Source organism: Passer montanus, unplaced genomic scaffold (assembly GCF_014805655.1).
Source record: "Passer montanus isolate IOZ18808 unplaced genomic scaffold, ASM1480565v1 scaffold10, whole genome shotgun sequence".
Taxonomy (NCBI): Eukaryota; Metazoa; Chordata; class Aves; order Passeriformes; family Passeridae; genus Passer; species Passer montanus.
Window position 1 is genome coordinate 18443916 of NW_024356505.1, and position 288358 is coordinate 18732273.

At 37.6% G+C, this 288358-nt stretch overlaps 1 protein-coding gene across 3 annotated transcripts; it reads right to left on the reverse strand.

Moving 5' to 3' along the window:
- Positions 1-97620: 97620 nt before the first annotated feature.
- Positions 97621-233891, reverse strand: NXPH1 (neurexophilin 1). 3 transcript variants are annotated; one of them, XM_039713750.1, is made up of 3 exons: positions 233616-233891; positions 232488-232649; positions 97621-99566 (listed from the first exon to the last, which is right to left on the reverse strand). In XM_039713750.1, exons 2-3 carry the CDS (start codon positions 232539-232541, stop codon positions 98805-98807), a joined length of 816 nt encoding a protein of 271 aa, XP_039569684.1. In that variant the 5' UTR covers positions 232542-232649; positions 233616-233891; the 3' UTR covers positions 97621-98804. The 3 variants fall into 3 exon arrangements, with proteins under 3 accessions (XP_039569684.1, XP_039569677.1, XP_039569691.1); XM_039713743.1 differs by having other exon boundaries at positions 233363-233891; XM_039713757.1 differs by lacking the exon at positions 233616-233891 and adding an exon at positions 233181-233310.
- Between the last annotated feature and the right edge of the window lie 54467 nt (positions 233892-288358).

Below are 288358 nucleotides of genomic sequence, written 5' to 3' on the forward strand. Positions count from 1 at the left end.
TTCAAAATTGCATTGTACCAAAGTGTCAAGTTCAAACATTGTGACAATCCTTTCACTTATGCATTGAATTATAAATACACACCCCAATTAAGAAATTGTAGTCAAACTTGTATTTTTAAAAAGAAATATTCAGCTTACGTTGTTTAAACATTCCAAGTGCATGCATGGCAGGACACCATGATAAAAATTAAACCCCAAAGGAGTGCAGAAGACATGAACCAATCTGATTTCAGTTAAGTCCTCATGAATCCCCTGACCAAACTTCAGTGCTCATTGAGTACTTTAATAGACCACTATTGTTACTTCCTCTTTAGGTTGGGGACAATTTTATTCTTAGGTGAATTATGACATTTACTCCCTTTCCCCTGTTTTTTTTTTCTTCAGAGAACATTCATAATAGGTCAATATCTAAAAATACCGACTTTGTATTTATGCACTCCTTTGTTTGTGTATTATTTTATCTATCATATTAAAATAATATAATTTAAAAGAACATAATGTTAAAAAACAAAAAAACTTTGCCAAACAAGATACAAATCATCCAATGTTTGATTTTCAGCAGTGGAACTTAGATGACCTTTGATGCTTATATCCAAAATTTGGATAAAAGGTCCATTTACTTCTGAATGATATTTCCATATTACTTATGTTTCTTCTGATGGTTATATGTCCAAATGCTTTGGAGCTGTCAATGTGTAGGACTCAAAAGGGTTCCTCAATGGTACCCACAACCTGGACATTCCTAACCTATCTCCTCTGAAATATTTGTATACCTAAATATGTTCATTGCATGATTGTCTCAACTTTGTTACATTTATCTTACTCACAGTGTTATCTTACTGTCCCTTTACAATTTATAGATCTACAAATAAAAGTTTGGATCACTATACATAAACAACCATTACTCTGGGCAGTTTTAAATACAAGTCAGGACTGCAATGGACACTTTTTCATAGTCACCCCTTACAGTGTTCATTAGGGTTGTCTGACTTTCTCTGTCTTCCCTTATCAAAAGAAGTTGTGCAAAAGGGTGACCTGGTATCACTGAAACAGATTCCCAAATCCTTGATTTCCCCCTTCCAAGTAAGTACAAGATCATGCTACTCTTTTTTTTTTTTTTTTTTTTTGCAACTCTAAACAGTATCCTCTATTTTGAAGATTTATTAACCTGTATATCTGATAACCAGTGAAGAATGGTTAATATTATGACTGTAGCACATGAGGACTGAGAGTAAACAGAAATGCAGAAAAATAAATAAGGAAATAAAGATATTAAGAAAACCCCCACAAAACCACAATGCATGTTGACATTCAGACACATCCACATTTTAATTGAATAGTTAATTATAAGTGTATTCTTTCTTATATCTACTATTCAGAGATGACAACATGGAACAATTTTTTAGGACAGCTTTGAAAGAGAAAGAAGAAATTACTTTACATGATTTTACCCAAGTTTTGTTGGGTCTTTTACATTAAAACTACTACTATGGAATGCATGGAATGAAAGCATTTTCAGTGAAGCCAGACTAATGAAAAAAAAACTAGGCAAAAAAAATTCTTTGCATTTTACATCAGGATAATTCCCTGTCATATTGTAAATACCTTCCATGAACTCATCATCTTCATCAAGTTTAGAAGCAATTTAGATTCATCCATTGCTAAGCCTTTCCAAATCTTTCTTTGTTGATTAGGAAACTATTTCTAATTTCTAGTTTAGATTTATACATTTTTATCCATTTAATTTTCTGTAAATACTATCCTTCAGTATTTATGCCTTTGCATTTATTTCCTGAATGTATTTATGAAAAATAATCATACCCTTCTCAACTTTTATTTTGCTAGGCTGAACAAACCAATTCCCTTTAATCTCTTTATATATGATAAGTCTTCTATTTCCCCTAGTTATACAAGGAGTCCTCCTTTGCTCCTGTTCCAGTCTCAGAGGATTTTCTTAGTTTGTTTTATACACAGATTGCTTAACGGAGTATTTCTGTATTTTGAACATGTTCCTAATAATAGCTTTGTAAAGGAACTATGCAGTGCCTGGAATATTTCTCCTGAAAATACTTTACATAATATATTGCAAAACTGCCACCTTTTTCCATGGCTGAAATTTAACCATCAGTTTTTTCATTTAGGTTTGTTCTTCCATCACATTGAATTGCTTAACTACTTTTGTTTATAAGAAGTATTATGTTGTCCATTGCAAAATAAATGATCTTGTACTGCTCTGTCTCATTGCTGTCCCTCCCGTGAAGATACACCTCATGATAACCATATGGTTCCTCACACTGGTGGTAAATTCTGGATTGGTATAAACTCTACTTTTCTAAAACATCAAGCCCATTAAGGAAAATATTGAACAGAAGTTTTAAAATCAAGCAGCACCCAAAGAAAACAAGAAATTATTGATCCATATACTTCATATTTAGTATCAAGGAATTATCACCTTTGTCTTATCCAGCTGTTTATTCACCATACAACAAACTCCCATTTCTCAAGTAGTTCCACAATTGCTTGTGGGCAGTAAATCAAAAGCACTTTTTAAAACACAGCTAAAGAAATTTAACAAATATACCATTAAAATAATCAGTCATCTTAGCAGTAATTAAGTTAATTTATTAGAAATTACCCTTCATATAAGCATTGTAATTTTTAGTTTACTTTCTGTTTACACCTGCTTCCTATATATATAACACTGAGCCTATAAACCACAGTGAGCAGGTATTTCCTGACCACCTCCCCACTACTTGCTTTTTCAAGAGAAGATACTGTGTTTACTATTTTATTTGTAACTTTGTATGTCCTAAATTCAATTCCCTAGAATAAATCTAACTGGAATAATCACTATTTGATTTGCAAATTATTTTTCCAATTGTTTTAAAATATTTTAAATGGTGGTTAGATTTTAAGCAATTAGTTGCCCAAATGTTGTTTTCACAGAATCACAGAATCTTCGATTTGGAAAGACCTCTAAGATCATCAAGTCCAACTTTAGATTGGTCAACCACCTTGTCAACCATGGCACTAAGTGCCACATCCAATAGTTTCTTGGACACTTCCAGGGACAGTGACCCCACAATCTCCATGGGCAATCCATTCCAGTACTTAACAACCCAGTCCATGTAGAAATTCATCCTAACATCAAACTTGAACCTCTCCTGTCACAGCTTGAGGCTTTGTCCTCTTGTCTTGTTGGTGGTTGGCAGGGATGAGAGACCGACCCTTACCTGGCTACAACTTCCTTTCAGGCAGTTGTAGAGAATGAGGCCCCCCTGAGTCTCCTTTTCTCCAGGCTAATCATTCCCAGCTCCTTCAGCCACTCCTCACAGGACTTACTCTTCAGGCTCTCTAGATGTGTGTTTTCATCCCAAATCTGGCAGTTTCCATTTTTCAGTGTGTTGTTTCGTGAGTACATACATATATACTTTACATGTAAGTATTAATATCTGCATTAAAACTATAATTAAACTATTTGTTTCCACTCTGGCTCACAGACTTGCTTTAACCTTATACACATCCCTGATATTTGTAATGTTGCATAGGCCTTCACATTTTATATCATTATTTATGTGACTGAAAGTTGTATTTCTATTTTTATTCACAAAGTGAAAAACTCCTCATCTTTTAGCTATTTTCACTGCATTCTTCATTTCTTTTAGTTTCAAGAATTAACTCATTTGTTCATCATTCTTTTTCCCTTTATTTGGCTATACCTTTCTTCGGGATGCCTGTGTGAATTGTTTATTCTTTACTCATTATTTTTCCTTTGTCACTTTGTTATTTTCAATCTGAAATATAAAGTCTGTAAAATATTTGCATTTACTTAGAGTAAAGTAAATAAATTCTAGGTATCATCTATGTTCCAACTCTTTGTGTCTTTTCAGTAACTCAAATTCAATTGTTTATGCTTTGATCTTCCCCCCAGATCTATTTTCAAAAGTACTGACGGAGCTCTAGAATTGTTCACTTCCAGATTTTTTTCATGATCTGTTCCCAGTAAAATGCATGCCCCCATTAATTCTAAAAAACCTACTTAATAAATTAATTAAAATTTTGATCCTCAGTAATTTTGCTAACTCTCTCCATGAAAGACATAAGCCTATGACTGGAAGAATGAACTGGAAAGGACAAGAAGACAAGATGGTAGGAGAAAAAAAAATAGTGTATAAGATTTAGAAATGTGGCCGGGACACAAAGGTGAAAAAAAATTCAGGCTAATACAATTAGATGGGGACAAAATAACATAAACCATAAATTTTCCGGACAGAAAGAAACCTAGACAGTCTAGACAGGAGAGATAGTAGAAAGCAATTTAGACAGCAGTATGAAATGCAGCGGCAAAAGCAAGCCAATGCAATTTCAGTCTCTCTATGCATTGATAACACAACACAGTGCAGCATTCCATCATCTGGGAAAAGGAAAAGTAACTCAAGAACTTAAGGATGTTTCCATTGTATTCCTTATACAAGGAGAAGTGATTGTATCTAATACTACAACCACCATAGACTCTCCTTCCAAACAACATCAGGGCTCAGACTACATTCAGTTGTCCAAATGCTCACTTGGTTGAAATATTATTTTTAGATGAACAATGTGGATTCCATACCAGCTGCAATATTGCTGGCTGCAGTACTCATAGCCGGGGAAGCTGAGGAGAATTGCAGTGCCTAGGTTCAGTCCTTCATAAATATCATGTCTGCATTGTTAAAAAACTAAAACAAGTCATGAGCACTTCTCACCCTGGGCTCTTCTTTCAGCCCAGTAAAGCAACTGCCTCTACAGACAGTGTCAATACTTCTTTATTACATCGTCGCATTCCTGTCATACAAATTCAGCCTAATGTCAGTATGTTTGGGTCAGTCCTCCTCTCTATTTTCTAGTATTTCAGTGTTACCACCTGTACTGATGTTTGAAAAACAGGATTTGTCCATTATCTCACCACTATTCATCCCTCCTCATCTCAAGTTGTTGCCTTGACCAATCATGTTTTAAAATATAAACACATTTCTGTAGAGCCATAAAACATTTTTTGTTATCATGGAGCAGAAAGCCAGCCTTCATGGTATGCACAAAGAAATTAGGTTTACCACTTAACTGATTACTTAAGGAAATTACAGCACTGAACACATAATCATCAGTACTCTCTAAGTAAAAAATGTAATGTTGTATAACCTCAAAATCCTCCTCTCAGCCTCTCATCTTTTTCTCCAGGTTCCTCTGAATGACTATCCATCTTTTGTTTATTGCAGAATCTCTCAGTAGTTTGTTTGCTGAGCCACCTAAGACAGCAAGTACAGCAAACAGAGTGACTTTGTACCAGAGCACTAATACCATTTATCAGATATTTGTAAATCACTCTGTAAACACCTGATACTGGTTTTCTCTCTTCATTTTTCTTTCAATGAGACATGTTCTCGTAAGTCCATTTCAGCAGGGAAATTCCTAGAGCTCTGATCCAAGTTACATAAGCAGTTTAAATGTTCCTCAGAGTAGCAAACTGAGATACCAAGTCATCCCAACCACTGCAGTGCTGAAACCCCCTCAGTAAGATTCCACTTTGTACAGTGCTATACATAAAATCCTCTATGACACAGACATGGAAATTGCAATTTGGCTGGAAACTTTAATGACAGGGATAGTATATGCTAGTAAATCCTAAAATCTAGGAAAAATATGTGTAGTATCAACGTACAGTTAAGAGAAATGCTTTGCATTTCATCATTTAACGGAGTCAACTGGCGTTTCTCAAGATATGAAAGTATTTTGAATTTTATTTGAGTCCAAGGTGAAAATGTAAATGGAGCATTTATCTTAAATAACCGGAACCACAGGACATATCAATTTGTTGTTCCTAGTTGCAAATCCTAAAATTATATTTTTTATTGTAATAATATTTTTACTGTTAGAACAGAGGACATTGCTATCACTCAGCTGCTTACGAAATAGGCAGCACATTTCTCTTCTTCTACATCCCTCCCCTATCATTTGTGTCATCAGCACATCTTAGTTACTTTGAAAATGTATTTTATTTCAATAACTGACTTCCTCCAACTATGCCCTACATGCTCAATTTCCAGATTAATCTTCAGTAGGATGTCCTGTGAATTCTAATCACTGAAATTATATTCATATCTATGCACAAACTCTGCTTCTACATTTATATCAAAGTCAATCTTAGGCCCACCTGTTTTAAGGATTAATTTTGAACTGTTGTACTTGAATCTATAGATGTTTGAGTTCATATATTACTGAAGGATTTGATAGAAAGAGAGCTAAAAAGGTTTAGTAACTTAAATCATCATGTGACCTATACTTGGCGTTTCATTCCCACATCAACTATGTCTATAATCTCTAAAGCAAACATGAATTACAGCAGACTTGAATGAAAATTGATATTATAGTGTATATTGTCAGAGGAACTATTTCAGCAGCTCATTCGATTTTCAAGAAGTCTGACAGCATTAAAGACATCCCTTGTTTAACTTGATGCAATGTAAACAAAATTTTACCTTAGATATTAATATTTATAGCCATTTGCCTAAACAGTATCATAAACTTACATCTTTTCACTGTCTTGTGCTTTGAATCAACTTAATTTATTATGCAAAAATTAGTTTTCATTACGGTGGTTGTTTTACATTAACGTCTAGAAAATGTAGTGTTTATCTTGCTAAGAAAACAAAGAATAACCAGACAACACATCCCTTGTATCCCTTGTATTCTTACACAGGGCCATGCAAATTTGAGTAGAGGTTCTATTTAACCTTCTGCTTCTGCAAGATAGAAACAACAAACATTTTCCTGAGATTTGGCTAAAATTATTCAAATAAGACTTCAGCCTTAGTTGCCTAAGATATTAATATAATGCATAGCTTTGATGGGTAATTGAACATGCAGGTATTCCTATAGTGAGTGTAGTGAAAGAGTAATTATAATTTCCTCTTGATGGTACAGAAGCACAGTGACATTGTTATATTTTTACTGCCAAATCTGAATGTTAAATGAATACCTAATCTTTTAGAGTGGCATGCAAGTATTAGACTTGTCCCTCTCTTTTCCACTGCTGTAGAACTTAGTGTGTTTTAACATACCCTCACTGAAGCTGTGCACCTTCAAATGTTTTGGTTTGAGTGTTTCTCAAGGTTTTTAATATTCTTTGTTTATGCACAAAGAATACTTCTGGTAGAAATATCAGAAATAAGATGTACAATAGGGATCTGAATCTGACTGTTTTGTTCCCAGACACCTGCACATAAGAAATTATTCTTGAACAGAACATAGCCGTTTACATCAACTACATTCAACTGTTAGGAATGTAATAGTATGAGTTAAAAGAATAGAAGTTAGTGCTTTTAAAATATATTTTATAGTAACATTTGTAAAGTCATTAAACTCCCCTCTGAAATTTTTAAATTTTTGTTTCTAAAGGCTTAAAAGTCTTATTTGGAGATTTTAAAAAAAACATAAAAATACCAATTTCAAATCTACTTTTCCTCTCCTGTTGCTGTGAGGTAATGATTTTCACCCACTCTTAAATCAAAGAAGATATTTTATATCTGCAGAAGTCGCCCATGATTAAAGCTCCATCATTTTACCATCCTTTTGAGACATACTTACTATTTCTGAGGTCTGTATATTTTTAATATTCATGTAGTCAAGCAACATATTGCCTTAATTAAAATAAGTCACATTAATTTATCAATCTCTGTTTGAAATTTGTCAAATAGTGATTAAGGTGTAATAGAAAGATGCAATCATAGCTACCAGGAATTCAGCAGTTGTCTCACAGTGAGAAACTCTTGACCTTACAACTCATTTACTCTTTGACTTGGCCTGGTAATCTCCAGAAGGAAATTATGTGGAAAACATGAGGATTCAGGTCAGAACCTTGTTAGAATCAGTGTGAAAGAGCAAAATATTATTAGGACTCTCAATAAATTATGACTGAAAAATATTTAAAAGTAAAATTATGCTAGGATGCGAAAGGAGCAAGCAGAAAAACAATTAAATAATAAGCCTTTATTCTTTTGAAATCACATCAAGCCTGATATATATTGACACTGTACCACTATACAAGATGTCTACCTATATACAGACTGGTTTTCTCTGTTATATTGTAAATATTTTTTTGCTTTCAAAAGACTATTGCTGCTTATGACAATGAATGTCAAGAAACAGATACACAATTCTATGATGTGTATGCAGGTTTTTCGTATTTGCTCTACTTCTTACACTGATAAAATCTTGTAGTAATTTGTGCAAAAATATTTGGACAATAAATAGAGTCAGTTGTGTTTAATTACAAACAACCAAAATCTCTCTCAAAACGCCATTGAACTCCCTTTACTCCCACATTCAGATATTGTGCACTTTCACAGTTTTCCATGCTCCATAAGAGTACCAATATCTGCAAGCTTGTACACAAATCGGAAGCAGAACAATGTGTCAAAAAACATTTATTCAGCCTAAAATCATAACTGACAAAATCTGAATAAACTGTGTTCTTTGGCAGGTTGCAGTTTTGTGGTTTTTCTTTCCATATGCTTAGTACTACTCACTGAGAGTGGTGAAATGTTGTGTATTAGTAATAATCTTGTCATTATTTTCCCACTGCTTAGCTTCTGCCTTGAATCCAGACTATCCCAGTTTGGAGAGTGCTATCACACACAATCCCACCACAAATGTTTTACTGTTATTCCACATTTCTAATCTCAGTGGTTAGTCCCTTGCCTCCCCTCCAGGTTTCCCACAATGTCTTTACTAGATAAAGGCCTATTCTACTTATAGTGATTGTAAATCAATAATCTAGCTATGGCTTATCAGTTTTGTCCTCTAGTTACTGCCTACTGATGAACAGTCCTCTTCAAGATCTCAATCTTTCCTGAAGGATAAAATATTCATCTGGAGATTATGTTTTGGTTTTTAATTGCGTATCTAGGCCTGACAACCTAGGATTTTCAGTGGACCTTTGGCTTCATCATGTCCTTGGGGACTAGAAATGTGGCTATCCTATTCAATACCAACAGAGAAGGTAATCTCCACGAAAAAAAGTCCTTTCTGCTTCCAAGACACCTCCTGACAAAAGAGGAAAAGCTGTAAAACTCTGTGCACTGTTATCCAAATAGTGAATAAGGGAACTGATCTTAAGCAACCATGTCAACACTGAAAAAAAAACAGAAAAATATCTCCATAAAATTAAGGGGGGAAAAAAGGTAAGCAACATCTTGAAAAACGTTTCAATGTGATCACCAAAGTCAGGCTTGTCAGAAGACTACACTCTCTCAGACAGTAATGAATATGCTGTGATTCTTGTACTGCTACCAAGTGCTTAAAAGGAGAGAAACTCTCAGTTAGTGAGAACAAGATCTTTGTTATATATACATTCAGAAATGTATTTTAGGATCTGTATGTAGATGTTATTCTTTCATGTCTAGGACACACACTTCCCATGTTGGGATGCCAGTGAAATGCTCACACCAATGCTTATTACACTCGCTGCAATCCTCAAAAACAACCTCATGACATCAGAATTGCCATTAAGAAGTACTTTTCCAAATTTCTTGTCATTGTACAGGGAACCACCAGATGGCGACGAGAAATGCAGATCATCATTTCCTGAGACTGAATAATGTTCTGTCTTCAGACATGGCTTGCTGATGGCCTCAAAGGGCAGTCAAGTTAGAGTCGATGAAAGGAAACCATTTATCACCTTCTGCAGTTTACACCTGCCTGTCAGCCAAAATCTTAAGAGAACTGCAAACAACTTAAACATGCAGGGATCTGCTCATAATGTCATAGTCTGCTATGAAATTTATTTTACAGGCTCTCCTTTACCCCCAGCTTAGCAACACATACAGTCTCTGAATGTGGCAGAGATGAATCTGCTATTTCACTCAAGAATTTCTAGGTCACCTATCAGCTCAGTGTCTGAGAGCAAGTCATATTGTAACAGAGAACTGGAGCCCAATTGTTCTGAAAGATAAAGTATATTAACTGCAGAAGAAAATCAAAATAAAGGGAAAAAGGCTGAGGAAAGAAGTGAGAAAGTTTTTCTGCTATTATAATAATGCACATATTTATTAATCTGTCTTAGTGTTCCTTTAGTCCTAAACCTCAGTGCATCAAATGAATGAGAGTCTTCTTGTTGCCAGTGTCAGCTTAACTGGGTTTATGATTTTCTTTGCTACATCTGCTCCATTAATTTGCTGTAAATGACCTGAGAAACTGCTGGGAACATATTTTACTGCTAAATAATTTATGTGGACAGTAATGATATGTGGATATTAGTCTGCAGTTGCCTTCCCTTGTACATGTTACAGTCCACTCTTCCAGATAACAAAGATAATTACAAGACATCCACAGCTCTTGAATCCTCTAGTTTGACTAGCTATGCAGCTTCAGTGGCTAATGGCACTCATATTTGCCCATGTTTCATTGAGTTTCCTCTGTCTTGCTCAAAAGAACGTTTACCATACTTTCATTGTGTACATTGTGTATTTACATATGCAAACTATGGGTTAGAAGATTTTAAATTAATCTTTATGCTCAGCCTCTTAAGTTTATATGAGGAAAATATAGCTCTGGGTGGATCAGAGTATTTAGATATATTCAGGAGCTAATCTTTCTTCTTTCACTTTTGAAATAAAGTGTTAAAGTGTTTTGGGTGCTTTAGTGGATTTTGGGGGGGGGGGGGGGGGGGGGGTTGTTTGTTTGTTTTGATACTTCCCCATATCCTGAATGTCTTTATCAATGAACGTCTTTATCAGGAATTCTTCCCAACTATCTCTTGATAAAATTGACAATGGCTATTTAAAATGCTGTGGGAAAAGCCAATTGTCTTTTGTTAATATATTTTTCCTGTTTCAATCTGATTAATTGAATATGACCAAGAATATTATTTCTTTATCCTGTTAAGAATTTTGCTTTAAATAAAGCCATCAAAATATTAAGCAAACATGTAAAAAGAGCTTGGAGAAGTTGAGGAATCACCACAAGTGAAACAAAACTTGTCATCAAGAAATGTTTCGTTTTATGAATTTTGCTTTCCAATGAATAGGAAGGGACTACTACTTCACCAAAGAGGTAGAATCAGTAAAGTTATGGTATCAAATACTAACTGCAGTTACAGTACCAAACACCACATATTTAATAGTAGAGGAATTAAACATGGTTTAACTGTAGGTGTAGCTTGCAATGTATTCCTACCATCCAGAAAACTTTCTCTGCCCTTCTCTTTAATAGAGAAGATTGTTCAATTGATTGAAATTTGAACTTGTTTATTAGTAGTCCTAGTACCTGAAGATGTGCTTTTTGATGGGGGGGTGGAATTTGAGCTGTCAGTTTCTTCAGTTTTCAGTCACCTTTCCAAAGAAATGCTTGTAGCTGGGAGGATACCTAAAGCTGAAGGTACAGAAAGTGCTGTTCTACGTAGGAAAGTGGTCTAAACAGGTACATCATCTCAGGGACATCACTGGAATTAAAGGACTTTCAGAAAATATCATGTTATTGCTACTATTGCTTTTGCTAATATTGTCCCTGATATTCCTTTTGGTATTACAGCATACATTCCCCACTCTTCCAGCCAACTCCACAGGAGGTGTGTAAAGATGCAAGGGAACAAAGTAATTTCCCATTTTCTTCAAGCATGCTTGAACATCAGCTCCATCGCTCTCTTCAGAAACTTACAGTGGTTGTCAGGTGCCTTATAGCTTCCACAGAAAAAGGAAAGATGGCAGACAAAAATGTACTGCTCTTACAAGACCTTTCTGGCTCTTACTGTTCTGCGGGCTTTTGCTATCGTCTGAGTATATTTATTCAGTTACCTAAATTTCACATTGAACATTCTGTATTCCATAATCTATAAAAATTATATTAGTGTATGTGATATGTGTATACATGATATATTATGCATAATGTCAAATATATATTCTATAATATATTAATATTCTGAGCTTTGTCTTGTCCCAAAATACTCAATTACCTGCCTCTAATGAACAAAATATGTCTTTAGTGCCAATTTTTATTTCTAATTTTTATAGATCACATGCAATGACCATGCCCAGTTTAATTGGATTTGAGCTCTGTAAGCACTGGTACAAAACTACATATACGACAGTCTGTGATACAAAATACTGCTTCATAAATGCAGTGGAAATGTACTAAGAAATACAAAGAAATTGAAGAAATGTAAATATTCTTTAGAGCTCTTGTTGATAAGCCTTCAATGTGTACATGTTCTGCCAATAAGACTTCACTTTCTGTAGGTTTCGTTAAATAAATAAAGTAGAAAACATGCCTGAAAGTAATTTTTACACACCACCTATTTCCTTCAAAACCAGAGCATATTCCAACCATTCTGTTTTTTGTATATCTAGTAAATGGGAATTGTAAACAACAAAACAAGAAGCATTTGAAATAAAGTTTGGGCATGCTTTTCTTACACTGTTCATTAATAAGTCAAAATAAAACAATAAAATTCCGTGTGGCCCTTTGCAGGATTAGTCAGTCACCCAAATTTGGGCTGAACTAACTCAGAAAAGCTTTTTGCTTTTTTGTTGATATATGAGATGCACAAACAGCTGTGGGGAAGAACATAAACTTCTGAAAACAGCCCTCTTCCCCTATGGATCATGGAAAAAGCCATCACCTTCTTTAACACTAGACCGTCTCCTTTCTTTGTAACACTAGATCAGATAAAGCCCAATAAATTTAAAAGTAATCTTCTTCAACACAAGGCTGAGTGGACTAGACCATCTCCTTTCTTTGTAACACTAGATCAGATAAAGCCCAATAAATTTAAAAGTAAACATCTCCATTAATGATGAAATCAAACTACTTAACCAAATAGCAAACTATTTTAACATTAAAACTCCCCCTGATTTTTTTCCTGATTTTTGAGATTGGAAAACCAAAATGGGGACATGATAAGAAGGGAATGTATTACTTCAGTGGTGTTCTTTCTAGTCTGACTTTTCATTCAGCAGGGCAACTCAGAAGATGGTAATTTCAAAGCCATACATTCACAATTCTTGTCATTTGCTGTATGTCACAAATTTCAAGATCTAATCAATTTTAAGAGGCAGCAATGCTTGGTGTGATCTCAGTTGAGATCACCACAAAACTAAAGATATATTATGACATTAGTGTACCTAAATGAAAAGTTTGTTTTAAAAAATATGGAAAAGAAGATTTGCTATAGACCCTACTTGTTCAACCAACTTTTAACTGTAATGATAACTGAAAGCACAGTTTTATACTTCCAATTGTTTGCTGCTTTCTGTTGTAAACTTTCATGTTTATTTGAACAATTTATAAGAACATTTTCTATGCAAGAGATAGTATAGTCTGACACTACAGTCAGGTGAAGGCACAGAGTTTCATTCCATACTTACTGTTTCCACCAGAAAGTCTTTCATCTTCATTTTCTCTGTATTGTGGGAGGTCGTTCCTCATAAAAAATGATTGTAACATCAGACACAAGATGATTTCATACAATTTACAGTGAGGCAAATTTCCTTTTATACTCAATTTATGAGCTTTATTCTACTTTGACACCAAGACAGTCAAGATGTCCAGTTGATAAATCTGAAATCTCTGAATGTGCAATTGGAAAGTCCCAAATCCAGACTGTATGGGGCAAGTCAACTAATGCCCACTGCTATGGCTTTCAAAGTGTTTGAGGTAAGCACATTTTCTCTTTTTCTAATAACAACAATGATAAAGCTGTATATGGGATGCCCGGAGAAGCTGAGAAATCTCTGTCTTTGGAGATCCGGGAAGCCTGACAGTAAAAGCTGTCCTTTCTTTGTTCAGGGATCACTAAGTTACAGTTTTCTGCAGGTGGCAATGTCTAGGTCTCCCTATGATTGAACAGCAGAAAGCCAAGAGACTGAGTAGTTTCTGTTATTTCTCCCACTGTTAGAATGGTAGCTGAGGGTTGCTCTGGACATTTCTCTGGAGGGACTGTGGAAAATTATGCCGTCCTGTCTTACCATCAAACAACCCCACAGGCACCTCTAGCCCTCAGTTCCTGGGTCATTCACTATCAGAATTTCTGATTTCTCACATCTCGGAAAACAATCCTTTCATACCTGCTCTCACCTTCTGTCTCCCTCCTCTATTACCCATTTCCTCCTTCTGTCCTAGCCTATGGATTAACCAAGAAAATGAGGCATCGTAACCCATTATGGTCTTCTACATTGATATCACCTTAGAAGAAACAATAAATCTTTGAGCCCTGCCCCCTAAGTCCTTCCACTGAAAGCATACATCATCAAACTGGACACCTCACCATCAAAGATTCCCTTGCCTCCTCTAGACAGAGGTATCCCATTCCTCCCTGATAGGCTATGATAATCAAAAAATATCCTGTTGTTGTGAAAACCAAAACCCTCAAGACAACACCAGCCACTAAGCCAGAAGTTTGTTTGCATAATACGTCTATTTCTGGCAGCACCCTTTTATCTAACTGGTAAAATGAAGAAAATGTAACTTGGGTACCAATACTTTGGTTGTACATCCAGAGCTTTGTCATTTTCTTTGATTTTGTCCAGGTTCCAACTTGCAATGTCATTTATTCCCACATGAAAGGGTAGCGATGGAAAGAAGTCTGTGCTCTTGACAAGCTGTGGCACCCTCTGGACAACATTAGCTCCCAGAAGGCAGCACAGCTCTCATGACTCCCTGTCAGAGCAGCAGATGGGCTCCTGAGTTTATTCCACTTAACACAGAATCACCCCCTTATTGTTTCTTTTTGCTGTGTATGCATCTGAAATATCTGTAAGGTAAGAAGCGTTTTTGTCCCCATTTCTAAGCAGAGAATTGAAGCACTGGGAGATTAAGTGAATTGCCCAAAGTGATAGAGGTAGTAAGGAATAAATCCTAGTCTCTGACACCAACTCAGTGCTTTAGTAATCCTCTCAGTTACAGTTGCTGTAAGAAAATAAGCCTGATCCCTTGTATATTGCCTAGACCTCCAGATGTGTAATCCTGCTTGAATGTGTAATGTCTGTTTCATTGGCTGGAGAACAGAAAGCCAGCCAACTACACGAAGATATTACAACACTTTAACAGAGCCCATGACCACGTACTCACACTCTGCTGTGGCTGCCCTGTACAGCCACAGTAAAGCCAGGTCAGAATCTGCAAAGATGTAAAGTTATAGACGATTCTTCTATCAAAATGTTAAATAATGGCTTTGAAATTTAGTGCACATATAAAAGATTGGATTTGTATATATACTAAACACAGTACTCAGGGGGTTATAGTATTTTGAACCAACTTTACACCTCAAAACACTGTCTTCACAAGATAAGGGCAAAGACCTACACATTGGTCTGAAGTTCTAGCAGGTCATGGATAACACAGAAAAGCAAAAATAATCAATATTACACAACTAAAATGTACCTATAGTTTTATGCGACTGGTTAGTTATTGCCAAAATACATTAATGTGAATCTCTAGTATTCAATTTTGAGGTATATAAATAAAACAGAGAATGCCCACATTGTGCTCAGGTTATGACAGCATAGACCACAAAAATACTAATGAAGTCGAAATCAACAGAAGAAGAATTTTTAAAGCGCATGCACAAAAAAACCCAACTAGATAAGATTCAGTTAACACTTACAGGTATATTCATACAGTTTGAGAATAATGACAAAAGGAAAAAAATTCACAAATTTGAAAAGACTTTACAGTTTTTTTGAGTTTGATGTTTATAAATGGTGTTCAATGGTAATGTTAGTTATTTGATCTCTAAGCTTCACTAAATGGTTCACATTTAGCCAACCAGAATAAATCTCCAGTGGTTCAGAAAGGTTAACTATACAGTATACTGTGACAGGATATTTCACCACATATTAATAAAAACTCACTGTTTGCTTTCTCTTCTACCAAGTATTTTCATTTTAATTCCCAAAAGCTTCCACTGTTTCTTTGTTGTTCCTTTATTCTCTGATTTAATCTGAAACTCTTCCCCAGTCTTCAGAGAGGTTATTACAGCCACTGTTTTGTCCCCTAGCACAGGAGGAACATCATGTCAATGAATCTCTTCATGTCCTTCCTCTGCAATTTATTAATTCAGATAAAATTGTGGAAAGTCACACAGCACAAAAACTCTTCTCATGATAAATATGGGTTGTAAGGGTCTCAATGTCTTGCATTCCATATTGGTTTTTCCTGCTATTAGACTCAATCTCTGCATGCATTCTGTCCGTAACCTCACCACCACTATTGAAAGCTGAGCTCTTTGTACGTCCTTATTATCAATATTCCCTTCTCACATGTTCTCACCAAAAGCAAGCTGAACATGCCTGCCTCCAGTTATTCAGGCTGTCACAACCAGCCCCACCTCATTATGAGCACAAACCAATAAACCTTAAAGACTCAGGTGTGATTTTGTCTGCTCCAAAGGGGTCCATCAGCCTGCTCAGAACTGCTCATACAGAATGAAAACAGAATAGACATGGAAAGGGGAAACTGGGATAAAGAGAAGGCAAGGCAAAAAAATTAAGGCTAAAATAAACAGTAGAAATACTGTTTTTTTAAAGCCGTGTACCAAAACAGACTAACTTGAAATATGCAAAAATTAACTGTAATAATTTAAAATATTAAATTTATTAACAACTGAAGTTTATCTGAAATTTGTCTAGAAACTGTATTATGATTCACCAGTCATGCTGAGGGGTGTAATATCTACCCTTCTTTACAAAGTGTTTAAGAACTCGTTTAAGATTTTCTCATTAAACCAAACCTTTGCAATAACAGAAATCTCTACCTGGGACTGTGTTACAGCAGAGAACCTAAGTGCTAGAAATATCTTGGAGGAATGGAGAGAAAAGGAAATTACATCATGCAAGGATCTTGTGATGTAACCAGCAGATTAATGAAAAATAACGCAGGTTACCAGACATAGCATATTAATCATTCTCCTTGAAAACCTCACTAAAAGTATCTCCAGTCAAAAATTAAGATGTTAAATGCTGTTCTTCCAAATCAACATAATTGGCAAAGTTAGAAAAGGCTCATTTTTGTGGGAGAGAAAATTCCAAAAGATCTTAGTACTTTGTGTGATAAGGTATTAGAATGGACAGATAACTTTCCAGGTTTTAATGCAGAAGACATAACTCTGCATTTGGCCTGATCTGCTCAGTAGCATTTCCCTGAGCATGATGACCATGAAAGGTCCTTGGCATGGTCACAGGAGGTCAGTGCTGACTTGCTGACATAGCAAGTCCCTTTGCCCTATATCTTCACAGCTGGGAATGTGTCTACAAAAGCAGGTACTCCTGTGATTTTTTTTTTTATTTTCTTTTTTTTTTTTTATGTGTGCTTCTTTTGTTTCTAGGGAATGGAAGTTCACAGCATCCCTTCCCTCATGGATACCCCACTGGCAGGAAGGGTTTAGTAAGGCAACATGGGGAAAAGTTTGGCAGGGAGAAAAATGTAGCTACCCTCTCTCCAAAGGAGTTCCCTATAAAAAAATCTGAAAAGCTACCACCATTTATTCCCTTAAATCTCCATGATATGTAATTCTATAGCACTGGGAATACTAACATTTTTTTAAGGCAATGCAAAGTGATGCCTGGACATTAAAGAAGCTACATATATTTATACAAAGTAAAGTATGGCATAGAAACATGATATATATTTGCACATAATTACACATGCTTTAGCATACCACTGTTCCTGTAGGTTTGTAAATCCACTGTCTGCCCAAATTGGAAGTGTTCTGAGGGAAAGGGTGGCACCATGTCTTTATAAAGTGCCTGTACCAGCATCAGCATTTAACTGTAAGAGTATTTCCAACAGAAGTTTTGAATAAAGCTTTTCCCCAAAAGGGAAAATATGCCTTGAAAAATTTGTGACAGGAAATCATTATCAGAAAATAAGTTGGCATTATGGTTTTGATCACAAATTTTTCTTGCGATATTCAGCTGAGAAGTAATTATCTTGAATTTAGTTTAAAGGAAGAGTATTGGTTTGCAATTGGAAATAGAAAATTTTCAGAAACAAGAATTTAGGAATTTAGAGGAAACATTTTATATTTCTGAGAGAAGTGACTGTAAAATAACAAAACACTCTGCCTTCATCTCCTTCCTTACACTCGTTGTGGGGAGAAACAAGACCAAGAAAATAACAGAACAATGGGAATTTTCTCTGTGTAAAGAGGGGGTTATTAACAAGAGCTATAGCTTGAAAGCAACAGGTTGAACATTTTTCAACAGCCATTCTTCTGGGACAAAATTTTATTTCCCCTGAACTAAAATTTTCAAAATGAACACAACAGGAATTTTGCATTGGAAAGAGTCTTTAGGTACTTTTTAGGATTTTTTTATCCACAACAAAAGAAAAGAGACCTCATCCAGAGTTGTCATAGATCAGTAGTTGTGCAGCTACCTGCATAAACAGGTCCTTAGTTTATGGTCCTTTTTTGCCCAACTCAGAAAAAACCATTTTTACATCCCAACTAAGTGTCCTTACTATGGAAATAGGATCAGTCATACCCTTTTCTTCAGCATGGTGATATTCTATATAAATAATCCAGTGGGTCAGTTACTTAAAGATTGATCCAATGGTAGCTGCATTCCCTTGAGAAGCAAGAAACAGAGACCCAAGGCCCCTTTACGATAAGTATTTAATTATTTATTGGACATTAAACAGTTCCACTAAGACAGCTTGGAAGAGGACACTATACTCTAAATATCTAGTCAGCAGGAAAGACCTTGCTTATCTTGTTCCATCTATAATTATACACTAAAGAAAGAGAAACATGGTAATGGACACCTTTTTACTCTAGCATACTGTTTTGATCACTATAAAGGCTAGAAAAGTTCATATGGGAAATAAGGGGAAAGGTTTTAGCTAGAACTATTTACTAATGATAGATAATTTTTCACTAATTTTTAAAACAAGATGTGGTCCGTGCTCAAGCAGCTATTATTCAGGGAACTCTCAGGGCCAAGTCTGTCAGGAGGGCTTATTAGGTGGTTACAAAAATTTCTTTGGGCTCTGTAAGTTTAGAATTTATGAAGATGATGCAGTACAAGAAGGCAAGTCAGCAGTGAAGGACAGTGAAGTAGCTGTGAGTGACCCGCTGATCTGGTTGCATGGTTAGGCCATTTGTTCTGAACAAGATACATACCAAATATTCAGACAGTGGCCACAGTCCCTCCAGATTTGAGGATAAATATCTACCCTGAAGAACTATATGAGAATTGGGACAGAAAAGGGTCTTCTCCACAAATCAAAAATAACAAAAAGAAATAAGTTCTTTTCTTCCAAGGCTGTTTGCTATTTAGACAGCCAGAGCTGCAATGTAAAGTTCTACTCCTCTATGAAGTTTTTTGTAACCTGAATATTATTCTTAAATTGAAATGCTGCTAAGTCACCAGTATGTCAACCAGATTTCATTGCAGAGAGCAACAGCAGAGAGCATGAAATTCTTACTCAAGATATCTACCATTTAGCCTGTCCAAAGCAGACTTACTGTCTGAATTCCATTACATTCTTGGGGAGATAATCAATATAGTTAATGGAGTTTAAAGAACAATTCATCTGATCAAATTTAGGACAAGATTAACTGCTCTCTAGATGCCATTGACTGTGTTGGCTATATCTTCATTGACTCTAATAGTACTTATACAATTAATTCCAATATGGCCAGATGCATTACACATAACCAAGACAAGATGAATATTAACTAGAACCTTTCCATTAAGTGGGCAATGAAAATAATCACAGCTACTTTAGACAGTGTACATGATATGGCTGCACAAAATGTTTTTTGTTTAAATCTCTTTGTTTCATCTGAAATTGAACTGAAGACTGCCCTCAGCCTTTATCATGGCTAAGAAGTTGAGAGCAAGCAGACATATCGCTAATAGCACTGCTCCCCGTTTGACACGGTGTAAAAGAGCTGCAATATGCCAAATTCACTAGCACATGGGATGACTGGACATCAGGGTTGAAATTTTCAAATGTTTGACTGTTCTAACCTACACTGATTAGAAATGAGAATTTTGGATCTTCAGTATTCTACTATTACTTGCCTTAGATTATAAAATATGTTTAGTTATGTGTGACAGAATGCAATTATTTTAACATAAATTCAAATCCAAATGCATGAGTACAAGAATTTAAATATAGAAAAAAAAAACAGAAATAAAAACATTATGGATCTTTTAGAAATACCTACATGCCAAAATATTTTAAAGAATGCTAGAAGGTGAAAAGTTTCTTGTAATAACTGTTCTCATAAAGTATATGCAAATGTTCACTAGTATGAATAAAAGATTATTAAATTCTTTTGTACCCTGAATCCATGTTTGGCTCGACCTTATCTCATTAAGAACTTGGTGCTGAAATAATATCTGCCAGATGGCATTATAATTCTGGGTCCAAGGAGCATGGGCTAATTCCTTCAGGTGAAATGTTTTCAGCCAGGACATATCTGTAATGGTCTCCCGCTACTTTTAAAATTTGTTTAACAGAGACTGATAGTTTGTCTAAAAATACAGTCATACAGGTCAGTCTAATTCCAATGCTTTAACTGATAGGAACACAATTTCAAATGACCAGCTGGGACATTCCATTTTATTTCCTGTTATTGATTCTGGCAGGAAGAATAATCTGTATGTTTTTCTCAGAAGTTCAGTAATACAAAATAGTTGTTTTCTACAGAATTGTAGGGAATGTGGATCTTTTAGATTGCATAGAGCAGTAGAATTTTGGTTTCATTACTGACAATGTTTCTGTAAGTTCTTCATATTCAAAAATTCTTTTCCTTTCTGGCCATACATTATTTACTGGTAAATGTAAGCAAAAGGACATATTTTCTCCAAAATCATGAGACAACCTTCAGTTCCTGTGTGAGATGGCAGCAAGGAGATTCTTTGTAGTTTTACAATTGAATATATGAAATTTGCATGTGCAGGCCATAAGATATGTCATTTTGAAAGGGATTTATGTCATTCTGAGCATGTAGATACGAACAAGCACAACTGCCATAGGTCAGTATGCAAACTAGAGGCAAAAGTATAAAGAAACTCTATTGGAGCTTTCAAAACCATTGGTAAGTAAAAAAGGTACATTGAGCTATTAAAAATGACACAATACAAAATTACAGACCTCATCAGTTTCATCTTAATTTGAGTCATGATATGGAGTTGTCATGGTTTAGGAATGGTATTCCCCAATTTAGTACTCTCACTACAAAGGAAACCACAAACCCTCTCCCCCTCTGGTGGGAGACAAAAGGCAGAGATCCCAAATTGAGATAAGAACCACTTACTGGAAAAAGCAATGAGATAAGAAAATGAACAGTAGCAGCAACAATGCTAATAACAGAAAGTCTACAAAAGAGAGGGTGATTTACATGGAAAATGCTCGCTCAACCTGACCCAAGGCAGTTGACCCCACGACAAAGAACAATGGCTAAAGGGTTCCCCACTCTGCCACACTTTGTTCCACCAGAAGCTATGCCCATCTTCCCAGAAGCAGACTCCTTTCCTTCTGCCCCCAGGAGTGATGTATTTTCTGTGGAATAACAAACCCAGATATGCCCACATCCTCCAAGGCACTACCCACTCACAGCTACAGTGAAAAAAATTCACTGTGTACTGGCTAAACCCATAACAGGAACCACAGTGACGCCAGGTGGATAACAGACTGTCCTGAGTAGTGAAATTATGGGAAGAAGTAAATTAAAAATAGAACTGAAACAAAAATAAAGCAAAAATGTAGTTTTTAAAGTCCAGGTGGAAAGAAAATCTGCCAAAAAAATACTGTATGACCAACAATGACAGTCTTGTTATCTCGGACCAATTCCCTTCCACTTAAGAGTCAACCCAAGGACGTGAACACTGAAAAAAATTCCATGCAAATATACTGAAGACCTTTTTCTGGATGTCAACTCAGACAGAGACCAATGGGTCAGTTGTGTAAGACTATAACTTGAACATACCAAGCCCTTGCTTATACAAAGTATGTTTTTTAATATGGCAATAGGGCAGTAAAATATTTATTGAAGTTATGATCACCCTGAGTGACTCATTCAAAACCTGGGCTTTTAAACAGTATTGGGGAAAAGCTGTATACCAGGAAGCATCCATTTTGACTCAGCAAAATTATGTTCTTTGTCAGTCAGATGGTTTTCAGACAGAATTATAATGCTCAGAAAGGAGCTTCACAGATTTGTTTTAAATACCAGAATAACCCTGTAACTTGATGTGAACTGAAATCACCACAAACTGAATTTATCTACTAGCAGAGTATACAAACACTGCTACACTAATGATCCTGAATATCAGTGGACCTCTACAGGATCAAAAACTAGACACAATAAATCCATTCATGTCTTCTAAGGAATTATAGCCTACATTATCATGATCAGGAATTTGGAGCTGTCAGACCATAGTCATTGACTGTGATGACACATCAGTATCTTGTGTATTGTGGCTCCACTAGGTAAAACTATGCTGCTACCCACATGTATGATCATGTAATACATATACAACCTCAGCATCTCAATAATAGTAGGAGATCTGCAGAAGTGCTTTATTTTCTCCTTTTTCATTTTTGTAGTTGTTTCTGTGTGTTTAACAGCATTGTGTTGGTCCTCAGTTTCATCTTCATGCTTTGGGAGTAACACAAAATAACCAAAACAGATAGTCAGCAAACAGCAGGGAAATATTTTCAATGCAGGAGAAAAAGAGAGGATACTTTTGATCATGTTTTTGACCTGTCCCAGTGACCCTGTGGAGCACAGCACAAAACTTCATGAAAGGAAATATTTGTTTAAAAAGGTCTCAGAATCCCAGGATGTTGTAGTAGAAATTGTAGGCTGGTACTATTTTACAAGTCTCTTTGCAATGTTAACTGTAGTTAGGATGTAGAGTCTATTCTTTGCATCAGTGTTGTATACTGATCTTAAGCAGTATACTCATTTTTGTGCCTCACAGATCTTACCTACCAAAATTTAATTTTCAGCATGGTCACACAGCATTTGGTCAGCTTAGCATGTGGACGTACTCTTAGTTTGATTATGTTTCTTTAACATTAACTACATTACCTAAAAGTGCTGTGCATTTTCAAATGTTAAGTTTCCACAGTTGTAAACACCAAAATAATCAATTCCATGTGCAGAATTGCAGATTGAATAGTGGTATTAAATCACATTAATCCTTCTGCTTTGATGTACACCTTCTTTATCCAGCAACAACAATCACCCTAGCAGGGAAGACAGTAATAGCAGATCTTCTGACACTCAGAGGGTTCAACCACAATCTATGAGGTTTAGCAGAGATAACCCCCTAAATCTCTGAAGCCAAATTAGAACATAAGACAAACTAGTTTTGTTTCAACTCTCAGCTTCCTGAGTTTTTCTCAGTTTTCTTAACAGCACTTATAGACTCAGTCTTCCTGTGCCTAAGACCTTTCAATTCCATAATCCTCCTCTAGCTGTATGTTCTGTAACCTCTGAATGCAAATCAAGGGACCTCAGCTGGTGATTCTGGCTGGCTGCTAAACATTCTTCTCACGCTCCTGCTAAAGTCCCATGTGTTACATAGAAAATGCTCCCTAATTCACTTGTAGCTACCCCACACTTTAAAAAAGATTATGATGCAAAGAATTTACACCAAACTGCTTCAGACTTGTATATTTCTGCAGAGGTATTTAGGTCTGAATACATAAATAGCAATTTTATGCATGGAGAAGAGCAAAGAGGAATTCCACAGGACTTTGGATCTGACTCATACCAGTTCATCTGATAGGCCAGAGAACACATTTGTGTCTCCACCCTCGCTCCTGACCTTGTATATGAGCATAGTCCACGTGTAAATTTGAAAGTTATATTTTATTTTATGTGAAAATAAGTTAGATTTGTTTCATTTTCACCAATCAAGCGGAAATCCTCCACAATATCCGTCAATAAAGAAAGAGAACCAAATAGAAACATTCAACAGCTCAGAAGACAGCTAATGGAATTTATCTATTGTGTAAGTCAAACTTTTTCTATGAGAAAATTCTGCATTCTCTTAACTTTGTTTCCAATGTTTGTCTCCCCTTTCTTGCGCTTACTTGAGTCCCATCCCCAGAGCAACAAAAAGGCTGATAAACATCAGCAATCTGAGTCCAGGCAGGCCATTTTGGAATAACTTTCAGAAGACTAGGGACAAGCAGATCCTAAGATTTGACATGGCAAGAGGAATTGATACAGATCCCTACTTGCCAGAGGTGATTTTTCTAATATGAGTTTTCTGCTGCAAATGCTAATGCTTTGCTCAGCTGTTAATTAGAGTAAAAACACAGCAAATTCTTTGCAGATCTGGCAAAATATTTGGATATCTGGATGGTGCCATAGGATCTCTATAGGATGGATCGCCAGATATTATTTATGACCAATCCCATGCATTTTCGGAATGAAGGTGCAAAACCACAGCTGAATATAGATGTCATGGTTGATTGGTTGATTTGTTGGTGGGTTTGGGTTTATTTTTATTCCATATCCTGTAAGATCTAAGACATTGCTTCTCTCATTGACGAAAGGGATTTTCACTCCAATGTGAGCAATTAAGCAGATAGATATTCCTCCCGGCAAGGAGGAAAAGTGTCATTTTCTTGAAGGTTAGAGGAGGTCAAATTTATGCCTTCACCATGTATAATACAAGAGAGGTTTATGGATATTTGACTACCTAAAATTTATGACCAAAGCATCCATATTCTTTATAAATAAGTTGATTTTGGAAATGATGATACTGTTGGGAGATCTGGCTTGCAGGCTACTGACCTCCACTCTTGGGAGGCTGCTCAGGGCTCTTTTGGTCTGTTGTCTCTGAATGATGGTGTCCAGATGAACCCTCACCATGTAGAATAGGAGCATAAATCAACCTAGTTCTTGTAGGGTGTCAAGAGCATTTCCTGTTTGGGGATGGTTTTCTGACCTGTTCCAGAGGGGGAAAGAGACAACATCCCTGTCCTGTTTGTCTCTATGAAAGTTCACCAAGTTTCTTATTCTCAGTCTATTCTGCAGTGATTCTCTCTCCAGCTATCCTGGAGAGTGAAGCAGTTACTTCCTGTGAACACCAATGCCTTCAGAACCACCCCAAACTGAGTAGTCAAAAGACTCAAAGCTATAAAAGAGAAGTGATAGGCAAAGGGATCATAGACACACATTTACACAATTCACACACAAGATGTAAAGTATGAACACCTGAATCTTATTCTCTGACAACATCAGACTGAAATACATTAATATAAAATGTGTGGAGACATTTATTTACTAGCAAGCAGAATATTTTGATCTGGATGATGCAGTCATTAGGACACACTAACTATACAAGCTGACATTCCCACAGGCAGCAAGAAAAGAGCTACTATTGTCAACAGCACACATACATATGTCTTTTGCATAGATGCATTACTTTGTTTGTGGTGGGACTAAAAGGATGTGGAAGTAAGAGAGTGCATGTATTTCACAAGATTAAAGCAACGTATCCAAGTTCAACAACTATCTGCTTCTGATTTTTTAAAAAATACTCTCTTGATGTTTTCCTATGTCACCAAACAGCTCTTTATCCTTGCTTTTCTTCCACTGCTTACAAGACAAAACATCTCTTTTCCTACAGAGTCAAAGAAACAAGAATGTCACTGGTTTTAACACAGGGAAAGAATGGACAAGTTATTGTATACTTGAAATTCTCAGTGAGAATTTTAGGAGAAAGAAGGAGAGGGTTAATTTCTCTGTATTGTCAGCAGGCTTCCTTCACCCCACAGTGAAAATTCCAGAACAGAACAGTTAGACCCAAACATAACAAGGCAAATCATAATAATGATAGCAAATAAATAACAGTGTTAAGACATATTCCAGTCATCTCTTCTGCCTTTTATTTTGCCAGAGGCATTCTACTTTTTTCTATTAAAATAAAACAAATAAAAAGCAGCAATGTTTTTTATCAGCTTTGAAAATATTACTTTAAAAAATGGATCCCTTTCAGCAATTTTATTAAAATAAAGTTGAATATCTTCTGCTTTTAAAAGTGGAAATGATTCCATGCTTTTAATTTCTTTCTGAAGTAACGAATTGCACAGCACCAGAATGCTGCTTACCATTACTGGTTCTGGCCTTAGGGAATGTTACTTTATTACCTTTCCAAACCATACTTCAGAGGAATTAATTAATTGATGCTCTTAGCAGCCTCATCCTGACAAAAACATATGATACTCAAATGTTAAACATGGAAGCTAAGATGAAACTGTCAGGAGAAGGCTGAAAGTGGTTATTAATATGGGTTTTGATAAATATCTTCTCAGGCTCACACTGTGCCTCGTCTACTTTCATCTTGGAAAGTAGTTAATCTGATTGATGAAGATCCTGTTTCAGATTGTCTCCATGCTGAGTTTAATAACTGCTTCTCTTTTTTTTTCAAAAATAAAAAGTCCCTTATTGCACGGCAAAAAAGCTGTGCAGTGGCATGTTTTGCAATCATGTAAGAAACCTAACAGTGAAACCCTTGGGTTTTTTCACATTCCATGCTTGAACAGTGTTGCTTAATTACCACACCATTCCATATATGACAGTCCACTCCCTCCTCCCTGAGTGCTCTGCAAAGCAGACTCTGATAAGAAAATTATCATATGCTGCTAATGTTAAGCCCTTAGGCTTAAACGAGTAAGCTCATCATGGCATCCTATCAGGACTGCAGCACAAAGGGGCAACACAGCAAGCCAGTTTTGTGTCATTACTAACATGCCAGTGTTAAAGATGAGCAAGCAGGGGGCTTTGTTATTATTTAAATCATTCTGTTTTAAACATATAGTCACAGTTATGGTTGCTAAGTTGAATAGAAAAGTGTACTGATTAATATCTGCAGATTCATTACCATACAGAAACAAAACTTCAAAATACAGTATATATTTTAGATGAGAACTGAAAATATTTTCTAATCAACTAATTCTACAGATAAACTTGGATAACACTGAGGGCTAGTGCAATACTGAGGAATAGGTGTATTCACAATCTAGCCAAGACTCTACAGCCCTTTAGGAAATTGTCTGGGAAATGTTATTTTGTGTGAAAATACTGACTCATCAAAAAATAAATTTAGAAAGGTTCAGTTTCTGCTGCCTTTTTTTCCAAAAACTGTGTAACAGAATGTTCTTTTTGTGTGTGTGTTTTTATCTGAAAGAACTCTTTATTTCAGATTTTAGTTGCTTTTCCTGATTAAAAGCATGAAGGGAAAATATATCTAAGTAAACATAAAAAAAGTTCCAATTCACTGAAACTTCGTTTTTATACTGATATCATGCAAACATTTATGAAAGGGCAGAAAAAATGTTTTCATTCTGGAAAGAATTACAATATATTAAGGCAGAGTTCCCTGAAGTCTTCTCTTAAAAATGTAGGCAAACTAGGCTTTGTTCCTGCAAGAACAAGGGGTCTACCAGGAGCATAGTGCTCCTTTTTCCAGCAGCTGAGGCCTTAGCAGACTTCTGAGGAGACAGGGAACATGTGGACCTGTGTAGAGTGAAGGGGAAACACCTGAAAGGTCAGGCTTGGCTTTCCTTGCAGAAGTGGTAAGGAACAGGCAAGGTGAGAATGGAAACTGGACATTTATTTACGACCTTTCCCCACATACCCAAACCCCTTACTGGTGGGATTTGTGGTACTGCAGAATATGGTTTTCCAGGGCCTAAACATCGACAAAAGAAATAGGAAAGATACAAAACATCTCCTGTTCATCTGTTCCCACATGCAAACCAGGGCTGTTCCTTCCTTCCCCAAGCAGGGAAGGAAGCAGTTATTTACAGAGGGAAGTTGTGCCACTGCCTGCAAGTGCCACACACACTGTGGCATACCAGAGGGAATCTGGGTTTGCTGCAAGTGAAAAGATAGGGAAGGAAACAATTATTTACTGTGAGGGAAGTTGTGCCACTGCCAGCAAATGCCACACACACTGTGGCATACCAGAGGGAATCTGGGTTTGCTGCAAGTGAAAAGACTGATGATATCTCTGTCCCTTTTGAAATGGAGGAAAAGCTTCTCACATACCCCAACTCCAACAGAGGACTAAAACATAAACTAAAACTAAACTGACCGCTTTCTCAAAAAATGAAGAGGAGGGGAAGAGAAGACTCACTTTCCTGAAAGTTAATGTCTTGATAGACATAAAATACAAAACGGTTAAATGGTACTTTTATCAGTGTCATTTTATAAGATTATGCTACACCGCTTTCTCAAAAAATGAATTGGAGGAAAGGGGACAGGAAAAGAAGAAGACTCACTTTCCTGAAGTGTATTATATGTCTTGATAGACATATAACACAACATGGTTAAATGGTACTTTTATCAGTGTCATTTTATAAGATTATGCTGCTCATAACAATTTTGAACATCACACAAGTGCCTTGGGTGCTGCATCATTTCAGGTGTATTTTCGCAGAGGAACAGCGCGCTGAGCCAACTGCCAGCAAATCTAGAACACAAACTTTACTGGGAGGACTGGAGAGGCTCAGGTTGGCTATCTTCATAGGAGCAGCTGGTGGATTTTCACTCCATATTGGTGTGGCGTGTGTTGTTTTGTTCTGTTATGTTTTGAGATAAGTTGCAAATACTTTAAGAAAGAGAAATCAACTGATCCCAAGGGCCAAGCAGAAACTATTTCATATGAAAATGGAAATAAAATCACACTTGACTCAATTTTTTAAAAAGAAAAATGTTTAAAAAATTAGTACTTTTATAATGATGCTGACTCAGATTTTCCTTTGCACTCTGACTTCTTTTGATTTCACAGTGGAAGACAATAAGAAACTGTATGTCTGCCATTGGCAATTATTTTTGCATGGGTGTCCCAGTAAGATAAAAGCAGATGTGGATTTTGTCATAATGGGCATCTTCACTCATTCCTGTAGCAGGACTGATACACTGTGTATCGATAGAGCAGCAGGAGGACTGAAATGAGGTAGTCTCATTCATCCATAATTGTAAAGATTATCTGCTAAATAACAACCTTTCATCCCCAAAATGGTACTCCAAAAACTTTTAAAACTGCTTACATTATCAGAACTTTTCTCCCCAAACTCTTCATGGTCAGCCTATTTTTGTCAACTACAAAAACAAAATTCATTTTTCAGAAGGGTACTTATAATCTGCACTTAGTAAATATGTCCTGCTTGTCTGAGATCTCAGATATGTTGTAGTTGAGTCTCTCACTTTTATGAATTCTTGATAAACTTAACTCTCTTCTAAATATGTCCTGCTTGTCTGAGATCTCCTCAGATATGTTGTAGTTGAGTGTCTCACTTTTATGAATTCTTGATAAACTTAACTCTCTTTTAGTGGGAGTTTGATATAATCAAAAAGAGAGATATGGTTTCATCTGTTGAAAAACAGAACTATGAGTACTGTGAGTACCAAAGGGCCTGCAAATAAGTGAGGTTTTTCAGTAAGAGAGAGGCAAAAATCAGGGCCAAGTCAGAGAGGAAAGGGGGAAAAAAAGGAACTTTTAGGTGAGAAAGGAATTCTTGGTGGATGGAGATAATAAATTCTTTGTTAGAGCAAACCCAGGAAAAGCTGGGTTTAAAAATTAGATATTTGGCATGCAAAATTTAATATTTTTATCCTTCATATCATGAGTATAGAAGTTTTTGTGGCTTCATTGAAATTTTCCTTCAATTATGATCATTGTCTTTAGTGTATAGATAAGGAGGGGGAAGGGGAAGTGACAGAGGAGTGCTGCTTCTACTCATGATGGTTCATAGTACAGAAGTTAGTACAACCATCTTCTCTTTCTCTCCATTAGTTACTGGTATTCGCCTGTCTCTTCCTATCAAGGATATATAACAGAAAAAACTCAGTGGAGGAGCTCTTAAAATTTCTTAAACCATCCATGTCACCAGTAGACTAGGTCTTCCCACTCCATCTCCACTTTTCTTCTGATTTGTTTTATGTATAACTCACTAGCTTTCCTTCCATGCCAAGGGTGCCGGGTCTTATTGAACCTGGGAAAGTTTTTACAATTGGCTTAACTCCTCCTCTATTGGAATATACTCTTTATCTGTCAGGCCAGTGCTCAAGGAGCAAATTTGTATCCAGTTCTGGGCCCCTCAATTTAGGAAGAAGGTTGAGGTACTCAAAGGTGTCCAGAGAAGGGCAGCAAAACTGGTGTCTAGACAAACAAGAGTCCAGAACACAAATCCTATGAGGAGGAGCTGAGGGAGCTGGGAGTGTTTAGCCTGGGGAAAAGGAGGCTAACCGGGGGACCTTATTCCTCTCTACAACTGCCTGAGGAGGGTGGAGCCGGGTAAGGGTTGATCTCTTCTCCCATGCAACCAGTGACAGGACAAAAGGACACGGTCTTAAGCTGCACAGGGGAAGTTCAGGAAAAAAAGGAAAAAAACTTTTCACAGAAAGAGTGATTGGGCATTGGAATGGGCTGCCCAGGAAGGTGGTGGAGTCACTGTCCCAGGAGATGTTTAAAAAAAGACTGGATGTGGCTGGATGTGACGCTTAATGCCATGGTCTAGTTGACAAGGTGATGTTAGGTCATAGGTTGGACTTGATGATCTCAAAGGTCTTTTCCAACCTAATTAATTCTGTGATTCTGTGATTCTTTTGTAAATGAGCACATTCTGTTAACATGATTAAAACTTGTCTGCTAACAGGAAAAGTCAATTGGCCCATCAGCTTGTATGGGGGGAGGGGGGAAGGGGCTGGTACAGAACCCTGCTCTTTTTTTATTTCTTTGCTATTCTTGATTTTAACACAAATAAAACAATTAGTCTTCTGGAAAAATGATAGCTGAGGTTTCATTTATTTGAGAGGAGACAGATGAAATTTCTACAACAACACAGTAGCTTTACAAAAAATACAGTACTCTGTTGGCAAATTACTATTAATACAGTTTTAAGAATTCAAATTGGTATCAGATTGGTGGCAGTTGTGAGAAGCTGTGAGGATACACATTAGTTACTTTAGCAGCTATGGAAGAAAATGTAGGCCTAAGTGTCTTGCTTTTGTTTGTATCAGTCTCTGTGGCTGTTAAAGCAATAAGTATGTCTGACGTTTCATTTCAAAGAAACCTCTTCGTGACTAACAATGAGTTGATCTCATTACCTGCTTCTTGTATCAGTCTGGTGAAAGAGTAAATCTGAAGTTCAATTTGTCAGTCTTTCTTCTTAATCAGTCTGGAAAAAAAGTCTTTAAACTAAAGTGACTAATTCTAAAAAAAAAAAGAAATGGAAAAGTAGATGTTCTTATCTTTTGAAATCTGGGCTCTAGCTGGGAGCTACATTTTTTTATTAAAATACCTTTTATAAGCCTAAGATATTAGCTAGTCTAGAAAGAACATTTATCAAAGCTGCAGTTAGTCTCTGAAAAGCAGTTAGGTTTGAGGAAAATGAAATTAAATATGAAAATTCAGTGCCGCTGTGGAATGATCCCAAAAGCAGTGCATGGTAATATGAAAGTGCTGGTATATGTTACAGTAGTTTAGCACATACCACACAGAACAAGTCGATACATAATTATAATTAAAGTTTCTTAATTGTATTCCTACATTATTATCACCAAAGGCCAAGAATCAAGAAACCTTCACTCATATATGTGAGTCTCCTTCACTAAAGCTGATGGCCCTTGGGAATATAGGCAGCCACAACAGAGTGAATCTGAGCACCAGATACTCTCTTGGTTTGCTGCTAAGTCTTCTATATCACTCCACTTTGTAAAATATGACCACTTAAGAATACATTGTATGTGAGCTAAACTAATGGTAAAGAATTTCAGTTTCAAATAAGAAGATAAGAATACTCTCAAGAGTAGGACACTACTCAAGCAGGAGAAAATACAGGTATTATCAAAACAGCAATATTCAAACTGAGTCATTGAGTAAGGAACAGGGCAAGATGGAGTGACTTGAATGAATATAAGAGCAAAAGATAGTGGACAAATTGGGAAAGAAAAAAGGAGTAATTTATGGCATCTGTTGAAAGAAGAGAGAAGTCAAAGACTCATCAAGGTTACCTCAAAGACACTCAGTCAAAAAAGGACCTGAATTGGGAAGCAACTTAAAGTGTCTAAGTACAAGTCTCTCAAGGAGTACCAAAGATTTCAAGGTGAGATTAAGCAAACAACAGGAGCTATGAAATGAAAAATGCAACATTTAATATAGAAGTAATATTTCAAGTGTTCATGCTTATTTAGTCATTTAAATTTCAAGTTTTGAGTAAAATAAACAAATATACATTTTTCCCTGTTTTATATTATTATATATAGGATATCTTTGAGTCAATTGTTTCATCTTCACAACCACAATGTACAGGAGAAGCTTTTCAGAAGTGAAAGTTGAATAGCACATATTTTTACAAGAATCCAAAGGAACATGTCAGCTTATTCAATCTTTTAAAAATTGTTTAAAAAAATGGCTTTGCATTCTGTAATGACCTAAGAAAGCATGGGGAAGAAATCCGTGTGAAAATGAGTGATGAGTAAAAATTCCAAACAACAAAAAAGAAATTCCACATTTGGAGGGGAAGGTTTGCTAAACACAGCACTGAGCAGTACCTGCCTGGCCCCTGGCATGGCCACTGACCCGGGTGGGGCTGTGCAGCCCAGGGCTCAATCTGGTACATTTGTTCTACCTCACTTGTCTTCAGCAAACCCTGCCTTCAGTTCCTGCCACCCCATCCCTTCACTGCCTGTGCTTCACTCAGCAACCAAATTTGTGCCCTGCCTGTGGCATATGTGAGTGGGGAACTTCTGCAGGATTTCTTCTTTCCTGCCCTATCTTTAGCACTTTCCCCACCTTTTTTTATGTTACATCCTGAGAGCTGGTGGCAAAAACTTACTAGGCTTTTTGATTTGGATGCCAAATTAAATTTTCTTCTAAAACTTTGGCTTTTTTAAAGCCAAATTTCATCTTTCATAATAGACCAAGTTTATAGGGTTTCCAGCACATTCCTGGAAATGAGGCAAGGATGAAGCTGGAATACATTAATGGAAATTTAGCCCATACAGAGAATTTAAATCATCAGAGAGAAAACAAATAAGAGAAAACAAATAGGAAGCTCCAAGACTGTAATTGGAGTGAGGTTATTGTTGTCCCAAAATAAAATTTCTTCATTTCATTTAAAAATGAAGATATTCCAGTTAAGGACAACTTTACTTGTGATATTCCTAAATTGGTAACAAAAATGTTCAAGCAGTATCCTATCTTCACACTGACAATATATTTCCATGTAGCAACCCTATGCCAGAAAGTATTTTGACAGGAAATTGCTAATGAAACCTTCCTTTGAGGATAGAAATAAAAATTAAAAAAAAACAACTACAACAAAACCAAAAGAAGAATAATATCAGCAGAAAACAGGTTTAAATGCATAATTTCACAATTTTACTAAAAATATGTTTGCAGCAGACACATGAGATTGAGAGACACCAGTGGAGGTCATTTAGTTCAGTCGCTCACTCAAAGCAAAACAAGTGATGTTGGTGACAGAATTTCTTTCTCTTTGTCAGGAGGAGAATGGTGTTGATTCTTTCTTCCCCCCAATATGGGGAAGATGAAAGATTCATTCTTCTCCTGTGTCTTAACATTTTCCAACATGCTTTCATGTTGCCCTCTCTTCATTGATCTTCAGCTGGATGTCACAATGTTACATGCAAACATATGATAACCAGAGTGCCAGAGATATGATGCATATTTGGTTTTTGCTCCCTTCTTTCCTTAAAGCTGTTTTTTCTCTTGCTCACAAGGTTGCACTCCATTAAATGACCAGTGGTTTATAGAGTTGGTATGTTTGTTTTCAGCTCCTGCCACTTCAGGCAGTGTGTGCCTTCTTCTCTCTTTCATCCTGTTTTTATCTTAGCTGTTCTTTGTCTTCAGATACCAGGCTCTTGCTTTTTGGTGATAGCAGATGCTTTAATTTTTTTATCATTCTTATTCTTAAGACAATATTATTTTCCCAGGGGTTGTAAACAATACCTTTGTTTTACTACCTAGGTTTCCTACACACTTTAAAAGGCGAGATGGTTATATTTATTTTCTGAGGGAGAAAAAATGGAAAATTAAAAAGGTTTTCTCAGTATTAGATCACTAACCTGATATCAGAGAAGAGGGAGGCTGAGTCATGATTTCTGAATGCTGAACTCCTGAGATTGGCCATACTGGTGATTAGGAGAAATGTTCTCAAAGGCAATAACAAAAAAGAAAAGAAATGATTGTATGTGGTTGATTTACAAGTATGAGAATGAAACAAAGAGGCAGATGGTGGAGAAATATAAGGGCAGGAGAAACTGGATGAACATCAGTATTTACAGGAATGGTGATGAGGGAGAAAGAAACAAGGGCAGTAATGGTAAGTGAGGAACATTGTCTGTGACAGTCAATACTCAATGCGAGCCCTGTTCAATCAATATGCAAAGAAGCAGCTAAAGTGGCTGCAGCAAGAGGCTCCGGGAAGGAGTGAAAATGGCTGCAGCACACACAGCGCGCGTTTGTTAATCAACAAACAGCTGGAGTCGTGCCATCCACTGCAACATGCAAAAGAGCAAAAGAGGCAGGGAGCAGCAAACAAAGGTTAAGTGACTAAAATGTGATTGATTATTAACAAGGCCAGCAAGCAGGTGAGAAGCAAAGGCAGTTCAGACTGAAGGATGAAAAGCACGTTTCTTTGTAATGACAACAGAAAATACCTAACACACACACACACATACACACACAGAGAGACACAGAGTTCTGAAGCCCTACTCTGCTCAGAACCCTTCCAGCCTCATGCACACCAGAGGAGCTGCAGAGTGGCTCAGGCAGGCTGGAGATTTCCCACAATAACCCATCTTTTTTGTCTCTAACTGCAAAAGAGAATTCCCTCGTGCAAATTCTGTCTTGTTCCAGGCATATCCTCAACATTCATACAATAATCCCCTTTTTAGTCCAATATTAGAGTAGTAAGTAGGAGCTATGATTATCTGCTATCACCATATACATTTTATACAGCTAGAAATAATGTGCACCCTGCTCTTTCAGTTCCTTTCAATATTCAATGCTTTGCTGTTTCTTTGGATTTTTACCTCTCCGGGTCTTTACTTTCCTTTGTTACTTCCACTCATGGAGATTATTGTAACATATGATGAAATAAATACAACTTGCCAAGGGAACAGAGGACACATACAGACAGTATGTTGCAGTCAGCCTGAAAACAAAGAGTAGAAACATTTAGTTAGATCCTTTAGAGACAAGGACAGCCACTACTAGACTTAGACTTCCTCTGGTGATACTGTGACATTTTTCTCTTATGGTTTCTTTGTTTGTTTTCAGTTTTTTGCATATGGGGTAGAGTTGGGGTTTGTTTCAAATAAAGTTTTATTTGAAATAAAAAATAAAGCTTACAAATAAAGCTTACAAATAAACTGAAATGATTCCCAGAGGAGCTATATTATAAGCAAAGGTAAAAACGTAAACAGGTTCAATCAACTATATAAGTATTCTGAAACAGGATCTATCAAGAAATTAGTATATATATTGTATATATTTGTATTATACAACCCATAAGTTGTATACTTTGTTTGTTTAACAAGACTGCCCAGGATGGCTGTTAAGAGACAATTTCTCAGCATCATCAGGAATCTGAATATTAGCATTTTAATAGCTGAACAGGTTATGAAATTATCCACTCTGAGAAGAAAGATATAGTTAGACTGTGATGGTCATAGCCCTTTTGAGCTTAGAGTACCATTTTCTGCCTGGATGCTGAAATTCTACAGCACATTGCACATTTTAGGTAAAAAATATTCAAAACCAGTAAAAGGCCCTAAGTTATTAGCAAATCTGACTTAGTTTTCCCATAGGAATTTGGAGTGGAAGACATTTAACACAGGAAAAATACCATATGCATTTCTAAGAATGATTCATGCAAAACTTTCTGTTTCTGGACTGCCATAAGTTTACACCATGGTACTATAGAACTACATGCTATAGGTTACACATCACCCCCTTTACATTCCTGCAATAGTTAAACAGTAAAGAGCACAATATAGAATCAAGTATTTTTCACAGGTTGGCTATGTTTGGAAATATATTTTAGGTAGAAACACTAGGAAAATTTTTTCCAAGATTCTTTTTTGATGATAAAACCACTAATTACTTTTGATTAAGAAATTAAGATAATACCATGTTTGTACAGGTCCTCAAAATATTTTTTTTTTCTTTAACTGGTATAACTTTACAAAAATTCATTAAATCTACATGCAATTATGTTCTCTAGCACCTTTCATGGAGTTGGCATTTTCATGAAAGAATCTCCATGAAAGCATATAAACTACTTCTTACTCTCAAAGTGTTTTTAGTATAAAGAAAGAAAAAAAATAGCTGTTTCTCTGTGCTATTTTGCACAGTTACTTTCAGATATAATTTTCAACTAAAAAAGTTATTCCACATAATAGATTTATCTATAGACACATGGAGGCTGCATGCAGCTCCAAAACTACCATAAAAATAGACTTCAATATTCAGATAGATTGATATTATGATATCCTCTTTCACTTGCAAATAAATACAAAAATAGTGTGTAACTTAGAAGAATAAACATTAGCAATAATGTTCAGAATACCACAAGTTTACCATTGAATTTTATATTTTCTATAACATAAACAGTGAGAGTATAAGCAGGTTGATAAATGAAAGGGAAACCGCACTCTATAAGAATAGGTGCACATTGTGTTAGGTTAAGGAAAAAAGAGTCTTAACAAATGGCAAGGAAATTCACATATCTTAAGGAGCTGCTTAGCAGAGTTTCATACAGGTGTGCCTACATCTACAGAGGTTTGGGAGCCCTCAGTAATGATTTTCAAATCTATTTGTTAATCTCACCCCCACTGGACAGAAGGTAAGAGCCTCTAAAGATATCTGACAGAAGAGAAAGAGAGCATCAATGAATAGTGATGGAGGACTTAGGACTGTTTTTATGTTCAGCTATTGCTGGTCACTGGGATTTGGTTCATCAAAGAGCCATTACAAGCTTCACAATTGTAGAAATTCTACAACTGTAGAATTTTCACCTTAGTAAACATCACATAATACAGCTGCTAAATCCAAACCCAAAGGAAATTGAATTGGATTATTCACACTTACAGAGCAAGTTTTCAGAGGAGATCACTGCTTTATATTTATTAACATAACTATGAATTTCTGCAGCTTGAGCGGAAGTAACTTGTTGAGTAATATGATGCTAGCAGTAGAGACTTTATAATGCCTTGTGGAGGTGAAGAGATCTAGACAGAGGCCAGGGATTTGAAGGACACTGCCACAGAGGGGAGCCTTTCCTAAAGGAAACATTAATGGAAAAGGACTCTGAGGACAGATTGCCTAGTCATTGTAACTCCCATAACGTAAAGTTCTCAAGTGAATGGGAAACAACACAGCCTCAGTGAGAAATCTTTATGTACGAAAGGAAAAATGCTAGTTATGGAGGAGGATTTCCTCATATAATTATACATATCTGTAAAATTGTAAACTTTAGCCTAGCCAGCTGCTGTGATACGGATTAAGGTACTGGAGTGTAAGGGTTTATTCAGTATTAGTTCACGGTGTTTCAACAGGGAAGAAGCTATATGTTGAAAAGGGAGTGGGAAGAGGTATTTTTATGCCAGCTGCTTTGATACAGAAAGGGCTGAGAGGGAGTTTCCCACACTCATCTCCATGGGTCTGAACTCTTAATACAAAGTGAGAAGGTGACATTAAAAAGACATTTTGTGTGGGCTGACAAGAAAGAAAATTATGAAACCAGACAGAGGTCTGAAGATATAATGCATTGATAGATAAGCAATAAGCAGCTATGGCAATCTGAGTTCATTTCAGAAGACATAAATCAAAAAAACCTGACTCAGTCAGGACATAGGGAGATGCCATGCAGTACAGGAAAAAGGCTAATCCTGTGACCTGTCATAGTGTCAGAATTATTTTAAGGCAGAAAACATGAGGATGACTTTGAAGAGTATTTCTTGACACATGCAGACAGGTTTGCCAAATTCAAGTACTGGGGTATACAAAAGGAAGTCCTGCCAAAGCACCCCTAAGGACACTGCACTCATTATTGACCCTATGCGAAAGTTACCTCTGTATCAATTTAAGAAACTTAACCTTGTCTCCCCTTCCCCACCTTTAACTTGCCTAAAAAGAAAATGCTCTGTAAGTTATATTCCAACTACTCCAGTTGTATAGCTCCTGAATGTTTTTTTCCCAACTTCTTTCCCTTGCAAGCATATAGTATATAGTACATAGTAGCTACATACTATATACATGGTAGTATGGTATAGACATGTTGAAAAATGCTATAAAGATAGGACAATATAATTTCTTCAGACTCTTAGGGGATCTGCCAGTTATCCCTAGAAGAGTAATATTAGGAATTGGGAGGTATGTTTCCCTGCCATTCCCTTCCCCTGGGGAAGTCTTAAGCATATTTCAGGTAGGATTTTATGTGAAGGCCATATTTATATGGGCTATGTTGGCACCTCAGGAATAGTAAGAATCACAGTGAGGTTTATAAAAGCATCCAATTTAACGGTGGATTAAAATTTCAAACCTAGGCTGAAAAGCAAGGGGGAAAAAGTGAAAATTAGACTCTCACAATATTTAAACACTCTAAAGAGTCTCAACTAAATCAAATTTAAAAGCATGCAGCACATGAAAAAAAAAACTATGTGCTTTCTGTTCCTACATTATCTATGAGTTTGTGAAAATTCCACCTTTAACAGCTGTCACTTTTTGATTTTGACAAAAATGCAAATGTTTCAGTTCTAGAAATAAATGCAACATCAGCTTACGTTTTTTGTATTAAGTATGAAAATAATTTGGCATATAACACTATTCTTCTGGTCACTTAGGAGCAGTGGCTGCCAAACATTTTATGAAGTCAGTGAATTGACTGGACTGTTTCAGTGATCATTGATGGCTGCTACCTATTTCACTCTCTACAGTTGCTGCAAAAATTATTATCTAACTAAGACAAAAATAATGTTAATATCCCAGAGTTCTGTTGCAAAGTAAAATGAGTGAAGAGGCAGCTTTATGTTTGGATCCTATTTGAAACATTATTCATGACATTTTCCAACAAAAGTTGCAATTAGTGTCATGGACGTTGCTGTCATTGCAATGCAAACACTTTGTTTCTTGTCTGTCAAAATCAGAGCAGCTGTCACAATTTAACTAAATTGAAAAGAATTGTAATTAGAAAGCCCTACTTTATAAAATTTCTCTTATAGTTTAGCTAAAGTCAAAGTAGTAATTATACAGATTTCAGTCAAAAATGCAGTCTTCAAACTTTTAAAATAGAAAATATTGTGGTTTTTGCTTTTCTGACTGCCAAGAGCAATTAGAAAAAATGGGAGTTAACTGAGATTAAAATATTACTGTATATCCTCAGTATTAAAAATTAATACTAAAAAAAATTAAATTACATAGATTGTATATAACCCTCTATCCCTTAAGTTTTTTCTCTATAGGAAATGGATGCATTTATGCTAGAACTAATAATGCGTAATGGGTGCAATAAAGAGGCATTTAGAATTAGAGACGGAGTTTGCAACATAATTTTTCAGGTACTCAGAGACACAGATTCCACAAGAAAATTTTTGTTCTTAAAGAACAGTAAATGATGCTGAAAAGCATCTAATGCAGCTATAGCCCCAAAATGTTGCTGGTTTGGGCAGAATAAGAAGGGACAGTTAGTTTTAAACCCTTCATCCAACTAATATCTCTATGGGGCTGTTTAACAACATAGTGAAGGTAGTGTGGTATCATAAAATTTATGAAAAGATTTGCAGCTGTGATTGGCTTTATTAATTTATTAATATAAAGCAGGCAGTTTAATTAGTCTAAATGTCACTTAAACCGTACAACCATTAATTCTTAAAAATAAAATAGCTTTCAGCAAATTCCTTTCCTCTTTTTTGTAATAATTTGCAAATATTTCTGCTTCTTAAAAAAATCTTTTTAAAACTTACCCTTTGTTGTTTAGCAAGTCATTATTCAGACATTTTTTTTTGCTATTCACTTGCCTTTAATCTCAACAAATTCACCAGAATTTTTTATAGAGTAAGAAATAGACTCAGCAAAATATTAACAGTCAGGTCTGTGTCCAAAAATTTCTGCAGAAAGATAACAAGGCAACTGAATAATAAGGGAGTAAAACTTCTTCATGAACAGACATAAATGTTTGAGTTTGTTGAATAAATTACTGGCTGCTATTCATTTTTTTTTTATTTCTAGGTATTCTTGATTTATTTCCCATTTGAATGCCCATTTCATCTTTTTAAATATATTTCTGTCTCCCTTTATACAAAAGCCCATCTTTTCAAAGTTAAACATATGAAATAAAAGCACACAGAATTATCCAAGTAAGTGACCTGGTTTTTGGAAATGTTGAGACTCAGCTCTCAGTGTGATCAATATATATTGATTCTACATACTACATTCTCTTTATGCAGTTGAAAACATACCAATATTGCCATGCAGTATTTCATCAGGAAGATATAAAATTTCTTATATATGTGTATTATTGACAAACTAAAAATAAGTGTCCAACTATAATCCCAGTGGTGTATAATCTTAGTAATGCTCAGCACTAATTTTTAGAGTTTGAATTAGAAAATTTATTTATGTATTCTCTGAAAAGCAACAAAAGTTTTCAAACAGAATACTATAGAAAGAGCTTTGAAAATGCCTCTTACCTCTCAGACAGTTCACTTGAAATATTTTTTCTTAGAGATTTAGTTATAAACAATATTCTACATGTAAGAAATGTTATAATCATATTCTACATTTCATGTAAGAACAGTTCCTCTGTGAAGCCAAGTCACTGATCCTAAAAGGTTTGTTATGTTTTGCTTATATCATTCTTACCATCCTGAAAATGCCATAACTACCCTTACCTTATAGCTCTTACTGGATTATAAACTGGAAAAATCGACATCCTATCTCTGTTAACCTTTGGCAAAGCTTGAGGAACTATTTCTTGCTCATGAAAAAGCCATCTAATTGCTAATCTATAATCCTTTTAATATGCTCTACGTTGTGGATTGATCTATTGCCAGCTGACCCAGCAGCGCCCATGGCTATATTAATCCTATTATTCACATGTTCCAATGGAACTCTTTAATGAAGTCTGAAAGGCTTGCATACTACTGATATTAAGGATGGTTACACTTGTATTGCACCTAATTATGGAACACTCTATTGTATCACCTAATTGTGCAAATTACTTTTTTTCCCAAGGCATAATTTATTTCAACAACGAGCTTTATCATATTGTTTTCATCTGTGTTCTTTTTTTTTTTTTTTGAGGCAATGACTTATTTACAGCTTCAGTGCAATGTTTTTAATATCCTAATAAGTATTACATTGCTTGACCATACTAAAAATAAAATTAGCAAGGTAAAGAAATATGTTCTGAAAAACAGGAGTGATAAATAGTAATATCTTGTATAATTAGAATTTAACTAGAGGATTACTCAAAAAACAATGACAAATTGCTAGACCTTAAAATACTCTTTTATTAAAGCTGATTTAACAATATTATAGACATGTAGAAAAAGAAACTAATGAAACATGCTAATAACAATGATGCTCTACTATCAGCCATAGTTCTTCAATCTTGACTCTGACTTTCTTCCTCAGAAAATACAGTAACAGTATGGTTTGGATTGCCTTCTCCTTTAGAAGTTTGAAGCAATTCACAGCTGTTGTGGCCGATATAATCACTTTCAGTGTCCCATACTAAAAAACAAATCTGCCTTTCCACTTCATGCATTGCACAGCAACTAAGCACATCATCTATAAGTACAGCATCAAAAAAAAAAAAGGTTTTAATCCAGCCATCTGTAATCCAGTGCAACTTTGAAAATAAAGGCCCCTATTCCCTTCACTGATGCCCTTCACCGAGTTTTATTATGGTTTGGGTCATGTATCTCCGCAAAACCTGCTCTGCAGTTTCAAAGGAAATCACTTACCATTCATGGTGCCATAAGAAAAACAGCCTGTTCACTCGAGAAATCACTCAAACTAATTGTCACATGTTTCCCTGTCAACCATCCCAAGAAATAAGGATATCAAGAACACAACCTGTGTTTTCTGAACTGTATCTCTGGTATGTTGTCATGTCACCCCAACTTGGCAGTAGCCTGTATTTGCATTTTATTGGTAATTAACATTTTATTATTAACCCTTAATAATTAAAGAATAGTAAGCATGTTGTAATGTCTCAGCTGTTGAGTGATCAGCAGAATGCACGCACTCCTCACTGGTAAAACAGAAATATCAAAGCCTAAACTGAATAGTAATCTTCAGCTACCTGAGCTTTTTCTTTTAGGTCTGTTTCAAAATATTAAGTCTATCCCATGAAGCATAACCTTAGACAAGTAATGTAACAGTGGAGTATTGATTACTTTCTTTGTCTTGATAAGGTTTATGTATTTATTCACAAATACAGACTCACGACAAAATACACTTACGATAGCCAGTTCGTACTTCACAATATTGTGCAACTAACTTTTGCTTGTGCTTCCTAAACACCAGAGAAAATGAGGATGAATGCATGTTGTCTCTGAAACACTTCATTAAGGTTGTCTAATTGGAATGCCACTTAATTATCCAATATAATGGCTACAAGTGCTTATAAGACATACAAATACTCATAGACACATGTCTAATTCAGGATAATGTTTTAAAATCCACTACATTGCTGGCTTTGGGTGTCATAACTGTAAATAAAACTGCAGCAACTGCACATTACTCAACATGTGTGAGTTTTCTTGACAAAATACTGGTCTCACAAAATTCTCTCAAAAGAATAGTCTCCTCTGGCAAGAAGTAGTGCTCACTTTCTGTCAGCTTTTCTTACAAATCAGTTGCTTTCCCAGGTCATTCTGCCTAATTCCTTCATGAGTCTTTCCCTAGAGCATCCTTCTTTCCTATCTGCAAATGTATCTGAAGTTCCTGACAAAGAAATGAGAGACACTAAGGAATTAATTCTGTCTTTCCATGGCATCAGAAATTTGGGACCTACTTCAGAGGACTTGTGTCTTACAGCATAGACCCAGACAGCATTTCCCTCAACTAAGGGGCCAGGAGCAACTCCAAAGAACTTTTGGAGTTCTCATGCTATATTATGTCACTTCCCTATGCTGCACAACACAACTGTGCAACCTCCATGAAATATTACCCACACTACAGGAATCACTTAGAAATAAGACATACAGTGCTTAAAAGAGACTTGATAAGCCAGAACTGGAGATGAAAATTTCACCTGAAGTTGCAGTGCAAACCAGATACCCACACTGAGTATTCTTCTTCCTTACCAGCAACCTCATTTTCATCCCAAGGAACTTCTGAATTAGGTGAGATTCAGAATGGACAACAATGTAACAAGCTGGGAAAGAGAGTAGGTAAGAGACATAAGTGAAGAAATAAATAGTTCAACTAAGGGAAATCAATACATTATTCAACCTTTGGCAATACGTGCAATTAACTAATGTGTTCATTAGTCTGCTAATAGATTTATCAGCCAAAAACATCCTTCCCTTTAGGAGCATGAACACCACAGAATATAAGAGTCTCTGACTCTCTTAAAATAAGAGAACCATGCCAATATTTGCTATATTTTCTTTGACCAACACTAGCAAACACTCACCAAACTGGTAACAACAACAAAAAATAAACTACCCCAAAAATCAACAAACTAACCAAACCAAAAAAAAAAAAGTCATCCAACTAGTTATGCAGGAAATCAACCTTGCTCTGGTGATACCTTAGTTAAAGTTGCTTGAAGAACTGACACCAGATACCATTAAAGCAGACAGTAAGAACCAAGTTAGGACAATCTTATCAGTCATGTAAGCTGAGAGAAAGGATATAAAAGGCCCAAAAGACCATGGATTGCAAGCAAAAATGGAGCCATCTGGGAAAATATGTACAAAAGTTTACTCTTTTTTCCTATTTCAGATTATTGAGATCCTGCCCAAATCCTTTATGTTCTCCTTTATTACAATTTGAATTATCAGCTCATTTTTTAAATATCTTGTCTTTGGAAGAAACTAAAAAAAAGGTGGCTAAGATTTTTGTTTTGGAGGGAAGGAGAAGAGAGAAGAAATTATGTCTGTTATCTTAGATTTTAACTAAATTACATTGGTAGTCACTATCAGTTTGTTGCCACAGTATTTCTAAGATATCTCTGATAGTTTATACTTAGCAGCAGTATTTATGCATCAGTTACCTGGTATGTTATCTAGGACCTGTTGAAGTAAATTGGCACAGATTAATTTGGGTTTTAACATATTAGGTTTTTGCTTTGCTTTGGTGTGGTTTTTTTTCAATCAATTTTAACCCATCTTTAATTGCCATTAAAAAATCTTCATTTACTTCCACAAGGAGTAGTAACATTTTCCTCATTTTTTAAAGTTAATGGTTAGATGATCTTTTCTTTCTGGAAATTAATGAATTTTTAACTCTGCAGGCTGTCAATTTGTAGCTGGAATGCTGCTGAACTAGAATTCGAACACCTTTGCAAGAAGGATTCATAAAGTTTCTATTGTTGAGGGTACAGTTAGAGGATCTGAAAGAACGAAAGCCATTGAGATTCTTCTGCTAATTTATTGATGAGCTCTCTTAAAATTATCAGATTCAAAGGCGTCTTAAATAATTTATCTGTTTTTTGCTGGATTACATCTGCTATTTGCTTTCTCCAGAAATATGTATTAGAATTCACATATCACTGGTTCATCACAAGGATTTAATCCATCATAAGAATTTGCAAGTGCAAGATGCGATGCTTCTCTGTACAAAGCACAGAAGCACGAATATTAAGTTTTCCAAAAAATGAAACTAACTGGCCGCTGTATCTTTTTCCTGGTGGTGTACTGTGCTCCTAATTTCTATCAAAATATCATGAACAAGTCAATATTCAGAAAATAAGTGACAGTAAATTTACAGATTAAGCACCCATTACAAAGAACAGCTCAACTATATTTAGAAGCCCAAAATCAAAGTTAATTGTAAATTGTCATAACTATCTGATTTGGGAGTTGATCGATCAAACAAACTTAAGCAGCAATATATCTCATGAAATTGTGAAAACCTTGCGGCAAAGCCATCAAACAAATAGCAACATTAATCAAAAATGGCTCACTGCAATAAGTGAAGGTTTAATAAATATAAATGGACTGAAGCAAAACACTTAGTTAACCCTACATGCTCTGCTGAATCAGCAGACTACACCATAGGTTGTTCTAGTAAAGCATATTTGTATCATAAAGTAATTGAATGGATCAGTTCCTATGGTGTCACCAGTCTATTTATTTGCGAATAAAATTTTAGTTTGGAAGAAGAGAAAGAGGTAGACTGTTCATTTGCAGCAGATAAAAATAAATATTTTGTTTATGCTAAGCCAGTGTAAAAAATATTACCTGAGGATAAATTTAAATATTTTCAGGAAAGTCTTATAATTTTTCTTAAAATCCAACCGAAAAATGCCTGTCCAGATAAAAGTTGACATAAAGGTTAAAAAACATTTAATTTTTTGGGGGCAGATATATTTTTGTGTCCTTATTTTATACTGATGCAGACTTATCAGTGATTTTTTTTTTGGTTAGTTTCTTTCCCCAGGCTAATTCTAGAGAATATTTCTTTACAGTCTAGTTATTCTGAAATACAGTTAGTGCTCTCAATGGACTATAATGAGTTACACTGTGCAAAATCTATCCAGGAGAAAAAGTTCACACATTAAAAATATCAACATCTTTAAAACGAGTCAGTTTGGAATGTACTTTACTTCAAGACAAACTTCATTAATTGAGTGGGGGTTTTCCGCTCCTTTTGGTTACATTTATGCTCCATATAAATCATCAATAAAAAAATGTGGTACAATGGAAAAAAACCTTTCTCAACATGATAGTAATGCCTTTTCCTGGTCTTGGGAAACTGAGAGCCAGACACAGTTAAGTGATACGGGGGTTTTGCCTTGGTATTTTAATAAGAATCCTTACTGGTGCGTTGTTTCGCCAAGATGGAATGCGCCACAATGTGCATACACGATAAATCACGTTTACAAGTTAAAGACCTTACAAATTAGCACATCTAATAAGGATGCCCCATTTGGAGGCCTGGACGAATGGCATGGTATTTCCCCGTTCATGGAATCCCCCTCTGGATGGGCCAAATCTCTGTTTTCCAAGATATGTTCTAGAGAGGACCTTGGTTTCTCAAATTAGTTTAGAGTTTTCCAGCCTCCTCCTATGAGGCTTTTAGGGTGCTAGGTTTCCTGGCCTAACAGAATACTATGGCTATGCCAAGTTACCAGACTGAAGGAATTACAAGTATGCCTGCTGAGAATACTGAGGATACATAAAAGTTATATAAAAGGTATATAAAACAAAAGGCAAAAAATCACCTTGGCATCAATAGAAACAGATAACATCAATTCAACCTCAAGAACAATTCTTTCATTGCATTAGGACAAACTTGATAAAGTCTGTGCACAGGTCAGAGTCTAATGCACTATGAACCAGGCAGAGGACATGTAGCTAATCCAGGCCCTGAAGTCTGTGATATTTTTCTTGAAAGAGCTATGGCTAAAAAATATAAGGGTTAAGCTTATAAGAGTATCTGGAAGGACACAGAAATATGGATTAAGAAATAAAAAAATCTGCGTAGGATGGACACTGGGCCTGGAGGGTTACGATTCAGTGCAGGGAAAGTTGAGAAATGAAAGAGCTGTGCAAACAGTGTGTGCTGTGGAGGAAAGCAACATAATTTTTCCATCTTCTAAGCTTCTGAACTAGCAACCAGAAGAACTTTTAGGCATGCACTACCCCAAAACAATGTACGGCAGTAAGGTGAGAATAGGCAATCCTCAGATGAGTCTCCTCCTATTTCCAATCCATCCCACCAGTTTCAGGGTCCTGTGGAGGCTACTGCTGCTATGAGTTAAAACTTCTGGCACAGGGAATTGTCATATTTCATTTATACCCACGTGTTTTGAATGGCTCTCAAGGCCAGTAATTGTGTGTGGGAAAAAACCTATTGACTCAGTCATATAACAAAGAATTTGTTTCTTTTTTTTATATCTTCCTTTTCTGCAGTAGGCTTCTATTAAACTTTTCAAAGTATTGAAAAGACAAATGATGGAAATACAGTTAGAAATTTAATTATTGGATCAAATATTTAAATCCTTGGAGACCTAAATTAAAACTATTTCTGAATTCAAAATAGGCACTTGGTCACCTTTTTTCTTATTACAAGAGTATTCTGACAAGTTGTCTACTGGTTAGGGTCCAACAGATGGTTCTTGTTAACACTCTCTCTCTCTCTCAGTTTTGAATGGTTAGAGGTACAAAATAATTTCCAGTACTGTAAAAACTCTACATGATACATATATGTCAGGTAAGAATTGTAGAAGAATTGGTGTCAGATGAAGTAACTAGAAATAAAATAAAAATTAAATTAAAAATAAGTTAAAATAAATTTCCTGATCCTTAACAAAATAGACGCAAGTTTAAAAAAAAATCACAAAACTTATGAAACAAGAAATTTAAGAAAAACAATTTATTTATTCATCTGCAAGGATAAGCTAGTTAACTAGTTAAAATAATGTATCATGAAACAGGAAAGAAAAAAGATTGTAATATGTCTGAAAAGCAGTATCACAATTAAGTACATAAACCTAAGTCAGAGTTATAATTTTAATTGAAAGATTCACCTTTGCAGCTTTTTTGTACTTCTCTGATGAGCATCAGAACTAACAGATCAGAAAATAGCCATTTTGTTGAACATTTTCTCCCAGTCTTAGCTGACCAAGCAGATCCATTTTGACACAAAGTGATTGCTTTTCTTCACCTGCATAGTTTCAGTGTAGCATTGGGCACAGAAATTCCACTGGAAGGATGCCTGTGAATTTTGATGTTCCCTTTGGGACGGTGGAGGAAGAGATGGGGGTGGCTGTGCTGGCTCCAGTGGACAGGTTTGTCACTTGTTGCTCTGATAAGGTCTGGTTCTATATGATATCAGCTTGATGGATGTTTGGTTCGTGTGGTGAGTTGGCATCCTCAGAATGTTCAAATTTACAGAATTTTCTTTATTAGAGGGAGAAATGAAGAAAGATATTTTAAAATACACTGTTCCAGTACCAGTTGCTATCATTCAATGATTTTCATACACATCAGTTTATGTTATACCATGTGAAAACTAGAATTACAGAGTTTGTGGTGTTTGTAATGTGTTTGTCCTCTGTTTTCTGCTTTAAATTGGTACATGATATTAAAGCACTAAGAAACTGGAAAATACATACATTAAAATTGTTACCTGGTGTGATGATTTGTGCTCTATGATAAGGTTCTTAAATGTTTGATCTCAAATTTCTGTGAAAATATGTAATAATTTGGAATCTTTTCACTACATGGACACAAACCCTTGTATTTACTGAAGTTTGTCTGGAAGGAGATATCAAACTGAAAATTTTTTAATACTAGTTATCATGAGAATTTATTGAAAGTTTTTGTTGGAGGATGCTGGACTGCTCTGTAAAGAGTCGCTGTCTCAATGCCATGACATGAGCCACAGTATTAATTTATTTTATAGAGGACTGGAATAAAGTTCCCAAATCTTATTCTTCCATTTTCTATGCTATTTGTTATTGTGGTTTAAATCTCTAATTTTGATTTGCAAACACATTTAGATCCAAAGAATCTTTCTGTACATTTCTGAATTTATCTCCCACACTGCAACAGTTCCACAAAGTAGTTAATTTCTAAGGAAATTTTTCTTATCATCTGTGGTCATAAGTGTAGTAAATAGTCATCGGGGGAAAAGTTGTCTCATCCACTGTAAGCAGGTATCTCAAAATGGAGATCTTTGAAGATTCCAATGAAAAAGTATATCTTCTAATGATATTCACCTTCTTCAGCAGATCCCAAGAGAGGAAGATGAAAATTCAGGGAGGAAAGAGTCTTATAAAGACTGTTGCTTGATTTTTACTGAGTAAGGTTTTACTGATCAGGACAGAAAGTGCATGTGTTTTTAACCACATTAATTGGTCATTATTTGTAAACACTGCTTTATACTTTAAAGACAGCCACTTGATTCATTGTAAAGCTTACTCTTGCATGGAAAATAAAGCCTTATGTTTCTGACAGTTCTTTGACTAATGTTTTGAAGAAATTAATTAAATAACTAAACATAAATTCTTGCATTTTCCTGTTATAATTTGGTCCATATTCCAAGAGTAGTTTAGTTTTTTTCAAAATCAGTACAATAAAAATAAATATAGGAAGAAAACACGGATATACACAGAAAAAACTCCATTACAAAACCCTTGAAACCTCAGAATACTTGAAACACAGAAACATTTCCAAATATTTCAAATTCTTTCTCTCCTGCAATTTCTTACCTCCTTAAGGGCATCAGCTTTATGACGGCACCTGCTAAATCACAGTTATATGTGTAAACTTTGAGGTAGAAAATGGCTTCATGGCAAAATACAGAATTTGTTTTGACATGGAAACAGAATATTGATTCCTCATAATATAGAGTACTTAGACAACTGAAAGCAGAGTAAGACCTAGTCACTGAAGTGAGCAAAAAGATCATTGATATCCTTGTGTTTTATATATTTTAAGTAAATATATAAATACATTCTTTTGTAATTGTACCATATACATTTAAAGAAAGCATCTGAATTATATATGGAACTTTTGTTTAGAAAAAGCCAATTATTCACCCTGGTATTTTCCAAGATAAACACTATTGCAAATAGTGAAAATAGGCAGAAAATATCATTTGAGCATGAAAACAATCTTAAATAGAAAAAAGCCCAACATTTTCTATTTCAGAATATTTCTCATCTTCCTATTAAACATTATCCACTTTCTCTAATGCAGAATTCAATTTCCAGCACAAAAGAGATAAAACACTGATAATGGTAATGGATATTAATCTGAAATGGAGTGAAGAAAAAAAAGAAACATGCATTAATATATGCTAATGCTAGTGTTTGCAAAATATCCATAATATCATGTTTTTAATGTATTTAGGCAAACTGAAAGCAACTGACATTAACAACAGATTACAACTCCCTTTATTTTCTATGTCCTCGTATAATTTACATGCTGAGATCATTATGTTTCTTGACACACATTTGCAATGAAAATAACAATGAAATAAATTGAACTGGTACTACTGAAGTGGGCACTACCGTACTGCAGCACAGTATCTCTCAGGTTTTGAGCCTCAAATATACCCCAAACAAAACAGGACACACAGTGTCATACGTCCTAGCTTACCCCTCAGAGTTCTCCTAACACACAGAGAAACTGCCAATATGCCCTTGTAAAATATATTGCATTAAACATGTCAATAGCAAACATTATCAGCTTAATGAAACAGCTGTTCAGGATTCCAAGTGGATTGAATGACACTGATAGCTTCATTCACAAGTAATAGTCAATATAAAATATGATTTTCTTAATAGAGCAGAGCACAGTATTGATAATTAAATAAACTTTTAATAATGAATCTGTCACAGAGCAAGAAGTGCCATGAATCATTCATAGTTACATGCTTGAGGCAAAAAGTGAAAAATGGCTCTTTTTTTCACTTTTTTTTTCTGGCCATATTTGCTTTTCCAAATTAGCTGGCCAAATCAGCTGAATGATGAGGTCAAATTTTTGACAGGGTTAAAACATCACGGGTTTACATCTTTTAAATAAGGTGGCAGTACAGCTGTAATGTTCAGTAAATTATTCAAGATTATTTAAAGCAAGAACCTATGATAGAATTTACATGAGGTTTCCATTGCAAAGCTGTAGTAAACAATAGGTGTTCTTAATAGTTCACTGTATCTAATTCCTATGAGTATGCATTCTTTCTTCAGTTCAGTCCAGTCTGGAAGTGTCTGACTTGACTTGGGGTAAGAACTGAACACAGCACAACTGTGTTTTACCAGGAAATCTCTGAAGTTTCTAAAAAGATGGCCTGCTAAAGAGACCTCAGACAGGCACCTCACACAAATCTGTGTAAAGAGACAGAATTTACTCAAAAAAAAAACCCAAAAACTGGGGGAAAATGAAATGTTGTGTTGAGCTTGCAGATGACACAAAATTGGAGAAGATAGTCAACAGGTTCAAGGGCAGAACTGCAACCCAGTGCAGAGTCTGGAGGAATGGTCAACAGGAGCCTGATGAAATTCAGCAAGGACAAATGCTGAAGCGCACACATGGGAAGGGAGATTGCCTTGTAATGATACTGACTGGGAAGAAGCTCTGCTTAAATGTCCTGTAGCAGGTTGCAGAAAGTGAGTTAGGTAAGCATGAACTCAGTGATAGTTATTGGTACTGAAAGGTTATAAACTGGTACTGAAAGGTTATAAACTGGCCCTTGTATTTTTTGTACAGTCTGACTTTGTTGAGTTTTTGAAGATGAAAACAGACCAGGCAGAATAAAGACTACTCAGTTAAATAGCCAATGAAGACTGGAAACAGTGCTAGAGACCTTCTTGGATAAGACACTGCCCAAAATATCTTGAATGCTCCAGACTCTACTCTGCTTTTTTTCTGCTCATATTACAAAATTAGATAAATTAGCTTGCACTGTGTTCCATTCTGCTAAGACTGGTTTTCTTCCAGGTAACTCACTGGCAACTTACTTTACCATAGTAACACAATTGCTGCAAACTGCAAAAGAAGAACAGCTCAAGAGAGAAACTGCTCAGTAGATAATGGGTGATCTCTAGTATCGGTTCATCAGTGATGTGTCAAGAATCACTGCTGTGCAGCACAACTCTATGTGCGTTCCTATAGGACTGTGCACTTTGTTTTCTGCAGGACTGAAAGGCAGAGTTAATAGTTTTGCAAAAACATTTTCTAGTCTGTCTCATATTCTTTCTCTTCTGTGCCATATTTCTTCAGTTTCTTCTTCCCAAAGGATTTCCTTCCTTACAATCAGACACATATGGTGAGTAATGCAAGTAGCTCTGTATTATACTCACGTTCTCAATTAGTTCCTCCCTATTGAAGAAGCAGATCCAGGACAGTTTCTCCTCTGGTTGCATTTTCTACTTTCTGGATCATAAAGCTGTCTTCTCAGTATTCTTGGAACTACTTTTGTGTTTTACTGTCTTCATTACCTAATGGGTTTCAAAATGGTTATTGTTAAGTCCCTCATGAATATACTAGCTTCTGCATTTTAACACTTCAAGGGCTGATGTAAGAATTTTCCATTCCAAGTCAGGTGACCGATAACAAACACACACCATCATATCTTCATCATATTTGTTTATTTTTTCCAAAATATACAGTATGTCTAGCTGGTGCTGGGGTATTTTCCCCTATTATTTTTCTATTTAATGATTCAAATAGTTTATATTATATAGATGTATTATCACTTTTAAAATTTATTTTGTATTTTGTATTTTAATTATCCTCTAGGAATATGTTGGTTTATGTTATTTCCTCTTTTGACGTCTTAGTACTTTTCTTGCCCTTTCTTTCTCCTGACACATGTTGCATCTTTATTTTCTACTCTTTAATCCAAATAGCCTAGAGCAACTAAAAGATTTCTTTTTTCTTTCAACTGAAAATTAAGCATTTTACCCTATGGGCTTTGCCAGAAAAGATAAAGATCTTTGTCATCTGTTTGTATACATTCCTTTAAGAAAGCATGTTCTGTATATCAACTAACAGATACAGTAAGGCATGGTAGTTGCTAGGAGAATTTTTCACTACAATAACAGAACAAATAGTGATTTGTCTGAATATAATTTATGGCTTCCCTAAGGCTGCAGTAAATTATGCATCTTCTTTTACTCACAGAATGTCTTACAAATGTCTACTGAAGATACTTCTTTTTTCAACCTGTATTTTTTTCCTGTAATACTTCATTTTTTTTAATACAGAGAGAAATATATCCATAAGAATGAATAACATTATGGGGTTTCTTGTTAAAGCTAACATACACCATAAATGTGGTTTCCTAATACGTACACTCTGTAAAATAGCCAGCTTCTAATTTCATTTAGTGATCGTTAATTTTGAATTATTATGGAACATAAAGTTGGTCCATTCCTTCTTCCTTCTCACCAAGGTTATTAGGACATTTTGTAAGCAACTGAAGTGTTTAGGAGAATCACAGAATGGGTCCCATTGAAAGGGGGCCATCTGGTCCAACCTCCCTGCTCAAGCAGGGTCATCCTAGAAAATGAGTGCTAAGTTTTCAGAAATACTTCTAACTTCTTTGGGTAATTTTAAAACATGCCCTTTGGCATGCCAAAAATCAAGCCAGAGTAATTTATCTTTTTTTTAATGGGTTTCCTTTTACAGAGAAGGGTTCTAGTAAACTCCCTAGAAAGAGAGCTCAAATTTTATGTTGCACATCTTGATTATAGAGTGAAGTATCAGCCACTGTCACTCGCTTAATAGTTTTTGCTTGTCAGAACTGACTTACTGACATCACATACCTCTACTAAAATTTTTGGGAAACTTCACATCTTTCAGCTTACAGACTGAAAAATTAATTACAGAATAGTGCTATAATGCACCTGTAGAATAAATTTGTTCCAAAGGAATGGCAAATTACACAAATTAAAAAAAAAATCTTACATGAATCACAGTTACAGCTTCCAACAAGTTCCAGTGCTCTCAAAACAAAAGAGCATTGAGAAAATAAAGTCACAAATAAAGAAATGAAAGTTTGAGCTCTCTAGAATATAATTTTGAAGTGTCCAAAATTTAAGGATATTCACATTCTTTAGCAGGATGAATTTCAATATTTTTAAGTATAGTTTGCTTTCATGGTATTAATTTTAAAGATACAGGTATTTGCACCTATTGAAAATGTAACTGCATTTTATACATTGAGACGATATGGAGTCTGAAGGTAGTGGTATTTTTTGACGAACATAAAACATTATGTCTAAGGTGATGAGTGACAAAAATTACATTAAAAACCATGATAAAAACTTACAGTAAGAAAATTTATTATTTAAATGATCAAAGAATTTATTATTTATGGAAAAATGCACTTTTGACCTTATATTTCTAAGCCTATATTGTCCTCAACTCATGGCAAGGCATAAAAGGCTGAACAAATCTGAGAGCTTATGTGAATTAAATTATTCATTTCAGTCATAGAGCAAGTGCAGTAAATTATACTAAATGCAGAACAAGACGGCAGAAGGCAAAGAAAATCACTCAGAAAACTGACTCTTATTTTAGAAAGCAAAATGGTCTTAAAGTTGCACAGTAAATATTGAAGTAAAATCATAACCATATTGTGTAGGTTATCTATATTATTCCAATATATGACTGTAGCAGCTTGCCCCTGGCTGGATATTAGGTGCCCACAAAGATGTTCTACCACGCCCCTTCTCAGCTGGGCAGGTGAGAGAAAATATAAGGGAAGCCTCATGGATCAAAATAAGCACAGGGTAAGTAACTCAGCAGTTACTATCATGGGCAAAACCAATTCAACTTCAGGAAATTAAATATTTAATTTTATTCTTCAAAATCAGAATTAATTCATGAGAAAGCAAAATCTAAATCTTAAATCATCTTCCGCCTGCTCCTCCCTTCTTCCTGGGCTCAACTTTACCTCCTTCCCCCCAGTGGCACAGAGGTTAGGGAATGGGGTCTCCAGTCAGTTCATCACACATCGTTGCTTCTGCTCTTTCCTCCTCAGGGTAGGACTACTCACACTCTTCTGCTCCAGTGTGAGGTTTCTCCCATGGGAAACAGTTCTACATCAGCTTCTCCCACACGAGTTCTTCCTACAGGCTGCAGTTCTTCATTCACTGCTGCAGTGGGAGACCCCACAGGGTCACAACTCCTCCGCAGCTCCAGCCACATCTCTTCTGACCACATGGCTCCACAGGTCCTTCCAGGACCTTGCACAGCCCAAGCTCCACAGGCTTCTTGGGATGCACCTCCCTGCTCGGACATGGAATTCTGCACAGGCTGCAAGTTGATTTCTGCTCTACTGTGGACCTTCCTGGGCTGCAGAGGGACAGCCTGCCTCCCCACTGTCTTTTCCAAGGGCTTCAGGGAAATCCTTGATGTGGCTCCTGAGGCAGCTCAGCCCACCCCTTCTTCAGTGATCTTGATGACTGCAGAGCTGTTTCTCTCTTGTGTTCTCAGTCCTCTCTTATCTGTCTGCAGTTGCTGTTGTGCAGCACCTTTGTTCCCCTTCTCTATTACAATCCCAGAGGTGCTACCACCATCACTGATGGGCTCAGCCCTGGACAGCAGTGGGTTCATCTTAGATCTGGATGGTTTTGTCTCCAGTGGAGATTAGAGAAGCTTCTGGCAGCTTCTCACAGAAGCCAGCACTCTGGAGATTAGAGAAGGTTCTGGCAGCTTCTCACAGAAGCCAGCACTGTAGTCCCCCTGCTACCAAAACCTTGCCAAACAAACCAAGTACAAGGACTTCCTCTTAAACCTTTTCATTTAAAGGAGACAAATAGTTACATTTAAATAGTTTGGGGTTTTTTCTCTTTTCACTGTTGGTTTGATTTTCTTAACTGACCTTGTTTAGGCATTTCAGCAGGATCATATGAGCGTCATATGCACAAACATATTAGATGAGAACGTGGCCACAGTGGACAAGGGCAAAAATGATGAAAAAATATGGACAATTGCAAAAGAATACCTTAAACTTTCATAGAGAAAGCCACTTTATCTGCTTGGTGTGGAAAACTAAATCCTCATTTATATTTTCAGGACATGTTTATTCTCTTAGGCTTGTGACATTTAGTTTTAAATTCAACACTATTCCAAATTACTCTGGGAGTTTTGACTTGCTATTCAAGAAGTTTGCAAATATTAGCTAGCTTTTAAGGAAGCATACTGTGCTGAAAGGTATGAGCATTGAAGAACTGTGTAGAGAATTATTTTCTTAGCCTGTGGTAAGTCTGCATCAAGCCAAAACTGACTTATGAAGGGTTTTATGGGAAAAATAGAGAGCATCTGTTCAGAAGAAGCAGTAGCTCCCGAGAGAGATGAGAATTGCAAGTTCAAGACATTCATTTCAAATCAGTCAGGGCAAGGATGTAAAGTCTGTTTTTTTCATTCCATCAGTGCATGGCTACCTGTTTGCAACTACAGGATTGTAGGGGTTTTGTTAGTTTTGACAGAAACTAAGTGCTGACTAAGAGAAATCTTTCCTGACTTTAAGAAAAATTAAAATTCTGTTCAATCATGTGGGTTCCTCCCTCCCAGTACCTCAGTATTTTCTACTGAAAATTTCTCAACTTCTAGTATCATTTTTATAAGCTCTGTTACTTAATTCCTGTCTTTTTCAGACTACTAAAATTTGTCATAGTACATTACTAGTACATTCCATCTCAGAAGGAAAAAATAGCCTAGAGTTAGTGATAAAAGATACTTCAACTCTACTGTGAAAACTAAACCATTACATGGGCTCAATATTGCCATTAACTTTTAGTTTTTACAAAGCAAATCTTCCTGGTCTCTAGTTCTTTCTGCATTTCTAAATTATAGCCTGTCTTTAATTCCTGAATTTGAGAGAGTGATATATTGTGCACAGTTTCTCCTCTATTGTATCTTAAAGATAGTTTTCTGCAGTGTTAATATTCTCATGTGGCACACACCCAAGGAACTCAGGAGGGTCAGAGGGGTTTATAGTGACAAATGTTTTATAATATATGGGGGTTTGGAGTTTCTGCTGATTTGAAACCTAAGCCTCATACTACAAGGTCCAAGGTGATTCAAGGGAAAAATTTCAGATATTTTCAAGTTTTCCAAGGTAGTCGTTGACCTTTCCGAGCAGATAGGAAAATTTTAAGCACAGACTGAGACATTGCACTTTGATCCCTGACTCAAGTAGAAAAAGGGGAAAAAATTTGACTGTCAGCTGCCAAGGAATGTAAATGAAGATTGCTGTTTTATTATTAACTTGATTGATATAGTCTAGGTAAAAGCACTCTAGAGCACTCCTGTTAGGTAGTGATATTGGGTGAAATAGCTGTTTCTCATCTCCCCAGCTATCATTATGTTAATTAAGTTAATAAAGTTACAGCCTCTAGCAGTAATCATATTCTTATGTGTGAATCTTATTCGCCTGAGGTGTTTAAATCAACACACAGGTCTTACCAAGCCCCACAAAAATCCACATTTTGTTACATGATTACCTGTTTAAAAAGAAATTTTGGGGGTTTGGGGTGTATTCAGTTACTGATACACTGAAATTTTTCCATTTTTAGGAAATATGCACAAGAGATATATACATAACTTTCAAAGTACAACTGCATCTCACACATACAAACTCAGGTTGCATCAATGAGGATGTTTAATGAGCTCAGGGTAGAGTAGACAATCATCTTTGTTTTTTAACACTATTTTATAGGTCATTATTTCAAATGCGTTAACCTCTACCTATTTCAATTCTTTTTATCTAATTGGACAAGATTTTTCCAAATATCCTAAAATTTCTCATTTCCACAGCGTCCAGAGCAGTTTTTGACTTTATAATTAAGAGAGTTCTTTTCTGATCTTGCTCTTAATAACTATGGTGTAATTGGATTTGAAATTAAAGTAATAGTGAGAGGAGAAAAGTCACTTAAAACTGAGTCAAATAAACATTTTTCATTCCTATCATTTAGCAGTTGTAAATTAGCCTATGGAATGCAAAAGACATGATGGAAACCTAAGGATAAACCAGCTCTATCACAGTTTGACTTGTAATAGTTGCAAAAAAATTATATTGAAATAGAAACATCTGTATAAAAAAACCAGAAACTATTTTTGTTTAGTCATAAAAAATTTTGAGACATCTGAAAGAAAAGACTTGGTAAACAGGTTAAGCTAGATTATTTTTACAATAAACTAGATCCACCCTTCTGAAGAATCCAATTTCAGCCGCTGTCTGAGAAAAGCAGTAAAGTAAATGTTCCTTTGATTCTACTGAGGAATATCATTATATCAGACCAATATGATTAAAAGAATTTTACACACCTAAGGATTGCTTCCTGGTGTGTTTCTTTACCTCAGTATAGCCATTCAGTATAAATGCAGAATAGAAGGTGGCAACCAGCAGAAGATGTAACAACCAGGAGTTGTGACAGGATGCACTCAACACAAGATTAATCTGTAGGCTTTGCACACTGTTCTGGAAGACTTCTTTAGGGTGGAAGGCTAGTGGATTGATGGGGTTGACAGCCCTGAAGGATGGGATGCCATCCAAATGGACCTGGACAGGCTTGAGAAGTGGCCTATGGGAACTCAAGAGGACAAACAAAGCCAAGTGCGAGGTCAGGGCAATCCCCATTATCAATACAAGTGGGGTATGATGGGTCTGAGAGCAGCCCTTCCCAGAAGAACCTTGGAATGCTGGTGGATGAAAGGCTGGGCATGACCATGTATGTGCACTTGTAGCCCAGAAAGCCAAACATGTCCTGGGCTGTATCCAGAGCAGTGTGGGCAGCAGGGCAAGGGAGATTTTGCCCCTCTGCCCTGCTCTGCTGAGAGAGATCCCACCTGGAACACAGCACCCAGCTCTGGGATCTCCAGCACAGGAAGGATATGGACCTGTTGGAGCAATTCCAGAGGAAGCCAACAAGATGGTCAGAGGGATGTATCATCTCTCCTAAGAGGAAAGGCTAAGAAAAGAGGGATTGTTCAATGAGCAGAAGACAAGGCTTATTAAGATGTGATCTTATTGTAGCTTTTCAGTATTTGAAGGAAGCCTATAAGAAATATGGGGACAAACTTTTTTGCAGGGTCTGTAGTGACAGGACAAGGGAAAATGGCTTCAAACTCAAGGATAGTAAATTTAGATTAGATATTAGAAAGAAGTTTTTTCAATGGGGGTTGTAAAACACTGGAACATCTTGTCCAGAGAGGTGGCAGATGCCCTCTCCCTTCAGGAAACATTCTTGTTGGACAGGGTTCTGATCAACCTGACCCAGTTGAAGATGTCCTTGCTCATTGCAGTAAGGTTGGAGTAGATGATCTTTAAAAGGTCCTTTCCAACTCAAACTATTCTATGATTCTATGAAGAAACAATGAAAAATTCTGAGAAGGTCTGGGTCAGAATATGTGACTAGATGCTGCTTTAGGGCATGGTCAGATATGGTGGTTGAATTCAAACTTCCTGACGGCCTTTGGGTCCACAACTGATTTGTCAGTTTGGGAAAAGAATGCAGAAAAGGAATTGTTGGTCAAAGGGACATTGTTTAAATAAGTTCTGGAAATTACCTAACAATGTTAGGTATTTCATACCACAACTGACAAACAATAATTCAGAAACCAAAAGACAAACACACTCAAAGTGTATTAATTAAAAAACAATGGTCTTATTATTTTTTATCTGAACTCATGAGTCTCTGATTTGAAAACTTATTCTGGCTGGGGTTTTGGGTTTTTTCCATAATGCCAAGTAGAATTTCTGTGGTGATATTAAGTAAAGCTCTTCCATGTCCATCTATGAAATACAACAGAACAATCAGTTGATAGACTACTAGTTGCAATGAGACTTTCAGTTGTAATGAGATGGTGTGTCAGCCACATGGATACCTTAAACAAAAGTCTTTCTTTCTATAGAAACCAGTAAAGTAAGCAGAAATCATACTGTCTTTGTTTAAAATACTTTGGTTCTAATAATACATTTCAGACCTAATCTGAGATATCTTAAGGTCAATATAAAAGATCCCAACAGTCATCAGAACTTCTGATCAGGTTTATGGGGTTTTTTTCTGAAAGGGAAATCACATCATATTTTCCTCTGGAAGGAGTTCATTGAAGGTAATTGCTACACTTGACTTGATGATATATGGAGAAGTTGGACAATGTTCTCTTCCCAGCTAGTGCCTTTTTTCCCCCCTTCTACATCTACAGCCCATTCTGGTTTACCTATATTCTACAATGTAAAGATTTAACTAAACTATATCTTTGAAAGGTTGCCCTGCAATTTCATTCTTAAAAAAAAACCAACCAAACAAACAAACAAAAAAAGACAAACCAAACCAAACAAAACAAAATCCCAATCTGTCATACTCTAATGTATGATTAGCATGATCATTTGATTAAACTGTGCCTGCCTAATTTCAACCAGCAATGCTAACATGTCAGAAAATTCATCTCATTCTAGCCCATTTTCAAAACTGTCACTGTCTCATAAATTCTATGTTATGTTGACACAAAACACATTAAGCCAATGGGCATTTTCTCTTAAATAGGATCTGGAACAGACATCACATGCATGGTATCAGCACTTCCATAGTGTACAGTCTGTTCTGATTTTATTGTAACTGCTTTTTCCTGCATCTGATTCACCTAAAAGCTTCAGATACCATCAAATAACAGAAATGTTTATGATAGCCTGTTTATACAGCCATAATTTTTAAAAATACTGATCAAGAATACCAATTTTACAGAGGTTGTCATCTTCCAGAGATTTAGAGAACTTACTTCCATCACATTTGGGTTTAGTTTTCACTTTTTGTTTTCTTTAGGTTGGAGAATTTAGAGTGGAGTTTTTTTCCAGTTCTCTCTAGTTCAGACAAATTAGCAATGCTAGTTCTAGTACAAATCTCAAAGTTTTGGTATTGATTTCACAGACACCTCAAACAAGATTTTGAAAAGGAAAACCTATTAGGAAATTCAATCATTTGTAGTAAAATTATGTTAGCTACCACTTGGCAAGATTGCTTTAGAACTAAGGCTTTGAAGCCTGTCACAAGTCTTAAAAATAAAATTGCTTGAGTAGTTGAGGAGAACTGTATTAAAATGCAAATTTCCAGCTGCTAATATTTCTTCAAAAACCAATAATCCCTCAAGGCCACCAATATGTCAAATACTTAATGGAAAAATATCCCTTAGGCAGAATGGCCTTTCTAAGTTGACTTTTGATTAAACTTAAAATACTATATAGCAAAAAAACTTAAAATCAAAAAGAGGATATAAATATAGTACTAGACTAAAATGTCATAAAGAATGCAATTGGAGGGACAAATTTAAGGTTGCTAATTTTTAAGTAATTTTCTAGCCTTTCTGAGGATTAGTCAAGGAAATAATTGCTAATATAAGGTATACCTTATAGCACACACCCACAAATGGGCCTTGGAGGAACAGAAACTAATATTTTTTCAAAGTAATACTGATGTAAACAAAAAGTTCTGATATCATTGGTGTATATAGCACAGAAGTCAAAGTCTCCATCGACAAACACTTCTACTCTGTTGTACAAACCTAAGGCTCAAAATTATCGAGTGAGAATGCAATGGATCTTATTTTCCCTGGCTACCAAATTCCAGGGCTCTGTGCATCTTTGTCAAACACAGGAGAGAATTTTCCTTTGTAAAGGAGTGACTCAGTAAAAAGACTAACTCTGCTCCCATGAAAAGCAATGACGAAACATTAGTGTGAGGAGGACTGGGGTATTGTTTTGCTCAAGATGCAATACACTTTGAGTGCATCAAAATTTTGAGGAAATTAAATTGTTGATTAAACATTGAATCAATCATAGAACCACTAGCTGCTAGCATATTGAATTCCATCATTGCTAAGTGCTGTCCAATAAAACATATTTGTGGAAATCACAAGATGTCTGTTTACTGATTAGCATACTTTTAATATTAAGATTAGTGAAAATTGTGCTGTTGCAATATCACCTTTTACAATGAAAACTTTGTGGCAGCAAGGTAAAGAGACATGAGATACACAGAGTTTGTAATGTCACTGAGTGAAGAGACCATTTAGTAGCAAAAATATGCAACACCAGGTGTCTGATGAATAATCCAGGCACAGCTTATTTCTCATGTGAAGCACAATTGTTTTTGAATAGGAATTGGACAAGTGTTTTGGCCAGATAAGAAAATCTTATGTAATCATGAGGAAACAGCAGCTGAATTCTCAGCTGGGATGAAGCAGAATAGTCTGACTGAAGTATCTTGAACATACAAAGATCTATATCAGTTGAAGACATGACATGGCATTTGATCTTTGGAAGATGTGTTATGATGTTCTTAATCTGTAATATAATTCCAAAGGACATGTTTTCAGTACTAAAGGTATCTTATAGCTCTTCAAAATATAATAATCTGTATAGCTTCACTTTAACTTTTGAGGCTTCAGTCACCAATGCATTAATCTAGTGAATGTGAACCAAGTAAAAGGAATGAAATTACCCTGAGGATAAAATATGATGTAGAAAAAATATCAGGCCCCTGCTTTTAAACAGTTCTAGATTTTTAGCAGCACAGATACATAGCATTCCTGAGGAGTTACAGAGTCACCCTGAAATCTATATTCTTCCCAATCATTTCTTTACATCTAAGAAAAAAAACTGGCCTAGGTCTCACCCACAGATGTCTGACCATCTTCCCATATAAAATACACTTATGATACAGGATGCTGAATTTTAACCTTCAAGTTTACAGAATACAATGCATTTCTCTCAGTAGTCAATAATCTAATCTAGTAACCTTTAAAAAGTCTTCAAAAGAAAAGTACCCATACTTTTGAAACTCTATGTGTTTAGTTTCTGGTTGACAAGATAAAGTAGAATCAGACATGGACACTTCATGTGATTGGCAGGTTTCCAGTTCACCAAGTACCCAGTTCTCTTTTTAAAAAGAAATTGAAGTCTAAAGAAACGTTAATTTATTTTTTCCTCAATCACAAGGAGGTCGCTTACTAAGTGCTGAGGGCACTACGTTAAAGGCAATGACCAGTGATCACATTCAAATCTTGGCTGTGATCAATGATCAAAAGATACTTGTTGACCAAGTGTGTCACAGTAGCATTTCTCACAGGACCAAAATAGGAATACCGTTTCATTTGCACTGGGTGGAGGATGAAGAGTAGTACTTCTGCATTTTCAGTCTGACAATTATATGCTAGGAGATGGTGGAAAATAAAAGTTAAGTAAATTCAGGTAAGCTGGCCTCATTGAGTCCCCTCCCAAGAACTTGTCCTCTTCCAGCCCCTTTAATGGGGGGAGGATGTTGAAGACAGAGCTGAGGGTGTGCCAGCACTGCCCAGAAGTAGCCAAAACACTGGTGTGTTATCAACATCTTTCAAGCTACCAATGCAAAGCACAGGACTGTGAGGGCTGCTAAGGAAAAGTGAACTCCATCCCAGCCAGACTAAAAACAGACATGTTTTGTCTTTTAGTTTGTTTCGGAAGTTACATTGTCAGATTTCTAATTAATTCCCCAAATGATAGTGTTGTTTGTAACTCATTTTAGGGGTTTTGGTTTTTTACATTAAATAGCTTTTTACTTTGTTATCCAGTTGTAGCATCAGACAGCCTTGTTATATTGTAGGTAATTTTTTTAGCATTCACGTAACAATGGAATCAGGAAGGGATTATAAAATGGTTTACGTTTAGACATATGGTATTTTTAACTACAAGTTTCAAAAGAGCTTTATCTTAAATAGCTGAGAAACAATTAAAGTTTCTGTCAGAGAAAGAACATGAATAAGTTAAAAGTAATGAGTTTCTATAAAACATGTCGTGACAATCAATGTTGTCTAAAAATTAAATCCTTTGGCATTCTTATAAAATTGCTTAAACTAAGAATTATATTATGTTGTAAAATGAGGGTTTATCATCAAAGAAAGTAAAAAGTAAGAGAGAAAAAGTCTGATAACTGACTTGGATTTACTGCCCAGCAATAATGCTTATTCTGAAAGGCCTCTTTGAACCACTATAAGTAATGGAATTTTCCCTGTTGTGTCTGTTGAATAACTGTGATTTTGTTGGGTGGGCAAAATTAAATTTATCTGTAAGACTGACTGGTGTCTTTAAAAGTGAATTATTTTCTTTACCATTAACTTATGATTTGCTTGTATTTTGACCAAAGTGGCAAAGAGATTTATAACCTCTCATTTCCTATTATGGTGGCTTGAACTTGGCCAGGTGAAGGATTCCCACTCAGCCATTCCCCCCTTTTCACTCCTCTCACAAGAGCTTGCAGGTTAAAACAATACCTTCCTTCTATCTGTCCTTCTTCCCAGGCTTAACTTCACTCCTTCATTCCCAACTTCTCTACTTTCTCCCTGTTCTGACTGTTCCGAATAGCGCAGGAGGATGAGGAATGATGGGGTCACAGTCAGTCTGTAGCAGTTCCTTTCTGCTGCTCCATCCTTTTCTCTTCTGCAGTGTGCGCCTCTCCATGGACTGCAGTTCTTCAGTGAAAACCTGCTCCAACAATGGGACCTCCATGGACCACAAAATAACCAGAAAATAACCATATGTTCAGGTGTAAAATCCTACATGCAGAATGGATGTATTCTTCCCATGGGTTGCAGGACAATACCTGCTCAATCATCCACAGGCTGCTCTGCTCCTCCTCCTCTTCCATTTAGGCTGCATATGTCAATAAACTGGCGAAGACTGCCCAATCATACTACATACCATGATATTCATGTTCTTTAAACATCGTCTGTAGAACCATGTCTCTTTAAGTCAGAAAGAATGTAAGCAAGACTTTACTAACAAAAACTCCCTACAAAGAAATTTGAATTATTTTATTGAAAAACATTTTTGTGTTTCTATTAGTATTTACTTTATATAATGGTTTTGCAAAAACATGCAAAGCAAGCAGCAGCTTTTTGCTGTAAATGAAAATAGAGGCAATGATACCAGATGGATGAGGAGACAAAGGGTCAAATTAACCATAAACAGAACTGTCAGAAGAAATCTGATTACTTTTCAACTTGTTGGTAAATGAATGAGGCCTGTTCATTCAATTTTCAGCCAAGACAGTGGCTGTAAAACTGCAATAGGCAGACAAACACTCTGCATATGCATTTTATGCATATATTTGTATGTGAGCACTGTGACACCAAAGGGGCAAAGATGCATGTGGTTTAATGTGGAAGGGATCCAGGTAAAAACAAATTGAAGAACAAAATAAGCACAAGAGACTGCAAATAGGCAGAATACATTGCCAAATACATTAGAAGGATACTCACATATGAAACACTTATTAAAGTCTAGCAGCTGTTTAGAGGCAGGGATGATAACAAATAACTTGCAAAGGTTTTAATGAAGGAATTTGACAATGTCTTTTTCTAAACTTCAGAACTGTTCTGTTTTGTCAACATCTTAAACACCCCCATCACATCAGTCTCTTACTCCCTAAATTTTTCTATATCTACATATATCTGCACATGTAATAAACTTCATGGCATTTCTCCATCAGCATTTTTAAACATGAAAATTTTAAAAATTTCACATCCAGACATTTCCTAAATGCCAAAGTATTACCTAGGCATCACTGCAGAAACTCATAACAAGTCTGATGAGAAAGGAAAACCAAAATTACTTCCAAAGTATCTTCTTAAACACACTTGCCAAAAGCATCTTTCAAGCTAAGCTAATCTACCAACTCAGCCAAGCCAACAAAAGGACTCAGACAAGGGATCTTTCTTCCTCTCTTTACCCTAACATGGAGCTATCACCTGCACTACCAAAGCCTTGTTCCCCAGTGGCAGAGAAGCTTGAGATACCAAGTCTCCTCAGTGTTCCTTCTCTACCAGGAGAAGCAAAGTGGCTTGGAGAGAACAAAATTTGGGCACACAGAACTGCCCATAAAAACATCAAATGTGTAAAATCCAAGGCATGAGGCAGGCAATAGGAAATCTGGAAGGGATGGTGTGGTAAAGGTGTGATCATCATCATTAGTCTGTTCAGATCTCTCTGGGGCTACTGAAAACCTCATTTTTATAGGACTCCCCAAGGAGTCTTCAAGAGCTGATTGTGACACAAAATTCGTCAGTGTCTTCAATTTGTTTAATCACATTGGCAGCTTCTGATGATAATGGAGATTGTCTGCATCCCATGTAGGGAGTTAGGCTTCAGTCTCTGGTGATCAAAAAGTCTCTGCATCTGGACTCTATAGAAAACATTCCCTAGAAAACATATACAATGTTGTATATGTTAATGTCTTCTTGACATTCTTGACATTCTTAATGTGTTCTTGATACAGTTACCCCTTCCTGGGGAAAACAAAAAAATCAAACAACAGAATGAACACCTTACAAATGAAAAAAATGTTGGTGAATATGCTAGGCATGGATCCTGACTCATCCTGGATCTTGAGATTTATCCATAAAATTTGTATCAGCTGTACATCACTCCAAAAAGCAATCACAGAAGGGGGAAGCTGTGTCTCTTCTTTACTATTATCCCCAAACTTGATGCATAGGTGGATTTGTTAATCTGTGTGTTAAGCAGTACTTTGAAGGGAAAAATGGGCAGCATAAGAATATACTTTGACAGTATGCAATGTGTTACGTAGAGAAACTTTCATGTAGGAAAATTCTGTTACCTTAATTTTTCTTTTGAAATACCTTATGTTTTGATTTGCTGTTCATTCAAGTGACTGAAAGTTTCTTCTGAGAGCAGATTTAATAGAAAATAAAAAAACAAAGAGTGAAAAAAAAGGGAAAAGAGAGAGCTAATGAATATGATGTTTAGTATGCTGTCAGCCATTTAAGGCTTATGCTGCCTCAACTCCAGTTAGCTGAGCACAGCAGTAGTTATGAGGAGTAATGAGTTTGCCAGACATTTTGAAATTCCTCTCCTGCTGTGTCCTGTCAGTTGAAAAAGAGGGAGACAGTGATGGCTAACAATTTAAACATAACGGATTGACCATAACTGGCACCTAAAGAACAATAAAGCAAAGACCAAATGGCAGGATTTGACCAGCTAGCTTCTAAGTTCCCTGAATATGACAAGGATTGTTACATGTTCTATTTTGCTTGAAAAGAAAAATGCAGCTATAGATTCAGTAGCCGGAAAACATTTAATTAGAAAAAAACATGTTCTTTTGGAAAAACAAGATAATTTATGACATAATAATGAATATTAAAAATGGCTACATCTTTTTTTTTCTGTTCAATTTAAAGTAGGGAGGTATTTCTTGATAATTTTGGGTAATAGATAAGAAAAAGATGCATGTCAAATGTATTTTTCACTTCTAGTAATGTGTCTGTGAAAGACCAGAGATTGCTTTCCTTCTACATTTCTCCTCAGAAAGATTGAAATCTGTATCTTTAAAAAACAATGCAGATCTTCACAGCTGTCACCATGCTGCACAGTTAGAGTATTCATTATAGTCTGGTAGAAGAGGGATTGGACATCAGATTTTCCACTCTAAAGGAATATGCCTCTGCCAAGTTATTTAGATCAGATCTATATGAACAATTTATCCTGCTAGAACTTTATTTCCAAAATAATACTTTAGTATTGATAAGAAACATAAAAAAAAAAAAAAAAAAAAAAAAGAAGAAATCTCAAAACCATAACAAATGGCTTTTCAGTTCTACAATTTAGCTGGAGCAAGTCACTCTGTGAAGCTGTTATATCAAAGGAGGGGGTTTTAATTTCTCATGCTAGGGAACCCAAATGTTAGTTTATAGGGCTGAGCTAGTCACCCCATGATTCTGTTATAGACAGCAAAGAAAAAGGAAGACACGTCTAGACAATTATTTCACTCCCTAACATGATGGATCAGATTAATTGTATCTATTTTTGTATATATTTGCTACGAATGGAGTCTCAATTGTTTAATTCTGAATTAAATATCCAGGTTTTAGACCCCTAAAATTTATGCAAATCTTTTTTTTCCACCATTGTAGCTTATTTTGGTTATTTTTCTGTAAATATTCTATTTCACTACATTTGAAATAAAAAAGACAACGCTCTTTTCTCTAAAATCCAATTGCTCATGATTCCAACAGTCCCTATATTCAAAGGGCAGAACCTTCAGACAAAATATATAAAACTTGTATCATGAGATATAAATTAAGTTATGCAAAGCAAATAAATGTGATATTGATCATGTCTGATAATGCATATCTGTTGTACATGTCACACAAGAAATAACAATTGTTTAATTTTTTTTTACAGACCACAGCAGTGACTTGTTGCAGGGCATGTTTAGACAACTGTAAGTTCACAACATTACAAGCTGATCTGGGAGCCCCCAGTCCCTGAATCTGTAATTCAGCCACTCTGGAGCTCATCAGAATACTGCTGAGTGCACAGATCATTAGCTTGATGGAATAAATGCCTAACTAATTTACTTTTATTTTAAATATTAAAAAATGATGGGGTAGATTTATTTCAAACTAAGAAAACAATGATTGGGGATGCTATACTCAGAGCTTTATCTGCTTTGTCTCCATCAAGCATCCTGACTGCAGAAGAGTTATGCAAAGAAGCCTCTGGACTACCTGGATAGTGTATGAAGCTCAGCCAGATTTACTTAAGGAAGGTAGTGCTGGATCACAGGGTTCAAATATCTATGTCCAAAAGAAGCACGGAGATGCAGAGTCAATATAATGACTAAAATCTTCCTTTCTACATCCATTGGATGCAACCGTATTCCCACTTCTGTCACACAAAGGAAAAACATGGTGCTGTCACATTACTTGGCAGACACACAGCTTGGTGTCACATCACACACCCGGGAGAGCTCGTCCTGTACATGCAGCACTGCAGGGGCTGCTCACATGTGCAGCAAGAAAGGAGCTGCAGTTGGGTATTGGCCACATGTAAGCTCCCAGTGCTACTGCACCGAAGGGAACGCTGGGATCCAACTTCCCGAAATAATTCCCTTAACACACTAAGCACCACAGAAGGACTGCAGCTTTTACAACTAGATAAGGAGAGCAGCTTACAGCAAGAATGGCAATAGGCTTAGGTACCATAATCCACAGCCATGGCTGTAGCCTTGACAGAGTTTTGTGAACTGCATATAAACCTATCCTGGTCTCACAGAGTGTTCTTGCTATTCAAAACCATTTCAAAAAGTGCTTTTACATGTAGCTCTGTCATCCACTGTAACAGCTGAACTGTATCATCTTTTCTGCTACATTATTATTTTTCATCCAGGATTCCTGGTATAGTTCCTACTCCTTGAATGGACAACACAGAACTTTAAGCAGGGAACTTACAAGTGAAAAATAGAAAATACTAACCGTCTTCAAATATAAAAAGGAATATTCCTGTTGAAACTTCTCCCAGCTTTTATATTTGGCAATATTTTTATGGGGAAAATAATGGTTTTTTTAAATAATAATACTAAAAAACACAATAGGGGAAACAGACACAACAATCATTTGCAAAGATATTTCAAACCATTTTTTCATACAATGGCAATTCTCTATTTCACAGCTTTATTTTATCATTCAGAGAATAGTATCTCATTAAACAAGGGAATCCAGGGTATTTCCAGCAAATGGAATCCAGGGTGTTTCCAGTGTCTGTAAGTCACAACTGAGTCCCTGAAGAAATAATTCTCTGTGTTTGGACAAATAAGAAAGAAACACTAAGTGTTAGAAGGAGGCATGATCTTAATGCTCCAGTTTTTTAAAGCAAGTATTTAAGAGATTAATCAAATTTGCAATTAGTTATGAGTTTTGCAGTTAAATGAACGTAGTGTCCCTATCCACACAGATGTCAGTGGTACAATAAACTCATATTGTTGGACTTAGCTGACAGGAGCTGGTTTATTCTAGGCTGGGGACTCAGTTCCTGTTCTGACATTGATCCTAATCATGTTTTGAAAGCAATAAAACTTTGGGAAGCTATTGTTTTCCAGAGCTGCCAGTGTAGGGCTGATGTTTTATTCTTAAAACTGAATGGAAAAGCAGCGTGGTCTATGTTCTTAAGGTCTTCAGAGGGGCCTGGCTTTTACTTTGGTCTTGCCTTTATGCTGGTGTGTAACAGGATGCCACTCACTTGTCTGTGTTGCCATAGTCTGTCTAGATTATGACATAGTCAGGGAAATTCTTCTAACTATAAATGCACAAATTAATTCCAAATTGCTATACCTTGGGTTAGAGGCTAAATCTTAGAGCATATTGACTGCATATTCAGTCATCTCAGTACAGACAGCTAATCTGAATCTTTATTCATTTATATCCATGAGAATTCTTTGCTGTGGTACTGAGATGTCTCCACACAATAAAAAGTGTTTATTAAATATCTGTCTGAAATTCAATAGCAATAATTTTGTTGTCTGAACCAGGTTATCATCTTCCATTTTAAAGCAGAGATAAAGGCAGATTTCTGAAAGATGTACATCACTGTCACAAGATACAAGACAGTATTTGAGTTCAGAAAAAGGAAATGATACAAGTCAAGCAGGAGACATAGGAGTTAGTTTCTTCCTTTGTCACTAACTCTGTTTATGCCCTAAGGCATGACAATCAACTTTTTTTTTTTTTTTTTTCTGTGTTGGCTTTCCTTCAAGGGTTAATAATATCTCCCTATTTCACAATATTTGGCAAATAATCCACACAAAATTTTGAAGCATTTGGATACAAGGCTACCAGTACTAGTCTATAAAAGGGTATTCAATTGAGACTCAACGCCAGACTCTTATTATGGGCTCCTCTTTGATGCCTTCACTCACAGCTTTTCATTTGCATCAGCCCAATCCCCACCCTGTACAGCTGCACAAAGTGCAGCCACCCAATGATCAAGATCAAGATCAGCTTCCACACTTCTGTTCATACAACCAGCTAGGATAGTGTTGAAACATTTCTATATTTTTTTTCTCAAATTTCTCTTATATGTTTTCATTTCTTTTCTTTGTTGTTCCTCCTCCCACCTTTCTTTCCAATTTCTGATCCTGAATCACACTGAGTTACCTCTTGTAACAAAGATTTCTCAGTCCTTTCCTAATTGGCAAAACCCTCCCGAGAGGATGACTTTTTAGCATTTCAACATCTCACATTATTGCTGTGATCTTTTGCGTAAGAGCTGCCAGACAAAAAATATTCAGGTTCAGTTTTCCAAATGAGATGACTAATGGGAGTAGACAATGGATCTGCAGACGGACCTGCTTGTCTCATTCTACCCATGAATGTGCAGATGTATCACCATGTAGATGAGTGGCATTTGGGGGGTTTGCAGGAGTTATTTATAACATTTTTACGCATTCAAACTAGAAAATAATCCTTCTATTTTCAAAACTATTATCTCTTAGAGATTACATAGCCTCAAAGTCATATTAAATCCTAGTGTTGGATATAAAGACTTTTTCTAATTAATTCAATTTGGTTATGCAGATTTGGTCCTGTCTACATAATTTTTTCATGTAGCATTTTTAATATTACCTCTTTTACAAAGAGATTAAACTTCAGAAATTAAAATAAAAATCTATGTGAAAAATAGGATGACATTGGTCTGCCTTTAACCCTAGCATCTACTTCTGCTGTAAGATAATGGCTGCTGAGCAGACTAAAGTTCTTAAGTCGAAATGTGACTGCATAAATCATGCAAAACAATTCAAAGTTTCTAGGCATCAAGAGGCTTGCAGACTTGAGGTGTGATTGAAGAGTAATAATGTGCGTTTGTCAGTGAGTTAGCTTGGATCTGAAAAATAGACTAGCTGATTGAAGGACTTGACCTAATGATCTCATTCTTCCATCTCTACTCTGTCCTTGTTTCCAGTCCACTCTAGATTTTTGTTCCCCATTTTTTAGTAGAAGAAAATTTTCCCTCCATTCCACTTATGTAAATGAATTTCACTGAGTCGGTTAGTTTTAGTGAGATGACTTTTTATGGTACCCTTACTATTTTCAGCTGATCTGACAGACCTAGCAATAGTAATAACAATAATTTTGGCACAGAAATCACAGATTTTTTCCCCAGAAAATTCCACATTACTGAGATACAAATTTATTTAACTAGACAATAGCATTTTAGGTAAATATAGGCAAGTTTTTTTTTTTAATGTTTGCAGCGTGAATAAATACTAAGCGTGAAAAATATACCAACTTAAATATGACTGTTTAGATTTACCTTTATTACATCTGAGTTGGTTTTTTATGGCCTGGTTTTTGGTAGCAGATTGGACCACAGAGGTGGCTTACCACAGAGGTGGCTTTTGTGAGAAGCTGCTGGAAGCTTCCACCATGCCTGGCAGAGGCAATCCCTGATGGCTCTGAAGATGGACACGCTGCTGGCCAAGGCTGGGCCAATTGGAGATGTTGGTAATGCCTCCGTGATAACATATTTAAGAAGAAATCAGAACAAGGGACCTTTCATTATATTTTCTCTCCTGCCTAGTCGCAGTGGGGAGTGAATGAGCGGCTTCCATGGGTGCCTGGCATTTAGCCAGTCTCAAACTACAACAACATAATTTGACATAAAATTTAGTGTGCTTTATATTTTTAAATCATTCACAATCTAGAAAATATTAGTATGGGTTTACCAATAACTTTCCCAGACCATACCAATAATTTCACAAATAATGTTATTATGTAAAATCTGTGCTAAAGGACTCTCTGAAATATTTTTTCATGACTGACACTAGACTGTACTCATCTTGTTACAGCACAGAAAAAAAAAAACTCCTAGATTGACACCTGAAATAAACTGCTTTCTTAATTTCACACAAAATTCTGTATATTTCCAATACAGGAAAAGAATATTTAACATTCTAATAAACACTGGAAATAAAAGGTCATTTAAGGAACAAAAATGCAATTTGCATTTCTTACACCTTTCATAAGTTACCTTATCTATAGTTACCATCTTTGTCATCAGAGCATAAGGATATTCAAATTTTAATAAAATTAATGTGAATGACAGTACAATAATTCACAGGTGATTTCAGATTTTAGTGTTCTTGAAGAAATATGTAGGTTTAATTTTGAATGATTAACAGGGAAATTAATGAAGATGTATGATTTAATTTATATATAACTGAAAATGGCTGCTATTAGATGCTTTCCAAAAATGCATTCCTCTAAGCTGCTCTATCACAGAAAATAAAGAGATCACTTTAAGATATCTTTTCATTATCTTTATTTTCAATCATTTACCACATGCTTTGATTGTTTAAAAATAAGAACAAAATCATTGATCTAGTCTTGCTAAAGATAATGCTGCTTGAAATTAAAGGAATAGTTTTTCTTTATGTTATCATTTTCAGAGTGCAACGAGCAATTGATTTATTTCAGTATGTATTCATAAAGTAGTAGCTGCATATTTGTAAATGCTATTTCTCTGTCTTATGCCAATATTATATCTGTGCTACTTCCCACACAAGAAGACATCCATAAAGAGGAAAAAAAAGTTTTACTTTGCTTATTTTTATAGCTGATTTATTGTTTCTAGGGATTTAATCAAAGTTTCTCCTCAGAAGCCTAATTTTTGAAACCAAATTACATATACTAGCTATTCTAAAATGCAACTAATCATCAGAAGACCCTTTTTCGTGTTTAATTCTTTAGCTGAGAGGGGGATTTTTAAAGGGAAATGCATCCAGTTTTGCACTCATTTATGTACTCCATTCGGGCTATATGTGAAAACCTCAGTTGCTCAGGAGACTTTAACCCAATTAAAAAGCCCCTGACAAAATAGGCTACTGATTTCAGGCTCAGTTAGCCTCAGGAGAAAACATCAGGGATAGGGACATGACAACATGGTCAATTAACATGACTCAGATATGTTAGCCCAGCTCTGCAATGCTATTAACTAAAATCAAGTGAACTAATACAATTAAACAGAAGAGCCTCTTTATTCATCCAAATATACCCCAAAGACTAACAAAGATGACCCAATGTCTGCCTGATCTTTTCAGGAAAGGCACAGTTAAAGTTCCATCTGGAGCACCATTGCAACCTCGGGTACAGCCATATATTTAAGTCAAAGCAGAAATCAGTCAGAAATTTTGCACCTAGCCTGTGTTTCTCTTGCACAGACACCATTCAAATGCCTTTTAGGAGCAGTGGAGCATCATCCCTGCCCTTTTTTTTCTTCTGTTATCCATCCACACTGCATACTCAACAGGATAGCACTGGCACAGAACCAGCACAGCTTGGTTGGTGTTTCTCCTCTCTGTTATAATGACTCCTTCCAGGAAGGACTTACTTGGAGTTTTTTTTCCAACATTTACTTTGTCCATTGTCATAGCTTGATGGTAGGAAAATTCATCTTTTCTGATCAAATGCACTTTTTCAGCTTTCTGATAAAGGGTGACATTAACATGGAAACCAAAAATATTACCACTCATTTTGGAAGTTTCTTTGACCATGACTGGCCATTCTACAAAAATTTCATTGAGATATAAAGGCAAAAGTGGAATATTAATTTTAAATGTATTGCAGAACAAAGATACAAAACTAATTTAATGTGTCTTGAGTACAAAAGTATCATATATTGTATAGACCATAAAGAATAAATTCTAACATTTTAAATATGAGAATAGAGACAAATCCAAGAACTGCATTGAGCTGTGAGTGGATAGTGGGATACTGATAATGTTAAAAATAAAGTTGCCCAATTTAACTAAAATATTGACTAAAATTATGCAGATGGAAAGTGAGAAAAATGAAAATACTTTCACAGCCTTACATAAATTCTCTAACTTATATTGGATGTTAACGCTCAGAACCTTCACAGGGCTTCACTGTGTCAAAACTTTTATGGAATAAAAATGTAGTTGCACAGTGTATGTCAGGAAATATCTTTCTCACAGCTGCAGTCTAGAGCCTCTGGATCAACATGTATCTCTGCACCACATTGTTTACATACTGACTTGAAGTGAAGCTTCTGTGAGGGACATAAAATAAGGCAAAACTTCTGCATGATTTGTAACTACCAGGCTCTGTGCATGTCAGTGTGACAAGTCATGAAACTATTACACATTTTTGTCCCTATCCTTTCAAGTTTTTCTTCTCCCTGCCTTGTTTATTGCACTCATTGTGACCCATTTTCAATTTGATCCTGACCTCTCCAAGGGAGAGATTTTTTTCCTCTGGATACTGTGCACAGTGACTTTTGATTTTTTAAATAAAGTAATTTGTTACAAATAACATTTGAAAGTACTATTCATTGGTTTGAATAATCTATTTTAGTTGTTTTTTTTTTATATTGAATCAGAAAAAATAATCATATTTGCTGAATAATAACTTCAAATTAGAATCTAAAAAGATTTGGAAAATAATTTGACCAAATTCTGAAATTTGTCTCAAAATTCTCCTTGAGGAGTCTCATGGTCAAACTGTGGTAAATGCTGTTTGTTGTATCTAAGACTTTTTCTATCATGGAGACAGTAGGATTTTACACAGTTGTAATGGCTTTCGACCATTCAGGTGTGGATTACATCTCTTTCCTTTAAAGATCCTTTTGTTATTTCTGGATGGTAATCATTGGTGTCAGTCATGATACTCTGTAGGTTCATGGTTTTCATAACAATGAAGAGACGAGAAACTATAAAAAAAATAAACCAAGAAACAATAGCTCTCCATTCTCACCATTCTAAATGCCTCCCTCAAGTCTCCTTTTGATTCAAAATAAAATTAAGATAAATATTTATTTCAGTAGTATTTGACCTTGCAGCACTTTGCATTTAATGGGACTATGAACTACACAGCAATCAGACAATATAGACTCAACAAAAACTGATTTTTCAGTCAAATAATATAAAAAATATGTTGTCTGTGAGGATTTGTACAAGATTGTCATGGCTATTCACAAAAATTTAGCTTACTGTCACAGAAGGAACTGAGTTTGTTCAGCCTGGACAAGAGATCATTTAACAGGGAGTTTGAATGCCAGAGCCTACAAGGAGGGCATCAAGAATGGCTCTTCACAAAGGTGCATGGTGGGAGGATGACATGGACATACGTTGCAATAATGGAGGTTCAGACTAAATATAAGGAAAAGAAAATTTTACCATGAAAGGAGCTTGAAAGAACCAGTTTGCCCAGAGAGTTTAGGTAATCTCTGTCCTTGGAGATTTTGAAGACTGAATGAAGCCATGAGTATCTTGTGTTGAATTCATAGGTAACAATGAACAGACTTTTCCAATGATTCTTTAATCCTATATCTAAGAGAAATGCATAATATGATAATGAATTGTTTGTATGGTTGCGTTGCACTTAGAATTGTATGGAGATACCCTGAACACAGCATTCTTCTTTTTATCCATGGAGAACCATTACTGTTGGTATATAGGCAGAAGAATTCAGCTGATTTAGTGGTTTGCACAATACTTAATACAGTAGGGAACCAGACTAGTAGAGTTTATGTGCTCAAATAGCACAGATCACAAATAATGATATTAAGCATACAGTACAAAGTATTTAAGCATTATGACTTCCTTGCAATAAGTTAGGGCATTCATTCATTTTAAATATACCACTAATCAAAAGTATTCCACTGTATAATTACACATATTTCTGTATGTCTTTATATACCTACACATACAGCAACATACAGCATATTATAAAAATAAAATAACTGAAGTAACTACATATAACCCACAATATAGTCACAGGAATATCAACACACACGTGAAGCTAGAGCTGCTTATAAATACAAATTTCAGCCTTGACTTCACTGGAGAGAATTAGCATAAACAGCATTCACAGAAAGTGTCAGCACTGTTGGAAGCCATTTCATAAACCTGGTTATCATTTCTTTTCAGGCTTCAGAGGAAAATCTCTTCACCATCTTCTTCATATACACTTATTCATGTTGCCCTGTTTTAGTCAACAAAAAAGAATCACCCCTTCTCTGTAAGTGTGTGTGAATAATTTCTCTAGCTATCTATGGGTACAGATACAGAAATAATAACTGGAAAAGAGGAGACTGAAGAGGTTAAAAGGACATGTTGAGACATAGTATGTGACAGTCTCCAAGGAACTAGTATGCTCCAGTATGGGGATTTTCTCCTGGTGGAAAGCCCACCCCTGGGGTTGCCCACCCAGGGATGCCAGTTCTCGGTATCTCCTCTGGTCTGGTTGGGAAGATCCCAAGGAGTGTGTCTGTTAAAAGTCTCTTTTCCCCCACCCAGCAGCCAAAGAAGGAGTCGAGAAGTCTTCGGTTGTTGTTCTCAAGGTTGTTTATTATTTCTTTTATCTAAAACATTTTTCTGTCTGGCCTGCCAATGTCCATTCTGCAGGTCGGTCCGAGGCTGCAGAACAGACCTTGGCAGGTCTGTTCTCCACCTCTCAGACTGGTGGTATCTTTTATACTAAAAACTACGTATACAATGTTTACAATTATGTTCCAATACCTATCACCCATGTTAGACAGTGACTTTTTAATCTAAACCAGTCTGTGAATGCCAACATCCTCCTGAACATGGATGCCAGGGAGAAGAAAGAAGAAGGACAGGACAAGCCCAAATCCCTCCATCTTGGAACCCCTGACCCCCCTGAACAGAATTCCAAACCCCCACATACCATGCTCCAAAATTTTCCCTTCACCCTGTGATTGTTACTACTATGCTACTTAAACTTTTGTGACTTTTAATTCTTCATACAAAGGTGGTAACTTGTTCCATGGGTCAAACTCAAAGCCACAGGGGTCTTTGGCTGCATGCTAGGGTCTCTGACCCCCTGCCAGAGCTTTGAGCCATCCAGAGCTTTGAGCCATCCAGAGGGATGTCCTGGGTTCTGACACTCCAGAGTCTAGATATCCTATTGAATCTATAAGAAATGGTGATCTGAGAAAGCCAAGAGCTGGACAAATCTGTGCAAGGACAGTAGCACACATAGGGATCAACAACAGACTCTGTGTCTTGGACCACTTCCAGAGAGGTGAGCACTGCAAGGACTAGAGGACTATGCACTGTCCCTCAAGAAGGGACCTTGAGGGACTGTCCAAACACCTAAGTACAAACCATTGGTCCAGCAGTTTGCAAACATCTAAAATAGCTGGAATCTGGGATTTCTGCCTTGCAGAAAATTATTCAACTTATCTCAAATAAAGGTAGCAATGAGATTTAAGTTTCTTGAATCAATTCTTGTGGTTGTTAATTCCCAATCTTGTGATTAATAATGTCTAACATATTTTAAGAAATGTTACTTTTGTTCCAGATTTTCTTCTTAAGTTTATTAAGTCTAATGGCACTAACAAAAAAGGAAAACATTTTTCAACATCTTAATATTTAATGCACAACTTTGTCTTGCTCTGGATGTCTTATTTCACTTACTGTTCCCATAAACAGGAGCTGACCTCTCCTGTCAGTTAGAGGCAAGTTATAACTTTTGAGTGCCAAGATAGGCACAAATTGCTATTTTGCTTTACTCTTTGATTTTATATTATTTCTGTGATTTGTAATGTACTGCAATTTCATTTGCAGTCTATACTGTCTTTCTAGGGAGATCAATTAAAGATAACAAGACAAACTCTTGATTATATTCAGGGAGTCAATTTTAACATTACTTACAAGAAGGGATTGTAATCTTATCAAGGATGTAATCTCTCCAGTTTTGCTTTTGCTTACTGGAAGGTTTGAGCATAGTCATTCAAACCAATATGATATGAAATATAAACAAAGTCCAATTTAACAGTGTTACATCACATAAATAAATAACAGTGTAATGAAGAGAAGTCATAGCTAAAATTTCTGCCCAGAAATGCAGTGACATTTCTGTTGACATATGCTAAGAGGCAGCGAATCTCAAAGTCAGTGCAGAGTGTGATCAAAGTATCAAATTAATACCAATTTCAGAGAAAAATACAACCTCTTACTGTATTCAGAATTACTTTAGTTCATCCTTATATTCAAAAGATAGCATAGTTATCCTTAGAAGAGAACAATGAGGTAGCTTGACTCCACTAATGGCTGCCTTCAGTGAGTATGGAAATGTCAGGTACTTCCTTTTCATACAGGATTTCATGAATTGTTGATAACAGAACACTGATTATGAGGTGGGTGTGAGATCTTGTCTTATTGAAAATCAAAACTGATATCAGAATGCATCATTTTAAATATCTAACTTGAGATTTTTGTAGACAAACTGTTGAGATACATAGATAATATTTCTATCTAGCTTTTATTTTGCATACATACCTGAGGCACTGAAAGTCCAAAGTGTTTGCTATTGAACAGATGTAGCCTTTTTAGGTCTGCTGAAATTAGTCAAATACTTTTGCAAACTAACATATTGGTGTGAATAAGATTCAATTAATAATTTACCAACTTTCAAAATACTTTGCTCGTCATTTGCTCATAGGTCTAGGTAAAGAGGGCTGAGAGAGCATGGAGTAATTTCATGTATTCTGGAGGCTTTATACATAGAAGGCTGATCTCACTCAAGTTAATGGTACTACCCTGACATATAAAGGTGCACCAGAGTGTAGTACTGTCTCTGGTTCAACACAGATTTTGATTTCTTCTTGTTCTTCACTGTGCAAGACCTAGCTGAGCTTATTTGAAATTCAAAAATAAATTGAGGCACGACTATATTTAATTATTTAGGCTCAGAAGATTAGGCAAGAAGTAAAAAACATAGCATTTTTTGTTGCTTTCCTTACATTTTTGTAAGAATGTGACTGACCTTAAACCAAAGAAAGCTAAGTATCCTGAGCTTCATTAGGAGGGGTATTGCCTCATACAGGTCAAGAAATGTGATCCTTTCTCTCTTTTCAGCACTGGTGAGGCCATGCCTAAACTACTGGGCCCAGTTCTGGTTTTCCCAAAACAAAAAGACATGCTGGAGATCATCCACTGAAGGGCCACAGAGAAGATTTAGGGGTGGGAGCATCCTTCATATGAATGGAACTCTATTGAGCCTTACTAGGAAAGTAACCCCACCAAAGTGCGTGAATATCTGAGTGGAGACAGTAGAGAACACAAAGCCAGGCTATTGTCAGTGTTGATCTGTGGCACAACAGGAGTCAGTGGACACTAAAGGTTTCATCTGAACTGTGAAGGCAATGGAGCACTAGCACAGGTTGCACACTCTACATCTTTGGAGATATTAAAAAGCCATCCATTTTAAAGGCCTGGTTCTGGAGTACCTGCTCTAGGTGACCCTGCTTGAATGGGTTTGGGCAAGATGACTTGGAGAAGTCCCTTTCAACCTCAGTGATTTGCTGAATCTGATTCTGTGGCTCTTGTATCTCACATTCCTTTTGGAAAGTACCAGATATATTGTCTTTGGTTTGCTCCCACGGGAGTGGAGCCTAGAGCTGTGTGGATGTGGCTGAATTGCTGTTTTATACCACCCACTGCATCACTCAGGGCATGGCTTTGAGGGAATTAAACAACAACCTCAGGACAGGAGTTTGCTGTTTTGCTCCATTTCTTCCTTGGGGAAGGCGCTAGGAAGGTGGGTACCTTGGGGAAGCCACTGAGGACTCTGTACCTCTCCTGCTGCTGCCCTTCCTGTCCCTCAGAGAATGCAGCTCCAGGCATCTGATCCATGGCACATCTCCAAAAAGCAACAAACTCAGCCAAGATTCGGCTCTGACGTGGCAGATGAGCCTGAGCTGAACCCCAGTCAAGTACAGTGGAGCCAAGAAGGCAGGTCTGAAGCAGTGGCACCACAAGGAATTAAACCAGTGGAGTGGAGCAGTCTGGAGATGGACACTGCAGTGCTGTGCTGATGATCCAGCTTTTGGGGGGTTGTCCATCATCATTTTTCACTGTGTTGGGCATGGAAATGGGGAACACCAGCTGTGTAGAGCCTCTGGCAACTTGTCAGTGTCTTGGCAGCCCAGCAGAATTAAGATGGTCAACATCTTTTTTGTGTAAATCACCTTTGCTTTTGAATACTTTTGTTACTAATATTGTTACTGTTACTGTGTGTTTCTTATCCACTGCTATTTATTTTTAGTAAATTGTTATCTCAACCCATCGTTTCTGCCCTCTGTCCCTCTCACAGGGGGATTAGGAGAAGGGGAGTGGCTTATTTGGAGTTTAATTCACAGCTGTTTCTTAACCACCACATGTATATAAGAGCTTTCAAGACCAGTTTTGGCAAATAGTGGTTTGTGAAACCAGGGGAGTGTGAGGAATGAAAAAACAGGAGACACAAGGAACTGAGCTCACAGTTCAGCACTGCAACCCTTCTGTGGGCCTGCAAAGCCCAAATTCAGCTAGATCCCACCACACAGGTGCAACTTGACTTCTCAGGACTTCATGATGCTGCAAGATCTGCGTTCACTGAGCACCACTTCTATGAGCTGGGCCAGCCGGAAAGCCTAGTATGCACTGCAGGCCACAGGGAGCCTCACATTTATCTGAAAAGACATCTACATGGCCAGCTGGAGGCATGTGCATTTGCATCAGCACAATTTTTTATAAAAGTCTTTGGGCCCCATTTTTAAAAGTATTTAAAGGTCTTTTGGCTGATTAAACTTCCAGTGGTGCTAACCAGATTTGAATGAGCTGCTGTGTAGGCATCCAGGATCCACCACAGTGGAGAGTGAGAGAAGAGAGTGGAAGGACTAAGGAGCTGGATTTGATAGCACCAAGACTGATAGCTTGTCCCACTGTGCATCTCACATGAAATTAGACTTCTCAGTCTCTCTTCCCATTTATGGTGCCTCTTTCAGACACAGCTGGTGTCACTTGACTGTTTATGCAGATGTTCCAGCTGTTAAGGACTTTAATCTGGCCCTTCTGCTACAAAGTTTACAGGATGGAAAGTGCTAGACACTTTATCTGAATTATATATCATTCACCAACTAGATGATCCCAGCTTCTGTAATAGTCCATCTTCAAGGCCTCACTTCTGGAGCTAGTGCTCCAAGCAGCTAATCAGTAGGGAAAGTTGCAGCAGTGCTTTGGATGCTGCAAAGCTGCCAGTTGCAGGAGACTATACACGTAACTGAATTGGACACCTGGGAGGTTGGGCTGTAGTTATAGCTGTGAAAACAGCAGCCGTGCCAATACCATGAATCTAAGCACCAATCTGTTGTTTTGGGAGCCTGAATTATTTTGAAAGACCTAGGAAATGACTGTCAAGGAGACTTAGAGCCACAGCTGTAACTTGTGCTGGGATGTTTCACAGGTCCTTTCTTAGGTCCTGAGGTAGTCACATCAGTCCAGGTCCACTCCAATATGTGTATTTACTTTCTCAAAATGGAATGGTTGCTTGGACTAAGAACCCTGCAGAGACTGGTACAATGGGTGACTGGAAGAAAATTCAATTAGGAAAGAGCTACCTTTTCTGATAATAGCATTACAGGATGGATATCCCAAAACTCCAATACCCCTCTGTGACTTATGAAAACTGGACTTATGAAAACTGGACTTATGAAAACTGGACTTCAGGTTCCCAAGTTGTTTTATACTGGCATTTCACATCTCTTTCTGAATTTCTAGAAGAATAATTACTATTCACCAGTGAGGAATAGAAGGCAATGGTGAAGTTAAATATGGTACATTCAGGGTTTATGTTCCCATGAAACATCTGTCTCATGAATATAAGTCTCTCAGTTTGCCAAGTGAACACAGAAAAATTCTAAAAGCAGCACTGTTGAAAAAACAGTTTTCTCATAACATAGATTGATGACCATTACCTTCTAATACTTGCTTGTCTTCCTCTTAGTTTTAGTAAAATTACTTTTATAGTTTTAGCAGTATTTAATGAAAAACAGTACAAAAATTTTTCTAACACAGAACAAAAAGAGTTCTTATCTACTCACCCATTCCATCTGATGTATTTTAAACTAGCTTTGAGATAACATTGAATTTTCTAAATACATTTAGCAATGTTAAGTACAAATTATAAGTCAGCAGGGCTAGTTACAAAGCATAAGGCTTACTGATACTTTTTTTCCTTCATAAAATGAGACTTGTAATTCAATTATGTACTCATAGGGGGAGAAAATGGTGCATGTTCCAGCCAGCAGCTCCCATTGTCCACATGTGCATTCTCAGATCAAACAGATCTAATAATTCCTTGTTAAAGTCATCATTTCCCATTAGATGAGCAACTGTGGCTGGTAAAGGTAATGGTTACAGTGTGTTACACAATTAACACAGTGTGAAATGAACTGAAATATGTTTTCCAAAGTAGATTTTCAATGGAAATGGAGTATTTAGACTGTATATATCAAAAATACATACCCAGATGAGAATTGCACTGAATATTTTTACAAAACTGACAGTGTGCTCAGTCACAGCAGCTCTTATAGTATAAATAAAATTAGTATGCTGTCAAAAGCATAGCAAACATTCTTTAGGACTATGAAAGAGTGAACTTGCATTAGAAGAAAATCACTTCAAGTTGTCTGGAAATACATAAATGATGGAAATATTTTTAGGTTTTGTAATGGTTTCTGCCACAAAATGTACTAAAAATTCAGATAATGAGAAGGACTGCAATAGATAATAGACAGCAAGTTTAGTGTAAGTGGAATGAATTCAGGGTCTGGTGATTAAAAAAAAAAAAGAAAAAAAGAAAAAAAAAAACCTAGCAAACTCATAAGTGAGCAGTTTACTGTGTTGTCCACATGATATGTTTCAGACTACCCCAGAATAACTCATGTAGCCAGTCAACCACAATATCCAGCAGTTCTGAGGTTCAGAAGTTGCTTATCAATTCACGCTGTTTCTGCCTATCAATAAAGAGAGCAGGTTTCCTAGCAGATATCTGATCTGAATTTAAAAAAATTAAAATCCATACATTCTTTCATGTTGTAGAGCATTTTTACTACCTGTAGGCTAAATGCAATTCTGTGAAATTTAGTGCAATGAAACCATTTTATATGTCACCTGGGTAGTGACACACTGCTGGAATTTGATAAAAGGTGCTCCAGGAGATAATGAGTGAAGTTTGTTCTTTGGGTGCATAAATCATTTCCAAAACTAGCCGAGACTCTAGAGTCATTTAGACAGATCTGTATGTGACCATGCCCCTGCTAATAATTCTTGCTTTTCAAATGGATTTATTGATATAAGGCAGTCTGACCAGATTAGAGCACTAGGCAAGTTAATGTACGAGTGGCAGCCTCTGACCATTTAGACAATTCCTGAGGTACTGTTGTGCTTAACAGAGCAAATATCTAACCCTCAGGTTGCCCTTGGGAATCTTTGGTGTTAAGAAGCCCCACATCAGAATTATAAAATCACAACACAGCTTGGGCTAAAATAGAATTAGAATCATAGAATCATAGATTACGCTGAGCTGGAAGAGATCTGTCAGGATCAACTCCTGGTCCTGTGCAGGACACCTCAAGGATCACACCATGTGACTGAGAGTATTGTCCAAATCCTTCTTGAACTTTGATAGACTTGGTGCTATGACCATGTCTCTGGGGAGCCTGTTCAATCACCCTCTGGGTGGAAAACCTTTTCCTGATATTCAGCCTAAACCTCCTCTGACTCAGCTTGATTGCAAGAGTAGAAAATCTCAAGACACACCCAGTAGTGCTGTTGTGGTGGAGATTCCTATCATAGAGTCAGATAATCATAGAATCATCATAGACCCTTAGAATGGTTTGGGTTGGAAGTGACCCTAAAGAACATCTAGTTTCAAGCTCCCTGAAATAAGCAGACAGACCTTTCACCAGTTTGATAAGAGCCCCATCCAACCTGGCCTAGAACACTTCCAAGGATGGGGCATGAGCAGTTCTAGCCAACCTGTTCCAATTCCCTCACTACCTTCACAGTGAAGAATTTCTTCCTAATATCTAATTTAAACATATTCTTTTGACTTGAGGCCGTTCCTCCTTGTCCTGTCACTCCATGGTCTTGTAAATAGTCTCCTTCCATCTTTCTTGTAGGCTCCCTTCAACCTTGCAGTTGGAAGACCGCAATCGGGTCACCCTGAAGCCTTCTATTTCCAGGCTAAACAATCCTAGTTCTCTCAGCCTTTCCTCTTAGAAAAGGTGCTCAACCACTCTAATCATCTTTCTGACCCTCCTCTGAACTCTCTCCCACAGGTCCATGTCCTTCCTGTGCAGGAACCCCAGAGCTGATGCAGCCCTGCAGGTTGGGTCTCACCAGAGCAGAGCAGAGGGTCAGAATCTCTCCCTTGCCTTCCTGGCCATGGTGCTCTGGATGCAGCCCAGCATATGGTTAGCCAGGTGCAAAGATATAGGTAAGCATCTCAGAAAAGGATTTCAAAACACTGACACATACTACATTAGAGAAAATCTGTGTGAATTTTAAACACAGACAATATTCTGCAGGTCGCTTACTGGAAAAAGATGTTCAGCTTCGAGTCAGGATATCAGACCATTAGTAATCAAGTTATTAAAAAAAAAACAAACAAACAAAAACCAAAAACAAGACAAAAACAAACAAATTAAAAAAAATTTGAAAAAAAATAAACCACAAAATACACTTATATATGTCTTCCTTTTGGGTCAGGAGTACATTGCAGGTGAAGAGATACAGAGGCTAGATGTGGAAAAGAAAAATACTTAAAACCAAGGTTCTATGTATACTATGTAATGGAGCACTGTACAGTAATCCCACCTGTAACTACTGAAATAGCATGGCAGGGTTTATTATCTATTTTTCCTATGTTGCTGTCATGCTAGATTTTTTTTCACGATAATTCTATAGCTCTTCTCTTGAGTGTTGCTTTACTGTATACCACTATGCTTGTCTTTGAGACTTTCATTTTACAAGCCTACCAGTTATCAGGTGTTTGATGAGACCAGTCCAGAGAATAATTAGGAAACGCACATTTTATGCTATCAATAGGATAGAGTAACACTGAGATAGTTTTGAAGCACCATGCAGTATCTCCTTTTCCTTGTTTCTTATGCCTAACCTTCCTTTTTATCCTCCATAATGCACATCTTTAAACTCCCATCTCTGTTTGACTGTTTTTTGGGACAGGGACTGTCTGCTTCTGGCTGCACAGTAAGATCATATATCCCATTATGCAAATAGTAAGCAATAAATAAATAACCATATGAAAAACACCAGAAAAAAGCCCAAATTGTTTCATTCCTCTGTTTGCAATCCTTTGAAGGTAGACAACTTTTTGTAGGATAGTTTCTTTTGCAGTATCGAGATCCCACTCTGTTCCCTTGGAATGGAATGGAGAGGTGTTTAGTTTCAAAGATGAGGAAGAAAAGCCACCACTAAAACATTCACTGACTAGATCCTGTCTCTCAAAAATAGGGACAGATTTATTCAGCTATCCTGTCTCATTGAGAAGATTCAGCTATGTTAGTCTATGAGACAATTATGACTTTATATATAAGCATGATGCCTTTGATTGTAGTAGTATTCATTAAAATTAATAAATTCAAAGTATTCATTGAATTTCTCTGGCAGAAAACCCAGAGACTCCAAACTGAATCTTCAAGCCCAGACTTTGGAGGGCTCAAAGCTGGATATCATATGAACACTGTTATGCATTTGAGACTGTTCCAAACCTGAGTACTTCAAATAATGTCAGTGGTTTTGTATAAGCAAACACCAGAAATGACAGACCAAACCTTAACTCAATATAAATACTCAGAAGACTTGATTCCCTCACAGTGTCCATTTGACCTTGTAACTATGCCCTCTGTGAAAATGGTGTCATGTAACCTGTCTGAGCAGTGATATGCTGGAGCATATCTCCTTCTATAGTTGAAAATACACACAAAAGAATATATCTGCTCTTAAATCAAACACACTGTACCCATTTGCAGATCATGTCCAGATAGCTTACTTCAGATGATTGGCAGACAGAGTTTACAGCCAAATCTCTTAGAAAGCAGCAATTTATTTTCAGTCCACAGACCTTCGAAACTACTCGTCATGACTCAGATTGTCCGAACATGATTTTCTCAATACACTAAAGGCATTTGACAGTTCTAACTTACAAAGAAGAAATTGGCAATAATGATGCTCTTCAATAGCTCTTTTGAGAAACTCCAAAACAATGACCTGTAATTATCGCTGAAAAAAAATATTGTCACATCTCAGCAGAATAGCTTTTCTTCAAGTGGAATACTTGCAATAAAAAGCCCTTACATAATTGTCTAAAGTAGTGGTGAAGGGGACAGAAGGAAGTGTGAGATCCTTCACACAGGTCATGCAGAAACATTTTTAGGTATGAAAAGGAGGCAGATCTATCTTGTTACTCTGAACAGCAGGAAGCTGTCTTAGTGAGGAGAGACCAAATGCATGCATGGGCTGAGGCAGTTCCACATGGAAAAAGCTGCTCTGCAGTTGTCTCCTCACAGAAGCACAGTCCTTGGAAAGCAGAGGTTCCACACTGTCTCCCATTAAGGCTGATGTTATACAAGGGTAATAACAACAAAAATATAAGTGAAGAGTGGAAAGACCCTCTTCTCACAGAATTTCTGTAGGAAATGAGGTAACTTATGCTTATCAGGCTGTTAGGCAATTGAGAATAACTGGTATTTTAGTTCCAATAGTGAACAACATTTTAAATAAATTCTGAGTATATTGATTAATCAGTGAACAAGTAAATAGAGAGAGAGAGACACTTTCCTCCACTAGAATGTAAATGATCTTTCATTTGTTTTTTGATTAAGCTGTAGACTTTAGATTCACAGAAGGAGAAACACATCTTGAAGCCCATCAAGTTTGTCCTTAGGATACTGAACCCAAAATTTCCCATTTGTTTTTTGATTAAGCTGTAGACGTTAGATTCACAGGAGAAACACACCTTGAAGCCCATCAAGTTTGTCCTTAGGATACTGAACCCAAAATTTCATGCTATTCTTTCCTAGCTGACTGACTAAACAGTCCCCTTGAATAGATAGATCTCCTTCTCCAAAAATGCAGGCCAAAATTGCCCTTGTTAAGTTGCTGTATGTCAGGAGAGAATGTAAAGCCTACACTTCTTACAATTTCAAACAATAAAACTCCAGGATATTTGAAAGCTTCTATTCGGCTTAAATGCTGAACAATGAATACCTAAGCCTTACACTTTTCTCTTCTTGAAACCTTGGAGGTGTTCAGAATGATAGTTTTATTCAAGCATATAGAACAGAAAAGAGAAATCATAGCCTTAGAGAATGCAAGTAGAGTGGATGATTTGGCAGAGTAGGGAACACTGAATTTTGAACTAGAATTCATGTCTTCCACTTTCTGGGCAAGTGATGTAACCAGATAGTTCTCATAGAAATTGTGAGGATGAAACCAATATATTCTAAAAAGGGAAACCTTTTTCATTATTTTGAAAGAAATACAGGACTGAGGACTGATTCAATTTATACTGTAGGTGTTATGAGATCTGATTCAAAGAAAAAGAAAAGACTGAGTGTTTGGAGACAACTGCCCAGGAGGAGAAAATCCAGAAAACTTTTACCAGCAAACTGCAGAAATTAGACAGGTGTTAAATGAAATCTCTTCCTCAATTGCAGTCCAGGATCCACAAATTTGCTCATTTACTTTTTTACAGCCAGGTGTGAGCTGACCTCACTTATCCTATGAACTTACCTCCCTTCAGCCTGAAAGCTGTGCATATTTGTCACCTCAGAGATATTCTCACATTTAAACCCATCATGGAGGTCTATTAGTACAGAAGTGTGTGTTAATACAGCTCCTTTCTCGCACCCATTTTGATCAGAGCACAAGCAAAATCTCTGCCTAGAAGTAATCAAAGAGACCTGGACCTTTGTTTTCACACTCTGTATGTTCTGATAACCACATTAGAACCAGAGGTAAACAGGGAACTAATGGCTAATAGTAAAACAGTGTAAAGAGTAAAGATAGGTCAGGGGTTTTTTACAAATTTGCAGTTAGATTCTTATAAAGAAGGATCAAATTCAGATCAAAACTAAATTATGAAAATTTAATGATGAGAAAACAAAAATAATATTTAGAGAGCTAAAGTCCTTGTTTTGACGAGAAGATACCATTAACATTTCTTAGACATGTGATGTCCGTTGAAATGTGGGAGCTTGTCTTAGAGTTACATAAAGTCATTTTCCCAAACTAGAACCTCTGATCTAGGCAAAGTTTTTTATTTGTAACATACACATACTAACAGGCCAGAGGTAACAGGTACTTCTAATATATTAAAAAATGTCAGGGTAAATCCCAAAGAAACTATGAACAGCATTCTTTAAGGAATTATTTCACTCATTAATATGAGAAGGAATTAAGTCCTTTTTAATTGTCACTGGTTCCAAGAGAAATACTTTTCTGCTTTGACTTTACATGCAAGAATATACTTGAAGTTTATGACCTTTCTTCCTTCCAAAAGCAGCTAAATTATAAAAGTAGCTCATTCTCTCAACACATTAAAAGTATCTCTTCTGGTGAATAATTTTTTCAGTCTCCTGTTTAGTCCCCAGTTAATCATTGCCTTAAATTTGTGTGCCTGTAGTCTAAAAACTGTAAGTGTAAAAATGCCAACTTGGTTATTCTCATAATGTTCAGACTCCACCTGTGCCACCTTGCAATGATTTACAATATCATTAAAGACTACAAAGACTATGAAGAGATGATGTAACTGTGAAAGAAAAAAAGAGGGAGGAGAGAAGTGCTTTATTGAATACTAAAGTTATCTTGATAAATGGGGGGATTGGTCTGAAATCAATAACAAGAAATTCAATAGAGACAAGCGCAGAGTACTACACTTGGGGCTTGTCTACACAAACAGATTAGTACAGCAAACTAAAGCATGAATTTACAGTACACTGGCTGCTGCATACTAACTTTTCATGCTGACACTCTGCTAAGCAGTAAGTATAGCTCTCTGTGATGTCTTCTACTTCACATTCTGCACAGAGACAACATTAGTGCAGGCTACAAGTATCCACAGGGGAATCTGGCATGGAGAAGCTAGTGTGCTGTAAATTTATACCCTATCTTACTGAAATTTGGTAGTTTAAATTCTACCACAGGCAGAAAAAAATATTTGAATGCACAAATAGAAAATGTGGAATTACAAGTTAGACAACATTACTGCTTCAGCAGGTTGTAGTCAGCATAACCAGCATAGTCAATGATAAATAATGATAAATAACTATGATATTGGTATTACATAGAGCACTGTTACAAGTACATAAAAAGAAACAGAAGAGAATTATTCACATTCTGCTTTTCTCACTGTTGGCAAGACATAAGCCAGAATAGTCTGCTTTCATATGCAGTCAAGCATGCTATAAGAACCAAGACTGCTAAATCCAGAAAAATTAGGACTCGTGGCTGAGTATGAGTCTTCAAAGACATAAAAGGGCACTTTAAGAGAATGCCCTACTTTTTTTTTTTTTTTTCCAGTCCAAGAAGACTTGGAAGGAAATAATTGTTTCATTTGCAATTGTGTTATTCCATAAATAATATGGAAGTGTTGATGCATACCATCCTGAAGGGCACAAGAGCAGGGCAGCACTGGAAACAAGGGTAAATGTGTCCATTTCTCTCATTTCTAATATCATGACATGTTCTAGGAGTGAGTGGAAGAGCAGCAGTAAGAAAGAGAAATTGAAGTATTTCAAGATTAACTTTCTTTGAAGAAAGGGTACAAGAACATAGAGGTTGATAACTATGAGTTTGAAGACAATTTAACTAGAAAGAACAAGTAATTAAGCACACTGGAAGGTCCTGAAAATTTCATAGACAAACATCTTTCCATGTCGTCTAAACATTCTTGAACCTTTCTCTGGGCAGGAGCTCAGAAGTAAAGAGCTTTGCAACTCCCTTTCATTTCTTTTTAGACCTATAACAGCCTTACTAAAATGTAGACATTTTACTGGTGTGTACTTGGCTCAAGTATATTATTTGCAGTTTGCTATGGAGCAGCAGCACCTGTTGAGTGAAGCCTGACAAAGTCAATGGGGCTCTAATTTTATATCTGATTTACCATCCATTTTTCAGTTTCTCATCTAACTAATCTTCCTCATCCTTGCTATATGTAAGAAAAAAATCTTAGTGTTATATGTCTCATAGTTGAAAAGAGAAATAAATATGTAAATTATGATATATGCAAATTACACTTATATTTATATGTGTTCTTTTATTATTAATTTGTATTTGCTTACTTAACTGTCATTTTATATTATCCTAGTTATCCATATATAATTTTCATTATTGAATGTGTTCTATGCTGAATTTACAGCTTGCATGCTGTGACAGATATAACCCATCATATATTAGGACCCAGCTAGCCTAGAAATAAGCTTTTGAGTTGGCTGCATGTCTCTTCCACAAAGACAGCACATAGAAATGATCTTAAACTGAGAAACTAAAAAGTCAGTACCTGTTAGAAAAAGAGTGAAGAGTAAATTTAAAGTATGCCAACTGATTAGAGTAAAAGTTCTAGAAATTTACAAATTCAAAAGGTCAAAGGGGAGAATACAGTTACAGAAAGTAACTAGCCATCAGATGGTCTAAGTCATATAAGAGTAGCAAAAAGAATCCAGTATAAAGCCTTTTTAAAATGTTAGTAATATCTGAGGGAGAATAAGACAAAGTGAAAGGAATAGAATAGGCCCACAGGCTAGCAATTATAATTGTATGTTAGCCTTCTACCTAGAAAGATACAAGAAATAGTGGGAAACTAATTGGAAATGGTGTGTATTTCCTAGGAATGATATGAAATTTTATTACTGATTTGTTCTACCACCAAGCTAATCACTTTGCTTTTAGTGATATTTAGACACAGGCAACAACTTTTTTTTACATTACTTCCTAGTCTTACGAATAAAGTAACTACTTTTTATTTTTAATGGCATACCTAAATCTTTACCCGAGGATTAGTTACAACTACCCCTTGTTACTTAGTATTTCTAAATGAGTTTGCACAATCGCCTCATTAGATCAATTTTAATAGAAAACATAATTATGTATTTCATCCCTTCCTATGTGTAAACACATCAGTGAGCACTACCCACATCTGATCTGAAGCAGACAAATGGACTTCAAATCATAGTAAGAAAAAACACACCAAACAGGAGACTGGCCAGAAATCAATCAGAAAAGAACAATCAAATATTTCCTATCTTTATGACATCACAGCAGTTAGCTAGAAGCCTAAGTAATGTGCTAATGGAGTTCATAGACAACTGGTCCATCTGTGAGGTTAAAATGTATTAAAAATTGTAGACTTGCATAAAGGAGTGGCAAAGGAGAGTAGCCATGAATACATCTGAAGACTGCTACTTCAAAACTCAAATGAAAAGGAACACTGGAAAGCAGTATAATTAAGACTTGCTTCTAATAGAAACAATAGTGGAGAGCTCATTAGCAGTAAATTTTTTGCAGTTTGGGACCTGAGAGAAACCACTGTAACTATGAATATGAAGGAATTCCATTAGAGAAAGGTGATGAGACCTTTATCACTGGAATTCCATGTAAAATATTGTATTCATTTTGTAGTCTTTAACTGTGTTAGAGGCTGATGGTATGGGAGTTGCTCTGAAAAGACTGACACAGTTCTTTTGGAGTGGTTAATTAAAAGCAACTTTGCAGGTAATACTTGTGCAATTAGCAAAAGGAAGTAAATTGGGCAAATTTGTGTGGTTCCCATGAATAAATGAAAGGCATTATTTTACCTCAGTTCTTTTGGGAGAGGAAATTCAGTAACACCATAGCCTGCTGGGTAAAAAGTAGAAACTTGCTCAACATTTGTAGAAGAATAGTACAAGTTTTAGGGAAAAATACCTCACTGAAAAATGGGAGATTACTTGCTAAAACATTAAAACTTGCTATCAAAGTAATAGCTTTGATTAAAGAAATGGTAAGTCTCTGATATGCAGAGGAGATATTATAATTCCATTAAGTGGGATGGTACTGGAAAATATGGGTGAGCTCTTGAGAAAAATACAGTTCAAAGGTTGGGAGTATTAATCCTGTTTTCTGAAGGGCTACAGCTAACTTACTGAAGTTCATCAGCTAAAGGTTTCAGTCTTTTTCTCAAGTTAGGGAAGATTCATTTAGGAATTCATTTGATACACAAACCGTGCTGTTAGTGTCTGTCCACCTTATTAACTGGACATGACCTACAGGTCATTAGCAAAATAAAGACTGAAGCACCTACACACCTATTTATCCATTTCTTTCATAGAGTTTATGAGTGAGCTTCACACTTAGAATGTTAAAGTGAATTATGGCTAAATAATTGCATTTCTTATGCCTCTAGATTTACAAAAATACAAACACAAAACCAGAAACAGACAAACACAACAAAATTAAGATACAGTGAGCTCAAGATCACCATGGTCCCTGCCTATTATTGCTGGTTTGTTCACTATCAGCAATCACAGTTCTGGATTCCACATGTAGCCAGTTGAAAGGAGTTCAGAGTATTTGCCTCTGGAAGAAGTATGTTGCAATTGTAGAAATTTCCTTGCAGAAAATTCCATCTTTATTTCCAATCTATAACAAATCAAAATACTTTACTTTCACAAATGAAATTTTCAAATGCTTCATAAATATGTCATAATAAATTTAACAATTATAGCTATTGGATACTGAAAGAATTAATATGACTTTTCATTTACATTCCATAAGTGATCTCAAATTTTCCTTAGGTTACCTGTTTCTGGGTAGGCTTTTGCATCTCATTCCAGATTTTCTGTGACCTAGGTGAGGAACTAAAGATCTCGTGGTATTTATGCCTTTGCCAAGTCTGGTTTTATTTATTTTCTGTGATGAACAGATCTGCAAGTACACTGGGCTTTTTCCAGAAACTCGGTAGCCTTTTCATAAAATAGTGATTTACTTTTTGAAATGGCTAATTGCCACATCTTCACTGATGTGTATGAACAGCTTCAAACTTATAAATTCTCTTTTGGTGCCTCTAATTTCTTATTAACAACAGTCAGAAGTCATTTCACACACCACTTAAGCCTTCCCTCATAGCAATATCCCTACTAGATACATGACTGATGTACAATTTGAAATCCCAAACATTTCTCCCTCTTCTCAAATTCCTTCTTTGACAATGGGAATATAACTCTCTTAGAAGTAAAGTTCAAGTGAGTTATTACTTGTTCCTGATCTAAAGCACCTACAAAAAACTACATTGCTTCAATATCCCAAAGGCAAACTAAGATAAAGGATTCAAAATTATATATATCATACACAGGACATCAGTCCAAGCACAGGCAGAGATTCATCAGCTATGTCCCTCAAACAGAATTAAAAAATTGCATAGATATTTTCCAATGAGGAAACATTCCTGTACAAAACAAAGTAATCTCTTGCTAGTTTGGGAACATTAACTAATTAGCACAGGATACAGGAAACAATGAGAAAATGTAATTTTTAACTATAAGATGGATCAATGTTTTTGGAGAAATGCTACAAGTATTAGATCATATTGCCAGGTATATACTACTCAAGCAAATACAATATTCCCACAGACCCAACATTTATTGTATATTTACATATGACAGTTTATTTTTAATGAGTGTTCCTCTCTCAAGCAGCAAAAGGTACTAGCCATATCCATAGATATTTATTTTGTCAAATTAATCCAGAAAATTATTTAATCTGTCAATTTTATCATAATGTTAGTAAGATACTGACAATTTAAAAAAAGAAAAATAATTGAAGATTATTTTATTATAAAATACTCTGTTCTTCCAATGTCAAAATATTTTTGGAAATAGTATTCATAGTCATAAATTAAAGAGGCAACTGTAACTAATCAGAGGGGCCAAAAGTGCTCGTATTTCATTGATGTATGTATGAGATTTTAAAAATACTTCTTTTTTGGGAACTGTGTATATTTAACAAAAAAATCATAAAGAGTATGCTTCAAATTTATAAGTACATGGTTCACAAGAACTCTGCAGTACACTGTCTTGGAAATTAGGAGTTCTTGGCATCCAAACCGTTCCCGAATAGGTATCATATACATTGTATATTATGCAGGTCCTAGCACAACAGATCCTTGATGCAGCCATTTGAGGTCTCTGGCAGTCCTAAGACATGCAGTTAAGTACAAATCACTAGAGAAAAGCTGTTCTTCCTGTACTAGATGCAGTCAGATTCAATTTTACTGCCTCTGCCGTGGAAGGACAATAGAAGGACCCATAAGATGCCAAGACTGAGGTTCATTGTCTTCTGTTGAAGAATAATTTTTCAGATCAGTTGTCCACGCTTTAGGCTGGTTTTTCTGTAAGCTTAGCAGATATTTTTTAATCCATTTTCTTCCACAATTCTCTAACACATAATTTTCAGAGTGGTTTATGATATTCTACTAGAATTGCAATTTACAACACAGCGTTCAGGACTCGTGAGGATGTCATGATTTACTATTAATCATAGTAAAATTGCCCTCTGACCAAATGACTTGAATAGTATTATTTAAATTTCTGTGCTAACGTGTTCTGATGAGCACTACAAAACTTTCATTCTGCTCTCCTATAAATGGAGTTTGAATATTTCTAAGTTTATTGTAAGTTATAACAATAATTTTCAATGTTTTCTGATACCATTACTTTTTAAGTAAGGGCAAACTTTGAAAAACAATGTCTGTGTACAGAGGAATTTATTAGATTGCTTACTATCAGTGTAAGAGGAAGAAGGGAGAAAGGGATAAAATTTTACAAGTGATTTCATAAGGAGAGAAGATAGTGTATTTTCTGCCCCAGGCTGAAATATTTTGATAAAATTAACAAGTGAAAGCCTTACAGGTCGCCACCACTGTTTAGAACTTTGATCAGTGATTTTTGCAGGTTTTTTTGCAAACCACTCATTTCCTAGATCTTGGACTCCTTTTTTCAAAAGCACAGGAACTGACACATAAATAATATCACTGATTCATGCAAGGCAATTTTAATATACTGATACTTGCTCAAGTGTATGATCCATGTATTTTTCCACCAGAAATAATTGGTTCCATTAAAATATCTCTATCTGTGATTCTCTATGAAGTGAAAATAAGAGCCAAAGCCTGATTTAAATGTTTTGGGGTTTTTTTTAAGGGTGAACAGAAACAGTCTCTTCACTTCTTAAAAATAAGTAACTTAATCTTCTTTAATCCTAAAAATATACCTTTAGAGATATACATCTTTATTACTCCTAGAATTAGTGAGTTATAGTGTGGCAACATTTGCCTGGCCTAGCACTCCATTAAGGCATTGTTCATGTGCAAGACCCAGACACTCATACATACATTTTTTAACTGACTTAACACATTCATATTCATTAAAATCCTTTTCCAAATGACAAAACCAAAAACATTCTTTAACAAAGTTAGTAAACACAAAATATTTCCCAAATAGATTGAATGAAATGCAATGAACTAGCACCTAAGTAATACATTATCTGTTCTGGTATTAGATCACTGTTTCACAACTCAATCACCAAAGAACTCTTTCAAGTTCAAACTCAACAATGCTTATGAAGAATAGCAAAATCTTCAAAAGCTTAAGACTAATTAATAGTATGAATGACTGTGACAGAGGCAGATAAAATACCAACAACCACAATTAGTAGGATCAAACATTGCGTGATGAATAGTTTCTTTTTGTACGGATGCTACCTGAAAAGTGGACAAATATTTATATATTAATAGAATGTATATGTTTCATATATTTATGAGAAGTTGCAAAAAATATAAAAAAAAATGAAACTGTACCAGCAATAGTATTTCACATCCATTTTCCAGGAATATAAATGAACCATATAATGCTCAATTGTAATACAGATTGTTAAGATTATTAATCATATTTAACACTGGAGTTCTACATACTATTAAATGGAAATTTATATTGAAATCAATAGCAAAATTCCCACTGATTTAATAGACCCAAGATCTAACTATTGGCAACAACACAAATTAATTTATGGTTTATATTCATAACAATTACATTTCATAGAGCACAAGGGATAAACACTACCAGTTTAATCATGATCCATGTTAAAAGAAAAAAATATATGTGTCAGCATATTCCTGAATGAGATCAGAATATGGACTACATGGTTTGGAAAATTTCTTTTTCCAAATCTAGACATGGTCTGGGGTCATAATTTTGTCCTGGGAAATGTCATATATAATGAACAAATTCCCACAAGCATATCTATTCAAAAAAATCCAAAGCAATAATAATATGAAAGTCTCCTACTGGTACATCAGGGAAAACATTTACTTTCAATACCATTATTTATTTGCTTTGTTCCATTCTCATTTAGGTTCTGCACATTTCAGCAAAAGAGGTCCTTGACTGGTAGTTGTTTTGAACTTTTCTGTTCTTGAAACGCTAGTGGAGTGTTTATTGGGATTTTAGAGAAGCTGTTCATAATGCTGCGCATAGTTGGAAGCTGACCCGTATTTGTTTGCATCTGAAGCTGTGACCCAAGAGCACAGAACATGGGGGCAAGGGTGGAAGGGGAAAGAAAACATTTCCAGGAATGACAATTCTGAAAGATATGATATGAAATACTGAGTTCTTTGGGCAGCCTTTTTAGGCAAGGACTTCTTACAGTTGCTGGTTCTCTGGATGTTGGGGGTAAAGTCTGCCACTATCCACAAAATATATATATATATATAAAAGCTATGAGCTTTTTCTTACAGGAAGAAAATTCCCTAGTACCATAAAAAGGGATCTCTTCATTCCATAGAGATCAGTACCTCACAGGAGGCTAGAATTAAGGCAAAGACAGGCCTTTGTACACAGAGAGTGGCTCTATGTTTTCCCACTTCTAAATTATAATGACTCATTTTAAACAAAGCCCTGCACCTGTAATTTCTTATCGGAGTGGGGGCTTCTGCTTGAACTAGCAAGACTTTCAGTAATAAGATCTGCTTGCTAGGAATAGGGCTCAAGAAAGTTTTATGTATTCAACATATATATGTATTTGCACACACACACACATGAAATTATGCACACACAAATACTCACACACACAAATTCATAAATAGATGTCTATATATGTACATATGCGAAGAGACAATATTGAAAATCATATTAGACTTGGAGTATTACCCGCTTGTCAGAACTATTTAAACTACTATCTACACAGTACATATTGAAACTCAACTTTAAGATTTTTTATTTTTATGTACAGTTCATTTTTTTCCCTCTGGAAATAAAATATCTAAATACAGACAGACTGTAATGTTGTATATGTATAGCTTTCAACAATACTTTAGCTGAATAAATGCTTTGTACATAGTTCTGTCTTTTAATGGAGTTTACAGCTACATTGATAAAATGGATTCCTCATTTCCTTGATTGTTTTAAACAATAACAAGCAGAGAGACAATTACAAGTTAATATTAATAAGCAGCTCAAATAACACTGGTTAAATTATGTACAATACAAACCATTCATACAAATGAAGACTAGGATATTGAATTTGTTACAATATTTTGTAATAAAGATAAGACAGCCACTTATAACTTACATGTTCTCCGCCAGGCATTTTCCTTCTTAGAGATCAATTCCAGTTTTTAAGTAGTTTAGCTGGCCTAAACTCAAACAAGTTTAAAGAATCAGAGCTTAAAGAGTCAGAGAAACATTAAACCAAAATGTCTGCTCACATGTAAATTTCAAATGTTTGCCCATCTTTACTAGAAACAGGCTTGCTCCATGGAAAAAGAGCCACCAACACCACCTTGAATGTGCCTGCTGTGTGCTGGGAAAAGTCATGACACTTTGCTGTGTTCGTATAATATGGAATACTGAACCCTAAACACACTTTTTCCCATTTTAACAAGTATTTATTCCTACAGTATTATTTACCAGTACAGCTGCTCCAAGCAGTAGAACGCATGAGTGGGGATTATTGATTGGCATGTACTCAAAGGAGTTTCAAGGAGATTTCCATAACAGTCTGCCTTAGAAACCTTGTACTGTCTAGTTAATCCATTTTGCTTGATGATAGGTTATGCTGAATCCTTAGGTATCAGACAATGAAAGATTTCTTAACAGGAATCTCAATAATGTGCGCTGAAAAGTGTGTGCGTCTCTGTGTATGTGTATGGTTTTATTTCAAATCCATAGTGATTTACACCTAGATGGATACATGGAGCTGACTGGGCAAAAATTACATTAGATTGTTTTCCACTAACATATTTGCAGCCATTTGACATCAGCAGCAGCAGGTAGACACATTCCAGGCAATAGATGTGGCCTTCCTCCTTGAGGTTACAGCCCTGTTATTCGACCTCTTTTATTCCCCAGGCTTCAGTCTCAGACACAAGTTGGTCCTCACCCTGAAGGGAAGTAGGGTGTGTCACTGTGGTAGTTGTAATCAGGACACACCTTCTGTACTAGTTTATAATCTGTACTATAAAAGGAAATGTAAATACAGATTACTTTAAAGGGCTTGGAGCAGAGCCATGACACATGGCTCTGGGTCTGCTCCTGATAACAGGTTTTTGAAGGGTCATAGTTGCAGAGAGTATTCTTGGTAGCCTTGTCAACCTTTTCGTACTCGATTCGACAGTTAAAGGACTTGGAATCTTTGGCATCAATCACTGTCTGTTGTGCCAAGTCAAATTCCACTATTTTTGTAGGGGGCACTAGGCTCACAGATACATTTCCTTGACCAGTGGAGTTATGCCTGAAGTAAACACTAAACGTCCCATTGCCATGGTCAACGATTTTCCCTGTTATTAACAAATTTAGCTTCACAGTCTTGATGTTGGAATGAAAATCTCCCCAGCCAAACATTTTCTTAAATTTCCCAGTCTTGACGATGGGCCGTCTCTTTGCTCTGGGCCGAGGCTCTTGCAGATCTGTGGAGTTCCTCAGCCAGTCCCAGAGATCTTGTTCAGAATAAGTTTCTGGGGCATCGTATCGCAGGTCCAAATCTGTATCATTTTCCTTTCCACGAAAAGTCTGTGACAGCAGTCGGCTGATGGACAAGTCTTTGCTGCTTTCTGTCCATATGTGCTTTAGTGTGGATTTGGAGCTTCCTGATTTTAGAAGTTCTGTTTTTCCTCCATTTGTTAAATTTGCACAGGTAACCTGAAAGAGAAGGGTAGAAGAAAGAAACAATATATTTAGATATGTGACACAAACCCCACCATTTACACCTGGGACCAAAATAACCAGATTTTTTAATCACAGAGAAATTTTTTGAGACATTAAATTGTACCTCTCTACTCAGTAAACCAAAAGAGAATTGTCTGTTTTCCGATACTTTCCAAGTAGTTATTACTCAATTCTCCTTTGCCAGTTTTTTTAATTGGCCTTCAGATTTAATCACAGACATTCACATTATTTGTCTGTTACGATGTCTGTAAGTGATGAGTGTGTAATAAATTACTACAAAACTGAGTTACACAGTCTTGTCATCCTTCAGGCTGTATGTGGCATCTCAGAGTGAAGTGTTCTTGCTTGAATGCTCACTCTGCAAGGTTGCTGTGTCTCCTACCATCAGAGACACATTCATTTACTTTTGCTGCCCCTGGAGTCCACTGTCAGGGTGCTGTCTTGGTGGTGCCAGCCTGACCATGCTTGGAGTCCATGTCATTATGAATCTAATAATAATAATACAATTTCCCTACTCCTTTTATGAATACTCATTGGGCTATGGGTCTATGTTCTTGACTGGGATCTTCAGTCACAACTACAATATAAATAACAGAATAATGAAAATTTTAATGAGTTTTGAGTTGACAGATATACATACAGTGTACTCCACATCATTTAGTGCAAGAGGAATCACAGCCTTTTCTAATAATCCCTTATGGACCTACTACTGGTTTGCCTTGTCTGTATCTAATATGACAAGCATTTCTCCTTTCTCACATCACTTCTTTTTTCACCATTTCCTGCCCAAATTAAATAGTGAACTGCGTAAGACAGAAAGTCTTTTGTATAGTTACCAAAAAAAAAAAAGGCAAAAATTTTAAGGCAGTAATAACCAAGTTCCTACAGAATCATATATTTCAGACATAGTTTTTCGCTAAATTTACTGTCAGAACAATTTGTCTTATTTATATTTTTTTCTCTTTGCTTTAATTGAGTGGAAAACAGAGAACAGATGCAGGCTTGCAGCTGTCTAACATGCAGCACTGGCAGAGAGCTCTGACAGAGTGTACCTGGGAGGGCTGGAATTTGTGCAGGGTGGATGGAAAGGGACTGACAACATATATAGTCCCATTCCCCCTAAAATTTGCACCACACACACTGTCCAATTTTTTAACATTTGCACTGCCTTGAAGAGGCCATCAAGTTTCTTATTTGCCTTTTCATGGCTACATATGAGATTCCAAATACACCTGTTTTATTCGTCTGTGTTCTGGCACTGATTTATGTGCTTCCATCATGCTTGCAGTTATATCTTTCTCTTCACTTAAAAATGAATTTAGTGCATTCCATACCTAGGAAACCTATTGGAAACCAGAAAGTATTTAAATCATGTCCCCTCCCTACTCGTACAACTGGAGGTATATGTCACAGAGAATATCTATCACAGCATGGCCTTTTCATTTCTTAACAATCATGAAATTGAAACACAATTTCATTAACTTCAGTAGTTTTCCAAGGTCATTTGAAGACACAGAGATAAAATCAGTCTAAATTGTCTTAATACACTGATCACACAGGAGATATGCCCCCAGCCTTTTACAACAAATAAATAGGAAAATAAATCTGTCACATCCTCCACTATACCTGCCCAATCCATTTCATGTGGGGCCAGTAAGGATAATAGATAAAATATGGATTTAATTCAGGATTTTACCAAAAAGACAACTTCCCCCTCTTTTGAATGGACAGAAGGATTAAAACACAGACTAGCATTTTGATAGCCAGCTCATAGCTGCATCTTAGTAATAACACAGTAGGCCAGGAGAGAGGCAATAATAAAATGCACTGATGGTGCACTGGTTAATGAAGCAGCAATGAAAATGTCACAGGGAGAGAGAAAGAGACTCAGAATATATTTTTTTTTCTATGGCATATGGGGAAGGAGGGCAAAATAAGAAAAGAAATGTGGTTAAAAGGAAAAATGTGCCTGTCTAGAATTAATCTGTCAACCCACAATGAATCTAAGCAGTTAGCTAGCAGAGCTAGTAAACCAGCGATCTGTAGGTAGGATACAGACTGCTTACCACTCTCATTTGCTTTCCTTACAGTTTGTTTTTCCTTCGTTTTCGTCTCTTCGTCTAATGATTTACATTTCATAGGATCAGACTACCAATTCCATGTAACAATATGTAAGAGTTTAAAAACCTTTAACATATGTGTCTCTTTTTTTTCAGTTATGTGAAACCGAAGACTCAGGAAAAGGAGAAAATTTTCTGAAATGATTGATGACTGATCCTATACATGGTTTTTTGAAAGCAAACGTATTTCATGGAAATGGATGATTTAGGCTACATGCATTCTATACTGCTACATATCCAATCTAACAGATACAACTGATTGTTGCTGTCATCGATTTTGTAATACCTGAAAGATTTCTGGCTGTGCAGTTAGCTCTGAGACCTCTGTTTGTAATTTTCAGTGTGGATAACTGGTTGCATTCATGAGTAAAGGCCAGAACCTGTCCTTCCTACTCAAGAGTCCATGTTAGCACTAAAATAACAGCCCACAAGCATTAATGAAAAAAGCTCTAGAATTCATTGTGCTTCACTAAAATTTTCCATCCAACTTCTTTTTCATATACTGCTAGTATACTATACACTATAGAAAGTATCCTCAGAGATTCACACACCCAATAACACAGAGCATTGCTGTGTAATAGAATTTCTGCAAATGCAGCAGTTCTTTCACAGGAACTGATTCCTTTTTCTTCAATCTCTCTTCTTCCCAAACACAATGTTGCAATAATATGAGAGTATGCAAAGGCATGAGGGTTTGCACTTAGTATTGTTAAGCTTAAACATAGACCTATTTTAGGGATTCATGGAAAAAGAACCAATTTAAAGTGGATAATAAAACATGGAGCAGCGTAAATTCTATGGTGGTTTTCCTGTCCTCTTCCTTGAGGATACCTATATATAATTCAGAAACTTGCATACTCTACTTTATCAATTAGTTCACTATAACCAGTTTTACCTCCTTTTCCATAGCCAAGTGTCACTCTTAGATGAAATATTGAAACTTTTGGCCCAGTATTAATGGCTCTGTCTAGGATGGAGTCCATTTACTTCATAGCAACTCATATGGTGCTGTGGTTGAGGCTTTTGACCCAAATGCTGGTAACACACTAATGTTCTAGCTCTAGCTGAACAGTGTAAAGCACCAAGGCCTTCTCTGTTTCTTTCTCAATCTCCTAAGTGAATAGACTAGGGATGTGTACAATGGATTGGGAATGGACACAACAGAGCAGAGAACCTGAATTCACCAGAGATATTCTATAATATCTTAGCAATTAAAAGAGTGAGGATGTAGAGGAGGTATCCATCTTTTCTTGAGGATCTGGTTGTAGGTTGTGTGTTGAGTGTTGCCTTTGTATCTATCACTTGTTCTGGTTTGTTTTCTTCTTCTTCTTCTTCTTCTTCTTCTTCTTCTTCTTCTTCTTCTTCTTCTTCTTCTTCTTCTTCTATTTATCCTTCAGTTAAACTTTTATTTATCTTGACTCCCAAGTTTTCTTGCTTTTATTCTTTTTATTCTTCCATTCCTCTTCCCCATCCCACTGGGGAAAAGGGGAAAGTAAACAAAGAACTGTGAGGTGCTTAGCTTCTCAACAGTGTTAATCCAAAATACCACTGCAGTGTAATAAATCAGTGTTGCAAAAGGGCTGAGTAGGGGGATTTCTTCCACAACTGATAGCCAGAAGTGATTCTGAATGATGAGGATGGCAGAAATGTTTGTATAGAAAAACAGTAAGGAGCAAAAAAATTTAGAAGTGCTTATCTAGTGCTACAAGTGTCACTGGCAAAGAACCTATTAAGTATGGCAGAGTGATATTTGGTTCTGGTCTTGTACTTTTACTGGAAAGTATGTATTTCCACCACCTAATAAAGTCTACTGATACCAAAAAAACACCGGGAGTTTTTACTACTGTCTGGCAACTCTTTTCCAACAGATACTGACAAATTGTTATTCCATTTCTTCTACTTCTTCTTTGAAGAAGGAGGCATTGGTTTCATTGGGCACAATATCAGAAAGCATCATTAAAAAGACACAGAAATTGATCTGCAATTAATTTTTAATCTCTTAAAATACTCCATTCATTTTGTATCCTATGTTTTGAGGGTGATGAATTTGTTTAATATTTAGCTTCATTAAGCATATTTTAATTAATATATGTAGTTCTTTTAGGACTTCCCAAAGGATGAGAAATTTATTTATCTCAGAAATTTTAGAGTTCTCTTTCAAGACACTGAGCCATGAATGCTTTGCCAAGTCAAACCTTAACATTTGCAGCAGAGAAAATGAAGTTAAAAAGGAATTTCAAGAAACCATGAAGGCTTCAAGTGGTGATTTAGGTCCCCTTCTCAGTGTAAAATCAACCACATAATTTAAGACTGATCAGTTTGAGATTTTATAAAAATATTAATTCAAAAAGGTGCAGAATGCATCTTGATTTCTCACTCTTTTCCTTTTGTTCTAACTCTACTACAATTCATTGCCTATAATTACAGTATTGGTTTAGAAATTATGCATTTATTGCTCTGAATATATGACTACTTCAGAGCAAATGAAAATGCAAACAAACAATCTAATACTCAAGGTGGAAAATTCTCTCTCTTCAGGTAAATAACTAATCAAAAACCTGTTTTTATTGGCATAGCACTGTAAGAATTTGGCAGCACTGTGTTTGCGAATGCTCTGTATAATAGAATTCAGAATTTTCTTTCCTCAGTAAGATATCTCAGATACAACAAAGGCAAGAGAGTATTGATGGACATTCCAATAAGTTGGGCCATCATCAAGGCAGGACACCACAGAGAAAGTGGCCACTGAATCCTGTCTCCTTATATTCATCCTGTTTATGCAATGGGTAGAGAGAAAACAAGACCAAGTTTACTCTTCCTTTTAGATCCATTTTTCTTCCTGCAGGCATCTACACATTGCACGAAGTTACACATTGTACGAACTTATGGCATGGAAATATTTTATTCAGTGAATAATTTCCAGAAAAGTCAAAGTCAATGTTCTACAGATATTTGGTACTAAACAAGAGTTTCTTTGGTGAGAAACTGAGAATGCAAATTAAAGGAGATATGATTATAATGGGAGAGAGTGAAACACACTGAAGGACCTGTATCTCTTAAATGGACACTTTGGAAAGAAAGGACAAAAACAAAAAAACACATACATGGATATTTCACTGAAACAGGCCTCTCTGGTTTTAAATTACAAAACTTTTTGCTGAACAACATGAAAAGAATGAGTGTTGGCCATTCAAAAAAACTGCAAACTCAGATGATTCTGACAAACAGGGCAGTAACCCATGATCTACAGTGTCAAATGAGAAGTCAAAAGTGGCTATGCAGGATCAAACCAAAGAGTCATTTAGAAAAATCATCTTGTCTCCAATAGCAACAGTAAGAGATGGAGAAGGGCAAGAACATGGCAAGCGTATTACAGACCCCTAATTTCTTCCCAGCTGCTCAATAATTCTAGTTTCCTCTCCTAGATATGGTTTCTGTATATGTTTTCTGTTTCATCATTTCCCTTTCAATTTTACAATATTATGCTATCACATATTAAAGTCTGTGAACTGAAGGACCAAATGAGTTTTTTGTTTCAGTAACTCTAAACAGACTGATCTTCTGTGCATTTGTTCACTTTGACCCTTTGTAAACTTTTAACACTCATAAGATACTTCAGCAATGAGTTCCACTGCTCTGTTTCCTCCTATGGTTTATTTTGAGCCTGGTTCCTGACACCTTCTTTGGAAAACCCTTCATGTGGAAAATTCTGTCACTATCCAAATTTCTCATGCTCCTCATTACTTCTCTTTGTTGCTATACATTAGGTATTTTTTCTACAAATACCACAGAGTGGAAAATTTGATGGTTCCTTGCTGCATGAAGAATTTAACTCACTAGTACATGCCTCAACTATATATTATTGCATTCATAATAGTAATCAGATATTGATCTCTTTTCCAGCCTGACTAACAGCCTCCTGAATCCTGCAAATAATCCTTGTACATAAGTTAATCTATACCTATACCTTTGAATTTCCTTTTTGTCCTTCTTAACTCCCAGTTCTGTCTTTAAAATGAGGAGATTGGTACATGGTGTTCAGGACGCAGCACAACCATGGTCCTGTGTGATGGAAAATATGGCCTTCCATTATTTGTTCTGTCCTTTTTCTCCATTAATTTATAATATTTTATTTGGGTTTGGTCATAAAAGAGCACTGAATTAATTATTTACCATATAAAAAGAATCATCTGAAGATTTTAATAATATTTTCTAAAATAATAACTTTGGATCATTCACTTAAGCATAAAAAATTATAATTTGTTGTTACACAGAAAACAGAGGAAATGTGGTTTTTTACTATCACTAGGTTAAGTGATTGAACTTACATGAACTTATATACACTGTTACTGCACTTTTTGTATAGAACATATTTAGAAGTCACAAAATTCATAATACTTCTATTAACCATGCTCAGCTCAGCTTTAAATTCTGTATTTTTCTAGTTTTAATCTATGAGCCATAATTGTTGCTTCAAATGGCTCTTGTTAAAACAAAAATGTAGCTACCTGAGCTTTTTTCATCATTCACACTACAGCAGTTATGAAAGACAAGACAAGTTGATATAAATTCAACTGACAACAGCTGATATAAATTCAGTGAAATTTAACATCATTGAAATTACAGTGACTGTATCACCTGATATCTCTTTGAGATCTGATTAAGAATCAAAGACTAATTAGAAAATTTGTACCCACAGAAAGATGACAGTACTAATAAAACAGTAGCAACACAGCATTGTTCAGATGCATTATAATTCTTTACAGTTGTTATCATAAAATATTAAGATATTGGAATGGCTGTTCTGCGAAAGAAAAAAGGTATAAAAATTATAATTTTACAGTGCTTTTTACACAATGTAAGTTGCCTTAGAAATAATTCTGAAAACTAGCTAGTCTCAAATAATTTTCAGGAAAATCAAAGATGGTAAAGCAGCTTAAGTGTTTGGGCCCAATAAAAATCCTTAAGAATTAGTTTCCTTTCCTCTCCCTTCCATTCCTGGACTGTGGGCTAAGCTGTGATACTGCCACAAGCCCTGTGAATAGTAACAGACTGATGAAAAATCTGGTGGCTTGCCAGCTGTTAGGTCCTGAATTATACCATATTCTTTGCCAGTCTAGTCTATGACCTTGGGTGGGATTCACTGATCTATTCATTCACCTGGAATTCTAGGTCTGCTCTAATCAAGAGAGAAACAGAATGGATTGTGTCTTCTACCTCCACGAATTGTTGAGCTTTCCAAATGTAATAAATGCTCTTCACTCAGTCACCCAATAGTAACCAAGAACAATCTGACCTATGATGCATAACTTGTCCTGGAGACAATTCTATGGAGAGAACCAAAGGCTGTAGGCTGGAAGCAGGACAATGAATGCTCTGTGCAAGTGCCTTCTGCAATTCTCCAGTCCTGCTGAAGTGCACTTCTCCCTGTACATCAGTAAGCATGCTGAGGCCGATGAAGTGATGTGGTATTCATAGAACAAGGCATGCACACTTGCTGGTATTGCTCCTCCTTTTAGATAGAGGAGATTCCCCATCTGGAGGTTTCCTGTAAGAAACAGTGTAAATTTGTACTATTCTATTATCTTTTGAGCTTGCTTTAATCACATGAAAGATTTTCACAAGTATTTAGAATCTGAAAAATTAGTCTTCTTGATCCTGTTTCATTCACTAGTGACTAAAAGAATTGTTTAGTAAGCAGGCTTTTAAGAAGTGTTTAGTCATCTAAGACAGATAGGTACTTTAAATCAATCAGACTTAGACTGTAATTACAAGGACATTTCTTCTAGTAGCAGTGTCCTAATGGATATTTTTCTCTTCCTCTTTTTTCTCTGCCTCATTCTGCAAGTGCTGCCTTCTCCCGTGTGACAGTCAGATATATAGAAAGATTTTCTTTATTCTTTCACAGACTTTCAGAGTGGAAATCAGACTTAGAATTAAACATCCAGGCTCCTCTATCTGCCTGGATAAGACTGGGACCTTTGAACCAAGAACCAGAATCACAGAGCCACAACAGGAAACGATGAAAAGTCAGCCCTACAATTTGTTCCACCCTTTTCCTGGAAAGCAGTAGCAAAGACAGTCACTGTCACTGCTGCTTTTCAAAGAAGAAAACCCATTGTTTTCTCTCCAAACATGTAGCTTTTAGAGGACAAAAAGAAAAAAGGAAATTATTGCCATTGTCTATTTAATTTAAGAGTTTGAAAGAGTTAGCAAGCAAGCTAAAATGGAAGTCTCTCTGGCCCTGCACCATGCATTCAACAATGACTAAATGTTGATTTTATCAAGGAATGCAAAATGAAGGGAGGAATACACTATTTGTACCAGAAAATAGTTTTCATTTTCAAGCCTTTGCTGATCAAAGACTTCTTAAGTTGTGGGTGGGGCTATGAACTAATTAATTTTCAATAAATATGGCTTGCAAGCACTCATCTTTTTCTGTATGAATCTACTACTCTGTGAAACACCCTACCACCTCATCTCTACTTCAGACTCTCAGAACTTTCTCACCTGTTGTTTTGAACAAGTCACCTGCCAGCTTTATCTGGTGCCACCCAAAATCTGGTCCAGCATGACACAACAAAACCTAGGAAGGAGGCAGCATTTTTCCCATGGGGTTCAGGCAGCAGTTTGGTGCCTGGATGCTGAGGCCAAGCAAAGCTGTAAACATCTATGGCTGGCACTAGAGGAGCTTCCTGGTTACAGAAGATAAGGTGTTGTCTGAGTTGCAGCTACTTCCAGAACTAGGCAGATCCAAAGGTATAGTCAAGGCAGAGTGTAAAACTGTAGGTTTCAAGTACATAGGAAATGCATGAACTTTTCCCAATCAATTTGTGGGCCGAATTTTCACTCACCAATAAAGTCAATCATAAAAATCCTAGAGGAGCAGAAGGATGAAGTGTGGTATTATTATGTATCTTAATTTCATTTTTGTGCCCAGTTAAGACAGAATGGAAGGTGCTCAGTTTATAAAATGTCATTTCTTTTTCAGTTTAGAAAATATTATGCTACCACATATAAAACTCTGTGAACTGAAGGACCAAATGAGTTACAATACCCTGTGAAAATCTTCACATTAGAATTTTACAGCCTTCTGGTTTTTGCCTTAAAAGAACAGAACTCGAGCCCAAGTATTTCTGATGGCAGAGATGCAAATGAATGTATAAAGATTTGGAAAAGGATTGAAATATAACTGTATGAAATATCCTATTAACTCTTGCCCTACATTTAACATTTTTGGAAATAATTTAAACTAAACTCTTGAAGCCTGCTGTCTATGTTGTCATTACAGATTTTTTACTTCAGTGGATTATGACTTTTGAAAATTCACCCCATCCCTGTTCAGCAGGGGATTAAACTACCATGGAATAAATTAAAATGGGTTAAAAATGTCTAACAGAGTTTTAAGACCCCTGTATTATGCCAGTATCACAGAGTGCTGCTAACTTTGAAATGAAAGTCTAGCTAGGTAAATAAATTTTGACGGGGATCTATTGTTCTTGTTCCACATTCCTGTAAGCCTTCTTTTATTAATATTAGCTTGCCATTTTCTGCATACATGTAGAAAGTAATATTAAATAAAATTAGATTTTATATGAAAGGCCACAGAGCAACATTTTAATCAAAATTTGCACTATGGTTTGCTTTTCATGTAACACACTGAAGAAAATATCCATTGCCATATGAGTAACCGTATCTTCTGAAGAAAGTGAAAAATATTATAACATTACATATCCTGGTACTATATAATGGACAAGGCCACTGTGCACTATTAACATACTCTACTAATAGTGCTCATTTCCTACATGACGTTTCCAATCATCCAGTCAATGCAAAATTTAAATAAAATTAAATCCACCCAAAGAGTTTGGGTTGCTCCTGTGTCTGATACTATATTTTTTCCAGAGCAAAGCATTAGAATGTTGATACAGCTGAGTCACTTTCCACACAGATATTCATGCTTGCTTCCTAGAAATCTGAATTTGAACAAAGATGTCATTTGAGGAGATTTAACTCCCACTGATGTTGGCAGAGTGCACATTGCCACACAAAGGAATTTTATATCTATATGAGATGCTGGGAGCGGTGGCAGGGGGTGGTGGAAGGGGCTCCCACAATTACAAGAAATTCTATAGCAAAAATACAAATTCCTTTCATCAGAATTCCCTGTTCTTTACCATGAGTTATTCATTGATTACAAACAGTTGAATACTTCAGGAAGGGCATTTTGGAAACATGGAGGAATCTGTTCCAACATTCAGAGTTTGACATACCCCTACTAGCTTTTATGCTAGCATATTTTATGCTTCATCTTCACCTTATGCCCTTGCTGCATACACATACTAACTTCTCAGAAGTTTTTTGTGATCTCAGAGAAGAAGGTTTTTCTCTCTTTGAATTCTAACCAGATACAGAAACATACTGCCTTTCTAACTGTGATTGTTTAATAGGTATTGATCATTCTTTTTTTTTTTTGTTCAGTGGTTATCAACAGCTATTAAAATTCATTTCTGAGGAGAGAGGTGTATTTCGTTAAAGTTGTTCTGGTAAAGAAGGGAAGCATTAAGCAGCTATTCCATTGCAAGTATATTCAATTAATTTTTATTGAGATTTTCTCGATGGTTTTGTCAAGGTCTGCTAATTCTTACAGGGGTATGCTCAGCGGTAAGCAGCATGTGGGCACCAGCTCTGTTAGGCAAGCCAAGTTCTGAGCATTGTTTTCCTGGCGAGGACATACACAAACATGCTGCAATGTTCCCAAAGTGCAAAGATGTCAAAGAAATATGGATTGGCCTGTTGGAAATCAGGAGACACCACATGTTACATATTTACAAGATCCAGGCAAAATTTAGCCTTGATCCAAATCTGAGCAGGACTCTGTCATCAGTGTACACTTGCTCAGTAAGGATGCAGGAAAACCAAGCAGCCTCAGTAAAAGTCTTAGCCACACTTGCCTGCAGAGCTGGTCTTTATGTGACCCTGGACACTGCATTACAAGAGATTATTATGCCATTAAGAGGAGTAGAGCTACTGAGTACTGGAAGGCGATACCATAAACCAATTTCTCTACGTCCTATAAACTATAATATTCAATCTATATGGTGCTCCTTTGTGCTATCACTGAGCTTGCACAGACCTGTTTTGAGGTCTATGGTACCTTTCTGAGCTGATCCAGACAGATATTGTCAGGGAATTTACCACAGCCAAACAGAGTAGAATGCTCAACAGAAAATCAACATTGTTGCTGCCTGATAGTAGTCTTGTATTTTCTCCTGCAATAGTAACACACCTAATTAAAAATGAAAATTGATAGCCAGCAGGATTAATCAAATTCCATATGCAAATAGCTGGCTCATGAGAGCCATGGTCCAATTGCTAATACTATCACTAAGGTCATTAATTTAAATTGAGATGAGTTAAGAGTCCTTTGGGCATTGACACATAAGTTGAAGGAGGTTATTCATTGCTAAGTTTTTCACACTGTAACAAAAAACTTGGGAAGAGAATACATGAATATTGCCCCAGCATGCCAGCTTCTAGGATGAGCAGCACTGTCAACTTGTCTATGAAGGCCATGAGTCTTCTAGTGAGTAGCTCTGATACATCAGTTTAAATCCTTATTCAGATGTACTGAAGCAAGTTAAATACAAGACAGCCCAAGGTCTACTAAATTTACATCTTTGGGATTATTTTATGCCTGCTGACTTTTGCTGAACACCTTCAAATAACAGAAAGACTTCTATTTTTTAAACAAGATTTGAGGACCAGTTTCATAAACCCTTCAGAGACTTTCTCAGCCTTCAGCCTTCATAAAAGGTCCAGACTCTTCCAATTAGCAAGAAGTATTAACTCAGCTCATAAAGCGAAATATTGCAGCAATTCTAATGCAAATACAAAGCATTTTCTGTTTACCAGCTCACCTCAAAGCTAGTTCCAGTGTCTTGATCTATCACTTCACTTCTTGACAGGGTGACTAGAGAAAATGGAGTCTTACAGGCAGATTATAATATAGTGCCACATATCTATGAGCTTTCTCCAAATGTTGATGGCAAAAATATTTTAAGTTGCATAGTAACAAAATGACTGCAGAGTAATAAAGTAGTGATGTTATTACATAACTTATCCTACATAAAGAATAAAAGCATAACATATATTACACTGACCTTGTATCCCAAGTACTTCTGAGGTATGTAAAAAAAATTCAATTAGTATATCAAAACAGGCTTAGACTACAGTGAAACCTGCAAATCTTGGTTGCCAGAGGATTTTTCTAAATTTAAAGACACCATTGGAGTCTGGAAAATTAAGATGGAATCCTTACAAGTTTGGGCTTCATTACTTAGTCAAGACCCTGTTTTCATATTCTTAGAGTATAAAAATTCAGGTTTCAGGGACAATCAGGCATTCTTTGTCCAAAATCTGCTCAAATTAGGAAAAGAAGTGGAGTCTAAAAAATGGATAGACAAACACAAATTTTCACATGAAGTTTCAGGAAGCCTTCATCTTTTTTGACTGATGGAGTCTGCTCTGCTTTGATCTGACAGTTCTAAACATCAACACCTTGACCACACTGAAATATTTGAGCCAATTTTCTCTGCATTTCCACTTGTGCAGTCTCCTGCATGAACAAGATTTCAGTGGAGTGATTCAGACAGGAATTAAGTGCTTTGCCTTTCATAGAATAAACATTTCACCAAGGACAGATCAAGATCACTGTTATATTCATCTGTCTGCCCAAAAACGCAAATAACTTTTTTACATTGTCTCATCCTTCTGTATCTTTGTGGCAGAGCAGCAGTACAAAACAATTTAACATTAGCAAGCAAATTTCATTTGTTACCTGCCAAATGCTGATACAAAAGATTAATATGAAAAAGCAATAATATCCCCAACTCTAAGGCAGAAGGTAACATGTCTTCATTATAATATCCTTGCTAAATAATATTCAATAAACTCATAAAAGCATTTAATTTAAATATAAATGCTTAGCAGTTCCATTTTTCAGGTAGCAAATGACAGTCCTGCTTGTGTTTCTCCTAAATGTATTTTCAGAATAGACATCCTTTCATAACCTCTAGTTAGTGTTATATATTATTACTCTTACTGCAACACTCACAGACCTCCCTGTGGTCAGGGTTAAGGTATACTGGAAGCTAAACACATATAATCTCTGACCTAGCAAGATTTCTCACTGAAACAGATTTGACAAAGGCAAAGCTAAAAGAAGAAATATTAGTGATGTTCTAACTCAATTGCAGAGCTAAGAGCTAGTACAAATCTCTGGACTTCTCTTTCCCATGTCATATCCAGTATGCACCAATGAAAAGGCCAATTCCAATAATTACTTACACGTAATGCCAATTTAAAAAGGATGCAAGCTCAAGGAAACAAAGTCAGTTTTGGAGTCAGTTGTGTCATCAAGCCTGAAAATCATTTGTAGACCATTAGGTAGTCCCAATTATCTACAGGAGCAAGAAAATCTGCCCTTGTTAATGAGAAATGTTTGATTTGTTCCTCTGCCAAAAAATGATAGTGAAAATAATCATACTCATGTCTTGTATGATTATTGTGTTGCAATGTCATTATAAAACAGCAACAAAAAAGAAATAAAATTGGACTCACAATTTGGAAGACTTTGTAATATGTCTTTCAAAATGTGAATGCCTTATCTTTCAGCAGCCAATCAACACCAGCTCTGGGTAGAACATAAGCTACCTAGTGAATAACAAGAACATTTCTCCATTGTTTCAAATTTACTATATAAAAATCTAATTATATAATTTTTATAAACTTAGAGGAAACCAGAAGAACTTTTTCAAGTCATTAGCTTTTTAGAGTGTTTTCTTTCTTAGTTTGCTCTATACATAACTGACAAGAGACTGTAGAACAGCAAAAAAAGTCCAACTGATACTTGTTACACAATATTTTAAGCTTTTTTATTCATCCATTAAAATTTTTTGTCCATTTATCTTATGGATTTTATTGCTAAAATATAGAAGGTCTTTTATCTAGTGTAATTCCGCAATATTCTTAGATGAATTAATAGAACAGATTTCCTGGTTATTTCAGAACAGCCTTTCCATGGAGAACAGCATGTACATATTTGCTCTAAAAGATATCATATTTACAAGAAAGACATTCTATCACTCATTAGTTACAGGAGTATGAGAATACAAAGCTTTGGAATTTAAAGTTGTGCTATATCATGGTAGTAACCCTAGGCAAATGCCTGAAGCCTAACCCCCAGCCCCAAACCCTTGCTCATTCCAAGCCCCTAACATACAACCTGTCACCTCATCCTAAGGTATTTGATGGCAAGAAAAAGAAGGGCAGGCCTTGTATGTATAATATCCACAATTTTTTCTATACTTTCTCTAAAACAACTTATGCACCTTAAATAGGATTGTGTACTTTGTGTAATGCAGAATCAGGTCTTTTTCTGGCTTCACTGACTACTGCTTAACTAATTTTTCAGCAGATCCATGTCAGATTAATCCAGCTGTGGATCAACCATGTATATTTAAAATTATCAAATAAAATCTTCCAGAGTTAAAATGCAGGTTATTCTGCATTCAGAGCTCTTCAAATAATTTTCAGCTTTATTTTAGGTCAAAAATATTATTTGGTATCACTCAGGGTAAAAGACAACCAAACAGAATACAAAAATCTCAGACAGAGAGGCTGAAACTTTCAGCTTGTCCTTGAGACCAAAAATGGCAGTAATTTTGGTTATGGGGAATGGCAGTAGAAGCTTCATGGCAGTTCTGCATGCCTGTTCAATTACTGTCCATTCTAATCAGATTGCTAACAAGGGATCATTAGGAGTTTGGTGTCTATGATGTAAAATATCTACTAGGAATTGAATTTTGATCATCACTTCATTTTACATCTGTTTCCCACTAACCAATGGAACAAAGATTGTTAATCACTCTTGACCTTTCCTGGACTCAAACTAGTAATTTAATTGCTAATCCTTACCGAGGGACTCCGAAGTACACTACAGAGCCCCCGAGGCATGCAGCTTGACCCTCTGTGTTCAACACTGGCTTTAACCAACAACATCATCAAGAGTACACTCATATTTGACAATGTTAATTGCAGTTTTGGCCAGAGTTTCCAGATGAAGTAGAAGAAACTGTCTAACTAGAAACATTAAAAATATCTGCTGAGCTCTAGGTGATTCTACATGAATCAAAAAAAGTCTCTCCAGCCAAGAAGACTTTGCAGCCAAGACAAATCTTGCAGACTCACACTACTGCACTGTCAATTTGCTCCTAAGAAATGCCCAGCTCCTGGCAATTAGAATTCTTAAGGGGCTGGTGAAAATCTGTTAGTTTTGGCTTGCTTCAAAATCTTTCCCCAGATGGTAATATAATTCCAAACCAGCTGAGATTCACTTTGTGTTGAATTTCATTCTAAAAAAGGATCATACAGAAAAAAAAATAAAACAGGAACAAAAGCTTTTCCCCTCCTCAGATTTCAAGTTATAACATGGAGAATATTTTCTTTGAATCATTCTTCTGAGTACAATTAGGTTATTCTAAATTCTCTATCTCCAAATCTAAATTTTCTCCATTATTATTTTCAAATCTACATTCAATTACATATCAGAGTAAGATTTGCTAATTAAGAGAGAAGAAACGTAGAGACAGTATGATTTATCATGCACTCAGGTCTTAATGCAAAGTTTAAAACCAGAAGAACACAAGCTTCTACCTGCACATTTTCTGCCATATTAAAATCACATTTAACTGATAATAATGTTCCTGTAAATACCAGTGCCTAATACTGTTACGGTTTGTCACACAGTTTCATGCCTCTTACGTGTGTTTGTCAATATATATTGTTTTTTAACAGGATTGAGGGTCATATCTGCAACTAAGATTAGAACCACATTTCTGCTTTAAGCCTGACTAAAGATTTCTGTACTGCATTATGTTTACTTTTCTGTAATATTTAAGAGGGCATTGCCATTGTAAAGTGGAATGCAGTGTGTACTGCCCTGAGATTGTACTGATTAGTATCTCAGACAGAAACACTAGCAAGGTCCCTCAAAGCAAACTGTGTGGACATGAAGTTGTGCAGATAATTAAATTCACCTATTAGTAGACCTTAACTGGGGCACCATTCAGCTCTGTGCTTACTGGTTCAGGAAACAGCTTGCACAGAGGTCTGTACTGAATTTTTTGTAATATCAGTGCCCTACTGTCTTCATTTTTATCCATTGAAAAATGTAGATCAGCCAAAATAAATACAAATTACTGTAATTGTTCACTGGAGGGAGTAATTTCCCATGAAAACGGAGTTCAGGCTTCACAGAGGAGCATGTTAAAGGTACCTCTCAGTTTTATGGGCTTCCGGCCACTTGGGTTGCATCTCCAGGGACAAAAAGAGAATGCTGGTTTTCTAGTATAAAAATGGAATCATTGACTACACTTTACTGGAGTTACTCCTGGACTACACTATCGTAAACAGAAGTTCTGATCTGTTCCACACAGTTACTGAATAGCCCAGTCAATAGCGACTCATTAAATGAGTAATTGACATTTGTCAGGATTGAGAACACTTCCCATTTTCTGCTGTTTTGATCATACTAAGACAGGCCTACACAGGTAACAAAAAATTATTTTTAAATAAATATTTTTGGGAGTTTAAGCCAAAAATTTAAAAACTCCCTCTGCTCTAAGATCTTGGCAAGAGACACATGCAAGTCCTCATGGAAAGCTGACTGAGAAGGTGTGCTGTGTTGAAAATACTTCTTTGACTAAGAATTTACAAATTTTCATTTAACAAATCACACACCAACTTTCTTAAGCATTTCAAAGAACCAGCAAAACACAAGAGCCATGAAAAGACTCAGGACTTTTGAACCATTCCCAGCCCTCTTTCTGTTGCTGCAGCTCCTCCAGGAAGGCAGCTTGCCAGCTTCCACAAACAAATCCCCAGCACGAGGGTACTGAGGTATTGGATGGAGGCAGTCAACAGGAACTTGTGGCCAACGTGCCAGGCCACCTGTTCTAGGGGGGATCAAGCCATGGAGAAGGGTTGAATTCAATTTCCTTAGCAATTCTCTTTACATAGCTTCCCAGCATTTATCAAATCTCTGCCACCTGGAGAAACTCTCTTTATGTCTGGCAGAGAGAGGGAACAATGAAACAGAATGTGTCTCCCCAGCCCCATGCCAGATTGACACTGGAAACCCCTAAGTAACTACTACAAATATTACAATGGAAATACACATTTTTCCTCTAAAGAATGAAGACATTCCTGGCAAAGACAAAAAATAATAGCAAAAAAGTAGTCATTAATTTCTGTAAAAATTAATTAAAACTTCAGGGGACTGAATTAGTAAATCAGATGCAGTCCAAAGGGAAGTTTCTATCCATTGTTGTCTCATGTTATTTACCACATTAAGACTCAAAGGTTGCAGGAACTTAAAATTATTCACCACAAACTTATACTATTCTTCCTAGTATTATTATAGTCCAAGGTCAATGACCTCAGCAACAAATCAACTGCAAATTATAACACCGACAAATACATATGAAAACCAATTTTTTTCCTTTACTTCACAACATAGATAACAATAAATATTTTATCCATACTGGAGAAAAAAATTTAAATTATTCAATTCTAGTTTTGACCATGTATAAAATGTTACATTGATTTTGTTATCTGTGGGAACACAAAATAAAAATAACATTCTTTTGAAATACTAAATTTTTCCTAAAGGTGTCTAAGAACTTTACAATAGAAGCAAATCAGTCAACTGCATTTGAATTATTAAATTATTGAAAGTTACATAATTTTCTCATGGCAAATTTTTTCTGAATATTGGTTTGACTGCAGAACTGCAAAATTACCAAAATGAATCCAAGAAGAATCAAGGATAGTTGTGTTGGATTTTCAGTGAGAGTAGTAATTAAAATGTGGCCCTGGCAGAAAAGAACAGGCAATAGAATTTTTTTTAAGTAGAATCAATTTTAAATTAATAAGTATTTGCTTTGGTTAAAAATTCAGGAAGTAATTGCAAGATTAAAAATAGAAAATACATATAAGCACTAGCATATTTTGAAAGGAAATGTGTACATTTAAATACAAATTATTTTTTTGCCCCACTACACTACTGAATTTGGCATAATGAAAAATGAGACAAGACAGACAAGAATGCAAAGCTTCCCAGTCCATCACTGGCAAAGTCACAGAGAGGAATGAAGGTTTATACTTGGTGTGGACCCGAGTGACACTTTCTGGAGAAGCAAGCTTTTTATTCAGAAAAGGAACAGATGTTTTGGCAGATAGCATAGAAAGAATCCTGTCAGAGACTATAAACTAGGCTTGAACAGGGGAAAAAAGAGTCTGGAAAAAATGTGAAGTATAAAACAAAAGAACCAAAATGACATGGATAAAATAGAAATGCAGAAAAAAGACAAGGGCTTTGTTAAAATTGAAAAGAGAAAGTAAATGTGTTCAACTCTTTGTAACTTTGAAAGAAGTTTTAAGGCAAAAAAAATGAAACTTATCTCTCTTCCACTGACACAGCTCATTGCAGCATGACACTGGGAGATTAATTTTATAGCTCCAGACAGAAATCAAATAAAAGGAAGAGTCAATGCCCTTTTTAAGCATCAGTAGAGAAAGATCACAAGTACACAGCCAATATTAAAATGCAGCCAAGGTTTATGGCCAACATTTAAGTAGATTTGTACTGGAAGAACAAAAAATAACCAACTGTGTAAATGGAGATGGGCATACTACCACCTCACCTGCTCTGCACCCAGAAGTTTTTGTCTTTCATTTCTTAGCAGTAAAGAAGCCCCTTGTGAACCAAACAAATATGTTTAAGAAGACTTGAAACTCAAATTCACCAAACCATTTCCTGTAAATACCTTCAGTCTTCATAAAAGGAGCTTTGTCAAGAAATTCTCAGTTTAGTCCATCTGCAGCTGCTGGACAACATTCTAAAAAAACCCTCTCTAATCTCCAAGAATAGCCTTTTCTGAAAAAATATACCCTGGTATAAAGGTATCCAAGGCATCTATGCACGGCTCCTTCCTGCCATCTGCTAAGAATGGAGAACCAGCCAAAGATACTGTGGCACATCTTGGTACAGGCATCCAAGTGGGAAAAAATGTGGCCATACAGAAGTTGCACTGCCAGCTAGCTGTGTATCTCTCTACCTCTGATGGCACTGATACCTGAGCAAGTAATCACAAAAGACTCAGGTACTGTGTGTCAGCTGTTTCACAGTTAGAGCCAACACACCTATCATTACCATGATGTAAATCCAAGGCGTTTGAAGACCACTTGTGAATAAACAACAACCAAAAGTCGTCACAGGGAAAAAAAAGCAAGAGCATGGAATTTTTTATTAGAGAATACTGAAATTTACATTTTAAATTCCACTGCAATAAGCCTCTTACATCCAAAAATGACACTGCCTGTCCTGGAGGGATGCAGCTTAAGGTGAAAATATCTCAAAGACTTAATGTTTAGATCTTGTCCCAAATCACTGTTTCTATGAGGAAAGACCCATACAGTAACACTGACTGGAGTAAAAATTAGAAATTTAATATTTCAATGGCAGTTATATATTTTTGTCATTTGGATTGTAACCCCTATATTAAGTCATTAAAGAGGTGCTGTTTCTCATACAGCAAGACACAGAATATCTCTTTAAAAACAAGAAACCATGAAAAAATTTACAGTCAGAAAAATATACAAGGAAAAACTGCAAGGAAATGAATACAAAGTCCCAGTAAAACTGACAGGAAGAAATAAGAAGGTTTATCTGGATAGAAAATTGACCGTATAAACACTTTGCATTCCATATATATTTCCATCAGGGCTTTCCATTTAAAATGTTCTCAGTCTGCAGTCAAAACCAGATTTTCCTGTCTGATGGACATGAAAGCTCAAATTCAACTCTGCAAATTAACTATGTTCTTTCCGCTTCATACATCAACTATTAGAAGCAACGTTATTTCTGGAACTGTATCTTAGCTTACAATTTGATGATTATGGTACATCAGGGAGAAGAGAATGCACCTTGCTCTGCCACAGCTACATTTTTATTGACTCCACAGTACTGAATTGGGAAATTTCTTTTTGTCAGCAAACTAAGCAGGTCTGACTTGGAAGATTTAAAGGCTGCAGATCTGGCATCTGCGATCAGTTGATGCCTGCAATGACAATGGGATGGCAGAAAGAATTTGCTTAGTCTGGGAAGCTACTGCAACTATTTACAACAGAAACACTAAGGGATAATAGTGTACCAGACTTTTGCCATCATTTTCTCTAGGCAGAATGTGTTTCTTCATAAAAGGGGAGATTTTCTGCACTCTCACCTCCAACCCACCTCAGCATTTGCAGCCTGTTATTCATTACTGAACAACAATACAAAGTAATCTCCCCATTGGTTCCCAGTGAGTCTGTAGATTTTGGGTTTTGTGATATATGATCCATCCTCCTTGGTAAAGTCTCTAAGCTCCCAGTTTAGACCTTCGGACTCCAGAACCATGAAACATAATATTAAGTTCTCTGAGCTTGCACTTTCATGAATTCTCTGAGGCCTTTAGCAAGATATTTCCTCATCTACCACTGAACTTCTCAAAATCTTCTTTGACTCTGAAAATTGGGTTTCTCTCTCCTAAGGAACAAATTCTTTGCTGGTGATGTCTGATTAAAAGTCTATCTCCGTTATTCTGTAAAGAGGAAACAATAAAAATCATTTCTTACTGAAGGAAAAGCCACGAGTCCAAAATTTCTGAGGAGAGAGGGATTGATCAAAACAATTAACTTTGATAGACTTTGGTCTTAGGTCATCAATCAGCACTGTTAAGAACTTTGGATCTTGTAAGAGGTATTGTACTGGAAAAACAGAGAGAAAAAATATAATCTTGACATTTCCACTAGACAAGAAAAACTCAGGGGATGTACTCACAGCCGTTCCAGAGTTGCTAGATTGTAACAACCAGCTTTATATTTAAATAGAGCAGGTCAAAGACAAATTAAATATGGAACTAATGACATTTTGTTCATCACTAAGTTTTATGACTGATTGTTACCATAACTGGTGGCATACATGTTTTTATTTTCATTTTAGAAATAAGTGCTGTGGCTAAAATAAACACAGATCTTTATGCTTTCCTCTCCAGAATTATTAGCCCATATATTTTTATATGGACATCTTCTGTATATCAAGATCTAACTAGAAGATTAAAAATTACACAGACAATAGAAATTTTGGTATCACAGATTTTGTGATTTTTTTATAGCAGGCTAAAATAATTTATATTCAATGCAGTATTTATTGAATTTTAATGTTCCTTTGGGCTTTTGCAGTTATAACATAAGTAATTGTGTAAAAAAATAGTTATATGCTTATAAGTCTTTCATTTAGATCATCCTCCTGATTAATGTTAATTTGCATGTGACTTTGGGGTGTTTGCTTTTTCTTGTTCCTCCTACAATTCTCTTACATTTTTCACCCTCTATGTAGAAAGGAGTTTGCTGGACTCGCTTCCTGAGCTATCCCAAGTTAAGGTGAATTACTTTACTTACCTGTATCAAAATGTCAAATCCTACACAAATTCCACTTTTTTGCTGTTTTACTCACTTATGCTCCTCATTTGTGTCACTCTAGTAAGTGAAAATTAGCAGTACATTGATCCTCACAAAATGGCTGAAGTAATTTGCTTTCATTTGTTTTTTTTATTGCCTGATAACTCCAGAACTCTTTCATCTCCTGAAGATAATCACCTTCCCCTATCCAAATAAGATTAAGGTCTCAGTGGTTGCTGCAGCTGCTGCTGACCAAAATTGAACTAAATCTGGCACCAACACTACTGCGGATCTGATGTGTGCAGAGCCTTCTTAGTGCCACTGAACCCCCAGAACACTTCAAGGAGTCACCAGCTCTGAAAAGGAAGTCCCAGAAACATATACATGCAAAGAGATGCTGGCTGGCTAGAAAAGCTTTTAAAAGTCTGGCCTGTCATTTAGACTGTGCTATAAACAAAGCTTCTTAAAATCATCAGCATTTACATGCCTTTCTTCCTCTCCCCAGTTCACTTTTAATCTGAGACAACTACTTAAAACAATTAAATTATTTCCCTTTCTGAGTTATGCCTGTAAACAAATACCTTTCTGAAAATGAATGTTTAGCTGTCACTGTCCTCAAGAGCAGAAGTGATCCCTAAATATCATTAATTTCCTGTCGGTTTCTGCTCACCACTTTTAAGTCTACCAGTATTTTCTGTTATAATATGATGTTGCCTCTGCTTGCATAGGTTCTTGGGTTTCTCATTTCTGGGACAGACTCCATCTGCCCCTGAAGTTTTGCTAATCTTTAAACATTCTAATATCCTGATCATCTGTTCAGGTACGGTCTTGATTTCCCTCAGTATTTCTTCTTCCTCTCATAGGAAATTTACAGCCATTTCCAGCATCTGTCACCCACTCACTTGTGAATGTTAAGGCATATCATTAATTTAATGTTTAAAAGTTCTGTCCATTAATTATGTTAGCTTCTTACTCCAGCTACCTTTATGGACTTCCCATGCAATGTACGTTAACATTCCTTCACAAAACAGCTCAGCATGTCTTTTCTCATGTTGACTTTTCTGTAGGATTAGGCTTCCCACAAAGAATATGTATTTGCCTTCCTCTTCTATAAAAGCTAAAATAGAAATCCATTGTGTGCACCTTTTTTTTTTTTTCAAATCTCCCATTAACTACCTGGTCTCAACTGTGACATGTACTGATTGCTTTGATCATCTGTATTAAACCCCTGAATTTCACTGAACCTTTTTTTCTGCAAGCATTTTAATATAATCACTTTTGAAACTGAACTTTAAATTGTTAGGATTATTTTAAAAATCAGAGTAACCAGACCTGAAGCTTTTGAAAAAATGTAAAGGGGTGGCTTAAGTATATCTTCAAGAAAACCAAGCAGAAGTTTCTAATGCTATGACTACTCATGCTGTATTTTTCTATGTATTTACTTTTTAACTTTCCTCATTGCCCTCATTCAGACAAAAAATATTTAGCTTTCCATACTAGAAAAGAGGAACAATCTACACACTGACACAACTTTCTTTCAACACCAGACAGTGCTTGTCTTTTAAATATAAAACTTATCACGTGTTCCTTAGAAAGTTAGATCACATTTACTTGTAAACAAGTCAATGTCCAATGCAATATATTTCAGCCTAATTTTTTTATTTCTGCGTAGCACCTTTAATGAGTGCCCATTGATGTTCACCCACAAAAGTCTCCTCCACACTGTCATGATCCACTTTAAATTCTATCCATCATAACATCTGTTCATCTGTTTAACTCAGATCCCCTCGCACAGGATGTAATGGAACAAAAGTGCCAGCCTTTTTGACCAGTGTCTGTTTATTGTTTTCTAAATAGTCAGATATAAACTATTTGCCTTCACCTTCAAATTCTTCTTTATTTTCATCCTACCTATCATCTCCAATGAGCTCTGTCTCCAGTTAGACCATTCTCTAAATAATCAGATATAAACTATTTGCCTTCACCTTTATTCTTCTTTATTTTCATCCTACCTATCATCTCCAATGAGCTCTGTCTCCAGTTAGACCATAAAGTTGGCTTCCATTACCCATTTGTCAGATATTTTTAAACAAGCTCCTCTGTGATTTTTTCCAAGCATCTGCCACACAACCTCATTATCTTCCTTCAAATCCCTCATTAAAACTCTCTTGCTGTGATGCCTACAAAAAAACATGAGAAAATGTTTAAGCTAATAATGCACTGAGACGCATTCTCTCATACTGACCAACATTGCCTCATTGTTTGCTTGTGCTCCTTCAGCTGTCTCAATACATGTGTTGTCTCTTACATTTGAATCATAACCTCCCCATGTGGTCCTGGTTTATGACTTAGAGCTCTTTGGTGTTGATAATAAAAATAAGAATCAGAAGAAAGGCTTTTCCCCTCATTATACTTTGCTGGCTCCAGCAAACATGTTCACACTTCTCTTTTGTGTTAGTTTCTAGCAAGTAATTATAAAAAGCACCTCTAATATAGTCTCAAAGTCCTCTCTGCCTTTTCAGAGGGGAACACCCAACTGAAGGACTAATTCATTCTCAATTCAAAAAAGTATTTGAAAAGGGGAACTATGGGTAAGAGGGAAAACCTAGTGTTTCAGAACACTTTTTCCATAAAGGACGGAGAAGTTCAACTCTGTTTTCTCTCCATTTTGTCTCTGCCCCTTAAAACAGTACAAATAGGATTCATTTCAAGGGAAGGATGAGGTCTTTCTTGGGAATTAGCAATTTCCTTTCTTCCTTCCCTAACTGCCATTGTTTGCTGGGTACAGCCCAAGTCCTGCTGCTTGTGAAGGCACTGACTCCTGCTCTGGCACTTCTCATGGAAAGGATTTTCCTTCAGAATGGGAAAGAATTATTTTTCCACAGATAATAGAGAACAGAACGAAAAGTGAATGTTTTCCTCATCACACATTTCACAGTCTTTCAGTTCAGCATTATTTTCATTCTCTGATCTCAAAGTTATTTGAAATCTTCCTTAATACATGCACCCAAGCATCTCTGCACCTGCACTAAAAGGAGTTATTTCTAACAACTGAACCTCCTCTGCATGGATCTCAGAGTTACAGTGAGGGCTGATGTTTCCACTTTGGCTTTTAAGTCCTCTATGTATATAACATGTTCTTAGCCACTGAATTTTTCCCTTTGCATCTTGTCTCTTTTTATCCTTTTTAGCAGATTGATGCAACACTCATAGGAATGACCTCTATTCACAAGGATAGATATTTCCCTGGTTTATCATTGCAAATACTACATAGAGGTGTAGAAATTGGTTTAGACAGACACAATTCAATAATGTGCCCAGAAGATATCTGTCGATCAGCTGGAGAACTTTAGCACCTATCCAACAAGAGATACACATGCAAGAAAAATATATAAATTTATACACCTACCAAATTTCCCACAGACACCAGTAAATCACAGCAATTGCTGAGATTTTGAGATGCAAGCAGTCAGTTTTGACATCTGTATGTTCTATACAGACAAGAACACACAAAGTCATGGGGTTTGTATTGCTCAAATGACTTAGGACTTTGGGAAAGCTCGATACCAAATGTTTCCTGTGTTTCCATTTTTTTAACACAAAACAACAACAATGCAAGCTACAAAATTATATCAGTTATGCTCATGAATGACACAACTCTGCATCAAATCCTTTTATTCACTCTGAGTTATGGGAAAATGATTTAATTATGAAAATTGAATCAGTCATAGAGTTCATTAATCCCATAGCACATCCACAGGAGGTAAGCATGGAACTGCAGCGCACGCACTGGGCAGAGCCAGAGGCTATTCTAGCACAGAAACAGTTTGGAGACAACATGGAGCAGGTGTAATCTTCACCTCTTCAGGAAGCATTTCAGAATTGCAGCTGTGGAGTTTCTTTGTGCTCCTAGGGGAGTGAGAGAGCTCCATGCTGTTAGCATAATCACGCTCTACAAAGGCATCAAATGCAAATGTACTGTCCCCCCTTTGATTTCATGTTGACAACATTGTGTCATGGCTGATCAACTAGTCTCCATTTAATTGTAATTTTTTATCTCAAGAGAAATTCAACTCTTTGCAACTTTCACATCAGAAACCTGTTGGAAAAATAATAATAAAAAATGCAGCTGAACAGGAAACTGTTTTCTACAGAAAAAAAAAAAACACCACAAAACCCCCCAAACACCTTAGTACATAATCTTCTAGAATTTCTCTGCCTATTTCTGGTTTTCTTCAGTTGGTTTTGATCACTTTTCTAATATCACTTCCAACATATCTCATGCCAATATCAACTTCAATCTTTTTCCAAATTTAAAAAGACATCTTTAGCTGAAATCATGCTCTGATTTAGCAAGCAATGACCTTACAAGACAGCATGATGGACAATGTAAGTGAGCTGAGGAAATTTTAATTAACAAGAGATTAAGATATTAGAACTTGGTTTAGATTATTTGTGTAATGCTATGAATTAAAAAAAAAACTTAATCAAAAAAGAAAAAGTAATAATGTGATCATGTAACAAATGAAATTAGGGAGGAGAATCAATTACCTGATCTACAGTCTATGGATCCAATTTGAAGTTATGCACCATTTACAAAGATCTTCTGAATAATTCACCCAGGGGAAAAAAGTTCAGAAAGTGCTGCTCAATAAAGCACAGAGCTTTACAGTTCATTTAAGCCATGTTTCTTTATGCACAAGTACCCATATCTCCATTATGCATCCAAGGCTGGACAACCACAAAACAAGGTGGACTGTGACAGAAAGAGACATGACCTGTTCCAGCATATAGCTCTCATTTAGTTGAGGAAAACGAAAATGGGTATAAAATGTCAAACTGCCTGATGTACCCTAACTTAAAATAAATGCTCATTACCTTTGATGGTTTTATCCTGAGTTTTAATGCAATAGAAGTAAAGGATAAAGAGGATAAGAAAAAAATGTAACCACTTAAAGAAATTTCCCAAGGAAATATATTTATGCTGGATCTGAGACATATAGCTAGCAAGTTTTGTGGCCCCACATATCTTACCAACATCTTTTAATGATCTGCAAAGTAACATCACCAGTAAAGGCTTTTATCACTCATATTTCAAAGTAAGTAATAAATAGCAAACCTACAGATAATTAGACAATATAAATCCAATAGGACAGTTCAGTAAGTTGGGCAAAAGCATCATAAGGGATTTTTAAAGCCTCAAAAAACCCATATATTTTATGAACAAGGAATTTTCAGAATCTTACACCATCCCATGATTGACAACACCTGAAACCACTGGATAAAGAGGAGATTTCAGTCAGCTGAAAGTTCCCATCACCTTGGCATCTTTAGAAATATTTAGTAAAATGAAAATTTCACATAAAAATGCAGTAATGTTATTTTGTATATTTGACAATGTCCTAACGACTGTAAGAACATACTGTCCCAATCTGCTGTCTACATTTCAAGAGAAATGTTGATAACTTGTGCTCAGTTGACAGAAGAACCTCAGCATGCGTAGCAGATCAGATCTCCTCATAGCTAAATACCCCAAGTGCTCAATATTTTTACAAAAGATTAGGAATTATTTCATCTACAGCTTAAAATAATGTGTATGGGAAACAGAAATTTAATAATGGCTTCTCTGATCTACAGCAAAGAACAATTTTAAGGAGTCATCCCCAAAACTTTAAAAAAAATAACATTAAAACAATATTAATAAAATCCATCAGATTTGGAAAAAAAATAGGAATTAGAAATGTGGCACATCTGATCTTATATAGGCCAAAAGTTCCCCAAACTCTTATAGCCCAAGCAAAGCAGAATAGTGCACACGTGACAGACTTCTCAGAGATAAGATACATAGAAATAGAGAAGGATCTGCATTCACAATGAAAGAAAGACTACAAGACATGAATTGGGAACAGTTAAAATACATTATCAACAGAACTACCTTTGAAGCCATTAGTGGAAAAACATTCAATTAAGATTAAAAGGAGATAGCTCAGTATTGACTTCAGCAATATATCTACTTTCACTGAAGAAAAATAAAGATTATTAGATGATGAATGCACTGAATATCTTCAACAGCAGTAAGACAGCTTACAGTTTCTGCTGTTTTAGTGCCAGAAATAAAGATGTTTAAAAAATGGAAATAATGTAAGTGTTTCGTGATATTGAAACTAGATTACTTTAAACAGATTTTATGAAGTGCCTTTGCAGAGTACAGCATTTTCTGCTACAAGTACTCACCAACACTAGTGAAGGGCACAGATGGAGGAGTTACTATTAGCTAGACTGACTAAGACAGAAATCTTTGCCTCTTGGCATCAAAAATCTGGAGGGAGGTAGCAATAACTCATATGACTGTCTCATAAGAGATTCATAAGAAAAAAAATTACATAGTAGAGAAAACAGAATATATGAGCACATAGAGAAGACATTGTCTTTAGACAATTCAAATTATGCACAAAAATGGGAAGTATTGATTCAGGAAAAAAAATCTGGAGTCTGCTATATTAAATTGCAGATGTGTTGACAGCAAAAAGAAGGACATTTGGAAAACAAAGAGCATAAAAGCAGAGCTCCCAAAACACATCCAAATGTAAATGAACAACTTTGACCTAATATGTAACACGGCCAGGGTGCCAGTGTAATCAATATAATCTGTAGAAACTACAGAATGTGAAAAGGCTGAAAAAGAAACTGCAAATCTACAAAGAAAATACAAAACTTCAAGGAAAGAATGAATCAGAACAAATTTACTAAAAACATATGTATCCTTCATGACTTCAGGACACATTGAACTGCAGAAAGAGTACTGTGTTCAGTCATGAATCCTAGGTTCAGGGGGGCAATCCATCTGAGGGAAGTCCCCTGGAGCACCATGAAAAAGTCTATTGTGTAAAGCAAATGGTACATGCGACTAAAGAAAGTGGGTTCAGTCTAGAGAAAAGTGTAAGGAAGGACCTTATCGTCAGATTTGTACTGCCTAAAAGGGAGATGTAAAGATGGATACAGCCTTTCCTAGGCAATTTTGTATGCAAACAAGTAATAAAGAGAAATTCCTGTTAAACATGGTGAGAACATGAGTGTGATCAAATATGGTAACCACTGCTTGAGAGACTGTAACACATTTATTTACAACACTGGACTAAACACAGCCCTGATCAATCTGATTACCTTGAAACTTAGCTCTGCTACAAGGAAAACATTGAGGTAAATGACTTCTAGAAGGCAAAAACAAAATACAAAATGTAGCTTATGTAAACCCTCCCTCAGATCAAAATGAGTAACAAAATTCAATGTTAAAGACAGACTGAAAACAATAAGCTGTATTGAAAAACCAGTTACAAAATCTAAGAGTTAATTGATAGTGAGAAGTAGGAGAATTTTAATAAGACTTTAGGTGGAAAATTGAGAGTCAGAGGGAATTATTGGCTGATTATTAGCAGAGATATGAGAGTATATAGAAAAAACAAGGAAGTTGGTTTAAAAAGACTGACCATTACTGTTCCCTAAAGGCTGTAGCTACAAAGCCTAACCTTTTAGTATCCAGTGGCATAAGAAATGTTGCTTTCCAAGTTTTTCTTTCAAAGCTATTTCATACCTTGACTGCATTAGGCCTGGAAGTTTAGGGAAGGAAGGAATATTTTGTGAAAAGCATTCCCCCACTGGAAAATGGATTTTTATAGCCATTGTTGTTTCTCTGCAGGGGTTCATTCAAGTGTGAATTTGTTGTTTAGTTATACCAGTTCCTATCCCCCATTTCCCTAGGGGCTTTTGGTGTGTTAGGTGAAATACATTATATTCTGGGAAATTCAAATACAAAATTCAGAGTTTTCAGTGGTTCTTTGGGGGAGATACTTACTACAGTGTGATGATGAGTATTGGTAAGTTGTACATTTGTTCCTCAGGCAAGAGTGGACCTTTTCAGAGTATTATAGTTTATAGATAATTTTCTTCCAATGACTGAGTTTAAGGAGCCTGAGACTGTTCAAAAATTTTGCAGGGGTATCAATGCATGAAGAAAAGAATAACAATAATAAGAAAGTCTGATAAAATATAAAACAGGAAAAAATCTTATTACAAGGAATGGAAATAGAAAAATATGGTAGGAGTGCTTAGACAAGTCCACTAAAGAAAATGAAAAGGCCAACAACAAATGGCCACCTTCCAGGCAGCTGAGCCAAATTTTAAAGAGATTCAAGAGGCAATCAGAGCCCTTAGGAATAACAAGCACCAGGTGTCAACAGTGTTGCTGCTGAAATGTTAAAAACAAGAAGCTGTAATCTTAGAGACCTTATCTATATTTTTCCATATGGAGGTCTGTGAAAAAGCTAAGGGAATTGAAGAAAGCAGGCATATTTCTAATTTCAAAAAGGAAGACAAAATATAAAGAGACAGTCTGCTTTCTCTATTTATTATGATTCATAGAATCCTAGCTTTAACACTTTTATATAGATTTTGCCCTTAGAGGCAGCAAACAATAGGAGAATGCAAGTGTTTCCAGGCATATATAACATTCCATAAATCTTATCTCTATGTATCAGATGTTTTCAATGCTTCAGTGGCAAAGAAAAATTGTAGTATGATCAGCATACATATTTAAATAGATTTTAAGGTCTATGTGATACCATTCTCCAACATGGTCTTTGTACTGCTAAGAAAGAGATGCCTAATAAAATAATTAGGGTAGGCCAGTTGTCTTTACATGACTGAAATTTAGACTAAGGAATTAGAAATTCCTCAGCATTTTATATATAGTATTATGAAAGGCAAATATGTGTGGAAAAAAAATCTGGCATGAACCTGTAGAGAGATTATTACACAGGGTAGAAAAAAATTAGGTCTCAAGAAAATTCAGTAGCAGATCATACAGTCAGAATTCTGGGAAAATATTCTAGTTAAAAATTTCAATATACTGTTCTTATACCAGTATTGGATAACCACACAAAATGCTGACCAAGGAGGAGGCAGAAAAAATATGGCAAGCATTACTAAGAATGTGTAATGTCAAGGTGATAAAAAAGAAGAAATGAGAATCTGAACTTAGTTCATCAAAGTGATATAACAGTTCACCTTCTTCACTGCCGTTGATTGTTTCATGAGTACAATTTCAACAGACACTCAGAATAAGTATAAACTCAGTAGTGAGGTTTTTTTATTCATTGAGCAAGAGTGTTATATTTGGTATTTATGGCCTGTCCTTAACAATACCTTGTTGAAGGTAAGTTTCTGAATTACTGTTAGACTTGATACTGTTACATTAAAATATCGTGATGCTTAATTGCAATATTCAAATGCAAGATACCACAGTATTTTTTCTGTTTTGTTTTAATTTAATAAAAACTACCTACTTCAATCATTTCTGATCTCCCTTTTGCTTTCAATGACCATTTCATGCCCTTCCTCTTTATCTAGTAATTATTGCTCTAGGCAATTGCTAGATCCAGTTACAGTGAGTTCATTATCAGGTTTGATTTGAAGATTCGCATTGTTTTTCAAAATCATCAGCAAAAGAATCATCTCATATCTTATTGGAGATTAGCATATCTTTCTAGAGAATGCATCTTATTCTTGTCCCTTTTTAATATACAATTTCTAATAAGAGTAAAGCTGCATATTGGCATCTCTGAGCCAAAAGAAGGATAAATAGGTCATTGACCTTGGAAGAGAATCACATGCAGAATTCAAGGCTATCATGTAGCATTTCATCATTATGAGATTTTATTCAAGAGGCAAAGTTTGCCCCCGCTCTCTTTTCATGGATCATTAATTGCTTTTTAATCAAGAAAAATTAGCTGAAGATAGTGTCATTTAGCTACAGCTATATAATGATCTTTATAAATGTCTCCTGAATACAGTGTCAAAACTGAAAGATCTCCCCAACAGTTCTTTTATTTATTTGTTATTTCTGTCTACTTTAATATCTGGCTACTGTGTTAGGAAAATTACAACCAAATATTACAGCTGAGGAAAGAATTGAAATATCTTTTAAAATAACAGAATAAAACTCACCTTCTTCTAGTTCTTTCTTAAGACAAATATTGAACATATAGATCAATTTATAGAATGCCATAAAATTCAACAAATAGTTTTTATTGGGCCAAAATGAAGAAATAAAATCAGAATCCAGTTGTGTTGCAAATAAGGTTTTTCTAATTCTTCAGCATTCAAATAAGAAATCATTCAATTAAATCTCCTCTTCAAAAACTATATATTTTCAGAAATTTTGTTTTAGATTCACATCTAAAAACATAAATTTTATTACACAGACAAAAATAGTCTGTACCTGCAAATGAAGAGTGCCATTTATGTACAAAGACTAAATGTATTTCTTGAAAAAATCAACCCAGAGGCAACAGGATTTTCTATTTAAATTGGCTATTTCTGAATAAAAGTGTGATTTTGGGAGTATTTATTCAAACATTCAGTGTATAGTAATGATTCTAAGACAGAAGTCATTCAAAGCTTGAAACAAAATTCCTCTGTTCATCCAAAGATTTGTTTTGTTTTAATTTAGAGAGTAAAATTTTCCCTCCACCCAAATCTTAAATTCAAAGGTCTGATCCAAATTCATAAACACAGTATAAATTATGCAGATGTACTGTTAGGTCACCCAATAACATCATCACTGCACTATTAGTGCAATTGGAATTTTAGGAAAGATTGCCTAATTTTCACAGCATCTGCTGCCAACTACTTGAATTTAAAAAAAAAAAAACATAGTGAAAGTATAATATATGTAGAATTTTTACATGTGTTTTATGACAACACCTTCTTTTGTTTAATGTTTAACTTTGTAATTTCACTATATTGACAAAGATTTGTGATTTAGTAGTATCTCCAGTTGTACCTAGTAACAATTCTATCTGAATTGTGAAGAGTAACCACTTGTCTGTCACAGTTTGAGTTTAAAGATCTTCCAACAGGCTTCACAGTAAGCCTCTGACTATCTCTTAATTGTTGTCCGTATTCTTTATTTATACTTATTTTTTATTCATATCTCCACATCTTAAGATCAGATCACCTGAAGTTATGACTTCCCCAAAGAGAAAGAAGAAAATATCTCATTAATACACTTGCATAACAATGTACACACACCGATGCATATGCAGACCAAATTAAATAAGTACAATTTTTGTAAGAAATATTGCACTTAATGTCAAACAAATACACCCAAGAGGAAATAATATCACTGGTTTGGTTACCACATGTAACAGGCTCTACATTTTTAGAGAGATTGAGAAACTGGGAAAGTGTCACCAGGTTTGGAAAGGCTCCAAAGGCTCTCTACTATGCAGTGATCTATCAGGGCACAACTGTTTTCTACTTCTGAACCTGATATGGAAGTCCTGATACATAGGTTAAATTTGCTGCATATCACATATGTGTACTGAAGCTATTCAGAGATTTATCTACTACTGATTGCAACTAAACTCTACTATCCTAAAGTGGGTGTCCCTCTGCACAGTGCAGAGAATGCAAAACTCTCTGTGCATTTATGGCTGGGAATGAAGGAACAAGTTTTTCAGGCTATTGAGACATCTAAAGAGATAGGTTCTAGCTCCCCAGAACTTTAAAAGTATCTGTTCACTAAGGGACAACAAAGACGTGTATTCAGAAAGAAAGAAAAATAGGCACCTACACATCTGATGATCCTGCTGTACCCAAGCACATTGCTAAGCACATGAAGGCCTGTGTGCTTTTAGTTCCGAGTCATTTGTTCAAGACCTCGTGGAAGGAAATTATCACTAAGCAAAAGATACAATGTAGGATATCTTGTACAACTTCTTCTTTTCCTTTTTCTGAGATAAGTGTGCCATACAAAGGCATGTTCACTCAGGAGCTCTTTAACCAGCAATTCAGAACTTGCTGAAGGTTGTCAAATGCATCTGAAACGCTACAAAAGCATCAAATCTACATTGTGTGTTTAAACATAGCCATCTAGTGCAATTTTAGATACACTAAGTTATCCAATTTAGCAGATAACCTAAGCCAATAAAAATAAATGCATAAAATCAAATTTTAGAGGGAGGAATCTGTCTCAGGGTGACTACCAATACAACAATCTCCATTTACCCCCACGATCTGGTTGATCCAATCATTTTATAATCTCCTGGATTCTGCCTCAATTGTAAATCAATTCTAAATAGATTTCTATCAGTTTTTGTCACCAGACAGCAGCATACACTTCAACTTCCAGCTTGCAATTATACAGTTTACCTGGTAGAAACTACTTACAGTAAAAAAAAAAAAAAAAAAAAAAAAGGCATACAGACCTGCCAGCAAAGGTCTGAATATATATATATATACCAATGATGTATCTATGTTATGAACTCAAAAAAGGTTTTCTTTAGATGATATCAAGATCACAAGATCAAACTCCTGTGTGGAACATGTGACAGCTAAAGGTAAACCACAGTGTGTGTTGAACTTGAAGTAAACCCTAGAAGTTTATGCTTCTCTCTCCCTCTCCCCAAGAGACCAGCTGTAGGGTTTCATCAGATTCCCTAGAAATGTTTAGGTTTGCACAGAGACTGTGCACAAGCATTCTCTAAACAAAAGTCTCTAATATTGGGGTTAATGCTGTCATCACTTAGCTTTTTAACTCACCCTGAAGAAGCAGCACAGAAGAGGATAGCTTGAAGGAATTTTCTGCATAAACTCAATTGATGCATAGCTTTAAGTAACCCCTACAGACCTGTTATTAAAGGCAAGATGAAAGGAAAGAATGTTGTTTTCTTTCACAAGGAGAGGGTGTTTGAATTGCTCACTAGATTAGAGGAGATCTTGGTCAATAGCAGTTCCCAGAAAGAATTCCCCACCAGTACAGCCTGCCTTGGATCTCAGATGGCCAAACAAATGTGGGACTTGAACTGAAAGGTCTCAAGTTTTAAAACTGAGGCCTCTGCGAAAGGAAAGGCCTATTGTCATTGCAATAACGGAAGTAAAGATAGCTTGAAATTTCACATCAATGTATAAACTAAGAGGAAATTATGGAGGAAATGCAGAAAATTCATGTTATGGCAGAACCACTCTCCCCAGAATTCTTCTCCCCTCACCACATTTTACAGCTAAGTGACACTGGCTCAAGATGAAGAGACTCCATGCAGAGCTTCCCCATGCAGGCTTTCTCTACCCATTTGCTTTTTTCCTAAACAACTTCATTAGTTCAGATGCCTGCAGCAATAATTTGTAATATTCCTTTCAAGTTTGGAACATACTTAAGAAAGAGATTGCTGAGTACATTATCCAATATATGGGTAACCACATGGATTTGTCTCCTTCTTAGGTGTATTAACTTGCTGGCTATTCCACGTCCTGCTCTGATCAGAAAATAAAAGATCAGCAACAACAATAAAAAAGATATACTTCTAATGGATTGTCTACAGTGTATTTTCTGGAAAACATCAACAAATACCAAACTTACCTGACTCATTATTCCCCATGTATTTTTAGAGGATCAAGAACAGCTGGGTAGATGGGCAATGATAACAGTCTGCAGAAAAACAGGGTGGCAGCAAGATACAATGGCAAATTCAGTAGAAGGGGGAGGTATAAAGAGTGATCAAAATAAGTGAGAAATATCAGGAAATCTAAACCAAACTCACTGTCTTATATAACAGGTGATTTCTGAGCGTGGTTAGAGGGACCATCTCAAAGGAAATGAAGACTGCTCTCACAAGTATATGGGCTTCCTGGTGGGTGTCAGAGGTTGGTTGCTGTACTGAGAGGAGGGTTGGAAGTCAAAAGGGTCAGATAAGAAGGGAAGATACTTGCCCCAGGTAAAGCTCCAGGGTGGCTTTGAAGAGACCTACCTGATCATAGACCTAACTCTGCTGCTCATTTTCTGCCCTCAGGCAATTAATTTTCTTTCTTTGAGATTCTGTTTTTCCTCCTGTCTTCCCTGACATCTATCTTGAACTGTATGTTGTTTAGAATAGCAGCTGTTCTTACACAGTTCCTTGAACAATGGAGGTCTGATCTCATAGGAATCATCTAGATGTTCCCAGAATATAAATAATCTTAATTTAGCAAATATTTATTGAGTTCTCTCAGGTATTAGAACTAATTACTGCCACTTTCCCTTAAAGAAATAATCCATCACTTTGCTGATGATAAAAGAGCTTTTTGAACAATGGATGTAAAATCTATCTATTCAGATAAATAATTTGTTCTTATTTCTTTCCTATCACTTTATGCAAATTGCTTGCTTCCCAGTGGGACAACTCTAAATTCTCTAAATAGTGTGAACTAAACCAGTATTGAGCAGGTTCAGATTCTGTGCAAAGATGCAAAGAGATAGTTTCTACTTCCAAAGAAATAGAAACTGTGCACACACAAAATTTACATTCTACTCATAAGTAGCTAATAGAAGAGCTGAGCTATGTGGGAGATAACTGCATAACCATCTAATTTGATAATTATATATTAAAATAGCATTTTTCTATTTATTATATTTGTGATTACACTATAATAATTCTGAGTAATCCATTTGTAACCAGACTATCTTATAGTAGCAGACCATATAAGTTAACTAGACCTGTGGTAGGCACATTTTCAAGAGTAGACATTTCCTTCAAATGGATCAGTTTAAGAGCTTAAATTCAGGTATTCAGAGACTTCTTTTCATAATTCAATGAAGCCTTACAGCCCGCACTCAAGAAAGAGACAGAAATTTCGAAGTTTGACATCCTGCAAGGGAGGTTTGCCTGCCTAAAGATTGTTTACTTCAGCTATTTAGAAAGGGTTTGCTCTAGTCATTACTGGAAATATTCCCATGAATTTCAGCAGAACTCACCACAGGGAGATAACTAAAAAGTAGTAAATCTGCTTTCTAGTAGAACAAGGGAAAATGTTTTATATTTTGTTTATGTATGTCAAGTATGGAATGCATCAATACAACACCACAGGAAAAAGGAAAAAGGAAAAAGCCTTACTATAAAAAAGGCTAATGGCATTTCTAGTTGGTATTTTAAAATTTTATCTACCTTTAAAAGAGAGCTCTATTATGGTCCCACATTGTAAACCAGCTTAACCTGGAGAGGATGCTAAAAAAGAGAAAGATATTAATAAGATAAATGAAGTAGTTCTTCATTTGCCCTATTCCATAGGTATCATTAGTCTCAGTGAGCAAAACTGTACACTAATCTAGTGACAGAGGACTAAAAAAAAAACCCATACATGAGAAATACTATGGTGAGTGTGAGTCATGGGTCAGGTGATGAGATATGTGGTTTCAGTGATCGCTTCAGTCCCTGGACTATCAAGCAGCTGATGGTCCCTAAAGCTGTATCCATTCATTCCATTTAAGAGTATTCCTGGTGTTCAAGGCACAGTCTAGCAGTGGACTGAAGTTCAAGGATTAGGAGGCTAATTCAAATTTGGCTACTCAGGTGTATAACCTTCCTCATTTCATTGTGAGACTGACTTTTGCCTTTTGTCTCTGGACTGTTTAAGCTTCAAGCTTTGTGTGGCAGGTACTGTCTCTTACAATTTATGGTACACAACTCCTAGAACAAGATGGTCTCAACCTTATTCAAAATCCCTGGGTACTTCTAAAACTAAAAACAGAAGCAGAAATTCCACCAAAGCAACTTAAAAAATCTCTAGAGGCATATACACAGACCTGGGAATCTCATTTGCTTCCCAAGTCTATATGGAGGTAAACCCCTAAGAATGTGTTTAAACATCATCCTGGAAGAAGAATCTGGTTCAGTCATAACTTTTTTCTCACCATTGATACAGACATGAAGGAGATTAAAGGAAGAAAAAACTGGAAAATGAAAGACAATGGACATGGAGACTGGAGAGATGAGGCAGTGGAGATCTTTCACTGTCCAGAACTATGGGCACTAGCAGGATAATATGTGATTTTTCTTGATAAACAAGTTCAAGCAACATCACCACAAACTAGCAGGGCCACAGTACTGCTCATGCGAGACTTTCTTTGGCTTCATGAGATATCTGACAGCCCAGACTTCTGCACTTTAATCGTGCCTTAGGGAGATGATGTTCTCATGCACTGCCTCTGTATTAGTTTGCTTTCTGCTGATAAGTTTCTGAAATAAGCTCAGAATCAAATTGCATCAAATTAACCAGTTCCACAACGGTGCTCCAATCTCCTGGACGCCTGTTGATTGTGGAAAGCCTGCAAGCATCAAAACAGGACTTGGACCTTTTAATCACCTCTGAGATTCTAAGCTGATTCTCTCTATGAGTTTAGCATGGTTCCCACATACTCATTCTGAAGATAAATTTTATTTTATCCTATTCAAAAATACAAATTAAAAGAACAGAGGCAGATTTTCACCTTCAGCCATTTGCTTCTGGTATCAGCACAATTACTGCTGCTTTTAATTTTGTGCCTGCTATTAGAGTAAATAAATCTGCAATTGTGTCAATCTATTAAAAATTAGAACAAAAAGTCAGCAAAGTTTCCATGCTAATAATAATAATATTAAAGTTTATATAGATTTAAAATTCTTATGTATCTTTCCAAGCAGCACAAAACCATTCAACAATAACTAACAACAATAGGTAGATTCTCAGTAACCTAATGACCATTTTTAATTTATTTTGGGTCTGTATAGTATAAAACTGTGTTTCTGAAGTCTTGCAAGACTAGCAGAGTCTTGCAATAGCAAACAAAATAAAACAAAAAAACCCCACAAAAATAGCCCCTACCATTTGAGCAAGAAGTTTGCTTAAAATGTCCTTTTCTCTCATTTGTAAAAAAGCTGTCACTAGATGGAATGCATTCTCAACTGCAATGCTCAAAGGTACTCATTAAGTCCAGGAAAAAAATATATTTGAGATGAAATTTGTACATAACCTTTGCCCACAACACTTTTGAGGTTCAGACCTATACCAATAAGCTGGGAGTAGTGTTTGTTTGAATAGCTGGCTGGTGTTTTTGTGATTGTACTGTGTCAGGTTGGTTGGCAGACTGGCTCTTTATTTAACACAGAGCACAGTCTCTTAGTATCAAGCAGTTTGCAATCATTTGTTTGTCCTCAGAATATATTAAAATTACAGGAATGGCATTTATGGTATTGCACGGCTAGAGGACAGAGGCAGACACAACTCAACTGTACATTGTTTTTGGTACAGATTTACAATTTTTTATTGCCATTGGGTGCCGGATTGCAGAGCATTATCATTGGGACCACCCAGAGTGAGGAAAGGTAGCTAAATTGCTACCTTTAGCTAAAGGTAGCTAAATCCAGATCATTAAGATTAAAACTTGGAACATAGACTTCCACAGTATTTTAAGGGAAGAAAGAACCTTCCTCATAACCTTGAGTGAACTTTATCTGCTTCAAGTCCACATTGTTTTTGGTACAGACTTACAATTTTTTATTGACATTGGGTGCAGGATTGCAGAGCATTATCATTGGGACCACCCAGAGTGAGGAAAGGTAGCTAAATTGCATCCAGATCATTAAGATTAAAACTTGGAACATAGACTTCCACAGTATTTTAAGGGAAGAAAGAACCTTCCTCATAACCTTCAGTGAACTTTATCTGCTTCAAGTCAGCAGATAAAGCCCACTTACTAAAACCCCTTCAGACCTGGTCCAGCTGGGTCTTTGTACCTCAGTTCTGCAACAGGTATACAAATTTTCCCATTAGCAAAATATTTCTCTGTCCACCCCTGAAGCAGACAGGGTGTTGGGCAGGGACTGTGAGAAGCCAGTCTGTGCTTCCAATGCACAGCATCTCAGCCTGGATTCATGCAGGCACTTAAAATCATTATCTAGAACAAAATGAATTTTTTCAGTGTACAAGGAACCTCACGGAAACAAAGCCTAAACCCCTGAGCCCTAATCCTGTTCCTTTGCCTATGACATCATCTCTCCTGATTGGCTGTAAATCAGTTTGAAAGGCTGATGTCGGATGATGTCCAGCTTAATTCCGCAGGCGGCTCAAAATTAAAGGAATCTGATCTAAGATGCACTGCAAACACTGGGAGTGATTTCCTGAAGGTATCCATGGCCTTGATATTGCAGATCAAGTATGCTAACACAGCCTGCTTGGAAAAATAAGGAAATCCTTTCCAGAACCATGTTAGCCTTTCAAGGATGCAGAGTTTAAAAAAAAAAAAAAGCCAAAACACCAACCTCTCTCATTTTATTAGGACATTTGTAAAAGTCTTGTTATAATTTCAATTTCCCAGTCAGGTTGATTTATGGATTTCCCCCCTTGTTTATGGCTTTTTCAATGCTCCATTTTATAGAAGCCATGAATACATCAGGATTTGCACCAAGGACCTCAAATAAGTAGCTCAACATCAGCTGACAAAGCAGCAGACTGATTTAATAAGATTTTTTTGCTCCAGGTTCTCTCAATCTGCTTTGCACCAATTACACAAGGTAGGGTCAGAAAGAAGGCTTAACCTAGAAATTTTTTTTCAGAGATTTTAGCAATGCCATGCTCAGAACTGTTTTCCTGATCCCTATTATGTTGTTAGCCCAGCAGAGGGAAGAAACATGTCACAGTGGGAGCTGTCTTAATATTAAGTATTAGATCATTGATGGTATGTGTGAAATATTTTTTTGTTGTAGTGTGGGAAGGCTTGTACAGAATTGCTAAATAAAGAAACATGATTTCATTTTTTTCCTTTTTTTTAGAAAAATAAAATAAATATGAAGGAATCACTGCATGACACTGTTAATACAAATTAAATTAAGCCTGTGGATGTGTCATGACTATAGATGCTGGAAAAAATAGCTCACAAAAAGACCTGCTTTGCTGGACTTTTTTAAAACTGGGTCAGAATAGGTCACTCCTAAATCTCCCAGAAACCAAAAAGAACTATTTTTTTCCCAAATGTAAAATAGTTTTATTAATATTCAAATATGATCTAATTAATTTTCTAAAAGCCAGTGTCCTTTTGTGCTAGAACATAGATTAACATAATTTTATTCTTCAAACTTGAGAAAGAAAAATCATAAAATTTCTAAATAATTTTTAAAACCTTCAAAGTATTATGGAAGTTCTCTATGCACAGGATAAAAACAAACAGTTCACAGGTTTCTTAAGCTGGGTGAAGAAAAATGCCTTTAACCTTGTAAAACTTCAAGTTATAATCATCTAATGCTTTCATTCACATAAATTGGTATGCTTTTTATCAGGACTAATCAGACAAGCTTGTGGGGTTTTTTAATTCTTTAGGCTTACACAGCAAACCCTTTTCTGGCTTTTCATGCTTTGATCTTCATGTTGAAAAATTTGAAAAAATAATATATCACTATACGTGTGATAATATACAGACATATCAGCAATATAGAATATTTTCCCTTCATTAAAAATGCCAATTTTTATGTTTTTTTCCTGGTTACTACAGAAGGGAAAATGCTAGCCTTGTATATGACAGCACACAATGTGGCTTCCAGTCCTCAGCAATAAATATACCTGGAACATGGACAACAGTGGCATTCAGCCTGAACATCCGTCACCATTTTGGGAGTTTGAAGTGCATCTGGTCCTTCAGAGTATAATTCCCATGATTGCCCAGTTCAAGTCTTTCCCCAGTATCGTGTGTGTCATCAAATGACAGTAATGAAAATAACTGCAGCCATTATTACAGGGTGTAGGACTTTGCCATCTGTTGAATATTAGCCTCTGGCTTCCCCCAACTGGCACGCTGTTGTGCCAAAATCGGCACATCAGCAGTGTCACCATACCACGTTTGTGTACGTTTGTGTAGCTCTTTTGTTTACACATATCCCACAGAATTCCACAAAGCACTGTTAATAGAGCCAGTAATCACCAATAAAAGAGGTCAGATAGAACAAAGGTAGTTCAAGCACTGATACCCAAATACCATGGTGTGGAGAGGAAGGGACTGCAGCTGAGATTCCCCATTGCAAGATATGCATGCTTTAAATGTTAGTACAACTGTGTTAAGCATATGTTAAGATCTGGTACTGTCAAACCCTGATTCCAATAGATTTTTTGCTTTGCAATCAGCACCTGTAAAGAGTTTTAGGTGGAAGACAATATAAGGCACAAACATAATACCCTAGAGAGCAATTAATATATTCATAGAGCTCTCCTTATAAAATATCACAGTTTTTTGTCACATACAACAAAGCATTGGAACTGTCCTAGCATTGAATGCCAGAAATCACTGTCCAGGCTTTCTCTTTTCTCTCCCACAAAACTTTCTCTTGTTTTCTGAAGACTCAAGTCCTTTGAAGATAAAAATGGATATAAGTAGTTTGATAAGAGAAATTCCCTGAGTTATAGAGCTCATCAGTCACAAGACTGCATTATCATTAACAATACATAGATTCACATTGCACCTGCAAGAGACCATTCTAAGCAAAATCCTCACAGTTGCATTCTCACTTGCTACATAACAGATGATTAAGGTGACTTGTAAAATTCACATGCTACTTGCTGGCAAAGGGTAGATCTTAATTGTGGCTTCTTCAAAGAGAGTATGTCACCATTAGCTGGAAAAAAAGGTCAAGATAAAGCAATGCATTAAATAATTTCAACAGGAAATACAGTCAGTGCAAAAGAAATATAGCAGATATAGCAACACCAAAAATCCTGTGAGGTTTCATTGTGTTGACTAGGAATGTAAACTAAGAAATAAAGATTGTTATATGAAGATGGAAAGTTCTTAGGGAACATTCATACTAATCATATCCTTCATGTTTTTATGCCTGGAATATACCATCTCCATTATATTTTTGTTCAGAGGTTATTATTTTGGAAAAATTGTGACTAAAGTTTCATTATCCAACCCATGGAAACAAGCTGAATAGAGGAAAATATCTCAATCTATTGTCTTGAGCTAGGGAAGACAAAGGAAGTAAGGGTGTCTCAATACTGATTTTGACTGAAGAATAAACACAATCATGTGTGAAGGAGGTTCTTGCCAATCTTTTAATAACCAAAGCTATCTTTGCTTCTGAAAATTCATATGAGCCATGTACATGTATAGAAAAAAGTATTACCTACAACAACAAAAAATACTAAGAAAAACAAACAGAATTGTTTACTCTCTGGACAGACTGCAAGAGAGAAAATGCAGCTGGTATTTCCTGACAAACTACCTCCAGTTCCATACTCAACTAATCAAAGTTGTTGGTATTAAAATAAAACAGTGGTAACTCAGAATTCACAGCTTTATTCAGAACCTACTAACATGGTACTTTGGCAGTCTAACCATTAAACACTTAGTATTGCTCCTTCAGACACAAACCAGGGCTTACAATGAACTGTAACTGCTGTCCCTCTTTTTGGAGATTGCTGATTTAGCAGCATGAGAGCAAAGAGATTTAGAGCAACAAGAATCAGCTTCAGTAAATCTAACTAATTAAATCTAATTGAAGACGCTAGATGACTCTCATGTCATCTTATAACCTTAAGCTCTTAAATTACATAAACTGAGCAACAGAGGAAAAATGCATTAAAACAGAGATGCATTAAAACATGTGGAACCATGGCCAAAATTTTCTTTTGATTTTCCTCCCAGTTCCTTCTCAGCTTGCCAATATGTCTGTGAATTTCACGAGCATTTTCCCTATTGTCATTATCTAACTTTTTCATTTTTGAATAGATTGAAAGAGAATAAGATTGGAGAGAGTATCTTACTTATTTCAGCCCCACCATTTTTGGAACACATGATTTTACAAAATATGGAAGGTGACTCCTCTGATGTAGAAGTTAAAAAAGAAAATTAATGAGCACAGAACATCCAGAAGAGTTGATATATTGAGGAGTAAAGTGATCAGCCACCAATATGGTGAAGACTCATTTTCAGTTCCTTTTCATACTCTCCCCACATTAATGCACTAAGAGATAGCAGCTCTCTTGGGTTTCAGCTCTCTCTCCGCCTATCTCACTGTTTTTAATCAGAAGTTCAACCCTTACAGGATAGAAATCTTTTCAATTAGGCTTACTGAAATGCTTCCATTACTGTGAAAAATTTTGGCTTCCATAAATTGGTATATTTTTAAGACATACCCTGTCATCAAAATATGCCTGAACAGTGCAAGGCTTCAGAATCAACTGGATCAGAAAAAGATGCAGGATAAACTCAGACACTGCAATAGAAACAGAGCTGCATGCAAGTCACATTTTGCCATAGCTCTGTGGGAACTGTAATCAGGCTAAGTGCTGTAAAATGTAGCTGCAATTATTTGCAGATTAAAAATTCCAGCCACAGTTACTTCTTGATTCAAAATTGAGGATGAAGAATTAGAGGTCATTCTGTTAAAATAAGAACATTTTAGTGTAATATTTGTCAAGGTTGTCTTGGTTAGGTTTTGTAGTTGCTTTTGTACCATAGTGTAAAAATAAATGCTATAAATCTGCACAAAAATTCTAGATATTCAAATGTAAAACCATGGACTATTCAAAATGCTGCCAAGCAAAATAATGCTACAGGCCATCTTCAGTGATAGAAGTGCAGCTGTATTGAGAACCTTCACTGAGATCTCCACTAGAGCATGGGAGTAGAAAGATTGAAGAAATGGCCCTGTAAATGTGCAATGGGCAATATGCTGTGATTTTTAAGGACACAAATTTTGACCAAATTAGAAAAAATTATAAATCCAGACTATTTAGCCATCTCTGGAGTCAAAATGCAAAGTATTGGAGTAGACAAAAAGTCTAATAGTTTCATTAGACTATGAAGCTGATTTACACTTCACTATATTCCAAACCATCTGGGAATAACCTGGAGACAAAAGTCTTTGTATCATGGGGAAGGACACTAAGCCCTATCATCCAGAGCCCTAAGTACAGAGAGCATGTTAGGTGAAGGGAAAATGTGATGGAAGCTATAAAGAAGATAACAGAAACCAACTAGAGGGAAGTCTGCCTGGGAAATAGATGGGGAGAAAAGGCTATTGATACTGCTGTGCTGAAGACACATATTTCATGCTTTCAGGAGTACTGCATAAACATATATACAAAATTCAGCTTAGTGTTACTTTCAACTCTCTGCTGGCTACTAGTTGTAAGACTAATCTCTTCTTACATATACAGACTTTCAGAAGAACACAAATAGCTCCGGTTAGCTGAGCCTGATTGACATCCAGCCCCTCATTCTGATGTGATACTGAAATATAAGTTTCTTTTTTCATACCAAAACTAATTTTTAAAACAGAAAAAAGATTAAATTATGACTTTACTATTACTTCTCGAAACTGAAACTAAGCTTCTATCAAAAAGATTTACTGTGATCATCATGTGTTAAAGGTTAGGCAAAAGCCTGTAAAAGAAGTTGCATCCAACAAATATGACATACAGTAGGACTATGTGACACAAAATCACCCTGAAAAGTATATAAGCACAAATCCAGTGAAATTTATTAAAGCCCAGGCATGTCTACAGCAACAATTGCATAAATCATCCGGAATTTTTTAGCAAATGCTAAAAAATCTTTTAAACATCTTTGGAAAGAGAAGCACATTACTTTCTTAACTCTGTGAAAGATCCAGAGTCCCTAATAGATACACAGTGATTCAATCAATATATCAATAGAGTCAGGAGATATGGTAGTTATTACTCATTCATTATGTAGCATTCTCTGAAGCCACATTAAAAGGAGTGAGATATTAAGGAGCGTCTGACTGGTAGATTGACACATGCCATTGTGCTGTATTCGATCAATTAAACCATCCAGAGTCCTTTGAGGATAAATGAGTAGATGCTCAAAGAACATATCTGTGCAATCTGATGAAGACATTGAAACAGCAATTCATCATTGCTTCAACATGAATGGTAATAAAGACTAACCAAATGACAGATGTTCTATACAAAGTCAGACGTTGCAGACAAATGCAAGAGATAAGACACTTTAACTCTTTCCAGTAATGACTGAAAAAACATCAAGCCAAAATCCCAATGTTTGTAGGAATATTCCACTAGAAAAAAATCTCCTGCTGTTGGAATAGTCCATTTTGCTCTGCCAAACTGCTGTAAGCATGCACTCTTGACACAAATAGAGTGAAAATCAGGTTTCTTTGTACTAGCAACAAATCCTGTGGTAATTCCTTAATACAAATCACCATTTGGTTGAAGAGGAATGAATTCAAGCATGAGAGATATGGCATCACTGGAAAGTGGCTGGCAAGAGTGAGGAACACACGTAGCTGATCCACCAGCTTAGTTTAAAAGGATGCTGGGAGTTAGTTTGCAGAAGTGAAAGTAGTCTCAGGTTCACACTAATTCTACAGGTGATTCTTAAAGAGACGTTAAACCACCCATGCATGCTGAACTACACTTGCATTATTTGTTTTCATCTCATCACATTTGTTCCTTTCTCTTCTCCAACTGTGCTCTGGAACTGTGAGTCTTTTGCCCCTTGAGAGCTTAGAAATTATTCAGAGGTGATCAAAATGTCTGAAGGGCTCATAGGCTCATTTGAGCCATTTATGATGGTTTAAGCCAATCCAAAGTTCCCCCGTTGTCCAAAAGAAGGATTCTCTTTCCCATGGCCTCAGACTGCAATTTCCTCCTTTTCATCAGCTCTAACACTGAATGGGGCCATGAAATGAGTAACATCAGTTTATTGATATCTGATTTCTGGAGGGTTAGTTTTGGTGTAAGCCATCACACAATCAAAAAGTACCTGCACAACAAGCAGGCAAGGCTAGGGGAAAGGGAAGGACCAAAATTTTCTTCATGCTGGCCATGGGCTAGCATAATCTGAACATAGCACAAGTGCCTTAGGATATTTACCAGCAGTTACATTCTCCATTCTCCACAGAGCAGGGAAGTGAAAAGCTATTGCTAATTAGTAGCTGCAAGTGTCTGCACTAGCCAGGGGGCTACTAAACGCTCGTAATTTCTGGCATAAGCTCAGATCCTCCAGGACCAAGTGCATATTTACAGCATCAGCCAATAATTAGAATTGATTGCCATTCCCCAACCTCCAGGAACTGAGCTGCTGCCAAATGCCCAGTTCAGACAGGTGCTGGGGAGCCCAAAAGTGTCTCATAACTTCAGAAAGATGTTCAAATATGGGTTCTTCCATCAGAAGAACAGCTCTTCTCCTCAGGAATAAGGGCCCAGAAAAAATTCAGAAGTTGAGTTCTCCTGCAGGCTCTTGAATATTAGCAATTTTTTACTTGCAGATGGTTCTGGCAAAAGAAGCTAATGGATTGCATGTAAAGGTTTGATGATGTTTCAGCAGTCAGTGCTACCCCAGAGAAAACTTAGACAGCCTGCAGTAACAACTCTCAGAGCAATCAAAATATTCTGTAAGATAGAGACTATTGCACTTTCTGGCAGGGGAAGATGTGTCAGCTCTGCAATGGGAAGATATATACACCTTGGTTCACAATAAGGCTTTCAACCTTTTCACACAGCTATGGTCTGATTTTCTATGTAATATTGCAGGGCTTCAAGGAAAATGAGTATCACAGGTGTGGCAAACATTAGATCTTTGCATTTTTTACTGAGGATGGCAAATTCCCAAGTCTTGACTGTGGAAAAGATTGTTGGTACTAAGTCAGGGAAGAAATTAAACACAATATATAAAATCAGTGCATGTCTGTACACACTTGAACATCACCAAGTCAGTGTCAAGAAAGCTTTCAGCACATCAGTGCTGGGATTTTCTCATTTATGCAAAAATTAACATCTTCCAAACCAAGCTTTCCTTCTACTTGCAAAAGAACATGAAAATGTTTCATTCCCTTAATTATTCTAGTAATTAAAAAGTATAATAATGAAATAAACTAGACACTATTTTGTGCTTTCTCTTTTTCCAAATATTTACTTGTTTCTCATTTGTTTAGCTCTTTTTTCATGGACATGTAGGCTAATTCTTCAAAGGTACTCATCAGCAAAGACCCAAAGTACCAAGGTGTTAGAAATTTTATTTTCCAGAAACTTGATAGGTTTGCAGTATAACACTTGCCAGTATCATCTCAGATGAGAATTTTTATAAAAATGGACCTTAATTAATATTTATATGGCGTATTACACAGTGAAGGTGTTGATTTTAGTCTACAAAGCATTCTGCAACAGCTGACTTTTACCAGAGAGTAATTAATTTTAGTAGCCAAGCCAGCACCTGACATTTCCATGTTCCAGATTTCTCCTAACTGTGCACTGTGTTGGCAGGAGGACAGCCTTACTGTAGTACTGTCATGAACATAGAATACAAAAGGACACTCAGCTTGATATGCTAGAGAGACAACCAAGGGAAAGAAATAAAAGCAATTAATTTTTGAGTGTTCTGTTGGTTAAATACAAAATTATTGTGCTTTTCTTCTTTCCAAAAACTGATTGCTTAAGCAAGGTCTCTGTAACTGTTGTTAGTACATTTATCTTTAGCATATGTAACAGCAGTGACAATGTGACTTTCAGAATTTTCATTATATTAATGAATTGTATCGGAAATTAACGGCTTTGAAGTCATATTTTTGTTCAACTGGTCATGATTCCTATTATCCATCAGGAAGGTTAAGCCTACTGGTTTGTCCCACCTCTGTCCATGTATCATACCAGTATCATTCTGCATCCTCAGCCACAGGAGGTCCTTGAGCTGTAAGTTGTGGAGCGTGAAGATGCAATATGGAGCCCTGCTTTCCTGGACACAGCTGAATATCTGCCTGTCCAGAAAGTGATTAAATGGTGAATTAATTCCTCGTATTGCTGTGCAGCTTTTGCCTTACCTATTAAACTGTCTTTATCTCAACCCATGAGTTATCTCAGTTTACCATTCTGATTCTCTGCCCATCCCACTGGAGGAAAGGATGTAAGCAAGTGGTTGTGTGGATCTTGGTTAAACCAAGACAAAGAGGAAAGCTGTCCTGTGTCCCCAGTCTGCTACAGAGAATTTCTCCATAAACTTGCTTTCTTGTATTTTACATTGAGATAATTGACACTTATTTTTGTTTCTGTTCACCATTAGTTGACTTCAAAGGTATTTTATAAATGAGAAGCTTCTGACAGTCAAAACATCTATTCCTTCTATGATCCGTTTTTATTTGCTGAAAGATTTTCCTATGAAAACTCTCTTTCAAGAGTTTCTTACATTTCCAGTTTTGTAAATGTGAACTGAAAAGCATACACAGAGTATTAATCAAGTCCTAATTCTGTCTTTAAGGTCAAACAGAATTTTTGAAGTTGATGTATCCGACAAAGCATTATGACTACAAGAGTCATATCTGCATCTTAAACACAGATTTGAAAAATGCCAAATGATTCCAGTTCTAACTGCAAAGCCGAGACAACACCTTTCCACAGAACATTTCAGCTGTTTTCACTAATTTACTCAAGTATTAGATTTCCAAACAGATAGCAAGTATGCAATGTACATAACAGTTTCAACTTGTTGTCACAAGTGTTGTGCTACCATAAATTAGATCATCTACTACTCAGCAACACCTGAGACAGTACAGAAGATTCCCAGCAAAGACTAACAAAGATGATTTTCTATCCTCCCTCTACAGAATATATGGAAACAACAACCTCTCTCACCTGCACGTGCCCTTCAGCAGCTTAGGAGTTATATCACAGTGTGTTGTTATTTCACTGTCTCCTTTTGGATTCATACAGGGTGATAGGGGTTAGGGGTGCAGGGTAGAGGGGTGAAAACATGCATGGGTTTACCCTGTATTTTATTGCTGCAGATGTACTTTGCATGATTGCACAGCATCAGGTTGTCCTCCTTCGGGGTAGGAGAGCCAGCTCATTCAAGCAGAATCCCACTGAGCAGCTTCTCCATCTTGCATGTTGAAGTCCCCTCAGAAACTAGAGTGTCCAACAACAACTGACACCTGGAACTATGAGTAGAGAACACTATGTCTTCTCTAATGATCCCTAGAAATACAGTTCAAAAAATGTGGTGGCCAACCCTCACTTGAGAAACTAAACAATTATGCCTTGCAGTGTATTGGTGTAGTCTCTGTAGTGAGCTTCTGTGTTCTTCATTGAGACTATTGTCTTGGAGAGCAAAGAATAGACTTTTTTTTCTCTGACTCCAGGTGTTGGCATGGTACCATACTGTCTAGTCAAGAAAGAAATCATGTTTGGTCCTGGTGTTGGTTTCTTTTACGGACAGGATGCATTACTATTAGTGCACTAATCTCCTCTGGAAAGGAAACTTGAGATAAGAGCCTCCTCCCAAGGAGAAAATATTGAAAAGGTCATATTTTTATAGCAAACTGAAGAGCAAATATAAGCACAGAGGCAATTTTGTGCCAAATCCTATTTCGAGAGCTTCTTTTTTGTTTTTCAGAAGCAAAAATATCGTCTGAACTGATATTTTTCATTTTTGTGCTCAGTCTGCAGTTTACCACCTTTCATGATGAATAAAGTAAAATGTGGCTATTTTTCATTAAAAGCTGCCTTTTGTACTTTAAAGAAAATGTCCTTGTCATTTTCTGCATACTGCTTAGTCCAGAAAAGTTATTTGGCAAGTTTCAAATGCTGCATGTATATAGTCAAAGGGAAGATTTCACACTTGACTAAGTTTGCAAGTAGCAGATAAGAAACAAATGCATTAACACATAAAAAACAACACATTCTAGAACATCCATTGGCCTTTGTAGAGCAGGATATTTATAACAATCCTGACTCAATGCTCCAATGCAAATGGATTACAAGTATGCTTAAGGTACTATAAGGTCAAGGCTTCAGGTACTGATCCAATTCCCTAAAGTCAAAAAGGAGTCTCTGGGTATTGCACTGGATATTAAACACATAGAAAATGTATCCTGGCATCCTGAGAAGTGTTGAAATGCACATAACATAATCAAAACAATTTCCTTGTCTGTTCAGCACTTCTGATCATATGTTACCATTATGCAAACATGGATATTGTTAAGCTACTGATTACATGGTCAACTAGTTGTCAAAAACCTTCAACACTATGCAATTTTCTTTACAATACTACACATCACAATTTAGTATTTTTTCTTTTCACATATTTACATTTTTAGAGGATGGAAAGCACTCACTCTTAAGAAGGAAAACAAAATCATCCTTTAAAATAATATTTTTGTGACATTAGGTTAAGAAATTCACACTCATCAAAATGTCAAACAAATCAAAGTTATGATTTCCAGGATAAACACAACATCCACACTACAAGTAGACATAGAAATAGCTGCCAAAGAAAGTGGTAGAAAATTCTCTGCAAGATAGAAGAGGACTAAGTTAAAATTCCTGTGAGAATCATCACTTCAAATTTCTTGACTCCTCTGTGCATGTACATTCTTATCATGACATTGCACAGACATACTTTTTTGCATTTCATACTACACTTCCACTACATTTGTAACACCAGAACATTTCACTGTGAATGTTAAGCACTAGGATTCTAATACCTTGTTCCTATGGAAAAGGCTTACCAGAGCAGAAGCTGAGCTGTATTAATTTATTGTCATGATGAAAGGGATAGTGAGAATCAGAACTGACACTAACTCTTTCTATTTTCTCTGCTACTTTTTGATTGCAATCATTGTGGTCTCCACGGATGTCATATTCATAACAGGCACACCAGCATTTGAAGCAGTTTACTGAGGCTGGAAAACAATTCTGATAAAAATGTGCTGCTGCCAGAACTTGGCATATTAGAGTGTCTGAAAAGATTGCCAAGGCTGGCATTTTGCCTCTGTTGCCCAAGGCCATAGAAGATTGACACAAACTAAAAATAGTTGTAAAGATCAACTGTGTGTGTTTTTATGAGGCGCTTTTCTTTTCTTTTAAAACCCAACTTGCCTGACAGACCACAAGCACCTAATACAACAAGGTTTCAGGAATGGTGCTGGGGATCATATGAGCTTTGTTTAGTTTGAGAGCACTATACAGATCTGGATCTGCAGCACATGTTAATGTGCAAAATATTATGTGCAAGCTGGAATTTTAAAAAAGCCAAAGGAGTCAGAAAAGCAAATGTCAGTAAAAATCACCCAAATCATGTAGAAGTTGAGGGACAAAACTAAAAACAAATAGGGGATTAGTTTTTGATCAAGTTTTTGATCAAGCATTAAGTTCTGTGACCTTTCTATGCCCACAGAAAATTCAAACCTCAAGGCACACACAATCTGAGTAATAGTACATGGTACATGATTCTCCCTCTTTAGATATCTGAAAACTTGAAATTTTGCCCCATTTCTTACAGAACCATTTGGATGGATGCAGACACACATACACAAAATTTATTCCCTTTTTATTTTTTACATAATTTAGTGTCTTTATTTTTTGTGCTTTTCTTCTGTAAGTCATCATGAAGAGAAGTTGTACAAGCAAAAATGTGTGCAGCATGCCAATTTCCAAATCAATTGTAATTGACTAATAGGTCAGATGTAACAATCTCACAGCCAATATCCAACCTCTACAGAGGATTTTCCAGAATGTAAAGATTACATTTTTAATTGATTATTCTAGGATATGAAGGAAAGATAAGCATGGGACAGCATTATATTGAACATTTTATAAATAGAAAAATATGTTCACTAAGTTCAAGTAATTACTGATTGTGAACTATTTGCAAACTTTAGAACTTCTTGCAGTCTTGGAGAAAAAAGAGCCTAAGACCAGATTGAACATGGCTCTGAACAACACGATCTAGTAGGTGGTACCCCAGCCCATGCTAGTGGGGCTGTAACAAGATGACCTTTAAGGTTTTTTTGAAGTTCAAACCATTCTATGATTCTATCATAGACTGTATACAGAAAGCAATAGATTGGACAATTTTCCAACACTTACTGCCTCTGCTTGACCAGACCTTAACTAGAATTCCTTTGAAACAGGAGAACTTTATAATATATAAATTTGTATTGTATTACTGCAAAAAAATCAGGGGAATTTTAGGTTTTTTCTACTGGATTTTCATAACGCTGCTAAGAAGCTCCTTTTGGGTTTTGTACATACAAATTATATAAATAATTCAAATAAAATCTCTGGCACCTGAAGGAACTAAAAGGATAAGCAAACCTTTCCATGGCTTCAGAGAGGTAGAACCGAGACCAAATTTGCAATATTTACAATCAATTCAATTAATTTTACATCAATACAAAATGAGGTCTCTTTACTACTGTGGAATAAAACACAATATCTTTCCACAATATCTGTGGAAAGATATTGTGTTTCTCTCACTAGAATAGCTGTTTCTAGAGACTAGTTACAAGCAGTACTCTATCTGAGGAACATTTTGACTTTCAAAACCACTGTCATTCAGCTATGGAAGATTGCGGGTTCCATTTCTTCTTGGATCGTATAAAAAATACTTAGTTTCTCAAGAAAAGTAAATATGAAAAATATTGTGTCATGATGAATTTCTCTGAAGAGCTAATAAAACTTCATTTCATAAACTTCTCTCAAATGCTGATCCATACATTTCTAGTTACTGGTTGTTGGGTGGCTGCCGACTCATCAGAGTGACTGACATACTTTTGACTTTAAAAAATGCTTATTTGGTGCATCAGTAGCAGTTTTCAATACACTGGTTGCTGTGCCCTGCAGACCTCTGAGTGGAATTAGACTGTCCTGGCCCACAGAGGCAGATTCTCCAATTATAATTTCTGCAATATTGTTTCTCCCTGCCACTTCAAGATCAACGATGATGGTGAATGCTAGAAAGTACAGACTCCACTGGACTTTCACACTTACAGCTCACTTCCATGCTACTTACAGTTATTGTGGCATAGATTAATAATAAATAGAGCCTCTTAATCTGTAGCACAAATTCTTCACCAAAATCCTCATTTGTTTAGCCTTCTTTGTTTTTCCTTTTCTCATAGGAAGGAATTTGTGTTTTTCCAAGGAACACATTTGTTGTGTTCATCAAGTTTGTTTCTTCATTATGCTGTTAGTAGTGGAACTTGTCTCTCTTGGTGGCTGTGATTGCATTGGCATGTTATTGGCCTATTACCTATAGAGACTGAGGGCATGTGTGGATGACTTTCACCGCTAGAAGTTTCATACTGAAAGTTGGCCATATGGGCAATATCTCCATGATTACTGGGAAAGTGGTTAAATGTATCCATGCAATTCTGTTGTTTCCATTGAGGGATTCATGGATTGTAAATTTCCTCTTTTGTCTCAGCATTTACACAGATAGAAATATATGTTAACGTAGCAGCTGTCGCCAGTCTCAAGCATCCAGAGACATCCTGATTCAATTAGATTGTCACTGATTAATTCATATTTGTAATACATTTTGGTCCTTAATTTGTACTTTGGGGGAAAAAAAAATCCTACTTTCTCTAGTCCTACTTTCTTTAGTCCTGGTCCTCATTTCACCAAATCTTCATAAATAAAAGCATAAAAGCACAATAAATGAATGTTATTAGTGAAGGAAAGGATACAGTCGTACTTTTAATGTCTTCCAAATTATTGCGCAGATACCACTAAAATAAGAGGCCATTTCAAGGAACCTACATTTTCATTTTTCCTATGCTAAAAAAAAGGTATTAAAATGTTCTCTGTCATGACAATTTGTAGTATATGTGATTTTATACCATCTCTTGATTGAAGAGTTTTTGTATTAAACCAGGGGATTTGATCAGAAGGTAACTTGACAAAATATTTGTGTCATGTCACGATCATGAACAGCACTTACCACAAAGAGAGACCTTGACTAATTATAGAACAGCACAATCACCAGCTATTATGAAGCTCAACAAGGGATAGTGGCAGATTCTGAACCTGGGGTGGGGCAACCCTCGCTGGATGTACAAACAGACTGGGGAATGAGAGGCTGGAAAGCAATGCCACAGAAAGGGACCTGGGAGTCCTGGCTGACAGAAAGTAAAATATGATTGAGCAGTGCCCTGGCAGCCAGGAGGGCCACCCGTGTCCTGGGGGGCATCAGGCATAGCATCACCAACCAGGCAAGGGAGGGGATTGTCCTGCTCTGCTCTGAGCTGGGGTGGCCTCACCTTAAATATTGTGTGCAGCTTTGGGTACCACAATATAAAGAAGACATTAAGCTGTTAGAGACTGCCCAAAGGAGGGCAACAAGGATGGTGAAGGGCCTTGAGGGGAAGCCATATCAGGACATGGCTGAGGTCACTTGGTCTGTTCAGCCTGGAAGAGATTGAAGGAAGACCGCATTGCAATCTTCAACTTCCTTATGAGGAGAAGAGGAGGGGCAGAGGAAGGATCTCTTCTCTGTGGTGAACAATGACAGGATCCAAGAGAATGGCCTGAAGTTGTGCCAGGAGAGGTTTAGAATAATAGAAAAAGGATTTTCACTCAGAGGGTGGTTGTGCACTGGAACAAGCTCCCCAGGGAAGTGGTCACTGCACCAAGGCTGCCAGAGTACAAGAAGCATTTGAACAGTTCTCTCAGGTACATGCTGTGACTGTTGGGGATGGTCCTGTGCAGGGCCAGGAGATGGACTCGATGATCCTTGTGAATCTCTTCGAACTAAGCATATTTTTTTAATTTCCAGACCTGAGGTCTATGCTTTCAGTCATGATACAAATAACAATGCAAAGCAGATCTTCTAAGTAGTGACATATTACCAAAAGCAGCATGTTTACTGATCTACCTACTCTTACATGGGACTCTAGACAAGAATAATATCTACCTTTGAGTCAATTACAAAAACTTACTGAAGCAAAGAGTTCTGATACAAAATCCACAAAAGCTTTATTAAGTTAAAAACTACCATCCAAATTATCATAATACACAAGGTGCACACCCTAAGACTACCTCAAATCCGATGTACTGAACCTTAGCTTTGGCTTTCCTTTGAGTTTTAATGCAAATCCTGTTATCTTGCATCTGGACTAGATCACATACATATAGACTTGCTGTGCCTGTTGATCAGATGACTTTTATGACTTTTGATCAGAAAAGCATATAGGATCAGGACCAGGTCTCCAGGACCCAATACAATGCCTGAATTTAACTATTGAAGCTTTGCTATTAAATTACGTAGAAGTTAACTGAATAAGCATAATTAAACTCAAAATTAACATGAGCTAGTTTTTAAATCAAAATATTTTTTGTGATTTGTTCCTTTGTTATATTGAAAGCAATCGGAGATTAATTTATTTAAAGAAATGTAGTGATTATTGTCTCTGAACATTTTAGCCATTCAAATTCAACCTAAGACCCAAAAGAGTTATAGTGTGCATATAAATCACAAATTACATCAGGTTTGGGTCTTACATGCTGAGATTTTTACATTCTCTTGTGTTAACAGTCTGTCTTTAACTCTAACACAGCACAATCAGGTACGCTTTCTTCTCCATTATACCGTGCCTTAAAGTATATTCTCTGACCTATCACACTCACCCACCGGAAAAGGGATTTTTGAAGTTTTTGAGAAGGTCTGAGACGTTCATAGAAAAATTTTTGTTGTTGGAAAACCTAATGTGTACTCCCATAGCTGCAGGCACTGAACGTAAAACTTGATCTAACCATGAAAGCAGTCAGGTATGTCTACTAGAACACATTTTTTTGCTGAATTCAGCATGAATAAAGTAGTTACTTGATCTCCTGAGAGCAGTTGTTTGGTCTCTTGAGAAAGGGCCAGTTTATAGAGATACTTTTCAAAGTGTTAAGCAATGCAACTCTTCTCCCTATAACTTGTTTTTCCTCTTGCAGCAAGTTCTTAGCTCTTTGCTCTTGTAAACAATTAGTACAGTCATTCATTAATTCTTTACTTAACCGGGTTCTTTGTAAATAATCTTTTTCTCTAATAGAAAAAGAAGAAAATATGAGAGCACTTTCTCATGGTTTATTATGGCTCTTTAACAGCATTGGAAATATTCCATCAAGAAATTTTAGTCACATTATTTGCTGTAGGATGGATTAATCAAAACGAAAATTCCTTTGAAGGCATTAACCTTTGCTAAAAATTGCAGATGGCTGTAATGACAATTTTTATGCCTTAGGTATTAGATGATGTACAAAGTGCCTGATCCAGCAAAAAATATTCATATCCTTATGGACCACTCAAGCCCTGGATGCTGGTTCCACAGCAGGTGAGTTGACATATTCAGATGAAAGGTCAAACTGCAACAGAAAGCAAATACCTCAAGTACAAGCAGTGAATGAACTCCCTATGTCCATCTGTCACCACCCCTGGTCTCTAGACAGCCTTCCCACTGAGAGTCATGTGAATTACAAGGCTCCCATTTCCCAGCTCCACTTCTTTCCTCTCTCATTCCTTTCTTCTGTTCCTCAGTACTGAGAACAGCACACTGCTACTTCACTACTTATCTTCACAAGTATCTTCTGCTTCCTTGCTTCTTAGACACATATAGCCAATTACTAACAAATCCACTGGAACAGCAATGACATGGTTTTCAAGGCAAACTCAGAATAGTTCATGCTGATTCCTGTTTGTCCCAGCTGACGATAACTGCAAATTTCTCCACACCAAATAAGTTTAAATGTCTAGACTTTCCATTATCATCATTCAGATAATCAGAAGAGATCCATTTTTTAAACTGCTGACTTTAAACTAACACCTCTGTGGGACAACTGACAAAACCTTTATCCTCATAGCACAAATCCCGTCCAGTACCAATATCAGCAGCTTGTTCTTATCTCAAAGTAAAAAGCAGGAAAATTTTGAAAAGGTTTGAGAGTAGTTCCAGTTGCCTAACAGAAATGCCCATTATACCCACATTCACCTGTGTGTGAATGAATAATCCAAACCTACTGTACTTATAAAAGTGGGCTGAACAATAATGTTCAGGGCACATCTTTAAGATGAATTAAACTTCTTCTAAAAACTGTGTATTTCTTTTGATATTCCTGTTCTGTCCTGGGTGAAGGGGGGAAAAAGAAAAAAGAAAGCACTTAGAAGTGAAGAAATACAAAGCACAGCTCTTGATAAATATTAAATATTTACCCTAGGTTCAAATGTAATTTTTGTTGGAGGTTCATATCTAGTTCTGTTTGTCAAATCTTGATTCTTACAGGAAGGATTTCTAAAAATAGATGCAAATATATATTACTTTTCCTCTCTCTAAATACCCACAAACATTTAAATTATTTCTTCTAACTACACACTGTTCATATACTTGCCTCATTATTGCAATCCATCATATCTGTACAGGTAATATTAAAAATCTGGTCATGTACATGGGATGCTTTAAATCAAACAATTAATTACTTTTAGAAGTAGGGTTCTTTTTCAAAGATGAAGGAAAATATTTTAGTTAGTCAAGATATCTTATTACTTCTCCATAATATACAGAGCTTCAGGGAAAGATTAGGTTTATTAAGTCAGATTCACAATGCAGGCTTTCAACACTGCCATTTCCAATAAGTACACATTTGTTTAATATTAAAGTTCCCTTTCAAAACAAAGTAGTTAAGCCTACCCTCACATTTATACATCTGCAGTTTGTTTGATAACTTACAACATAATTACAGGCTGTCCTCCCACTAAATGCTGTATTCAGACTTATGAAACAAGGTGGTAAAATATGCACTGGAGTCTGAGTACTAAGCCCGTAATTTACCACAAGCACTAGGAAGAAAAGAAACAGAGGGGAACCCTGCTATTTAAACTGCTCAGTTATCACGTTTTCCTCCCCCACACATGCAGTAGCATATAACCCATTCATATTTCAATTTTACATTTCCCAAACTGTCATCTTGTGTTTCAAGTTCATTTGAGATCCAATCTGCTTATCAGAGCAGCAGTGAATGCTATTGCAGATCGAGAGAGAGCTGTCACTCCCCACTAACAGATAGGTCTGTGGCACGTCGGTTGGTGAAATAAAGCAGGTCTGGTGGGGTTAAGAAAAGTGCCCAGAGTGTTATGAAGGGAAGAGGCATCCAGTCCCTTTCTTACCTCCCATGTCCAAGAAATCAGAGGGTATCCTCCCTCTCTGTTGGAGCTGCAGCTAAAATAACTAAGTGAATTCCCAGGCAGAACCAGGGAATGTGGAAAAACGAGAGACTGACCTAATTTCAGCCTTGTCAGCCAAGTTTCTCACGGAGGGTGGGCCACCCCAGGGGAGGCATTGGAGAGGCCAGCTGCCCACTGTCCTGCAGTGTTCACTGCGGGATACCTCATCACCCCTATTCTGTCCCTAGAGCTGCCTGCTCACACAGAAAACATGGTACCTGGGTTCTGTCCAGCTTTTCTTTCCAGCCTGGCTTCCCTTGGAGTAGGAAGTTCCTGTGCACCCCTTTCTTCAGAGAATACAAGCCATGAGCCAGAAACAATGCTTTCAGGTAGTCACATTCTTTCTTTTTTACTTTTTATTGTTGTTGTTCATGTTACTCTCTTATCATAGTTAAACAGCAATCACAGGTTCTGAATCATGATTTGCTGTGATAAGTATGTAAAGCTCACCTTGCAGCATGTTCTCAGAACAGCTCCACTCTGTAAGTATGCCAGTTCACTTGGTGAGCTCCAGGCAGAATTTGTCTCAGACACTGCCTACAAGTGTAGCAAACTACCCAAGTTTTAGATTTTGAAAAATGAAAGCCTCATCTTCACATATACTATCCACTAAACACATCCTTTACTATAAAAATAATAACTCTTAAAGGCACACTTATTTTCCACTATGTTTTTCTACCATTTTCTGCCTCTCATATACACACCATAAGTATAATGAAAACACATTTAAACACTCTGCATTTTAAAATCTCTAAGATCCATTTGGCACATTGCAAGACGAAAGAAGAGTTCATTTGCTGTGAGAAAACAAGTAACATCTTAAATGTACGTATATGACTTTCATAACAGTGAAAGATTTATTAGGGAAAGAAATGAGATAATATACTGAAAGCTGAGTGTTTTGGAGTCTTTTGTTTGATAAAGCATCTCCATAATTTGATCCTGAGAAACCTAGGTCCATCCCCACTCATTCTGAAGTATTTTGAAATGCCAAGAAAATTAGAAAATCATATTACACACCATTTGCTCACTAAGCTTCCTCTTAGTTCTCATACCTGCTTTATTGAAGGACACGCATCTCAGATTTTGTCTGGGCTTTCAAAAAAAATAAAGGATGTTTTCCTCAAGCCAAACTCCACACTGTTTTTTTCAATGTTCTCGACAAGCAGATAAAACTGGTAAAGACACAAACTACCAAGAAGCTATTGAAGTCTGTTGAAATTTTGTCTCCTCCAATTACATCCAAAGTTGCAGCCTTACTGGGATTCTACCTTCTATGTGAGCTAAACAAAAGTGGTGTCTGACTGTGTCTAAAATAGTACAGGAATCTTTAAACCACAATTTGGAAAGGTAAAAGCTTTTCTGACCTGTATGGATGCAACATATAAAACATGGCTAGGACATGAGACTTCCATTAGGGGTCCCTACTTCCCTACAGTCCTTTAAGTTGAACCAGGGATGGTTGCAACATTGATGTCCCATCACCTGCTCCAGAAAAAATATATAAAAGGTGTTACTGGAAGAGACAGATAGATAAAGAGGAAAACCAGATGCATCTCCTTCAGTATTTTTGCAAGTTCTTCTTCAAACTATGTTGAAGATCTTAGAAATTCAGTGCAGCTGTTGCAATGTCAGTAGAAAAAACATGGCACTACTATAAAAGAAAGGATGTGATGCAGCATGTCAAGGTGCTAGATTCTTAAATAATAAATCGGACTTGTGTTTGAAATTAAGTTCCTGTATAAAACAAATTACAATTTCTCTTCTTATCTGTCAAAGCTGGCTACTTGCATGTCTGAGTGCTTATGTAACCTGGACCATAATGGGTGTAATTTATGCTTTTTGCCCCTACACCTTTGTCCAGAAAAACATTTCCTTGGACATATTTTCCAAAACTCCAGTTTGTCATTCTCTTCTTTCCCCATCTGTCTCAGACACTGAGACAGATGGGGAAAGACATCTATGAGTTAGCCAGAAAATATTCTTCAATGCACTGGTGAAATATGAGCATGGTGTGATAAGTCCACCTAGAAGAGACACATCCTCTACAATACAGGTTGGTATTTGGGCATGTAATTCCTCTGGGTTTTGAATCATTGCCTAATTAACACCCATCTATAGTTCAAATAGTATCAATTAAAGCATGAATGTGATGATGTCCACAAAAAGAAAGAAAACTGATCATAAGTGACTTCTGAAAAGACATTTCACATCTGTGAACTGACCCACCTGGCACAAAAACAAGAACAGGAAAGCACACATAAGACTTTATGTTATGGTCTGCCTAATTATCCAGTTATACCTTTTGTCCCACATAATTAAGCCAGCAGTGAAGGAAGGAACGATGCTTATGGCTGGATTCACAAAAAGGTCTACTGAACTGTGTATTTTGATGATGGGCAGTGTTTTTATTTTTTTTATTTCTGCCAGTCATAGGAATCAACTGCTGACAGATGCACTACAATTCTGAGTTAAATTGCTAGGTGCCAGGGCTCTGGATTGCCTGTTGCTTCTTTAAAGTTCAACAGCAATGATCTTTGGCAGCAAAGCCCTCTTGCTTCCACAGCTAATGCACTGATTTGGGGTTTACTCACACTACTCTTTCGTGACAGCATCTTAAGTGCTTCATCATGGTGAGCTCCATGAAAAGTTGTGATATAACAACAAAAGTGCAGCTAAATTCCTTTTGCAGCTCTTTGATCTGGAAGCCTGAAGTGAAAGGTCTGCTCTTGCTATAACTAACAGTCCTCATCACCCCCAGGCTAAAGCACAGGTTGTAGCACCCATCTGAGGCCTGGGCTTCAGCTACATCCCTTCTCTTTGCCAGAGAGTGGTACCCTGGGTGCACCTCTTGAGCCTTAATGGGTTGGGAAGCCAAGTTCCTATGGGGTCTCTGATGTAAGGAAGATTGCTGCAGTACTGGAGAGAGAAAAGGATCAAAGCTATAGGCAGTCAAGGTTCAACTTAGTAATTTTCTGACACTTTGGCAAAACTGATTCAAGCCTAGGGAAACCCCAGTGCCAGGGAAATATATATCACTTGTCCTATTTCAAGCTTTGTCTTTGGTCTTTAGAAAATATCTCCTTTTAATGTCATTATTATAAATAAATCTATAGCTCATGCAGAGTGGGAACGAATCTATAAAAGAAGTATTTTTGCATTGTCACTTATCAGGACACAATTGCACTAGACTAGAGACCCTATGGTTATGTATTCACACTAGCAAAAAGCAAAATTTTCCATGCCACCTACTGATTTGCCTGCTCCTGTAGTGCAGTTCAATAAGAATTGGCTTGGGTTAAGAAACATAAAATAGAAGAGTGTGTTTTCAATAATTTCAGGCTCTATCAGTTCCAGTAGAAGTCCAAACATACTGTTAGACCTACAAAAATACATTCACAGGCTGCATCCAGTAGTACTGGTGTTTTCCATTCATCATTATATAAGTTATGCATGAGGACAAAGTGTGCTGAAGAGCTCTTAGGGAAGGTGACACTACCACAAAGTATTCATATTCAAAGCAGACTTCAAAATGGATTGCAACAAGTATGAAATAGAGTAGAACATAGCAGACAACAAGGCAAGGATAGACAGTAATCTACACCCCAAATAGCTCTTCGAAACAAGGTTAATCATTGCCAATACCTAACAACTGAACTATTTCAGACAGTGTCATCTTCCCTGACAGTCACTAATGCTGACTGACATGCAAAGTGAATGTGGAAATATCAAACAATAGTCCAATTCCTGAGGTTCTTACTCATACATTTAGCGCAGTTGTTAGTTAGGGCAATTTTTTTTATTGAAGTCAATCCATTCTGACACCCTCCTCTGAAAGCTTGTTGGACTTGGCAATAGTAATTCCTTCTGCTTCTTTTCATGTGTTATCCCTTCAGCCTTGATCCTTTCATCTCTGTCCCCTGTAGGAATGATGTGCAATCCCTACTCTCTTTCAAATTATTGAGACATCTGGAGATGGGAGTAAGGAGGCATGACAACCAAAATATAACAAAGGAACCAAGATTTTAAAAGCAAATTGACCTTATAGTTGCAGAGAGAAAAGATTGCTATGATTATAAACATACATTATAAACACCTGATAATCTGCTCATTATCTGAAGTATGTTTAATTCAACTGAATGCAGTATCTTTTCTCTTGCAGATATTTTGGATTTGAGTAAAAATAATTAAACCATGATGAAAGATGAAAAATATGAAAAATATGAAAACTCTGACTTTTTTTGTTGAAAACATCTCTACCAGTTGAGAAACAACTGAAATGAAAATCCCAAGTCTCTACCAAACTGTTTCTGCAAAAATGACATCAGTTTGAAATTTCAGCTAAGTAAAAATGGCATACAAAAGTACAAACTGCAGAATCCTTTTCTTTTTCTGCAAAGAAAGACTGATTCTTTTCAATCTCTTCTATAAACAGTCAATGCCACATGAAGAAACAAAGCTGGGAGATATTAGATGATGTTTAAATTCAGGATGACAAAGATATGCTGGCAACAAATATTTTGATACTTTGCATCACGGGTCATGGAGAAGACCTGTTCAGCAACTCAGCAGAACATCAATGTTATGTCTGCCAAACAGGCAGAACTGAGAACATTTTGTCATGCCTCCAAGGCAAACTCTCTCTAATTAGTCTACAAGCCAGATCGACTTTTACCAGCAGAATAGAATATCCAGAGTATTCATGTGTTTTAGGCACCCCTTGTAACCTCCAGCCCACCAGGTCTCACTCTACCACTTGTGCTATAGCATTAGTGCTCTGTTTTGCCACTTGTCAGCCACAAGCTCATAGGCATGCCAGGCACCCTGCCTAAATTCTCAGCAATCATCTCCCTTCAGGGTGACTGATTTGAAGGTTCCTGTATGGACAGAGGAAAGCCTGTTTTATAAGCCTGCATCATGCTGTGAGACCAGCTCCCAGCTTTGTGTCATGCAAACCTTAATCTCTTCATAACCTGTCTAGTTGCATCTCAGTCTGGTGTGAATATCATTTCTCTGCTGAGGGATCTGGATTGCTCATGATCTAATCATACTTCCTGTCATCTCAATACAGGTTATTTCTCCTACGTGTTTATCATAGATGCATACTTCCAAATGTCAGCTAAAAACAATGTGACAATACCAGCAACATATTTTGCTTTACCAAGTGCAAAACAGCCTGTTGGGTATTGGAGCAAAATGGCACCACTTCTTTTGTAACTTAAAATCCTGATGCTTGCCTTTTCAATGTGCTTGCTGCTTCCTCCTTGCTCACCCTCTCAATCAGACAGTGACAGTATGTTTTCATACTGCACTGCATTTTTGTAACTCATGTAATGTGAAAAGTCGTTTCTATGTCATTTTTTTTCTATCATTGACTACTTTAAATGTAAGTCTTCATCCACTGATATTCACAAAGCATTTCTGTGAATATCCCTGAATATACCTTCAAAAGCAATCATTCCCTTTTGCACAGAAATGTAAGGGCCTTTTAAGTACATAACCAAAAGAGTGCACCTCCTTGGGCTTTGTGTGTGGGTCCTTCCTTGCTTTTACTGTGTCTTTATTTCAATGTTTATTGAACTTTTTACCCTCAGATCCAAACCCATAAAAACAGAGGAAAAAACATCCTCTTGCAAGTGACAGAAAACAGAAAGGGCAGTAAAAGCCCATGCCAAAGTCTGAAAGTTGAAGGAAGGATCCCAGTGAGATGATACAGCTCTCTGTATGCAGGGCAATAAATAAGAGAGGGAGACTTTCTTGAATTTAACCCTAGCTGTAGGAGAAGGAAAAAGGGCTGCAAACTCAGGTCTTCCCAGTAAATGCAGAGTCAGAGAGGAGGGACAGACAAAATCAGGCACATCACTTGAAGCAAATTTTCCCCTGAGAAATTTAAAAAAAAAATCATTCTTTCCCCCAAAAGGGAGGGAAGCAGGTGAGACCCTGCCCTGAGGTCTGTTTGAGGAGGGGTGCAGCTATAGAGTGTTTACCCAGACCTTTCAAACTATGTAGTGTTTCCTTCAGTAAGACATTACCGTGAACACATTATAGCTCAGCTATCAACCTAACACAGCCATTCACACCCAGGCAGGTTGAGCACTTCATACATCACTCTATCTAGGGCTTTGCCTTTAAATCCTCTTATTTCTCTACCTCAAAGGCACCTCAGTGTGCCCTAGCCAAAGTGGCTGCACAATTTATCAATAACAGCAGCAGCTGCTGACACATCTTGCAGTTACTTGGAACAGTAGCAATCCACCTGTAAGGAAACGGTGAAAAAAACCAGCATTTTAAATGTGCATGGGTAATAAAGGCAGGGCAGTGGTTTCATGAGGCCTACAGCAGGCTCCAATACGACAAATTTAAATGAATGTGGCATTGATTTCTCCTGTAGCTCGATTCAGTGATTAAAGCTATAACCAAAGGGTCTTTTCATTTTTAACTCTGGCAAATTCTCACTGCAGTCAAAAGAATCTATCCAATGAAATTCTAGGAAAACCTCAGTAGTAGTCTGTTCAAAGATTTAACACTACTTGCTTTATTTCTAATCACTCTCTTTTAGAAAGGTAATTAAAGCCACTTGACATGTGAGATGCTGTATACGTGCTCTGACCTAGTATGAGAAAGTAACAAGATAGCCTCCTTTGTTAGAAAATAAAAAGCATGAACCAGAAGCAATAATCTCCTCTGGGTTTTCTGCAGCATGCCCTGATTAAAAAGGAAATCTTTCTCCTGTCTACAAATCGAGACAGATGAAGTCTACAGTGCAGCATTCAGACTCCAAAAGTTACAGAGGTGCAGTGTGAGGCAGCTGAAGGCAACCCCTGAGCCAAGACTTTCCCATCCTCTCCCTTGTACCCCACCCTCGCCCTCTGTTCCCTGTCCTGCCCAGGCACACACACCTGCAGTGTCCATGGGTGCTGCCTCACCTGCCCCCTCCCCTGCCTCCCTGCACACGGGCAGATGTTCCCTCCCCTGCTGAGAACTGCATTGTTGCCCTTATTTATTAGGTTCCCTTTTTTCTAATTGCTGGAGATGACCACATGGGGTTGTCTTTGTCACATCATGACTGCTGCCTTTTATAATTACAAGACACTGAATTTCCTGTGTATTTTCAAAAGCAGTTTAAGGATTAATGCTATTACATATCCTTTTCTTCTGACAGAGCTAGAGTGTTTCCTCCCCACAATCTGTAATATGTGTTACATATACTTATTTACAATAATCTTTTAAATTTCACCAGTGGAAGGTCCAGCACCATCAGAAGTGATCATCAATTAACAGCGTTAATATACTGTGACATCAAGGTCTCTTATAAATAATTTTAATGTTTAAATTTTAGGGGTTTTTAGCATTCGGAGGTTACTTAACACAGTTTAAAAATAGTGGAATAGGTCACTTGGAGGCAAAACAGTTTGAGAACAGTTATATATCCACCTATACAGCAAAATGATAATGCCCTTTAAAATACAAAGGTGAGGGAGTTGTTCTATATTTATTGTTTAGTGTTTTGTACATTTACAGACCAGGTCCAGAAGTATTTATCTTTTCATCTCAAAATCTGATTGCTGTGCTAATGCCATTTAAAACTAAATGAAAGAAAATTATATTCTCCACAAGAATTCAATTATTTCCTTTCTTTGGATACAAAAGGAAATAATAATAATTTTTTTTTCACACAAATTCCTGTGTAGAAACCTCTGTGCATAAATCACATTGGGCCTCCATAGTATTTTATTAGCTGTTGGTTATAGCTGGGATAAATGCATAGGAACACTGTTTATGTAATTGTAAGCAATGTCACTTTTGGATTTGGTCTCAGACCTCCTGTAGCTTTATACAAACCTTTCTCTAGTTTCCTCTTTTCCTGCAATCTTTGAGTTTAAGCCAAACAGGAATACTGTTCCCAGTCACAGGAAGAGTCAAATTGGTTCTCAGAGGGAGCAAAATCCCAGGAGAACTCAATATGCAGTTGTATCAACCACGTGCATAATGTTTAAAATGACATTTTAGAAATTAAATGGGCTGAAATATTCAAGAATTATTCATGTTTTCAGTGACCCACATGATGCTTAGGTCAACATCTTTACAGATTCTTTACAGATTCTTTACAGAGAGGTCGGAGTGTTTTCCTGACTCCTGGCATGGTGCAGTCCAAAGGAAATGGCTTAATACCACACACCATGCTAATTCTCCATATCTTTTCCCTTCATATTCCGTTTTGTCATCTTCCCTATCATACTGATAGTATGAGACATAGCACAGGACAACAGAACTGACTTACTGATCCACAAGTGTGGAAGCCTTCAGTTGAAAATGCTAGCAGTTGGGTGGGATGCTTGGATACCACCTGCCCAGACGAGGAAGGAAAGCAGTTCAGTATAGAGATCTCATCCTCGTGTGCCTTTTCAATGATGATGGTTAGTGCCTCCAGAAACATAAAAAGTAATCTACAACGTGTCTTTTCAGAATACCATTCAAAGGAATTATTTAAGGATACTTTAAATTTTAGCACTTTACAGAAATACTAAACCGTACTAGCTTTGCATGAAATAGGGGTCTACAACAATAAGATTTATATGCAGGTACATCAAATATATGTTTAGATAGCTTACATATAGACAGCAAGTTGAACACCCACTTATGAGTTAAGTTTGCATGCCCCAGTTACAAATATTCTGCTTTTAAATTAGGTACTTAATTGCATGCTCAAAGCCTTGATTTCTGTTCGTAAATCTGATTTTTATTGGATTTTCCCTCTATAAAATATTCCCAAAGCACCTCTGACACTCTGTTGCAAGTATTTTCTTTCTCTTCCCAATCTTTAACTTTTATCATAGATTCCTTGGGGCAAATACACTGTTTACTATATAAAAGCATGTTGCAGCTCACCTGATATTTCTATTTGCAAAAGTACAAGAATCATTCTGTAGATCTCCCAACGGACAGTGCAAATACTTCTTTTCCTCACAGGAAAGGAGTTAGAGCCTGCCCTCATGCCCACAGTCTGTAAAGCAGGGCATGTATTTGGAGAAAGGTTCCTTGCTCCCTCACCTTCTGGATATATGTGCAAACATCAGGCATAATTCAAGTTGCTGAAAATTTCTTTCAAAGCTGCAGATGTCCAGTCTCAATCCAGACCACAACACAAAGTTCCCTACTCCTCACACAAAAGAAGACAATGCCTCTCTAGACTCATTTCTTTACCTACTCATTCAGATTGGGGCCCTCAGAACTAGGAATACCAAACTGTCTTACATATTTTTCCAGCTTATGATGTATGCTACAGTCCACTAGGAACAGATCTGAAATAATTATATTTCATTTCATCTCACGTCAGACAACAAATTAGCTTAGCACATTTTAATGGAGTGGTGCACAGTGCCTCTTTCACTTAATGAGACCACATTTTGATGAGGGACTCTAGTGGGTTAAGGAATCATAACCATAATGAAATACAAGGTTTGGGGTTTGGTTCATTAGGCAACAAGGAGAGCTCTTCAGAATACTTGCTTCCAAAAAGAAATACTTATGCCAGGATGTTATATCCCTCTAGAGAGTTTTTCTGTGAACTGTCATTACTGGAGAAATGTACTTGGAGGGAGAGTAATGGAAAGAGGGATTAAAGAATTCAACTGAGCCACAACATATTTATCCATCCAAAGAGGATAAAAAGTTGATTTCTCAGTCATGAAAAGAAAAAAATCAATTCATTAATCTGGTTTGATAATCAATCTTACACTGGAAAAAGAGACATTTCTAATTCCAGAATATCAGTTATCTTGCATACATTTAAGGCATGCTTGTCAGCTGGCAGTTGTATAGATCTCTTTCCACCATGTATACAAAAAAATACAAGCAGAAGATATGGGCAACATACATGTCTCCAAACTCTGGCAGATATTTCCCCAGAAGAAATTAATATGGCAAATTCAGTAGCAGCAGACAGCAAGAAAAAGGGGACAAATGAGCAATTTTATACTATTTAAACCTACAGAAACTGCATTTCCTCTTCACAATAAAAATATGATGAAGCAAAAGTTGAAGATTACTGTTGGGAAATATGATGTGTTCTCATACCAATTCTTATGATTATAATTTTCATAATATAGCAAACATATTGGTAATAGAGAAGGAGGCAAAAGTTATGGACTACCTTGCCCAGAGAGGGTCCCTCTGGAAAGGTAAGCGAAAAAAGTTGTACAATTTTGAGGAAAGTTGAAGAAAACCAGATAAAGGACGGAGGAGTTTATCCTTTCTTGTACTTCCACCCATGCTTGTCCCAGAAGCTAAACCATACACCTGTAGCACCAAGCAATTGTGTCCACGTTAAAATTTGAACAGGAGAAGATAAAAGAGGATTGTAAGTACTGGAAAATAATCAATATCTCTTTCATTAGTAGTAAGGGAATGCTTTGAAACCTGAGCAGAGAGCTGGAAACCCTGAGCATTTCTTTCCTATTAAAAAATGTTTAAAGTCTGAGTCTGGAGAGTGGAGGAGGATTTCTGGGGGTTCTGTTCCTCTTTACATGTGCATGTTCCTCTTGACACATGCATGCCACTGACCACACAAAATCTTACAGAAAACTGTATGATAATACCTTCCATCCCTGAATTACTGAAGACAAAGTACAGTGGATAGAGTAGAAGCATTCCTTTCAAAGGTTAACATGCAGACTGTATTACTCCTCCCAGGCATAATCATCTAGCAAAAATCATAATTAAAAGTCATAATACATACTTTTTTCCCAAATCCCACACTTGACTTTGATCATAATATCAGATTACAAGGCACACATGATCAACAATTTTGTAATTAAATCACATCAAAGCTTGCTGACCTTTTGGTGCAATATTTTGGGTAAAATTCACAGTACACAAATATGTTTTAATCTATATGAAACATTTAACATGCATAAAGAAAGGTAACTTTTGACATCAACATAATTAGCCCTGGCATATTGACTCTAGATGTCAGCCCTTGGCTGTGAGCTAACTTGTGTGAGATCTTGACATAATCATGTTAAGTGCTGCCAGTTTGCGTAGCTGCCATAGATTAAACAAGAAAAATGGTATCAACAATGTAGGCGTATGTTCTCTGCTGCATGCTAATGAAGCCATTTGCACTAAAATTGTTGATATTTAGAATTTCCTTTGTTTTCATTATGAAAACGATCAATAGTATAGAATATTAGTACTTTTTGAAATAGGCTATTAATTAACCCATTGATTATTTTGCAGAGTGAGATTAATAATCTTCCTGAAAATATATTCCCTTTTTCAAGGTCTTCTGTGTGCCTTCTAGGATGCTGAGATCTACTGACAGAATAATGTTGCCTTTTTACAGTATGAATAAATAGCCATAATAGCTACAGCATAATTTACAGATTATTTCAGTTCTCCTTGAACCAAGGTCTGAAAGCTGCTAAAACCACTCAATAAGGGAAACTTGCCATCAGATGAAATTTGGATTTATATCCACAGAAAAGCACTGGATTTAATTTCTCTCAACTTTATCTGGAAGTTGCATACTGAGAGCAGGGACCTCTGAAGACTTTTCAACTTGGCCTGTCTTTGCATACTTGATATCCTGCAATCACCTTCTGAGATCTTAGAGCAGTGTCATTTCTCCTAGCAATGAGAGATAAGAGGATGTACTTTGCACATTCCTTAAGGTTGATAACATTAAAATATTGTATCTTGGCATCAGTAGAAACTTCATTGCAAATGTAACACTGTAGGGTTTAATACATGCAAGGTTAAAAACTACCCAATTTTAATTTATTTTTTTTTAATTTTAGGTAACAGGATACTAATGCTTATTTCAGCATATACCTGGGTGCTTGGATGATTTGGGGCAAGGTAGCAAATTTTACCACGTGTACAAAATAATTATCAGACCACAATTTAAGGCAGTAACAAAAACACAGTTTCAAACTTGTCTATTTATACCACACACAAAACAAAGTTTGACTTTTGAATATAATGATTTCATAATCACATAAGCTACAAGCTCAGTATCAGCAACATCCATTAGAAAAGCTCAGCAGTATCTTTTATTGTTAAAAATACACTTAACAAGTATTATAAAATGACATTAGATGTTGGCCAGCTCCAGAATTTTAATTTTTCCACATTCCAGTGTATTGCAGCATAGTCTTGAATGTCTAAATCTGAACCCACTCTAGGGTTCTAAGGCTGTCCTTCTGTTTAGGACCTCTTTGAAGTAAAATCACGCTTTTCCCACAATTTAAGCACAGGGGAATAGAAAATCACATAAAAACAACTGGCTTCCCAGTGATTCCACCATTTTAAAAACTCTGATTCTAAATCCCTTGCAGTGGGTGGGTGCTGCTGATCCAAATCCAGCTATAACCCTGATACTGACTGAACCTGTGCCATTCTGGTTACAGGCCTCATAAGCCAGGAGCTAAATCCTGTTAGAGTGATTGTATTCAGAATCCTTTTTTGTACGAACTTAAAAACTGCATCTTTATGCAGTATTCATATTAGTACATTAATTTTCTTCCTTTAAAAATAGATCTGAAAGTTAGTTAAATCTTTTAACAAAAGATTTTTAAAAGGAGAATTAGTGCATCCTAATGACCCGAGTCCATTCTGGAACTTTTTTTAGGCTCCTGCTAATCTTTTATTCTGATCTTTGCAGATAATATTTATTTGCCTAGAAACAACTATTTACTGCCATCTAGGACAGCCTAGAATTGCCTGCCTTGCATCCAACTACCACTCCAGAAGAGCACGGGTACACTGTAGGCCCTGTGCCATCTGTGCCAAGGCCACATTGCTATCACAGATGCTCACAGTGTCTCCAGTGGCAGGGGGCAGCTTGCTGTGGGAAATTGAACTGAGTCCCTAAGCACTGCTCCAACCCTGTAGGGCAGAATTCAGCGTGGAATTAAAATACATGTTTTAGGTGTCTACATACAAATTAGATGTCCAAGCTCCTACTATAAGCAATGGAGAGCTAGTAAAAACTAGTGGTGGAGACCAGAGACTTCTTATCAATCTGCTCAATGCATCTTAGGGTCCAGCAACTATAGTTTCTGCAGATACAATTCAATTGCCTAAAATTGGTCCTTTCAGCTACTGTGTACACAAATGTTGTAAATATGATGTAAGATATGGGAAATATGAGCCTTTCTGGAGCAGCTTGAAGCAGTAAAATCTGAGTTTCAAATGGCACCAGATAACTAAGTTTAAGCCACTGAATCAAGCTCTGCTGTTATACTATGAATTTAGACTCCCAGATGATATATAGACCCTTATTTTTACGTATCTGATCTGGAACTAAATCCAAAAATTCTGTCCAATGACAAATTCTCTTCTAGAGCCCAGTTTTCCCATAATGCTCACAAGTTTGAATCAGAAACATCACAAAATGTAAATTGAATTAGTTTGATGTACAACGGAGAGCAGATCCACCAGTTTGGTTTCTTTTTCTGTTACAGTCCACTAAGAATATAGATTTTACAGTTCTGCAAATCATAGGCTTAGTCTTGCCACTCCAAGCATCAAATCAAAACCAATTCTGGATTAAGACATGAACATCAAAGAGGTACTTCTACTACTCCTCCTCCTTCCCTCACAGTTATCTTGCTCAGCCATTTAGGGAATTAGCTGCACAGCCCATGTACATCAAAATAAGTGTCTGCAAAGAATTTTTTCTATTCTGCTTATTCCTTAATAGGAATGAACCTTTCTAAAAGAGCTGTTATGTGCCCTCTTACTCTGCATGATGTTTATAAAAAGCACTTTACAAGCAATCTTGACAGTACCAATATTTAGCAAAATGGATTTCTTTTACTTTTGCATTGCCACACAGGTTATTGGTTCTGGAAATTTAATTAAATTTATTTCCTAGTATCTCAGCCTTTCACATGTCATTTTAGTATCATTTTGTCTCATCACAAACACTAGACATATTAGTATCTCCAGGGCTCTTGATGCATCCTGGACATAAAGAATAGGTATCCTTTCTGCTGCACAGAGAGAATCTAATGCTCAAAATTATTCCACTGTGAAAATTTTTATTCATCTTCTCTGCACAGATATTAATTTTACATACATACACTCAGGTATAAATAAATGTTAATTGCCAGTTTTTTCTGGGGAATTGTGTTTGTTTCTGAGTGATTAACACATCAACTTCTTTATATTCTCTGATGAGATGTGCACATAATCCCTTGCTGTTCCTTCTCCAGAACTTCAAAGAGTCCTGGACAACACAAATAGCTGGTGCCAACAACAGGTGGACGCATCAAAAACAAGTCCAAGAAATCCACTATTTTTTTTTCCGGCATTATGTTCTGCAGCAACAAAAAAGGTGTCACTACTGAGCAGAAGCTTAAAATTTCTCTTCATTTGTCAACTGCCAAAAGAACAATTTGAGTGCCAAAATGTACTTTAGAGGATTCCTAGAACATTCAGAATTTCTCAAGCAGCAATACCTGAATCCTGTTAAATATAATAACATGAGAAAGATTTCCATATCGTGTCTTACCCAATCCTCTTTTTTTCCCCAGTTTCTTAGCTTAACTGGAAAATGCTGAAACTTCAAGAAATCTCTAAGTCTCCTCTCTATCAAGCCCATTTTCACTTATTTTTTTAATATACACTGAAAAACAGTATCAACATTGGGAACAACATTCCAGAGCAGGACATGGTTCATATCTGGTACGCTACATTCATTTTTATTCCGTACCAGATTATTTTCATATGTGACTTCAAATATTCTTCATCAATTGCTGACTCCTTTCTCCCTACCATTACTTAAGCTCCTTGTTGTCTCCTTTTTACAAAGGTAATATCATGTCCAAGTTATTTTTGACCTATGCTTTATTACCTTTCAATCACCTATAATTTCTGCTACTTTTATTCAAATACAGAGAAATCAACATAAAATTTCACTGCCTAGAAATCTCATCCGCACTCTGGAAACCAGCGTGATCAAGGAGTTTTGCCCATGGGGTAGCTCTTTAGAAACTTGGAAAAGTTTTAAACATTTTTTCCAGGTCAGTGTGCCTGTACAGGTCTTGTGTTTGGGGCCAAACCTTGGGGCCATTGATATCATTAAGATCACATTTTTTTCCTTTAACACAGTATTTGATGCTTAATGAAAGACGTTGATTAAACTGGGCCGTATGCACCCAAATATATGCACTTCACATTTTTTATGTATTGCAAATATATGTATATATAAATACATATTTATACATAATCCAATAATAACTGGCACCTTGCACATACTTATTCTGTCAAAACGATTATTCAGATATTTAAGCCTTTTTAAAATTTAGATTTTTCTCAGGTTGTTTATATATGCAGACTTTATGATGTTTATTACAATGTAGATTCTACCATAACCTGCATCAGATTTGCTGAAATGCCTTGCCACTTTCCCATCCTGACTTTGCCAAGAGAGGTGTTTCATTTTGACTCTAGTATGCAAGCAATGTGTTGTGGTATTACAGATTATTTTACTTACAAAATCTTATCAGAGAGTAGTAAACAGCATGTATGGCCACATCATTATCTATAGATTCAGTACCTCACTGAAGAAGACAGACTTTTCAGCTGTTTTCCTTTTCATAATAATTTCTAACAAAATTTTTTAGACTGTGAATCCTTCCAAAAATTTCAGCCTGCTTTCAGCATGCCTGCTACACTCTTTTGGAAGCTTATGATTAAGCCCTGCATAGCAACTGCTCCCTATATCCTCACTCACTGTCAGGAGGTTAACTGGCAGATCTTTATTTGCCACATTTTCCCCCAGGCCCCAAAGCCCTCATTCCCTCTGCCATGATAAACAGAGACCCTACGAGCACACACAACCCTCACTTCCATCTCTGCATGAGATTTCTGTTGACTATTCCCTAACCACTACATGCAGCAAAGCCACATAACGTTTTGCTATTATCCAGGCACTGCTTGCCTCCTGAGGGGATGGAAATGCCTGGGTCTTCTTTATAATAGTTATTGTCAGAGCAAAGCCCACTGGAAAAAGCACAATAATTTCCCCTTATAAAGAATAAACACTACTATTCGTGTAACGTAAGGAAATGCAGCTAAAGCCCTGAATGCCTTTGGCATTCAAAATTCATAGCAATCCATGTACCCAAAAATTGTATCAAGTCTGAGATTTCCTATAACTAACCCTGATTTTTTGAGGACTTCACCCATCCGTCACAACCTCCAGAAAATTAGAGTTTACCCATGCTTATTTTTAGACATGAAGGGAAAGAGGATTTCATTTTAACAGGCTTTAAAGAATAACTTGTGAAGCCAAAAATAGTTTCTAGTGATAATATGCTGAAACTTAAAATGCTTAATGCTAAATCCTAAAAGTCCTAGACAGCAATTTTTACAATTTTAGTTACATGAAGAGTTTATATTTGCATGAAGGTGCTGTGGTCTTCATGAGTGCATCACTTGAAAAAGTCAGTTTCCAGCTTACCATAAAATTTCACAACAGGACATCACCTTGTAGCATATATGAAATTTGTTTACTACCTGTCTATAAATCACTATTTCTAGAAAGCATATTATAAGATCTCCAGTACCTGAAGTTCATTTGCTTCATTATTCTGGTGGGCAGTAAATCTTCTCATGTGCAGAAAAAATTCTGACCTCCATTTTTTTTCAGTTGTTTATACATCTGAAATTATTTTCTCATTAATAATTTTTATGTTTCAAAAATGTTTTCTTTTATTCAGATCAAATTTGATTCATCAATTACTGAAAATGATATTGCTGAGTTTCAAGGTGTCATAACAAGTGAAAAAACACCTGCAAAGATAGTCAATTTGCCAAGAGTTCTAGTGTAATAGTTTTGGATTAGAGTGTTAGCAAACTTAGTTCCTCAACAGCAGTCTTCAAAACTGGCTTGTTCCTTCCAATAGATCTCCAGTGGAGCTAAGACAGCAAGTTTCATCTTTCTACACTGAACAGTTCACTTTTTCCCTACTGAAGAATAAATGGAAAGTGTAAAAAAAAAATGGTCAGCAATGAAACTTTTAAAATTGAGTATCATTAATTTTGACATGGTCTCCAAACCCACAGACAGCTTTTGTAACCAGTGAAATTACTCTGAAGGTCAAGCCAGGATATTTTTATATGTGGTGAGTTTTAAAATTTGAATTATCATTTTTCTTTGAGCATGTCTCATTTTGCTATCTCAGTAAAGAAATTCCAAAATGAAGACCATCTACAATGTATCAGCATATTCTACCACAATTTATTGAAACATATTATAAAGATTGAAGGTCATTAGAAGCAAATGCACAATCTGGTATTTTCTACCAGTCTGAAAGGTTGATTTTTCAACTTTAATAATCCTTGTTAAACATTATTTCTCTAGAATGCATGAAAAAAGATCCTTTTTATGCCAATACCTAATATCTTCCATATAAAGATTTATATGCATTCTTCTAAAGCAATATCTTGTTTCACACTCATAAACTAATGTTTGTCTTCCAAATAATATACGATTAGCAGATATTATGCCAAGAATAAATCTACTGCGTAGTAATATAATGCATCTGTAAGCTTCAATACTTGCTCAGTACTCTACCAGAATACCTTGTAACAACCAATAATACATTTCACACTATCAATGAACAGCATAACACAGAGAAAGATTCATGGAAGTCTTTGCTATATCAAATAAATTTTGTTTCTTAGCCAGATTTTCTTTTAGAATAGGCTGCATTACAAACAACTCCTGGGAACTATAAGTTCAGGATCGTTTCTATAATATCTGCAGATATATTCATGTCAAATCTTGAGCATGAGGTTCCAAACTGATTTGATACCTAAACAAATTGAAACAAATGCTATATCAAGGGCATTTTTTTCATCATTAATAAACCTGACATACAGCACACCACTGAGCTATGCGAACATATATTTTCAAGGATGAACCTAACTGCAGGTAATAGAACACATCTTGAATGTAGATGTTTTTAATGCAGCAGCCACAACAAACGTAAAGCCCGCTCTATGACATTTATACTCTCTAGCCAAGGTAGATATAACTTTTGCCAAACTTTCTCTGACTACAAGTGACAAGGTTGCTTTATAGCCCAAGTTAACAAAACACTTGTAGCTGTGCAGGTACTTCAAATGAGAAACACCACTTCTCTAAGCTATTCATACCACATCTAAGTCACCATGCCTCCCTCTCTTGAGGAGTTGTAAAACACTTCATGTTATAAGATCCTGCTAAATTTTTTCTGCTGTTTCCTTCTGCTTCCAGAAGGCAAATGTATTTACAACAGACAAATAGGCTAGTGAAAACAATTTAAAAAATAAAAGGGAAAACAAGGAAAACAAAAGCTGATTCATGGACGAAATATTTCAACAGCTAATATTTCAGGTCTGCAAGAGGAAATAACCACCTTGAGTCTGAATATCTGCCTACTTTTAGGCTGCTCTTCCACAGATCAAAGGAATATTATGAAGAGATGAAGGATGCATGTTTGAGACAAAATAGCAAGTAATGGTCTGAACCCCAGATTCCCATGGTCTTGGTGCATTCCATAGATGGTGAATGAATCTACGAAGACCCTGTTTTGAAGGATCTGGCAGAGTCTTTCAGATAAAATAGACAAATGAATGTCTATTATAGATATGAGTTTTGTATTTAGTGTTCATTTAGGGCTCAAACATTCACATTTGAAAGCAGCTTTAATTGCCTTAGAGACTGAGGTGTCATCTCTCAGATTTAGTGAAAGTTTGAGTGAAAAGAAAGAGAAATGACAATTTAAGAGGCAGAAGACAAGTGACCTTTTGAACTCTATTACTCAACACATAACAATACAAATTTTCGAAATTACTGTAGTAATTCGAATAAATACTAAAAACAAGCAAAAAAAAACCACCTGTGATGAAATTCACTGAAATTTCCATTAGCAGTGGACAACCCCTATGAAAAAAAAACTGCTCATTACCTATCTATTTACTTTTCTGACAGCAAAGCCCTGGAAACACAAGCTGCTACTGAAGGACAAGTGGGAATGCATCAGGCAATACTCTTGGTTGGTGTAAGAGGCTCCATCAACTCAGTAATTGTTTGTGACAGCAAGACTGATAAACCAAGCTCTCTGTAACTCTAAAATCTCTGTGTAGTGCAACCTCCCTCATGCTCGGTCCCTTCTTGGCATTCCCCGTTCCCTTCATTCTTGTACCAGGATTGGTGCAAAAAAAATCTCAGTTCTACCTAGGTCTCTCATAACTCTATATCCACATTGCCTTGTCATGTCTCTTTCCTAGAAGACACTACCTGACAGCTGGAACATGGAGCATGGACAGATCTTCTTCAAACTCAAAATACAACAAAGTTAAAATTTGAGTAACACAAATCAGGAAAGCAATTGAGGAAAACCCAGTCTAACACATGTAAGTGTCGTGGATTTGTCTCCCTGATAATTATATGTGTCATAGTGAGGAAACTCTCTGGAACCTTTCTCTTTACTGAGATGACTGCCTAGATAAATTGCCTTTCATTAATAATTGAGAAAGATGCACTGATATCTGAGACCTCAGAGGAGCCCAATTTTCTAGCCATTCTCTGACCAACTTAACTCAGACTACTTTGTGTGAAAAGCTCTGGCAGATAGGAATGGTACCCACTTCTAACATTGCAGCTGAGTGTTTGAAGCACTTGCCTCAAAAGCAGGAATCCAGCTTCAGCAGAAGGGGGATATCCAAAAAGGATAATCCTTCCCTTTGATCCAAAAAGGTGGTGTTGAAGGCACTGCCTAGAATGCAAAACCTATTAGGATAATGCAAGTGAGAGCTCTCATGACTCCATAACAGCATAGGAACACTGTACAATTTATAAGGTACCATCCTGCAAATGAGAGGTCAATGTCTTGCCTCACAAAGACACAGCAATTCCAAGCTCTGATTCCTGGCTTTATACAGGAGCACAGCTTGTAACTCCCTGCTTTTTTGGTGCTAACTGAGGAACTTTAACACATGAGCTTTTGGGCCTCCCAGACCAAACCTGTCTTACCCTGTGTGTGTGGGGAACTTTGGCATTATGAATTCAACTTGCTCAGCAAAGTTCAGGTACCAAGGGAATTTAGAAGCTAGGACTTGGATTAAAAAAACTTTTTTACACGGATAGAAAACTTTCATAGTCTCAGAATTGCTTGGGGCATGAAACCTATATCTTGGTCTCTTGCTAGACTGTTGAATGGAGAAAGCATTCCCTGACAAAAGAGAATAGCTGATAAAAGCGTTGCACTGCATGTTTGCTCCTCTACGGAAAAGAAGTATTTGTCTGAGCATATTTATTGTATATCTAATTCCATCTTTGTTTGCATTTTGTAGATACTGCCTACCAGCACAGATGTCCTATGTTGAAAAATATGACAATTTTGAAATTAGATTTCTCGGCATATATAATGTCAACAGATGTTTTGGAAATATGGAAATATGTCCCGTTTCCACACAGCAGACTTCTGCTGCTTTTTCCCACAAACATCCAAGGTAACAGAAACATCATGAGGCTAATGGTTTTGGAGCAGCCATCAGCCATCCTGGAGGATCACTGGTTGGGAATTGTCGTGGTAAGCTCAAACGGGTTCAGGGGAATCCCTTTGGTAAGCAGACTTCCCATGCCAATACCAAACCAGGCAGTCAATTCCAATATAATTTCATATTCCAGCCACTGTTTAAAACCACTCTACCATGATTGCTACAAGAATGTGTGTCCACTAAAATCCATTCAATCACTTACACAGGGAGGTTTGACTCATTTGCATGAGGCCTCTTTATGTTAGCTTAGCAACGTGGAGCAGTCATAAAATGGATGCAAATGCAAAATAAGCCTTTCTCCATGCTGTGCCCATATCATCTCTGCATAATCTCCCAAGCCTTAGTGCCCTGATGCTCCTCATCCCAATCTTTTGTTGTCCCTCTTAGAGTACCCTGTGTGAAAGTAAATCATTAGCTGCTTAGAGGAGGGACATGTAATTATAGGTATTGAAAACATGCAGAGAATGCACTGAAAAAAATGTTTTCACAAGAAAAATAGTCTCTCTGCTAATAAATAACTTAGAATTTCCTCTTTGTGTCAATGGATGGGAAAATCCTGGCTACTTTATTTCCTCTACAGTGTTGCCTAAGAATCACAGCTCCCTTTCTAAGCCCTTTTCCATCTCAGGGATGACAGTTTTCAGCACATGCAGATTACTTTCTCCCCTCTCCTCCTTCCCCACACATATCTCCTGTCAGTTGCAGTTTGTAAACTGGTTCTATCTGAGGAAGAGCTAAGGCTTCCCCAGTCCAGATAGTTCATACCCAGGCAGTAGACCCTAGTGCTTGCCATTTCACAATACCTGAGGTGGGCATGAGCTCTTCTGCTTTCCTCATCCTCTCAGTACCCTCACAGAGCTAAATGATGACCTACATTGATTTGGTTTTGGAGTGTATTATGTGTGATCTTTGAAATAAGTTTTCAGAGTGTGAACAAATCTGAAAGTACTGTTATATATATCTCTCAATGAAAAAGGCAATCTGTTTGTGGACATGGAAAATTAACATGTATTCTAAAAAAACTTATTAAAAATGCAGTCTTAACCCTAAATGTCCTTAAGAGATATGCAAATAGGCCATTGCCAGCAGGTAACCTGAAAAGTGACTACCAGGGAATTCATCACGGGGCACAACAGCAGAGCGGATAGAGCGTCCTGGTGTTGCACTTGAAATCAGTCCACTTCCTAATGGACTTCTGCTGTAATCACACACTTTCCCAGCCAGTCTATATGAATGCAGACAAGGTCACAAGCATGGGGGATTCAAGGACAGACAGATAAGATACTAATCACATCTCCTTCCTGCCTCTTATTGGTATGCTTCAGCCACACCAGCCCAGCATGCCGTCCTAATCAGGAGCCACAACCTCAAAACCTCACACAAAGCTCAGATTCAGGGAAGAGGGTTCAGGGCCATGACTTCTTTTCTTTGTCATGTTGGCCCATTTCCCAAATAAATAACATAATACAGTAGGATTTTCTGTTTTCATTCCATCCCTCACCCACATATACAAATGATGAAAACATATACAAGCATACTACTACCTATTATTACAGTCCCTTACTTTGGGACAGAAAATCATTTCCTTTTTCTAAATAAAGAAAATTATGAAATATATATGTTAATTCTCCCATAATATTTTAGAAGGGTTTTAAAAATATTCCATCGACAAGATTTGAAAACTCAGATTTCAGAGAGCATCTGGGAAGTCAAAGTACTTACTACCACTTTTGCAAGGGGTATTTTTGCATCTATCATTTTACATCTTTTCTAAAACAAATGACACACAGATGCTCTGGTAACCTAGACAGTATCTAGAGAAAGTGAAAAACCAAATTAATAAGTGGCATTTTTTAAAATAACCTGCTCACAGATGGTTTTTTTTCCAGGTTTGTAAACATGCTGAGATCTGAGGGCTTATGTTCCTGATTATTTTTTTGTTTGTTGTTTCCTGTTTAATGTCCTGAGGATATTTGCATTGTCTACATAAACGCTACAGGTTAATTAAGTATTATCTTTAAATATATTTCCTTTTATCAGTTTTAATTGCAGAGGCTTTCCATTTCAAAGCAAAGTCCCTTTTGATGAAATCTTCAGAAAGTAAATAGAAGCTTCAGATTTAGCTTCTTATTAATATTCACTGTCTTGTATACCTTCATTGTGTCTTTTTTTCTTTTCTAAAATTCATTACTTCATCTCTTTCTTCAGATCAAAATTGCTTCATGCTTCTATGTTTTTGCCATGTACCTGCTGGCCTCTTCTCATTTATATGTATATGGCTTCAGCTGGAGTATAGAGTTAATAAAGTGATGGTACTATATCTTTCCCTTTTTTTGTGTGTTACACTATTGCTCTTTGCAGATTTCTGTGGAGATTTATAGTGAGCTGTCCAAAGTAGGCTCCAACACTGCACTTCCAACTCCACAGTCACTTAATAGAGAGGGCTTAATTATATCAATGTCACATCTGGCATTTCAGCTGTTTCCAATTGGACTGCCTCATATGTTGCAAAAAGAGTACTATTTATTCATTGTAGCTTAGAGCCAGATACTCAAAGTCACCCCTTTTGAAGTCTTTAACCAGCGGATATCTTATATCTTATTGACCTCTTTTGGGTTTTTTCATAGAAAATAGTCTGGTCGGGACACTGGTAATGAAATAAATGTCATAATCTGTGAAATACATACAGTTTATATCTGTAAGCATTTCCATGTATTAAGTGTACATATTTGAAGAATATAAAATAATTTACGTGTAGCACTACTCAACCATTCCATGACTTAAATCTACTCATTATGAATAGTCAAATCCAGTTTTTTAAACATTTTATTTCTATCTTTCATTCCTCCAGGTTATAGAAGGCTTCCTGCCACCTTACCAAGTAATCAAGTTCACCTTCCTAGCCTTTTTACTCTTTCACTAAGACATATAAGGTTTTTTTTAATATTTGGCTTTTTTATTTAGCCTTGTGTTGTGATATGTCATTTCGTTTTCAGGATACTCCTTTGTGAGCAGCATCTGCTCCTCCCCCAGTTCAATTGTAATTTTCCTTATCTTGTATGACCGATGTCTTTGGCAGATGTCTTTGTCTGACCTGAATCCTCTTTAGCATCTGTCAGCCTTCTCCTGCTCTTGCTTTATATAGTTTCCCCAAATATTGTCAGTTCTCTGGGGTAGCAGTTTTGCCCTGTTAGAAAAAGGAAGAATCACTTTCTGTAGAGGATTTTTTTCTGCAAAACTTCTTACATTTCTAAGTATATTTAAATTCCTTATGTTAACTTGTGTTTTCCTACTACAATTCTGAGATTCTGCACATGTTGGTAATTTGGTGGGCATTTCATGAAACTGCTGCTTAGAGGGGCTTCTTTTCCCTGTTAATTTAATTTTGACTTGTAAAAGACTCATTTCCCTTCCCGCTGTCAAATTCACAGGTAAAAGTTCAGAATCTGGCCAGAAGGGTCTCTCAGGTCTTGCCAGAACTTTATTGATATCCCAGGAAACAACCCATCTTCACACCTGTTGCACATACCTTCCCAACCATCACCTACCCAGTAAAAGATTTATTCAGACAAATAACTGAATTTCTCACTGACATCTCCACCTCCTGGTGATAGAGGAGCAACAGTATCACCACCAGTTCTAGCCTGAACTGCTGACATAATTTAATATTTCCACAGAAAACAAATTACAGTGAATGAGCAAACAAAATGTGTAAATTATTTTTCTAAAGTCTTCCCTTTAGGAAGTTGTAATATATTATCACTGATATGATTTGCACTTTTTTTATTCTTTTTTTTATATAGAAATTATTTTACTTTCTCTGAAAACATCACACACAAGGAATTGAATTTTAAGTGGTAGTGGCACAGTTCTCCATTTACATCCATTTTTCATATTATTTTCCCTTGTGGCAGTTTCCCTCAGGCTAGAGCACAGGCAGCTAATCATTCCAGGAACAAAACTCTGGATTAAAAGATTCCCAAGTCCATTACAGAAGTCCTAATGAAAGTGTTTACTTTCAAAGTCATATTCAACAATCAAACACACTTCCCACTCAGGCTGTAGTCAGTCTTAGAAGTAAGCCAAGGGCTGACTAGAATATGAAGCAAATATTCTGCAAAAGTGTTCTGCACATTGAAACTTCAGAGTAGTTTCTCCAATTGCAAGCCCTAGCTAAAGGCTTGCCAGGTAGCATCTTGCCTCCTCTCACATGTATTTAGAGTGACTGTTTGGGAATATCTTTAAACAAGCAGGAAAAATGGGAAAGGAAAGTTCTTCTGGACTCAAAGGCACCATTAAAGATAGAATTAACTGGCTTACTATTGCCATAGGTCAGGCTGACATTTTAAATTGTAATTTGGAAAAATGAGGGACGGGATATTATTGACAGGAAAAAAGATGAAGGGAAATTAAAAAGAAAGAAAAGGTAAAGTGAAGCTGAGACAAAAAGACTGTGAAAGGCAAAATGAAGAGATTTCTCACATACCAGTAATCTTCTAAAATATAAATCACTGGACTGTTTCTCTCCTGTAGAGATAATCCTGGTTTTTTTTCCTTCCTTTGTAAAGGCCACGTAAAGATGCAGTAAAAACATCTCTTATATAAACTGAAAGTTGTTTTCTTTACAGGTCATCTTTTAAATTTTCACGTTCTGAATCTTTTCAATTTTTGTCATTTGTAAATAGAAAAGGACCAGATCTTAGCTGTTATAAATATAATAGGCTAAAGAGACATCATCAGTTAAATATAGTTAAAAGAAACTACCCTTGGCTATCCCATAGATGCCATTCATCTGTTCTTGCACTGGTTTTTCATACTGCAGCAGAGATAAACTTGCCCTATGCATGTTCTGAAAAGCTTGCTCTATAACTTCAGAATTAGGTCATGAGGTTGCAAAGAGCTGAGGACCCTCAGCAGTCCACAAGAACTGAGGGTTTTCAGCATCATGAGGGACTAGAATTTTTAATTATCAAAGCTAGAGTCCTTGGACAACATCATTCCCTAACTCAAAGCATTATTTCCAGCAGTTCTGCTGATGAGGTATAAGCAAACAGCTCTGGAGTCTTCTACACAGTAGGAAATTTAGAAGTAGTTTCACTGCAAATGATTTCCTACAAATAAAAGACACCAATAAACACAAAACTGTGATTTTCGATTTTCAGAAATGACCTAATGAACTGAGACAGTGAAGCTAATGTGCTCCAATTATGTCAGGGAAGAGAGAGGGGAGGAAGAAGAAATGAAAAAACAAAGAAAGAACATGGATTACAAATGGTTCTGATTTCACCCTTCTGAACACCCCATTTTAATTCACAGTGAACCAGCCAGCTGAAAATAGACTGCAATTTTCTGAAGTGGAGAGTTTTCAAGGTGCACAGAAGGAGTATGCTTTGAACTCAGCATGGAAGAGCACCACAGCCAGTGTTTCTGGAGGCAGTGTCCTTGGAGCAGGTAAAAAATATAGTAGTGTCATCATCCTCTTCCAGTCTACAGGACACATTTCTTTTGTGAAGGGCTTACCTACAATGACAGACGTCACTCAATGGAGAACATAGCTTCAAAGGTGCCACCTCTTCTCTTAGCACTTCCCTGAACTGTGCTCGAGACACACACCCTCGTACCCACATCGAGAATCTTGACAAAACACTCCTTTCCATTCCTCTCATGCTCCTTTCCTGCTCTGTGGCTTTAAAGAAAAATTCTGGTGTTTGTTCAGCTAGAGAAGTGTTACTTGACAGAGACAAAATGGGGACCTCTTGGCAGACAATGTTATGCAGTTTAGTTGGGAATTTATTGGCTTGTCTTTGACTCTTTTCTACAGTCTCCTCCCAGATTCTTTTCCGTTTATTTGTTTTTTTTATCTTCTCCGTCATTCCCACTACATTGCCCTTAGTGTGCTCAGTCGTCCTCATTTAGCCTCACTTCAGTGTATGCTTCCCCTACATTTTTGCATTCCATTTCTCTCACCAGCACAACTAAAACCTTTCCTAGAAAGTGCCAAAAATGAACATACAGTTTGCCACCTTTCCATTATCTGCTAAAGCCCTTGCTTCTTTTTCTAGTTTTTTGAGTTTAGGTTACAATTTTAATGTAGGGGGAATCATTCACATGAATACAGTCCTAAAACAATGGTCCTCCTGCTGAGGAATAAAAATATATTTTTCTGCCTCTTCGTTTTAATACATGTGATGGAAGAAAGAACTTTATGTGAAGCATTGGAAAACACTTGCTAACAGCAGGATAAACTTTTCTTACCTTCAGACTCTACCATAACAAAGGATGTTTACTTCTTATTCCAAGGCTTAGACTCATGTCAGCAGAGTTGTGGTCTTTGTGCCTTGCCACCCCACAAGAATACAAGCAGAGGAAAATCTCTGATCCTTTCCTGTGTTATCATACTGAACACAGAGAGTCTCTGAGGTAGGAGACCTCATTTTTCACTATTAAAAATGAAGTTGGTGATTTGAAGAAGTGGTTTGAAATCAATAGGATGCAATTCTGTAAGGACAAGTGAAAGTGCTACAGTTAGGCAGAGTAATCAACTGTACAAATAGAAAGTGGAAAATGAGTCTGTAGGAAACAGTTTGTGGCCTGTGGGGGATCACAAGCTGAACAGAAATAAACAGTCTCACCTCCCTGCAAAAACTATTGCAGAGGATATCTGGGCAGTATCATGTGTGAGATTTGTAGTTACTCCAGAATCAGTAAGCAGCTAATGTTCTGTATGCATCTCTAGGGACCCTGCTTTAAAAGAGATGTGAACTTGCAGAGGTCCAGGGAAAGAAACAAGGTGGATTAGAGGACTGGAAAAAAATGATGTGCAGGTAAAGATTGAACAAAACCAGAGTTGTTCAGTTTGGAGAGTGAAACACTACAGAGGAAATGTCATAACAGACTTGAACAGTACCCTGCTGAGGAATCGGAATCAATTGTTCTCCATGTCCACAGGGATTAGAACAAGAAATAATGGAATGTGGAAACTTTAGACTAGGCATTAGAAAAACTTTCTAACTTGATGAGAGCAAAGTATCAGAACAGATTGCCTGTAAAGGCTGCAAATCCATATCATTGGATTTTTTAAGAATAGGTTCCAGACATGTTTTATCAGATTTTGTGAAAACATTTGTAATAATAACACCTTATGCCTCTCTTCTGTGTTTTGTAACAAAGAACCCCAGGGTGCAGCTACCCTCTAAGTAAAACATACAGACCGGAAAAAATTTGCACTCCACTTTTTCAGACAATGAGAAAAATGTCTCAAAGTAGTTAAGTCTCCTGCTTACTGAGCTGTAGGCATGCCCTAAAAACAGATAGTGCTGATAATTTGGGGTCTCAGCTCCAAGGTCCCATCAAGCTATAATGACTCCATTGAGTCACCTGATCATCCTACAGACGTCTACAAAGTAAACAACTAAAACAACTCCTCATAGTGCTCTCCCTTTGTAGTCAATGAAAGGAAGAAAGTATGTTTAGGTAGTGAATCACTTGGCCTCCTAAGGTACACAACATAAGCTATATTCCATTGTTTCCTAGGCTGGGAGAGGATGCACCAGTTAGGAATCTGAGCTTTCCAACTCTTCCCTTTGTAACCCAGAATTTGAAATAAAGTACTTTGAAGTTACATATTTGCATATAGAAAAGTATGGCTGTTACTTGGCCATTCTCAGTACATGGTTGAGGTTACTATGGAGTAAATTCTGTATTTAGAAGCAGAAACAGGAAACATTCCCCTTCTACATTTTAGCATGTTAAGATGATGGCTCAATTGTAAGAGGAACTGCCTGACAAATCTTGTATGATAGATGAAGATGGCCATAGGAATATGACCTCTTCAGCTCTCCTGAGATTCTATAATTTACCACATGATCCATCCTGCATCTATAAAGTGAAAAGGATCTCTCTAGATGTGCTATAATAAAAGTCAATTCTAGCAACAGCTTTCATATTGCCTTTCCCCCAGAAATCAATCTCCTTTCACACTAGATTTGTTTTGCAAATATAAAAACTTTCTCCTGGTCTGCTTCCCAGAGGTTTTCTTCCTTACTTCAAACACATCATCTCTTTAGCTTCAAATGTCTTTCTCTCATTCCATCTCTTTTTTCCCCTCATTCCTACCATGAGGTCTCACCCTTAACTGTGTCATGAGCTTTTAGAGAGACCTGACAAATCCTGAGAAAGGATGGCTTGTTTAGGTGGCAGAATCAATATTCTCCTTGGGACCACAACACAGTTCAGGAGTGTTATTAGTTAGGCATTCCAGCAGAGGTGATCAAACTGAGAACCTCTGCCCTTGACCTCCTGTGCTACAGATGAGGGAGGTTGCTGTGCAGCCACAGAGTGGAAGGCTGCCAGGTCAGCTCTGGGCACCAGGCACAGCAGCAGACTGAAGGGAGCTTAGCAGGAATGAGCAGTGCTCTATATGAACTGCAGGCAGGTGCTGAGCCATCACCATTTGCTTCCGAAAAACTCCCACCTTAGGCTGTGCAATACCAAGTGGGCCCCCTGTTAAAGGGGGTGACCCATCCAGCCAGTGCCCCACTGACTTACACACAAGGCTGAGTTACTAATTTGGAAAGCATTTTACTTCCATGGGTCATGACATTTGGAGAAGGGGCTGCAGTGTCTATTTTTAATTTCACCATTGCCCTGGACTGGGATGGAGTCAGAAAAGTGGGGAAAAATTCCATTTTGCTCATACATTTGATCTATTTAATTGCAGATCCTCTAGGACATGGATGCAACAAAAGAAAATGTCTGAATTGAGATTCTGCTGACAGTGCCTCTTATTCTGAAAACACCAGTACAATCACAGTACTCATTTGGCTTTGTTTTACTCCTGTAGTTGGAAAATTGCCACTACTGGTCCCTTTGGCCACTTTCTGTCATCTCTTCCAAAAAAAGCCAACTAGCTTGGCTACTCTGAGGGCTAACTTGGCAGCTGTTAACTTCCAGATTATATTTCTTGAGCACTGGCATTTGCAGCAGCGACTGGCCCTTCCTCTGGCCTCTGCCCTGGCATTGTTCCCAGCAGCACAGCAGCCTCAGGTAGGTGCAGGACCAGTCTGCTCCTGGAATCCCTTCACATCCTGGTGGCTGCTCTCCTTTGAGCCCACCTTGAAAATAGAAAATATGCTTCACAGTAGCTGCCACACTTGCAAACAAACCAAATTGGCTGCATCTTGTATTCAAGACAACCACAGACCTAATATAATTCAAAACACACCTGGAAATTTGCTGTTGCCACAACATGGCTGTAAGAGGTGCAAATCACTTGTGTTTGAGCCTTTTCTTCACAAACAAGGCAGAGACTTTATACCTGCCTTATTTTCTGATCCAGTTTTCACAGAGTTCTTGTATACAGTTGCACAATTGAAAGCAATAAAATTTAGTTATCACCCATCAGCAGATGCATAAGAACTAACAGACTATGCCAGACTATCCTAAACCTGGACAAATCAATGTAACATAGGAAAGCAGCCCACATTTTTATAAAGCACTAGAAAACTCTCTAAGTCCAGAGTCTGCACTTGAAATAGGAGATGGAAATGGATAGGACACAAATTAATATGAACAAGGATTTGGTAGATAAAGATCATGAAAGCCCAAGAAGTCTTGCAAAAGACTAAATTCTACACCAAATGTGCAGCCTATGGGATTTTAAAAATAAATGTTCAAAGCAGGTTCCAGGTTCTTCTTAGATCACTAAGCTAAGTCATGTCTGAGACCAAAATTTCAAATGAATTAGCCTTAGTATATTTTTGTAGCAGAAATCTAACTCAAAAAACATGCATGAGGAAACATGGTAGGACTTGCAACCAGTGAAGCAGGCAGTGTATTCTATGTCTATTGCATCTTGATGTAACATTTCACAAATGCAAATATAGGGTTAATTTTTTTTGAGGCAAGTTCAAGATGCAAAGTTCATTCAAAGCCTCCCAAGAACTCCCCATTGCCTACAGAGCTACTCTGCACAGGAAGGAATTGTGTCAGACACCTGACTTGCAGAGGCTGCTGCCCTGTCTCCTGGGACAGTTCCCAGCACCGTCATTCAAATCCTTTGCCAGAATGCAACATAATAGTCAAGAAGCAGGCAAAGGGAAAGTAGAGGGACAATGACAGACCAAAACAACTGTACGTCTATCCCCCGTTTTGTGAAGATTTGATATGCTGTAGGTAGAGTATTACTTCCCATGAGATTTAATCTCCCAGTCAGGAATTGTATCTTTCTGTTCAAGACCCCTCATTGACCAGGCAGCGGTCAGATGTGAAGGTTCACTCTCCCACTGTCGTGGCCCTGTAGATCACATTGAATTCCTGTAGCAACACATTGAATCTCAGTTGTAGACAAGATAGTGACTAGGCAGAATCTGATAAGGTGTTGATCAAAGTGAGGATGCACAACATCTGTATTGTCTGATCCATTCTGGGAAATTCAAGCTAGGCCAAATTTTGCTTGGGAATCACAGCAACCTTGGCCACAGCTGGTATCTACTGAAATCAGATACAAATGAATGAAAATTTACAGAGCAAATTGCTCAGGTATATAAAGTGTGTTCAGCATTTACTGTGCAATAATAGTTTTTTGCTTAGCAAACTAGAATTTACATGGGCAAGTACAGTAAGCTTGGTTTCATTACAGAAAGCACCTGACAATTCTTCCATTAAATAGGAAATTTCCAAACAGGCTGTCACTACATACGTTCCATTCTGCCCTCTCTTACAGTCCTCGGGCAGTGTGTGTAGCAAGGGAAAAGTTGCAAAATGGCTGAATTTTGTCACACTCTGGTTCATCTAATGTTCTCAAGAGATTTCAGCTTCAAGCTATTCTAGCTGAATTTCTGGTTTCAGAAAAATCACAGATCCTTGACCCCTCTTTTAGGCCTTCACCCATGAGAGTGAGTTCATTTGAATCTACTAGCCGTGGTTGTAATGAGGATTTTTTAAAAATCTCCTATACTCTCTGCAAAGCATCATTTGCATTTTAAATGTAAAGTACTGCTACACTTAATACAGGTCTGCAATCAAACTGGTCAGCAGCATCACATCCTTTTCAATGGGTTGATTTAGCTCATATGAGTTAAAAGGCATAGTTGCAAAAGAAGGATCTTGATAAGCTACTACTGGCACCACATCCCATCATGTCTTTCAGAACTGATCAAAATCCCTATTAATACTAATTAAGGTCTTCATTTAGCTCTCCCAACTGGTCAGATGCTCCAGAATCCACTTCTCAGATTGCTATATGATTTCTAGCCTGAATTTGCGTGTGGGCAGTCACAATACATTGACCAGGCTTTCATAATAAGATTGGTAAAATAAAAAGCATTGTAAAATGAAATTTGGTTTCTGGTTTTGATTTCTTGGTCTGAGTTTTGGGGGTTTTTTGTTGGTTTTGGGGGTTTTTCTGTATGTGTAATGAAGTATTTGTGTTTTAGATTATTTTTAATTCAGTTGTTAATCAAGCACTACTTCACATCTTCCAGAACTGATTATATGAGCTTATGCTTTGTTGAAAACCCCACCACAATGCAGATCAAAAGAAAAAATCCCCTTTTCATGTGTAATTTTACTTTGATTTAGTTTAGGTCAATCTGAGCCAGAAATACATTTTTAGTATTCCTTAACAGGCAATTTCTCTCATTTTCAATAAATATTATTTTGTCATTCCCCTCTCTAATAACAACTACAATGCAATCACAATAGACAATTAACTTCTGTCAAATCCCAGACCAGGATATTTATGTCAGAACAAGGTTGAACTATTTATTGCAATCATATAACAGTCAAGCGTACCTCCTACCCAAGTCTGTGCCCAAAGTAAATTAAACTCTCCTGAACTCTTATTCTATGAATACACATGGTTTTTACATATCATACAGCAAATTGCTTATATTCTTGTAGCATCTCAGGGAACATGAACTTTGAAATGGAAACTGTCATGTCAGCGACACCACAACTCTTTATTTGAGGAATTTACCTCAGACAAGAGGCTGGGACACTGAGTAACAGAGGTTTATGCTTGAAGAAGTGCTTTTTCTCAGTGCTGTGTTTGCACGATTTTTATTTTATTATTTATTGTATTACCCAACACCAAAACACTGAAAGGTTTACATAAACACCCCCCCTCCCACTTTCTTTTCTATACTATTCTTAAAGGGTTTTCCTGGTGTTTCATTACTTGGATTGGTGCACTGTTCACTGTGTAATAAAGAGGCTCAGCCCAAAGAGTGGTGATGAATGGAAATCCAGATGGCAACACGTCACTAGTGGCATTACCCAGGGCTCAGTGTTGGGACCAGTTTAATATCTTCATCAAAGATCTGGGCAAGTGGATCAAGTTTTCCCCCAGACAGTTTGCAGGTGACATCAAGCTGGGCAGGAATGTTGATCTGCTGGAAGGCAGGAAGGTTGTGCAAAGTGGTCTGGACAGGATGGATTGATGTGTCAAGGACTAATAGTAGGACATTCAACAAGAAAACTTTCTGGGTCCTGTACTTGGGTCACAACAACCCCATGGAGCATTATAGACTGGGGGCAGAGTGGTTTAAAAGACATCTGTGGACCTCGTCTATAGCCAGTTGAACATGAGCCAGCAGGACGCCTAGGCGGCCAAGAAGGCCAGTGGAGTCCTGGCTTGTAGCAGAATTAGTGTGGCCAGCAGCACCAAGGCAGTGATCATCCCCCTGCACCTGGCACCAGTGAGGCTGCATCTCGAAACCCATGCTGGGTTTTGGGCCCTGCATGACAAGAAAAACACTGAGGTGCTGGAGTGTGTCCAGAGAAGGGCAACAGAGCTGGTGAAGGGTCTGGAACATAAGTATGATGAGGAGCAGCTGAGGGAGCTGGAGGTGTTTAGTCTGGAGAGGAGAAGGCTCAGTGGAAACCTTATCACTGTCTACAACTACCTGAAAGGAGGGTGTAGCCACGTGGAGGTTGGTCTCCCAAGTAACAAGGGACAGAACAAGAGGAAATGGCCTTGAGTTGGGTCCAGGGAGGTTTATGTAGGATTTTAGTAAAAACTTCTTCACTGAAAGAGTCATCAAGCACTGGAACAGGCTGCCCAAGGAAGGGCCAAGTCACAGTCCCTGGAGGTATTTAAAAGATGTAGATGTGGCATTTAAAATATGTTTTAATGGTGGACTTGGCAGTGTTAAGGCAATGGTTGGATGCAACAACATTAAAGGTCTTTTCTAACCTAAATGATTCTAGAATTCTATCATTTATATACTAGATTGTGGGTCTCAAATCCATGAATTTTTGAGTTCTTACTATCTCAGAGAACCCCTCCTGTACTATTTGTTCAGAATTGTTTTTCCTTCCTATATGCAGCAGAAAACTAAGAACTGGACCCCATCACAGAATGGGTGAAGGCTGTGCTGAACGACCACCACTTTCAAGGTTAGAAAATATTGCAAGCCTTTTTAAAAATAAAAACCAAATCTGCCAGGTCCCTTCAGCTTTCTCCCCTGGCTCCTTTGGTGTGGATCAAAGAGATCACAGTGCTTCTGAGGGACAGCAAGGAAGGCTGGAGGGGATCCCCACCTCTGGAAGGGATGAGCAGGGACAATATTCAAGAATAAAAGGTTCAATCACAGAAAAGAGTGCAGTAAGGAACAGAGTTCAAGAATTAGGTCATTATTAATCAAATTACTGATCAGTCCCAATAACCACATATTTCCTTGAGCCTGCATTCAACAGCCCTTTTGTAAGGAATTCACAGAGTAGGATCAATACCTCTCTGGAGGTAAGTGGCATAAATTATGTCTCAACATATACACCACAGGAGCTTTACTGTGTGTTGTATACAGTAATTGCATTTTATAGATGACTGTGGAAGGTTTCAGCTTTCATTGATTTTTATCATAAACTAAAAGGTAGCAAGAAGAAAAGAACAGCAGTTTATATGAAAAAGCCAGTCAGCTGAAGCTGCAAAAGAAAATGAAAATTTGGCAATGTATGTGCGATCAATCCATGTTTCATGCAGAAATGAATGCAGATATTTGAGCCTCTCCACTCAAAGTAGCAAAAATCTTGAGAGTGCCACAGAAATCCCAGTTCATCTAATAGCAGTCAATTGTGCTATCCATCAGCAAGGTTTAAGACTGTAAGTCTTTCTAATTACAGCACTTTTAACATTTCTTGTGTCATGAATGCCATCTGAATCATTTATGGAACAAGGTAACAGGTTGTGTTTTCATTATCACATATAATGTGGTCACATTCACATTGTAATTGAAGTGAGGGACATAAATTAAGATCATCATCCTATCCAACATTTGTAACTTTCAAAAGTGTATTTTTAAAACACTGCTTCTATGATTTCCTGCTTTTTCATGTCCTTCACAGCAAGCAATTCAGAAGAGATGTTAATGCAGCATAACAACCCTTTACCCTTTTTCAAGGCCAATTTTGCAATATGGGCAAAGTGATTGGAAATGTAGTCCTGAAAAAGCTTAAACCATCTGTCAGGGACTCAGTTAAGAAGATCCACACTGTTTCACAGCCAAAGATGTGGATAAATTATGCCTGGCTAGAAATGTCCAAGGCATGTGGGTTACCATTCAGCCTTATTAGGATGAATTGCAATTTTTTTTATTGTTCATTACCCTGGTAACATAATATTTTCAAATTATAATATGCAACAAACCATGCAGACTAGAAAGCAAGCAAGTGGTAAACATGGGTACTAATGATTATAAAAGCTCTGTGTCCTATTATATCAAAAAGCCACGTATGTGTATGCACCAAAAAGCCAATTATTTGTTGACATAGCTTTGTCTGGTTTTGTGCTCCATATATATTTATGTCACTAATCATGTTTAATCATATGCCATTAACCACTTGTGTATTTTATCTCTGAAATGTATTTCACAAAAAAAAAATTAAAATAAAAAACAATGTGGAGAATGAGAAGTTAAAATTGCTTTGGTTAAGTTTTATTACTTAGGCTAGAAGAAACAATATTAATATTATGGTGTTGTTTTGATATTATTATTGGTTGAATGGACAACTGTTATTCCAACACTTCTAAACAAGAATTTTTCCAAAGTATTTCACAAACACTCTCAGTCTAAAAGCCTTTAAAGACCATAAATACTGTATGAAGCTTTTATCAGAAATATGAAATTGATTATTACTTGAGGGAAGGCCTCTGGACAATATACAAAATAAAAATAAATCAAATTTTCCCGTCTAAATTACTGTGCTATGATTTTTAAAACCCCCACAGACACTGTAAATGCTAAAAGCTGTGTAAAAATCTATGCTTATTATGTATGTGAGAGTTATGAGAATTATTTGATAAGCAATATTCATTTTGTGCACAAAGGCCATAGCTAGTGCTTAGCTATCTGAGATTTTCTCCTCCACAACTATTAAAAAATTCTTCCCAGTGCTAAAATTCATCCCTTACCTGCTTCAGAAATTATCACTAATTTCACTTGAGGAAGTATATGACCTGTAAACCAGCTTGTTCAACTAAATTTAACAAAACCTTTAATATCTTGGCTTTCACATTTATGAGTACTTTTTCTGATTAGTCTCTTAAGGGTCAAAATAATCTAATATTTGATTTTATCACACTACTTTCACTGTCCAGGAATGAAAGACGTTAATATATATGAGAAAGCCCACTGAGAACGTGAAGGTAAACAAAAAAATTATCCAAAATGCTGATGTAAATAAAAATCTCATACTTTTCTCTTTCTTTCATCTTACAAAAAAAAATGCATGTTTGATACCAGTCTTTCTTGGGGAAAAGAAGATAGGATTAAGAGAGGCGTAGAATGATTTTTCAGGGTGATAGCAGCAATTCAGCAGAGTACCTGCTGTAAAGTGATGCGGTGCATGGTGTACAGGTACCCTTACAAAACCCAGAGTGGATCCCTCATCACCACTCAGAGCACTTAACAGGCCACATATTTTGTACAGGTGTAATCAAGTGAAAATATGCAATGATCACCAACTCCAAAAATGGATGTTATGCAGCCAAAACCACTTTGGCATCCACACAACCTGAATGGTCTTTTTCATATTTTCACTGGATAATCAAAGTGATGTAAAATCCATTAATACAGCAAGAAACAAACAAACAAACGAAACAAAACAAAGCAGCAGCTGGCACATTAGGTGCTCTTCAGGTGCCAACACAGCAGTCTGCAACTAACAAGATTATTCTGTGTTTGTTTTGCTGATTATATTCAGTGGAAAATAGATCACAAGCAGGAATAGCAGCTTTATCAGTGAGGCTGACTGAAGATTCCAGGAGGGTTTCTGCAAAAAGTCACCTGAACTGCTTTTTACTCACATCACTTCGGGTTTTGCCTCTGTCTCCATTTTTATACTGGCAAAGCTTTTGTTTCCTCTTACAGGTGCTGAGTATATGACAGTAGTCCTAGTCAAGCACATCCAAGTTACAGAAGATTGGGCCAAAAGACTTCTTGGACCAAATATGAACAGATAACTGAGATAATGGAAAATCAAATGCCTTTACAGTACCATGGTAGCTAGGGCATGAGTTAGTTTAGACACTAGAAAAAAACTAAGGAAAAATACAGTGCCCTTTCCTGATGTCATTTATTTGAGCAAACTTGTGCATTCCTGAAAGGTTATCCTGTTGTGTCTTTAAGTTCCCTCCTCCACTATAACAATGAGCCAGTTGAGCTATCATTTATCACAGCAGGCTAAAATTGTCACAGCCTTTTCCAACTGTTCAGGGAAAGAAAGGAAAGGAAACCCCCGGCGAAACCATAGGTTCTTGCCTGGTTCTGCTCAGAACATGAATTTCTCTGCTATGAGAACAGCAAGAAGATTTTATTCAAGTTGTTGGAAAAGAGGAATTAAGAGACATACAACCCATGTCCAGATTTGCCAAGGATATGAGAAGCAATCTAATCAGTACAATATGGAGAAGCAACTTATCCCCTACAAAGAAATTGAATGGGGGGGGAATAGAAGGATAAAGATGGAAGTCTTGCTGGCAACACCCTAACATACATGCCAACATATACTCCACCATCTTAACCTCAAGCTTAGATTGTCCTTTGGCTTATTCTTACAATAGGGCAAGTACAGCTGTCTTGTCTATTCTCCACCACCCTTGTGGCAGATTGTATAGCCTCAATGTAGCAAAGAAACCCTTCCTTTTCCTTCTGCACTCACAGAAGTCTGAATAGTGTATCTGTCAAATTACTAGATATAAGCACTACTGTGAAAGGCCTATAAAATATCTTCTAAAGCATGAGAAAACTGTATTTGAGGTCAGTTACCTTAGCTCTGTTTATCTGTTATGTAGACAAATTTCATTTGCCCAAAGCTTTGAACTGTATCAGCAGCAAAGCATTTTTTAAAGGAGAGCTTCTTTGAATAACCCAACACCTGCACTTCTAATATACCTTCTATTCTTCTACTCTCCACTAAATGCTATTTACAGTAGACTTCAGAATTTATGGCATTTGGTTTGTTGGTTTGTTTTTTAAAAAAATAAATAAAGAATAGATGACAGAACTTCACATTCAGAGATCACCAAATGAAAGACAGAAAACATCCAATGGAGGATAATTGTTAGAGGATAAAAAAAAACAAAGCCCATTTTTGATTTAGCCTTTCATATAGCTGGCAGTATTTAAATGTTGACTCATTTATGATCTCATGTTTTGAAGTTCAAAACAAATCCTGAATGCAATGCAAATAAGCTCATTATCTCACCTCTCATCTTTATGTATCTAATTTCTTGATGACCCGTTTTACTTTACCTCAAAAGCAAGAAATAATTCAGAGACAGAGGAATATTTTTACTTTTTTTATCTCTCTCACCCAGATCTGATTACTAATCACAATGAATAAATAATTCTTAAATGAATACTGGGTAGACACAAATTAGTGACTAGTCAGTGTTCTCAAAACAACAAGGTATTTTTATGTAGAATACAAAAATAAAGTAACCCTGTGGTAAGTTTTGAGATGTTAATAAAGATAAATATCTGTAGAATTAAAATTATGTTTTCTCAGTTCACCTGAAAAAATGACAAATGACAAATGTTAATCAAAATAACCTTTTCATTTAATCTATAGCAAGTTAGTTAGCAAAATGCTAGTTTTAGGCACTGAATGATGAATTTCAAAAGTCTGTGCCAACGTGAATGGATCAGTCTGCTGCTTCTCATTAAACTCTGTTCACAGTACCTGTCTTCATCTCCTCGTTGTGTGGGGATTTACAAATGAAACACTTCTACTCAAAGCACTTATGTGCTGGCTTTGTCACTAATTGAAGTATGCTAAAGATGAAAGGAGCTGACCATGAAACATCAAAATTATTGAAGTAGCAACCATGTTGCCAACATCTAAATGTAAGGATCTTGAATTATACACACTTATAAACAGTCAGAGGAAAAAAAAATCTTGAATTCCAAAACAGATTGGGAAAAGCTTGCCAATGTACATTTACAGTCACTGTTCAAATCTTTTCTGCCCCTTTTTCTCTCCCCATACAATGCACAGGCTGAAGTGAATGCTCAAGTTCACACACTGAGTGGGTAGATTAAATAAAGGTCTGAAATAGTTTCTGGGATCTGAAGTTTACATCAGATATTAGCAGTTTCTCACTGAACTGAGGAACTTATATGCCACAAAGGGCTGTGACTTAGCCCACTCAGATTCACTGCTGACCTGCCTGACATTCAGATGTTGTGGATCTTTTCAAAGCCAAATACACAGGCATGTCTACGTGCTGTTCAAAGCTTTGAGGAAAAGGAAACGTGTATATATGTGTATATATGAATAAAACAACATAGAATATACATATTCACAGACATTGTTTGTGGTCAGTTGGAGCAATTCACAAAATTGAATTCACTGGTATACAGAAGTTCAGCTGCTGCATGTTAGAAACAAGCACCCAGGGAGAAAAGGGATCTCATGTATGACTTACAAAGCCCTTTCATGGTGACTGAGAACTCCCCTGCAGGTCGATGAGGTCAAATGCTGCCCTTGAATTATGCAGAAACAGACTTGTAGAATCCTAAATTTCCCCAACCTACACCAGCTAGCAGACTTTACTCACAATGGAAGTATGCTGTACCTCCTCTACATGTTCTTACTGGGGGTGTGGGGGACTGTCAGACTCATAAAATTCCAACCAGCAGAACTGATGATTACATTTGAAAGAGTCCCCTCTCCTGCCCGCTCCCTTGTTCTAGCACTAAAATTTGCCTCATATAAATCAAGGATAGTTTATGGAGGTAAACCATTAGAAAAAATTCTCTTTCATTTTTTTTCTTGAAGAATGGGGGAGAGGGTAGGTAGGAAACCAGACACACCTTCCTAATTCTTTGCTTTCACCCTGATGTAATTCAGAGTAAACCTATATTTGTGGAAGCTTTGCATTACTTTAGTAGAGCTGTATAATCTTATCTAGTTTGAAGTACTAGCAAATACAATCTACAATCTCTATGCATAATGAATAACAAAATAAATGTAGAGACTTAGACCATGATTTTGATGGATAAATTAACATTCTGACTTTTAAACAATAGACTAAAGCAGGAAACGAATGTCAGTAAAGAACACTGCTAAAAAGTAGTCTAATACTGAAGATTAATTGAATGCCTTTGGAAATGCATCAGCTGACCTTTTGATATTCAATGTTAGATACAGTTTGGCTCTCTGCACCTTGATTTACCTATAACTCTCATCTCTGAAAAGCCAGTTAAAGTGATGTTTTATGACATAAGGGATATATTTCAGGGGTCTCTCTGTTGTTTTTCGCATCCTAGAAACAACCACACCATCTGGCACAATAATCTCTGCACATGCAGTCAAAGCACACAACTTTGCAGCAGCTGAGCAGAACAGTATGGGAAAGGTTGCCTGACAATTTCTCCAAGCAGAGCTCAAAATAAGAACATTAGTTTCTCACATGCTGGAGCACATCATTAACATGAGTAATTGGAAATGAAATAAAAGGAAAAACCCAAGCTACATGACAACACCACTGCTACAATGTATGAAAATACATTTACTTTTTAATTGGACTTTTACCATCAATTTGAATTGTGGATATGTGATCCAAAATAGTCACAGCATGTCTTCGTGAATTGGCTAATGAGATGTCCGCTGACTGCTGAGCCCTTCAATTAATCAAATAGCTGAATACATTGAAGGTAGCTAAATATTCTTCTCTCTGCTACTCTATTAAAACTCAGCATTATATCAGACATTTTCACAAGAGACTAAAATTTGAGTTCATGTTGGGATAGCCTTCAAACAAAAAATGACACTCATTTAGTGATTCGAACATCTGCTTAATTATCTTTATTACCCTGCTACTTCTTAGGAGTAATATACCAAGAATTTGACTTACAAAATAAATTACCTTTAAGACAAAGAATGGAAGATTAGTTCTGTTTTAAGACACCTGGGAGAGAAGTGGGTTTAAATCCCAATTCTACCATTCTTTTCTGTTTGACCTTGGCCATGACATTTAGTTTTCTAGCCTCATAGTCTATATCTATTGCTGTTACAAATGATGGTTAACTCTTCCTTCCCTACAGCAAGTTAAAAGCCATAGAATCCCTGTAAAAATGGTGCTATACAATGATGAACTAAAATAAATCCAACACTTCAGAAATGCTTAATGAGAAGCCACTGTAAAGAAGCAACTTCTCAATATTCCTACATAAAACTTTCATTCACATGTGGACGAACAGTTCAGGGAACTTCCCAGACTCTCTGTCTTAAGGACACAAAATAATATTGAGTATATTGACCTTTTTACATATCATCTTGTGTTCTTCATAGACTTATGTTCGTTTGCCTGTTGAATCCAAGCCTAGTCTCACTCTGTAGGTTGTGAGCAAAAAGAGACCATGTCCTCACGTACCTTCTCTTTTCAGTTGTACTAAGATATCAAACCAGCTTCCAGAAACAACTGCAAATTAGTGGCTATTACCATTACTTTTATAACAGTGATCTCTGCAAATTCTAGTGATCAAAATAGTAAAGGGAAAGGCACAAGTATGAGGTTTTTTATAAAAGACACCATTAGCTATACCCCATATTCACTCACAGTTTGCTGCATACAACTTCAGCATTTCTCCAGCACACAGCCAGGCTTATGCTGTGTCCATTTCCTACACCATTCTACAACGGGATCCTTCTGGACACCTCACTTAGGCAAATGAAAATCTTATAGCTGAGAATCTTCTTTTTCCAGCAGTAGAGGTTACTAGTCCCTCTCTTCAGCATTGCACACGGTTGAGGAAGAGATCTGTTGCAGAATACCCAAACTGAAAAGCAGAACTTAAAAATAAGAATATTCAGATAATAGTGCTCACATCTCATTCACTATTTATTAGCAATTAGAAATTGTAATGGGATGGCCCCATGCAGCAGCTAAGTTTCCACCCAGTCAGTCACTCAATCTCTCCCCAGAAGGATAAAGGATATCATCAGAAGGGCTAAAGCAAAAAAACCTTCGGGTCACAAAAAAGACTTTTTTTAATAGAGTAAACAAAACAAAACAAAAAATCAAGTAATGCAGAGGAATTGCTCACCATCTCCCACAAACAGACGAATCTCCAGCTAGTCTGAACAATGTCTACTTTGGAAAAACTGCCCAGGTTCATTGCTGAACATGAATTTATATGACATTGTGCAAACACTGCTCACCAATAGCTAAAACACTGGTGTGTTATCGACAATATTTTTATCACAAATCCAAAATGCAGCACCATAGAGACTGCTTTAAAGAAAATTAACTCCATCTCAACCATATCCAGCAGAGAAATGAAACATTCCCATGGTTTTGGGAAGCCCCACAAAAGTCGCATCTTGTTTCAGTCATACATGGCAACCTCTCAATTATATTCCTCAGCATAATTTCCAAGTATGGAACATGGCTGTTTGCTGAATATTTGATAATTCTAGAAACTTTTTTAAGCAACAGCTTCTCCTTAGGCACAGTCACAAAAAACTGTCTTGGTCTCAATGGCAAAACAAATAAGCAAATCTCTGCTACTCCAACACACTTCCAGCAAGGAAATTTAGCATTCCTAAGAGAAAATTTGTTCTAGCCTAAAGGCTGAACATATTCCAGGTTCCAATTCTTAAAAATTCTGGAGCTACAATAACAATTAGAATTTCTGAAAATCTTGCTTTTCTTTTTTGTCAGTTCCTCGGCAAGTGTGAATTACTATTGCTCAGTTGACCTAATTAAGTCATACTACATTAAATATACTTCAGCTGGAAAACTGAACTTATTTGATTTTTTCCTGCTTCAATAGCAAGGTGGACATGAACTATTGTATCACTTTTTCTGGTATGACATCACACCCAAAACAAAGTTCCCCAGAGTTCACCTTGCTTTACAGTCTAGAGAAAATCACCAGAAGGCAACAAAACAAGAAAAGCATTCCTTCTATACAAGCAATGATCAAATTAAGTGGCATAACAAATGCTCACAAAAATCTTTCTTAATGAGGAAATACTGAGCTAAATTTAAGTGTCTACACATAGGTCTGTGCACATGAACCAGGCATCTAAGATTTTGTTGTGGGCTGACAGAGATTTAGCCTGCAGGATCATTGGACCCTCAAGAAATTTTTCCCAAACTGAATCAGACATAGTGTTATTTGGTTAAGCCTAGTTGCTTTAGCCGAACCTCTAAGAGACAGACCCATATTTCCTATTCCATACAGAAATGTTCTAAGAATATTTTAGGTTGCCAAAATGAGAGAAGAGTGTAGGATTTTCCCACTGCTTCCAACCCCTGCCTCCACATACCACACGTGACGAAGAACCTCTGTATTCCATAGGCCACACTGAAATAGTGTAGGAAAGACAAGGGCAGTAAACTTTGAAGAATGTTTGGGCAAGTGGCTAGTGAAAAGACAAAATTATAAGTTTAGGAATACAACCTGTGGTTCGGCTTAGGTTTCTGAGGCAGGCTGTTCTCCTAGTTTGTATAGTTCATCTATTTTCTATCAGTCCATTTCCTTTGATCTGTTAGTAATATTAAAGTCTTATTCTGCAGTGCTGCTTCTAAACTTGTCCATTTTTCCTTTTAATTCCACTCTGGCAGGAAGAGCTATTGTCTTGATGTTCTTTGAAGATAGATTTGCTTGTTGTCACAGCTGATTTAGAGATTCCCATGACATTCAGTTCCCCTCTTGTTTCCCATATTGCAGATGAGCAAAGCTTTCCCTTTGGAGGCACTGACAGGTAGACCTAATTTGCAGTTCCCAGTAATTGACCATTTCTTAAAGACTAATGATGCAGTTCACACCTAACCAACCTTACAAAAAATGCAAGAGAGAAAAGCATTTCAGAAGAATGTATATTTCAAACCTCATTAAAGAGCTTTCATCAGCAATTCTTTCTCAGTCTTGACAAATTTTCACTCTCTTTTATGTTGATGCTATTTGTAAACCTAAACAATTGGCTCAAGCTAATCCTATTTATTAGATGCTTTAATACAAAATTACTACACTTTCTATGGATTAACCAATGTATATTACAAAAAAAAATTACTTTGTTAAACAGAATAAAAATTCCAGACCATATATATCTGTTTTCCTTTTCTTATCACTGTAATATAAGAAATCTGTTACTTGTACTCTTGAAATATATGGACTCTCATAAAAAATGTGTTTAATTGTGTGTTCAGTGATTACTATATATTACTTTTCTGCAATTTCCTATGCACCTTAAATAAAATCTGGCACAAAAGCTATAGAGAATACAATGGCATAAGTGAGTAAAAGAAATAGATGGGAAAGGGTTAAACAGTCACAGAAACCAAGAAAAATACATAGATGTGTAACAGGAACCCTATGAAAAAAGAGAGCAATAATAAACCTTGAAGAGAGAAATAGTACCAAAAAAAATTAAATGAGGAGAAAAAGTCTTGGAAAATAATCTTTTTTCTCCAAAAGATTGGAGAAGAAATTAGATAAATTAGCCTAACATAATATAAAACACGGTAAAATTCAATGGGGGAAAAAAGCAGTCACATTCCAAATGAAAATGGGTGAAACGGGAACAAAAAAATACTAATACAGTAAAATATTGTTGTTTTATTGATTTCTAATCTGTAAGAGGCTCATGTTATCCACAATGTTTGATTTTACATAAATTCATGAGCATACACATTCTATATACTATGTCATTAATTTTGATAGCACTTCTGAATGTGCATGTAGTTATAGATATTTGTAGAACCAATATTTCAATGACCTCCATATTTAATGGGCCATATTCATGTTGAAGAACTGTTTCTGTTGATATGAATTGTTCTAATAGTTTCTTGTTGAGCAGAAAAAAAAATCAACACCTGTGATCAATCTTACATTGCTGTGACACACATATTCCACCCCAGAATTTCATCATCTCCTGGAAGCCTTCTTGGTGACACACACATCTAAATTACATGGAAAACATTTCATCCAGCTGTATTTATCCAATGTTAGGTAGACAGTCACAACACACAACCTCATCTGCATATAGATTTTGAACTCATTTCAACTAACTTGCTGGCAGCCATTTCAAAATACAGGCACCAAGAGTTTATTTTATTTAGCAGCTGCATAAGAATATTATATACTCATTACTACCTTCAGACTGTATATTTCTCTTTTCTTTATGAAGGAGAGAAAAAAAATTGTTAGTAGAGTTCTCCCATAATGCCAGATTTGGCATGAAGAAAGCATGGGTATGTATTGACCGGGTATATATTATTTATAAAATCATAATTCTAATAAAAATTGTCATTGGTGTAGACATGGGGATATCACAGGACGTGTGTTAATGTTGAATATGACACCATGGTTTCCCTGATTAAAGAATTTACTTTCTGTATCTGTGAGAAGAGAAACTTCTGAAGTGGAACTTCTCAGTCATGGGGCTCTTACAGAATTAGACACCATCTATCTTTGTGTCAACAGCATTTCAGGTAGCTAAATTACAAGTTCTCCCCCTCTGATCTACTGATGATTTACACCATGGCCTAAAAGAAGATATTCACGAGTAAGCAATCTTCTTTACGGAAATTAATATTCCAAGAAAGCTGTTTCAGGCATCTCCTCTCCAGAAGCAAGCAACCAGCAAAAATGCCACAGTAGTTGGACACTGAACACTAGATATTATACCAGCACAGAGTCATCTAAAATAAGTTTTAAAGCATTCTTAAATTAAAAGGCAAATACTTTTGAAAGCAAGTGCATACTGGGTCGTTTAACACTCCATGATTTATTTATGAGGATTTTCACCATAGTAAGGAAAAAACATAGTTGAAAAATAAATGAAAACCAGCATGACATTAATATGACCAGAGAGAACCTCTTGCTCTTGCCTTTGGGATATGATCAAAAGACTCACTTCTGTGAGTATAGTTCTGAAAAATAATCATGTCTGACAGTCAGCATATGGCCCCGATCCTTAGTTGTACTGGAACAGCTTTTGTTACAACATCAGCACAAAGAAAGCCTAAAGACAACACAGCCTTCTCCTGCGGACACTACACAGAATGGGGAACTTCCAGAAACACAAAGGAAAGCACCTTGCTTATCCTCATTGTCAAGATAAAGGAAATGAATGGGAAAAAGACCAGGATAGAAGGTCATTCCATAACTAAACAACAAAACAATGGCTTTCATCCATGGACAGAGACATCAAAGGAACTTGCAATCTCCAAAACCACAGGAGATTAGTTCTTTGAAACCACTCCCTTTTGTCTCAAAGTTGTGCTGCTCATCCCAGTGACACAGCTGAAAAGCAAGGGCTTCCTCCCACAGACTATACACAGACTGCAATGAATGCTCTCTGCATTCACTCAATTCCCTGTTCACAACTGCTCTGTTGGGGATTTACCCAAAGCTGACTGAAGTTTCCCCAAAGCTCATGTGACCCTTTCTTCTAGGAAAGTGAAAGCACAGGAAAAGAGAGGAAGAGGAAGAATAAAACTGGTGGGAAAAAATTAAAAACCAGGAAATGCACAGGTCACACACACAAATACAGAAGCTGGGGAGTAATTCTTAGGTTTTGCAGATTTGATACAGAGTATACTAGTAGGAAATCATGATATACATTTCCATGAATGCTTCAGACCATTTGCCCGTGTTCACTGAATAGTTTTGTCCTTTGCTGCTCCTCCTTGGCAGATCCTTGTACCAATTCTCCCAGCAATCAGGTCAGCATGAAGATATGTGGAGGGAAGGTCTCTAATTCAGTGCCCACCATAACATGCTCTTCAAAACAGTCTATCACATTTTCTGTAGGTATCCAGAAGGTGTAGTTGAAGCCACACATTCAAGCCAAAATCGCTTGCTTTTCTCTTCCAGAGCTCTTCCTCACTATAAACAAGCTCATTCAAAAACCACTTGGTCATCTGAAATTACACCTCACTCTGCCTGTCCCTTTCCATTGCTGCAACAAGAATTGGTCTCCTCACCGCGAACAAGAAATTGCTGGATTTGGTGCCAAAATTCACATCTCATTTCAGCATCCTGTGGAAATGCCAGAACTGTGATTTTTTTGTCACTGAGGATAAAGTTGTACTTATATTATTGAACAGTCTAGGTAATTCTGCATTTTACTACTCAAGATCTGTGATTCTCCCTAACAGAGTCAAATCAATGGAGCATAAATAAGTTTGTCACATTTTCAATAATTTTCATGAAGTGTTTTTACTTTAATTTGTGAAAATACAATTTGGACATGTTATTAAAAAATCAATATTTCCCTTGCCATATCTTTTCACTTGCATACAGAAAGACAGATGGAAAGAGAGAGAGGAAAAGTTTTGACACTTCAGCTTCTTCACCTGGGACAATGAAAGGGGAGCAACATTTATGGAAGGAATCAACACAAAAAATTTATAAATTCTTCAGCCTGAAGTGAATCTAGTGCATCCATTTCCCACACACATTAGCATAGTTCTGATTTTACCTCTGTATTCCCACACACATGAATATTGTGATCACTCAACATGCCCTGATATCAACACATCCTGGAATCCAGTCTTGAGCATTTTTACACATACACTCTTCATGTTTTTAAAGTTTCCTTTAATAGCTAGAAGTGAAGGAAGCAAAACTTGATCAAATAGCTGCACCTGACACTTATGTTAATAAATGGTGCATGCTGCAAAAATCATTGCATCCAAATATGCTATTCTGTCCACTTTTAGAGTGGTTGTAATCCTTTTCTGTATTATTTTCAACATCATTTCCTGTACACATCAATAAATGCAAAGAAATGCAAATAAATTCAGATATATGCTGCATTTAGAATTCCATACTGTGAAAAGCAAGCTTGTTTTTTTTTTCTTTTTAAAATAAAAAAATAGAATCTCGGGCTATTTTTTATTTACAAGGAGTACTAAAATACCAAAATAGACTATGAAGTTAGACATCCCTAGAGAGGCCTAGATATTAAAAGATACTTAGATAAATGATTTTCATTTCAAAAGCACTAAACACTTATAAGTATCTGTTGTACAAAACAGGAAATACTGTATTTTCACTGCCTCTTACAACTTGAACTGTTTAAACACAGACTGAAGAATCTCATTTTAGGTTCAATCATGGTGACCAGCTGCTCCTTAGTCTTCTATCCACAAGATAAGCACTGACCTTGATTTGTCATTCTGGGCTTCAAATAGTCATTTATGCTTACAGAAAATGTAATACTCTAGTGTTTTTCTAATCATTGTTCTGGTCAACAAATGGATATGTCAGCATTGGTGTGAAGTGTGGAAAATGAGGTCCATCTATTTTACTGTAATTAAAACCACATTTCAAATAAACCTGTAACACACTGTATGGCAAAAGAAAATTTGAATTCTTTCATTACACAGGTATATTTTCTATTTTGTACCATTTCCTCTAAGACATGTAATCCTCTGAACATGAAGATGTAGAGTCACACATACAGTTACCCATCAAAATTTATACACAGACAAAACTGGCTGAAACCTCAACTAAAGCTTTGAAATACAGATACTGTTTTATTTTTAAAAAATTTAAAAATTGAAATGAACTTTGTATCTTTAAGAATATATATGATTTAGATTTTAGAAACCCACAGAGATTGTAAATACCATACATATCTGGTAGATGAACAACATATCATATCAGAACTAGAAACGGTATGAAAACAGAGTACATAACTTTGTCTCAGGGAATATTCAGCAATACATATTTTATAACTATTTGTAATTAAAATAAGCTGTCTTAACAGCAAAAGAACAAAGTACATTAAAATTAAGCCCCAATGAGCTTCTCATTTTTCAGGTGGCCAATCTCAAGTTTGTCACAGAAAAATGCTAATTTTTTTAGAGTTTGCCAATTTTATTTTTTGTGAACTGAACCAGAATATTTAATCTCAAGAGTAGAGGCAGATGTTTTTTAGATAACACACCTGTTCCCTTTAAGTTGGAAAGCATAGTCAAATTGCATTAGATTACCCACCTGCATGAGAGTATTTTAGCTGCAGAAAAGAGAATTGTCTTCAGAGTTGATTATAGTTAGCTTGCAGCAGTTCAGATACTTGTTTCTGCTTCAAGGGCTGCATACAGACATCAGAAGACTCAGCTTCTGAACTCCATCTCAGGGCTGTGGCACAGAAAAGCATTTTCCTTCCTCCACCACTCAGAGGAAATTATTACCATGTGAGGTAAGTTCTCCACCACCCACAGAAGGCTACAAGAACAAGCACACAGGTGGGACCAAAGGTCTGTTTTCAACACCAGTGAACAAAAGGTGCTTAGTGTAGAGTACAAGAACAAGGTAAGCCTGTAATGGTGTTTCCCCATAATATCCTTCCAGCATCTAACCATTTGTGTCTCAAAGAGTTCCCCGAGCCACAAGATATTTTTTCTGGAAATCACCACCCACTAACTCACCTCAAAGATGACCACTCAAAGGTGATCCAGAAAACCAAAAGTTATGGCTATTACATAAAAAAAAAAAAAAAAAAAAAAAAAAAAAAAAAAAAAAAAAAAAAATAATAGTTTTTTTTTCTAGCACCTTTCCTTTCCTTTCCTTTCCTTTCCTTTCCTTTCCTTTCCTTTCCTTTCCTTTCCTTTCCTTTCCTTTCCTTTCCTTTCCTTTCCTTTCCTTTCCTTTCCTTTCCTTTCCTTTCCTTTCCTTTCCTTTCCTTTCCTTTCCTTTCCTTTCCTTTCCTTTCCTTTCCTTTCCTTTCCTTTCCTTTCCTTTCCTTTCCTTTCCTTTCCTTTCCTTTCCTTTCCTTTCCTTTCCTTTCCTTTCCTTTCCTTTCCTTTCCTTTCCTTTCCTTTCCTTTCCTTTCCTTTCCTTTCCTTTCCTTTCCTTTCCTTTCCTTTCCTTTCCTTTCCTTTCCTTTCCTTTCCTTTCCTTTCCTTTCCTTTCCTTTCCTTTCCTTTCCTTTCCTTTCCTTTCCTTTCCTTTCCTTTCCTTTCCACCAGTATAAGCCATCAGTTACTCTACACATGTTGTACCCTTCTAAAATTACTAGTAAAGGCAAATCAGGCCTAGCAAAAAACCTGTCTCAGTGATCATTGCAGGGGAAATTGAGCCCGCCTTTTCTTTTTTCCATTATAGAATTGCCAGGGTTTATAGCAATGTAAGCAGAGGGTTCCTACAAACCTCTCTTTTGCAAACCTTGTACTCCAATCTCTGATCCTCCTTCACAGGACTAGGGATAGCTGAGTAATCCCTCTATGTGAAGAAAACCAAGAATGCCAGTTATTTTTGTTCCTCACTCCACATAATGGTAGTATTAAAAACTATAATAGACATTGTGTTCCCTGTGCACAGAGAATATGCACTCTTTGTGCTGTAACACAACATATGCACTCTAGAAATTTACAAAAGAAATAACTTGACATTTTAATAATAAAGATACCAACTATTCCCCTCCAAGCCTCTATGCAGACAGAGGAAATAGTGACTATTGATAAGAGGTAAGTAATTTCCTCTGGATTCCTATTCATAAACTCCTTATGAATGTTAACACCGTAGGTCTTGCATATGATTGAAATTAAGATTTCTGCCTGGCAATACCTGCATTCCTGTGATGCTTGGCCTACAAAGGCTTTCAAATTTTTTAATTGTTTGCATAGAAGAAGATTCACTTTATTGTGAGCCATGGCAGCTTGGCAGGCAGATAAAGCTTTACTCGAGACTTGTGTGTTAACTCCTTTAGAGTTTTGATCTCCCTGTTCATTCACTTTTTAAATAGCAGACAGAATAGTGGATCAGATAGAAATAGGATGTAACTGCAAATTATGCATCTGTCATGCTTACTGCGTAGTGGTAATCTTCTTTTGACTTTCAAGAGTGAGATGGGGCTCTTTCAATATTACAAAACGTAGAAAAGTAAAATACAAGTTCTGCTTAGTGGTGGCATTGAGAAATTATGGTTATTGAAAAACAGTAAATAAGAACAATCAAAAGATCCCTACCTAAAGAATTGGACTTCCATGAACTAAAGGTCGAATCCTGGGCAAAACCCACAGAAATACTTCATAGATAGGGTTAGTGTATTCATGTGGGTTTTGTCAAAACAATTATTAAAAGATGCACTTTTCAATGGGTATTAAACTTCTCCAGTCAATGGGACCACATGCAAATGAATTATTTTTATGTAATTACTTTCATGTTCTGTAGTGACACCCTGACTGTACAAAAATTAAGCCTCAGAATATCATGATGCCATTTTCATTACTCACTTAGGTTTCTCCCACCAAGGGATACCCATCCTATAGTTAGTATGGATAGTTGCCCTGCGGGAACTATCCACACTCCTGACCACACTGCATGAGCTCAAACTCTACATCCTGATGTGCCCTCAGGCCTTCAGTTGTCTTCCCAGGATTCTCCACATCTTTGAAAATTGCATCCTGAGACCAACAGCAACTTAACTGACTCTGTCTGAGTCTGAGTCTTTGTTTATTTTATAGCCAAATAAAAAGGACACCAAAAACTGACCTGTCTATCAGCCTTTCACTGGGTATGTATGCACATGATATCTGGCAGCCCAAAAGGGCCGTGTATCAAACAAGTACCTGTTTTGCCAAGGAGCCAGGCCAGAGCACTCCAGAGGTATTATGTCCTGCTTACATCATTTTCCTGGCTATAACTGCTGCGATGTACTGGAGAATTCTTCCCCCACTGAGAAGATTCCAAGTCATCAGAGGTCACCAAGATTTAGAAATACAGCACACAGGACAGGACACACAACATTGGATGCAATATTCTTGGGTTCACGTGAGGATGTAGGGAGGTAGTGGGAGAACAGAACCAAGGCCATGGTTCTCTTCCCAAGTCACACAGACAGCAGATTAGTTACATGTCAGCAAGTCACACCATTTTTAATCCTCCCAAAATCTTTGTTGCTGTTCAAGACAAAAAGATTTTCATTCACCTCACTCCACACTTTACTCACTTTACAAAGAATGAGTTCTGACATCCCTGCTTCAAGGAACAGCACCCTGAGTGCTTTTCTGTGTTCTTGGTTCATCTGGAAGACAAGTACATCCCTTTTCACATAGGACCATGTCTTCAGCACACCATGAAATGTTTTGAAACATTTGAGTTGGATGAGGAGCAGCACCTCAGCTGTCAAAGCCCTAAACTGAAAGTTCCATCAAAGACAAGCAATGCTAAGAATCCTCTGCTACGGTGGACTTCCATGGAAGCAGCCTAGGTTAATAGTCACATACACATACATATATTTATATCTATCAATATGTGTTCATGTATGTCCTCTTTATATGTTGATCCAAAGAAATATTGATCTTTACTCACAGGAACCTATGCTCTGTCCTCCTTGGCAGATCTCTGAATCAAAATTTGTTACCACCTGTCCAAGCAATCCTGCATAGTAACCTGGATTAAAAAAATACAAGGCAGTCCACTTTCTAAGAAAATCCTTGATAAAAAAAGCAGCACATGAAAACACATTCTTTAAGATATACAGCCTTCCTTACCAGCCTTTGCATTCACCCACCATGTGCTTCCAGCACTCAACATTTGAGCCACTTCAAGATTCACCCTGTGCTTGAGACACCTTAACAGACACACACTCCGTTTCTCACACGCCTGTGCCCAGGAGAACAACCACTTGATTTGATAGGATTCTCTTGGATGTCTTAAGTTGTGGTAAGGGTCTCTCCTCCCTCATACATCAGTGAAAGAGAAGATAAATCTAAGGTGTCACAAAGCACCTACATATGGCTGCATAGATAGTAACAGAGGGTTCTCCAGGAAGAGCAAGGAGGAGAAAGGGTGAGAGAGCAGAACCTGAAACAAGACAGAAGCAAGGCCAAACCAAATATGTGCATACCCAGTAATCTTTCACAAATTATGATCTTGATTTTTTAATCCCTTCAAATGGCAGAGGAATGGCCATAACCCAGGACACTGATTCAAAGAATGTGAAGCAGCAACTGAGACTGGGATAAGCACAGAAGCAGAAGTGTAACAGCCATCATCACACAGAACTTTCTTAGTAATACAGGAAAGCTTTACTCCTGGACCAAGTATGTAATGTATTTTTCCAGATGTCACTCTCATTTTGTCTTCTGAATGAGTATTTATGCTAAAGCGAACAGAATAACATGGGACTTTGTACAAATATGCAGACATGAAATGGATTCAATCCCTACACATCTCCTGCTGTACCAAATCAAACCACTTTGTCTATGCATTCCTGCAAACCCTTGGAAAGGATCAGAGGAACCATGTGGAGGGAGCTGGGCAGGCTTCACAGCAAGAGGGTGCAGCTGAACTCCTGGCTGAATTTTGCTTCAGCATGGGCACTGACTGGCAGTGGATAGCTCTGGTACCTGCTTAAATAAAGCTAGAAATTGTTCCACTGGTTGACATGTGAGGTGGGAAGAGGCACGACCAAGCTGAAGCAGCCACAGCCTGTGTTGTAACGGTGGGAAGTCAAAGTAATGCCATTCATGCTTATGCATCTTGCACTGGTCACCACTGTAAATGTCAGATGTCAACGTTTCCAAGAACTGATAGGCAAAACTGAGCTACATTTTTCTCAACATTTGGGCTACTATCACCAGCAAAATCATGTAAAGCAGAAAGACTCGTTTTCTGTCCCAACCAAGAACCCCAGTTGTTGTACAGCAGTGGGGATAAAGTAAGCTCTAGCTGCACCAGATGGGAGAATCTCAGATGCGACTCTGAGTGCTGTAACCAAGGTCACTTCTCATTATCTCCTTCCAAGTAGTGAGCAATCCTCTTTTTCCAGAACTGAGCTGGGTTATTTTGCAATATGGACCTGAGAAAATTAATAGTTAAACAAAGCTCTGACCAAAAAGCAAGTTAGATAGGCCTCTTACTTTCACCAATGTGTAATGGTAGTGGGGTTACACAGGGCTTCATCCTCTGCCCTGTGCTCTTCAACATCTTTATAAATGACTCGGGCACAGGCCCGGAAGGGACACAAAGACAACACAAATGTAGAGGAGGTGTCGATGCCTCAAAAGCAGGGAGGCCCTGCAGAGAGGCCTCAACAAATTACAGAACAGGGCAATCACCAACTGAATGAAATTTTAACAGAGAAAGTGTCAGGATGGACTGGGATGGAGCAGCCCTGGATATAAGGACAGACTGGAGAATGAGAGGCTGGAGAGCAGTGCCACAGAAAGGGACCTGAGGATCCTGGTCAGTGGCAAGTTGAACACTATCCAGCAGTGCCCTGGCAGCCAGGAGGGCCACCCGTGTCCTGGGGGCATCAGGCACAGCATTGACAACTGGGCAAGGGAGGGGATTGTGCCGCTCTGCTCTGAGCTGGGGCAGCCTCAGCTCAAATGCTCATGGCAATTTGGGGCGCCGCAATATAAAAAAGGAGATTGAACTGTTGGACAGTGTCCTAAAGAGTGAGACAATAATGGTAAAAGGCCTTGAGGAAAAACCATATGAGGAGTGGCAGAGGTCACTGGGTCTGTTCAGCCTGGAAAAGGAGACTGAGGGGAGACCTCACTGCAGTTACAACTTCCTCATGAGGGGAAGAGGAGGGGCAGGCACTAAATTCTTCTCTGTGGCAACCAATGACAGGACTAGTGAGGGAATAGCCTGAAGTTGTGCCAGGAGATGTTTAGGTTAGATATTAAAAAAAGGGTTTTCACCCAGAGGATGGTTGGGCACTGGAACCCCCAAGGAACTGGTCACAGCAGGAAGCCTGACAGAGTTCAAGAAGCATCCACACCATGCTCTTGGGCACTTGGTGTGACTCTTGGGGATGGTCCTGTGCAGGGCAGGAGTTGGACTCGATGATCCTTGTGGATCCCTTCCAACTCAGCCTATTCTGTGATTCTGTGATATGCCTCTACTCAGCAGAGGATGGAAGCAAATATTTATCTACGTGAAGAGTCTCACTGCAACCTGTGTTACATATTCGGAGTTTAGAATATGTTTTGTTTTTTCACTTGACTGGCACTAACAGAGTTTCCATATCAGAAAAAAAAGTGACATCAAGTAATTCCCCTTTCATTTCCCTTTTCAATAGTGAAAAATTTACTAACACTAAAACTCTGCCTGGATATATTTGCAACAATACAATGGACAAGTGCAAATATCCTTTGGTTTATTTGCTATTATCTTCAAAATAATACAGAAAGCACATAAGTAATGTGTAAAAACTTGCAAAGAGCTCAGCACAGCTATTCACCTTAGGTCAAACACAGCAAAACATTTTGGCTTCTAAAGCTTGTTGCACAGTTCTGCTAATACTAAGAAAAGAGATTGTTTACCATTCTTCTGCAAGGCCTCTCTCATTGACAATGAACTATGAATAGATTTCTGAGGTATTGGATTTGTTTGGTGATTTTAAATCCTTTTCAGAGTCATATTTCTCTGTTCACATCCTTTTATTACAGATGAGTTAGTTGCAAAAGCACATAATATCCCAAAACATCAATCTGAGATGGCATAATGAGAGCAGGATTCATGGGGTGGTTTTTTGATTTTTTTTAATCAATTACTGACAGATCAATACTTTTTATACTATTTCTGCCTCCCAGTTTTATTATTTCATAAGGTCTGCAACTTCAATTAAAGATTAAATATGTTGAGTTATCATACCATTAATTGTTCTGAACTGGTGAATTGTTGCTGGTTATATATGAATGCCCTTGTTTATGACAAATAGGACAATTGCCTCCCGCAGAGGCACTGTAGCTGCAGTGTGATGTCCGACTGAGCATCCAGCATTACTGCTGGGAGTAATACTGCATTTGCTGGGAGTCTGTGTGGTTAGTGTGACTTGCAGGCAAGTGCTCTGCACCTCCAACTTCCCCACCACTGTCCTCATGGTTAGTCAGCCAGACAAGTGATGCAGCTGTTTGGACATGAGCATCTAAAACCAGCCCAAGATAGGCAGCACTTTCCACTCCTCTGCACTTCTGATTTAGCTTTGTTGTGAGGTCCCTTGGTTTGTTTTTTGGGGATTTTTTAAGTTGTTTTTCTTTTTGGGGGGAGGGGGGTGGTGGGAAGAGTTGAAATCTTTGTTTGTAGGGGTTTGGGACATTTTAAAAAGCTCTGAAATCTTTTTTTGTGGAAAAATCTGTTAAACCTGTCTAGAAGTAGTGCGGGAAAATGTCCAGTTATTTCATTGATGGGCTTTAGATCAGACTACACCTAGCAAATACTATAGGCAAATATTACACTTTTCTTCACATATTTGCTGCTTTTTATAAAATATTGAGAGTACATTTTATAATCCCTAGGGCTCTCTCCTGCTAGTACTTTTCCTCAAAAAAGATGGCATAAAAAGGTAAAAGGAAAAATAAATCAACATAAAACCCTCAAGCTTTACTTCTCCAAAACATGTAGTAATTTTGGTTATAGTCAGCACATATTCTTAGATCTCATTGAGCTCAACAGGAGACTTCTTTTAAACACATCCATTCTGAAAAACATTCCCTCTTGGTCAATAAACTAAAGAACCATTTCCTTTAGGCTCCCAGGCTTGCTTTCACTTCAAGCTGAGTTTTGCTGTGAATAATACAAATAAACACTGACCTCATATCCCTTCAGCCTAGAAATTTAGCCTAGAAATACCTTTGCAAGCAAAGGTTAAGTAGGCAACAGGAGAACAAGGCAATTTCTGGAAGATAAATCTATACTCCTGTGCCTCAGTCATAATATTCATCTTGTTCATTTATGCTGAGGCTCAGGATAGAATTCAACAATGTATCTGTATGGTCAAACACAGAGATTTTCTTTGCCAGTATGTGAGTCATTTCCAAGATGAAGACAATTGGGTTTGTGCACAGATATCCACCCATACTAACAGTTCACCTAAGAGGAGGGTGCTCTTTCTTTGCTCAAATACTTTGATTTCCTAACTGAGCTGCATATGTTCAGGACTAGGGATACTTCCTGCTCCTGTAGCTCCAAAGACAGCCTAGCCAAGCACCTAAATTGTCTGCATCTGGCTATGCAGTTATAAGAGCCCCAAGTAGGTTCTATACAATAACTTTTTACAAACATCTACTTCATCTTCTTCTACTTCTACTTAGTTCCCCAGCACCAGCCAATGGGACAACTCCTTCTGTTCCTAACTAAAGAACCTATATGAAATCCCACCACAGAAAATAAGAATATATTTATAAAAATTTAATCCACAGTATCTTTGCTTAATTCTTCAAGTCATATCTTTTTTGAGATCCACGGATATCTAGGGGGAGCCTGGGAAGTGTGTTCCATCAAATTCTGTTGCTGTAAAGGGTTTGTAGAGTCTAACAGGGGTTAGTTTTTACCGGTTCCTCTCAAATCTGTTGAGATAATCTCATGGTAGTGTATTCAGTGTGTTCCACAGGATACAGAAACAAACTTATGGCCAAATCACTTAATCTAGTGTCCTGATCCTGCCTATGGCTGATATCAGGTGTTTCTAATGAAACTCTAAATAATGCAGCACATAAATATTTAAGAAAAATATATTGTTCACATTCTGGAGAAAGAAAATCTACTGTTTCTACTGAGAAAATGCAGAATAAACTGCATGTAAGAAAGTCTCATACCAGCATTAAGAATGTGAGGGTTTGTTTCTGTTTCAAAGCTTAACAGTTTACACACTTTCAGAACTGTCTGCTAGCCAAGAGAGGAAGCAACAACAGAAGGTATGCATAATCACATATGGCCAGATCAGGGGAGTCATCCGGACTTAATACTGGCTGAAGCTCTGGCCAAGAAATGTTCCAGATATCCAGAGAGAAGTCTGTGGGCACTTGGGCAGTCTGCATTGTGGCAAACAAACTTCACACTTACCCTAGACCTTGCTCTGTCAAAATTGGAAAAATTCTATTTAATTAAAACTCTGTTTTTATCCATCCCCACCTCTAAACAGCATGCACAGTAGCTTCTATTTGTTTTCAATTTTAGAAGAATGCAGTTTATGCCAAGCCTGCCACAAAGATGATCTGAGAGAATTGTGTGAGATAAGCACATAAAAGTTTAAAGTAAATATATCAGAGAGCCCTTGAACTCCTTTGCTAGTCATTCCTACTATCTTTTATAATATTCAGTCTTGTTACAAGACTGCGATACAAGATGTCCCAGCATTCTAAAATCTTCTCATTTGATACACAGACATTCAGTAAATAAATCTGCAATGAAGTCCTTAAAGGTTTATTTCTTACTTTTTAGCAGCTAGGCATAAAATGTTGGGCTACAAAGTGCTTACAGATTAGATTACTGGAAGGGAATGGAATGCATTGTTATCTACTGAACCAATGATGGGTCAAATGGCACTTTGAATTCTTGTGGTGAATATGCCTGCAACCTTCACATAGCCCATTGACAGAAAGCAATTTTATTTACATTTTTAAACCCACATAAAGGTGAAAGATGTACCACTACAAAATGAAACATTAAATTTTTTGTCACAAGGCATAACTTAGATCCCCCAAGGGCACATATAGTCTGAAATGAAGCAAGACTTTCTTAATCCTGCTACCAGTACATTTCACCCGAACCTTGTAGTACTGGTGATCTATTTTTGCTTGCCAGTCAAAAAATCTCCTAATTTTAAGATGGAGAAATAAGAAATAATGAGAGACTGCTTCTTTGTCCCTTAACTGTTCTGCACAAACAGATCATTAATTATGTTTGAGCTACTATAACAAGCTAGTTTCATCTGTACAGATAAAAAGGTCTACTCATAAAGAGATGACAGCTTGAAAAAGCCTTATTCAAAATGAAATATATCACATCCTCTAGGGCGAACAGCACTATAATGTCTATACTTTTAGAACAGAGTATTTAGGAAATAATTAAAGCTATGTATAATTGGATACAATCTGCGTGTTAAAACACTTAAAGAACAGCATTTTTTTGTATGTATACCAAATGTGCCTGTCACTTTCAATTTTTTCCAAAATGTATGTTTCAAAATCTATCCATTACACCACAGTATTCCCTCTGCACTTTCTAAGAACCTCATGATGAAAAAGTTATTACTAAAATTATTGTTTGTAAGCACCATAGAGTGGGTAGTGTTACAAAGAAATTATAACATTACCCACTAGTGCATTCTTCTAACCATTCTGTTCAACCATGAAGCTACTCCAAAGTACAATATTAAAAAAAGGGCAACAGTTATTCACAGAATAACACCATACTGCAAAGTACTGTCACACAGAGCACCTAGGAGGATACATATGTTTATAAACTATAGATGGTTCTGGTAGCAATGGCTGTGATTAAGGCTTTCTGAAACTTCATGGAATATGACACTTTTTTTCAGTTGCTTATAAGTTTGCTGAACTCAAATTACTTGGAGCAAAATTTTTCCCTGCAAGGTATCTACCTGAGTATTTATATAGTCTTTGTGGAAAGATTAACACAAAATGGTTTAGAGTACAAGATTACAGGAAAATATCCCTGGCTCTGAAAAAAAAAAATAAAATAAAATAAAAATTAAAAACAAAATAAAATTTTTTTGAGATGTAATAATGCTGTATTTCTGGAGAAGGAAAAACCTTTAAAATGTGTTAGGGCATGGTCTTTTTGTCAGGCATATCATTTTTATGATTTCTAGAATGCCCATTCAAAGACAGGCTAGTTTTTTGAGTGTTTTCAATATCAAGCCTTGACTACTTACCAGTATCATCTCAGTTTCTACACCTAAAAATCATTAGTATTCTTTAGGTGTTTTAACATTCAGGGCTGTTTCACGAATGACCTCTACAGGTATCAGCTCTGGAAAACAGAGTTTGCTTTCTTCAGCCCATAGAGCTAGTTGCACCAAGCAAGGACACCCCTTCAATCCTTGCTCTATATATCCTAGACCAACAAAATAAGATGCTGGGGCCAAAGTCTCCTATCCTTTCCTCACAGCTCCTGCAGGTGCACTGAGAATGAAAAAGCAGATACAGAAAGCTTGCAATCCAGTAATTTGTTACAAGTTTTTATGCATGGATGATAGAAACAAATCATCAAACAAAGGAAATTATAAGCTTCAAAATAATCTATGGGGAGTGAGGATAGTGATCTGCAAATTAGTAACTTGATGCAAGCTAACAATATGCATCCATAGGTAACCATGGGTACTGCTCTTCAGGAAAAAAAAATAAAACTTTCAGGATCTTGGGCACATAAACAGGTTTCTAGAAGCAATTAGTTACTAATTAGTTACTGTGTTATGACAGACGGACACGGTTTCTTAAAATGTAAGATGAGAACTGGACTCCTATGAGCTGTGAAGATAATGGAGGTTCAGCAAGCAGATAAAATTCAGGACTGCTTATGCTTACTGTTAGCAACCTTGGAAGATCCTTCAGGCTTGATCCAGAAGGTGCCTATAATTACTACAGTGGAAGGCTTACTCTCCTTGTCCAAGGGACCTGTTAAAGTTCATAACGTGGAATTAGCTCTGCCCACATATTTCTGTTGGGAAATATTTCCTAAAACATAATTCATAAAAGCTACTAAACTGTCCAAACTAAGCAACCAGAGAAAGAAAAGGAATTAACTTAAACACTTTCTGACATTTCTGAAGCATTAATGCTCCTAGAATTAGGTACCTTATTTTGCTTTTACTAGTATGTCCAATGAATAGAATTGGCAAAGCAACATATTTTCAACTTTCCAGTTCAAGAATTTCTTACACAAGATAATAAAGCTTTTTTTTCTGATATAGGGCTCTCAAAATCTGAAGTGCTTCCATTATGAGTGAACTCAAATACATAAGGCAAAAGAGCAAGAGAGAGAGAGACTTAATTACACAAATGTCTCAGAATCTACCTACAATGAGATCCTGTTTCAGATTAAAGTAGTCTCTGACTGTATTAAACCAAGCAGAATAAAATGAACAAGAAGAATCAAGAAAATTTCACAGATTATTCCACCAGGCAGTGGTTAAAGCAATTACCTCTATTTGTAAGTCTTGGATTCACATTTCCTGAAGAAGTAAAGAAACTGAATCTCTTAAATCCCTAACAGAAGCTTCAAACACTGAGCTGATGAGAAAAATATGAACAAGAGACAGAGAAAATTATAGTGGAAAAGTCCTGTGACCCTATCAAATATTTTGTAAGTCTAGGGTGTTACATACCCAGCTAGAACTGCTTTGTGATGGTCAGCATTACCTTTTTTGGTTTGGAGCTTTTTTGGGAGTTTTCATGGTTTGGGTTTTTTTTGTTCGTTGGTGCTTTTGTTTGTTTTGGTTTTTTGTTTTCATGTGCTTATGTGAGTAACAGAATCAATACTAGAGAAGTTATGGTATTTTAGGCTGAAGTGGTGGCATTTAAGTTAAATAACTCAGAAGTATATCACAGCTGACACTAATTCTGTTGTAGCTGAATGTGGGGTGCAGTCATTCATTTGGGAGCAAAGCTTTGCTCTATGTTGTTAGTTTCTTACAACTGACTAATAGAATGCTTGAAAGTGTGAATGCAGCTGATAGTTGAGCCTGGGATGGTCAGCTCTGACTTATACCAGTCATGGAAAAGGTACTCTTCAGTGAGGACATACACACTGAAAAACATCCAAATAATATATCCAGACTGTCATGAGACAGAGCTTAAGTGCATGGTTGATGTGAATTAATTATGGAGTAATATAAAGTAGTTAAACAATTAAAGCTAAAAGTTTTGATACAAGAGGAAAAAAAAACTATTACATGTAAGAGTAACTTTCTGTACAGTCAGTTTTTTGGACATTTGAGAAAGCTTTTTTCTGTGTTCAATTGCAGTAAAATTGTATGAGGAAAATAAATCCCTAGGTGAGAAGCTCAGCATTGAACCAAGCCTGACTGAACTCAGAGTTTCAGGTTTTTGAATAACATTGACTCAGACACCAACAATGCAAGATGTAAACAATTTTCTAAGTAGTCAAGAATGAAATAGATGTCCTGGCTCAAAGATGGAGAGACACTCTTGCAAAAACAGACATTAAAGCTACGTTATTGGGACAGGATGAATCTTTATTCAGATTCTGGGGATTTTGAGATTTTATGTTGATTTCTAAGAAGGAATTTGTGCTGGGATTGCCTTTTCATTATTGTACTATTTCTATGCAACTACAGTGACTCATTCATATTTTAGAACTAACAGTATTCCATTAAAGACTAACCTCCTGTTTCTTCAGGCATGAGGGGTAATAATATGCATTTCCTACCATTCCCAATGAGTCTTCTAGCAAAAACAGGGGTCACTTTTATGCTGATGTTTCTGCTAAGAATTCTCTGCCTAAGCAGTGATACATTTAGCATTCTTAAGTAACTTGAAATTACTTTCACTGTCAAAGAAAAGTATCTCAATTGAAAAAAAAATAGTTGAGACAATTTTCTGTCAGGTTATCTTTATGACAGCTTTTGTTTCCTAAATACATACTCAGAAGGCATTGGAAACTAGGATAAATTCATCAATGTAATTTCAGTTGTGTAGATTTTCCATCCCCACTGGGCATATTTATTGGAATTTTACTGTAGCTGGTCACATTATTAATAGCAAACAATTTATTTGATTAATTTAGCCTATACTTCTGTTCATTAAAAAGCTTCTCCCATTTTGATTTCTGCTTATTTTATTCATAAGCACTCAGTGAATGTTTCCAGCATATTTTAGTCTGGAGTTTGTTTGGAAGGTCTTTGCTTCATCTAATCACAATGATTACTTCTTTGCTGGAGATGATGTGACATGAAATCTTCAGTTAGTATTGTCTTTGTTCCCCTAACTGACTTTGCCACTGTAAGTGCAGTATCAGGAACACTTCTGACATGAATAGTGAACATCTAGTATCATATTTGAAGCACTGACTTATCAAGGGATGCACAAATCCATAAGAAAACAACCTTTCTCTAAACATTCATCAGACAAAACACGTTTACACAGGGACACATTGAAAAATGAATAAAAAAAACATGAGAATACAGAAAATTGAAATCTTTGGAGAAGCAAGAACCTTTATAGATGGATCCTCAACTATTATCCCAACTTATTTCAAGCCAGTCCCTTGTTGTCTTATATTTTCCCAACACAGAATGATCCTTATCCATTCTGATCATCAATTGATCAGCTCCAGTTAAATCAAGGCCAAAAAAGGCCCATAGGAGTCGTAAGTAGTCCATGAAATGAGAATTTTAGCATGTACGAGCAATGAGTTTGCTGTTTTTATAAATGTTATTAGTGTAACTCCACTGGTAGTAATTTCCTCTAAGCATGTTGAGGACAGAATTGTTCCAAACATCTCTAGTCTTTGAGAACCTAACAAAAAGACAGATCACAAAAATCAATAATGCAAGGTGGACTTTGCTCAAAGAGGACTAAATGAAATATCATTCTAACTCCATCTAACTTCTCCATTATTACACAAAACTGAGGTATAAAAAACCTCCCATAGAATCTCCCTAGAACCACCACATTCCCACAGACTAACAACTGTTCTTGATGCATATATGCCTCTCATTGCCTGAGATGTTTTATAGGTCAAGAGGTTAAAAACTTTCCACTAGCAATGGAAATGTAGGTACAAATTTAGACAGTGTAAAACACCTGAACAAAATTGAGTCAGGGACCTGCCCAGGAAGATGAATTTTAGCCTGAATCAAGAGGCTAACGAAGTCACAGCTCCACCTGTTGAGCTAGAGCAAATCATCCACCTGTAGCAGCTGGCAGCACAGGTTTGGTTTTGTGCCAGACGTAGATGACTAACACTGTGCTGCTTGGATAAAGTAAAACATCAAAGTTTAGGGACAAACCATGCAGTCATTACTCTAGGTGAAGGAGTACTGCAGCCATGAGAGTCCATTCTGCCAGAGAACAAAAGGAGTCGGATCTGCAGGAAGGGTCTCATGGGAGACCAAAGACAGGATGACATTCTTCTGGGTAAATTTACTAAAGAATAAAAGGATGACAGAAACAATGGTAGAAATATGTGTATAGAGTCTGCTCAGCTCTTTTTGACTTCACAGAAGACTAAGTTGCTCAGACCAGAGGCTATGAATACCACATACCCATATATACATGCTCTTTCACAGTCATTAGAAATGCTTACTACCTCTTTCCTGTGTGAGCTATCAATAGCTAGCTCTCACAAAGAAAATCAAGCTAAAATGTAATTAAATATCTTTCCCAACCACCTTATAAAAAATGGAAATATTTGTCAAGCTAAAGACCCCATTTTACAGCCAAAGAAATCAATGGCCAAGTTCTTCTGAGCCTGAGTGGTTTTGAATCAACATGCAAGTTTCTCGTGGAAGAATAAATAACGCTACATTTTTTGCTTTACATGGTCATTGTTCCAGTACATTTTTCTTCTGAAAGAAAAAAAAAAAGAATCTGCAGTAGTGTGCAAAACACGTACATCAATAGTGCAGTTAGACTTCAACTTTAGACCTCAAATGTAGTTCTGCAAAATGGCCACACATGGCTTTCTGAGATATGCTACCATTTGCGTCTCTTTGTAGTTCTAGACAGTAGTAAGGGTGCTGTCTGAATGCTTCAAAAACATATTTACAACAAGAAAAAAAAAAGACACACGAACTATCTATTTGAAAATCCTAACTTTAGTTTAATTTCATAGATAAAGGTATTTTTGTAGACTATTTCTTCAGAAGCTGGAGCAGTAATCAGAATGAGTCACAAATCATGACTCAAAAATTACAATTATTTCAAAAAATAATAATTATCTCATAATTGTAAGATTTTTATCATTAATTATTATCTAATAATAATAAAGACAATCTTTTTAGGATAAGAGAGTATCAAGTGTACTACTTGGTTATAGAAAAATATTGTAATAGATTCTATATGGTCTAGAGGTAAATTCAGGAGATTCTTGGCAAAAACATTACTCTGTAATATTTTTGAAGACATGGATGTGTATCTTTTCCTCCATGGAAGAAGTTTTATATCCCAAAAAAAAAAAGAAATGCCAAAACCATACTGCATTCGCTTTCTCCTAGTTCAGTAAAGCACTGAAGCATATGTGAGCAAGTGTTCTAACTTCAGTTGAGATTGTTTTTTGCTTCTAAAATGTAGTTGCAAGCTATTGGCCTTCACTCTGAAGTGTCTGCTACAACACTGCAATTTCAGAATATCTTATAAATTGTGGAGAACAAAAACAGCACCTCCTCTAATGTACTTAGTCATGCATTTCCATATTCATTTGAGTTGTGTTACATTGGAAGACTGAACCATATAATTACAATCTGCTAATCCATACAATAACTTTTCCAAGACTCACAGTCTGCTCTAGCTAGCAAATATTCAGCACATTTAAGAGCCAAATAGAAGCTACATTCCAATACATTTGTAATCCTGTGGGATGGTACCTTACAGCAATGACTTGTGCTAGCACAGAGAGCAGAGCTGCTCACTGAGGAAGGAGACAAACAGCAAGAGGTCCCACTGAGCCAGCACAGACAGAAGCTGAAGATAGTGATGAGGATTCACGCATAGCACAGTCTTGTCAAGGACCAGATAATATCATTTTTTACCCACTCTGAGTGACCACTCCCAGATGTGATTCCACTGAAGCTATCGATGCACTTCCCTCTGCTTGCAACATGTACTACACTGCCACCTGCTACAAGCAAGCCAGCTAAGCAAATGTGATGGTTTGTGGAAGCAGGAAGAAACAAGCAGGAATAAAAATGTGGACATTGTCAAGTAATATCCATTGCAGATGAAGGTAGCAGGATGGAGCCCATCTTTTTAAATGGTGAAGGTTTTCATGTACTATTTATTATGCACATCTTTTATGTCACATTTCTGTAGTCTTTCTTATCTTCCTGATTCTTAAAGATCTGTTCACTCAGCAATTGTCCTCCACAGAGCTACAGTATTATGGCCACGTATTACCTATCAATATTTCTCACAAAATCTTCTCAAGGTGCAAAGCCTTCCCCACATAAACATTAAGGAAAATCTCTATATGAGTATTTGCAGTAAGTGACTGCAGAAATTATTCTAAATTAAAGTCAAATTACAAACTAACATTCTGATTTTAAGCACACCAATATTTTACAATACTGTTATTGACAGTGCAATAAGCATGAGGACACAGTTTTAACAATATTCCTATTCTAAGTAGATAAGAGATAGCTCTTCTTTTGCAAGACCTCAAATGCTCTGCATGTGAATGCAAATACAAAAATAAGTCCATTAATTTTATGTAAGCAGTTTTATATACCTGAAGGCCTACAACAACATTTCTTGACAAAATAGCCTAGCAGAAGGACTATTTTTCTAAAGTTCAATCAAGAATAGCTTATAAAAATGACTGTACAGATAAATATTATGGTACAGGTGGTCTGAACTACACATAACAGAAATTCCATTAGCTAATATTTTTTAAGAGCTGCCAATTACACTTTAAATTTGAAGTGGTATCTGAATAGTGACAAGCAATTCTCGGAAACAGAAATTGTCTACTTAATCTTCAACATAAACAGAATCTGTCCTCCTCACACAAGTAAACAAACCATCGATTTACATGGAATCCTCTCTTGTATTACACTGCAGGATCAGGGCATAGGATCTGCAGCAGGGGAGCCTTTGTTTGTCCATAGTGCTCTCAATACATGGCCAGAATGTTTCTATTTTTACTTTTACCCAGTAGCTCACATGCACCTCTAAAACAAGTGCAGGAAATATTGTGCCAGCTGAAAGTTAACTCACACATAATGCAAGGCTGACATAGGGCAGGGGAAGGGGAAAGAGGATCATAAAACACACTGGTCACTAATCATTGGTAATGCTACTTCTGTTATTTCAAAACATGTTCCAGCTAGGCAGGTAAGCACATTTTAATTTTCAGCTGAGGATATGTACTGATTAAATTCAAGTGACTCTCTACTTTTCTTTCTAAATAAATAAATAGAATTCTAATGTCTCATATATTACTGTAATATTAATAATTAATATTATATATATATATATATATAGTATCTGTTATAATTTAATTACATGCCTTTCCAAGAACTAAGGTTATTAGATCACTTCTTTCCTACTATTATTTTGGCTGTCAGCTCTGTTTCTAAAAGAAGTCTGCTGCACAGCTATCACCAAATTTTAAGTAAATATGCAAAGAAATAACATAGACATATGTGATTTATCAGTTTTCCAAAGCCCAGCAAAATAAGAGCATTCACAAGTGCTCTTGTGCACACAATAACCAGGTTACCCACACAACGAAACAACCAGGCTCTTTGTTCTTTTAGGTTTTGTGTCAAGTCTGGGTTAGAAGATGAAATTTGAGGAAAAGAGGTCACTAATATCATAATCATTTGATAGGCCTAATTTCTCCCCCTTCAAGAGCCTTCAGATTTGGAAAAAGTAGATCATATTTGCATGCACTGGTCAACCTGTCATCAAATTGATCAAACGGATTAACAGGAGAGGTGATAACAGAGAGGACATTGGCAAAACTAACTTGTGCATGGACAGGACAGAGACCAGCTAGTGGATAAAACTTTTTTGAGCAGATACAGAGGGCAAAGAAGAAAATATTACTAAATCTCTCCTCGGGGAGGAAAAGACAAAGCAGCGGGAGAGATGATGCAGTGTGCAAGGCAGATGAACGTCCCTGAGACATTTGTCACTGGCTGGACGATGAGACATTGACATTAATGAGGGTGGCATTTGGAAGATAAAAGCAGTATCTCTGCAGCAGACAATGCAGTCGTGAGACACCATGCACAGGGATATGGTGTAATCAAAAGGGACTGGAGAATGTTCACATCCAGCAAAAGCATCACAATCACTACTGGGCACGGCGCCGCCGGCCCGGCCGAGGGGACAGCGCCAGCCCCGGCCCGGCTCCGAGCGGGACACTGAGCGCCAGCCCTCGCTCAGCCCCATTGCCAGAGCTTGCCCGCTCTCCCCGCAGTGCCTGCACTCGCCGTCCGCGGCTCGAAACACCCAGCATCTCCGACAGAGGGGGGAAAAACACTTTAAATAAATAAATAAATAAATAAATAAATAAATAAATAACACTTAGACTAATCATACTCTGAAGAAAGTTTCAGACTCGGATCCAGCAACAAAAGGGAAATAGGAAGCCAGACAAACACGATATGCTCTAAGGACAAGCTCTTTCTCCTTCCTTATTAATGCTTCATGCAAAGACTGCAGCCCTACATGTGAAAGTAACCATGTTCCCGTCCTACTGCAGTTTTGAGAGCCTCCCTATTGTCCTTCAATACTGTCTCTCTGCTTTGATACCAAAAAATTGAAAGAGTATGGCAAAGCGATAGAAGAAATCTGACTGAATCAATCATAGTCAAGCCCAGCACGATGGATCATGGGAAAAGAAGCTGTATTCTTGAGTAACGACCGGCGCCACAGTAGTTAAAATAGAACAGAAAAGCCTCTCGAAAAGTCAATTCTTATGTAGATGAGGTGACAAGAGAGATTTTCTCTCCCTTCGAGGGCTCACTGAATTTCTAAATTGTCCCTAGAAGCCCTAGAGGAATGAGGAGGAAAGGGTGGGGATACTGGGATTGCTAGTCGCAAATATTACCGTGATCTGGACTGTTGCCTAGAAATGCACTGAAAATTAGGGGATCCAAAGCCATTGTCTCAGCTGAGCTATTTGTCTTGACCTTCGGCTTTGTCCATTCAGGCTGAACAAACTTCCTGCAATGAGCGTTGCCTCCGCTGTCTGCCAGCCACACAACTTTGATCTCTCTGGGTCACAGAAAGGGAAAGGGAATGAGAGGCAGTTTCCCTTCCGAAAAAGGGCACTCGCAGAAGTTTATACAACAGCCACAAAAACGTAGTGTTCAACAATAAACTGGGAAATATGCTGTCCTGTTAAACAGGGAGTAGTTTGCACAGCATTGAGAACCCGCCAATATATATCATATCAATAAAAAGGAGCTCTTCGAAAGCTTGCATAGTAATTGAGATTGGAGATCTTTTTTGATATGGGTTGGCATTTCCTCATATCAATCTGACAGAGCCAACTCAGGAAATTGCTGGTAATATTCATCTGGGGAGCACTTTCATTAAACGTAATTCATTCGACTTTCACAATAAATTGAGTGACATCCTTACAGCAGAACCTTTTTATCCTTGATGAAGTGCTTGCCAGCCTTTGGTTTTCCACTTTATTGTCACATTCCTTAAAGCAGAATCGTCAACATGTCAATCTGCCGCATGAAAAAAATGCTAAAGCTGTATTTACAAAGCACCCAGGAGGTGGTTTAATGCTGACTTACAAGAAGAGCGAGCTGGGTGTTAAACTATCTGCTAAATCACATTAAAACTTCACCCAAATCCAGTCGGGAGACCAGAAGCCAATCCTAGGGAGGCTAGGACGGCTCACACATTCATTTTCTCCAAGTGCTGGCTATTCCGAGCAATTGGATTCTTAACCTGCTTCACAGCACTTTCCAAGACGATTAGGAAATGGGTGTTTTGTTAATTAAAATGGCGGTTTAGAGATGCAGGAAAATATTAAAGAGGTTAAAATGGATACCTCTAGGTACCGTACCGACTTGGAAGATTTGGCTAGTCGAAGAAAGGCTGGGATATTGGATTACATTCAGGTACCTCCCCAGAAGGTGAAATCTATTCCAGATTGCTTTCTCCAGCTATATGCTAAATTAAAGTAGTGTGTACTAAGCATCAGGAAAAAGAAAGTTCAGTGCCGGGAAACCCCTTCTAAAACTAGCACAGGTCTCTGGTGGTTAGGGAGCAAGGAAACCTGGAAAATAATACACTATCCTCCGCTTGAAAAAAAAATAAATAAATAAAATCAAGAGCGCAGATAAGTTTTTTTCACCTACACGAAGTCGGGGTCCCGTTGTTATTCCCGTGTCTTACCTTCCGAAAAGGTAATTTTTTTCCCCTTACACCATCGCTACAGCGTCTCTCAAACTCGTTTAGAAAGAGGGAGCAGGAGCTTCTCAAGGCTACGTAAACTCCCCCGCACAAAAAGCCACAACTGTCCCTGCTCGCCAGGCGCTCTCCCCCGCCCTCCCTGCCTTCGACGTCAATTCGAAAATTGAAAGAAATCGCTTATTTGGGGGAAAAAAAGCAATACTCGAATGCATTCACCACCAAATGCCTCTGAGAAAATACTGTGGGTGGTGATTACGATAGGACAATGCCTCCTGTCTCTTTTGTTTTCTGCCTATAGAGGTGTGGGTTTGTTTGTTGGGCTTTTTTTTTTCTTACATGACAAAGTAGGACACAGTCAGCAACAATCTTTAAAAAGAAAGAAGGAAAAAAAATCAACTTATCTTCGCTGGCACGTGATATTTCCTCACGTTCACCACAGCTTTCATTAAGCGGGGTGAAATGACCGCAAACAGTGCGACACGCAGCGAAATTAAATGTACACAAACTCTGGAGCCGCTAACCCCCTGTTTACCCCCTCAGCAAATACTGTACCAAGTGTGCCATCGCTGAGGACAATTTTAAACCTCTGTTATTCACAACAATTTTGCAGGGAAGCTCCTCTCGGCTGTCAGAAGGCCTCCAAGCTACAGTGACGGTGTGAAACAGACCTTAAAATCCCAGCCCGGCACGGGGGGAAGGTTAGCAGGCTGTTTCCAAAGCCCCTCTGCCAAAGCCATGGCCGTGTTTAACAAGGTGCCCCGTGAGCCTCGCAGTTCCACTCCTCTGGCAAAGCTCCGCGCAGGAAAGCTCCCCCCGCGAAACAGCCTTCACCGCGGGGCGCAAAACCACCCCTCCCTTTGCTCTTGCTGCTTAAGTTCCGCACAGAGCTGAAGCACTCTGCTACCCGGCTCCGGCGCGTATCCTAATTAAACCCACCGGTGAATAAACACTTTGCTGGGAGAAGAAGACAAGCCGGGCGGGGGATGAAGGGGGGGAGGGATCCTTGCCCTAGCAGCATGCCACGCAAAATTCCGACTGATTTTAGGTCCGTGCCCGCTGCTCCGCTGTAGGAGCGAGCTCTCCTCGAGCCGGGATGATCCCGGCAAAAGAGGTGCTTGTACCCACTCCGTGCCTCCCCAGAGCGGGCGGGAGCGGAGCCTGTGACCGAGACGGGGGTGGAATCCCGCCTGTGCGAGCCCTCTGCCGCCCGGAGCCCCGCGGCCGGGACGGGACGGGACGGGACGGGACGGGACGGGACGGGACGGGACGGGACGGGACGGGACGGGCCGAGCGCCCGTCGCCGCCGGGAGCTGCCGGTCACAGCCCGCCGGGCCCCGCCGCACGGAGCGGCTCCGCAGCTGCCGGCACGGAAAAGATCTGCCTCCCTCTTCGGGGCCCTGCTTGACCTGTCCCTCTGAGAAATAATACTCAGGATCCTCGCCGTCCTTCCTAACAGCCCGCGCGTTGTGTAGCCACTTCTACAGCTTGCTGCTTCCATACAGGGGGAAAAAATAAGGAAGAAATGAAAAGAAACAGCCTGGCCTTTTATTGTCCTGTGGTGTCGGACTGGAAGTTCACCGGCAACTAGGCAGGAGGTACAACGAGAAGGTTTCCCTTAAAGGAATGGTGCAAAATTCCAGCGTCCTTATAAACAGAACTGAATTCTATGAGTCTGCGATCTCCGGATGTTATTTCGGTTTTTTTTCTTTATTCTTTACGTTCTTCCTCACTGACGATTTTGAGCTCAGCACAGCACTGTTAGTTAAGGAAACATCACCCATTAGAATCAGACTAAGATGCTTTTGAAAGAACAGCAGTGATGCAGACTGTCGTGGTAAATGAGACCTAGGGTAGGTGCTGAATACTTTCTGCAGCTTTCTAAAAGTAGAGAAAGAAAACAACTGCAAGACTTTAAAGGTTAACTCCTAATTCTGTCAAATAAGTACTAAGCTACCCATTTAGGCCAAAGGAAATGCACTACCACTGCAAATCAAATATAACATTTTCAATACACTGCACAGCTCAAAACAAGGAGAAAATGCACCTCGCAATGCACAACTAATGTTCTTTTCAATAAACATAATATGGTGAACCATCTCTACCCCAGCAAAATTCCTACTCATTTAAATCTGCTATGATCTCTATAAATTTCAGGCAATAAGGCTGAATAGCATACGGCTCCATTAAAAGGGGAAGAAAGGTAGAAGCACTATTTTTTTTCCTTAAGATTTCTTGCAAAGAGGTTTAACGGGGAAAGGGGAAAAGGGGAATAAAATTTTTTTAAAAAAATTTTAAAAATAAAGAAAAAGAGTAGTGGTTTGTTGAGTGAAGAGAAATTACAAGGCAGACAGTGCCTGTAAATGAGTGACTTCAAGGCAGTCCAGCCTCACTGCAGCTGTTCACTCTCCATGAACACCTCCTAATTCAGGCGAAGGGAAAACAGGCTATTTTCCCTCTCACCTATATTATTAACCCCTCTCAAAAAGGTTGTTGTTGTTGGTTTTTTTTAACAAACTCGATAGGAAGATGTTTGTGCTGCCATTTCATTTACCCTTCCGAACAGTCTGAGCATTGAAAATTTAATTCCTAATTGAAACTGATTTTGTCCACGCGGAGCGACGTGCACATATGAATAGGCACAACAAAGTGCTGCACCTTGCTGCTTTGTGGCGCCGCATTAAAGCTGTAATCAAAACTTCATGCTCCGGTGCTAATAAGCAGTTTGTTATCATGTGATGGCCTAATGCAAACTTTCAGAGTCGCTCCTGAAATACGGAGAATAGGGGGAGATTGGCATAAACGTGGAAGAATCGAGTTAGAAAGAAGACTGGTGCTAGGGAAATCCTTTGGATCCTCCCCGAGTGTTTTGGCAGAAGACACAGACCAGCTGAAGGGCGCATTCCCTCCCCCTAGCTTGTCTTTTATTCCCCTTTTTTTTTTTCTGTATCATATTTCGCATTGTTTCGAGGGAAACTTGAAAATCGTCTCCTTCACTCTGCAATGCCAAGTCCTCGGGAAAAAAAAAAAAAAGTATTCAGGTAATGAAGTCTGTAACTAAACGGTAATTGAATCAGCATAATTTGCACACTGAATGGTTTTCAAATGCTCCCAGTTTACAATTAAAGGAGAATTAATGCGCTTGTTGTTCAGACTGCAGCGCATTAGAATAAATCCAGCACTGTTGTTGTAATGAGTCGAGAGCAGTTTAACTGCCAGCAAACACATTTAAAATTTAACACGACGTATCGATCTCGCTCCGGCTTTTTGATGGATTATTTGCCACGCACTTTTCTCCCCATTTCCCCCCACCCCTCCACCCCCACCCCAGCTATAAAATTCGCCGGGAGGAGAGACGCCCGCGGCAGACGTGGCACCGCCCGGCGAGGGCAGGACCCCCGATGAGGGAGACACGTCGGGCGGGCACGGGAAGGGCCGGGACGTGCCGGGGTGGGCCGGGATAGGCCGGGATGGGCCGGGATTGTGCCGGGACAGGCCGGGATTGGGCCGGGATTGTGCCGGGACAGGCCGGGCCGGGCGCTGAGGGGGCGCGGGGGGAGCGCGCGCGGCCCCGCCACGGCGCAGGGAGCGGCGGCGCGGACACAGACCGGAGCACGGAGCCAGGAGCCCGGGAGTCCGGGAGTCCGGGAGTCCCGGAGCCCGGAGCACGGGAGCCGCAGCCGCAGCCGGAGCCCGAGAGCCGGAGCCGGGCCGTCGCCGCCACCACCCCCAGCACGGGCGCCGGTGTGCTTCTCTCGGCAACGCTCCTGGAAAAAGACCTTTTCCCTCCCCCGTAGCCACGGGGATGAACTGCCGCCAAGCGTTTGCCTGCTTAACGCATCACGAGCGAGAGAGGATGCGGGCTGCAAAGGGACAGTCTGCCTGGTTTTTGTTCCTTGTAATCGTAGCGGGAATAAAGTGTGCGTGTGTGTGTGCGTGTGTGTGTGTGTGTGCAATCGTAGCGGGAATAAATTGTGCGTGTGTGTGCGTGCGTGTGTGTGTGTGTGTGTGTGTGTGTGTGTGAAAGGAGATAACGCCGACGTTTACTCGTGCTCCCGCGGTAATCTTAAAGGAGATTTGCTACCAAAGTCAATGACACCTCTCGCGGAAAATACCAGCTGTGCTCGGCGCCGAGTGCCTGCCTGTGCCGCGCCGCCCGTAGTGGCACACCGCGGGCTTCCCTCCCGAGGGGCTCCCACCCCCAGGAGGGAGCAGAGGGCAGGAAGTTGCCTCCACCCCGCAGCCCGGCCGGGCGCCCCCGCGGCGGTGCGCTGGTGCCCACGCAGGCACCCAGGCACCGCTCCGGGAGGCAGCACCGGGGGACGCGGCCCAGGAGACCCCCGACCCTGCTCTGGCCCATCGGAGCGCCCCTTCCCCGCGGAGAAGTTACAGGTCTGCGCCCCCGCTCCTCGCGCCCCGCCGGGATTTCCCGTCCCGGGAGGACGGGGCAGGGCCGGCTGCGGGTGCAAGTAGTTGCCGTGAGTTTGTTCGTTCTCCGCCAGGCTGGCGCCCTCCTCCCCGACGAGCTTCCCCATGCCCGGCCCGTGAGAGGGGCCGGGGACACTCACCAGGTAGAGAGTGGGCTGCAGCAGAAGGACCGCGTACCAGTACACAGCCTGCATCCTCGCCGCTCAAACTTCCCCCGCGCTGCTTTCGCTGCCTCTTTGTTCCTTCCAGAACATAGATCCACCTGACATCCACTTTACAGAACAAGCAGAGCTCTCACCAGCCTAGACAAAAACGAAATTATAGATCCCATGACCACAAGACAAGGTTAGGCTCAGCACAAGGGGGGAAGAGAGGTGTGTAGGGAAAGGGGGGGCGCGGGGGGGCGGCGGCGGGAGGGAAGGAGGAGATGGGGTGTGTGAATGGGGGTGGGCGAAACAAAAAACGATTAAAATCGAGTTAATCCATCGTCAAAGCAAAGTGATCGCACGGTCCGAGGTGGCGGCAGACCGCCCATAGGCAGCGCTCCCCGGCGCTCAGTCCCTTCACTGGGCGGGAGAGCCCCGTGGTGTAGGCTGGGACGGCCCGGGGGTGCCACTGCCAGCCCTGCCTGTCCGTGTGCCCTCGGCGGGGACCGGGCGGCAGCCGCCCGCCAGTTGGCTGCGGAGCCCCGGCAGCGAGCTAGGGAGCGGAGCGACGCCGGAGCGGGGAGAAGGCGACAGCAGGCGCTGGGGTCGTGGCTCCGGATGCTTCTGGGCGCTTAAAGCCGAGGCAGAGAGCTTTGCCTTCGGGACGCCCGAGCAGGATCTGCTTACCCCTGCAAGCGCCCACCTCCCTCTGCCGCTCCTAAAGGCGCGCCGTGCCTTGCCCCGGGCCGGGACCGCGCCCCGGGGCGCCCCGACGGGCGAGGACCCCCATCCCGGCCCCAGCCCTTCTCCGCCCCCGCGGCCCGCGGACAGCCCCGCCGCCGCGGGGGGGCCGCGCTGGGGATACGTACGGCGTGGGGGATCCGACGGCGGACGGGGCTCCGCGGGACGCTCCATGGGCGAGCCTAGAGGGGCTGAGTGCCGCGGCGCAGCCCACCACCCCTGCGCATCTCCTCGCCGCGCTCCGCGCCGAGGTGTCCCGCGGCCGCTGTGCATCCAGCGCAGGCACTGTCAGGGCGGCGGGGCGGCTGGCAGGCTCTCCCCCCCTCGCCTCCCCTTCTCCGCACACGGCCGCGCTCTGGATCCGCCGAGCAGGACACTTACTGGAGGCGGCAGCTGCCCGGGCTGCCCGCTCGCCTTCGGCGGGGGGCGCGGGCAGGAGCGGCGGCACCGGCGCTCCGGGGCGTCCAGAGCGATTTGTCTCTATTAAAAATGACTTATTGGCGAGTGAGCGGCGAGCGCCTGCTATTTAACTTCAGATAAAATCTATCTGCAAAGACCTTGGCCGATCATCTTAAAATAAAGCGCTGGAGCCGAGCACTGTCCGAGGCTCACTGCTTGGGGAAAGAGAAAGAGCAGCGGAGGGGGGAGGAGGGGGGGCTTGCTTGGCGAGGGGGGAAGGGAGGAGGGAGGAAGGGGAGTTTAGCGGCGTCCCATCCTCTCCGCTGAACGGGGTGATGAATTAGAGCCCTCCCTGCCTTACGCCGCCCGCCCTGCCCACCCTGCCCGCGCTGCTGCCTGCCGTGTGTCCTGCCCTGTCCCTGCTGCCTGCCCTGTCCCTGCTGCCTGCCGTGTGTCCTGCCCAGCCCGTGCTGCCTGTCCTATCTGCCCTGCTGCCTGCCTCTGCCCGGGAGCGGGCGCTGCCCTCCCTGCCCTCCCTGCTGCCCGCTCTGCTGCCTGGGCACAGCCCTTTCCCTCTCTGCCTGCCCGCGGGAGCCGGCTGTCCGCCGTAAAGGAGCATGGCAGAGCACCTTCTTCCTCTTTCTTCCCTTTCATTTCAGTTTTTCCACCTCCCTCTGCGGTGTCCCGTGCACCGACAGAGCTGCTCCTCCGGAGAAGTCCTGCCAGCCGGGCACGCAGGTGGCAGGATCGCGGAGCCCAGATGGGTGACGGCTGCGGGAGCCAGGCTCCAGGATGGAAGGGTTGCTTCTCCCACGCTAGCAGGAACCTGTAGCTGGACAGCCCCTCGGAGTGAAGCTGGAAAACTCACCCCTGTCGGGCGCTGTGGCTTATTCTGCCAGCTGTCATACAAATGGAAAGGTCTCACCGACCTGTTTTTGCTTCTATTTTACAAAAAAATGTTGTGGATGTTTTTCATACACTCTTCAAGCCCCTAAACGGTATCATTACTAGTGTGACATTGGGACAGGGTGAAGGGGAGGATACCAGCAACACGGAGCAGCCTTACCAGATACCCTAACTCAATAGCAAACCTCAGATTTATGACTTCCCAAAGCCAAAGCAAGAAGCATGCCAGTAATCTGTACAGAGAGGGAAATGAGGAAGGAAAGGAAGATTTCAGTTGTCCTGTCAAATCCTTCTCTCAGAGCACATAGGAGTAACTAATATCTGTGATCTGAGGCTTCAGTATCAAGCTGTAAAATACTGCTTTAATTTTGGGGTCTGAGTTTGGAACACTATAATAAAAGGGGAGCAGGGAAAGAATGGGGAAGGTAATGAGTACTATTTGAAAGAGCTGCACCAGAGCCCTCCCCCACAGCCATTTCTGCTCCAAACACCTGGAAGATGGACACCTCCATATGCTTCCAGCACCATCACTCTGCTAGACATGCAGAATGCTCATGTCACTGCTTTGAACAGAAGTTGAACAGCCTGCGAGGAATCATACTGTCATCCTGCCCCTCCAGACAGCCTCTGCGTTGCAGTGCAGGCTAAAGCTGCCTAGGGACTTCTTGTTTCAAAAGGATAACAAAAAATTGCAGCCGACTTTTCCCTTGCAACTGCCTCCTTCCTATCTCTCCCACTCTCACTTCTCCATGAGTCTGGGGCTAGAACCACACCTAGTAAATGATCTAGAGAGATGAGAGATGAGAGAGAGACAGAGTGAGAGAGGATATGGCTAGACAGGTACTGCTCTGTTTGCATAGAACAAACTTGCCATAGACTGTGTGGAGCACACTGCTGACCATTGCAATAACTTGCTGTTTAACACAGCACAGTTATTCTTATTTGAGATAGGAAATTGCCAGGTTAGTACAGAGCAGAAAAAGAAAAGTCTACCAGGTTTCAGTAGACCATGTTCCTGGAGAAGTCATAATTTCTTCAGGAAGGAGCAATTCAACTCTATGTATAACTTGATTCAGTTTACCCAAGTTCTGATCACTGCCTTCATATTAGAGTGGCAGTAGTCCTAGGAGAACAATCATTCCTTCGGCTGGTCAAACAGAAGAAGGTCCTCCCAGTCTTTCTTATCCAGATTCTTATACCCGGTCTAGAGGAGTATTGTGGAGAAGTTCCTGGCTCCACTGGAACCACAAGCATGCCTCATCTTTACTTCATCCCATTGAAATGTCCTCACCCTGTGAATCCAGCAAGGTCTCCTGTAAACAGCCTGGTCTGTGTGGCATCTATTTGAATTGTTGGGAAGACTCTTGAGGCGAAGTTCTTAAGGATGGATTAATCTGTTTACTGAAGGTTCAGACCATTCCAGGGTCTCATTGTCTTAACTGAGGGCTTCTTTCTTTGCCCTTCAGCTGACCTCCTTAGCCAGAGGCCACTGGGACAAACATTCTAACTACAAGAGAACTGAGATTTCCTTCAGAAATGCTGTTTGGATTGCTCCTTCTCTCCACTGCCATTCCAGAAGGAAGGAGTAAGGAGTATATAGGAGTCTGGGTTTCTGGATTAAGCATTTTTATTATTAAATAAAAAAAACCCGCAAACTCCAAAGTATTCTACCTGTGAACATGTGATACTTTTTCAAAGGGAATAAAATTATAAAATGCATATAAAAATCTGACATTTAAGATTTTTGGATACAGTCATTTGACTTTCATCTGATCCTGTAATATTGGTGCAGCAGCTTAGGAGGAATATTAGATTTTTACAGTGAATTAGTGAATTTTAATTTTAGCCATTTGGATGCTGTTTGCAATTTTAACAATAAAGTCCTCATCAAAGCAGTATCAGCTAGTGAGGTTTTAAAGAAGTTTTCAGCTTAGTAACGGACTTTTAAAAAGACCAGTTAGACTTTAGAATGTAATTGGACTATTTTTAAAGCTTGGAATTACATTCTAGCCTTTAGATATCTTCCCTCTTTCTGCAAAGATAGCGTCCTGGCTTGAAGAACTGAAAGGGTCATAAGCAGAAAATCCAGAGACAATGGCAAGTGATTAATAACTGTTACAGGTTCCAATGGAAGATGAGCACATGGTTTAATTGCTTGAGGCACTAGCAGAAAATACAATGCCGTAATGATAAATATCAAATGATTGTGCTAAACTTACTGCACAATGTAGCTAACCTGTCTAAACATGGACAATTATTTATGAAACAGTAAATAGAACTGAATCCCATGGAATCCTATTCATAGAGGCCACATCTCTTGTTTTGGAAATAAACCGATTGTGAAAAAAGCAAAGCAAAGCAAAGAAGGCAAAGGTGGGCCACAGAACAATGAAATCTATTTAAAATGTGAAGAACCAAAGGAACAAGAAGAGAAAGTCTGATGAATCAGTGTTTGGCAATATGAAGAATATTTCAGTAAGATTATTTAATGAGTGCTATGAAGTGTCCAGCCTGTAAACTGCACAGTACATATGTAGGGCATGTGCAACTCCACTATCTTATCTATATGCAAGCTGAAGTACTACTGCATTCAGCTGGAGTTGCATATGCACTACAATGACAGATTATGGCCTCCACAGCTTTTCTATATTTGTACCATACAGTGTGTGGGCCAGATGCCTCATATCACTCATGTAAATAATCTTATTGAAATGTTCTTCATATTACCAACCATTAACTCATCAGACCTTCTCTTCTTATCCCTTCCCCTCTTCACATTTTAAATAGATTTCTTTTGTTTCAAGGAAATCTTCATGTTTGAAGAGAGCATTTTTATGGTTGGTATAAATACTACAAACAGAGTCCCTTGTCACATTTTATTTCCATTTTTCAAGGTCAGAATATGACTGTATGTACTATTGCTATTTCTAAATATAAAAATATCTCTGTGATACTTTTATTTTTATTACATTGATTTCTGCCTACTTACAGTCAAAAGCACACCACAAAGTGATATTTCTCTGTATCCCATATGGAAAAATACAGGAATACTCCAATCCCTTCAAGAGAAGTGCCTTGTATTCATGGTGTTCTTAACTATTTCTCCTGACAGTATACCATGAGGATTCACACATGCTGGGGTGAGATGTGATGTTCAGCATCAAAGAAGACTAAAAGGTAATGTAGAAACAGCTGTGTCTGGACCACTCAGAGTGCTTCTGTGATATAAACATGAGTAACCCTACAGGCTTCATAAGACTTATTGCAGGTGACACTCAGTGTGCACAAAAAATACTTGAGATGAGGTAAAACATAAATTATAATCTATATGAATAAAACAGCCAAGTTTATCTATGGGATTTCTCATTAGTAATGTCTTTAAATTCAAGGAGGAGGGGAAATCATGAATTTAATAAGTAAAAATCTTTCAAACTTCCATTGCATAGGGAGCTTCTTTTCTAACATAATATTCATAATTACATATATAGCTATAATTACATAATTATATATAGATATTTTTATTTGCATTCCACTTTTATTTTATCTATTAGATCTAAGTAATTTTCTGCAGTGGGAATACAGGAAATAGAAGAGTTTCAATAATAGCTGTAAGAAGTGGAGAAAAAGAACTTAAAGTAAGAAAGAAATCTGTACTAACTCTGTATATTAGGTCCAGAAAATACCACAACTTGGGTGAGTTTCCAGAAGACATAATTAGATTTCAAAAATAATGTAGGACTAAGTGAATTGCTTAATTAAAATCCAATTATTAGAATATTTCATGATTACTACTCTAGGGATTATAAACTGACAGCAACACTTGTTGGAATAATAAAACTTGATAACAAAAGTTTTATTAAAATTTCTATGTCTATGAGTATGGGTTTTAATTGCAAAATAACACAATGTATATCATGTCAGCTGGGAAGGCTTTATAAAAGAGAGCTAAAATATGAGAGTTAAAATGTCTTGAAGAAGAAACTGATGAAAGGGAGAGTCTGCAAAACCAGCTTTCTTCCTTTCAGTGATGGTGAGGGAGAGAGCAGGGAAGTCTCTGAAGGCTTCTTGGGCTGCTGGCTGAGCTGAAGGAAGGAGAAATGCTTGCAGCCCAGGGCATGGTCAAAGCAGCTGCCCTTGGCTCCTGGGAACAGTTTGCTTTTCAAGGGTTGAGTCAGAGAGCTGCATAAACCTTGAGCATTCAGAGCAGAAGGACACTTGACAGAGAATGAGGAAGAATGGCAAAATTTCACCCCAAAAGCCTGCCAGGGTAGGACATCTTGGCTCAATATTTTATGTGCCAAAACAACACTGTGAAGCCACACCTTGTAAAGCAGCAATCAACTATTTTCCATTCACTGTATTATAAGCAGGAATAAAATCTGATGCAGTGTTAAGTTCACTGAAGGCATATCTCTTTAGTATCTTTCCCTCTGCCTCTTTTTTTATTCCTTCATCCTGTATTGACTGCGTAAACCCAACAGCAGCGCTGTCCTGAAGCCAGAATTTACTTGTCACTCTATGGAGTGGCTGCAGCTGCAGCCAGGCAGGGCAGGACATCAGGCTGCACGCCCAGTCAGGCTCTTCTTGATGCTGGAGCCATCACACTGAAGGCTCTGGGGGCAGCTCTTTCCACCCACTCCTCTACCTCTTGGGGCTTGTGGCAGGCACATTGGTGCCAGGCTGCCAGGCAGGGCGAGCTGGGTCTGCTGCTCTACACTGACCTGCTCACAGAGCCAGGCTGGGGCTACAGCTTTTACACGCTGCAGTAAAAATCTCTGTTGACCTCAGGAAGGGAAGTACAGGTGGTAAATTACTGGAATGGCTGTGTCCAAAAGGAACCTTATTCTCTTTTAAGAAAGCATCTGATAAAAGGGTAAATTATCTCAGATAGAAGAGCCTGAGCTCAGACACAGGACCCTTCATGTCAAATACAGCTGCCACTGGCTGTAGCTAGGGAGAAACCAGTTTCTGAGTGAGTGTTCAGTGTGTTTTGTGCATCTCTGAACCCTTTCACAGTGTTTTTGCTTCATGGTGGGTTTGTAAATTACCAACCACACTGATTTTGCCTCTAGCTCTGTGAGTAGCAGAACCTGAGCGGGATTTTTTACCTTTCATAATGAATAACTTAATATTGTTTTACCTATAAGACAAAATTAGCTACCAGGAAACTATGCATAAAAACTTTGTCTTTCATGTTTCAGACCTGTAAATTTGGGTGACCACTCTGTCCATCATCAGATAGTCTCAAAGTATTGAGACTTCCTTTGAAAAAGGTGGGGTTGAACTTTTGTCAGAAGTCTCCTTTGGATATGTCTTGCAGCAACAAGAATTTTTAATGACAAATTTTTTCCAGGTCCCTGATCAAGTAAATTATTTTATGTGATCAGGTTTAAGACCAGCAAGGAGTATTTTTTAAATTATTGAAGGCTGTTTACATTTCAAGATCAAGATTGTACATTTTAGCTATAGTACTTAGGACTAGAAAGGCACCAACATGTTTTATTTTCTTTGTTAGCTAGAGGGCATTTTCTTAGTCATAGGTGTAAAAGACAGTTCAGTTAGACAATGGCCCACCCAAGTGAACATCTTGTTACCTCACTAAAGTACAAAGCAGCTTTGATATTTTTGCTGTTTAGAGGATCAGAAAGAAATGTGGCAATATGGGAAGGAGCTATATGCTTTGCAAAGCCATGCAAAAATGTGTCATATTTCACCTGTAATAGCAATACAGTAATTAACTGGTTTTGTTTACCCAAGCCTACATCTGGTATTAAAACCAAGTGAGATATTTTGGATTAGACTATTGTGAAATCTATTAGAAGTAAACAAACGTTGGGAGAATTTTCACCTTTAAGGAAAACCTGAAATAGATTTTCAGCTTAATAAGGGAAGAGAAAGCTTCAGACAACTTAACAAAAAATTACAGAGGAAATTAAAATCCCACTTTTGCATTTCAGTTGCTGCTGAGGTATGAACAATTTGCTACAAAAACAGAGACAGCTGTTAGGAAAGCCAGTATTAACTAATAGATGTTGAAAAACAAAGGGATGCCAATTTGTTGAGTTAGTTTGTCGTGCTTTTGCAATAGATACACTGCACACAGACACATTTCCCTTTCCCTCCTGAGAAAACTTCACTAAAAAAATTTTGGTGAATCCAAAAATCAGAAGAAATGAAAAATAGCCATTTCCCTTAGTTTACATCATTTAATACAAAAATTCGTGCTTTCTCTCTCAGAGCCTGCGGGGTGATGGCGTTAATTACGCTGGATTATAGCAATCTTCCAGTGCCACCTTGTGGCGCAGCACAATACCGCAAAAGGTATCCAACATCACCCTCTAGAAGGAAAAGCAGCCAGTTATCCATGCAGCAGTCCATAAACACAACAGAGTGGATGCGAGTTTTCATCTTAGATATTAAACTTCTGCCCCTACCACAAGAAAATGTCAGCTTTTGCTGGTAGAGAGTAGCACCCATCACACCTAATGCTGATATTTGGGTGCTGCTCTAAGGATGTCCCACAAAGCAGTGTGCAGAAAGATCCCCAGGGAGGCTTTGCAACAGGCCATGTTGTAGTACATAGGCATTACTCTAAGTTACACCATGTAATTCAGCACCAAGGATATATATACATTTTTGTTTAAACCACCATTCTTATTTTACAATGTAATGGCAGAAGCAAACATCACCATATGTGGACATTTCTTCCAGTCTTTACTACTCTCCCTGTGAAGATTATTTCTCTCAGACCACCAGGATTTGTCTTGCTGCAGTCTGAGGCTGGGTTATCACATCACACTCACAGCAACAGAATCACAGCTCCTTCCATGGAGGACAGAGCCCTTCCACGCTGCTACAAGAGCTCCTTGCACACACACAGATTACCTTGGTGCCACCAACTGATAAGTGGACTCCTTAAAGCTGGAATTTAAGATATACAAGTCACCTGAAATAAAAGTGGTTGATTTCATTGACACATATCCCAGAGGACATAACAGTTTTAAACAGGGAAGGGATATCTTTGAAAAGTGTACAAGGCACAAGGATGTCAGCAGCAGTTGCAGTATGCTGGCAAGAGCTGCAGAACAGCACATCCTCAGACTGGACCTGTGAGCTGTGATTTGGGGGTGGACAGCCCAGTTCCCCAGGCTGGTTAACCTCACATCCTGCTCTGAAACTGCCTTTCACAGTTGTACAAGCCTTGCAGTAACTGCAAGGACATTTGGAGGACATAAAACAAATTAACCCAAGAGGAAACAAGCGGCTCCATTTCCTGTGTGAAAGTCCATGAAACCCACAAATGACTCATGAATTAAAATAATCTGCAGGATGCTAAGGTAGAGTTTACTAATAAGATCAAAATCAGTCCTGGACAGTTATGCCTCAGATGATCATGAAGTGCTAGGCAAGCATCATCCAGAAGGCTTTAAAATGGGATTCGTGTTTTGGAGAGTCAACCAATTACCCTACTGACAGGTCCCTCTTTTACTTTTCATCCTATACTTCTTACAGATCTATGCTGACAAATCTTTTGTTTCTTGTCATCTGTCAATAGTATATATTATGTTATTTTCAAAGGTGCTGAGCTTATGTAGTGTACCACTCATAAGGTAATAGGATCATAAAACATAATTGTAAGAAGCACATTTCCAGAAGATTCATCTTCCTCTTAAAGACATAAGGTGTGCCAATGGTTTTATTTCTACACATAGATTTAAGGAGACTATCAGATGCTGACAGAAGCCTGATTTAAACAGCAATGGTGTTTAAGTCTAGCAAGGTGGCCATGATCACCCCAGCTCCCAGGTAAATTGAAGCTTGCAGATCTCACTTTTGTCTTTACAGACGAGAACAGCTTTAACATGAAGAACAATACTCTTCTAAGCCAAGCACATGCTAGCTTGGCATCTATGTATACATCAGAACATGGATGTACTATTTTTTTTCAAGTTCAGATTGCTTGCAGATTTAGATATATAGTATGAAATATATATTCTATAGAAAGAACAGACTGTTTAGGATAAAATCTGCTTTTCTTACCTGAAGAATTTCAAACACTGCAGTAAAATAAATTCAGTAAATTTGGATTTTATAGATGAGCTAGTCTTAAGGGGGAATTACATTTAAATTTGAGACAGTATGGAAATTGAGTAATTCAATTAGATTTTAAGTTCAGCTAATTTAAAACTTTGCCAGCATGGTACAGTGTACCTAGACAAAACAGACATACAGTTTTAGAACTTGTTCAATTTGAGCACCACTTATTAAAATTAAGCAAATCCTTGAGCATGGTAGTATATATTCCTAGTTTGAATTAAATACACAGCTTTAACAATATTAACTGGAGTCATATAAAGCTGGCCTGAAAGAGTGATAAATAGGTTGTTGTTTGGTTTCCATTTGAGTGCTGGGCACTGCAATGGTAGATTAATTACCCTTAATTAACTATCTCCTTTGCAGAAGCTTGGAGCAAACTATCTAATGAGACCAGAAGGAGAGCAGAAGCCCCTTGATTCAGGTAATGCACAGGTATCATCTGTACCATTATCTGGCCCCCGAGCAGATGGGGTGTGCTCACAGCCGCTGAGCTCCCGGCCCTGGCAAACGTGACAAATGGAAAGAACTTGGGGAGACAGCAGAGCACCACCAGTCCACGTGGAGACAGCACAGTCCCAGCTGTGGGCTACAGCACCTGTGCTGATAAACAGTCCTACATCAGGGCACCACTCATCTGAAAAGGAGCAAATTTTTTTCCAGTGAAATGGGTTCCCTTAACCCTAGGGTGTCCATATATTCTTTTTCACCAAGGATACCCCTCAGTGGACAAGGAATCTAGTTTTCATTGTAAAAGACATACACTACAGAAAGATTCAGTTGTCAAGTACACAGATAATCCAGTTTCCAAAGCTGTAGAAACCTGGCCAGTGTTTTGTAGGCCGTATGTAATAGCACTGGACCTCTGAAGGCTTGTTGATAGTTTCCTATACAACATCAAACAGGACGTGGTAGCTCATGACAGTATCAATATCAAAGGGAGAAAATGTAATCTTTTGGGCTAGGAAGTGTACTCTGAAACTGCCACAGAGACAGAAAAAAAATACATTTGAAAAGCAAGGTTAAGAAAGCAGTAAAGGCAGAAAGATTAATTTTTGGAACTCTGAAATAGCTGAACTCTTTGTAAGAAGGAAGGAAAAACCAAACTAGAACCAACTAATTGATTAATTGAAACAGAGAGAAGTTTTAAATTTTCTTTTTAAATAAATGAAAGTCAAGGAAAGCCAATACCTGTAAAAAAGGTACACACTGTTTCCCATGCAGTAGTGTTATACCTCTGTCTCTTTCTATCCAAACAAATGGCATACCTCTTCACCAAGTCCATACCTCTGCCAAAGTTCCAGGGCTTATCCCCATGTGTGGTATCTGACTTCCACACTGTTGGAAGGGAGGCTCTTTCCCCTCTGTCCCTCAGAGGACTCATAAATTCTCATTAAGAAAGGCCTATATGCATGACAGCCCCTGGAAATAGAGCTGCCTCACCTCCATGATGAAAATCCAAGGTGATTCAAACACCCAGAGCACCTGTCATTTCCCAGTCCTTTTACAGGCAGCAGATACCCCTGTTCATGACATGAGACCCAGCTCCAGAGCTGACAGCTGAGAACAAACACTCTCTGGTTTCCTGAGAAAGTACCCTGAGATGGGCTGGACACTGGAGAATTCAAAGCTTTGGGATGCTCTTGACAAACACAGCCTGAAAGCACTGTGATCTCAAGGACTAAGAGAGAGTCTGCTCTTTGTTCACAGCCAGGGAAATGAAAAACAAGGATTCCTTCTTAGCAAGGAGTCACAGTGAATAAATGTTTGGCATTAGATAACAACTCCCTCCTTCTTGGACTAAATACCCTGGGGAAAGACTTCTGCTTCTGAATCTTTGTTTACTTCAGATATTCCCTCCTTCTGCTGCAAGATACTGGCGGATAAATCAAGCAGGAACCTTTCATCACAGCAGCAGGGTGGGATCATACAACATGTGTGACAGAGCAGGTCAGTGAGCTATCAACAGTCTGAAGAAACCTTCCCAGAGGTTTAAGACTCCCAGGGACTGCTGTTGTGCAGAAGGGTGTCAGAGGTACCTGCTGTGTGCTCTTGTCAGGGCTGAGGACTGGAGCCACTGCCCACTTATGATTGAATGACATAAGATCTTGGAGAGTTCCCACCAGAAAAAGCTGTTATTGACTCAGGCCCAAGCAGTGGTCTATTTCAGACTGGCTGCAAAGGAGACATAATATAACCTTCTATTACAGGCTATGCCAATAGGAGGTAAAGTGTTGGAAGAATTAATGTGAAAGATATTTGATTTCAAAAAAAGGTAACTCCCTAAAAAAGAGAAAGCTGGGAAAGAGGCAAAAGGGCAAAAATTTTTGCATGGCGTGGAAATTGTTTTAAGATGTCCTGTTAGATGTTGATTCTAAGTAAGCCATCAACTACTATCAGAAAAGTTTAAAAGAAACAAAATCACAAGTTAGAGTTAACACAAGTTAGAGTTAACAAAAGGGTGAAGAAAGATTTAAAAAGTAAAAAAGAAAAAAAAAGCAGTTTCATTCAAGTGAGGAAAAGAGATCATAAAAGTGGAAATTTTACAGAAAACCACAAGGAAGCCCAAAATATTTTTAGGAGCAATTTGCTAAAGGCATAAAAATGTTTCATTAAAAAAAAGACCCTCATTTTAAACACATCAGAAGTAGGACAGCTGCCAGCTAGTTAGTCAGGCAGATATATGATCAAGATGTAAAAGGAATGCTCATGGAAGATAAGGTTGAAAATGTTTAATGAATTTTTCCACTACTGTTCATGGTGGAGGATCTGAGGGAGGCTCAGGCAACAGACCACTTTATATGGGCTAAGAATATGATGATCTGTCTCAAACTGAAATGTAGGAGAAATGTAGTACAAAATAAGTTGTAACAAATCAGGTTCCAGAACTAAAAATGTTCACTTGGGACACTTAAAAGAATTAATGTATGAAATTGCTGAAGAGCCAACTCCATTTCATATCTTAAGACACACACCAGTATTGGTACCAGAGATGTTAAGTTGGGTGCCAACTTTTTTAAATAGTTGTTGACATGAACCTAGTAAATCTGATTTTCATCTTGAGTAAATTTGTAGAAACTATATTAAAGAACAGAAGATATAGACCCAGAAATAAATATGATATATTGGAGAAGGGTCAGTATGACTTTCATAGTGAAAAGTCATGCTTCATAAATCTATTACATTTCTTTGAAGTGTCAATTAATATGTAAACAAGGATACTGCAGTGTAGTAGGAATATGAGAATTTAGTTAAAAGTTTGGTTATATTCTCTCCATAAGGGCTTTAAAAACAGTCTGCTTGCCTGGAGGAAGATGGAGGTCTTGTTATGAATTAAAAATTTTCACAACAGGGAGACTGAGCCAGGGGGCTCATAGGGATCCATGTAGGCATTTCTCAACAGATTGCAAGTCTGAAAGGAACATTATACTGATTGTGCCAAAATTATTCAGAACTGGAAAAAAAATAGGATGGTAGTGAAAAGTTGCAAAGGGACCTCATTTACTAATGGCTTCCATGTAGAGTGGCAACAAAATATAAAGTGAAGTTCAATGTCAGTAAATTAAAACTTCAAATATGTGCTCTAAATAATTTTTTTCCTCTCAGGAAAGAGGTGTGTGGAAAGTGGAAAGTTTAGCTTAACAGTCTGTGGGAATCATGAAAAAAACCAGATATTAATAATTAAAAAAATAAAATAAAAAAAGAGCAAAGTCAAAAAACAGTAGTACAAGAAGTACGTTGCTCACAAATGGTTACTACATCCCCATTGCTGACTGTGCACAGGTCTACTCCTCTATCAGCAAATGGCTTTAACAGAAGTAGAAAAGCTGCAGTGAAAGATAAGATCACCACTGTGTTACACCTTCCACATAAGGAAAGCCTCTACAAACCACTTTTCTACTCGTAAAACCAATGGCAAAAGAGTCAAATTATGTGAAGAAGGAAAAAATCCCCTTCAAATGCATCAGTTTGTTTGTTCTTGTATTCCAAGAAATACAGATGCCTGAGAGCCACTGTTAAAAAGTCTGATGCTACTTTTTCCTTTCTCTGTTGCAATTTTTGTTTAGGTGCATCTGAGTGACTAGGGCAAGAAAGATGCCAAGTTTTGTAAAAGGAAATGGAAGTGCTGTTATTCAACTCTGCTATAAGATCACTAAATCTTGAAGCTTGACTCATAGTGCAGGAGCAGTGAAGCAGGAAATTGCTAATGCAAAGTGTATAAGAGAAGATCCACTACAGCAGGATTCAAGCTTCACCCCAAAAGCCACTCTTGCAAAGAGGAAAAAGAAGAAATATATGAGCAGAGGAAAGCACTATGAAAATTAAACAGCTTTCCAAAACAAACAAACAAAAAAAAGAACCTAGACTAATCCTTTTACTACTACATTCAAAGTTTAATTGTGTTATTAATTTGTGTGTAGTATTTAGTCTTCAGTACTGCAGACAGCTGAAAAATAACTCAGCTCCACAGAACTTAAACTGTATCAGTCCATTTAATGGCAAGCTGGAAAAGTTATATGATTTATTTTAAATTTAAATTTAAATTTAGTGATAATTTATCGGAGGAGACAGTTTGATAGTAACACTTTGGTTTTAATGATTTCTAGCTAAAAGTAGCTTGCTGTCCCTGTGGTGTTTTTGTGATCCTGCATGCAAAGGTAGTGGGCATTTCTGGGGTGTCTTTGCAGACTCACTCAGGACATGCAATTCTCTAGAGCAACTCTGTGTGAAGAGGTATTTTAGATGCTGTGTAATCTATGGCCTTTAGGCACCTTTTTCAATTCTGCATTAATTAAGCAGTGACATGCATCAATGGCACTACTAGCACTATTTACAAAAGGCACACATTTAAATGTTTGCAGAGTTATTGCCTGTATACCTGCAGACATGTGACCAGCTGTGTCTGGCAGGTAGAGCCATGTACAAGTATGTAATGATGCCATTTTGGTTTTGCCTTTTCTTTTTATGTTTTCTGTATTCTTCGCACATATATTTGTAATTCTGTCACCTATTGTTTTCCCAGTACTTTTCCATGGCCTTTCCCTAAGCAGAAAGACAAAACAAATTCCAGAACTCCAAGCCCCAGGGGGTACAAGGCCCTGTCCTACCTTAGCTCTTCCTGTATTAGCACTGAAGGGGAGGCTCCAGAGAAGGGGTTTGCATCACCAATTTTCCTCCTAACTTGTACTTTTAATCAATTATGCTGATTTCTGAAAACCTATAAAAATGTACCCTGTGGAGTGGGTGGGCTTCTGTGGACATCTTTCCATAACTGCTCCTGAAAGCCTTCAAATAAAGATCCTCTTTTATTTTACCTCCTTACTAAAATTATCTCGAGTTTCATTTCCAGGCTGGGAAAAAGGCAAGAGTTAGATGACTGGCAAATGAAATTATATGTTTGCAGAAGTCTTCAGTACAAAAAGTCCATCTGCAGATAAATTACATCTTCTTTTCCTGCAGTGGTATAAAACATAAGATTCCAAATCAAAATTGATTTCCCACTGTTTTCTCTACCCAGCTGATGTAGTGTCTGTGGTGAATGTCTTTATCTCTTCATGACACTGCATAGACCATTCTGTAAGCCCAAGTGGGAATCTCTCACATCTCAGACTGTTTCTGATGTCTTCTCACCAAAGGAGACTGGGCATCCTAGAACCCCACTGACTGGAGAAATGTGCTATGAACAAAAGCCTATCTACATTTTGGATTGAATACAGCATCATCTGGGGTTTTCTTATGTTTTTTTTTTTTTAATTTATTTACCTATTTATGGAAACTATTAAATCATCTGCAGAAATAATGTGTTAAAAAACATAGCCATCAGAATGTAGCTGGAGAAACAACAGAGAGTTTTCAGTGTATTTGTAACTGTTATAAGACAGTACCTTAAAAAACCTGAAATAGACACCCCATATAATGCACAGTGCTTCATTCTGTGTGATATGTTCATATGTTTCAATACTTATCACGCACAGAGGTTAAAAAATATTAAACAAATCATTCTCACAACAATAACTGAAGTAGAGAAGTTTGGCTACGCAAGGGAATTGCAAGTTGGAAAAATTAAGGGTTTAAACGTATTCTAATCTTAATAGGAAAAAAAACCTGTAATTTATTCAAATTAAGTCTATACTTGGCACCAGTCTTAAGGTTAAACTCTGGTTTGTACTTGTTGTAAACAACTAACCTAGTGCACCATTATGCCAAGAGATGCTGCTATGGATGAAATTCCCAATTTCTTGAGCTTGTGATACAAAGCAAAATGTTTCATATTCTTTACATCCTTCTGAGCAGAAACCAGGAGGTTTACTTCCAGAAGGACTGTTCAGTTGATCCCTCACTCTTACACAGTGTTAGCAGGACAGAGGGCCAAACACACCAAACAGATGTAGTTTGGGCAGTATTCTCATAGTTACCATTTCTGATAGGGATTCAACACCTTAAGTACAACCATCTGCACACTTAGATAGCTAAGTTTCACTGTCAAAAGACCACGGCAGGAAACTCAGAGGGCAATTCATCTCACACAACTCAGACATGAAACTTTAGAGCACTTAAACATTTGATTCATCATTTTGAAACCAATTAGACACCTGCTTTAGCTAGAGTATATTTTGTTTTCAAGAGGCCATATTTCTTCATTTGCTGAGGAAGAGGGCACAAAACAGGCTAGAACCCGGCTTTCAGACAACTAAAGCTAGAGAGAATGAAGCCCACTTTCTGTGTCTTCTAACTTGCTGTAACCATTAGTTGTGGATTTCAAACTACTGTATGTAGGCAACCCCTTGCCTGACTGCTTCCAGTCCCATCATCCAGACACTAAAATCCTAACCCTAAAGTCCAAGTTACTCAATGGTCAAAATCAGAAGCTGTCATTAAAAAAAAAAAAATTGAAATTACTTCAAAGGTCACACTACAAAGCCTTTTATTTTTCTCCAATACGAATGTTGAGCAATCAATTAAGGAAAAATGTAAAGCTCTTGTTCTGACACAGGCATCAATGTCATATCACCACATAGAGATACAAACTAGCCGGGAACATTGACTGTCAGGGACAAGCAGCTATTTTCAAACATAGCCAAGGTGCTTTCAGCAGGGAAATTACTCACATGCTGCTTTATGCAAACAAGGAGCTGTTTTATAAACTCCCTAGTTATCTATTCTGCTGAGAAGTCCACCTCCACACCCCAGCCAAAAATAAATGAATAATATAATGTACAAAGGCTTTCTGGGGTACCTTTGCCATCCTAATTACAGGCAAAACAATTTCCCATTCAGTGTGTAACACAATAGATGTAAGTGGATGAATAGTCTGGTTTTATATCTACTCTAGATGCCACCTTGGACTGTGCCACAAACGCAGTACCTGCAAGTCCCCAAATTTGGGATTTCTGTCTTGGATCCTTCATCTCTCTCTTAGACTGATATGTCCTAATAGACATGAAATAAATAGATGTCGTGACAAGCAATCTGGATATGGCAGAAATCAGTGTGGTGGAGCAGCAACTCAAATTCATGTAGCGTTTGACCTCTTCCAGAAGATAAGTAGATCAAAAGATTAATAGATTAATATTCCCTATGTAGCTCTCCTGGCAATCTTTCTTACAAGTCAACATCCTTACCTGAGGAAGAGAAGGGACAGGTACTGATTTCTTCAATCTCATAAATCATGACAGGACTTGAAGAAACAGCATGAGGCTGAGTCAGGGGAGGTTTAGTTTGGATAGCAGAAAAAAGTTTTTCATCCAGAGAGAGGCTGGGCACTGGAACAGGCTCCCCAGGGAGGGAGCACTGACAGAGCTCAAGTGTTTGGACAACACTCTTGGGCACATGGTGTGACTCTTGGGGGTGGTCCTGTGCAGGGCTAAGAACTGCACTCAGTGATCCTTTCGGGTCCTTTCTGACTCAGGATATTCTGTGATTCTATTATTTTACTGCTGCCAATGAGCAAGCTGTGTGACCTGTGACCTGTGTACCATTTGGCTGAGTTATATGCTGCCTGCTTCACTCATCCATTGTACTCATTAGCAAAGGCCTGAAGAAAAATGACTTCATTTGTATCTATTTCTTATCTAGAATTCCCACTGGATGCTCAGCTGTCAGAACATCTCTGTGTTTGAAGGTATTCGAGCATTTCTGAACTAAGATTTGAGTTTTCTCCTGTATTAATTACAGGAACATGCTGAGCTGCTCTTCAATCAGAAATCTCCTTTTTGCCACACAAGAATGTGTGACATACAGCTTACAACAAAGGAAACGAAGTCACAGCTGTATTTAACACTTAAATTAAACTGAACTTGATGTTTCAGAAACCATTGCAAAATAATTTGGAAGAATCTCACAGGATCAAACAACATAATTATAATCTGTAGAGTAGCATGATGTTGGCTGAGGTTCACTTGTCCTAACTTTGTGCTTTCTTCCACAGGGAGAAATGTCAAAATTCTGAATTTCCCAGTTAGCAAATCTGCCAACAACACAAAGCATTTTGCTGTGTATCAGAAGCTCAGCAAATTGGTTGACATGTTGGAGGGACGGGATGACAGGCTTGGGAGGTGGGTCTGTGAAAACCTCATGAAGTTCAACAAAGTCAAGTGCAAGGTCCTGCAGCTGGGTTGGGGCAATTCCAAGCACGAATACAAACTGAGCAGTGAATGGAGTGAGAGCAGCCCTGCTGAGAAGGATGTGGGGGTGCTGGTGGATGACCCAGCAATGTGCACTTATAGCCCAGAAAGCCAAATGTGTCCTGGGCTGCATCTACAGTAGCGTGGCCAGCAGGGCCAGGGAAAGGATTCTGCCCCTCTGCTCTGCTCTGCTCAAACCCCATCCACAGTGCTGCATTCAGCTCTGGGGTCCCTAACACTAGAAGTAACTGGATTTGTTGTAGTCCAGGGAAGGCTACAAAGATGATCACAGGACTGGAGTACCTCTCTAGGGTGAGAAAGGTGGTGTTGTTCAGCCTGGAGATGAGAAAGACCTGGGAATACACTAGAGCACCTTCCAGAACCTAGAGGGGGCTACAAAAGACAGAGAGGGACTTTTAACAAGGACACATTGTGGCAGGACAAGGGGTCATGGCTGCAAACTGAAAGAAAGGTGGTTTAGATATAAGGATCTATATATTAGATATAAGGAAGAAATTCTTCACTGTGAGGATGGTGAGGCACTGGAACAGGTTGCCCAGAGAAGCTGTGAATGCCCTGCCCATGGAATTGTTCAAGGCCAGGCTGGATCAAGCTCTGAGCAACCTGATGTAGAGGAAAGCATCCTTGCTTGTGCCAGGGGAGTTGGAACTAGATTAACTTTAAGGCTCATTGTAACCCAAACCATTCTATGATTCTGTATTTCTATAATCCTACCCTAGGTACCTCTGTGAAGGAGTGAAAGGAAAAGAAAAAAGAGACATAAGCTCAGGTCTAAATAAAGAGATAACACAGGAATGAGATGTGATGTGACACTGTCCTTGCAAGGGAAGAGAACAGAGATGGACAAGGCAAGTGAGATGAAAGCAAGAAGTGGTTTATGTTTGTAAACAGGCTCATTGTAAAGGGAAGTGAAAAGGTCACTGGACTGGAATCAGTGACTTACAAAGATGAAAGAGAATATTGTGTGATGAAAGGATTCCTATTATTTATAGAAACAGGTTCTTGAAAATGGAAATAGTGTGTAACTGTGTATCTGCTGCTGCTAGATGAGCTGCTAGTCACTGCATTAAAGTGACACTTCTCAAGGAGAAAAAAGGAAAAAAGAGTGAATGAAAAGATTAGAAAACTTATGGAATTTCTGCTAAATGCTTAAAGAGCTAGTGAATGGTAGGAAAGTGTTTTGACTGTATGACCTTATAAAAGTGTTACATCTGTTCATCAGAACCCACTGCAAAAGCAGCCATCAAGAAAGTTCTGCAGGAAATCAAGAACTGCCAGAAACAAATGACAAATATTTGTACAATGTTCCCACCTCTGCTAATAGGCCAGCCTGTGAGGAGGTGTTTGTGACTTAACAAAAGATATGGCTGAGTGTGCAGTATGTCCCCAGAGATGGAGGTAGTGAAAAGAGAGGTTGGTTTGGGGTCAGTCATCCTGCAAAACCATAGAAAGAAGGTAATCCAGGCTACTGAAGAAAGACTCATGGAACTTACAGGTAATTTCATGGGTGTAGATGTAATCCAAAATCTTTTTACAGGGGTTTCTACTCAAGTGAGCAACAGGAGTGTAAGAGTAAGACAGTAAGAAATAATAGAAAAGAGTAGTGCCTAGTACGAGAAAAAAGATAGTAAATATCTTCAGAATAAGCGGAGCTGTGCAAATGACACAGTACTATGTATTGCCTCCTAAATAGCTCAGTGGTAAAAACATGAAGCACTGGTAGGAAAGCTCAATCAAGCAGCAATGTGAGTACATGAGTGAGAAAGGAACACAGAAGTGGAACTGCCAGCCAGCAAAATGCTGACTGGGAGAGACAACACCCAGAGTGTCTAGGGAAGTCTGCAGATTGCCCTCTTGCCTCCCCCCACTCATACAACAGACCTGCACAGTCTGAATGAAACAGCCCCTCTCCTTTTTCATTCCACAGGAGGGGCTGCTAGAGCAGCAAGAGTTTCAACATGCACAGGTCTTGTTGGTCCTCACACTTAGTCTTGTAGTTCTTCCTGAGTCTGAGTTTGCCTGCTCACATAAAACAGAGGAGTCAGACTTCAGTGACAGTCTTCTGTCTTAGCTAAGCTACAGGAACAAGAGATGTGTGCTAAAACAGTGCCTGAAGGTACAGTGAGATTAGTTCATAATAGTGAGCCTCAGCTGGACTCTCTGGAAGCTGCAGCTGCTGGGTAGTGTGGCTCTGAATAATAAATAATAGGAAGAAAACATAGAAGTGTCACTAGTGTTTTCACCTTATAAAAAATGTATTAATTGTGTCATCCAGTTACTTCTGCGCTGCACTGAAAGGGTGGTGAGACGGGCTCTTAGCTGACCATGGTGTTTCTGATCCAGATATCATCTGAAATACCCTTGGTTATCTTTGCACAGAGGTAAGATGTTCTGTCCTGAAAACACTGACTGTGCCTCTGCTGCGTGTTTTCCCTTTGGGCCCGGGCTACCACATCACAGCATCTCTCCATGGTACACCTTCTGAAAATGGCATCTGTTTGGCTTCCCTGAGTAGGTGTGTGCTTGCCTAGAACAACTAAGCTGTGACCTATAAAACTCCTAAATAAGCTAATATTTGGTCAACATTCTTCCAAAGATCTGTTTTAGAAGAAAGTCCTAGTTATCTCAAGTAGATGACACCCATTTGAAATGACACCTCACGTCATCTATAGTCCTATTTTAACTTTATTAAATTGTTTATTGATCCTAAACAGAAATTTATTTTGCATTTGCAGTACTCTTTTTTTCATTCTTCATTGAGCATATAACAAAATATGCATGGCTATAAACTCTTCATTGTTAAGTACCATAATGATTTCAGGATGATTGGTTGTGACAAATTCAATATTCTCTTCGCTAAAACTACCTTGAGAGGGCTGTGAGCATTAGCTGGCATTCCCTGAGTGTATTTCTCATTACATCCCATCATTTTACTGTCTTTCAACTATGATGTCCCTTGTCTTCATTCCAATGCTGCCTTGGGATATAGTAATGAGTCCTCCGACCATTTTAATCTCTCTCTAAAGGGAAAGGAAACAAAGTGCCAGACAGAGAAGATAAAAAAGCTCACATAGTAGGAAAGCAGGGAAGGAGATGGGACTATACATCAAAGAAATCATCAGTAGATTTGATTCACACTGGGTCCAGGCATCACTTGACTGATCTGTAAGAGACACCAGCTTGGTCTCTTCTGCAAAACTCCATTGAAATAATTTTAGCTTCCTAATGCTATCTGATCCCTTTCTCTCTGTCTCAGCTGCTCAATTTCAAGTGTTCCCCCTGAGTATTTGAACATGGATGCAAAACAAGTATTAGAGAATTGTATGATAGAGCTTGACATTTATTAAATAAAAGGACAGACAGGCAAGTTTTGTTGTTTTTTGGGGATTTTTTACTCTGCCAGTTGCTGGAGACCTTTCCATGGCTATGCTATCATCATTAGTTTTCAGTATATAACACTGAAATTGAATTATGGATAACACATAATCTTCCACATCTTTAGTTTTCAGCTATTTGCAGTCCTGAGAAAACTGTATGTCTTGGACTGTCCACAATTTTAAACATGGTAATGTCTCTGCTTCAAGGACACATCTCTGTTCCTTTCCCTTCAGAGAATCATAGAATATGCCGAGTAGGAAGGGACTCATCAGAGTCATCAAGTCCAACTTCTGGTCCTGCATAGGACATCCCTAACAGTCACACCATGTGCCTGAAAATGTTGTCGAAATGCTTCTTGAACTGTCAGGCTTGGTGCTGTGACTGCTTCCCTGGGGAGCTGTTCCAGTGCCCCACCACCCCTTGCATGAAGAATCTTTTCTTGATATTTACCCTAAACACACACCCCCTCCACACCCCCACCACCACCCTAGCTCAGCCTCATGTCGTTTCCTGCAGTCCTGTCACTGTCACCACAGAGAAGAGATCACTGCCTGCTCCTCCTCTTCCCCTCACAAGGAAGTTGTAACTGCACTGAGGTTTCCCCTCAGTCTCCTCTTCTCCAGGCTGAACTGACCAAGTGATTTTAGCCACTCTTGATATGGCTTCCCCTCAAGGCCTTTTACCATCTTTTGCTCTCCTTTGGACACTCTTTAATAGTTTAATTTTTTTTTTTATTTTGGGCCCTAAAACTGCCCCCCAGGACTCAGGGTGGGGCTGCCCCAGCTCAGAGCAGAACAGGACAATCCCTTCCCTTGCCCAGTTGTGGATGCTGTGCCTGATGCCCCCCAGGCCCTCCTGGCTGCCAGGGCACTGCTGAATCATGCCCAACCTAACACTGACGCAGACCCCCAGGTCCCTTTCTGCAGCTCCAGCCTCTCATTCCCCAGTTTATATTCACAAACAGGGCTTCCCTGCCCCAGGTGCAGAATCTTTGCAGAAATTACCAAAACCATTATTTTTCTTCCCCTCGTGGCACATCTCCTTCTGCTTCTCCCTTTGTAGGTAAGAAGCAGGCCTTCACTGTTGACCACTGAAAGGCAAGCTGGCCATTGCTTCTCCCAGTTCTACTGCTTTGCTGCAGTGGGGTTGGATCTATCCCTCCCCAGTTTCTGTTGCTGCAGGACTGACTGTGGGTTAGGGCAGTGGGCAGCTCAGCTGTGGCTGCTGCTGCTGTAGCTTTCAGCTGAATGAACGTTTCTCCACAGCACAGAGACCAACTTCGTTAACACCTTTCTGCCTGGATCCCAATGGTTTCACCAGCCAATGGATATCTCAGTTCCCACTCTTTTTGACCAGGAAATTAATAATACTGGCTCTTCTCTACATAACTGAGAAACCATTTGAAGTCCCTGCAGTTGTCAGTGTTGTTGTCCTCTTTAAACTGAAGAACTTTTGACAGCTTAAAGCCCTAGAAACACAAAACAAGGTAGACTATGCTGTTCAAAATAATTTCCTCTTGCTGGGAATGTGTAGAAACCACTTGATGTAACACATGCTTTCTCATCATAGCTCTCTATAGCCCCACAGATTTCCTAACCTATGACAAACATCCTAGGGAGGTTTGGAAATAGCTTGGGAGCTATAACCTGGCATGGGAGGCATGAAAATCGCCTGTAAAAAGCACAGCACATTGCTCAGGTTTACCAGGGAAGTCAGAAATAAATGCAGGATTTATGGAAGAAGTGTGCAGAAGAGGTTGTTCAAGATCTAAATATGGCTGTTGTGGTTCCTGATGAATCTTTTACAGAAAAAAAGACACTTGATTTCCTTTTAAATGTAAAGAAAAGGTACAAAAGAGAGTTTCCACAATTGGTTTTCCTCCTTAATTTTATGCATTCAAAACATTGCTATAACCACTTACTGAAGGACTACAGTATCCAAAGCTATAGAAGGCACTCAGAGATCCAGTGGAAGAAAAGGACACAGATATACAAATCAGAATAAAATATATAAAAATATAGCTCCTCTTTTCCCCTTCACAAAAATACATCTAGACTCAAACCTGATTTTCTTGCAATCAAACACATATGGCAGTTAGAGGAGCAGGGTTTCTTCGGGTCACTCCCCATTGCCACCAGTTTGACCCTCCTCATCAAAAAGACTCTGCTTATGGCTGCAGATATTTCTCCCTTCAACCACACCAAGTATGGTGGCTCAGTGGCCACAGCCTCACAGGGGCTTTCAAAAAGACAAGCACAGCACAAATACAGCAAATGTTTCCTTCCTTCCTTCCTTCCTTCCTTCCTTCCTTCCTTCCTTCCTTCCTTCCTTCCTGTTTCTTCCATGTCAGTCACATCTCTGCATTTTTGTCCCAACTGCTGGTGCTTTTCCTCAAGCCACTTCAGAGCTGTAAAGTGCAATTCTCATTTCTTCATTCTCAGCTTGAGGGACCTCAAGTACAAAGGCTCATTCCCAGAGAGAGAAAATTATCCAAATGATCCTAAGACATCTAAACATTTCCAGTCACTACAGAACCATGGACAAGCAAGCAGATACAGGTTGAAATACTCTACGGAACAGGAATAAACATTTTTGGCAGATAACCTTTCCTCTGGTGTTTGTCTGCCCTGGCACTTTCAAACATCTGCTGCATACTTCCAACCTTCTTTACTGCAATACTGTCGTAACTTATCAGTGATGACCAGGTGGTATTTGCATTGCAAAAATCTAAGGAATATCTAGATTTCTCAGGAAGGTAAAATCTTATTTTACCCTCTAACATGAATTCTCAGATTGTTATTGCAGGACAATGTAAAGAGCACTGACCTGCAGAGGATTTTGTCTTCCATGTAAGACATAAAGTGAGAGTCTGCTACTGCAGTCACTAAAGATACTGTGACACTTTTGTTTAAGGTGTATTATTTCCTCTACTCTGGTGAAATCCCAGCTGTGAACTTTACATTCCTCCTATCTCCTTTCTCCTTAAAATTAAATTGGATAGGATGGTTTTCATTTCCTGTCCCCTCACTTCTTGTGTTGTGAGGCTACAGGCAGTTTAAAAACCACAGTGTTTCACCCTGGAGGTGCCTGTATCTCAGTAAAAGCTGAAATAATCCTTTGTGAAAAGATTTACCTGTCTCACAGGAATGTTTTGAAGTTTAAGCTTTTTCTTTTCTCTTTTTTTTTTTAAGAGGATTGAGATAAAAAAAAACACCACAACTATACAGATGACCTGCATATTTACAAGGAATTGACAAATTTTGAATGCAATTAGGAATCATAATTTTCTGAGATTTCAGTATCCTTCATCATTTTTTGAGAGGAGAAATCAAAATAAAAGCAATTGAAAGGTAATCCAGACAGGAAAGGAAAACCAACCACAGTGCTTTTCTTTAAAGGAAGTAGCTCTCTCTGCCAGGCATGATCTCTACAGGATGCATAAAAACTATTGTGAAGGATGGCTGTCATATTAATGCATTTTCGGGTCTTTTCCTGCAGTCACTTTGAAGACATGTGACTCAGCTCTATTTCTTTCTATTCAGCAAAGCTAGTGCTTGCTTTGAATACCAAAGGGTTAGGGAAAAAGGGACACAGAGAAATCTCTGTCAGCAGTCACACAGTCAGTACAATTTTTGATGAAAACGATGGCAGATGCCTAGGTTACATTGGTACCTCGCACTTTCATCCCTATTTCACTGAGTTTTGCAGATCTGGAGGCTTGACATCCAAAAAACATTAACTCCTTGAAGTAAAACAAGGAAATGTGATTAAAATCGTTGTTAAAATTGTTTTCAACAAATTTGGCAAAGATGGGGCATGGTTAGATGTTATTCCATGCAGTCCTGGCAGAGGGAGACATCAGAAACCTCTCTAGTTATTACACTGGAGGATCATCTGCCTTGGAGGGATAACAGCTACTATTAATCCTGGTTTTCAGCAGCATCCAGCATGACTGGAAGACTTTCAGGTACCAACAAAGATCAGTCCTTAACCTTATAGTCTGAAACTAAATTCAGTGTCAGAGGTAAAGGGGAAATAGTAAAATGTACAGAGTGCTCCTTTGGCTGGTCTGAACTAGACGCTGTAAATCAACCAGGCAGTCTTATAAGTAGGGATGACCTTGAGAATCCTCCAGTCTATTTTAGTCATACAGTGCTTGTAGAAGCTGACTGCTTCATTCTTGATGAGTTTTGTCAAGTACTTTCTGTGAAAGTAGGCATACACACAGTAGGAAGAAAATTAAGTGCGGTCTATTCTCATTTATTTTCAGGAGAATTTCCTAACTTGCAGTTCAGTGAGACTTCACAGAACAACCCCAAATTCTTCCTGTTTAAGCCCTCCTTTTAATGTCTTAACTGCTTTCCTTTTTTATTTTTTTTTCCTACAGCAAATGCACTAACTACATGTTGGCTTCAAACTCTACAAATGTTTTATCTTAACCAGGTGTTTATTTTGTTTGCATTATCTCACCTGCTTCTTCCATGGATATTTGAGGATTAGCATATGTTGTGGACAAGATCAAAGCAATCAACTTACAGTTTGTGAGCTTTATAAGGGAATTATTTGATTTTTGCAAACACAACACAGCTGTTGTGCATGAAAAAATCTACTTAATGTTATGTAAAGAAAAGATTTCTATGAACGCTTTTGTTTGACAGAATTCACTTCTCCATCTCATACAAAAATCAATTAAGATGAAAATGCAACTGGACTGTGTATGCGTAATTTTTTTTTTTAATCAGGAGAGCTCCATGTCTCCAGATTCTATTGAAGTAGGTTTTCAAAGCCCTTTTGTTCTCACCTGTCTATGAAAAATCATTTGCAGCATCCTGGATCTCAGCTCACAGTGACTGCCTGAATCCAAAAGGTAAAGCAGCCCGTCCCCATGGAGGACGCCAGCTGTCTCATTGATTCCGCATGGCTCTTGGCTGGCGCTGAAGCAGCACTGGCATAATTTCCAGAGAGAGGTGTATAATGAGGTAGCACCATGTTAACTGTTAGCAGGGAGAAGTCAAACATCTGGTCTGGAGGAAAAGAGGAGTCCAGAGCTGAACTATCAGCATCAAAGCATGTGTTTGTCGGGAGGTGTATGCCAGGATTCAACACCTAGAATCAAAAGCTTTGGGGATGAAAAGGAATGCAAAAACAATAGTAAAAATAATAGGAAGAAAACTCCTTGTTCAATATATTTCTTTTCTAGGAACTATATTCTTGATGATTTAAAAGCAGCACTACTACAATTCTTCTACTGTGGTGAAAGAAAGGATATTCAGAATAATCTTCATTTTATACAAAGGCACAGTTATTTCCTCAACATGATTTTTTTAATCTATCTGTCTCTTCGTCTTTCACAGACCAAGCTGCCAGTTTGATGCAATTCCACTAAAACCCCAGCCCAGTGCAGCATTTTCTATCCTTTCTGGGTTGCAATTCTGCAGCAGGAGTTTATGAATGCCAAGAAACCCCGCCTGTGAGTTTGGGAGCAATTGTGTCATGGACTTCTCCTACAGTCTGGAGGGATGAGGACATAAAGAGTGAAAACTATTTAGCAGCACTTGGTGGAGATGAAGGAGAGTGTTTTAAAAACAGAGGCAGAGGGTGAGAAAAGGACAGAAGTCATCCTAGGCAGCCCTTGCTGGCAGGTGCATTCACACCAGGTGCTGGCTCTGTTCTCCACTGATTGTAGCAGCAGGACACTGTCAGGTTTGCAGTGCTATAGAAATGTCTGGGTATATTTCAGCTTTATTTTTGTTGGGTTGACACTTTTAAAAAAATTTGGTTTCTATCAACAAAACAAAAGAAGTGACTTCCTGTGATGGGTAAGGCATAAAGCAGTCTCTGCATCAGTTTCCAGCTTTCTCTTTGGCTGCAGTGTCACATACCCAAGTGAGTGTATGGCACATTCACAGTTCTCTCATCATCATTCTGGACATGCTTCTTGCTGAGCAAAGTTGCCTCCTATAGAACTGATCCTAAGGACTCTGGTTAAATACTTGTGATGCCAAGTCCTGGTGGTAGGCATTTCACAATGAAATTCACTGTTCTTTCTTACAGTCATGGGGGAAGGTGACTCTGACCTGCAATCTGCTGTTTGCTTTGGCAGTGTTAGGATTCCCAGTACTGCCTGGTCTCATGACTGATTTAGAATTAACTGTCTGATTAACACATCTTATTAGCTGTGTACCAAGATTTTGATCCTTTTGTCTGTTCAGCCAAACAACTGAGTTGTGATCTTTGCAAAGTATTATGAAATTGATTGCTATTTTCTTACAATGCTAAATATGGAATAGTTAATCTGCCAAGGGCTTTTTAAACAGTGCCTCTACCAACTTTCCTGCATTCCCATCTGGATGTTCATAGTATGGATTTGCTATGACATGCTATTTGCTGTGCTTTAGCTGATACAGCAAACAAAAGCATTTTTGGAACATAAGACTCCCACAAACTCTCTCAGTCCCAATTAGGACTCCCCAAAGTCCCTTATTTCACTTTGCAAGGAGTCAGATGCACAATAGTAAGTTATCAGCTCCTAAACCAGAACACTAATCTGTCATCCTCACCCATTTCCTCCTCTTCTACTCACAGACTGCTCCAGGTGGTTTTTTACCCTGAACTGCCCATTGCTTTCTCTCTACTCCCCCATATGCCTGCTCAGAGCAATACATCATCTCCTTTCCTAATAATCTTTCCTTACCCTAGTTTTTAATGTCAAAATATTCTGTGCCTTTGGGGATTCTAGTACATCTTTTTTCCTGCTCACTGACTCTTTCTGGTCCTCCCTTTTTTGTAAATACCAGAAACACTAAGGGTCATAGCATATATACTATATATGTATTCCCCAGTATAGTGCTATGAGTCTATATTTGCATTTTTGGGGATGTGAAGCCTGTGAAACACCTTCTCATTCCCTGGCTGTTCAAACTGGTAGAGCTCTTGGTGTAAACTGTGCTCCTTCTTTCACTCAGCACATGTGAATATATTTTTTGGCATAAAGGAAGTGAGGTCATGGTCGTCAGTTTTACCTCAGGAAGAAGGTGGAACATTGCTGGTGTGTGCCTCCACAGCCAGAAGCTGCAAAATCCCAAATCCCAAGGTACAGATGAAACCAGGAAAACAGAAAAAAAAAAAAAGAAAAAGAAAAAAAAAAGCCCCACTGCATTTAGAACAGGCCATATAAAAAGGTTCTTTACAGATCCATCTGTATAAATGTAAGTGGTTGATGCATTTATCTATAACAATTCTGGTGTCAGTCATGTGACAAGTTACTGGGGGGTCAGAAATAACATGCCATCAAAATAAGCTCCTTGAGTATTTCCATTTTGGTGTGCAGAACATCTGATAAAAAGAGGCACTTGTCATCACTTCCTTAAACATATTCTTCTGCCTCTTTTGTTCAAACCACTAAAAGCTAGATAGCATATGCACAGGGACTAAATTCTTCACAGGCAGGCATCTGGATCAGTATATTGAAATTGAGTCTATTTTTAGGCCACTGATGCTAGCTTCCCCATGAAACTGCATATTCGTAGTTTTCAGGCTTTCTGAAGTGGATTCTTGCCATAAATTGATTGTAAATCATTTTGAGTGCATGGGAGGAAGGGCCTGCTCCAAAGTCTATTGAAAATACATTAGAGTCTTTCTATTGATTTGAAAAGCTGAAGATCCAGCCAGCAAGAATTCATTCTGTCCATGTAAAATATGTGCAATTTGCATTAGAAATGCAACATAAATGTATTTCTTATGCAAAACTCATCTGAACAACACACTTCACTGCATATCTAGCAAATTCCACAGCTGGAAATATTGTTCTCTCTTTTATATCCTTATTCTTCTTATCCAAGTAGCTAAACAGGTATTTGGGGTTTTCTCAATTGTTTCGTTAGGGGGATAAATTAATGAGAGAGCCTGTGATTGGTCTGGTACAACCCATTTTCTTTATGAGAAACAAACATAAATCCCAGATACAGCAGGAAGAACAATAGAATGTCCTTTTTTTGTTTTTAAGCATTCTAAATCTGTCTTTTAAACAACCATTCTGCCCCAAAAGCTATTTTTATCCCCTTTGGCTTTCTTTCCATCATGCTACACATATTTCTCTGTTACCTGTTTTTCTGGTCCTTTCTGTGGTTTTTTCATGGCTGCTGATTCTCTGCTCTATGTATTGGATCCTTAGGCTCTGAGACTGTTTTGCGGAAATTTGCAGCTGCTGGGATCTGCTGTCAGTGCTCATAGCAGCAATTCCACTGTGTCAGTTGCTGCTTAACACCTACTATAACTTCACTGTCCTCATTTATCTTAAAAGGGAGTGATTGTCATGCCCAGGAACTTCAGTGATATCTCTGATTGTTTCCAAATCAAAAAGCTGAGATCTGCAACCAAGTTACAACCTATAAGCAGTTACCTCACTCTAGATGACCTACAATAAGTGCTCAAATATCCATCCTTTCAGACCATATCAAATACATAGGAGATTCATTTAGCTAAGTCCCCAAAGAGAGTCATCCAAATCAAAACATGTTTCATATTAGTTCCCTTGATGTTCTCAGACCACTGAGGCTCAGAGAAGGCTTTATATAAATCAATAGGTTCATATGGGGTCAAATGAGAGGAGCATGTGGTTTTCAATCTCTTCAGGAAAAATTTGAGGTACCAATCAAGCTATTCCTCATTCTGTGAACTTGTATTACCTTGACTGATCACAAACTGTGAAGCAGTGGATATTTATTTAGTTATTACCTTCTGGGGACAGTGTAGCTTGTCTAAGCAACACACTGCTAGGATAAGAGAAAGTCAGTGTTAAATGAAATTCTGTTACATTATTCTTTTCTCTCAAGATCAAATATTTTTATCTGAAGTTTAATTTTAAAGTTTTGAAAAATAAAATTTTAAAGTTTTGAAACACATGCAAAGTCAAGATGTATTCATAGAACATATGTTCTATGAATAAAAGTGTGTGTGGTATTTGGCCAGGAAGGGAATAGTGCTTCCTGGTGTTTATTCTAGGGTCAATCTCCAAATTACATAGAGTTTTGAAACATCTTCATATTTTAGTTTTTGATCTCATGTGATGTCCTGGAAAATATTTTTAAGTAGACTTATGAATTCTTATTAATTTATGGACTCTATTTTTTACTTGTTTTCAACACATCCTAAAGGGTGTTTTTTATTTTTTTTACATCTACAATTCTTTGTTTTCCATTTCTTCCATTATTGGTATGCTCAAAGTCTTTTACAAAGGCTGAATGTGTTTAGCTTCAGCTGTCACAGAGCTCTGCAGAGTTAAATAGCCTGTCAGAGTTACCTCAGGAGGGCCTTGATGAAACCAAAACTATTTCAGCTGAGTGTACGTTAGCACAGCAACATTCTAATGTTTCTGGAGTCATATTAGTATAAAAAGTATTGCTTTTGTATCTAGGTTTTGTATGTCTCCTTCTTACTGATGAATAAAAAAGCCTATTTACACCAAAAGTAATAAATTGTGACATTGCACTCATTGAAAAAACTACTGAAATTAATGACAAAAAAGCTACAGCATGTTCAGTCTTCTATATGAATTTCACTTGCTGACTTACTTTGTGTCTTTGCTCTTCTTTATCAAGACAAAAATGTGTAAACACCTCTGTAATCTGTTTACCGAGGTCTTCCGCTCTCTAATGGAACACTTTCATCTCCCAGCCACTATGTAAGAGATGGGCACCATTGTTCTCCCTAGCCTTTCTCTGTACCTTCAACGAAGAAAAGGATGTAATTATATGTTCAATGAGTTGACATGGAGGCATAGAGAAAAAGGAATCCCTTTCTTGGGGTCTTAAATTTCCCCATACATTAGCATCTAAGTCAGATTTGTCAACTCCATTCCCAGAGCCAATTCAGTTTCAGAGCTGAACCCTACCACATGTGCAAAGCTAGGTAGGTATATTTCACCAAGGTCAAGTTGAAATTTGGGATAGAGTGAGGGGTTGAAATTCTTTCCTTCAAATGGCTTGTTCCCTTCTAGTGCACCTGGAACAGCACTAAAGACAAAAGCACTAGCTATTCATATAATGAATAACCCTTCCATTAAAAACTGCTCCAGGCACACTTGGCAGCCCCAACAAGGATAAGTGGGAGGACCAAGGTAGATGATAACACTTGGTAAACTATTAACCAGCCCACACATGGGCTTGAAAGGTTTGTACGTGTATATATTAATCTTTTGTGTAAACACACAGAGGACAATTATAGACACGGTGGCTTAAACTGCAAGTGTTAAAGAGACTGCTGACCCAGCACAATTACTGCTGCACAACTCCCTCAGATACCTGTCCTTTATGCTGAGAAGGACATCCTAGTTGGGAGTGCTTCTGTATATACATATGTATAAAATGGCACTTGATTCACACGGGGAGATATAAAAAAAAACACAGGAGCTCTTCATGACACCTAATAGAGATCATCTTCACAAGTGTGTGACTTGTCCTTACTTGAATCCAGTAACTCCACCAAGAAGAATGCAGAGAGGCTGCAGTTTGTTGGCAATGGCTGCAACAGGAGATTTACAACCCTGCTCAGTGGCCCTAGGTTAAAATGCAGGTTTGTCCTCCACATACCATTAATATTCCTTCCTCCTAAAGCCCAAATACTGAGATTATAAAAGCAGAGCAGCTCTCAGTGAGGGTGTATAAGTATGAAAACCCCCTGCATACAGACAAGTATTGATGTCTCTGTATTTGAGTACACATCTTGTCTGTTCTGGAAGCCCCAAGATCTCAGAAAAACTACTACACCCTGCTCCAGTTTCTCTGGGTATTCTGTTTTAATGGTTGTGTGATATCACTGGTTGCTTTGACAAAGGTCTCTGTCTCACCCCAGAAATACATACACACAAACTCTGAAAAAAATAATTCCTCTTCACATCATAACATCTGGCTTCCTTTTGCAATAAAAGGTGCCATATAAGGCAAGATATGACAATCTGAGCAATAAAATAAGAAATTCTAATCTCTCCATGCTGGGCACAGAAAGAAGTTCATTGAGGCGTTGGTTTACTGTAATATGTTATCGAATTGTGATAATGCAGATAAAAAGGGAATGGAAATGGCAAAGTTATTAAACTAACTTTATCTGCAAGGATATTAATTTAATTTATCTCACTTATTATTATTGCCATCAAGCTCAAATGCAAATCCTAAAGTTTGAGTTAAATTGATGACTGAATTTAGTTAGGGGGAAGGAAAAGAAAGGATTAACAGTTACAAATGCTACTCCTTTACATGAATTACCTTTCTGGTAAGTTATTTTTTATCTCCTTGTTTTCTAATCTTCTTGTTAATAATTTTTAAAGCTCCCATTTTAAAGGAATGGATAAAGACATCTAGTGTGTACAAATTTGCTTTTCTGGACATTAATATGTTTGCCTGATACTAAACTAATTCTCTGGTGTTTCAGTAGATGCTTAGAGGCTGCTCAGAAGCATATGGAAATCAGAATACCTAGTGCCCTCAGAAACATGAACTGTTATTCTCTGCCTACAAATATACAATATGCTCCAGTAAGTTTTAAAGTCTGTATTACATCATTGCAGTGCTAGCACATGCAGAAAATTATTTAAATGTGAAATATATGGTTGCTAGTTTATGCTTCCACTTCAGTGTATGGTATTCTTTATTTACAGATCACCTTTCCTAAAGGAAGGAGTTAGGGTTCTGCTAGGTGTCTTATACTGTATATATTTAAAAGCACACATCCAGGGCCTAACACAATAAACCAGTGTATTCTGATACACTAAAAGTGAAATTTGGTCTTATTTTAAAGATCAAAAGCCCAAAGTGACACCTAAGGTATATATTAAGGTATATACCTAAGGTATAAATACTGTAGTCAGACAGATAATCCTCATCCAGACTGAGAATATATCTATAATGTTTACAACAATTTAAACTCACTTGCTGAAAGTAATTTAATATTAGAAAGACCATTTTATTAGGATGGTCATGATACTTTTGGTATCCAAGTAGGCCTCCACAAAGCCTCCTCTTTGTTCTTCAAAGACATTGGGGTTTTATAACAATACACAATGCTTTGATATAGGATATATACCCTATCATTGTGTCAGGATTAAATAATTCATTCTTAAGGTAACGTATTTGAGATGGAATACATGCTTAAAAGGGTTGTTAAATTGCAGTCATACTCTGTGATGAAAGTTAGGCTTCAGATCTTATGAATTTAAAATAAAAGTTAAGCCAAGGGTAGCCAAGGTTCATTATTATACCTGTGTGCAGTATGGTAATCAAACCTGTGGAAGTGTCTGCAGCTGTACCCACAACATCCCTTCTGAAATGGTTCTGTCACTAAGCTGAGATCTTGAGCTAAGTGGATTCTTGCTTACCATTCAGTATACAGAAAAAAAAACAAACCAAAACCATGGATAGAAAGCAAAATATAATTTTGGCCACCATCTCCCTAAGTTAATAATCTTTGTAGAAGCACATGTTGAGTTTTGGTATACAAACAAAGAGCTTCATATTACAGATTATGGGGAGACTCATGTGAACAAAGTGACAGATATAGACAATCAAAGTGTCTATTGAGGCATGGAGCTGCAATACAAAAGCAATCAGTGCAGAAAGCAAGGCAGAGACAATACAATGTTAAATCCATTTGACAGGCAAACTGTATCAGTTGAAGCTTCTTAGGCTGAATGAATATAAAACTCATTATCAGCATTGCAGCATGCCCCATGACACCACTTTATTTATTTGGATGAAGATTGGAGAGTGTGAGTAAATATAGTAACCCTGCTCTCTGCAATTTCTTTGAAGGTAAATCCTTTGCCTATATTTGTTCTTTGTGCACTTTCCATGAGTCTGTCATGAGAGCTCCCTGCTCACCGTAGGAAAACAACCCTAATAGAAAGTACAGAGCATGAGAAGGAAGTGTATTTACCATTTAGAATGGTCAGTGAGCACACCCACAAGTCTTAATGATACTGAAAGTACTGCATCCTTAATCTTGGCTTTTATCATTTAATGATCTTGCTTGACTATCTCAGATGTCTGTGAAGCATTACAGACTACTCAGTCATGTCTTTAAATGATGAGAGTTATTTGACTGGCAGAGTCCATTCAGTCAAACTGTGTGGTAACTTCTGGAAACAAATATTTGGGGTTTTATAAATACTTTCCACATAGCTATTTTCCCACACAGACTGTAGATCCCAAGCAGTGTGCAGCCCATTTCACTCCATATCACCAGCCAGCACCTTGAATCCTGAGGTGAGGGATCTATTCTTCTGCTCTCATTTGAATACAAAGCAGTCTTATAAATAAACATTCCCAAAATATTTCAAATGCACATGACCAGCCACATTTGTATATTTTTTAAGATGACAAAACTTTTAAAAAGCCCGTTGTCAGTGTTTACCAATGGTTTAGACAGTTATTTTTTACCCCAAATCCAGCACTAGCCCTGATTTCAGTGTTTAAAGCCTGAATCATCTCATATGTAGGGCTCCATGCTTTTCAGTGAATTTTGAATCAGACTCACATACAATAATTATTATTTTCCCTGCTTTGTGGTGGAAAACTAGTTCAGTTTCAGACTCCTTTTCTTTTATTTCTCAATCTTTTTATAATATCTGTAATTGTTACAATAACTGTCTACCTTGCCCTTTTCTTTGGCGAGTAATTAGATTTGAAAAGCAACTCCTAGTCTTAATTTCAGCAACCTTAGGGAAGAGGTAAAAGAGAGGTTGTTCAAAACACAGAAATTATCAAAAAGGTTTAAATAACAAAATAATTAAGATTCCATAACTGCTTTTGCATGAATAATAAAAAGGGGCAATAGCATACTATGCAATGTATTCATTGGGAAAATAACTCTAATGAAACTTAAGCCTGGGAAATAATGCAAATGTAGCCTATTCTCATTATATTCTAAAGATAGAAAACAGTGTACCCCTTTCTTCCCATCATTGTTACTCTTGTAAAAATCAAACTATACTTTCATCTTAAAAGTCACATTTTTCTCAACATACAATACAAACATGTCACAGAAAATTGTAAAACCAGCCAAGCGATCAGAGTATTTCTTTGTAATTCATACAAATTGGGAAAAAAAATTATGCTTTAATCTATAGGCAATATTTTTGAATCATTACACATATATTAAGATTTATGGGATATAGAAGAGCCCTTGGAAATATCAAAAGTGCAATCCTGAACCAGTCATCACCTGGTGAGATACGAAGTCACAAGTTTTCCTTAGGAGACTATTGTGCAGATGATTACTCCAGGAATCCACAATATTCACGGACTTACTTGACAATCACAGTGCAAAATGAATATGATGTTGTGAGTACTTCCACTCTCCTTGGTGGCCTTGATCTCAACTCTTTCAATCTCCTATGGCCACAAAAAATACAGAAGGGAGACTGGTGTAGTGGGGTCCAGTACTCTTTACCTAGTAAAATCTGGTATTAACCCAATGCAGTGAGGCACACTGTATGTAAATTTTACATAATCTTCATTTAAAAATTAAATGTACAACAGGCATGTGTTATCAAAAGATTTCTTGTGCAGAGGCACTAGTATACTGGAAGAAGATGCTACTTTTATTCGTTAGACTCACCTGTGATGATGTGACACTTGACAGGTGTGGATTTTTTTTCTCTTCCCATATGTCTTGCTTCCTTTGAGCAGAATTCCAGCACTCAGTGCCTGGTGTCCCCTGCATCAATAAACACCCCTAGGTTTCTAGTGTTACATTTTCACCTGACATAAAAACAAATGAAAAGTGTTCTTCTCTATATCCTCTTCTGTTTCACATAGCTTTGGCAACTGCCAGCTGGAATAGGAAGAGACACTCTGATTTCAATAGTTGACAGAAATGATACGCAGAGCAAGCCAGCCAGTGACAACTGAAAAGGAACAGGACATTACAGAAAACCTGTATGTTAATACCAGAGTCCAAGGCCAAAGAGAGCAGATTCAAACCTCACCCCTTCCTTGCCCCAGCTGTCACCAGGCATCAGACCTAAACAATTCTCAAGCTCATGGTTTTCATAGTGACTCAGTCTAAGTGCCCCTATACATAGGTAGTGCAGCTGCTGTCAAGCACAGATCACATTGAATACATTGTAGAAAGAGAAGGGCAAAATGACTACAACTCAGCACCCATGTACTTTCTGGAGACCAAACTATATGCAAACTTGGGAACAACTCCACAGCAATATGGGGGACCTAATGTACCACGCAATGGGGACTTGAAATCCTGCATAAAGCCAAAGCTCCCAGCCAGCCTACACACATCAGCTTTGTCAATCACTGCCCTCCCCCAAACAAGGACCTGTTAGAAGAAGACAGGAGTGTGAATCAAATGAAAAGACCCAGACATTCTTCATGGCTTCAGCTGTTCTTTCCGTCTATCCCAGTGATCACATCTGCTCCCAGTGAAGAAGGGTAAGAAAAGAGAAAGGCATAAAACAAAAAAAGTTTGAGAGCTGCCAATAGAAAATATAGTGAGCATACTATATATTACTTTTCTAACGTAAAGCCTTCTTATATTGGAATAGTGCTTTTTTCTCATGACCACCACTGCATGTGTGCATCTGTCCTTAAAATGTGCAGACATCCCCTTGTGGGTACATCTAAAGATGTGGAGAGCCAAGGAAAGGGCAGAGAATTTGTCAGGAATGTTTTTCCTACCACAGTCAAACATTTTGATCTGAGTAACAAAAAAAGGCCCTGTGACTATGGTAAAATAGAGATTTTGCTGTAGATCTCACTTATATTAATTCCTCATTCCCTAAAATTTCAATACAGCAAACTCCAAGGCAAGCTTGTCTAGAGACTTCTAATATGTTCAGAAACTTCTTTCTAACACTTCATATGATATTTCCAGGCACGTGACAAACTCTGGATGGAGCATTTATGACACCTGACATCTAGAGCATTCACATGGCTTTTCAATGACAGCTGCTGAGAAGAAAGAATCCTCCAGCTGCACAACTTTTTTCCTTCCTTTACTTGTGAATTGAGATGTTTGGCTTTAAAGTGGCTCTCTGTACTGTATTCTTAAAACTGCAATTGTCACTTGATGAAAGGAAATCAAATGCACCATCAACAACATCTCACAGCAAATAAAAATCTCTTTCCTAAGGGCATAATGGGCAGGATGCACCCATATAATCCTTTTTTCTTATTAAATCACCCTATCCTTGGGATTAGCTATCAGGCATTAGACACATGGGCTCCACAAAAATATACAAGGAAGAAGCAGGGTACAAAAGGCAAGGACATGCACCTCCGCAAAACTGAGCACTATGATATTCATTCCATTAATTAATGTGATTACTCCTCCAAAGAAATAGCAAGGAAAACATCTGGCACTAATGCAAGGCCAGGTACTCCATCACCTTAAGCCTGGCCTTCACAGTGGGATAAAACCATGGGGCAAGAAAGAAACATCAGTTTCTCACTATCTGCAGTTTCTCACAGGATAAATTTTAAACAACACAAGCATATGCAAAATAATTGCTGGATAGTTAAACAAGGGTGAAAAACATGATCAGATGAAACAAAACTTTGAGTTTGTTCATTCTTTCCTCTCACAGCTGCTGTCCAGCCACAGTCTCCTTCTCAAGTCTAATTAGCAGCTCAAATTAAGTCTTCATTTTACTCTGCTCAATAGATTTTGTAAGTGTCATACATTTGCACTGATGTGCTGGGGTAGAGATTTTCTTAAGTGATTCTCTGCCAATATTTAGATGTTGAGGAATGTGATTTCAGAAAGGGCTGAGTGTCTTGACACACAGATAGATTCTCTGTATAAGGACCAAAATGTCAAAGACAATCCAGAATGAATTAACTAGCTGTAGTTCTGGGGGCAGTAGATCCACCATGGTTCCCATATCAGACCTAGCAAGCACACACACCCTACAGTATCTTCAGTGATACAAGACATCAGTAGTTAAGAAACTTAAATATGCCCCACAAGCCAAACAAGGAGATTTTTTGGCTTTTATGTGTGCTGTATCTGGACACAATGACCCTAAATCATTTATCACACTTCTTCAGCCTAATATACAGAAAATAACACTGCTAATAAAAATCAGATTAAATATTGGTAATAGCTTTTTGTTACTTTTCAGTATTTCCTTTATTATGCCGATGATTTTATTTGCAAGTTACAGTTCAGATCCAAAGGGACCATATAGGACTAGCAAAAAGATGCCCAGTTGACCACAAACAACTAACTGCAAGGCCAAGGACAGACCTCCCTTCTACTACCACTGGGTAGAAGAGGAGCAGATCCCCACAGATCTCTGTACAGAGAATCTTAATCACATACTCTCCACATCCCTGTTACATCTTCCCCAGAGAAAAGCTTACCATATGTCCTCTTCACCACAAGCAAGAAAACACAGGGTTCAGCATACCCCTTTTGCTTTTACCTATCCTCGTTTAGAAGCATAGGAGGAAAGGGTTCTCACTGTGAAACCTCTCTCCTTTTATTTCATGATACGGCTTGAATCCCTAAGACACAACATTTCTGTTTCTCTCTTGCACAAGGGAGTGCCAAATTCTGTCTTGCATGGGATACATGAAGAGTTAGTTTGGGCTTTTCCAAGCCAGATATCTGGTGCAGACCTCAACTGAGAAGTGTCTTGCATAAGAAGGACTTACATGCAGAGCAAGAAAGGGGAGGGTGCACATCAATGCACTCTGACTGCACAGAGCTGGTGCTCCAGTCAAAAGCATGGTGCTTTCTTGCATGGTGCTCCAGTCAAAAGCACCATGCAAATTACCTTAACTGACCCCAGTTTATTCACAAAGCATTTTATTCTAAAACATGCATCCTGTGAATCCCCTTGGCAACTAGCTAACAGCCAGCAAAATATTCCCTGCCAAATGCCCATTAAACTTCACATAACGTTCCTACACCAAAGAGGCTTTATCTCTAGTTTGTGGTCTCATTTTTTAAACATCCTGCATTACCAGATAAGCTTTTAAAAAAGGTATTCATTATTTGATGTTTCTTTTGTTCAGATAAAAATGACAACAAATAAATTCAGAAAAAAAAACCCCAAAAACAGCCACCACTTTCATATTTTCAGTGGTGCTATTCACATGACAAAGATGCATTTTTAACACTCCTGCCCAGAATATTAAAGTCCTGCATTTTGCCTGAGAGAGAATTTGGGTATAGAGAGCTTCATTATCAAAGGTCTCAGCACTTCTTCTTGTCTGTATCTTCCCCAACAGCATCTTGGATGTCGCAATCATTTTCTGGGAAAGCAATTTTGATCTTCCACAGAAAGCTATTAAAAGTAACCTGGATCTTACAGATACAGCACTTTAACCTGAAAATTTTAAATAAGCAATAGCCTTCTAAATTATTTAATAGAGATTTAGCATCAGGTATTAGCTCCTGGACAGAGCTGTATATCAAGTATATATTGTATAATTTGCTACTGAAGGATGAACATAAATGTCTGTTGCCACCTTAGAAGACAGGCTCAGCCTGGGCAATACTTTACTAATAGTTTGCAGGGTGAGAGGATTTTGAATTTCCATCAGTTTTAATGATTCATTTGTGTTTTAATGGGGAGCCAGGTTCACTTCACATCCTTGGGCCATTAAAGACATTTTAGCCCCCTTAGTTAATTCTGTGTTCATTCCCCAAAATGAATATTCATACCATTCAAATGTAATTTTTAATTAACACCACCAGCAGCATTATCATTATTACACCTGAAAGATTCAAAGCCAGATCAGAGAAATATTGCCACAATAGAATTCACTAAATTCTGCTCACATTCCCTTCTAAGGCTGAACACCTTAAAAGTAACAAGAATAAACTGTGGGATAATGTAAGACAGATCTAATTAAGATAATGAACTGGAGATTATGAACATTGCTACTCCATGTCTGAAGAATTTTAATATATTAGTCTAACAGAAGGTTAAGGATTTATAAAAGGAATGACAGTGAAATATACAATGTGGGCTTTTTGGACAAAGCTTGAGATTCAGCACCTAAAATGTATAAATAAGTGGGATAAAAAGAAATCAAGGAGGATATTTCAGGAAACACACATTCATAATTTCTTTTAATTAATTTACCTAATACTTCCATAGAAGATATGATGAGAGAATTCTCCCTACAAAGCACAAGCAGGCAGGGAAACATTATGGGAAGCTGAGAGGCACTTATAAGGCTATACTGTGGAGAGTTTTATCCTAGCTTCCATCTGATATGGCTATTATGGCCTTGGATGAATTTTTCTTGAGGGAGCAGCCTAATTAGCTTGCCAGCAGCAGCACAGAAAGGAAGGGGAGGGAGGCAGGCAGAGAGGAAAGAGGTAAATGAGCTGTTAGGTAAAATAGAGTTGATATCAATAAGACCTACTGTTCAGTTTCTGAGAAGCTTGATCTTCCAAAACAAGGCAGCAGAGAGACAAATGTTTGAGAATGAAACTAGAACTAAACAATTTTCTGTAATCAATAGCAGATTGTCAGAAATCGTCCTTCTCACATTTGCAGAGGTACATTCTTCAAAGCAAGTGCCTGGGAACTGCTGCCTTGGAATCGTACCCCCAGATAATTCACTGTAATTATTCTGCTACGGGTAAAGTTTCACTCCAGAAAGAATCATTATTATCCTTCTGGAATAGAAACATCAGGTTACTAGAATATTTGTTGAGGAGTAAGTAAAATTAGGTCAGGCTGTGTTGGTTCAGTGCTGCACAACAGGCCTTCTCTGGAAAGGGGGGACACTGTAAAAACAGAAGTCTTGGGGGTAAGTCAACACAGAGGCACGACTGCAGCTCAGGCAGGCATAACCTGCCCGTCACTGCAGCAACAGGAGCATGTCTGCAGCAGCACAGCTTCCACCAGACTGCACTGCCTTGCCTAAAACTGTAGGTAAGTGCTGAGCTGTGACGCCTCAGCTGTCACAGGGGGATTGCTGCTCCTGCCCACACTGGACAGGGCAACACCCGGCCCCTGAGAGCCAGGAGCCTTCATGGGTGAGGGTGACACCGCTCCTGGACATGATTTGCTCTGTGTTGCACGCTGCTGCTGTAGACTAACAGATCCTTGATGTGCCCCAGTACCTGTGGAAGTATAAACATGTCAAAATGTCCACAGTGTTATTCTGACTCATCACAGACTCCTCCACAGGAGTGAGCTAGCTTTGCTGAGGGAAAAGGAGACCAGACCTGCACTCAGGGGAGTGCGCAGCCCTTAACGGAGGCTGGTCACTGGACACAATGGGGAAGCAGTTTTATGATAGCCAGCTCAGAATCAGCCATTTCATGTTGTGTTGCCATAGCAATACAATATAAGGAAAATAGAATAAAATTTTCACTTATTAAAGACAAGGTTTAGCTTGAAAAATATCCTTTGACAGAAAGAAGTATCTGAGAATAAAATGAAAGTAATGTCATTCTGGTTCACTTCTATTGCTCCAAACAGGATGCCACAGACAATTCATAATGGCTCCAACATTCATTTCCAAAAGGATAATTCTCACTGGTGCCACCTGTCAAATTTTCATCTTGTTCCAGACACAGAGGTTGTACTATAGATAAGCCTAATTGTCATTGTCTTCACTGTGATAGCAGTGCTATTTCTCTGTATTTAGAAGCACCCACTGTCCTCAGAAAAACAGACATCTATGAATCTGGAGACAGAGAAATTCTCCTTTTTTTTTTGAGCTTTCCTTCATATTATTCAAGTTAAAAAAAAACGAACAAAACAACAACAACAACAACAAAAAACAACAAAACAAAACAAAAAAAAACACTCACACAAAGAACAGCTTTTTTTCCCTAAAGCAGCAGAAAGAGAATATCCATAACACAATCTCTACAGAGAAAAGCCTGTCTGTGAAGCAGACAGGTTCTGGAAGCTTGCTCAGTGCTTGAGCTAAGCAAGGAAATAGGGATATAACAAGACTCACTATTTATACACTGAACAACAAGCACATTTCTTTTACCCTCAATTCTCTCTTATTAGCACAGTATTTAAAGTAATTCCAAAGGAAAATATTCAGCTGGGCACACTCATCCCCCTGAGGAGAGGGTGAGAGCATAAACATACGCCAGCTGTTCCTCATGCTGCTCCGTGCTCTTTTGCATGTCACTCTGGTGCTTTGGTCACGAGCTCAATACAAAACCCCAAAAGAATAAACTGGAAATTAAGACTGTCCTAGAATCTGAGAAAAGCCTGAAAAAATCAAAATGAGAGCACTGAAGCAATTCCTTACAGGTCTGCCAGCTGTCTACTATACACCAGCTCACTGGGAGAGGACAAATTAAATAAGGAGTCATCCTCATTCCTTGAATTTTAAAACAGATTCTTAGGGTATGACTTGAAAAAAAAATCAGTAGACTGTAGAGGTGGCAAAGCCTCTTTAGATCTAAAATATCTAAAAATCTTTTAGAAAAATCTGGTTTATCTGAATGACTTGTGTTGATCAAATTGACAATGTACTGCAATAAACTGTTAAAACTGCCCTGGTTTGTACACATTTAATTTGGCTTTTGACACAAGACACTTCCACTGTGATGGGAAGGAGTATTGCAACAATATGCAACAATGAGCAAGGCAGACAGTCAGTGAGAGGACAAGGTACCTCTTTGTAAACACTTGGGTGACAGGAGGAGGCTCTCTAACCAGAGGCAGATGCCCTCAGACTGCCAGTCAGCCCACACACTTTCCTCCATGAGACAGGAGATAAAGCAAGGAAAGGAAAAGGCAGCTAGAAATATGTAGGGATGTTTAGGCAGATATTGCCTGGTGGGGTTGAAGGCTGGCCTGCCTGCTTTTAGGAAAACAAAGCATTATTTCAGGGATACTAAGTGACTTGTTTTAAAACCTTTTCCTCTAACTGCTAGATTAGCTTGGATTAGAAGTGATCTAGCTACTAAATTCAGGCTAGTCACTGTCCAGTGGATACAAGGGCTTTGTCAAAGTGCAGAAGGGTCACTTGATTTCACACCAAAAGTTACAGGTACAAAAGCTAAAACAGGAGATTTGATAAAGGAGAAATAACATGAATAAAGCTTGCCTTCCAAATCATTACAGTCTAGTGAAAATTTTTAGTGAGGAAAGATGTAAAATAATTTCATCTTCCTGTATGATAATTCTCATAATTTTTCAGACACATAACTGCAGTTGGATAATTTTTAGTGTACCTTATAATCATCATGCAGAAATGAGACAGCAAAGCTGAAATATATCTCCCTGTATATACCTACATTTATCTATGTTCACATAGATACTAAACAACTCTTGATTTTTTCTCTTTTTTTATGGAAAAACAGATAATTCATTCAAAGATGGAGAACCAACATCTATCTGCAGCGTCACTTAAGAAAGTTATTTCTTCTGATTTAACTGGAAATTAATGAAATTTTTTGTTGCAAGACCACAAGCTGAACTCCCAAACTGATGTACTGCCTATTATTTCTTTTGCCATCAATGTTTATTGGTTTTTTGACAACACTGGATTTCCCTAATACTTTTGTTTATAAATATTTTCCTTCTACAATATTCAAATCATTGGTTTCAAAAATTATTTTGCTCTCCATTATCTTTCCAATTTTTGTTGGCCTCAAGACCATATTTTTATCCTATGCATATGCACAGAGATGAAAAGCTCAAGAGACACAAACTTACTTAAATCTCATCATCTGTCTTATATCCAATGTACTGTACATTAATGGAGCATAAAAGTTTTTGAATTAAATAAAGGCACAAAATTCAGTTATGACAATAAAGGCATCTATCATCCAGCAATCACCATCTTAACTGCTGCATGAATACATGAGTAGGACATACAATTTGAATAACAACGAGAATATTGACAAATATTGAGTAGCTGTGTGAAAGTGTAACATTTAGTGTGGTAGATGTATCACTATCAAAAAGTGAAGGGGAGCACACATGTCATCACGTCAAGGATAAAGCTCAATTTTCACACTACCTGTATACTGATCTTTAATTAGTTCTCTTACAAGCAAACTCTAGGTACTATAATATATCACTTTATAAAAGTTTTAAAGACCTTTGATATTGGGCTGTTCTGTTTAAAAGAAGTCAACTTAAGGACTAGTCAGTTGGTAAAAAGACCAAAAAGTCTCTCAACGAGAGGAAGCTACCTCTTACCACTCTAACTCAGCAGCTGCCAAGATGACCTTGGCAGGTCAATGAGATGCATCTCTAGCTTGATACGAGGAGTATGAGGAAGGAAGCATTACCACCCTGTCAAGATTCCTAAAGAGAATTTTCCAAAAGTCTGGACTTACATTGTCTTGGAAAAAGTCTTTCTGTAAGGTGTCCTCACAACTAGAAGTCACCCTAGCAAATAGGATTCATCTGCTGGCCCAATGACCTTTCCACTACAAATAAGTAAAACGACCTATTGCAGTCATGTACTGTGGTTTTGACTTGTCCTTATCTAATTACTCTCCAGCACTGCAGGAAACCAGAGGGAAAAAATGGCACTCTTTCTGCTAAGCCAAAAGCATGGAATAAAGTCCAAACCCAGCTCAAAATCCAACCCTAACACAAAGAGATTACAATTTAGGGACAAGTCTCAGGCATCTTATACCTAAGACCTAGAGAGATTAAACAGAAAATCCTCATCATCACTGTTTTCCATGCAAAAGCAATGTGGAGGTCTAAAGGGGCCCTAAAAGCCCTTCACACTGAGCAAGGTTTCTTTAGAAGAGGCACTATGAAAAAACCCAATAAGCTTTGTTCCTAACATCCTCTCTCAAGGTCTGGTGAAAGGAGCACGTTACAGCTTGGAGTGGGGACAAAAGAAACAGTATTACAGATATTCCAGCCATGACATTTCTATTTCATGCAATCCTATTTCACATTCCCATAGGACACTGAAGAAGAACCACAGTTTGAACTGAACAGATTACACTAGAGCATTCACCAGACCCCAGGGAAATTCAAGGTTAAAGGAGTTCAGAAGTATCTTGAAGCTACTTTTGCCTGTCTTCCTACTGGGTCATGATTTCTGTGTTTCTACTCTAGGGATAGGACACAGAATTTCATTGTGATTTGTTCAAAGTTGCCAGCTCCAGAACTATTTCAGATGTCATGGGTTCTCAGTCTGCCTTCTTTATGCTGTTCTTTAGCATGAGGGCTGCCTAGCCTAGAGAAGAGACAGCTCACTGGGATGTTATCACTGTGCATAAACACCTGATAGGAATGAGTAAAGAACACTCTTCTCTGTAGTACCTCGTGACAGGGTAAGAGCAAAAAATCACAAACTGAAATGCAAGAATAGCACTTTTAACAAAAGTAAAGCATTTTTTTAATGGTAAGTACTGTTGAACATTGGAGTAGAGAGGCTGTGAAGTGTCCATCCTTGGAAATACTCAAAACCCAACTGGACACAGCCTTAGCAGCCTGCTCCAGCTGACCATGCTGTGAGCAGTGACTTGGACAAGACAGAGTTCCTCACAGACTCAGACACTCTGAGGTCAGGAACCTTTCTAGACAATAACTTGATGGCTATTTCCCTGTGAGTAACTGAAAGTTATCAGCATCTGTGATGCCTTCCTCAAAATATTTTCCTTCTCTGAAGGAAGGCAGAATGTGCGAACATGGATGTGCAAATGCAGAATACAGTGCTAGATGAATTTCTTCCAAGTTAGTATTACTGCATGTTCTATGCATGGTTTGCAAGGGTCCCTGAGTGGAAGAAATGCTGCAGAAACTTGGAACTAGAGAACTTCCATATGCTCCTCTGTCTTTAGCGATGCCCCAGTTTTATGCTTAGTTACGCACAGAATTTCTCAGGAAATTGGCCTCAAGAGACACTTTTCACTGAGGCGGGGGTGGGGTGGGCATGACTTGGAGGTGAGGTTTTCAAAGGCATCTGAGGGATTTAGGAAAGTTTCTTACACTAGAAAGTGAGAACTGGGACATTCTTTTCTTTGGCTGGTGATGAACATGCTTCCCACCATATCTATTCCTTGCTGTGTACTATTCCTTGCAATGAGAACTCCAACATCAGTGATGTGATACCACATTAGCCTCACAGGCTACACAGTTCTGTAAAAACAATAATCTGCTGTGGTTCTTGCCGCTCCAGATGCTTTAGAGTTGCTCTCCATTTCACAAGACACAGACACAGAGGATCACAACATGTATCAGATAGCAAAGAGAAATTCTTTGCCAGGAAATAATAATAAGGTTTTCAGGTTTCCTACAATGATATGGTTCTGCAATGTGAGATGATTAACCTATTGGGATTTTGGACAGCACCAAAAGAGCTGACTTTCTCCTTGCCTTTTTTCACAGTACCTATAGCATCAATCACTACCATTCCCTCAACTTTGCAAGCTGTCACAGAAAAGTACACAAATTAGGAACTATATGAAGGGCCACATGTTTTGCATCTAGAAATATATTCAAATATTCATACTGGCTTGCCTGAATCCTAACAAAACAAAACCAAAACAAAACAAAAAACCCAAACAAACAAAAACAAAAAAACCTCCAAATTAAAAAAAAAGATTAAAATTTAAAAAAAAAATCACCTTTCACTTTCATCTCAGAATCCCTGACAGAAAAATAGGAATTACCTGTAGTAGCCGCATCGTGGACTTCTGAGCCCTAGAAGAGCAAGACTTATGAGACCACTTACTAAGTACCACACTATCCTGACACTGGGATCTAAAAATGTCAAATAGAAGATGAGGCAGGAATAAAAACAGAAAAAACAATGTCTGTCAGGTCTGTCTGTCACAGATAGGAGCTTCTTTGACTCTGCTGTAGAGCTAACAAACAGAAGGGACATTCATGGCATGCACACCCTTAGCCTCCCCCTCCCTCCTTGCCTCTCTTTGAAAAGCCAGAGCTCTTTGCATCTCTACTGCATCTCTAGTTTCAATGATGCTCAGTTTCTTTGCTTCCACATTGATATTTCACAGATTCTTAATGGCTCCTTATTAAACCTAGAAGTACGTTTTCATACATGCTAATGAGAAGAGCATAATGTCAGCTCAGGGAGTGGGAAGTACAGCTCCACAATGAAGCACTTTGCCAAAATACCTCAGTATTCACATGGGCAGGTGAAAAATATACTTGAGGACAGAGTAATAACAAAGTCATATTCACACGCAAGGACATCAGAGCACACATGGCATATAATGAATTTGTGTTTAAACATCTGAATGTAGTGCCTCTGCATAAAATGCTGTGAAGGGATTAAGCCAAAAGAGTCATGTGGCAGTGACTCAATAAGAAAGATAAAGCACAGTCATTTAGGCCCCAGTTTCCCCCAAACCTTAGCGTCAGCTGCTCAGGCTTCATTAACATTACCACATCTTGTGCTTCAGCTATTAACAGCATACTACATTGTGACTGGCCTTTTGTGGGGACACAAAAAGAATGAGTGGTCACAAGGAAACCTTTGTGCCTCTTCCACAGTTGCATAGGAGAGCCAGTCCTTGCAGCCCACAGCTGTATAGGGAGTTTCAGAGTTAATAATGCCAGCAGCAGAACACTTTTCAAAGGAAAGTGGAGCAGAAGGGAGGGCAGTTAAAGCTCTGCTCTCTTTCTCTCACATTAGCTACCAAACTAAACAGAGGGAGTTTATGCTATACCCCCACAAAGGAGACGTACAAACTACTTGTCATTGAAGAAATCCTTCCCATGACACTGAGACTTTCTGCCTGCCCTTGAGAGCTGACAGGCGCAACACTTTCAGGAATTACCAGCGCTGCAGTGCACCTGCAGTTCCCCCATGATTTTGCTATGCCCTTGGTAGTGTCAGGAGAATAGACATCATACAGTATTTATGCATGTCCTATTGCTGGATTTATTAATGGATTTTTAAGCACTCGCCATATGCATGGTGCTTAGTAAGACACTAGCTCTGCCTGGAAGAGATTATTTGTTATATATTTTTTCATTCTCTGCCTCAAAAAATCACAAAGAGTATTTTAGAAGTTATATAAAATGCCTTATTCACTCTCAAAACACCAATTCCATCAGCACGCCTAACTAGCCAATTAGCACCGCTGAGTTTGTCTTAAATGTCAAACTTTATGAATAAGCAATCTGGGTAATAAGAATTGGAAGCTTGTTTTTACTAAGGACATGCTTAAAGTCTGCAATATGAGCTGCAAGCTCTATATAAAAATTGTTCACAACCTTCAGAAATAAAAGGATAAGAAATAGATGATGACACCAGAAAAACAAAATTCTCCTAATGCAGAAGGAATTAGGCTATTTTAAAGCTATTTTAAATAAAGCTGGACATGTCTCGAATGCAGAAAATCCATTTGTGTCTGAGCAAAAGAAGCCAGCAGGTGTCAGCCTTGCTTTATCCAACCAGCTTTTTCCTGGCTCGGTAGCAAATTCTTGCAAATTTATTTGCTCTGATTTTTGACTGTAATTTTCTTCTCAGGAGTAATAGTTATACAAGTTAACTGTGTTATCACAGAATTCTATATCGAGCAATATTTATATAGGTTAAAATGTTGAAACAGCTGCTACCATAGCAACTGCTGCATCAGATGGATTATCACCAGGTGAACAAGGAGACTGGAACAATTTCCTGATGAGAAATTCAATTAATATGTCCATGTTTGTACGTAGAAGCCAAACAGCAATTTGTCTGAGTTGGCAATCACATTTCACATGTGATTTTTTTTTCCACAAGGGAAATGATGATCATAATACCTTTATGCTTCCCTCACATTTCTATGTATGCCTGTTTTCAAAGACTGAAACACACTTATTTCCTTCATACAAAATTCTAACTCCTGAAATGACGTGCAGGCTCTCGCTCAATACCACATCACACAGGGAGTGTTTTGCAATGCCACTGATCACTCTGCTGTGTAACAACAGGCAAATAAAATAGTGTTTCCTTTATTAAAAATTCACATAATGTCACTTTTAATCTAAAATTTTATAAAGACAAAGTGCTGTAGGCTAAGAGAAAAAAAAAAAGCCCAGTCCTTGTGCAATTCAGATTTTGAAAGGCTTCTTATCTCCTACTACACTGCAATTTCCAGCAATCTGAATTCCCAGGGATGCTGTCAGTCACATTGATGGGTGCAGCACCCAACACTGTTTATTTCTGATGATCTTTTAAACTCACTCCCCCAACTCCAGTACAGTGTAACCCGCAGGAAGCCTCTCTAATGAACAGTGCAAAAATGTGTCTGTGGAAGATTCCCGACCCTTCATTTTCCTATCTGCTTAAAGTTGTGCCATAATTTGATGTAGGGACTTGTAGTCATTTCTTCTGAGATCCCCAAATCATTTCCTTGGTGTATACTCATGGGAAAGTGCCCTCTGGGTCTCATATTTTAAAACACTTAATCTGTTTCAATCACAAAAACTTTCAAGTGTTAGTTGATACCAAAGCCAACTTGTTTCCATTTAAAAAAGAAATGTAAAACATTACTTTGATTATTTCCAAATTTTCATACTTTTAAATTTAAAAACTCATACAAAGAACATGCACAAATTTCTCAGAAGCCAACATGAAGGCTTTCCCATTCATAAATTTCAAGTCTGGATTTCCACCTGATCATATGCTCAAAATAAGATTCCCTCTTTCTCATAGGACTTCCACCCAGGACTACATTCACAGTTCCCCTTGTTCTCTAGTTATTTTTACTTTCCAATTCCTATTTATCTTTAGGCAGACACCAAACTGATGCATCAGTGTCTGAATTTGTGGTCAATTTTGAGGCAAATCCTTTCAGCTGCCCAGAAAAAAAAAATCTACTTGGGCCTTGTCCAGCCTAACATTAGCTTTTACTGCTATGTTTATTATTAGAATGAGGGAAATTCCATGGCTTCCTCATTTAGAATAAAGGAGAGGTAATGTAGTAATACATACCAACACGTCTGAGGTCAGCCAAACAGCACCACCACCAAGCAGAGCAAAACCCTGTGTCACACAGGATATGGTCAAAGTGGAAGTTTATAGTAAGCTTATACTCAACATGAAGTTTGATACTCTCATGAGTAAATTAGTGCCAGCATATGACTTCTGAAAAATGTGGTTTTCTTTGAGGCTTCATATCAGTGCCTCCTTATTACCTCAGTTCCGTGAATATGAAAGGCTTTCTGTGCAACCACAAGTATAAAAAATAGCCTTTAAAAGTGATCTGTGACGTTTCAGTTGGTGGCTACTGCAGTTAGATGAGATCCAAAGGTATGTGAGAGACAGATCAGACTAACAAGCAAGTCACTGGATGGAGACTTAGATGTCTAAGGCTCAGAAGACCTGCCTTCGGTTTTCACCCTTTTCACTTACATATGATGGGACCACAGATAAGGCACTTCCTCTCACTAACTTTTTTTTCTGCTGTCTTTTTTCTGTATTCCCTGCAAGGATTATTTAGAGACAAAGATTTATTTCCATTTTATTTACAAAGCAGAGATTACAGTGAGTACAGTGATTACATAGCAGAGACCACATATTGTCAGGATGCCTGAGTGCTCAAGGAATGCAGTTATCCTGCATTAAACAACATTATTAATAAATCATAGATGCCATGGCAAATGTCACCTCACTGAAAATAGCTTTACAATTCTGGTCACATAAGCAAGGCCACACATCATATGCTTTATTGATATTTGAATTTTTTTCTTGCAATGTTACATTAAACTTTTCCTGAAATCAGACTTTTGTCCAAATTTCCTTTTCAGTTCCATTTGTGTACTGAAAGAATCTGGTATAGAATGCATTTAATTTGTAAAGAAATATTTTAAAATCTAATCCTAAGGGGATTTCATGCAGGTAATTCTTATTTGTACATTAGAATGCAATAAAGGACTTAATTAATTGTTTTATTTAAACATCAGTGCTGTTTCACCACATTCTGGACACTAGAAGGGAAGGATGTTGATTTCAATGACCACAAAACATTTGTGCATTTTTTATTATTTGGGTTAATACAGACATATGTAACTTGATTTGGATTTGTACATGATATAAGATCATAATTAAAGGAAGTTGAATCAAATCAAATAAGCAATTTAGGTGAAGATAAAGCATTTTTCTATCATATTGGCATCCATACTAATTAGAAGACAAATGCAAAAATTCTAATTGCTTTTTGGGCATATTTTCACCTGCAGTCTGAAGACGTTAAACACAAAGGCAGCAGCATAGCTAAGTTCAAAGGAAACAGAACAGTATCAAAATGCTCTGTTGTGTCTTCTGTTATTACCTTGGAAGCAAGATCATGCCTACAGCATGACAGCACAGTCAGACAGCAACAAATATCTCTCAGCTTGGTGCATTATACAGACATTGCACAGAAGCACAGGCCAGCACAAAACTGGCCATTTGTAGTAAGCTACATCCTGTTTGTTAGACATATTCAAAGAAAATGGTTTTGCCGAGTTGATGCCATGAAGTATCATCTTAACCAATACAAACTGACAATTACTAGCACTTCCTACTGTTAATCAAAAGCAAAATCAAAGCTGCCATCTAGTACTTGTTGGTTCTTATCAGCTGAAAATGTTCAACATAAGTGAACACAGAAGGTTGGTGAAATTCAGGCACTTGGTGATAGGCCTCTTTAAGCAGCTCATCACAGATTTCTGCTACATCATTTCAGGCCAAAGATCTTTTAGAATCTGCTGCCATTTCCTATCTGTAATTGTGAATCATATATCTCAACACAATCTAGTGTTCCAGATCTCTTATCACTCTTTTTTTTTTAAATTTTTAATTAGAAGTTTTCTGAGATTTAGTTTGCAGAAATATGCCAGTATCTATGGACCATGTTTTTCAGCTCGTGTAAGGTTACATAGGTATAGGGCTTTTTTAGTGGCTTAGCTGGAGAAAGCCTTAGATCAGTCCTGTGAGTTGGTTACCTAACTGTCCTTTGTGCCTTTGAAAATATCCTGTGGGGCCCCATATTTACTTTTCTAATTATTTAAAACAGTTTGGATCTGAGCCAATAAGGTTCATTAAGACGCACTCAACCAGGTTCTTCATGTAAATTTCTAATATCTTTACAAACACGTGGTCAGCAAAGCAAAGACTGTTAAGAAACCATGTTTCGTTTGTATCAGTCACAATCTCCTCTGAATCAAAAAAATCCAACTAGAAATGAAACAAGGATAATTAATTTTATAACCTGAATGTGCATCTCTTCTCTGAAAAACCAGACAAATTGGCAGGTGGTGTGAGGAAAGGGTTAGGGGAAATCAGGAAATATCAGGAGGCTGTTATACAAGCAACAGAAATAGCCCTCCCTGAACTGGGAGTGCATCTGCTCACACCCAGCCTCTCAAGGAGTCCACTCTAGAATTACAGGGGATTCAGAGAAGAATGGAAGAAAAAAAGGGGAGAAGGGGTTTTACAAAGGGACACTTAAATATTGATATTGCTTTTTTTAGAAAAGGAATGAGATACAGCAAAGGTACTTCCTATCTCTTAGTAATCCTTACCATGTCTATATACTAGTGATGTCAGGGTTGTAATGGTCAATATGAGTGACAAACAGGCAGAAGTAAGAAAAATTCACGGTTATGATCTTAAATTCGGGGATTAGGCTGAGATTTATATGTGACCTGCAACTAGCTCCTGTGCAGGTCTTTGCATTGTCCCCTAGTGCTGGCTGTGGTTTAACACAGGACAACACATAGGTCTCACAGCAGTGGAATTTATTTGCTCCTTTAGCTAATGGATGCAGTCCATGAAATCATGAAAATGGGCATAGTCCTGAGGCTATAAACTGGAGTCATTAAAATAAGGAAATTGCAGTTGCAACACTTCTCAACTAACTTTCTAACTTTCATTCCTGATAAAACAGAACTTAAAAATGATCCATAATGCATCCTGCTTCCCTGTTCAGTGCAGTCATTCCTTCCAGCACTTTATCTCCAAAATGCCTTGGATAAAACCTGCAGGAACTAAAAATAACAGCATTAGCTCATCATCACACTCTGGTCAATGAGTTGAGTAATGCAGACCTTATGAAAATGTACGTTTAGAGCCTTTGCAGATGAGCTGTATAACACAAGCCATTAAACACAATACTATTGATCTGATTTCATTATTTTCAGCAGACTGGAGTTTAGAAATTATGAGTTGCACTAATGAATACCAACCCCAGGGAAAAAATGGCTGTAATTGATTAAATTTTAGTTGAAAACACCTTAGATGAGATGTTTGTCATTATAGATAAAGGTTTACTACAATGTAAGTCTATGTTCTTGCAAAATACTCAAAGCTTAATTTGTTCAAAAAGACTATATGTAGAAAATTGAATCATTCTTTCACACTGATATATTGCTGCTTTCTAGGGATAGGGCTAGAGAATGGTATCTTTATGGAAAAATACACAAGATAAGTTAAAAATGGTGATAACAGTAAGCTCATACTTCTATGCTGAAATGGAAAAGAGCACTTTTATATGTTGCAATATAAGCCATTTCTTTTTTTCAGAGAGGTGGAGAAAACTACACATACAGAATTATTTCCTCACCACAAAACAGTTCTATTTCTACTTGGTAACAAGGCCCTTCCTCAGTCACAGAACCTAATTTCAAAAAAATTAAAATTTAAGTTACAAGGGTATGCTGGTTGTAACTGCCACAACAGAGTGCCTAATCTTGCCTCCCATCCATGCCAAATATCTGGACTTCTTTCAATCAATTCCTACTGAAATTGACTATAAGCTTTATAAAAGAAAGACCCACTGCTCTTACTGTGATTCTCCATAAAACAGTCACACTTGCTTGATAGATTAAAGATCAATTAATGTTTTTCAATTATTTTGGTGTTTGATTTTTCTAGCTTCATAAGTCAAACTCTGACTTCAGTTAGAAACAGATACCTGAAACAATTAAGTCCATTCACTTCACATTTGTAGTAATGTAACAGAAGAATTTTGCATTGATATGATGAAAGAGGGAGGAAGTAGCAGTGTTTACACACTTGTACAACACTGAAATATATGTAATTATATGCTAAAGCTTGTTCTGTGCTTTTCCATTTTAGGATGTATTATGTGGTAGGTGTTCTGCTTCGTATCTTGAGTGCCAGACAGGGCATACTGTTGTTCAGATATTTGAACAATGACAATCATTTTTCATGTCACTGATTAATAGTTCTATTAAACAGGAATAATGTTCCAATACTTAAAGTCCTTCATCATAATTAAGTCATACTGCAGAAGAGATAATAAACCTTTCCTGTATAATATCTGTCCTGAGGTAAGCCTAGATGTGTCTTAAGACACACATATTAAGCAGCATATCAACCTCCCTGTCCACTTTTTCAAGATACCTCTATGCAGCAGCTTTGCCCTCAAATGTATCAGCTGTTTTCTCTGGTTTAGTGGCAGCCATGAACTTGCTGAGGGTGTTTCATCCCATCATCCAGGCTATAAATGAAGACATTAAACAAGTTAGCCCATGATCAACTGCAGAAGCACTAGACTAGTGGCTACCTGAACTTCAAACCAGTGACTCTTTGAGCCTAGAGATTAAGCCAGTTCTCCAGTCACCTTGTAATCCATCCATATCTAATTTGGCTTATAAGGATGCTATGGCAGACTTTAACATAAGCCTATTAAAGTAAAAGCATACAACATCCCTTGCTCTATCTCAGTTACTAACAGGAACAGCTATTTAATCATAGAGAACTATCAAATTGCTCAGGGATGACTTATCCCTGGCAAATCCATTCTGGTTGTTCC

Excerpts from the sequence above, each read along its gene's own strand:
- NXPH1 (XM_039713750.1), bottom strand. The coding sequence starts at position 232,541 with ATGCAGGCTGTGTACTGGTACGCGGTCCTTCTGCTGCAGCCCACTCTC. Across the intron at positions 99,567-232,487 it reads TGCAGCCCACTCTCTACCTG|GTTACCTGTGCAAATTTAAC; the intron begins GTGAGTGTCCCC and ends CTTCTCTTTCAG.